Source organism: Pangasianodon hypophthalmus, chromosome 8 (assembly GCF_027358585.1).
Source record: "Pangasianodon hypophthalmus isolate fPanHyp1 chromosome 8, fPanHyp1.pri, whole genome shotgun sequence".
In the NCBI taxonomy this organism is placed as follows: domain Eukaryota; kingdom Metazoa; phylum Chordata; class Actinopteri; order Siluriformes; family Pangasiidae; genus Pangasianodon; species Pangasianodon hypophthalmus.
In genome coordinates, this window is record NC_069717.1 from 22,064,188 (window position 1) to 22,292,254 (window position 228,067).

At 38.2% G+C, this 228,067-nt stretch overlaps 12 protein-coding genes across 18 annotated transcripts; 8 read left to right on the plus strand and 4 right to left on the minus strand.

The window, feature by feature from the left end:
- Positions 1-2,540: 2,540 nt before the first annotated feature.
- wdr46 (WD repeat domain 46) lies at positions 2,541-10,489 on the minus strand. Its single transcript, XM_026925367.3, has 14 exons — positions 10,350-10,489; positions 9,770-9,940; positions 8,225-8,305; positions 7,870-7,982; positions 7,673-7,760; positions 7,415-7,476; positions 7,220-7,324; positions 6,273-6,423; positions 5,916-6,151; positions 5,591-5,744; positions 4,864-5,014; positions 3,943-4,133; positions 3,016-3,129; positions 2,541-2,908 (listed from the first exon to the last, which is right to left on the minus strand). The coding sequence occupies exons 1-14, from the start codon at positions 10,404-10,406 to the stop codon at positions 2,792-2,794; spliced, it is 1,791 nt and encodes a 596-aa protein (XP_026781168.3). The 5' UTR covers positions 10,407-10,489; the 3' UTR covers positions 2,541-2,791.
- A 3,117-nt stretch (positions 10,490-13,606) lies between these two features.
- On the plus strand, positions 13,607-20,326 carry LOC113533433 (cytosolic sulfotransferase 3). Its single transcript, XM_034306843.2, has 8 exons — positions 13,607-13,867; positions 15,213-15,354; positions 15,419-15,547; positions 15,666-15,766; positions 17,506-17,632; positions 17,809-17,906; positions 18,055-18,229; positions 19,542-20,326. Exons 1-8 carry the CDS (start codon positions 13,844-13,846, stop codon positions 19,652-19,654), a joined length of 909 nt encoding a protein of 302 aa, XP_034162734.2. The 5' UTR covers positions 13,607-13,843; the 3' UTR covers positions 19,655-20,326.
- Positions 20,327-23,709: 3,383 nt separating this feature from the next.
- LOC113533311 (cytosolic sulfotransferase 3) lies at positions 23,710-31,076 on the plus strand. Its single transcript, XM_026925368.3, has 8 exons — positions 23,710-23,849; positions 24,183-24,321; positions 26,594-26,722; positions 26,876-26,976; positions 28,026-28,152; positions 28,252-28,349; positions 28,668-28,842; positions 30,781-31,076. The coding sequence occupies exons 1-8, from the start codon at positions 23,826-23,828 to the stop codon at positions 30,891-30,893; spliced, it is 906 nt and encodes a 301-aa protein (XP_026781169.1). The 5' UTR covers positions 23,710-23,825; the 3' UTR covers positions 30,894-31,076.
- Positions 31,077-37,404: 6,328 nt separating this feature from the next.
- On the plus strand, positions 37,405-44,329 carry LOC113533223 (cytosolic sulfotransferase 3). Its single transcript, XM_026925196.3, has 8 exons — positions 37,405-37,565; positions 37,942-38,077; positions 38,838-38,966; positions 39,116-39,216; positions 40,781-40,907; positions 42,277-42,374; positions 42,548-42,722; positions 43,378-44,329. Exons 1-8 carry the CDS (start codon positions 37,542-37,544, stop codon positions 43,488-43,490), a joined length of 903 nt encoding a protein of 300 aa, XP_026780997.1. The 5' UTR covers positions 37,405-37,541; the 3' UTR covers positions 43,491-44,329.
- A 1,529-nt stretch (positions 44,330-45,858) lies between these two features.
- Positions 45,859-55,201, plus strand: LOC113533222 (cytosolic sulfotransferase 3). Its single transcript, XM_026925194.3, has 8 exons — positions 45,859-48,174; positions 48,650-48,788; positions 49,110-49,238; positions 49,386-49,486; positions 52,631-52,757; positions 52,876-52,973; positions 53,170-53,344; positions 53,980-55,201. Exons 1-8 carry the CDS (start codon positions 48,151-48,153, stop codon positions 54,090-54,092), a joined length of 906 nt encoding a protein of 301 aa, XP_026780995.2. The 5' UTR covers positions 45,859-48,150; the 3' UTR covers positions 54,093-55,201.
- Positions 55,202-55,384: 183 nt separating this feature from the next.
- LOC113533224 (cytosolic sulfotransferase 2) lies at positions 55,385-61,706 on the plus strand. The gene is made up of 8 exons (XM_026925197.3): positions 55,385-55,488; positions 55,950-56,085; positions 56,180-56,308; positions 57,297-57,397; positions 59,677-59,803; positions 60,044-60,141; positions 60,730-60,904; positions 60,983-61,706. Exons 2-8 carry the CDS (start codon positions 55,950-55,952, stop codon positions 61,093-61,095), a joined length of 879 nt encoding a protein of 292 aa, XP_026780998.1. The 5' UTR covers positions 55,385-55,488; the 3' UTR covers positions 61,096-61,706.
- A 2,773-nt stretch (positions 61,707-64,479) lies between these two features.
- Positions 64,480-81,385, minus strand: LOC113533318 (proline-rich transmembrane protein 3). Of its 2 annotated transcripts, none has more exons than XM_026925375.3 (4): positions 80,965-81,385; positions 73,663-74,556; positions 73,264-73,581; positions 64,480-70,042 (listed from the first exon to the last, which is right to left on the minus strand). In XM_026925375.3, the coding sequence occupies exons 2-4, from the start codon at positions 74,546-74,548 to the stop codon at positions 68,061-68,063; spliced, it is 3,186 nt and encodes a 1,061-aa protein (XP_026781176.2). In that variant the 5' UTR covers positions 74,549-74,556; positions 80,965-81,385; the 3' UTR covers positions 64,480-68,060. The 2 variants fall into 2 exon arrangements, with proteins under 2 accessions (XP_026781176.2, XP_026781177.2); XM_026925376.3 differs by lacking the exon at positions 80,965-81,385 and adding an exon at positions 76,205-80,153.
- A 13,527-nt stretch (positions 81,386-94,912) lies between these two features.
- Positions 94,913-101,000, minus strand: ogg1 (8-oxoguanine DNA glycosylase). Of its 3 annotated transcripts, none has more exons than XM_026925590.3 (8): positions 100,735-101,000; positions 99,864-100,016; positions 97,810-98,174; positions 97,142-97,321; positions 96,854-97,032; positions 96,459-96,606; positions 95,963-96,012; positions 94,913-95,592 (listed from the first exon to the last, which is right to left on the minus strand). In XM_026925590.3, the coding sequence occupies exons 2-8, from the start codon at positions 99,971-99,973 to the stop codon at positions 95,443-95,445; spliced, it is 1,182 nt and encodes a 393-aa protein (XP_026781391.3). In that variant the 5' UTR covers positions 99,974-100,016; positions 100,735-101,000; the 3' UTR covers positions 94,913-95,442. The 3 variants fall into 3 exon arrangements, with proteins under 3 accessions (XP_026781391.3, XP_026781390.3, XP_053091800.1); XM_026925589.3 differs by having other exon boundaries at positions 100,531-101,000; XM_053235825.1 differs by having other exon boundaries at positions 99,864-101,000.
- Positions 101,001-101,962: 962 nt separating this feature from the next.
- qars1 (glutaminyl-tRNA synthetase 1) lies at positions 101,963-116,418 on the plus strand. The gene is made up of 23 exons (XM_053236011.1): positions 101,963-102,146; positions 103,033-103,183; positions 104,381-104,490; positions 105,492-105,567; positions 105,689-105,753; positions 105,854-105,907; positions 106,009-106,069; positions 108,516-108,581; positions 108,787-108,872; positions 108,984-109,070; positions 109,168-109,267; positions 109,549-109,627; positions 110,355-110,594; positions 110,690-110,782; positions 112,121-112,258; positions 112,551-112,638; positions 112,735-112,881; positions 112,971-113,072; positions 113,177-113,269; positions 114,270-114,397; positions 114,598-114,664; positions 114,830-114,955; positions 116,116-116,418. The coding sequence occupies exons 1-23, from the start codon at positions 102,036-102,038 to the stop codon at positions 116,164-116,166; spliced, it is 2,319 nt and encodes a 772-aa protein (XP_053091986.1). The 5' UTR covers positions 101,963-102,035; the 3' UTR covers positions 116,167-116,418.
- A 424-nt stretch (positions 116,419-116,842) lies between these two features.
- Positions 116,843-209,286, plus strand: mtor (mechanistic target of rapamycin kinase). Of its 4 annotated transcripts, none has more exons than XM_026925220.3 (59): positions 116,843-116,922; positions 117,485-117,562; positions 117,822-117,973; positions 118,746-118,854; positions 119,281-119,513; positions 120,019-120,219; positions 121,007-121,141; positions 121,271-121,546; positions 122,012-122,120; positions 122,383-122,566; positions 122,719-122,847; positions 122,955-123,199; positions 124,347-124,562; positions 125,453-125,658; positions 126,185-126,307; positions 126,623-126,706; positions 127,198-127,290; positions 129,123-129,257; positions 131,461-131,590; positions 135,513-135,763; positions 136,968-137,051; positions 138,528-138,695; positions 143,072-143,184; positions 144,673-144,835; positions 145,338-145,430; positions 145,872-146,018; positions 147,541-147,683; positions 148,179-148,341; positions 150,078-150,223; positions 173,824-173,899; positions 176,913-177,052; positions 179,839-179,939; positions 180,427-180,542; positions 182,918-182,995; positions 183,853-183,960; positions 185,934-186,059; positions 188,264-188,395; positions 190,011-190,126; positions 195,773-195,890; positions 196,420-196,626; positions 198,219-198,319; positions 198,515-198,611; positions 198,699-198,797; positions 199,165-199,287; positions 200,000-200,182; positions 200,442-200,576; positions 201,861-202,035; positions 203,901-204,036; positions 204,927-205,074; positions 205,209-205,331; positions 205,545-205,627; positions 206,160-206,232; positions 206,345-206,419; positions 206,804-206,939; positions 207,694-207,759; positions 207,937-208,017; positions 208,203-208,283; positions 208,754-208,859; positions 209,017-209,286. In XM_026925220.3, exons 3-59 carry the CDS (start codon positions 117,854-117,856, stop codon positions 209,030-209,032), a joined length of 7,554 nt encoding a protein of 2,517 aa, XP_026781021.1. In that variant the 5' UTR covers positions 116,843-116,922; positions 117,485-117,562; positions 117,822-117,853; the 3' UTR covers positions 209,033-209,286. The 4 variants fall into 4 exon arrangements, with proteins under 4 accessions (XP_026781021.1, XP_053091983.1, XP_053091984.1 ...); XM_053236008.1 differs by having other exon boundaries at positions 116,845-116,922; positions 117,485-117,561; positions 117,818-117,973; XM_053236009.1 differs by having other exon boundaries at positions 116,846-116,922; positions 117,773-117,973.
- Positions 156,019-159,269, minus strand: angptl7 (angiopoietin-like 7). The gene is made up of 5 exons (XM_026925221.3): positions 158,640-159,269; positions 157,390-157,490; positions 157,108-157,302; positions 156,817-157,012; positions 156,019-156,714 (listed from the first exon to the last, which is right to left on the minus strand). The coding sequence occupies exons 1-5, from the start codon at positions 158,992-158,994 to the stop codon at positions 156,545-156,547; spliced, it is 1,017 nt and encodes a 338-aa protein (XP_026781022.2). The 5' UTR covers positions 158,995-159,269; the 3' UTR covers positions 156,019-156,544.
- A 1,728-nt stretch (positions 209,287-211,014) lies between the features above and the next one.
- exosc10 (exosome component 10) lies at positions 211,015-226,658 on the plus strand. The gene is made up of 25 exons (XM_026925730.3): positions 211,015-211,173; positions 212,244-212,380; positions 213,726-213,849; positions 214,112-214,213; positions 214,975-215,128; positions 215,800-215,908; positions 216,011-216,086; positions 216,181-216,291; positions 216,912-217,055; positions 217,425-217,615; positions 217,745-217,901; positions 218,450-218,598; positions 218,826-218,876; positions 219,076-219,187; positions 219,962-220,009; positions 220,110-220,185; positions 221,382-221,494; positions 223,125-223,217; positions 223,316-223,384; positions 224,006-224,099; positions 224,192-224,265; positions 224,361-224,583; positions 226,139-226,200; positions 226,329-226,402; positions 226,490-226,658. Exons 1-25 carry the CDS (start codon positions 211,048-211,050, stop codon positions 226,518-226,520), a joined length of 2,700 nt encoding a protein of 899 aa, XP_026781531.3. The 5' UTR covers positions 211,015-211,047; the 3' UTR covers positions 226,521-226,658.
- The last annotated feature ends 1,409 nt before the right edge of the window (positions 226,659-228,067 follow it).

Consider the following 228,067-nt stretch of genomic DNA (forward strand, 5'->3'; position numbering starts at 1 on the left):
AAAGACTGTCACTGTTTGTAGTTTGAGCACAATTTTGTGCAAGTGAAAGTTTCAACATTAGTGATCCTTCATCGTGGTAGTTCTAAACAGAATAGAATAGAATAGAATCAAACCTACAGGCAACATCACAATGAACATGATATTTAATATTTGAGTATTATTTACATGGAGTCCAACATGTTCGCGCTTTCACGTTAGTCACACTGTTTCAGGCACGTCATTAACAGAAGCATATGAAACTGGATGTGCAAAATAGATCTTGTAAACTTATGATATGCCAAATTAAATGGTGTAGTGTGTCCTCTTGTCCTCTTGGTTATTCCTGCTTGCTTTATGTCCTCTTAGTTCGTACTGCTTACTTTGTCTTATCTAAAGACCTCCAGTGACTTTGTGTGATCAGCTCAATACAATGTGACATACATGTAACAGATTTGAAATAAAACACTGTATTACAGTCTGTGAGTCTGTGTATTATTTGTCCAACTTATCCGACCTGGGAAATGCAAAGACAAGAATTTCACTGTACTGTTACGTAAAGACGGGTGTAGTCTTATTTCATTAATGCTTTGCAGTAAAGGATGCTATTTGATGCTATTAATTGAAGGTTAAAAGAAAACTGCTACAGTCTTCTCCAAAAGTATTTGAACAGCAAGGCCAATTCTTTTGTTTTTGCTATACACTGAAGGCATTTGGGTTTGGGATCGAAAGGTGAATATGAGACAATAGATCAAAATTTCAGGTTTCATTTCCTGATATTTACATTTAGATGTGTTAAACAGCTTAGAACATGGCACCTTTGGTGGCAGACTACCTACATTTTAGGTGAGCAAAAGTATAGGAACAGATCGTCTTAAAGTAAATAGCACTTGACATTTGGTTGCATATCCCTTGCTTGCAATAACTGCATCAAGCCGGTGACCCACTGTTGCGTTCTTCTTTTGAGATGCTTTTCCAGGCTTGTACTGCAGCTTCTGTCAGTTGTTCTTCTCTCTTCTGTCTCCTCTTCAGGAGCTGAAATGCATGCTCAATTGGGTAAAGGTCTGGTGATTGACTTGGTCAGTCTAAAACCTTCCGCTTTTTTTTCTGAAGTCCTTTGTTGCGTTGGCAGTGTGTTTTGGGTCATTGTCTTGCCACGTGATGAAGTTCCTACCAATTAGATTGGAGGCATTTCTCTGTAAATTGGCAGACAGAATGTTTCTGCAGACTTCTGAATTCATTCTGCTGCTACCATCATGAGCTACATCAGTAAAGATTAGTGAGCCTCTTCCGGAGGAGGCATGCAAGCCCAAGCCATGACACTACCTCCAATCTGGCCTTCCGATTCTTACTGCTGATGAGTGGTTTGCATCTTGTGGTATGGCTGCCCTGTGGAGGGTATTGGTGATGTCACTGACTCTTGTTTTTGGGTTTTTCTTCACAGTTCTCACAATGTTTCTGTCACCAGCTGCTGTTGTTGTTTTCCTTAGCCGACCTGTTCGATGTCTGGTTGCTAGCACACCACTGGTTTCTTTCTTTTTCAGAACATTCCAAATTGTTGTATTGGCTATGCCCAATGCTTGATGACTTTGATCAATTTCCCTCTTTTCTCAGCTTCAGAATGGCTTGCTTTTCTCCTATAGACAGCTCTCTAGTCTGTGTGTAGGTTTATCGTTTTTTACAACAAATGCAGTCTTCACACACAAAACCCAGGGCTCAGACCAAGAGCAGACATTCAGAACTAGTAATTGTTTAAACAATCAATCTAACAGGGCAGACCTGGGCAACAGGAAAAACCTGTCAGTCACATGTCAGTCACATGTTCCAAAATTTTTGTTCACTTGAAAAATGGGTGTGTTCAAACAAAAGGTGCCATGTTCCAAATTGTTTAACACATCTAGATGTATCAGCAAATGAAAGTTGCAATTCTGATTTATCGTCTCATGTTAAATTTTTGATCTCAAACCCAAATGTGTTCAGTGTATAGCAAAAACAATAGAATTGGCCTTGCCGTTCCAATACTACCGGGAGGAGGAACGTATGTGAAATACAAATAAACTGTGTGAAGCTTGTGTGTTCATGTGGGTTTTCCTCCCACTTTCCAAACACAAGTGTCCCCAGTTGTGAATGTGTGTGTGTGTTCATCAGAAATGGACTTCCCATTCATGGTGTACCCAGCTTATGGTTCCAGGTTGAGCTTTAGACCAGGATATATCACTTACTAAAGACAACATGAAAAGAAACTATTTTTTTATAGGAATGTGCTTTGGCCAGTGGCCTGGAAACATAGCTTTAGAAAATGTATGGTGTTTCTGTGCATGAGTCCTCATAGATTTCTCACAGGCTCTCTGGTTTCATCCTACCGCAAAAACATGCAAGTAGGTGAATTGACTATGCTACATTGCCACTACCTATGAATGAGTGTGTGAAAATGTGTGTGCAGTGGTTCCAGATGGGCTCAGAAATCAGGATGACCAGGACCCTGAACACTATGAAGAGATTACCAAAGATAAATGAATTATACATATACCAAATATTAAAAAAAAAAAAAACAGTAAAAATAATTATATTATATACAGCATATCAGTTTTATTAGATGTTTCTCAGTACAGAGATATTTGGTACAAAAATGACTTTTCCTCATGATACTAAGAAAATCTCACACAAAAGATGGAAAGCAGTCCAGAGGTTAGATGACACTTGGGTTACAGGGTTCTAAGACAGTCACAGTGTGCATGTCTGAAAAACTGGGCCAGGGTCCAGCATTCTGAATAAGTCCTTTGTTTCTGTAAAGTCGTCAGCACAAAGCTTCTTCCTACTTCTTGAATCGGTCCAGTGCAGTCTTCCTCCCCTGCTCAGCCTGCTGCTTGGCACTCTCCTTCCTCTCTTTTTCTCTCTCCATTCTCTCCTCCACTGTTTTCCGAATCACGTCCTACAGTAAGACAACATTACAATGAGAAAAAAGGAGCTGTGCTAAATTCGGCTTAATATAAAGGCCTCAGACAAAAGAAAAGGTTGTGTTTGTGTGTAATTAAATACCCTCTGATCCTCATGGGCCACTTTCTTCTTCCTCTTCTCCACAGCACCAGCTGCACTTTTGCCTCTCTTTTTAAATCTTGGCTTAAACTTTTCATTTGCTAGTGGATCATAGCCCTGAAAAATACATACAAAACGTTATGTAAATAAAATTAAAAAAAAAAAACATGATGCAAAGATTGTCGGACTGAGGCAAAGCCTGCAAAAGGCAATCATGCAACAGAGCAGGTGCAAGCTCAGTGTGAGGCTTCTCTCCTCTCTCTCACACACACACACAGACACACTTCTTCCTCTTCTTCAATGAATGATGGCTGTAATACCAACCCAGCCGAGCAGAAAGACAGTAAGCATCTGTGCATGTGTCACAGGCTGCATGGTGCCATCACATGCAAACGTAAGCAGATCAGTATGAATTTCTATACTGTGTATATCTAAACTGTTCTGATGAGAACATAAAAGGGTCTGATTTCAGATTTTAAATGCTGGATCAGTTCTCAAAGTGAACACTTTAATTAGCTCACCTTGTTTCTAACATCTTCTTATACAAGAACAGCTCCTCGTTTGCAGGTATTCCTGCATGATTATTATTCCAAAAAAAGTTCTTGAGTGCTGGTACCAAATGAGCCCAGAATCAGTTCTGGGTACAGACTTATTTACAAGGGTTTTTTTTTTTTTATAATATTTTACAGCGGTTTTGTTTGGTCAGATCATTAAATGGTAGGAATAGATATCATGTAAACCTAGACCTTATGACAATTTTAATGTGTTCTGTGTGTGGAAAGTTTATTCTTAGAAGTTTACTCAGCTCTATGGCTGTAATAACTACGTGGATGGATGGACACTTGCTGCACAGATGTGATGTGAATTCTAGGTATCTGTTACTAAAGCATCAACATGTGTGCATGTATGGAATATACACGGTGAACTCACCAAAGCCTCCACTCTTTCTTTATGTTTCTGTTCAAATGTGGCCTGGTCCACTTTACCCAGCAGCCCCGGGTCCAGGCCAATCAGGTCGGGCTGCACTTTCTCCAGGAGAGCCTTGACCTCCCATTCCTGCCTCTGCTTTAAGCTGCGGTATGGGTTCACATCCAGAGCATCAAAGTTTGGCTCACCCGCACCTATAAAAAAAAATGCAACACAGTCAAAAACATGAGCAAAAGACTTCATTTTTCAGCTACTCGCATTTTAATTAATATCAGGCTAATTTGATAAACAAGCGAGCATGGAGCAGGACAAAGTATTAGGATGACATTTCATATCCAAAGCCTTTACTGTACTTTACTGTAATATACACATTGCTGTAAGTGCCATGCGAATTAATCTTTTGTTTCCTTATCTTTTTCAGTGATATAGTTAAAATATAAATAAACATTTATTTTATAATACAGTACAAACTTAGTGATTTCTATGATTATGTTCTGATCATTTTCACCCACAACCTAATAATGCCTCAGGAACCAGGCTAGTATTGTGCAATGTCATTGTTCCAGGCAAGGAAATACAAGATTATTATATAATCTTTCTGTTACATAAGTTCCTAATGTTGTGCAAATCCAAAACCAGAAACAGATTCTGAAATTAGTAAACTATGTTACATGAAAGCAAGAACTTTTGACAAAAAAAACTTTTCAACACGTGTATGTCTACATTAGGCACAAGTTGTCGTTTGTGTATTCAGATGTGATTGTACTGTATATGGATCACGAATCAAAAATGGATGTTATATTACTGCCACTGGAATTAATAAAGCTTATATTTGCATATTAAGAACATCCTTATGTTTCTGTTTGCATTCTATTTAGATAGTAATGAACAGGAATGTAGCAACATTTTGTCTGCTGTACTAACCTGGCACAATCATACTCGTAAAGCCTTCTCCATGTCCAATACCAAGTACGTCCTCGAAGGGGCAAAACCCAACACCCCATACTGAACCTCTCACACGATGTGCCATGTAGGGCTTGGATATCGGCCCGCCTCCCCACACATCCCGGTACACCTGCGGGTGATCATGTACATACACACAGTATTTTAAGTAAAACTCCTGAAATCTTCCTAAAATAATCTCAGTGTACAACATCTCATGAAATGTTAAAATTGTTTGTGTGTGTACCTCTACTACAACTCCAGTAGCAGCACTGAGCTGTGTGTGTGTACCTGTACTTCATCTCCAGTAGCAGCACTGAGCTCTGTGTATGTACCTGTACTACATCTCCAGTAGCAGCACTGAGCTGTGTGTGTGTGTGTATCTGTACTTCATCTCCAGTAGCAGCACTGAGCTCTGTGTATGTGTGTGTGTGTGTGTGTGTGTGTCTGTGTACCTGTACTACATCTCCAGTAGCAGCACTGAGCTGTGTGTGTGTGTGTGTCTGTGTACCTGTACTACATCTCCAGTAGCAGCACTGAGCTGTGTGTGTGTCTGTGTACCTGTACTTCATCTCCAGTAGCAGCACTGAGCTGTGTGTGTGTGTGTGTGTGTGTGTGTATACCTGTACTACATCTCCAGTAGCAGCACTGAGCTGTGTGTGTGTGTGTGTGTGTGTGTGTGTGTGTGTGTGTGTGTGTGTGTGTGTACCTGTACTACATCTCCAGTAGCAGCACTGAGCAGTCCTTTCTGACTGAGGGAGAGGCAGGAGGCTCCAGCAGGCAAGAAGTACTTATGAAGTGGCTTAAATGCTCGAATGTCATAAACTTTCAGCTTCCTGTCCAGACCTGACGTCACCATGTACCTGCCACACACACATACCTTGGACTGTTACATTGTGCCATAAGTAAAGTTCAGTCACTAATGTCATACAGTTACTCAACATAGTAGCGAATTTCTGGAAAAACTGTTATTTTCAATATGATGAAACTCTCTATATACTGTAAGCCACTGCCACAACATGAGCAATACGTACGTGCCAGTTTTGTCCACAGTGAGTGAGCGGACTGCGCCCCTGTGGCACAGCATCTTAACTAATGGCTCTTTCTGATTAGGAGACCACAGACTGACGGTGCCATTCGGGTGACCCAGGTGGATGATGGCATTGGAGGGATTTTGTGCCATCACATCAAGCCTGCCTGACTTTGTGCAGATCGCTGCTACCTCCTTTCCCACAGACACATCCAGGTACTGCAGGAAACCTGTGGCACTCTGGGAGAGTTGGACACACATGAGAACCCACATACTAAAACACCATAACATAACCTTTTCTCTATGAGGCAGGTTTGGGCATGCCAACAGGGCATGCACTGCCATATTTGTACTGACGCACCGCTGTAGCAAGCAGGAAGTGGTAGGGGAGGAACTGCATGCGTAGGACGTCGTTGAATTTTTTGATGCAATGCAGCTCTATGCCTTTGGAATCATAGATGTAGAGCCACTTCTTCTGAGCCACAGCGAACATGGCCTCGGTGTGGAGCCACCTAGTGGACAGCAGCGAAAGAGCAAATTAGGAAAGCAAAATTGCATGGCACAGAGAGAATTGTATTTGGAGACATCAATCTCGAACATTTTGCAGATTTTAAGCTGATTTCTGAAACGATTTCAAAAGACAAAGCCAATAATTGTGCATTTTTATCATTACTATCATGTGAGCATGAGGGATGTAACTGAATGTGAACATGTTATTCAGAATAAACAGATAATATGCTTTAAACTGATACAGATACAAGCAGGAGGTTTGTAGATATATGGGGTTTGCTTCAAGGCAGCTTAGATGCCAATCTGCAATCTGCTCCTGGGGCTGGGTGTTATAATAATATATTATTATTATACTAATAATAATAAAAATACGATTCGTTCAGCTTGTCATGAGTTACTCTAATAAGCTCGCTTCCGTCGTGCATGTGTTTGTCATACAGACGTGCACACAAATCAATCCAGGGTACAGAAGGAATTCAGTGAGAAAATAAATCTATGATAATATCTCTCTCTCAAACAAGCCCAGGGTCAATCCTGCATATGGGCTGCATATAGACATATGAACTGCACATGTTTAGTAATGCGAACTTGATAAACTTAGTCACTGCGTCATCATTTATTTGAAGAAGCTGCTTCCAGTAACATAGTTTTCCAGCTCAGGCATGTGTAAAATAATTACAGCCTTCAGGTTTCTTATCCTTACTTTCCATTTAGATTTTCTTATGAGCATGGATGGAGAATTTATCTGTCTGTGTGCATTAGTGTATTTGCAGTGTGTGTGTGCGTCTCTGCACTCACTTGATATCTTGAACCGTTTCCATGACATTCATCTCGCACATAAGGTTTTTGGTCTGCCATTCTATGCAACTCACATGACCTCTCCTTCCGCCTAGTAACAGATGCCTGAAAGCAACCATTTCTACACAGTTAGACATTTTTAAACACACAACAATATCAGTATCAGAAATACAATCAAACTATTATGGCACTGACCGGCCAGTTCTGCTGTAGTCTAGTCTGTATGGTCCAAACTGGGTCAGATGCAAGTTAAAGTACTGCAGAGAAAAAAAGAGAGAGAGAAAGAGAGACCATGTTTTACAGATAGAAAGTGCCAGAAGACAACAAAAAGCCTGAACAATGCACACTGTGTTACATAGAGTGGACTGGACATTAAAAATCATTACTGTGCTTACAAAAGTGGTTACAGTAACTCTTGCATTAAAAAAAAAAAAAGATATATCTAAGCGTCACCTTTGCCCCAGATGTAATATCAACAGCCTCTGCTATGTCTTCCTGTGATACAGTGCACGTGTCCTCACCCTCATCTCCCTCCAGGAAACTGGTGACACAATGAGTGTGTGTGTGTTAGTGTGTGCTTACATGAACAAACAACAATTGTCTGTGTCAAAACATCTGAAGTGTGCAGTGTTCAGAATCAGGTGCATTACCCAGCCTCCTCTGGGAGAAGGAGATCGTATCGTGCAGCCTCTTTCTGTGCTAGGGCAGAAGCTGCCTCGGACTGGGTGATGATCTCTTTCGCCTTCTTTCTGGCTCTGTTCAACTGATGAGAAACCAGGGACACATCAACAAACAGTTTATGACTCGGGATTCTGTTAGGCTCGTGTATGAATGGGATTTTTGTCCTTCGACAAGCAGCAGAACTAAACCTAAACTTAATCGAGTTTCACCCCTACGAGAAAGTAAAGCTTTTTTTTTTTTGGGATTGAAAGACAACCGTATAGAAATCTACACATAGAGAATAAAATTATCTCAATTAGTGGCTATGGGACTTTTGCAACTTACCTTTTGAAATTTTTTGCCTCTCTGGAATTTCTTCAACTGCTCTTGTGGGATAGGTGCCTCACCAGGGAAAGGGTCCTTTTTCTGAGGAAAGACATCAAATTAATGAGCTCTGTTGCTTCTGGGTTGTGTGTAATACACAATTCTGCAGATTAATCTCATGACTGTGAGTACCACAAATACACATCTTGAGAGAATTCACAGTTGTGCCCCAAACCTCACTATGTGTACAAAGTAGTCATTACACCAAGTAATTATACCAGTGGCTTACGGACATGCTATGTAGTACAGTAGGAGCTATACAAATTCCAAAATTGGGTAACAATACAACTGTCATTCACTAGCGTCCCACCAAATCAAATTGAGAACAAATAAATGGCGTACATTTTCAGCAAGAAAAATATTAAAATGCAGTCATTCCCAAAACCCTTTCCATCATATTGTACTGGATGCTCGCTGATACTCTCCTGATTGGCAGCTGGCTCTCATATAGTCGGACTGCTTTCTAGCTTAAATTTGGGGCGCAGTGACGTTTAACATTTCTGTGCTTGCGTATGGCGTATGCTTATAATTTTCCTGTCTATTCCTATTCCTGAATTACTTTTACAGGATTGACTCACAGTGATTCAAGAGCATCATATTACAGAGCATTGTTTCAATCCCCTAATATTGTTTTAACAAACTCTTACACACCGTAGCTTTATAATTTATTTATTTAATTAATGCCATGTCAGCATCAATGGCTATTTTCATGGCACGATCAAGGTAGGTAAAACAGAATATTCTGTAAATTCTTATAGTTTTACAAAGATAAAATTAAATAAGGTCCTTCACTTTAACACTTGATAAGAATTCTAGGATTTTTCCTGGTGAGACATTTTCGAAGACTTCTAGATACGTCTTTTTTGAGTAGAATTGTTGTGTAGTATTGTTAAGAGTAGGACAGTCCAGTAACATATGCTAAACGGTCATTCTTGTTTTACCGGAGTCACATGGTGGTGGTTCTTCCCCGTTCAGTAGGAACGCATGTGTGAGTCTTGAGTGTTCAATACAGCATCTTGTGTATACGGTCTGGTCGTGTCTGGGCTCAAAGGGGAAATGAGGGAAGTGTCTTTCATTTATAGTAGGGTTGATTTTGTGTAGTTTGTTATGAATGCACTGGTCCCATTCCATTTGCTACTTTTTGGAGATGTACAAGCTTATTATGAGTTTGAGATCTGATGGTGGGATCTGACAATCTGTAATTCTCAGTTTGAGGGCTTCCTTAGCAGCGATGTCTGATATCCAAAAGAAAATGATGTTGAAATATTCTTCAAAGAATAACAGATAAAATATGTTCAGATTCTAATGAACTACTTCATACCATATGTACCTGGATATGTGAATATATGAATATATATATGTAGTTTACAACCAGATGGAAAAAGGACATTAAAACGAAAACACTTTTAGAATCACATATCAAATATAAATTCAACACACTCACACAGATCTCAGGTTTTACAGACGGTCACCTTCCAGAGTCCAGAAAGTATTAAATATACGCACCCCTGATATGAACTTTCCATCAGTTCTTCTTTTCCTCTTCTTTCGGCGCTCGTCATCTTTTTTGTCTGACACTTCTTGTGGTGCTTCACCTTCACTGTTTTTGGCTTTAACATCTTTATCTGTATTCTTATCATCTTCATTTTTCGTTTCTTCCCAGTAACGCTTAGGGGGCTAAGGTAAACAAATGCAGACATGAGAAAGCCATTACAAAGTGCAACACACATCACATATCCCAATGGCTTCACTAAGATTGATTTTATAGGTACATGTATGTACAAAATGACTGTTAAATTCACAGTTTACAGTGTAAATTTACAGTTTACAGTTTTCAGTGTTGTCAATATCTACAAGAAATGATAGAAATATAGAAATACAGATAGATAGATAGATAGATAGATAGATAGATAGATGCAACACTTTAGAGCTTAGCAGCTAGCCGGTGTTACTGTTGGAGTGCTCATTATATTTCTTTTACCCAGTTTTCAAGCAGACATCTTTTCCAGTGGTTAAAAAACTAACTCCTTTATCTAACCAACGATTATAAACATTCATTCAAATGTAAAGTGGAACACACTCCTACCTTTTTCTTTTTCTCCACGTGTGTGCTGGCCAACGCTTCTTGCACGGGCGCCGCCATCTTTGTTGTAGTTTTTGTACTTCCGCCGCGTGAACGGCTTCTTTTCCGGGTGAATCCCAAATGACTCTCATACCCTACGTAGTGCACCTACAAAGGCAGGAGGGAGCCGTTTGGGCTCAGCTTCGGTGACGTCACAAGCTCTGCAGCAGCCCAGTGATTGTAACAGTTATGGATGTAGAATTAATACAATAAATTCTGAATTATTAATCAGAAATAATTAATTTACGACATTAATTAATAATGTCAAAAGGTTAATTTGTGTTACTAAGCCCTAGCAATGGAACTGCAAGTTGTACTACTGTTACTGTTACTGTAAATAAATAAATAAATAAATAAAAGGCAAGAAAGTAGTTCAAATCATGTATAATGTAATCATTTTCATAATCTAGATATAATGGATGCATGAATGAAATACCACAACACTTATATGGTTAAAGTAATTTTATGTGTTTATTGCATTTTTTTTTTTTAATTGTCCAGGAGGAGATACTGTCAACATGTTTGCAAATTACCTGCCTGGTTTAATTTACTAAACTTTAGATTTGGAAAAAACAAACAAACAAACAAACAAACAAAAAAAACATGAAATTTAAGCTGCAAGCAAAACAACAAAAACGGCTAACAAAAACATCCAACCTCTAATGTAAAAGATGGAATGGGCCAACTACACAACATGCAGGAATTGTGTGTGTGTGTGTGTGTGTGTGTGTGTGGTTTAAAAAAATTCTCGTAACCCAGTATAGTTTATTTCTCTGTGCCAAATTCCTGTGGGTGTAATTTCTGCTTATTGCCTCTCCTTTGTGCTTGTGTGAGACAGTTAGAAAGGACTATCGACTATCATTTATTCTCACTTACATATTTCTAAAATCTAGTCATGGTAGTCATCTAATATTTTACACAGGCACATAATATCTTTCAAACACTCAGTGTCTGTTTCATTGTCATTTAAACACATATATAATTTTGTTATATGCATTTGTTGAGGAAAAAAAAATCTCTTATCAACTTCCATATAAAGCAATTCAATATGGGAATGCTAAAAATCAGATCTCCACAATCTTCTATGCTGTCAAGAATGCATAGTTGTATGCAAAAGTTTGGGCACCTGTTTGGGGACTCCTGGCCATAAACAACCTCTTCAGAAAACTACACCGATCAGAAATAACATTAAAACCACTCACAGGTGAAGTGAATAACATTGATTATCTCGTTACACGCACCTGTCAAGGAGTGGTATATATTAGGTAGCAAGTGAACAATCAGTTCTGGAAGTTGATGTGTTGAAAGCAGGAAAAATGTGCAAGCGTAAGAATCTGAGAGACTTCGACAAGCGCCAAATTGTGGTTTTGAAAAACGGCAAATCTTGTGGGGTGTTCCCAGTAGGCAATGGTTAGTACCTACCAAAAGTGGTCCAAGGAAGGACAAGCGGTGAACTGGCAACAGGATCCTGGGCACTCAAGGCCCAGTGATGCACATGGGGAGCAAAGGCTAGCCCATCTGGTCCGATCCCACAGAGCTAGATCCCAAAGAAGACATGTCAAAGTGCCCATGCTAACCCCTGTCCACTGTCGAAAGTGCCTACAATGGGCACATGAGCATCAGAAATGGACCACAGAGCAATTTGGCCTGGTCTGATGAATCACATTTTCTTTTACATCACGTGGATAGCCAGGTGTATGTGCGTCACTTACCTGGGGAAGAGATGGCACCAGGACCTTCTCTGCTGGGAAAACTTGGGTCCTGGTTTTCATATGAATGTTACTTTGACATGTATCACCTGCCTAATCATTGTTGCAGACCAAGTACACCCCTTCATGGCAACAGTATTCCCTAATGGCAGTGGCCTCTTTCAGCAGGATAATCCGCCCTGCCACACTGCAAAAAAATTGCTCAGGAATGGTTTGAAGGACATGACAAAGAGTTCAAGGTGTTGACTTGGCCTCCAAATTCCCCAGATCTCAATCAATCGAACATCTGTGGGATGTGCTGGACAAAAGTCCGGCCCGTGGAGGACCCACCTCGAAACTTACAGGACTTAAAGGATCTGTTGCTAATGTCTTGGTGCCAGATACCACAACACACCTTCAGAGGTCTTGCGGAGTCCATGCCTTGGCCGGTGGTTTTAATGTTATGGCTGAACAGTGTGCAAAAAAAATCTGCAAATATTAATGCACGATTACTTTATATTTGATAAACATAAAAAGAAGTTATTGTGGCATGTGCACAAGTTTGGACACTCTCCTAGATCAGTATATAGTAACACTCACTTTGGCAGATATCACAGCTTACAAACTTTTTTTTGTAACCAGCTGGTTTAATGAAATTTCACCCACTCTTCTTTCCAGAAGCTTCTAGTTCTGAGATGTTCTTGGCCATCTTGCATGCACAGAATGCTTAAAATCTACCTACATATTTTCAATGATGTTGAGGTCAGGGGACTTTGAGGGCCATTCCAAAAGCTTGTGTTTCTTGAAGAGGTTTATGGTGGATTTTGAGGTATGTTTTGGATCATTGTCCTATTGTGGAAGCCACCCTCGTTTCAGCTTTGGTTTCTTCACTGATTGCATCAAATTTGCTTTCAGAATTTGCTGATATTTACTGGAATATTCCATCTATCTGTACAATGTTCTCCATGCCACTGGCTGCCACACAACCTTTTGATGTTCTTTTCATCAAATGCTGCTCCCTTTTTTTTCCAAACATACCTTTGGTGAAAGTGGCCAATGAGTTCCATTTTAACTTCACCAGTCCACAGCACTTGTTTCCTAAATGCCTCAGGCTTATCGAAATATTGTTTTGCATACATCAGACATTCACTTTTGTGATGAGGTTGCAAGTAAGGTTTCCTTCTGATGACTCTTCCATGCAGATCATGCTTGTTCAAGCAAGCTGACACTCCGGTGTCAGCTAAACCTTCCTGCAGGTCATATGTTTTTTGGGTTTTTTTTTGGCCAGGATACATGCAGCTCTATATGAAGGTTTTCTTGGTCTTCCAGCTCATGCCTTGCCTTCCACAGTTCCCCTGCCATTCTTTAATGACATTTTAGACAGCAGAAATTGTATGCTGAAAGTTTTCCTATATGCAATACAGAGATTAAGTGCAGACACAGAAAGGTGGATCACAATTACGAAGTCTATGTTTACATTGTGTTGTGCTAGGGTTAGAATTACATGAAAATATACCAAATATACCAGTATTATCCACATTACAATGAATTATTTGATTATTTTGACTATTAACTGAATTTTTTAAATTGCCAAGAGTCACAGCTTTAGTGTCCTTCTCTAGGGTAATAAAGTTCATTGGAGAGGTTGGGCATTAACAGAATGTAAACTTTATGTGTCATGTTTGGACAAATCTGTGGTAGGAGTGAGAGTGAGATCTGTGGTGATAAGTAAAAGAGTAGTGTGAGAAAAGCAGTACCACTTATTTCATAATGGAAGGACTTAATCTTTCTTCGGTAAGTCAAGAGCAAATATTTTCTTAAGCTGGTTAAATGTACACTGCATACTACAACACTGTCAAATTAACAATACCTCAAGAAGTAATTTTTGTTTTACTTTTCAAGGGGCCATATTCAGAATTACACATGCAGTGCATAGCATAGTTTCCATTTTAAGTATTCACTTGCTTTTGTTTTATGAAAGTGGTGGAGGTTGAGAAGTGAAAAAAAAAAAAAACTTATTGATCTTGCATGGACCAGTTGCTTATAGCTTTCCCTTGTAGAAGGGTGACTTAACAGCAGTCACGTTGGATCAACACATCAATAGATGAGCAGTATCAAGTTGTGATTTCTTCCACTTTATCTCAATTTCTCCAAATTATCTGATTCTTCCAGTCTAGAAGAAAGATTGCAGAGGAGGGCAGTGGATGAAGTGAAGATAAGGTTTGGTGGCTGATTGTTGTAGAGAGGGAAAGGATTTGTAGAGACCAAAAGGAGTTGTAGAGAGGAAAGGAGTCAGGTTGTGGTAAGGTTGTTAGCAAGACATTCTATGACCTTTCCTAGGTCTGGGTGAATAAAAGTAGATAAAAAGATGAAGACTAATGCTAGAGGGAACAGTAAGAGCATGGAATTCAAGCATGAGATGTTAAGGTGAGACCATACAAGAGGTGTGAAGCACCATTTCCTGGCTAGAAGAAAGCTTCTGCCACCACCCCTGCCAGCTTCTCATGGAGCAGATTAGAAAACATGGATAGAGAAGAGAGCAGCTGGTTGCCCTGAATTCTCTGGAGTGATCCAGGTCTTATTTAGCATTAGAACATGGAGAGAATGAAGGGAAGCTAAATCAGAGATGAAGACAGCTTTTTCTGGAGGGCAAAACCCCTTAAAAGCTTGAAGCCTACCTTACCAAGCAGAGAATAGCTCCAAGTTGGTAAGAATCTGGGGATTCTAAGACTGGAGTTCCTATGGAATGGAGTGGTTGTGACCTGCTCCAGATTTAGTTGAAAACTGGTTGTTGATACCAGTACTCATGTTAATATTAATCCAATAAGTGAAGTAAGTAATCAGTTAAAAGTGAGCTACGGTTGTATTATTGATTTCACCTGTCAGCATTAGCTCTTTTCCTCCTATTCCATTCTAGCTATTGTTGAATCAACACTGGGATGAAACCACAGTTTGTAATGTGGATAACCACTGACTTAAGGATAGCAGTGTAACAAATCTCTGTCTGTTAATCCAGACTCCTTAACAAGTCGAAATATAATAATTTTAAATAGTGTTTTACTTTTGGATTTGTTTCAATTAGTCATAACATCGGAGGACTTTATTGGTTGGTTGCCTGAATTAACTTTTAATACTACAGATCAACCAGTCAACCAGTCGACCAGAACTGATTGATTTTGAAGGCATTTCTATGGTCCGTTACTTCACTGATGAATGGGAAAAGGTTCAGAAATTTCAAGCGAGACCAGATGATATCCTCATTGCTACTTACCCCAAAGCAGGTAGGCTATTTTTTGCTTCTTAAAAGAAATTATTTAGTATGCTAATGATGCCTTTATTCTACAGGCACCACTTGGGTCTCCTACATTTTGGAGCTACTCTATTTTCACAATACATTGCCAGAGAGTCAGACCTCACTGCCCATCTTCATAAGAGTGCCTTTCCTTGAGGCAGTCTTTCCTGAGATGCCTACAGGTCAGTTGGATTCCCTTCTATCATCCTTATCTTTACAGTTATAAACAGCTATAAGTAAACTGTAGTTAATAATGCTGACAATAAAAAATTCCATGAAGAGGCTTTCTTTCTTATACAGGGGTTGAACTGGCAGATAAATTGCCCACCACACCACGGCTCATCAAAACTCATCTACCTGTTCAGTTGGTGCCCAAGTCCTTCTGGGAACAGAACTGCAAGGTATAGTATGTTGGATTTCTTACCAAGTCATCAAATGCGTTACTGATTCATGAATGTGAATTAACCCATAAGATATCTATAGGGATAGAAATGGTACTGAAGTGCTGTTTGTAGTATATATTTATGTATTTAATATTGTTGTAATAGGAACTGAATAACAACAACAACAACAACAATAATAATAATTATAATAATAATAATAATAATAATAATAATAATAAATTTGTCAATAAACATTTATCCTGGTCAGGGTTGTGACACATCTGGAGCCTATCCTGGGAACACTAGGGGCAAGGTGGGCAAATTAACCTCGGATGAGACACTAGTCCATCTCAGGCACCATGCACACACACATTTACAGCTAGGAGCAATTTAGCATAGCCAGTCTGCCTGCATGCATGTTTTTGGGAGGTGGCAGAAAACCAGATGAAACCCACATGAACAACACATGAAACTTCACACAGACTGTAACCTGAACCAGGAACCCTGCAGCTGTGAGGCAACAAGTCTATCTGCTGCACCACAGTGCCTCCCGATGATGATGATGATGATGATGATTCTTCTTCTTCTTCTTATCATTATTATTATTATTATTATTATTATTATTATTATTATTATTATTTAAGGTGCAGTTCAAAGCACTTAGTATCTGTATAAAACTAAAACTACAAAACCTATTGAAATTAATGAAAATTAATTAAATTAATGAAAATAGATAGTAGGAAGTAAAACATAAGCAAAACAAATAGAAAATGATAAATACTGAAAAATAATGCAAGTGTTAAAATACTTCTTAAAAAAAGGTTTCATAATAGTATCATTAAATGTTAAGGTAAAAAGCAAAGGCAATTGCTGTGTGTCTTGAAGCTGTTTTCGTGGGATACCTCATGATCATAAAACAATTTTAAACATATTCTGCCATGCTTTCAGAGATGTATGAACGTTTTAAGCAATGATCACTAAAAACAAAACAAACAAACAAAAACAATTACAAGGAACTTAAATTCGAAATGAATAAGTAAGTGTTTTGTGTCTACTTATGTATGTATTTAGGTACTACACTAAATGAAGCATTATAATAGCACAAACAATATAATTATATAAGAATGATAATGAGTGTCTTCTTTAGTATAAAATTATTTCAATTAATAATAGATAATTTATGCATTTCTATAATTGCATCCACTTGTATGCTAACTATTCAAGCTTATTAATCATTTGATCTCTTGCTAGCATATACACAGAGTATAACTGTGGTCCAATAACACAGCCTTGTGGCAAACCATAGAAAATATAATGTTTTTTAGAGTTCCTTTCACCTAGATTAACAACATGTGCTTCAAATGTATCAAATCAATTAGAACAGTTTCCGAGAGACTTATTTTGTATACAAGAAGATTGTCATAAGAGTGATTTAGAGGTAGAATACAGGCAGGTACATAGAAAGATAATCCATATTTGTAACAGGAAACCAGGCGGAAAAAAATCAGCTGTTACCATGGAAACAGTGACAAGAGGCCAAGAGGGCTAGACTATGACAAACGTTCAGCAGCATACTGTGATCCATGCTGTTTAATGCCACATTTACATAGTGAAAAAATGATGGAAAAAAAAGTAACTTGTAGGCCTTCAGTGGAGCCAAATGTTGTGTGATCCTACTGCTTTTTTTTTTTTTTTTTTTTTTTTTTAATAAATCTTTCTTTCCGTACCTCTGTAACTGTTTGTGTGTTTCTCACTAGGTTATTTATGTAGCTCGCAATGCCAAAGACAATGCGGTGTCTTATTTCCACTTTTCTCGCATGGTCAACTTACTACCTGAGCCAGGAAACTGGAATACTTTCTTACAGAATTTCATGGATGAAAAGAGTGAGTTACTAGTGAGATTCATATATACAGGCATGAGCAGGACAAACAAAGACCCAACCTGTAGCTCTGTTATACTGTGGGGGCATATTGCTACCATAATTTGGGTTCTCTCATAGGAAAGTGTCACTGCAAATCAATACAAAATTACGACTGATGTGATTTATTTGATCTTTTAGTGGTGTTTGGACCTTGGTACGATCATGTGTGTGGCTACTGGGAGAAGAAGCAGACATACTCTAATCTTCACTACATGTTCTTTGAAGACATGGTAGAGGTAAATACGATAGAAAGCATGTTAGGTTGTCCTTATTTCATGTAAGCTGATGTTCTTCTTAGTCCACTTTTATGCATAATGCATGTATTAGTATGATGCTGCTTAAGGTGGGATTTGAGCTTTGAGTATTTCTTCCCCTCTTGTCCAGAACACTGGGCGTGAGGTGGAGCAATTGTGCTCCTTCCTTGGTTTATCTACACCAGCAGAAGAGAAGGAAAGAATTACAAAAGGCGTTCACTTTGATGCTATGAAGCAGAATGACATGACCAACTATTCTACATTCTCACACATGGACTTCAAGATCTCACCATTCATGCGCAAAGGTTGATATGCCATTAATAATACAATTATTAATAACTCAATGATACAATTAAAGAATGTGGGGGCATTTTCAAACAGTCGACACAGAAAGAGCATTTAATGAATGGCGCAGGATTGTATAGCTACTACATCTATACTAGTTATTGCATGTTTTTAAACTTTGGTAAGATCTACTGTGTATTAAAGTGTATAATATGCCAAGTAGTGAGAAAGTAGCATATTTTCCTGCTTAATGATACAATTACTGCTAGATCATTCAATGAGGTTTTGATTCAGAATTTGATTAATTTATTTAATCTTGCCTGTTCTTGCCCCTGTCAGCTCTTGTCTATTGATTAGAATTTGCACCTACATTTGATCTAGTATCAGTCCCTGTCTCCAATGTTGGTCCAGTTTTGGTCCATGTACTGGGCACTCATCCAGTCCCACTTCTTGCCTCTGGCCTGGATCTGTCTTGGGTTTTGATCCTGACCATGTTCTTATCACTGGTTTTAGCCACTTTTTTCCCCTCCATCTCTTTGACAGCACCCTTTCTGGACTATGCACTCGTCTAGCACCCAAGTCCCCCTCCTTTCTGCTGATTGTTTCTCACACTTGGGTTGCTACTCATTAAGGGTTAAATTGTTCCAGAGTTAAGCTTTGCTCTGCTTATACTCAACAGATAAATACACAACAGGTGAAAAAGAGGTCCAACTACATGGTGACTGCCAGGAGCTGGCAGCCAATCATGAGAGAAATAGTGACAGAGTGTGACAGTGGAAAGAAACAGGAGTGATGGAGTGAAAGAGTCCAACATTAAACAATAAAATGAGGGTTCAAAAAAAGGAAGGCAAAATCCCCAAGATGTACTAAATATTGAGATGAAAACACACTGTATGTGGTCAAAAAGAGCATTACTTGTTGGTAAACTCCTGGTAAGTGTGGCCAGACTGTTCTCAGATGGACATTTTCTCTACTTCCGTTGGATGCACTGAGGTAAACTGTCTTCAATTATCTTTTAAGACCTGACTAGCCTTTTGTAACTTTTGTATTTAACATTTACTTGAATAAAAACAGCAGTTACTGCTGGACGAGAAAAGCAAGGGCAGAAAAGAGAGGAGGGGGAAATATATAATAATATACTATAAAGTGTTTTGTAAGAGGCCCTCAATAATAAAATAATGACCGGGTAGGGAGCCATTCTTCCTGCATTCCTACTGGGAGGGAGACGGGTGGTCAGTATGGCCAGAGAATCGGAGGAAGGGTTGTGGCAGTGAGTAACAAACTCTAAAATGCAAAACATCCAACTCATCACCTCCATATTTATTTCCCTAGGGAAAGTTGGAGACTGGAAGAATCACTTCACTGTGGCTCAAAATGAGCAGTTTGATGAACACTACTGGCGGAAGATGAAGAACACAACCTTACAGTTCCACACAGAGATTTAGGACAGCAATATAATTTACAGTATATTACACAGCAGTTTAGTCAAGATTATTTTGTCTGCATGTGCTGTACATAATCAGTAAAAGGCATACTGAAAGGAATAATGTGATTTTTTCCCCAATATATCAATTCAAATAAAACTATTTGAGAATTGTTCATTACATCTGATTGAAGCAACTCTGTTCTTAGAACCTCTCAGATATTAAATATGTACAGATCAGTAACAGATCAGCAATGTATTCAATCCTAGAATATGACTAAACTGCCCTTATTTATATAAAATGTTTAGTGCTCTAGAAAAAAAGTGGAATGTCACAAGCATGCTCAAACAATAATCAAATTCCTTACTCGATTGTTCTTGTCATGTTCATGTTTTAAAAGAAAAACAATGCTTGATGAGTAAGCTGTTATGCTGTTATGTTATATGAATCTAGATCCAACCTGTATGAGCATTTGTGCCTGAGATCCTGTGATGGTGATACACTTTTCTTAGTGTTTCGTTATACATGTTGCTGGTGCCCAGATGTCTTACTCTGTGATCATTTGGTGATAAAGTCATGGGTAGGCGCAAACGAATACACTGTTCAGACTTACACTCTCAAGAGAAGTCTCCTTTCTTGGGCTTTCCTGTATGTGTGACCAGAATGGAGTGAAATAAAGCAGAACTTAAGGGATGTCTGCAAGATGGCTTTGTTGTTAAAGTCTGCAGTGTTGTGAGTGGGAAAACCTATCATTTTTTTAGGCTGTTATAAAATCCCTGGGGAGTTTGTTCCTGTTGCCGCCTGGTAGACAGTGAAACTGACTGAACAATCCATAACAACGTGTTCTGTACAGTGTCAAGTTGACAGCATGTTAAAAAGATAAGGGCAACATGAAATGCTACCAGTTCCTGGATCTTTAGCAGCATTTAAATTGGTTATGTACTGGTTAGAACTGGTTTTATTGTCAAGAGTGATTTTAAGACCATCCACATTTCCTTGGCTGACTCTCTCTTTTGATCTGTTCTAAAAATTGGAAAAGAAATTGCAAAAAAAACCCAAAAAAAACGCATCACCCAAACACTGATTGAGGTAATTAGGTAAATAAATTAGTCTAAGTTAGCTACATAATATATCCAGTAGTCAAACTGGGAAAAAGGGATTGGAGAAAAATGTATATGAAATTCTAGCTATGCGGAATAAAAAATTAAACGTTTAAGTTCAATTTACTTGTGACATATTGTATTTCACTGCTTTTAATGCTGCTCATCATACATTTTATTAGAAAAGCTCTATTGCTGTAGCTGACTGCTTTGCTTATTTTTTGAATGTTGAAACTATAGGTTGTGTGCTATAGGGGAGAGTGGGATCGTTGTAGCAGGGGTCAGTTGTAACACTATCAGTTGCTCCAATCAGCAACAAGCTACAGTGGTGATGCTCAGTCTGCACATGCTCAGTAACATTGTCTATCTTTCTGCACAAGAGCAGCAACTTAATCACAGCTCTGAACAATGTCATCAATAGTCTGATGAAAGTTATTTTCCTCATCTGGAGAACATTTTCTCCATTCCCAAACTTTCCAGAGTTTGAGCATGTCCCTTCTGTTTGCGAGATTGTTAGAAAGCATGGGTGCGACCTGCCGTGCTATTAGTAACAAATCTGCACCTTGTTTCAGAGGTGTCTCAGACTGTTAAGAGTAGCACAAGTTGGCAGCACTAAGACAGAAAAGATGCACCCACTAATTTTCATTCTGTGCCTTAAATCACAGAATGAAATCCAAAATGCAAATGAAATGAAAATCAAATGAAACCGAAATGCTAGTTTTGATCACTTGATAGCATGATTGATAGTTGACAATGCTAAACTGGTTAGTTATCATGTCAGATTTCAAGATGGATGAGAGTGTGGGATCAGTTGTCACAGTGTTACAAATACAAGTATTGAAGTTTAACTAATTAAACTTCATTTTAAGTAAACTCAAAAGAAATTTCACTTATTCGAAAATTGACTTCTTTACTGGAAAAGGAACAAGCAAGAAGCTTAAACAGCTCATTCGTTATTTATGTAATTGATCATATAGTGCATCATGTAATGCCCAATGTTTATCCACCCACTCATATATTTTAGCTAAATAGTAATAGTGAAAACACTGTATAAATACAGTGCCTCCAGAAAGTAATCACCCCCTAGTGATTATTTTTCTTTTTGCTGTTTTGCAACCTCAAATGTAAGGGCATTGGATATTCTGTACATATAAGTATATTTATTTCTGCGCCTTTAGAAGTGATTTAAAAATAAAACAAACAATTTAGTCAATTAAAAATAATAAACCTTCACATTGCTTAATTGATAACCCCAGAACATGATGCTACCACCACCATCCTTGATGGTAAGAATGGTGTTTCCTGGGTGTTGGGCTGTATTTGGTCTGCACCAAACATAGTGCTTTGCTTTTAGACCAAATGGCTACAAAATAATGTGACAAATGTTAGAGGAGCACAGCTAAAATGTAACATGAACATTTTATGTATTTATGCATAGTCAAGGAATTTTATTATTCATATGTTGCCCTCTTAGAGTTTTGCATCATTTGGAAAACACAGCACTCCCAGGGTTGGGAGGGTTGGCAATTTTATGCCATATTGTGCTAGTTTTAGAACAAGTTTGTGGGTATAAAAAGCTAGTCTGTGGGTATTGTTTCTTGGTATTTCTTTCTTTATATTTAAACATATTTAACATTTATGTTTAACATACTTAATCTTTAGATTTAACATTGAGCTTTATATTTAACATTTACCTTTAATATTTACATTGAACAATTACTGTAGATTTATATTTAAAATTTACACTGAATCTTAAAACTTAAAATCTGTGATTTTACATGAATCTCTGTCTAATGTATCAAAATAAATGTCCAATGTTCAAAAAAAATCTGAGAGAAAAGAGTACTAACCTTTTTACATTTGGTGCCCCATATACAACTAACCACACTGTCCTCTACTGTACATAAATCTGGTGTGTATGGAGAGAGAGAGAGAGAGAGAGAGAGAGAAAGAAATAAACAGTGTTATGACATCATGTAGCTTCTCTTCTTTTGCCTCTCCCTCTAGCTTGCGTGAGAATAGAGGAAGGACATACTTTCTTCATATCTACAAGGCATTGTCATGCACATTCCCCTGCAACACCACCACTTCCATTCAATGTCACGCACACAGCAAATATGAACAACTTTCCTTTTACATGTAGTATCCTTCAAACAATTTGGAAAACTATATAATCATTACTATATACTGTATATTGTGCTGTAAAAATGTTTCCTCTTCTCAAGACGTTACTAAGAAAAGCTCATTATGGTGTTGTAATCCATCTTCTGAAGCAATCTATACTGCTGTTGTGGATCCGTTGAAGGAAAGGAAATCTCAAGGGATAGAAAAAAAGAAGTGGTTTCGTGACAAAACACTGCATGATATAGCTCACGTGACCAAAAGCAGGAAACCCAAACAGAAAGAATATGCCAGGAATTCCACTACTCCTAGGAGGCACACTGAAACAAGCTGTTGAATGACAAGTCACGTGACAAGTTAAAAGAAAGTTCATATCCACAGTGTGTTCTCCTATTACATGCTGTTCCATATTTCAGCAAAGCCACATTCATTTGTTTAAACTGTATTTCAATGGAGTAATGACCACAGCTTCTAAAGTTATATGTAAAGATTGTAAAGACTAAATAAACTGACAGTGTGAAACTGTGCATGACCAAAAAGTTGTTGAATATTCCCAGCCAAAACTGTATAGTTCCTCCTCATTTGAAAGGATGCCACAAAAATGTATATTAATTTATATATGAAGGTTGTGAGCAAAGCCCTTAACCCTCAACTGCAATCCTATCTGGATAAAAGTGTCAGGAAATTAATAACTATAGATGGACTTGGTATGAGATCAGAAACTTTATTGGCATATAAGGATATTTACAGAATGCAGAGTTTATAGAGTAATGATTGTGTGTAAGCGTGTCACTTGGATAGCTTATGGTGAATTCATGGAGGGCGGGACACAGCTGTGTCAGGAGGAGCCAAAGCCAAAGTAGGGAGCGGGAGAGAGAGAGCGACAGAGAGAAGTACTGTAAGTGCTCTGCTGTGATACATACAAGCGTAGACTCTTACTAAGAAGAAAGTTTTGTTCAACTTGGTTCATCATGGAAGGAATTGATCTTTCTTTGGTAAGTCGCCTGCATATATTTTCCAGAGATTCCTAAACATTTGAAGTCTACTGCATACTGGAATACAGTGTCATAACTGATGGATCATCAGTATCTGTTCATCCTCATCAGAACAGTTTATATGTGTTTTTAGAAACAGTGCAATTTGTTAATTTGTTAACGCTAGTGTCTTTAATTCATTAATTCTACATCCTGTGACATTTTAACATGCCTTGTGATTTATATACATAAGCAACATATTGACATTTTTGAGAAAACATTTGTTGAGTTATTTTGATTATTTACAGAGCCCTAAGGTATTACATGAATTAACAATCATGTTTAATACTGCAGCTGAAATCGCTCAGTCGGCCAGAATTGTTTGAATTTGAAGGCATCTCTATGGTTCAGTACTTCACTGACAACTGGGAGAATATTCAGAACTTCAAGGCAAGACCAGATGACATCCTCATTGCTACTTACCCCAAAGCAGGTAATCGGAGAGGGATCGCTTGTCTAAGAATGCTGACAGGGCTAACAGGTTGCAGCCACAGACCATAGATTCATTTTCTTAATCTTCTGTGGTGTGACCCTCCAGGAAATCTAATGCTTCCTCCTGATTTGACATTTCAAATCACCTACCAAACAGGTTAGCTATTGTAAATATTAGCTGTTTTAATAATGTGCATTAAAATGAAACACCTACATACTGTATATACAAATTATAGATTTGCCATTGTAATATACAGGGAGTGTGCTGTAGTTGTATGAAGATGTTTCATCACTTATCCTTGGGCCAGGAAAAGTGGCCATCTACATTAAAGTAAAACAATCATGTCTGAACAGTGACTGGCAGTGCCATCTAATACAATATTAATGTGTTTATTCTGGTAGTTTCACACCAATTCACGCCACCAATCAACAGAACTGAAGCCCTTCAGCTGAGTGGTAAAACATGTTCATGATTAAGTCTAGTCTTTTAGTTCATCCATCCATCCATTTTCTGTACTGCTTATCCTAGACAGGGTGCCAAGCTATCGCAGGACACAATTGCACACACATTCACACACCCATTCACACACTACGGACAATTTGAAATCTCTCATTTAGAAATACCACGGCGAGAATATGCAATCTCTGTGCGCACAGGGTGGAGGCAGGATTCTAGTCGTTTAGTGTGTTATGACATATTCAACACAACCTAGATGACTGAAAACCTCAGACAAATATAAAGGATGTGAACAAAATAACAGCAAACATTCAGATTTATAATGCCTATGCCTAATAAAGCCTAATCAAGTAATTGAACATCAACCTGGGATTCAAGTAGCAGGGTGTATGGTGTATTGGCATAATCTTTCAACATCTTGAAAGAAAACATCCAAAAGTGCAGTCAGTCCAGCAAAATAGCAACAGAAGCAAGAGAGATACTTCTGACTTTGTTTTAGGAGTGTTCTTTAGCTTGCTTGAATAATCTTGCTTGAAAAACAAGCTGGCGAATGTCAGTGTTTGTATATAATAATAGTTGAAGGCCTACTGAGGCCATTTTGATTAGGTGGATTAACTTTTGAAATTATTAAAGGACAAGTCCATCCACACTTACATATCAATATTTAGAATCAAGTTTACTTTACGAATGTACTTTTCTTGGCTGAAAATTCTTTAGATAGAGCTAGAGCTAAGCTAAAGGTTTTCTAAATTATCCACAACATCATTAGACTACCAGTTGATAGTGGTGCCAGTGTGAATTTATCATCACCTAAAGTGACTGATGCAGCAGCACTTTACTCTTTCAGTATGCCCAGCTCTCTCCCCCCTCATCTGTAAACTCAGCTTAAACAGATCAAGTTCCAAAGTTCAAATTCCACACTATCGCTGCCGTCAGCATCATCATGCTCATGATCTTGTAGACTGCTAACTAGTCGAGCTAAGCCTCTGCAAACCACTTGGCACAATCGTATCTCAACAACATGGCATGTAAATGGTCAACTCCTCTTGGATGGACAATTCCTAATATATCTAGTCTTGGATCAATACAGCACTAAATTCACATTTCTAAAATATATATTTTTTAATTTAAGTAAAATGGCATTGTATATGAGCTGAAGTCACAAAATAAGGAATAAGCTCCACGACTATTAGGTCTGGACAGATCAGGTCCAAGATTAGAGGATAACATGCTTCATGGAAACTCTAACCATATAACATGTATGCTAAGCTAGCTAGTTAGTTAATTTGGTTAGTGGAAATGATTAACAAAATCTTTAATGGTATATTTAGAAAATTTTGGCTACTGTTAAATAAATTAAATAAAATATGATAGGTAAAATGAAGATTCAGATAATTAAGTTGTGACTACTGATGACAAATGCAAGCTAATTTAACAGCAGTTAGCTAGCTAGCTAGAGATTTAGGATGGCACATGATCATGTGGGCATTTTAAAAATTCATGTATTTTCATAGATTCTGGCATTTTAATGAGACTAAAGGGGTAGAGATGTGCATAGGCCATTTTAAATTTATTAAGCAATTTATAATTTTACAGATTATTTTAAAGTAATAAGACACAGGGGTATGTTCTGGGGTATAGTTTATATAGTATTCTGCTATTTTGTTCACTCCTGGCAAAAACTATTAGTAATGAATCATTCTGTTTCTCACACAGTGAGAATGAGTTGAAAGGCCTATCAGCCATTTTGTTACCATGCCATTTGGTCACACATTTGGTCACCTTCTCTCTTATTCATCTTTTTCTTCTCCTACAGGGACCACCTGGGTGTCCTATATGTTGGAACTTCTCTATTTCGGCAATACAGAACCCGAGCGTCAGACCTCAATGCCCATCTACATCAGAGTGCCTTTCCTTGAGTCGCTCTTCCCTGGGATGCCTTCAGGTTGATATGCACATTCATGAGGAACACATAATACAGAGTCCTTGTCGTACCAGTTATAAACAATGATGATACTTGCACACAGATAAGTAATGCTAAATACTAAAATAACATGCTAATTAAAAAAATCATAAAGAGCTTTTCTTTCTTATACAGGGGTTGAACTGGCAGATAATTTACCCACCACTCCACGACTCATTAAAACTCATCTACCTGTTCAGTTGGTGCCCAAGTCCTTCTGGGAACAGAACTGCAAGGTACAGTATGTGGCATGTCTTAAACTCTATGATCGTTAACCAGATCTGTTCCTCTAGATACACCAGACAAATAAACACAAAGATTGAAGATGCATATCTGCTTAACATTCGAAGATTGTAATACAAATATTAAACAGAAAGTGGCAGTAGGGGTGATCAAAGGGCAAATACCGAGAGATCAGGCCAAGGTAAATAACTCTTAAGGCAACATGCCAAGGCTTAGATTTATTGAAGGAGAGCAAGACTTGACATAGAAGATTCTTTTATCTTTTTTTTAAATCTCACAACAACCAAAGGTCAAGCAGACCTTCCGTGCCAAGCAAGCATTAGATTAACTGATTAAGAATAAGATGAAATATATGTTGGCATAATAAATAAATATATTTGACTGACATTAAATATAAAAGTAAAGATGAGTTTGCTAGTATGCCATGTTTACTAGTATATGTTTACATTTACTACATTTATTATTATATTGTAATAACTCGTTGCACCATGTTCCACACAAGAACTGTGTACTGGTAGGTGCTGCACTGTCCTTTAACATGCCTATTGCGCTGTTTATTAATTGTTGTACTGTCTTGCGCTGTTGCACACGTTTGCACACGTGCACTTTATGTAGTCCTGTGTACATCTATGTAGTCTTATTTAGTTCTGTGTAGTCTCATGTAGTTGTGTTGTTTATGTAGCACCGTGGTCTTGGAGGAACGTTGTTTCATTTCACTGTGTACTGAACCAGCTGTATATGGTTGAAATGACAATAAAGCCACTTGACTTGACTTGGCTGTATGTTTTATATTTTTAGGGTTTTCCCCATAAACATTAGAATAAAGTGGTTACTGAAAGATGAATGATTGAATGAAGTCAGGTTTATGACATGAAAAATTGTAGCTTGAAGCCCTGTAGTGGAGCAAAGTGTTACTCTTCTGCTTTGCAACCTTCCAGTGTCTCAAACATAGAATTTAATTTACTGAGATTAAACAGATAGCCACTGTATGTATATTCTTTTCTAGCTTCTCAGTTTTTTTAATATTAATGTCTTCCTTTAGGTTGTCTATGTAGCTCGTAATGCCAAGGACAATGCTGTGTCTTATTTCCACTTCGAGCGCATGAACATGGGACAACCTGACCCAGGAGACTGGAACACCTTTCTTCAGAGGTTCATGGAAGGAAAGAGTGAGTGAGAGAGTTAGTCATTTTAATATTCTTTATTTAAATATCTCATGTGTCATGTTTAAATAAATGTAATGTAATATCTTCAATTTGACCTTGTAGAGGTGTTTGGACCTTGGTATGATCATGTGTGTGGCTACTGGGAGAAGAAGCAGACGTACTCTAATCTTCACTACATGTTCTTTGAGGACATGGTGGAGGTAAGGAAAGTACAAAGTATACTTGCTTGGTCATAAAGTAATAGGAGATGGAAAATAGGTTACCATGGGCATATAGTAAATTATGCAAGTATCTTAGAATACATACCTTTTGCAGTTCAGTTCAGAAAAAGAAGAATAGAAAAAGTATATGTTTCTACTGAAACTCTGTATCTGTATTCAGTTGGTTAGCAGAGGAGTTAATACTTACTCTTGCATACCTTCTAATTCAGGATGGCAATGAGGCAAGATTTTAGCATGATGTTCATTATTGTATGTCCAGAGTTTTAGATTTGGGGTTTTTTTTTTGTGTTTTTCCAGGACACAGGGCGTGAGGTAGGGCACTTGTGCTCCTTCCTTGGTTTATCTACAGCAATAGAAGAGAGGGAGAGGATTACAAAATCCACTCACTTCGATGCTATGAAGCAAAACAAGATGACCAACTATTCTACAGTCCCAATCTTGGATTTTACAATCTCACCTTTCATGCGCAAAGGTTAATATGCCATGGATCTCTGTACAAACTCTGTGCATAATAATGTGTCTCTCATACCACTGAAGAAAATAGGGTTTCAACAATTCCACCACTCTCTGTCCCAGAACTAGTGGTATTTACCTCTAAATTCACATCAGTGGCTGATCTAGTCTGGCAAGTGACCTTGTGCCCAGGGCTTTTTCTGGTGGTGTGAGGGGGTCAGAATGGTTTTTTTTGTTTGTTTGTTTTTTTTGCTGCTGAGCCAGGCTGAGGGAATGTGGCTTGTGGCTGGTGTGCTAATGCAAAACAGATATACAGTGGGTTTAGAAAGTATTCAGACCCCATCATTTTTTTTGCACACTTTATTGTGTCATAGACTCAATTTAAAATTGATTAAATGTATTTTTTGGGCCATAAATCTACATACAATGATCCATAATGACAAAGCAAAAACATGTTTTTAGAAATTTTTGCAAATCTATGAAAAATGAAAAACTAAAATCTCTAATTTAGATAAGTATTCAGACCCTTTATTCAGCACTTTGTCGAAACACCTTTGGCAGCAATTCTAGCTCCGAGTCTACTGCGTCTGGGCAGTTTCTCAAATTCTTCCTGGCAGATCCTCTCAAATTCAATCAGATTGAATGGGAGTGTCTGTGAACCTTTGCCCCAGTCTGATGTCATATGCACTCTGGAGCAGGTTTTCTTTAAGGACCTGCATCCATCCTTCCCTCAATTCTGACCACTCTCCCTGTTCCTGCTACTGAGAAGCAACCCCATAGCATGATGCTGCCACCACCATGCTTCACTGTAGGGGTGGTTCTACCAGTTGATGAGCAGTACATCATTTTTGCCAGATGTAGCTTGGAGTTTAGCCCAAAATGTTCATCTCAAGATAATCAAAGCAAACAGAATGCACCTGAGCTCCTTAGCCAATGGTCTGAATACTTACCTATTCATTATTTTTAATAAATCTGAAAAAATTCTAATTACTGCCCAAACATTTAATATATATTTAATTTAAAATTAATTATAACACAAAGTGTGCAAGGGGTCTGAATACATACCAAACCCACTGTATAACTGAGCATAAGCACCGGAGGCTTAAGTGAGAAATGAATTTGAGATGTATGCTATTAATATGAAAATGTGTGTAGCTCTCTCAGAATCACTGCTACACCACTGCACATTGCAATTGCAATCCATTTTAATGAAAATGTGAAAGGCCCAGAAATATGCTAGTATGAGTATGAGAGCCGATGCCTACATGACTAGGATTGAGAAGCCTAGACAGGACAAATATTGTGAAATATTATTTTTCTTTAACATTTTAATATTACTTGAATTTAAGCTCACAAAAGTCATCACAATTAAAAAAAATAAATACAAATAAAATATACTACACATATAACAGAGCAGCCAGCTAAAGACTGATATCATTGATGTTGCTTCATTCTCTATGATCAATAACATTAATTTCTAATAGACGCTCTGACGATCTATAATGTTGTCAAAGCATTTTTCCAAGCTGAAGCAAAAGAAGCACACTCCTCGTTGTTATATGTCTCTGGTAAAGTGTGCTCTGAGTAATATTAGTGCTTGATTTATTAGATCTATTACTGAATGACTGATTGCAGAATTCTATCTCAAGATTCATTTCACACACGTTTTAGCTGATTCACAGTCAGTGTGGGAACCAGTGCGTGCCTAGCTGAGGACACACCCAGCCCAGCACCACACCCCTGTTATAAAGACTGTTACTGTATCATATGGCTTAAGTGGGAATTCAGTTAATTCTGCAGTTGATACTGTCAGTGTCAACATAAATTAACCACATTGAGTGTGGTGTAAAAAAAAAAGATTCTTGGTAGAACCAGGTGAAATAGTGCTTTATTAACCCATTTTAGTTCTATCCAATTTATTGCGTCTCTTTTTTCTCCTCTATACTTGTTTCTGCAGGTAAAGTCGGCGACTGGAAGAATCACTTCACTGTGGCTCAGAATGAGCAGTTTGATGAACACTACAAGCAGAAGATGAAGAACACAACTTTACAGTTCCGCACAGAGATTTAGGACAACATGAGACCTCAGAATTTAAATGTGAATGTTAATCCAATTTATTCAAGGGCATCCTTGTGCACATTATCCATACTGTTTAATGCAGCATATACTGTATGCAATATTATGAGAAATTGTGTTTTTTGTTTGTTGTTTTTTATATATGCAATACTGATTGAAATAAATCATTTGGTTGAATATTTTAGTACAGTTGTTCAAAGCAACACTGTTCTTAGAACCAGTTGTTAAATGCCTACAGGAAGGGGTGACTGGAGCAAGTGCACTAACAGGGCTAAGCCCTCTGTTGTTCAAGGATAAGACCAGTTTAATATAAGATTTCATTTTTGGCATCCCCATCAGATTTGTTAAGGAAAATACAGAATGCAGATTAATTGCTCCGGAAAAAGTAGAAGTGTGGCTGGGGCTGATTTCTTTCTAGCCTAGACCGCAGATTCATGTGAAATGCCCCTTAGAGACGCTTTGTTATTTTTCACTGGGACATCTGTAACACATCATCAGCAATTACATGTGTGATGAACACAAACTAGGTTGTCAAAGCTTAAAACATATCTCGAGCCTACAGTCTTTATGATTGTAATAGACATTCAGTTAGTCAAAAATTAAAAGCAAATATGAAATGCTAATTCAGCACAAATGTTAAACAGTAAAACAGTACAGGAATACTGTTTGATGCATGGGATTCCTGTGTAGTCTTAATAAACAATCGCCTGTAGTGTGTCCGTATGCAAAGGTTCATTTCGATACACCAGGCAAACAAGCTCAAAGTACAATCAAGACGTGTATCCATTAATATTCTAAGATTGTTGTACAAATGTTAAACAGACAGTAGCAGTAGGGGTGATCTAAGCACAAATACACAGAGATCACATTAAGGTAAATAAACATGGATGGCAATACTCAAGGCATTAAGCCAAGGTATAGATTTTTATAGATAGCAGGAGCACATGATCTGTGCCTGCTTGACCTGTGGTTGTGGTAAGATAAGGCATGTAAGAATGCCAAAGGTTACAGGTTACCACAACCACAGGTTGTATGTATATATATATATATATATATATATATATATATATATATATATATATATATATATATATATATATATAAAATTGGTAGTAGAGGAAGTGTAATGGATATTAAAAGGTCATGAAGAGTTTTATATAGCAATTAAATGGTGGCAGCATCCAGAGTGTCTGTTAAAATTTCAGTTGCAGTGTTTTACACAAGCTGTGTATTGGCCTATTACACATATAGGTCTTTCCCACAAAAAAATATTATAATAAAGTGTTTACTGAAGATGAATGAAGGAAATTTTATGACATGAAAAACTGAGGCCTCTAATGATTCTGTCTTACGTTACTCTTCTGTTTTGCAACCTTCTCATATCCCAAACACAGGATTTAATTTACTGAGATTAAACAGATAGCTACTGTATATATATTCTTTTCCAGCTTCTCAATTTTTTAAAATTGATGTCTTCCTTTAGGTTGTCTATGTAGCTTGTAATGCAAAGGACAATGCTGTGTCTTTGACCCAGGAGACTGGAACACCTTTCTTCAGAGGTTCATGGAAGGAAAGAGTGAGTGAGAGAGTTCGTACATTTAATAATTTTTATTTAAATATGTCTCATGTTTAAATAAATGTATATAATATCTTCAATTTGACCTTGTAGAGGTGCTTGGACCTTGGTATGATCATGTGTGTGGCTACTGGGAGAAGAAGCACACGTACTCTAATCTTCACTACATGTTCTTTGAGGATATGGTGGAGGTAAGGAAAGTCAAAAATATACTTTGGCCATAAAATCACGAGAAATGGAAGTGAGGTTTTTTACATTTACATTTATGGCATTTGGCAGACGCCCTTATCCAGAGCGACTTACAATAGTGCTTTGAAGTCTATCAAAAATACATTCTGATATTGGCTCGGTAGGTCACAAACTAGGAATACCATCAGTCCAAAACTCTGTTGGGAGTTTTTTTTTTTGTTTGTTTTTTTTTTTGTTTTTTTGTTTTTGTTTTTGTGAAAGTGCTAATTTAAGTATTTTATGAAGAGGTAAGTCTTTAGCCGTCGTTTGAAGACTGCCAGTGACTCAGCTGTTCGGACATCTAGGGGAAGTTCATTCCACCACCTTGGTGCCAGAACAGAGAAGAGTCTAGATGCATGCCTTCCTTGTACCCTGAGAGATGGAGGGACCAGTCGAGCAATGCTAGAGGATCGGAGGGAGCGTGGTGGCGCTCGAGGTGTGACTCAAGTGCCTTGAGATAAGTGGGTGCTGGTCCGTTTTTGGCTTTGTAGGCAAGCATCAGTGTTTTAAATCTGATGCGGGCAGCTACAGGAAGCCAGTGGAGGGAGCGCAGCAATGGGGTGGTGTGGGAAAATTTAGGAAGGTTGAAAACCTCATGGACTCTCACACACCCCGCAAACCTTGCTGATTACTAGTGTTAGTCATATAAATTCTGATGGGGTGGTGTGGGAAAATTTAGGAAGGTTGAAAACCTCATGGACTCTCACACACCCCGCAAACCTTGCTGATTACTAGTGTTAGTCATATAAATTCTGAACTGTTGATTCCTGCCTTGACCTCTGTCTGTGATCCTTGCCTTCACATGCCTTGTCTTTGTGTTATTTCCATTTAGACCTCCCCTTCGATTGTGAGTATTAGGTTATGAGATATGAGATTGTGAGGTTGAGCACTTGTGCTCCTTCCTCGGTTTATCTACTCCAATAGAAGAGAGGGAGAGGATTACGAAATCCACTCACTTCGATGCTGTGAAGCAAAACAAGGTGACCAACTATTCTACAGTCCTAATCATGGATTTACGATCTCAGCATTCATGCACAAAGGTTAATATGCCATGGATCTCTGTACAAATGTTGCATGATAATGGCAAGTAATGATAGAAATAGGCTTGTACACCTCATGCAGATTATATATATATATATGTAGGTCACTGGGTTCTGACTACATATTATGGCTCTGGCTCATTTTTCTCCATTTAGGTGTTTATTTTTTAATTTACATCTATATGTAAGGGACAGGACTCAGAAGTGTGAATAATATCCATTTGCAAGAAGGTTTATTAAATGCAGTGTCCACAATCCAGCACTCCATCAATATACAGGCTCAAATAGATGCCCAGAATGCAAGCTAGAGGTCGATACTCAAATATACACACCAATCTCATAACCTAATACTCACAATCGAAGGGGAGGTCTAAATGGAAATAACACAAAGACAAGGCATGTGAAGGCAAGGATCACAGACAGAGGTCAAGGCAGGAATCAACAGTTCAGAATTTATATGACTAACACTAGTAATCAGCAAGGTTTGCGGGGTGTGTGAGAGTCCATGAGGTTTTTAATATATGGTAAGAATAGGAAATGAGCATGACAATGGAAGAAGTTTCCTTAGAATTTAGGGGTGGGTGCCCTCTGGTGGTGTGGCAGTGAACTTTCCCAGGCAGATGTGACACTATAGTATTTTCTGCCTAGATTTTAGTCATGTCGATTTTTCCATTTTTGCATGACTTTGAATCCCTGGTTCCATTTCAGTACGTTTTCTTCTGTTCTGGAGTTTCTGTGTGTCTCTCATGCCATGGAAGCCACTACAGTGTCAACAGTTCCACCACCCTCTGTTCCATAATTAATGGAATTAACCTCTGAATTCATGTCAGTGCCTCATCTGGTCTTAGTGGCCTTGTTCTCAAGGATGTCTCAAGTTTTGTGTCAGTGTGAATGCCCATCTATAATGCAGGTTTAAATGGTAAATGAAATGAGGGTTGTCTGCTATTAAATATGTTCAGCTCTTTCAAAAAACCTTCCTGTTTGGGGCACAGTTGCAAATGGTAATTGCCATCCATTTTAATGAAAAAGTGAAAGGCTCAGAAATTTGAGCATGAGTGTAAATAGGTGTATAAGCCTACGTGACTAGGATTGAGGACACTAGACAGGAGAAATAGCCTATGTCCCCAAATATTGCAGTTTAGCTGATTCATTTCTCATACACACTCTGACAGTCTGTCATGTCGCTCATCCTAGCTTTTCCCTGGCTGATGCAAAAGGAGTGCACGACTCATTGTATACTTGTCATCTGGCAAAGTGCACTATGAGTAACCTTACTGCTTGATCTACAATGAATAAAAATAATCTGCTTATTTCATTGCTGACTGAGAATTATATCTCCAGTACAAACTTTGTCGCAATCATTTTGACTGATTCATAGTCAGTGTGTGGTCCTGCTTGTGCCTGTCTGAGGACACACCCAGGCCAGCACCGCACTCCTGTTAAAAGACTTTTGAATGGTACTATGACATATGGCTTAAGTGGGAATTCATTTTTGCCTTTTCACTGTTACTCACTCTTACCTTTGGTCACAGATTTACTTGCCAAAAATTTGAGCAAACCAGTTTTACTTATCTCAGTGCCAATATGTTCAGCCAGTCAGTGCTACAAGCCTGTTCTGTTCAGAACTATATTCAGTCAGAGCTCCAGTTCCAGCCCTTTCTTCAGTCTCTCTACACTCAGTGCTGTTTCTGTGCTTCTCACCCTGTGTCAGTCTCAGTCCATGCCCTTCAGTCCCACGCCCTGATCCTCACCCAATATTTACATATAGGCTTGTTCCTTTGTACAAGGATGCCCTTTACTAAAAAAAATAGCTTGTGTGTTTGATACTGTCACTGTCAATATAAATTAACCCTTTTATGCACCACATACTTTATCAAATATTATAAGAAATTTTTTTTTTTTTTTTTTTTGCAGTACTGATTTGAATAAACCTTTTGGTTGAATTTTACAAAGCAACACTATTCTTAGAACTTCTTAGCTGTTACATGCTACAGGAAGGGATGACTGGTATAAATGCCCTAACAGGGCTAAGCCCCTGTCTTTCAAAGGTGACTACACTTCAACGTAAGGTTTCATTTTTGCCATCCGCATCAGATTATTTGCAGTGAACAACTATTTCGAACTTTTGTGGAACCAAGCTCAACAACACCATCAGTGTTTGTAAGAAAAATAAACAGAATGGTATGAAGAAGCAAGGCTGGGGCTGATTTCTTTCCAGCCCAGACTGTAGATTCATGCAGACTGTAAAGTGATAGTGAAAATCGTTGCAGGTGATTACACAGAGTGAAATGCCAGCTAGATTTAATCTTCATTTGGGCTGATATATTTTAAACAGCTTCCTGATGCATCCATGATTCCTCATCAGTAGTGACTGAGAAATGCATGTAAAATAAATTTACAGGTGTAATGAACATGAAGGAGCTTGAATGAAGTTTTTTTTTTTCCCACAAACTAAAGGTAGGTACACTAAGAACATGGAAGAACATGCCAGGTCCAAATAAGAGAGCCATAAGATTAGTGTTTAATGTTTGGTATTAAGAGGAATCACTGCACGAACCTAGTCAGACATTACAGACTCATTGCTCAACCCTAACAGTTTCACTGCTGATATATAAATTTTAGCCTTGCATCTAATATCACCTCCAGCTGTCACTGCCAACAGAAGCTCTGTCTTTAACTAAATTCCCCATTAGTGGCATTTAAAACAACTTCTGATACATCCTTTTATAATATATATATAGCAAACTATAAAAGGAGTATTGAACCTTCCCTTGCAGAGTGAGCTGAAAATGATACTACATCTCAAGGCTACTGTTTTTATGACTGTAATGGGCATTCAGTTAATCGAACTCTAAAGGGAGAAATAAATTGATAATTCATTGAACTTCTTGAGAATAGATGGTAAAATAATGCAAAATTGTCCTCTATCTGGTTAACTACACAAATATTATGCAAACAGTAAATAGGACTAAGTAGCCTACTGTAAGCCCATGAAAGAAATGCTTGAGACAAAATGATCTGGAAGTGGTCTTGGATCATTTCACTGAGCAAAACTACTTTTTGGTCATTCTCACAAGCAGAATGAAATATCAAATTTCACAGACATCTTTAAATAGATTTACTAAATTATTAAGGGTTTTTTTTTTTCATTAAAGTGTGCAAACATCTCAGAGTTTGAGAATCAAGCCAGATGTCTTCCCAAGACCTGTTCACTGATCAGAAAAAGAGCTGTTCAGCCAACATATAAAGCATAGGAGTGGCATTATGTAATAAGTGACAAATTAACAGTGGCCAAAGTCTTGATAGTAAAGCAAATACTCCTATACACCAGTGAATGACACAGTATTAATGTGTGTTTGTGTGTATGAGTCGTATGATTGATGTTTATTCCTTTCAACTGATATCTAATCCTTTTTGATTATTATTACATATGCACCATTTCTAAATATTTCACTTAATAAGAAGAGGTTGTGTCAACAGTTTTTGCACTAGCACTGAAGAATAATTACACAGTAGGAGGTAGAGATTCTATGGTATTGCCTGTGTATGTGTGCTCTGGATAGGGTGGGATTGTTAAAACCATACAGTGCAATACATGAGTGTCTGTGATGGTGGCAAAACAGCCAGAAGAGGGAAGGGCTTTGGGTGGTTACATAATCCAGTGCCTGAAAGGGCGACAGAGAGAGAGAAAAAAACTCAGCTGTGATAAGTACAAGTTTAGCGTAAGGGAAGTGTGTCGATGTCAAAAGAGGGGAAGAAACTGAGTGACCAAGACAAACTGCAACTTCTTATTTCATCATGGAAGGCTTTGATGTTTCTTTGGTGAGTCAGCTAAAAATATTTTTGAAAGTATTTGGGGAATATACTTTCCCTTTCAAGCTAGCTGTGTCATGCATCCAATCCAGCAACAATTAACAGTCAAGAAACATTTCAACTTGCTTCAGTAAACGTTTTATGAAACCATTTTGGAAAGGACATAATGGCTCCAGATTTGGTTGATGCATGAATTGATTATAATTCTAATTACAAACTAATTATAATTAACTAAAAGTGAGCTAACAAACTTTGCATTGGTAATTCTGTGTGAATTTAATGTATTGCTGTTTTTTTATTACCACTTTTATGAACAATTACCACTGTTAGGTTAAGTTAAGGTTAGGATGTTTGTCCAAGTTAACAATAATATTTAATACTACAGATGTTGACCAGCCGACCAGAAATCTTTGATTTTGAAGGCATCTCTATGGTGCATTATTTTACTGATGACTGGGAAAATGTTCAGAACTTCCAGGCAAGACCAGACGACATTCTCATTGCTACTTACCCCAAAGCAGGTATTCTGTGTACTTTGAAGCAATTTGACCAAGAATGTTCATATGAGGAATTCTGAATGAAAGCTATGTTAGTGGGTCACAAAAATATATTTATTTAACCAATTTATTCATTTGCTTAACAACTGGATAATGTTTGCTGAATCATCTATGTGAAAAGGATCATTTACTGTGGAGTGTGCAGTGAGAAAAGGCAGAATGCCAGTGTGTCAACACTGTGCATGTGTTATTGGGGCGAATCCAAGAAGCATTGTCATGGTCCACTGCATGGGTAAAAGGACATGCAGACCAGAACATCTATCCATAATTACAATGACAAGAAAGAGACGAGGGTCAAAATCAAGAAGTATAACTAGAAATAGAAAACAAAGGTCAATCTTAATGGGACAAATAGCAGATTAAGATTTTATACTCTTCTTTTTTTGTGTTTTGATGTAAACAGACAAACTCATTAAGGGCTATACACAGAACATGTGCACACATTTGGGGAATAAACCATGACAGGGGTGAAGACAGGAGCAAAGAAACAAAACCAAGGCACATAAGCACATGGAGAATGAATAAGAAGTGCTAGCAGCACTGGCATACTAAGAGAGGACTTCAGGACATTGAATAAAGCTTTGAGTAAAGTACTTTTCCATGCGTATGAGCTGAGCTAACGTTTTACACATGTGTAGGCCTACAATGACAGGAAATTTCGGACTCAATTTGGTAAAAAAAAACACACCTTGTTTTCATTTTCTCTACAATTCACTTCCACTAGGCACCACCTGGGTTTCCTACATCTTAGACCAACTTTATTTTGGCAATACAGCACCAGAGCGCCAGACCTCAGTACCCATCTACTTGCGAGTGCCTTTCCTTGAGGCAGTTATTCCTAAGATACCTACAGGTCAGTAGCCATGCTCACTCCAGTACAAATATCACTCGTGGAAATTACCAGTGAAATCCTTATTTTCACAATTATATGCAGTGAAACCACTTGTGCATAAACCATGATATTAACACTTAATTTTACTGATGTTTTTCTTCTTTGTACAGGGGTTGAACTAGTAAGTAATTTATCCACCACACCAAGACTCATCAAAACGCATCTACCTGTTCAGCTGGTGCCCAAGTCCTTCTGGGAACAGAACTGCAAGGTAAAGTATTTGGGACCTCTTACAGTTATGGTCTTTAAGTGTATAGGATTTTTAATTGTCAAACATAGGGCTGTTGTAACAACAGAGATTCAAGAGAGGGTTTCAGCTCCATGTGCTGGAGGTTTTAATACAAATCCAAATCAGAATCAAATAATAAAAGTTAGATGTTGGAGGTCAGGACACAGACAACCCACAATAACGACCAGGCAAATCCAAAGAGTAGTCCAAGAACACAGCAAGTGGCAAACACGGGAATAGCAAACAGGAAACAATTACATAGAACATATTCAATATATGGTAAATATTGGCAAGACTTTGCAATGTTACTGTGTATGTGTGAGTCTTATAATAAGCTGCATTCAACTAGAAGACGTAGCTCATAATTCCATAACTCCAAACAGTAAAAAAAAAAACAAAGAAAACGCCCCCTCAACTCTGAATTCCTACTCAGGAACTCAGGACGGTGTCCAACTCCGTGTTCTCCGACTGCAAGTGACATCAAATCAACATGGCTGAGCACTGCATCAGCAGTAAACAAAGCAGCACTTCTTATGCTGTGTTCGAGACGCAGTTGCAACTTGTAATTCTGCACCTACAAAAATACAGAAAACACTCCTTCAATTTGAAATTTCAACTTGAAGTAGTCTTCTGAACTGCCAGTTCCTTCCGCGTTTACAGAGTGACGTCAAATCAACATGGTCACGCTCACTGTGAACAGTGTAAAGTCCCTCTTCTCTACTTTTAAATGAGTTTATAGCAGTATTTTCTTTAGATCAGTTAATATACAGACAAAGTACTTGGTTAAATCTATAACACTGACCATACTTATCCCTGTTTTGAGAAGGTAATCATCGACATTAGAGTTATCACTAACAGCTAGCTTGTTGCTAAGCTACTCAGTAGTGTCTGCTTTTTACTGCAATTTGAATAGAACAGTACGAGTAGCTACTCAGGCCTGTAACTGCAAAAGTGCGGTTAAAGTGGCTTTTTATGAGCATTACCTGCTCTGACGGAGCAAACAAAAGACATACTTTCGTGTCCATGTTTTTTTTTTTTCACTTCGCATGTTGAATATTGTGAGGTGGGAAATGACATTGTAACAACTTGCAAATTACCACTCACAAGGCACAATGAATGCAGCAATATTTGAGAAGACGACCTAAAGATGGAGTCACACTTAATATCTGTAGGAAATGGAATACTTAATACTTAACAATGTCCACATGATCACAATAATAGAAGTGCAGAATGCACCTCATGATTGTAGAACACAACTCTCATGAATAAATTATGTAATTAAACAGCATTTAAAGGATCATGAGGTTCCCACTTAAAGTGGTTTCTTCAGTAAAAACTGTATTACACATTTAAACGAATGCTTTGATCTGTAGATTCAGATTCTGGGTAATTCTTTGGTCTGAGATAGTTTCAGAAGATTCTACCTTAAAAAAGTACACAACAATATGCTAACTAAAAATAGTTGACATCATTCAGCACGTAAATATATATATTCATCTCTGTCTATAGTGTTCCAGCTTGTCAATGTCAGTGTGTGTCTCTCCAGGTTGTCTATGTAGCTCGAAATGCCAAAGACAATGCTGTGTCTTATTTCCACTTTGAGCGTATGAATTTCATACAACCTGATCCAGGAGACTGGAACAATTTTCTACAGCAGTTCATGGACGGAAAGAGTGAGTAACAGAGTTACTATATGAATTGAGCTCACTGGGGGAGGGGCTTAGTGACAAAAATATTAATTATGTGCAATTGTGAAAAAGTACTAAGAAATTATACTCAAGTGACAGTATGGATGTGTTAAAATCTTGTTCGACTACAAGTGGATGTATTCAGCCAAAAGTGTACTCAAGCAAAAAGCAAAACAAGTTGCTACTTAGAAGACTTTTTTTAATGCAACTATGCTGTTTTACCTGAAAACATCATTTATTCTGTAAGTTTGCAATATTTATCATAGAATTTGACTTGCTGCCTAACCAATTGTGTAAGATAGTGGAACTGATGCTGGTCTAACCTGACATTATCAAAGAAAATAGGCCAACTTTGTTAAATTATAGCCAGTTAATGTTTAGCAAATTCGCAAAACTTCGCTCAACATGCTTTTTCTAGTTAGATGGAATTATTAAAATATTTGACTGAGGTAGGGCCAGGGGTGCTCATCCTCAAGTTCCACACTGCAGTCCAAAAGTATGTGGACACCTGACCATAACACCCGTGTGAGGGTCTTCCCCAAATTGTTGCCACAATGTTGGAAATTGACAATTGTCTAGAAGGGTTTTGCATGCTATAGCATTAAGATTTTCCTTCACTGGAACTAAAGGGCTGAGCCTCAGCATGACAGTGCCCCTGAGAATACAGCAAGCTCCACAAAGACATAGTTTACCAAGGCTAAGGTTGGTGTAGAAGAATTCAAGTGGACTGTAAAAAACCCTGATCTTAAACCCACTTAACACCTTTGGGATGAATTGGAACTACGCTTCGGGCAATCTTGCCCAACATCAGTACCCAACCTTTTGCGTTCTTGTGGCCGAATGGGCAAATCCTCACAGCCAGCTACCAAAATCTAGTAGAAAGTCTATGCATGGTTTTGGAATGGGATATTCAATACTCAGGTGTCCACATCCTTTTGGCCATATAGTGTATTTTCAGATGCACAAGAACAGCTATAGAGCCAATTGTGTAGGTCACGGCTGGTGACAAACTGGCACTATTCTTGATAGTTTTTTCTACATCGATGAACTTGATTAGATGCTTTAAATTGAAATGATTGGATGCTAAACTGAGCCTATTCAGTTGATGTGTAGCATATAGTCACTGGCTTCAGGATAGAAGAAGAGACCTTAGTGATTTGTAATGTGAACTTTGAAGATCTATAAAAAATGTAAAGGAGTAAAAAAAAATTTTTTCTTTCTTGGAATGTAATTAAGTAACGTAATCAGAAATAAATATGCCAAAATAAAAATAGTAACGAAATACAATTACTCAAGTATTTTCCACAGCTGATTATCCATATCTCTGTGTAATTCTTTTTATTTGACCTTGTAGAGGTGTTTGGACCTTGGCATGATCATGTGTCTGGCTACTGGGAGAAGAAGCAGACGTACTCTAATCTTCACTACATGTTCTTTGAGGATATGGTGGAGGTAGGGAATGTAGAATAACTTGTCCTCTAGTAGTATACTCTATGTACACTGTAGAGATGTCTTAAAACCATCTGGGGAATAATTTTTAATTATTATAATAATTAGAGTGTAGAAATTACTGTAGTTCCAGAATTTGAGCTTTGATCATCCTAATTTGTTTCTCTCTTATCTAGAACACTGCTCGTGAGGTGGAGCATCTTTGCTCTTTCCTTGGTTTATCTACACCAACGGAAGAGAGAGAGAAGATTACAAAAAATTCCCATTTTGATGCCATGAAGCAAAATAAGATGACCAACTACTCCACAATCCCAGTCATGAATTTTTCGATCTCACCATTTATGCGCAAAGGTTAATATGCTTTAAATCCCTATGAGCCTTTAACATGAGTATATGTTTACCTCCTGCACAAAAATGACAAGACGTAACTGTTGCAGGATTGTCCCAGCTAAAATGTCTAGGTTTTCGAAGGTTATCTAAGTTTTTTGAATGTCACAGTTCAAGAAACTTTGTGTAATACAACTCTAAACCCCACTTTGAGAACCAATCTGAGCTGTTCTGCACATTGTATTTGTAAAATTTCTACAAGCACGTGTTGGCACAAATGTTTGCTTGAACCAAGTCCTTTGATTCTTTTTAATATTGATGAACTTGAATAATGACTTGTTATTGCGTATATGGCATACACTGAACTACAATGCAAGGATGACCTCTACTGTATAAACAGTACATTCTTGTAGGTTTAATGGCTAAACAGTTCTGATGTCACTGTAATGAAATATTCTGTCTAACATGTATATATATATATATATATATATATATATATATATATATATATATATATATATATATATATATATATATATATATATATATATTTTGCGGGTGATCAGAACTTGAATATGAAATTCAAGTGAAAATCTCACTAATTGTTGCTAATATGATGATAAATGTTTTGTATTTTGTATTCAAATGGTTTGTATTTTCTTTCTGAAATTTCCTCCAGGTAAAGTCGGTGACTGGAAGAATCACTTCACCGTGGCTCAGAATGAGCAGTTTGATAAACACTACAAAGCGAAGATGAAGGACCCAACTTTAAAATTTCGAACACAGATTTAGGACATCATAAGACCTTACAATTCTTATTTACGTCCACAAATTTTATTCAGTGATCATTTTGCTTACATTTAAGTTGTAAACAGCACAAACTGTAAGGAATAATAAGTACAATTTAAATATGTTATCATTTATATAGCAACAACTTACACAGGCTCTTGTATAGCAGAAAATCCACATTAAGGGATTACAAAACATGTCTAATTGTGTAAATTTGGAAATTTTTATGTGAGGAGATGTTTACCACATTTAACACTTTCGGAAGGAGTCTCCAGTGTTAATGCTTGTAACAATCAGAGGTCAAGCTCTTTAAGTTTTATGACATTAATACCGCTATTGGCGTTGGCAAAACACTGATATTAGAGGAATTAGACACTTTGGGAAAATAATTCATTTCGGGCTTCATATTTGGCTGCATTACAACACCCCATCATTGATTATTTTTTCAATAACATGCCCCCTTGTGTTTTGTTCTTTACTTAAGTTACCACAAAACAACACTGTTTTCTAGAACGTCTTAGTTTTGAAATGCCTACAGAGCATTTCTCTAGCTCTTTGTCTGTAATAAACATTATCATATAAAATGGCAGTTGCAGTTATATAACAGCATCTGTCTAGATACATTCCAGCTGTATATAACTACGGATCTGTGAATCTATTGCTGCAAATTACACACCACATGGATTTATTTCATCAACTGGCAAGTCTTTAAATGTAAATGTAAAATACTAAATTTATACTCTACTCTCACCTTGACATTGAGTATGACATGCTCCAAACTGTATCTTCTCTCTTCTTCTTCTCTAAGCAAAGTTTATATAATAAAGTAACCAAGCAGGTTATTTCTGCATGTGACATTTTCCTAATCAACATATAAGAGATTTATACACAGGTTTAGGGCAACATTAAAAAGGCTATGAGCAGTCCTGTAAAACCTGTAATCTCTTCCGAGGAAAGAAGTTAATGCACGCTCGAGAAGTTACTAGAAGTTGGCAGATGAGCTCATGGGCTAGTTTGCATATTTACTGAATTGTCAAAATCATTTGCATATCAAAACATTTTATAAAGAGGAGGAGTTTAGGAAGAGTGAGAACTTGAGAATGAGAGTTGCTAATGGGGTTTAAAGCGTTGCCAGATCTTGTGAGAAAGTGGCTAAGTTGTTATAATAGAAAGATAAGTTATTAGAACGAGTGTGTTAACATAAACCTGTGAATTGAATTACTGCCATTACTATTGTAAGAGCTGCATTAGAAAATTAATCAACACCTTATAAAAAAAAGCTCACTAGGTTGGTTTTTTTTTTCTGGCAAAAGTATTGTGTTGATTGTTTTAATTCCCCAGGAACAGACATGGCAGATACACTGCCTACGTCTCCTTGCATCATCAAAGCTAGTCTGCCTGTTCAGTTTCTACCCAAGTCCTTCTGGGAGCAGAAATGCAGGGTACTCTTTAATAGAATCATGAAGCAGACTCAGGCGCAGTTTGATGAACACTATGAGCAGAAGATGAAGAACACAATTTTATAGTACCGTGCAGAGATTTAGGGTGGTTTCTGAAGTTCAAAAAATAGTTTGTTAACAGTCTGCTTGGTAAAATGCACTGCAAGTCTAAAGACTTAAAATGTATGCTTCTACATGTATGCTTCTACATGAGTCACAAGTAGCTAAAAAAACCTTCAGATTTCAGATGGAAGTGTACTGTGTATGGACAAGAGGAACCAACAGTCGCTAGTCTAACAGCAAGCTGTAGGTTATGAAAAACAGTAGTTTGCCAGGCGAATTGCAACAAAACACAATGCGTAGAAGCTCAGGGGAAAGGAAGAGTCAGCATCAAGACCAGCCTGACTAGCCAGTTAGTGTTAGCTAACTCACCTTCTACAAGCAGTAATGATAATGCTAGTGGTGTTGGCATTGATCACCATTTCAGTAGTTAGTCACACTATTCAGTTCTCTGTTCTCTATTGGTTTAAAATAGGCCAATATATCACTGCAAATGCTCCACAACTCCACTTTCACACCATTTTCAAATTTGCCAGGTATCTCACAAATACAGTTGAGGTCAAAAGTTTACATCCCCCTTTCAGAATCTGCAAAATGTTTATTATTTTACCAAAATAAGAGGGATCATACAAAATGCATGTTTTTGTTTATTTAGTGCTGACCTGAATAAGATATTTCACATAAAAGATGAAAACCTTTTGAATTTGAAGATCAGGGTAAATTTAACTTATTTTGTCTTCTGGGAAACATGTAACTATCTTCTGTAGCCTCTGAAGGGCAGTACTAAATGAAAAAATACGATATTTAGGCAAAATAAGAAAAATGTACACATCTCCATTCTATTCAAAAGAATAGCTCTTAATGCATGTTTTTTCCTTCTGGAGCATCAGTGTGCGTTTGAACCTTCTGTAATAGTTGCATATGAGTCCCTCAGTTGTCCTCAGTGTGAAAAGATGGATCTCAAAATCATACAGTCATTGTTGGAAAGGGTTCAAATACACAAAAATGCTGGAAAACCAAAGAATTTGTGGGACCTGAAGGATTTTTCTGAAGAACAGCAGGCAGTTTAACTGTTCAGGACAAACAAGGGACTCAGGAACAACTATCAGTAAACAAAAAAACACAGCTGTGGATCATTCAGGTAACAACACAGTATTAAGAATCAAGGGGATGTCCTTTTGAACGGGGTCACTTTTATAAATTCAACTATTATTTTCTCTTGTGGACTATATGTAAACATCTTTTATGTGAAATATCTTATTCAGGTCAGCACTAAATAAACAATAACATGCATTTTGTATGATCCCTCTTATTTTGGTAAAATAATAAACATTTTGCAGATTCTGAAAGGGGGATGTAAACTTTTGACCTCAACTGTATATCCTTATCTAACAAGTAGACACCTAGATACATGTCTGTGTTATCTGACTGGTCTAGGTGTCATTCCCATAAAAATGAAATCCAATCAGAAACAGTGTTTTTATATGCTCATTGGTTTAAAATCATAAATCATTCACTTATAAACTATTGACCTTTCACTTAAAAACCTGAAAAAAATGAAAGACTACAGCTTGAGGCCCCTTGGACTTAGAGGCCCATGGCACATGGCCAACAATCCATTCGGGCCTGTGGTTAATCAGTCCTTAAACCAGGTAATGCAAATATCCGGATGAAAGCTGCTGGAAACTCATGTCATGCATTCATTTATAGGTATTTGAACACCAGCGCTTCGTGGAGGACACAAACATTTTGTTACAGATACCTTGAGAAAATGAAAGTTCATTGAAAAACCTCCCAGACAAATCTGTTCAGGCTTTGATAATGACAAAAAACATATCAGTATTTAGGAAAACAGTCAAAAACCTTCAGCTATGATTTTTTTTGTTACTAATCTGTATGAAACTGCTTCTACTGAACACACTACAGTTGGCCCAGACATGAAGAGTCATTAGTAATGGATTTGTTAAAAGGGATTTAGAATTGGAATGTTTCAGAAAGCAGCAACTCTATTCAAGCCTTGCTTTGTTTACAAAAATGAAACAGAATGCAGTGCTTTATTTCCAGTTTAGTCTATTTAAGCTTCATAGAAATTGCTGTGGATTTCAGTGGGAGTGATTTGTTATTAAATACGAATATGAAACCCAAAGTCCCCCAAGAACTGCTATGAACAGAAGCAAATTTGCTCAAAGGGCAAGAGCAAGCCTCAGTATAATTTTTATACAAAGCCTGGAATATCATTGTTATGACATCACAAATTTGTTAGCTGTTATGCGCACTCCTGATAAATTTCATCAGCCTACGGTGGTCCTGTGATGGTCCCTTTCCACTGATGGACAAGGTAGAGGACGACTGAGTCTTTTCTACTCTACTCAAGTCTTCTACGCAAGTCTTCTCCACCCCTGCTTATGTGTAAGAAATATAATCCAATGAGGCGTGATATTGTAGGTAAATAATCAACAACGGGAGTGGACTTATAAAAGTATTGAGTACTGAGCCTTTCACTGTTCACTAAAGAGCTCTTAAACCATGATATATGACACTGGATTGCTGTGCACAATAAGTGACAAATTAACCTGTGGCCTGAGTCTTGATTGTATAGTAAATATTCCTATATACCTATTGTTGTATTAAAATATGGATGCTAGGAAATGACACAGCATTAGTGTGTGTGCATGTGAGCATTTGTGATTGATGTTGAATCCTTACAACTGACATCCAATGCTATGTGATTAATATATATACACCGTTTCTAAATATTTCTAAATATTAAATTCAAAAGTGGTGGAGGGTCTGTCAACAGTGTTGGCACGAGCACTGGAGAATAAGAACATACTAGGATGCAAATATTATATGGTAATATAATCTGGTATATGTTTGTGTGCTTTGGAATGTGCTTCAAGTGCTTTTAAAATCATCAAATGTGTCATGGAGGGGCAGTATGCAACATGAGGGTCTGTGATTGCTGAGAAATGATGAAAGCGTGAAGGGCTTTGGGTGGTTTCATAATCCAGTGCTAGAAACGGAGATACACAAATAGGTCAGCTGTGATAAGTACAAGAGTAGTGTAAGGGAAGCGTAGTAACCGTCAAAGATTTTGAGGGAAAGTAGCACCTGAATGACAGAAAGACAAAATTACAAAACAAAGAACAATTTCTTATTTCATCATGGAAGGATTGGATTTTTCTTCGGTGAGTCAGCTAAAAATAATATTTGAAAGTTTTCTTATATTATATTATATTATATTGTATTGATAATATGCATAGTATCTTAGAGGTTCAAGACGTAGTAAATGAGCAGAGTTTTACAAATATTTCAACCAATTATCTTCTCTTTTGCAGTTCAGTGAACCTCTGAAATCCACTTTTCAAACTAATTTTGTGAAATTTCAATCAAACACCAAAAGGCAACAAACATTTAAACTTGCTTCTGTAAAAGTTTTATGAATCAGTGGCTCCATTGTTTAATTCCATTGATAAATTCTAATTATTTACAATATTAGTTATAATTAACTAAATGTGAGCTAGCAAACTTGGCATTAATAATTCTATGTGTAAATTTAATGTATTGCTGTTTCAACAGAAATGTAATAATCTTTTACCTTTTTTAATAGAAATGAGTTAAAGTTAGGTTGTTTGTCTAAGTTAATAATGTTTAATGCTACAGATGAAGGTGACCAGCCGACCAGAAATGTTTGAATTTGAAGGCATCTCTATGATTCATTATTTCACTGATGACTGGGAAAATGTTCAGAACTTCCAGGCAAGACCAGATGACATTCTCATTGCTACTTACCCCAAAGCAGGTATTCTGTGTACTTTGAAGCAATTTGACAAAGAATGTTCATATGAGGAATTCTGAATGAAAGCTATGTTAGTGGGGCACAAAAATATATTTATTTAACCAATTTATTCATGCTCTCTGGGACTCAGAAATATGTTTCTTCATCTTATCAATTTATTCATTTGCTTATCACCTGGAAAATATGTGCTGGATAAACTATGGGTTGGGGATCATTTTCTGTTTTGAGTAAAGGACTTTATCACGACCTGACTCATAACATTTTAGGTAAACCTTTGATTGAATAAAATACACTGCTTGCTCTCGTTCTCTTAATTTCCACCAGGCACCACCTGGGTTTCCTACATCTTGGACCTACTTTATTTTGGCAATACAGCACCAGAGCGTCAGACCTCAATGCCCATCTACTTGCGAGTGCCTTTCCTAGAGATGGTTATTCCTGAGAAGGCTACAGGTCAGTAGCCATGCTCACTCCAGTAAAATACACATATGATTAATGTGGTAATCACCAGCTTCATTCATATCTTCACTGTTATACGCAATGACACCACTTGTGCATAAACCATGAGGCTAATACTTAACGTCTTTCTTCTTTGTACAGGGGTCGAACTAGCAAATAATTTACCCACCACACCAAGACTCATCAAAACTCATCTACCTGTTCAACTGGTGCCCAAGTCCTTCTGGGAACAGAACTGCAAGGTATAGTATGTGGGACTTCTTCAATCTATTTTTAATGGTGAATATATGGCTGGGTTAGGATTCAAAAAAGATCTATAGGAAACTGAATACTTCTAATGTCCACATCACCACAGTAATTTAAGTGCTGAATGAAATTTTATTTTATGTACTTCAGATTATATGTATGTGTATTTAAATTAAATTATGTTGTGGAAAATGTGTATTCTCTACCCAAGTCACTTATTTCGAGTAAGTGCTGAAACTGGGTCCAAAGTAGAGACAGAGGTAAGGACCAGGATCAAAGACATTAATTAGATATGAAATAAGACGGGAACAGAAACACTTGACTAAGACAGCAGCAGACAGAGATTGTGACAGGGACTAGAGGCGGTGCAGGAGTGGAAGAAAATGAAGTTAGATCTGGCCACTTTGCCACTCACCTTGTGCTTCACTCTAGGCATCCAGGGATTCAAGCATTCAGGGATGTCTGTATGTGCTAGGTGATCAAGTTTTAAATAACTTACAAAGCAGCTTGACATAATTTTTAAATTAAACCAGACCATTAAACCAAACGGTGCACTATGCAACATGATTGCAAGAGCGTAAACTCAGTGTACTCATTCTTTATTTATTTGTTATTTATTTATGCTTTTTTAAGTAAACAATGTATTATTACACTTTTAAAATAATGCTTTGGTGTATAGGGTCTACAGATCTACTTAGACCCTTTTTTCTTTATTTTGTTCACAAAGGGGAAGGGGAATTAAAGGGAATACACCCAGTTAATAGTACTACATAAGGCACAGGCAAATAACAGACTGATATCAAGATTCTAAAAGTTTTACATCTTTAAAAATAGACCACAGGATATAAAAAACCTTGTCATGGTGAAGGGGCTTGTGTACACCTTGGTGAACAGTTTTGAGGGAAGAGGTCAAACAATAAGTGATACTCATGACCTAAAAGAAAGGTACAAAAAAGACTGTACTCTGCATGGATTTGGGTTACCAGGACCCACCTCTGGAGTCATGCCTTCTTGGAGCCATCATGGAGCCATCTTGTGGGTTCACCACCTGCAAAATGAATGGTGGGGGTTAGATGCAATGCCAATTGGGCAGCAGGAATGTGATTGACAGTCATGGACAGACTAGTTAGTTACTACGTGAGATGGGAAGGTATGAACTGAATGTAGTTGAACTTATATTCACACACAGTAAGGGCTCCATTACCGAATAGGTCTCCTACTACAGAGTTTCCACAGGAAATAGGCCTCAGGCAGGTTTGGAGATACTCATCGGTGCCAAGCTTAAGGCCTCGCAGTTGGAGTTTTTCCCAGTGGACAAGAGAGTTGCTTCCATGAGATTTTGAGTCTCAGGAAGGAAAAAATTGTATATGCATATGCAACAAATAGGAGTTTGGAGTATCAGGCCTTCTTGGAGAAGGTAGAGCAGGTGCCTTAGAGTGTACCTCCTATTGACCCCATAGTGCTCCTGGGCTTCTGGACATGTTGGTAAGAAGGCAATATTTGGGGGGGTATGATTGGGAGGAACGGCCTCCCGGATCTGAACGTGAGGGTTGAAAGGATATTAGGCTGTGCAAGTCATGGATTGTCAATACCAAACATTTTGTTTGAACATAAGTCGCTTATAAGTGTACTTTTTACCAGAGCACCTTGGGCCAGAGGTCAATGATCGATTTTGTAATTGTATCAGAATTGAGGCCATATGTTTTGGACACAAGGGTGAAGAGAGGGGCAGGGCAGTTAACTGATCACCATTTGGTAGTGAGTTGGATTTGTTGCACAGAGCACCAGCCAGATTTACCTAGTAAACCTAGTAGAGCCAGTAGTAGTAGTAAAACCTAGTAGTAAAACCTAGTAACTCTCACCTCCGAAAGGACTTCTACTGTGTACCAGGTTAAGTCTGGAACATTGAGTCTGAATAGACCAAGTTCAAGTCCTCAATTTTTAGAGGCAGCTGCAAGTAGCTGAGGCCAGAAGGCTCTTGGTACCTGTAACAGCAGTAACCATCAGATGTGCAGGTGGACACCAGTGGTAAGGCTGTCAAGTACCAGGAGGAGGCCTTCCAAGTAATCCTCAGGGAGGACTGATGATTCAATTGAACTTGTGGCAGAATTGAAAGCTTGGGCATGGGAGGAGTGTGGCCATGAAAAAAAGACTTTCAGTGGCCCCAAACTATTCAGTGCCTCAGGAGGGGAAGACAAGACCATGCACAAGCTCTGCTAAACAAGTGCAGGGGAGTGTTAACCTCTACTGTGGATATTGATGAGAGATGGAAGGAGTACTTTGAGGAAATCCTTAACCCAGCGAACATGCCCTCCCTTCATGAGGCAGTGCAAAAAATCACTGGTGTTTCTGAGTCCATCTCTGTTACTGAGGTTACTATGATGGTTAGAAACCTCCATAGTGGCAAGGCTGCAGGGATGAATAAGATTCAGCCAGAGATGAAGGGTCATGAGAGTATGCTAATCCAGTCTAAATGTGTTTTGTGAATTTGGAGAAGGCCTATGATCATGTGCCCTGACATCTGTTATATAAGGTACTGCAGGAGTATGAGGTATCTAGGTCACTACTTCATGTGATCTGGTCTCTGAATGAGCGCAGTGAGAGTTGTGCCTGCATTCAAGGTGATAAGTTAAACCCAGTTAAGGTGGGTGTCTGACAGGATATCAAGATGCAGCCAGTGTTGGAGAGGTGTCCAGTATGGGGGGCTAAAAGTAACATCCCTATTATTTGCAGATGATATTGTTCTTTTGGCACCATCCAAGCAAAACCTCAAGAACACACTTGAACATTTTACTGCTGAGTTTGAAGCAGCTGTGATGAAACTCAGCACTTCCAAGTCTGATGCCATGGTTCTTTTCCAGAAAAGGGTGGGATGCTGCCTTCAGGTGAGGGGAGAGACCATGCCCCAGGCAGAGGACTTTAAGTATGTTGGGACCTTATTCATGAGTGATGGAAAAGAGAGCACGAGATTGACAAATGGGTCGGGTCAGCCGCAGCACTGTTTCACTTGCTGTAGCTCTGTTTACCAGTCAGCCTTCCTCAAAATCAAAAAAGAATGAAAAATTTGACATTCGGCACATACTGTATATTTAGCTCTGTATAGTGTATTCTAACTCGTCAATGTCTGTGTGTCTCTATAGGTTATCTATGTAGCTCGCAATGCCAAAGACAATGCTGTGTCTTATTTCCACTTTGATCGTATGAATGAAGTACAACCTGATCCAGGAGACTGGAACAATTATCTACAGATGTTCATGGATGGAAAGAGTGAGTAAGACAGTTACTAAATCAAACTCATTGTAGGAGTGGTTTAGTGACACAAATATTAATTACCGGTTTCTCTGAATTTTAAACTTACCATAATACATTTCATTTGGCCTTTTAGCTGTGTTTGGACCTTGGTATGATCACGTGTGTGGCTACTGGGAGAAGAAGCAGACATACTCCAATCTTCACTACGTGTTCTTTGAGGATATGGTGGAGGTAGTGAAAGTACAATAGCTTGTCCACAGAGTACACTGTACAGATATCTTCAAACCATCTTGTGAATAATTGTTATTGATAACTGATACAGTGTTGATACAAATTGTTTATACCAGTCTTGTACAGCACAGCTTTTGCATGATGCTCAATATTGTATTGAGCTCCGATGACAATAATTCATTGTTCTCTTGTCTAGAACACTGATCGTGAGGTGAAGCATCTGTGCTCTTTCCTTGGTTTATCTACACCAACAGAAGAGAGACAGAGAATTACAAAAAAAGTCCACTTTGATGTCATGAAGAAAAACAGGATGACCAACTACTCCACAGTCTCAGTCATGGACTTTACCATCTCACCATTTATGCGCAAAGGTTAACAAGCCATAAATCTCTATGGGCTGTTAACATTCATATACATTTACATCCTGTACAATAATGACAAGAAGTAACTCTTGCTGGATTGTCCCAGCTAAAAATACTAGTTTAGCAGAATGGTTTCTGAATTAACATTCAATTCAATGAATAAATGAATTTGATTCAATGAATTTTGTTTAATATAACTCCCCACTCTGAGAACCATGGTTTTAAAGTGTTTAATATCTGGATGACATTCTGCCAGACCCCAGTCCATTGATTTCTTTGAATACTGAAAAAACTGAACAATGACTTCCTGTCTCCAGAGTAATAGTAATAACTATGGCTGAGCTGTCCCCTATGCAGGAATTCATATACTCTATTTGTGTTTGGATTAATGCATGTAACTAGCTAACTAGCTTGTCATAACAAACATGGAACTGGGCAGCACATTAGAGCTTTCACTTTCCTGGTGGGCTAACTTTATTTATAATTTGTCCACCCCTGTGACTAATACACCTATTGTGTATGGTTACAAAAGAAATGCAAGTGAAAAGTCTTGGTAACTGTTAACAGGATGATAACCGTTGGTAATTTGATTTGTATTTTCTACAGTCTGATGTTTCTGTCCCGCTACGTTTTATTTTCTCCAGGTAAAGTTGGCGACTGGAAGAATCAATTCACTGTGGCTCAGAATGAGCAGTTTGATAAACACTACAAACAGAAGATGAAGAACTCAACTTTACAGTTCCGCACCGAGATTTAGGGCATCATGAGACCTCAGATTTGTAATTTACATGTTGACTCATTTTATTCAGATTATTTTATCCATTCTGCCTACATTTTAACTTGTGAACTGTGCATACTGTAAGGCATAATATAAACAATTAATTTTGTTAGGATACTGATTTATATAAAAATTACTACAAAATGTACATTGCTTACTACAAAGCAACACTGTTTCCTAGACTTTCTCACTCTTTAAATGTCTACAGAGCATTTCTGTAGTTAAATAAATTTTACCAGATAAAAAGACATTTAGGTTGTACCTAACTGTGAATATGCAAATATCATATGCAATGATTTGAGTTTTTGTCAAGAATTGTATTTTGCCCAATGTAATTTGATATACAGAGTTTATAAATTCAAAATTAGACTTTTGTCACAGGTACAATCCTTGCAAATTCAATGGAAGCCCACATTTAATGCACCAACATGCAAAATCGAGATTGCTGTACAAGACAGCAAAAAATGAGGGGTTTATATAAAAGAGGCAACAAGACCCAGATGTAAAGGTCCAGAGCTGGTAATGACCAAGCAGTGATTATATAAAAGTTAACTAACTTTGGGCTTTGGCTCTCTCTGGTGGTCATTCCAGCATGTGACATTTTCATAACCAACATTTTAGAGACATATACACAGAATTAGAGTGACAAACAAAAAGGGCATCTCAAAGGGTGGGCGAAAGGGCCATGTATTATTGAAAAATGCTTTATTGAGTTAGAGGAGACAAAGTACTCAAATAAAATCGTCCTGTAAATCCTGTAATAATATCGCATGGTAGTTTTGACAACTCTCTCAAGGGAACGTAGTTAATGCTCAAAATGTTTTCAAATGTTTATTTGTATACTATCATTTATGTGTTTGTTTGTTGGTTTATGTGATCATTCATTATGTGAATAAGGACTGATCTTATTTTGATTCGGAGAAAAGAATGCAGGTTTATAGTGTAAAGTGTGAAAAGCCTGTTTTGTTTTGAAATTATGTAAAGATAAAGTTCATTAAAACTGTTTTATTCATCAGTGGGCTGAATAATTGTGACAAATGAAATGGTCTTTTTTATGCAGCATCCAGCATCCCCTTTCCTCACTGGTTAAATTACCTACAACAGTACATTTGACAATCAAAAAAGTTCTTATTAAATATCTTACAAATCAAAATGTTTGCAAAATATTATATATTTGATTAACTATGTCGTCTGCATAGATTATACCAAGCCTCATAGGAGTTTGAAGAGAAGTAATGAAACACACTGACCCAGTGATATAAGCAATACCAGTAGAAAGGGGGAGAGGGTGGAGACAAAGTAAACAGATCTGAGGAAGTTCAATCAAAAGACAGAAAGGCTGTTGGACAAGGCTGTCACGTAACGCTTTTAAAGAGTGAGTCAAACTGGTTAAATATTTGATTACTTGGTATAGCTGAGCATGTACAGTACACATGCATACGTGTTTTTAGGAATTAAGTATTGGATTGCTGTATTTAAAATTCAGATTTGTGATATTGTTTAGTCGTGTTTAACGCTAACATTTCAAGGTCGTCGCATACATTTAAAGAGTGATTCCTACTATTTATATACTTGATAACATGCTGAGTTATATAAACAAACTTGATATTTGGATTTGCTAGTCATAAGACAGATTACTGTAGCGCTGGAATCTAAACAATTACAACAGTCAGTAAAAGTGCAACGTCAAGACCATTTTAATAGATACTTAAAATATAAAGGATTAACAAATATGGGGACAAAAGGTTGACAATAGAAAGTATCAGTGTCTTCCTGAGCAAGTTAATACAAGCCCTCAACAAATATCTACATTCCAGCAATTTTTGTCTCTCCCAGATGGATCCGTCACGTCCAAAGCTTATTGACTTCCACGGTGTTTCTATGACACATATTTTCACGGACAACTGGGACAAAGTCCAGAACTTTAAAGCTAAACCAGACGACATTGTTGTTGCCACTTACCCCAAAGCAGGTACCTCGCATATATGGTTCAGTTGTTCAGTGCTAAAAACACTTTTTAAGTGTAGGTTTTTAAATCTGATTTGATAAGCTCCTCTCTTTATCAGGCACCACTTGGATCTGCTACATTCTTGACCTACTGTATTTTTATCAGACGTGTCCTGAGCGTGAAAAATCTATCCCTATCTATGACAGAGTGCCATTTTTAGAGTTGATATGCCCACCGTATCCTACAGGTCAGAACTTCTCCACCAAGACATCTTAACAATTTCACTGTCATTACATGAGTGTCACTGTCATTTATCAAAACAGTAAAGAATAAAACACGACAGGGGTGACAAAGTATTTTTTTCCTCTTATACCACAGCAATTTGCCAACAATTACATTTTTTTAATGTACAGTTGATATAAAAAGTCTACACACCCCTGTTAAAAATGCAGGGATTTTTAATGTAAGAATGACTCCAAGATAAATCATATCAGCTCTTTTTCCACATTCAATGTGTTATAGCAACCAACAAAATTCAGGTGAAAAACAAACTGAAACATTTTAGGAGAAAAAGGAAAAAACTTACAATAACCTGGTTGCACAACAAATTATCAGCTTCTATGTGGCACAACAGAAAAATGTTTGCCCTATCATTTGGGTATTGCAAGTTTGAATCCTGACAATGCCATAGCTATCTGTGGCGCTGTCCACTTACGATCAGATCACCCAGGATGCATTTTAATTCCAGGTGTGAACAGGGCCCAAGAGAGTAAAACTGGCTATGAGAAAATAATACACAAGGCGTAAATTACAAAATTCATAAACATAAATAAATATCTCTGTAGAGAAAGCTTCACCATAACAACGATTATACACTTACAGTTCCATTTATTATTAGCCTTAGATTAGATTGTGTGGCATGTCTGCCATACAAAGCCCTGTGCATGGGCTGCTACTATAGAAATGATAATATATTAGTACAAGCTCATTAATATAAGCCGGTGATCTGAACTACAGTTGGTATTATTGTCAGAGCTGCTGTTATGGACAATTAATCAACCTTCTGACCGATCAGATTTGAAATTTCAGCAGTATAATATACATTAATGCAATCGGTTTTCTAAATAAGTCATTACCTACAAAGCAAAGAAAAAAAAAAAAGTCATTATAGACAAAAAGCTTATTCTCTTTTTTTCTGGCGAAAGTATATATTTTTTTTGTTTTAACTCCCACAGGAACAGACATGGCAGATACACTGCCTACCTCTCCTCGCATCATCAAAACTCATCTGCCTGTTCAATTTCTACCCAAGTCCTTCTGGGAGCAGAACTGCAGGGTACTCTTTAACAGAATTGTGTATTCTTTGTAATATATGGATGGAGAAAGTAATGGAAATATGGAACAATATGCTAATATCAAGGACCTAATAAGGAATAGGGCCACATTTTGCCACCAAAACAGCTTTAATCCTTCTTGGAATGCTGTCATGCAAGTCCTGAATGGTTTCCCATTTCCCATTTCTCATTCTTTGAGGCATTAATGAGGTGGATATGTAGTTTACAGTCTGTGCTCCTGAACTTCCCATAAAGATTCAGTAATGTATTAATTTGGTGATTGGAAGGTTCTTTTTCTATCCTGGTGTCCAGTTTATCGTGGTGTTCGTCAAACTACTCATTAACACTTTTAGCATTTTGGAATATGGGAACATTAGTAAAGAGTGATTGTAACATAGGGTGCATCCGGTCCTGTAAAATTACCTCATATATATTGGCTGTTATACAGCCATGCAAAGCAATCAGTGGACATAATGAATTTCACATGATGGCTGGCCATACCAGGATCCCCCACCATAAAACTAGCAGCAGACATGTAGTTCCAAGGCATCCTTTAGCATCGTCCAAATATAAATCAGTCCAGAAAAAATGGTGAAAGTTAATTCATTAGACAAAAGTTTTCTGAATAGAAGCTGTGTCATGAATTATCAGAGATCACAATGTGCAGTTTTTGTTAAGACTTGGGCGTGAAGGTGCTAATTGTTCCTCTATGTCAGGGGTGTCCATAGCCTAGATCCAGTCATATAGTCATAAATATGAAATGAAATAAAATAATGAATATGATCTCAAAGTGCAGACTTTCTGCTTCAAAGTTAGGGTATTTCCATCCACATCAGGTGAACGGTATAGGAATTACAGAACTTTTTATATGTGGTCCTCCCTATTTCAGGGACCAGACGTAATTGGACAAACTAACATAATCATAAATTAAATTGTCATTTTTAATACTTGATTGCAAATCCACTTTAGTTAAGGACTCATTGAAGAATTCATAAAGATGAATGAGTTGCTTGGTTTTATCATGGTAAATCGTCCTGTCCCACTGTTAACTTTGCACTTTTTGTCTGTAGCCATGACTAAATATCATTCATTAAATGAATTTGCAGGTGTAGTCAGAGGAAAAAACAGGTTCTTGCATTTTAGCTGTGTTAACACAGTCTGCTGCCACTGTCAGGTGAAAAGAAAAGTTGAAACGTATTGGCTGGTGGGTCTCCTAACATACTTTATGAGAGAAAAGCCATGGGCCAGTTGACGTCTGTCCATGAGGTGCATTTGGCTCTGGGGCCGGACTTTGGACATCCCTGTTCTATGCTGATACCATTTGTTGATGTTTGACTGTTTCTCTTAAAAAAATGATATAATTGTGGGTTTGTGACTGATGCACCTGCAGTACCACTTTATTTTTTGGAGCTCTCTTAGTTACCTCATGCTGCTTAGAAATCTCATATGCCAAAATGTTTATTTTTCAGACCTATTGGTTAGCTTATACATGCTGTTCATTGGCAACCAACCTCAGCTGTGCAGCAGTGTTTGTAACAGATTTAAATTCTTTCAAATTCCAGGTCCTTTTATCATGTGGTATTCCTGTTCTTCTGTCCACTGCCTGTTATCTGCACAGCAACAGATTCCTTTATATTTGAACTGTAAAATTTTGCATCTTATAAGTAAGGAATAAAACATGGGATTTGCTATTATAGGTAAATAATCATCTGAGTGGTACAGTAGAGCCCAATGCAAAAAGGGGTTACAGTTACCACGCTGAAATGGATTGTTTTCCTAAAACAGCACCTCCTGAAGAGTTTTATTCTTCTAATACAACAGCACTTTTAAAACAATTTACAATTTTTAGTTTAGTAATGAACAACACACCATACATTTTAACCATTTATAGTTAGATGTAATGTTGTGAAATGTTAAATTTAAAAAAAAAACAGATTCACCATAAAAATGATTATGTTTATTTTTTTTTTTGTTAAATAACGTTTTTTAAAACTCTTTATTATTTGACTTAGATTATGTGGCGCATCTGCCGTACAGGTCCCTGCGAATGAGTTACTGTAGAAATGATTACGTATGCATAATATAATAAACCTACTGACAAATCAGAATTGAGAATTCAACCGAGCTGTGGGTTTATAACTTACAGTTAATGTATAATAAATTATCCTTAATGTATACATATTTACATTATTTATAATCAGATATCTGCATATATACATGTTATATATTTTTTCCATATATATTTTTCCTAGTGACACAAGCTCGTTATTTCTCTTTCCAGATTGTTTATGTTGCTCGCAATGCTAAGGATAATGTTGTTTCCTATTTCCACTTCGACTGCATGGAGAAAGGTCAACCAGAGCCAGGAGACTGGAGCAGTTTCTTACAAAGATTCAAAGATGGAAAGAGTGAGTGAATAAGTGAATGTGACATGTCTGTTTTTTTTTTGTTTTTTTTCTCAAGCACAGTAACAAGTTCATTTTCTAAATTTAGTTCAGTTACACAGTTTGGACATTTTATAGCTACATGCAAACAGAACTTTTCCTAAAGTTTTGAAAAGTGCTGCACTGAAAAAAAAGGTACTGTGTATGGGCAATAAAATCCTGCTCCATCTCGGTTTACTAATATTCTCTATTTTGTATGGACAGTGGTGTTTGGCTCCTGGTTTGACCATGTGTGTGGATGGTGGGAAAAGAAACAGACGTACTCCAAAATCCACTACATGTTCTATGAGGATCTGGTGAAGGTGAGACCCTGAGTGCAGATTTTAGTACACAAGAGGAAACAGCCACTTGATTTGCAGTAGTGCCAAATAAATCAATGTGTGTGTGTGTGTGTGTGTGTGATGTGGATGAACCAGGAATCTACTTCACAGACTATTGTAGGGATTCAAACAGAGGTAGATACAATACTCAGACAGCTGTCTGTCAAAACCAAACGCACAACTAGAAACTAGAACTAGGGAAAAAAGAAAAATAAGAAATGAACACAAGCAGGAGTAATGCAAAGGAGAAAAATATGAAAGAAAAACAGCAAACAGGTAGGGGAAGAAGGCAAGAGGAGTCACACCCAGGACTGGGAAAGTTTACTAAGAAGCTTACGTCTTCCTATGCTGTGATGATGTCAAGCCATAGTTTCTTGGACACTTCAGTGCCTCTTTTCTCAGATCTTAACAAATTGCCTTTCATTAAAAAAAAAAAGAAAAGCACAAGGTGCAGGTTACAAACGAAAATGTGCTTTTTTCATCAATAAATCAATGCTTAAATGTTTGTATTCTGTTTGTAATAGATATGTTGTTGGCAATAATACAGCTTTTACTGTACTGGTCCTTCAGGACACTGGACGTGAGCTCAAAAACCTTTGCTCCTTTCTTGGTTTATCCACTTCAGAAGAAGAGAGGAAGAAAATCTTACAATGTGTTCAGTTTGATGTCATGAAGGCAAATCCTATGACTAACCTATCTAATGAGCCATCACTAGACTTCAGTGTCTCTCAGTTCCTGCGTAAAGGTAAGTTTAAAGTTTAAAAAGATGTGTAAAGTGATTAGTGCTCGTGCCTTTGCCTTCATTATCTCAACACACTTTCAGGTAAAGTCGGCGACTGGAAGAATCACTTCACCGTGGCTCAGAACGAGCAGTTTGATGAACACTACAAGCAGAAGATGAAGAACACAACCTTACAGTTCCACACAGAGATTTAGGGTGGTATCTGGAGAAAATCCCAGAGAGAAAAATCTAGTTGAAACAACAATGATTAGTTAAAAATCAGTAGTATTAAATCAACATAAATTTACAATATTTATTTATAATCATCTTTCACAGTGTATGAATGTTAATGTAACCAGACTACACTTGTGTAAAACATAAAGTTGTGACATAATTGTAATTGTAAAATAATCACTTATGGCCTACAATTATTATTATTATTATTATTATTATTATTATTATTATTAATAATAATAATAATAATAATAATAATAGAAAAGAAAGAAAGAAAGTATAGCTATTTTCTAAAAATGTCAGGAAATATGTCAGTCCATTGACTCCCTCCTCATGAAAGAAGAAGACCTAAAGTTCCAAGAAGTTCCACAGAGAAAATAAATCAAGGTTAGAAAAACAAGTCCTCTGCCACATGAGCCATCTACTGACAACTGAAAAGAATGAATCAGTGAATGAACTGAATAATGAATTATACCTAATGCCTATGTCTCTGTTGTGCCTTTCATGACAGTAAGAAATTCAACAGACATGTAAACGAAAAAAAAAAAGTACTGAAATATTCCATTTGGTGAACACTGTTGTTACAAACCCAGTACAACCACACACATACACACAGAGGGTGAAAATACTGCAAGTTAAAATACTGCAAGTGAATTCAGAGGATAATTGTGCTCCCATGATCTCTCACTGGAAGTATAACTTTTCTCATGTTATCTCTCACAGGAAGTTATCTCTCACAGGAAGTATAACTTTTCTCATGTTATCTCTCACAGGAAGTTATCTCTCACAGGAAGTATAACTTTGCTCACATTATCTCTCACAGGAAGTTATCGCTCACAGGAAGTATAACTTTGCTCACATTATCTCTCACAGGAAGTTATCGCTCACAGGAAGTATAACTTTGCTCACATTACCTCTCACAGGAAGTATATCTTTGCTTACATTATCTCTCACAGGAAGTATATCTTTGCTTACATTATCTCTCACAGGAACTATATCTTTGCTCACATTATCTCTCACAGGAACTATATCTTTGCTCACATTATCTCTCACAGGAAGCATAACTTTGCTCACATTATCTCTCACAGCAGGTTCCTCTGATATTTTAAAGAGAGAAGGAATGAAGTGGTTTCTCACCCTCAAAAGGTCTTCTGCCATTGAAGTCCACTGAAAGGTGTCCAGTGTACTACCAGGGGGCCTAAGCGACTGATAATACCGCTTACAGCGAGAAACGGACCTGTGCGCTGTGTTATGCCCTTCTGATTTAATGACAGATTGAAGCGATCAGTTATGAAGGAGCCGCTGGCCAAATAAGAAATACTTGAGCCACATTTTTTCCATTCTGTTCAGAAAGGCTTACAGTTTAACATTGTATGTTGTTTCTGCTGAAATTATTTGAATAATTATTTCTTTCAGTTCAAGATTTAGTCGTTGTGGCCAGGGGCAGACTTAGCACTAGGCAAATGTAGGCAATCACCTTGGGCCCCCAGAAGCCAAGGGCACCCTAAAAATGCAAATTATATATATTTTTAATTATTAACAATAAATAACCTTATAACGCTTAATAAACTGGATGTAAAGCCTTATTTTTAAGGCTTTACATCCAGGACACAGCCTGAAACTGAAACCGACACAGGCCTACTGTAAAATACCTGTGGTTTTAATAATGAAAATCAATATTTATAGTAAATTTTGTACTGAATTAACAGCATTAAATTGTGGACATGACAGTTTTTGTGCACAACTTACTATTTTCAGAGTTCCTTAGAATAACACAGACTTTGTTCGTCCATTTTTTTATTTCATAAGTTTTCTCGAATGCACCTGTAATAATGCTGTGTTATGACCTTCTGAAAAGCCGGTTTACAATAAAATTCCCCTCATTAGCGTGAATGTACATTATTGTACATAATTTACCACATTAGTTAACATTAACAAAGCATAAACTTCAGCATCAGTAAACTGTAAGTAAATGTTAACAAAGTACTTTAGCACATATAACCAATTAATTAACGTTTGTTAAAATGTTAACGAAATATACCTGTATGTTTACTTAATCCATGACTTAACTCCATAAATTAGAAAAATACATTAGCCTACAGTATGTTGTAAATTTACATTTTTTCAGTAAATTTGGTTACTGAACTCTGGTCTAGACTGTGCTATCGAGCCTATGAATTTTGCTAGTTAACAGCCACAAATTTATTTATTAATGTGTTGTTAATGTTGATCATTGTGGGAATAATTTTACTCATTGATGGTATGAGCATTGGTTAAATAATGTAGGTTCCTATACTTATATAGATTATTGGGTTTATTATATAAGAATATTAGTTAATACAAGTGTTAGTTGCTATGTTAATGTTACTTATCACATGATTTGCAGGGCAGATAGATAGAGGGAATCATTTAGAAAGCTGTTAGAGAAACTGCGTTTCACATCCTTCCTTGCCCACCTTTATTTCATGCACTTCCCTGATCCTGAAGTGACTGTCAATTTATTTTTAAGGCAGTTCAGGTTATTTTGAGTTGGTTTGTTCTCATTAGTGTGCCAAGGGAGCAGACATTTTTCTATTTCCATATTTAACCCACAAACACTAATATGCCATACAATACCAAAACAGCCAGCTCAATGTTAACTGGTCTTCATTCATTATTACCAAGCAAGACCTGGATCCATTAAGATATTACTATATTACATTTTTAAAAATCTTCTAAATCTAGAGTTTATTAACATGTTGAGTGGTTTATGATTATATCTCTAATCAAATCTTAATATATGTTGTAATTTCTCCTTTAATATGCTGAACACTTCAGCACAGGATGTATGATTTAATACGCCTACTATAGCCTAAGACTATGACAATATTTATAATGGAATATTGCATATTGCACCCCGAAACTAAAAAAAAAGTTATGGAATATAAACATTTTTATATTCTAAAGTGGAATTTAAAAAGCTCAGTATTCTTTATCAGAACTCTTTCTAATTAGGGCAATCATGCTTTTTAACCGCATGCGTTTCACTAAATAATTACCCCAACTATTTCCAAATTAGATATTAAAACAGAATTAAATTGACCTTAAATCACACACACACACACACACAATTCACTACAAGTGCACTAAAGTGCCTGACATTAAATAAGCCAGTACACAGTGTTCCATGAAATACCTGTATTGTTCAAATGTATTTTATCAACTGACACCAATGGCTACGATACATTATAAAAAATCCCCCCAAACTATATGTAGTTATAAAAACAAAACATGTTTAGTGCATATGACTCATGGTTGTTTGAATTTTATTCACAAATATAATGGCATGAGTTACAGGTTGTACAAATCTAGCATGTCAGTTACACTCATGATCAGGGTTACTACTATCACTTAAATGGAAGTTCTATTGACAATGCAATAGTATGAACCATGACTTTTTTTCCCATCGTTATAGAAGATGCAGGCTGGTGATACTGCATGCATCTTTCTGGACACCACTTTGAGTGGTCAATATATCAGATCAAAGGCTGACATTGTGGTTGGACTATGAAATAGCCAATTAAACACTTAAAGTCCGGTTAAGTCATGTCCATTATGAACAGAAATATGGATGTCAATACTTATTAGCAGCCATTACTGTACTGGTGCTTCAGGACACTGGACGTAAGATAGGCAGCTTTGCTCCTTTCTTGGTTTGTCCACATCAGAAAAAGAAAGAAAGGAAATCAGAGGATACATTTGATGTAAGTCTGATGTAATGAAGGCAAATCCTGTGACTAACCTCCCACATGATCCATCACTAGAGTTTAGATCAGTGTCTCTCAATTCCTGTGTAAAGGTAAGTTTACAAATAGACACATTAAGTGATCAATTTATTTCATTTCTACTTGTCCTTCTTGACTGTATCTCAACACATTTTAGATAAAGTCAGGGACTGGAAGGATCACTTCAATTGGTCCCAAAATGAGCAGTTTGATCAACACTACAAGAAGAAAATAAAAAAGAAAACTTTACAGAGAGGTGGTTTGTGAAGAAAAACAAGAAAAGGAAAAGTCTGTGCTGCTGTGAAATTAAAACTGTCTTGTCTTGTTAAAAATAACAAATAAGACAAAAAATGTCAAATTGTCATCAGTTTTAATAAAAACCACAATGAGGCATCAGCTCAAAATAGTCATAATGAATAAGAGAGAACATATTTCAGTTTGCAAAGAAAATGATGAACTCAGATTTGCTTTGTAAGCATGCTGGCACAAAATACATGTATACGGCACTAGGGCACTTAATTCATAAAATACAAATAACAACAACAATGCTATCAATAAGACGAAAAGCCAACCCAGTATGAATGGGATGGGGGAGTTCAAGACATCATTATGGCACTTCATTGGATCATATGACAGCACAGATAAGACATTTAATTGAGCAGGTACATTCATTTACACAATCACATATTGACCAGAATATGGAAACTCAAGCCGGTCATTATATTTTCACAGTTGTGATCCTCCCAGCATTCTACTAAAGAGAATAAGAGAAATGTTAACATTGTTAGGGAAGATACTTGAATACAGGGAAAAAAGTTTAAGTGCAAGATGGTATTGTATATATACAGGCAGGAATATATATATATATTCCCTCCTTATGTAGCGGCATTATATTTTGGGATGTATCCCTTTTTTGTTTTTTTTTAAACAAACAAAAAATCTTTACGTTCAATATCACTAGGATTCTTAATTATATACTTTTACATATCTAAAAAAATAAGAGTCTCTTTAATGCCAGTCCTTGTATTGTGCCTGGAAATATACTTGCACTCTGCAGGATTGTCATTCACAGTAAATATATTTCATGTTATTCCGAACATGGCATATTCTTATTTACAAACCACAAAAATAGCAGTATTTACATTTTCTTTTATGGTACACATAACCTCAGATTTGTTGTGTAAAACATGCACAGCCCGACTGAAAATAAAACTTGAAAACTTGAAATTATACTATACACAACATTCCTAGAAGAGATAGTGACACAGACTATAGCCATTTCCTGAATATTAGCCTGTCTTATTCACTTTTAGTTGTTTATTTTGCAGTAAAAATCTAAAGATGGTTTACATCATAATGTGTGAAAGCTGATGCCATTGCTCTTCTCAGGAATTATAATAATATCCAAAGCAACTAGTAGTTTGTAAAGGAGTAAAAATTGGTCAGTGTATGGGATTGTGAAGAATATGACTGTATCAGTTTTTCCCATATTATAGTTTAAAATGAGAGTGACACTGGAAATGGCATATAACTCACAAATTGTTTGAATTTTAAAATATGTTTTGCTTTAAATAAAAGTGGTATGGAGAGTGAATGTGGAACATTAATGGTCAGCAGCTTCTGCTTTGAGCTTTGAGTCTTCAGAAGTCTTTCAATAGTAGTGAAGAAACGGGGAAATGGCGGTGCAGACATTCGGTTAATTGTTAATTTTTTTTTATTTTTTCCAAAAATCCTTTTTTTTTGCTTGGGAATGTTTTGGTTGTAGTGCATGTCTGAAATTATTTTTCCCTTTCAGATATATCTTGCACCCATCATGACAAATATAAGGGTTAAAAACAGGCAGGAATACTGCAAAAAAATTCTTCTTACATTCTTCTCTACTAAATGTTTATTATAAACTTTAGTTTGAAAATCCGACTTAAACATCTGTAATTAAAGTTCTGTAGAGCTACCTGTGCTGTCCAGAACAAACGTCTTTTCTTATTATGACTATTGAAAGCATGTTTCTTTTTTCTTTATGTGGATTTGGCACATTTTTTCTATATTCTCTCATGCTGAATTGTATTTTGTGCAGAAAAAAGTACAACCAAATGCAGTAATGCCATCTGCAATAAATGCAGCTGTGTGGTCCTTCAAAAACAGAAGACATTAATAAATATGTCATGTGTTTGAAAAATATTATTTACAATTCTAATTAACTTGAAATGCTAATTAAGTTGAACTGTTGCATGAGTCTTGCATTAAGACTGGAATGTCTGCTATTACAATTATTAATAAATGGTCATGCTAATTTTTACTATGTTCTATGTATTATAGTAACATTTTACCTTCAGTCAGTGACTTTTTTTGTTCATTATAAGCATGACCTCTAATGTAATAACACAGCACAAATCTCTCATACTGATATTCATATAAAAGACATAAGTGCCTGGATACAACATATCAACCAGTTACGGAAAAAGTCCAAACCAACTGAAAAAACTTTCCCAAACAATCCTAGTAAAAGAACTCTCCATGACATTTCTGAAAAAGTGTCATTTGCAAAGAAATATTTGATTAGATTTGTATAATATCATGTATTGTAATATCACTTTTGTGTCCACTGGCTAAGTGCATTGAAAAAAATACAGGCACAATTTCTAATTTCATAACATAGATTAAGTTTCTCAGTCACTGTCAACATATAACTTAAGTGTCTGAACTTCAGTCAGTTACAAAAAAAAGTCCAAACCAAGTTTAAAAAAAAGTTTTCCCCAAACATCTTAAACTTTACAACAACCATCTGCTAATATTTGCAAATGAATGTTTTGAAACATGTTGAATTAATACTCTCAGCCTATTTATAAATAATAAAAAATAATACATATCCATAAATTGGCTATGATGAATTTCGGGAAATTAGTTAGTTGAAGCATTTTCTGAACAAAGTTTGTTCTTCCACTTTGCTCCTCAAATATCCTTAAATAGGTACATAGGTGAGCAAAACAAAAGGTATGAACAAACACCCTCAGAATAAAATAGGTTCATACTGCATGCAAACCGAATGTGTTCTAAATTTAAGTCCCATCTGACATTTCTTTTTTATTCTAAGTCACACCAGACTATAGTCAGTCCTTATTATGTTTCAGGTAATGTCAGGTGGTTGTTACCCAGGTCATTGGTCCTTGATCAAATAAATCAGTTCAAAGATCAATTATTTCACTGGTGACACTCGCTGAGTCATCGTGGCGACTGACTCTCAGGTAGCCCCTCTCCCCTCCACTGTCTGACCCCACCTTATCTAGGTCAGGGGTAAGGAATGGTCTGGTATCGTCTGTGCTGGGACTCAGGGCTCGACCCATACTAGGGGAGGGGTGCAGGGAGATGGGGCAGGAAATGGAGGAAGGCACAGGAGTTTGAGAGGTCCAGCGTGGGCCTTGATGGGTGGGTGTCGGTGGAGCTGTTACCTGCCGGCTTGGGACAGCGCTAGGGATGGAGCGGTTTAAGCCAGCGGAGGACTCAGTCAGCAGAGTGTGCTCATCACTGCTCTCTGAGAGCATAATTTGAGGATCGCTGTTCCTGCGCATCCAAGTTTCAGGTGATGGAGGCGGTGATGGGGGTCCCAGAGGATGGAACAGGCTGCCACCCCTGAGCAGATGCTCCCGGTGCAATGCCTCGTCAATACTGCGGGTCAGGTCTATTGGGGATGGAGGACGCAAGTCAAAGTCGTAAAGTGAGATGGCTGATTCTTTTTCCCGGTCCAGACTGCTGCTCACTGAGCACTGGTGTGGTCGACTTAGTGCCTGCAACCTTAACAATGACCCAGATGAGCCCTCACTGCTTCTCTGGTTGCGTCCACGGTTACTTTCTTTGGGTGGGTCCCGGTTTCTTATAAGGCTCTTGCTGATGTCTACACCTGAGCGTTCCTGCCCTGCCCAGTTATTAGGCATCTCCCCTGCCACCCCACCACCATTGGCCCCTCCCACCCCATTGCTGTCAGATTTCCTACAAGGCCTCCCCTTCAGGCTCTGCACAATCTTTGCCCAGCAAGTATGTGTTTCTGAAGAATTAGAGGATGAGCAGGGTGAAGTGAGGTCACCTGCGGCACCCGCTCCCTGTCCTGGAGCTCTCCCCATCTGGCCCCCTCGAGATCTCCAGAAAACCCAGGAGCTCAGCAGCAACAGACAGAAGGCCCATGTAAGTTCAAGCAGTCGTGCCCAGAACTGAACCAGCCACCAAGCCCAGCGGAAGTGGCGCCAGTCCCCTAGCAGTCCATACAGCCAAAAACAAGTGTAAGCATGCAACAGACAGCACAGTGCCCCAAGAAGAGCACACCCTGCTAGCACACGCACCAGCACCCTCATCTTCGACCTACCGAGCCCTTTATCTCTGGTATGGCCTACCGGGACATTAGTGAGCCGTGGCAGCACCAGGAATATGTAACCCAGGCAGAGTACCAACCCAGCAGTCAAGGTAAGGCTCTGCAGGACAACAGGTACAGCAGGTGACAGTGCAGGTGACAGAAGGTCTGCAGCTAGCAGTAAAGTACATTGGAGAATGGCCATCACAGCCAGAAGAGGTGGGTGCTGGAGAGGTGGAGGCAACAAAACCACTTCAGCCCCTTTTAGCACCAACACCACCATTGCAGAATGCACCCATATTAACAGAGGCAATGGTAATGTGTACAGGGCTGTGATGACTGATAATGGCAGGAGCAAACGAGAACCATAAGGATCAACCAGGAAGTAAATGGCTCGGATTGCACCCGTGAGGAGCAGGAGGCCATTAGCAAGTGCTAGGGCCCCACGGTGAGGGCAGAGCATGCTGGGAGCCAGGGCTAAACCCAAAGCAGACCCAGCAGTGAGAAGCAGGTAGAGGGCAGCAGAACCAAAAACGTGCAGCTCCCAGGCAAACGACAGTGTGCGGCTCAGGTCAGCCCACACCAACAAGGTCCGGTTTGAGGTGGTAATTTCACTGAGTGTGTTTGGGACTTCAGGAGAAGGGCAGAGTCCCAAACCAGTGGCACAGGAATTTGCAGGAGGGGTGGGTCCAGGTTTAACTGATGGGATATTCCCCAGGGACAGAGTATGCTCTTTTTCTACATGTCCTGCTTCATTGTCCATTGGTAGCAAACGTCCACGTCCCATGAGGGGGGACAGAGTTGTGCTTTGAGAAGTGGTTGTATCTGTGAAAACAGAGGCAACAAATTGTGATGATGAAGGACTGAAGGATATACAATATGCTATAGCAAAATAAAGTGCAACATCTACACAAACATCAGTTAAAAGTAATGTACTGAACTTTGATTGAAAGTCAGAAAATTTTTGATGAATGTTTCAATATGTAATGCTTTCATTTTTCTGCATATACACCTAAATAGCAATTTCTAAGTGATGAAGAATATGTATTGGTACACAAAAGTATCCAGTAGAATCCTGAACTGAACCAAAATGCAGTCACCCAGTCATATGGATCAAAAATATATCTTCATGTCTTTTTGTAAGATTTATCTGTTTTCTCTTTTTCAATAATCAACTGCTTTACAGGGATATGCCCTGCAACCTAGCAACTGCTATATAAAAATGCTTTGATATAAAATGGCAGTGTTCTTGGTAAAATATTGACAGTGGATATCTGGTCAAATTTCAGTCATTAATTCGAGTACATCAGGGTGGAAGAAGTGAGGGATTTGGCATAAGTTTTTACTTATTATTCATATTGTAGTTATGGAATTTAAAAGATACAGTATTTTTTTTTAAATCTGGGAGACATGCTATGCTAGGTCTAGCCACAAGAGTGTAGTACATAGCCATATAGTCTTCAATATTAGACACGGAATCTGTTTTGACAGAATAACTACACGCATTCAATCACTTATTCATTCGACTTCCAGGGCAGGGTTACTGTGTTATGCTAAATCTAGCATTCCAGTTAAGTGCTCAAAACATATAACATTAATATCTGAGCTAGACTGATTGACTAATTAATTTTCTGTCAGGAAAAAAAATGCAATATTCTAATGTGCAATCAAATGACTATTTTCAAACTGCCTTTTACATTGTCATTGATACAAAATCAAACAACATCCCATAGCCTACTCAGGAGTTTTGTATTGGGGGGGGAAACTACTTTAGGCAAACTTACACAAACTAGTTACTACACCAGTTTATTTACAGCTGAACTTTCCTCACTGTTTAAATCCTAATATTTTACAAATAAAGCAAATACATATTTAAATTACTAGTACTTACTTTACACACATGTAAAAACATTGTACCTGTTAGCATTTCTCATAATCGGGGAGACATTCACATTCGGAGCTATAGCTAGTAGAATGCTGTAGCGAGTTAGCAAAGATTATATAAAACAAGTAGAACAACCTTTGGGGAAAGAAAAATATAGAGTATGTTACAGAGGGTAAATAGGGCAAAGGAAATACACTGTAAAAGTACACTCTATTTCATTTAAAACCCATTTAGATTTGTCTAATGCTAGTGGAGAAGTTAAAGAATATAGCTATAGGCTAAACATTAAGTGAAGCCTGAAAAGCTAGCATAGACAAACAATACTTGGTGATTAGCACCCAACTCTTGACCATATGGTATGTTATAACACTAAAACACTAAGTAGTTTCCAACTATCACCTTGATCACTAGAGAAAAGAAAGGATTTTCCTCAAATACTATTGAGTTTTTACTTCTTACAGGCATGTATCCTTCTATTTTAGCTACTAGTGATTATTATTTTATTTATATTTTGTCAAGTTTTATTGGAAAATCCTATGCAATACCTCTTCGACTCCTCAATCCACATGCTCTCAATTATGAGACGTCAGTGGTTAGGTAACAATAGTGTTATTCCCCAACAGGAGGTCAGAGTTAGAAACTGGGGTGTGTACGACAGCCTGAAGGGTTTTATACCCTTTACGGTTTACCTGAACAGGAAGTTTGAGCACTGAGCACATGGGAATAGCATAACCAGAAAACAGCCTGGAATTTTTCCACATGATTTTTCACTGGAAACATCTTTGCATTTAGTAGATTTGAAGGACTGTGTGGAGTTTTTTTCAGCTACCTTTCATTGGAATCATCTTTGCCTAACTCCCTTCAACATTCAGTAGATTTTGGAATGTTAAGGAAAACAAAAAATGTATCACTTACACAGGCACACAGAATATTATGGTTCTACAGTTTCTCTTATTTTTGTATGAGACTTATAATACAGGACTCAACATTAGATAATTTCATAATATCTGACAGTAAATGTTTTAGTTTTGTACCAAAATGAGGTTTTGACACATATTGGAATTAAAATGGTTTTTCTTAAGGTTTTTGGGACATTGCCTCTCAAATTGCCTGGGGGTACACACTCATACACACAAGAAGGGAAAGTAATAGATGATGGATGACAAAGAAGAGCTTTGGTGAAGATCAATGGAAACAGTCTATTCCCACAGAACCTTAACGTGCTTTCGAGTTACCCAGAAAACACACATAACACCATACTCACACATTCACTCGTATCTAGTACTAATGTTTGCATATACTCCTACACCAACCTTTCAAATAAGCAAATGGTAAAACTGACACAAATAGACTTCCAGTAACATGTACTTCCTGTAACTCACGCCTGCTCCTAAACAGTAGGACGCCCAGATGTGCTGATCAAGTTTCACAGCTGGAGGCATTCACACAAAACACTCTCTTACACTCTCTCTCTCTCTCTACTTCATTCACGTTAACCACTGTGGTTCACCTGCATCATTCACAATTTTCCATTCTGTGGAGGTGTTTTGATATACTGTGATAATTCACAGTGCAAGCAACAGGCTCTGACACACTTGAAGTAAACTATCTTGCTGGCATTCGATTCTGCACCACTTCGTTACACTTGTGTCCTCCCTTCCTTGCACCCAGTTCTCTATCCATCTGGTTCTCATCACTCTCTGTACTCCCTCAGCTTACACCCCCTTTTTCCTCTCTATTTCCATTTACAAACCATCCATTTTTTGTAATAGTATCTAACAGTAAACTTTGAGGAGCTTTCGTCCTTGCTCACTTCATCCTTTACTGCTCTTTTCTCTTCTAGCTGTTTTTGACTCCTCCATCCCTCTCTTTCATCTCCTCCTGTGCATATTTTCCCCTTGGGTCTGTTGTGTCTCTTTTCTGCAAACACGTACAGTTTATGTCCACCTCTCTTCATCTCTTGTTCTCTCTCTCCCTTTCTCTCTTTTACTCTCTGTCTGCTCCTTCATACCTTTGAGCTTTGTCCAAAGTTTTCCCGTAAGAAGCCAGCTGCATAAATAATTCCACTTCATGTCTGTGACTTGTTCATCATCAATGTAGCCATTGTTTTCTAACACAACCAAGAACTACAAATCCCACTGCATTTTCAGTTGACTCCTACCTGTTGTGCTTTGCAGTTTTGTTGTGCTTTTTGAAGGGTTGATCTCTGCTCTTTGCTGGCTGCTTGTGGTACAGCTTGCTCCTTGAGATGCAGCTCCTTCTGACTTCTGATTGGTTATCATCTTTGTGCTTGCTAGCTGTGTTGTGCTTTTTGGCTGTGGTGTAGTCAAGTTGGCTGGGTTTTCTCTTTGTGGTGGTGTCCTCAGCTCAAGATCAGTCATGTTTGTGTAGAATACAGTAGTGGTTCCATTAAGTGATGGTGTAGTTGATGGACTTTCTTTTGATTGACGGCCTGTTGCAGTGGTATTGCCTTGCTTAGCTGATAAGCAAGGAAAAACAAGGAGGAATAAAAAACACTATAACACATACAGTAATGGAAACATGTGCAGTATTCACTCACCTCCTAGATCAGCCCCAGTAATGTTCATCCTGTCAGCAAACATTGGGGAGTGAACTGATGTTGATGGTTTCGTGCTGGCCAGTGTAGCAGTGGAGGCTTTGTCCTGAAGCACTAAGCCAATAGTAGGCTTTATAGGAGTGGTGGACACAGCTGTAAGAAAGGTATGAGATGTTTGGCCTTGGTCAGCATCATCAGAGTCAATTGATGACTTTAATAAGCTAATTACAGTGGGGCGTAATACTGCTGACATTGACCAGTCTTCTGTATTGGTGTCAGTAATTGCTTTTTTGGGCATTGTCTCTGCATCTGCTATTGTAGTTCCACCAGAATCTTGTTTGATGGGTATAAATGTAGTTGTTTCCTTTTCAGAATAGCCTCCAGTCTTTTGGGTGGGTACTGTGGTAACAGGCCTAACTGTGGAACGTTGAGTTTGGCTGGGTCCACCTTTGGTTCTGTTGTTTGGTGATAGGGAATGTGCTGTAAGGTCAACTTTCATGTGTATTTTTGAAGGTTTTGTTGATGACTCCTCCACTGTATTATTTATAGCCTCTGGCTGCCCATTTGATATAGTGTCTCCTTGCTCAAAGACTCCAACAGAAGCATTTCTGTCTGTTACTCTTTCTGTCTTAGCTCTTGGACCCATTTTTTGGTCAGGCACTTCAGTCCAGCCTATGGGATGAGAAGGCCTTAGGCTCTCCTGTGTCTGATCGGCTTGTTCTAGAGCAGGCATTCTGGTGCTGCCAGCATATGAGGAAGAGTTTACATACACCTGGCTTGCAACTGGCTGGATGAGAGCAAGAAGCAAGGGGATCACTAGCAGAAGCGCCATGGAAGTACTCTGCCTTCCCAAGGCACACCTGATCAACAAATAGATGCCGTGTTTCATGTCTGCTCCTGTGGAAGAACAAAGGTACATTAGATTTAAAACAAAACAGACGCACGCATGGAATGGAATGGAATGGAATGAATGAGGCATGAATAAATTCTTCATGTGGGAACCAATCTATATCATCCATCAAATTTAGCTCATGCTAAGTGCACACTAGGTCTGTAATGCAATGCCACAATTTATATCTGTATGTATTAGTGGGTGTGGCTTTTTTCAAGACCATACCAATATGCCCTTGGAAACATTGGAAAACACTGGGGGGAAAAAACGAGGTACAAATGCCAGCACTGTCAGCATGGTCTGTGAATTCTGGCATTGAGTTCATAATTGGTCTTAATTATTGGGTTGGGACATGTTTTTTATCCTGTTTGCACAGTTATTTATTTTTGTTTATACCTGCCCACAATATTTTCTAACGAATTTAGTTGATTCTGTTTCCCAAAATATAAATAACGCCATCTTTCATGTTTAAACTGACAGGATGCCAACCAGGAAGTTACTAAAGATGAATGACAGAGTGGTGTAAATGCCTTTTAATGAACATGGTCTTTGTTTGTCCTGAGAGTGTCAGATCTGTATATCTGGACAATATATCCCTATTGCACGCTCCCAAAAAGTGTAGAATCAAACCAGTTTGTGCATACTGCATATACTAGGATAAGTGTGTGTATATGAACACAGCCTGCAGAAATTAAATAGAGCTATTCAACATTTTCATATGCAACACAGGTACTTGGTGTTTATTGGTGAGTTGAAGCAAGTGGCTTTGAGCAAGGAAATCACTAAACTGTGCTAGAATGGAACTGATCTTTCCTGCCTTGCATGCCTGGTAACCAACTGAGTCTACCTGCAGAATTAAACCATATTCCTTCCAATCCACAGACCACCACTTTATTTCATTACTGAGCTCAAGTAGGAACACAAAAGGCAGCCTATGAAGTCAAGCCTGGGGTCGTTGGACCTAGTATCTAAAATATGCAGTACATCTAATATACATTGCACCATTTTCCACACTACCATCACACACAGATACTCTACAGCCATATTTGGAAATATTATGTCTAGATAGTCACATCGATGGTAAAAACAGCATGTCTACATGCTATTACCATACCCCATGAAATTAAATTACAAAGACAGACAAAACCCTGGCGAGGACTGAATTTTCAGTATGACTCATTATACACATTGGCTTCTCTGGCCCCTAAAAGAAACACTGCATCTGTTTTTTTATTCAGGGTCCTTGTGAGATATGTTCCAAAAACCGTAAAACACCTGTCAGCAACTCAGTCCATCCTCTTCCCCGGCATGCATCACTGTGACTCACTCCCACCCCCAAGTGCTGAATCACTATGAAGAAATTTGGTAAAGCATTTGGATATAGTACAAAAGTCTCTAGAGTGTCATATGAGAGCTACAGTCATAGCGAAAGAAAGGAATGAGGAGCCTGAATTCATTTAAGCACTTAATGTAAGCCATTCAATAACATTAAGCATATAAAGACAGCCAAGGAGAAAAATGAGAGCTACAGAAAGAGCAAGCCTATCAGTCATCCTGAGTAAACACAACAGTGTAGAACATTTGAAAAAGCATGGTCTATATGTAAAAGCATGGTATAACCAACAGCAGAGAAGCAAGTATAAAAAGAGAGACCGTATAAGAGAGGTGGGAGGTGTTTGTTTCAGTCTTCACCCCTTTTTACTTTTTCTGCCTTTGGTGTTTCCATGTTTCCTTGGTCAGTGTTGTAAGTCCTCCTGTTCTTTTTGTTACTCTGACACATTCTGGCTTTAGAGGAATGACTGATCATAAAGATAAAGAGATAAGGAGGAAAAAAACATGGTAATAAAGCAGGAAAGGCAAGGGATAGAACAAGGCAGAGAAAGAGAGAATGACTGCAGATAAGAATTCTGCCTATGCAAATTTCATACTGTTAATATCAAACTGTTATTATAGCAAGCTCGGAGGTGTGTGTGCCGCTGCCGTAGTGTGTGGGTGTGTGTATTTACTTTGCCTGGGCAAAATGGAAAATCAGATAGACTTTGTTCACTGAGCCAGATGTTTTTTTTGTGTGTGTGTTACTATGTATGAATGTGTATGTGTTTACTCTATGCACATCAGCCACATGTGTGTGTGTTGTGTATATGATGAAATGGAGGCTGACAGTGATTTAGACTAAGCATTAGTGTGCGTACAGTCTCACGCACAGCCATATTTATTTCCTCTGTAGCACCCATTATACTGGAAACTGTCTGACCTTCTGTCCCTTTACTGTTGTCTCTTTGTCTCGCTCTCTCATATCAAACACATGTACAGTAGGGATGATGTAATGCCCCGAATGTCTAAAGATATACAGAATAGTTGGTATAAAAATGGATATTTCTGTCTACTAAGTTGTCCCCTAAGGCAGAATGTCATTGCACATTCTCAAATAATTATTTCTTTGACTTTCCTCTCTATCTCAGTGCGTTACAGCATCACCAACAGAACACACACACTATTCATGTCATATATCACAGTAATTAAAGCATTTACTGTAAAACCTTCAAATGTCAACTCTAAAACACTATAAACACCACACTACACTACCTTTACCTCTCTCTCACACACGCCCATGCACACACACACACACACACACACACACACACAAAATATGACCATCAAATTCCTGCCTCATGGCCACATGGGCCATTTCAAATGTTTAAAAGAAATGCTTGTTTCTCCAGAGCAGCTCTCCCTCTCTCTCTCTCTCTCTCTCTCTCTCTCTCTCTCACGCACACACACACATACACGGACTGACTGACTCATTCCATGCAAGCTGACGTTTCCGTTCATTTCAGTGAATGTTTCCAGGCAAAGACAGAAGCCTGTTTGTAGACAGTGGTATCAGAGCGCTGTCCTGCATAGCCCTGTACGTGTATGTGTGTGTGTATGTGTGTGTATGTGTGTGTGTATGTGTGTGTGGGAGTCGGGGTTTATCTGCTCAAAGGATAGGGCTGAGCTAACCAGTCAGCATGTTGCTGAATTCCCCTGGGTTTTTTAAGATAAATGTGCATGGCTTATTTATATGTAGGATTTGTGGAGGAGTCAGTAGTGTGTGTGTATTTGCGCATGTGTGTGCAGTGGAAAGGTATGGATGGGGGGTTACTGGTCGTTCTAACCGAAACGATTCCATCCTTCAGGAATTTAAATAGTCTCTACTATCAGGGCAAAACCTGCTCTCTTTCCATCTTTACGCAGTGCAGACTCACTCAATGGGCAGAAATAAGCATGCACAACATATGAACCTTAATCAAAACAGCATGTTCACCTGATACTAGCATTTCCCTTTCTAACTTTCACTGAAGCTCATACTGCTATCACAAAAGTGTAAAGTTTGACAGACAAATGTCTGTAAGTCTTAAACACTCTGCAACCTCTGTCTTACTTTCTGTTTTGTGGACATGTCTCAGCTGGCACCCACTATGATTTTATCAGGTTCTTATTGCTAAATTCATGGCCCTGGATTCTCATTTTCTTTGTTTTTTGACTCTCTCTTTCTCTCACCCACACACACACATACACAAACAACATCTTCCTGTTGTGTTGTCTGCAAAAAGATGAAATGTTACTCCAGTACCATGACACACATACAAACACACAAAGCAGGCCAAGCCCAGGTCATCACATCAATAGGGCCTGAGACTTGCATTGATTGCAAAGAGGGATACACTGATCTGGTACACGGTATCACTATCCAACAAAGTCGATCCAGGGTTGAAACTCTGAATCAGTATCGTATCAGGTTTTATACATAATTTGGTCCAATCCACTGATGTCTTTTATGCTGTAAAGGCATCATGTCATCTGATGTTACATACAACGTAACAGCAGAAGCTTGCAGAGAATTGTCTCGTTTACCCTTAAGAGCAGATTGTGAAGAATGTCAGTGCCAGAATAAGACCATAATTTCACTACAAACTTTACCTTCCTTAAACAGTATTGCCTTTCATTCAATCTTACATTGTCCAGTCATTCAAATAGCCAAGCACAAGCACTCCAAATACAAGCACTCTACTATCTCACAATATATCACAAAGTGATTGTTTAGCTGGTGATTTACATTATCTCAAATTTCAAATCATACATAAGCCAAGTTATAAATCGGGACTCAAAAGTCCATGAGTCAAGTACTACATCAGTGGTGTGCTCTACAGTCATCCATCTTCAGTAACCGCTATATCCTGATCAGGGATCCGGAGAATATCCTGGGAACAATGTGGATGAAGCAGGAATACACCCTGGATGGGTCGCTGGGCCATCACAGGACACCATGTATAGATATTCACACCTAGAATGAATGAAGAGCAGGCAGTTCATCTACTGGCATGTTTTTGGAATGTGGGAGGAAACCGGAGAACCCAGCTGCCGAGGAAACCCATGTGGGGAGAACATGCAAAACTCCACGCAGACAGTAATCCAATCCCAAAATTGAACCGAGGACCCTGGAGTTCTGCAGGCGGCAACCCCATGGGTGGGCCATATGACGATATTACATATCGTAAGCGATTAAAATTTCTCCACCATCTGTTTTTACAGAGAGATTGTGAGTGCTGTGATACTAAACACATTTTGTCAGTTGTGCTGGAAAACACTCAAACATTAATCTATTTGCTAGTCCAGCTGGCATTTTCCCTGACAGACACATGAACAAACCAATAACAACCAAGAGTTAGCAGTTCCTCGGCTTATATTTCCTCCTCATTTTGTTTGGCAACACAGCTGCCTGGCTGACAACCCCAAGGAGTTGGTGCCTTAAAAAATTCAATATCAGTTATATGGAACCACTGGATTTTACACAATGGACACAGCGCAAACAGTGGCTGTTTTCCAAATATGTACACGCAAGATTGTCCCGTTGAGGAAATATGACGAACCTGTATAAATGCCTCAAAATAAAGCGCCATAAAGAGTGTGCTGAAATCCAGATTGGACTGGAAGCACATGTGAGTGTAACAGCACTGCATCTGAAAAACAGGACTGAAGCAAACACAGTAACAAAAACACACTGCTCGTGAAGTAAGCGCTGGAAAGACATCACTGATACCAGGACATTTTACCTGGGAAAAGATTTAATGCCCCTCAAAATGGTTGAAAATTAGGGTTTGAAGCAACTTCTAGTTACGACTTACCAAATCGCACTATTCCTCAACACCACGATTTTTCATCTGCACACATAATGCTGAGAAAAGTGCAATAAACATGAACAGCTTTATTTAAATTTACATAAAAATCTAAACCAACTCAGCTAATGCACTCAGCAATGTACTTTTTTGAGGTTACGTTTCCTCACAGAGCTATGTTTTCATCATTAGGGAAATTTGATTGCTCTGTTCAGTAACATATAAAATAATCGTGATAATACTGTGGATCATGATCCAGCCTGGAAAAAAAAAATCATGATATGATATTTATTGCCAGATCTCCCACCCCTATAGGCAATTCTACACACTGCACCACTGAGCTGCCCAGTGGTGTGTTCACTTCAATATAATTGAAACAATCTATTTCTGTTTACACTCCAATATCCAAAACTGCACATAACCATATTAAGAAGAGGGATGCATTTCAGTGCAGCATCATATTTTATATATATATATATATATATATATATATATATATATATATATATATATAGTTTTCTATCCTTGGGCCCTTTAAAATGAGGATCTGTATTCTGGTGCCTTTTGATGCATAGCAGTGATACAAGTAGAAGCCAAGAGTAAATGCAGTTTATGTTCAATAGTTTTGTTGCATGGGCTCAGATCTAAAAGAGCGTCGCTCTATTGCTGTAAAATTGACATTTTGACGCTTTGGCTTCATGCAGAGGGGTTAACGAAGAGCAAGCAGTGCGTCTCAAAACAGGAGGAACGTGGGAGAGTTTTTGGTCTCGCGAGAAAAATGAAAGAGCGCGTGCACAAGTGTCTTTTCAAACCTGCTTTATTGTTTATGTGTGGATACTTTGTTTTTTGTTTTTTTTATCGTGTAGGATATCATGCGGCTGTTCTGTTGCACTTGCTCTGGCACCTCCAGCACCGCGTTTTCTCTGGAGTAAGAAGGGAAGGGATTTGGTGTGAGGCAGGCTTACCGCGGTGATCAGTCTGCCGCGCGTCATTGTGCTCGAGCGTCAATCCGCTCACGCGCTAGAGCGCTGCGGAGATCTGTAGTGCTTTTAGGCAGCCTGGTGCACGTTCACTGCATCGCAATTCGCCCAGTGCGCGCGCGACTGACCTGTAATCCTGGGTATTATTGTTATTATTAGCTACAGAAATCAAGATGGTAGTCTGCTGCAGGGACACGCGCACTGAAGTACCAGGGGTCGACTGCGCATCTGATCACGTTAACGCAGGAAGAGAAACACAAGTGATCCATCCTACCTGAACTCCTCGTGCCTTGCTAATGAATGACGTGGGCTTTTTTGTTTTGTTGTTGTTGTTGTTGTTGTTGTTTTGCCTTAGGCACAGCTACTACTGTTACAAATGTAATGTGCCGAGTCCGCGATCGTGTTCCTGAAGGTGAACCGGTGAGGGCGCTGGGTCAGTGCTGTCCTCCCTCCGTCTGTGTCTCGCTACTAAATTCATCTCTCTCTCTCTCTCTCCCTCTCTCTCTCTCACACACACACACACACTCTCTCTGGCTCTCGCGAGCGCGCGCGGTTTGTCTTACACAACTGCCTTCACCGCCTGCCTCAGTGCCTCTCATTCTGGCAGACTTCACGTATGCGCAGTGACGTATGCACTTTTTGCAATGGCGCAGTTAAAGCGTGTGAATGAGGGAGTGAGCGCTGTGTGTGTGTGTTGTGTGTGTGTGTGTGTGTGAGAGAGAGAGAGAGAGAGAGAGAGAGAGAGACGTGTAACGTGAGGAGATCATATTGAAATTCTACACGTAGGGCTTGCTTTACTTCCTTTCCCCACACACACACACACACACACATACACACACACACACCAGGTGTGTGGATGCATGATCATTTCATACCATTTCACTTCAGCCCTTCTGTCACTTGACAGTGCTAACTTAATTACACTCCCAGCAATACACACCCAGTACTTTTCCTTCATCATGTGTACCTTCAGCATATATCTTTCACCCGCCAGGATACCGTATATGTGCTGTACTTTCAAGTTCAAGTGGCTTTACTGTCATTTTAACTAAATAGAGCTGGTACAGTACACAGTGAAAGGAAACAACCTTCCTCCAGGACCACGGTGCTACAGTACTACTCTACACAGAACTAAATAAGACTACAAAGATCTACACAAGGTTATATAAAGTGCATGTGTGCAATCTTGTGCAACACCACAAGACAGTACAACAATTACTAAACAGGACAATAGGCACGGTAAAGGACAGTGCAGGATGACCAGTACACAGTTCTTGTGTGATGTAAAGAGATATAACAATATAATAATAAACGTGGTAAATGTAAACATGACATACTAATTGAGTACACCTTTAATTGAGTACCTTTATGTCCTTAAAGTCGAGTTGTGTACATTTAAAGGTACACTATATTACACAAGATGTACCCTTTATAGTACCATCATAGCAACAAGGAAAATTAGAGTATAGCTTTATTTCTGAGAGTGTAGTTGTGATTATATGTGAACAACAGGTTTATGCAAAACCTTCTGCTTTCAGACTTTACAAGCATAATACATATGTAGGCATATGGCAGTCAATGTCAAGTATGGTAGTACTTAAGTGCTGGGCTTGTGCTTAAGTTTGACTTCATGACTTGGACTTGCTACTTGATTATATGTGACCTGGGAGTTTGGTCTAAGAGACACTTTGACTTCGTGAAAAGCTCTGAAATGTAAATAAGCTAGTAAATTCTGATTAAAAATGGTTTCTTCAGCATTCAATAATATTACTCACACTACTCAGCTACAGTCTACTGCGAAGGATTAATATACATTGAAACATCAGTGATGGCAACGATCCTCTTCTCATTCAGGTACTTCATTTGGAATTGACTTGACTGTAGGGACTTGGGACTCTTATAGTACATTTATTCTTTTAGCTGACATTTAAGCGACTTATAATTGAGATGCAGTTACAGGATACATGGGGCTAACAGTCTTACCGAGGACCCAGACCCAGAGGTGAGGTGAGGTGTGAGAGTGAGGTGACTTGCACTTGAACTTTTTGGACTTGACTGCAACATTGATGAAAAATTACCTTTTATGTCATATAACTGTGTACATATTACAAAGAGCTATCACACATCCCTCGTAGTGTGCCAATATCAAGAACTTTAGAAAAGCTAGAATGGAGAGCCAGAAAAACCAGTTATTGTCCATTTCCTTCACAAATCACTGCCAAAGGCGCATGCCAAGGAGCATGTCAACACCACATGCCATTACTGACAATCTCTGAATACTGAATAATTCATCAGTTGGCAAGTGTTTAAGAACTACTGATACTGACAGAAATCTCAGAAAAACTTTGTGCTGTTATTTCTTGTACAGCGGATTGATTACTGTCTGGATGGAGCTTCGCACGTTCTCCTTGTGTCTGTATCTGGGTTCTCCGGTTTCCTCCCACCTCCCAAAAACATGCCAAAAGGTGAACTGGCTAAGGCTCGGTGTGAATTAGTGTTTGAATATGTGTGTATGGTGTCCTATGATGGACTGGCATCCCATCCATGATGTATTCCCACCTCACACCAAGTGTTCCCAGGACAGGCTCTGGATCCTGGTCAGGATAAAGCAGCTTCATGATGATATCATGTCATCATCTTGCCCACTCCTAAATTTAATCAATCAATGATTGAAAGAGCCTCTGAAACCTAGAAACAAATGTAATATTAATCCCAAGATTAATCACAAGTGAAACATGTTAACAGAAGCCTGAAGCCAGTAATCCACCACATAGCAATACTGCAAATGAACAGTTTTTAAAGGTTCTTCTAAAACAATATTATTTTAAGTCTAGAAACACTTTTCAAAAGTGCAAACTGCACCTTTAATTTAACACACACACCAACACATACACACACACACATACACACACATAAGCATGGACATGCTCACACATATTTATGGTATATACACAGATTCATCTGTTGAAATACAGACATGTACCCACATGCACTGAAAAGCCGTGGCGTCTGAAATCACCCATTTAGGCGTGAGGATTTCCGTAAGACCGTTACACTGGCACTGAACATGCCGGGAAAGATGAGCACACTGTGCTGGGTGATGACAGAAAGATGCATAGTGTGTAAGTGTATGAAAGAGGTATAATAGTAGACCTTCATGTACATTCACACAGAGACACAAAGGAGGGATTCTGATAAAAACGTACAGTCAGTGACACAAAGAACTACATGGAGCAGACTGATTAGCTACAGTGGAGTTGTGTTTATATATGAGGGACAGAGAGAAAGAGAGACTGCTTCCGTGTCTTTGTCACAAATGTACAATGGCTGTGTTGTTCCCACACCTTGCTGTATTGTTTGTGTGTGTGTGTGTGTGTGTGTGTCAGAAAGAGGGGTCTTTTTCATTTCCATCCCTGTGCTGGCTTGTATGTAAATGTTGACATTGACCTTGCATGTTTAAACACGTTTAGTCTCTTTTGTCTCATTTTCTATAACGTATGTAAGTACCTGGGCATGTTTTTAGATCTTGGTGGGGAACAAATGGCCTAGGAATATCTGACAGTTTTGATTTTGTGGGGACATTTAGCTGGTCCCTGAGAGGAAAATTGTTTTTGTTGACTTTGTGGGGACATTTAGCTGGTCCCTGAGAGGAAAATTGCTTTTTTTTTTTTAATTATTTTAACAAAACCAGCAGATCCAAAGAGCCAAGATGTTTTCTTCTGGTTAGTGAAGTTAAGGTTCAGGTCAGATTTAAGTGTAGCATAGAATTCATTAATTGTATTGATAAATAAGTCACAAACATAGTATGTATGTATGGGTGTGTGTGTGTGTTGTGTGTGCTTCTTTGTATCAAACAACCAGGCAACTAGGGTGGAACATGGAACATAGGGTGGTGACTGTCTCTGTACACGAATGGTTCCCAGTACACTATGGACAATTGCAGATGATAAATATCTAGCAAAAAAAAAAGAGGCTGGTGAATGAAGGACTCATAGCTGCTATAACGTAAGTGATAACAGGAGCTTACTTGTGATGTGGACATTTCACAACATTAAATGTAACTTTAAACAGAAAAATATATGTTGTGTCATTCTTTAATAAATAAGAAATTGTTAACAATGGCAAATTGGTGTAGTGTAAGAGGAATAACACACTGCAGGATGTGCTGAAAATAATCAGTTATGGTGTGTTGTGTTGCAGACTGCTGGGGAGTAACTGTTACCACCCTTGATTGTTTTTTCTATAACAAAAGTGTTTTATTCCTCGTACACCACAACAATTCACCGATGCTTACATTTTTTTCTTTATTATGGACACCATGTTATACTTTTTTTATCTGTTTATAGTTACATTTATTTATGTGGAATATTCATGAAACAAGACAGTTCCTGTTATCACTTACATTATAGCAGCTATGAACTGGCTCTTGTGAAGTTAATGGGGGAAAAAACTGTATCTTGTGAAGTTATTGAGAAACCGCAAACCCCTCCATCCTGAAGACTTTCCTGTGTCCTGTTACAGCTTTACCTCTGACTGTTACAAAGCACTGACGCTGGAGACTCTTCGACAATTACACACGTTTCTATCGACAATTACACACGTTTTTAAAATCCATTTATGTGGAGCATGTGCCAGTAGATTGAGCACATTAATGTAAACCTTGCAGACAGCACTACAGTAAGAGTATCGAAATTACTCAACACCTTTTGACTAATCAGAATCGAGAATTCAAAAGTGCTGTGGTATTTTTTAAAATAAAATACTCACCCAACTAAGTACAGAATAAGGACTGTGAAACCTTACCTTCAAATGGCACTCATTACCTCATCCACTGGCATGAACAAAAAAAACTAACACAAGAGGAAAAGAAAACTTGCTACACCTGAAGAAACAGTGTAAAGAAACAAGAACTCTGTGGAAAGCCTGTAAGCTCTACACTCACAGAATTAATGCTTGCTATAACCACAAATTTACAATAAAGCTCTTAGTATCCATTACACAACAGATATATATTGCAGTATGCCATGAAAGTCCATGAAATATATTTACCAATATATGTATCTTTTCAACATATACAGTAAATATACAGTATACACTATACAATAAAATATACAGTAAGCAGCAAAACTATTGACACTCTTCTCTAAAACTAGCAAAAATAATGTATAAAGTATAATGCATAAAATATAAAGTAGTATTTTCAATTATTATTCATACAATTCATTTCCATTGTAGGAGAAAGTATGAACCTTGGATCTAACAAAATCCTTCTCCAATTAACCTTTTTTTTTTAAAGCAATAATTGTCTCTCAAAAACACAAGTAGCAAAATTATGAGCACTCTTAAAATGTCATATAAATATGTAAATTTGCTTTGTTATCCATCACTGGCATGAGAAAAACAAAAGGGCTTTTTTTATATAATAAAGTGGCTGATGATCATAAGGTGACTGTCATTAGAATGTGTGCATATGAAAAGGAATAGATAGATAGATAGATAGCATTTGAACTGAAGATGCCAGTCCACATGTACAAACATTAAAAACAACCTAGAATAAAAATAAGTAAATCGTTGCATACAGGAATGGGCCAAGATACATAGGTCACCAACCTTGTTAGCAAAAGTTTCACCAAATATCTATTGTAAAGTGTTGATACTTTTGGATGTTTGCAGAAAAACTTGCACAAAAATCTTTTATGATTAAAAAACTTTGAAGGCTACCAATAATTAGAATTAACAGCATGTGTATTCAGTAGCCTATGTAGTGGTATTCCTCACAGTCCTAATGAGATTAGCATAATCTGACTGTTTATCAGGAGGCGTTTAGCTGATGGGTCTGAATCGACTCAGAAGGTGAGTCACGATGGCTGTCCTTCCATCTGCCTGACTGAAACTTGAGATACTATGTGACAGCAGCAGAGAATTAATACCATGTACCGTACTCCATCATCTCAGCATAATAACAGCTTGATCTATGTTGGAAAGTAGAACTCACAGTACTGTAATTTAGCACATCATTCCTCTGCATGAGCTCCATTACTCCATCTGAAGTCACCTACTGGGATGTTAATCAGTTCAGCTTGTAGACTTAATAAGAATCGGGTGGCTTGATCCCTGTGTTAGTGAGTGAGAAGCGGATAAGCTGCTAAATATAAGGGGAAAGTCCCCTTAACCGGGCCCCAAAATGCCTGCAGCTAGGGGTTCTCTTTATCCAAACTCTGTTCTCTAAAGGTGCAATGTTTGTTTAATTTTTTTTATAATTCTTGGAAATTATTTTTGTAATATATGACTGTATACATTGAATGTTCTAGATATGGCTTTGTAATATTTGAATCTACAATGCCAAATACATAAAATGGCATTGTTCCCTTGTTAGGAAATAGATATGCCAGTAGTGGGCATGCAGGGAAGGTGAATGGTGTGTGTGTGTGTGTTTGTGTCTATGCGAGGGAGAAAAGAATGGGGTCAATAAAATGAAAACCCGAGGTATTCACAGACCTACACAAAAAAGCCCAGCAGTCCAAGCCCACCAACAGTGTGTGACACACTCACACACTCGCACACACATCTGTTGTATTACCCACTGCGAATCTGCCTAGTTAGAGCTAGAGAAAAACAGCTTAAGACAGAACAATCAGATCCACATGGAGACACGCTGTACTCCTACCAGGAATGAGCATGCACACACGCACATACACACTACTAGCATATCCTAGAAAAAAAAGTGGCCATCTGGTAGGCAGACAGGGCCTTATTCAGTAATATCAAGCAGGAGGTGCAAGGTTGGTGAGAGTAGAGGCCTCACACAAAAACATGTCTCAATTAGGCAGCTAACATTTAAACCACAGTTACTACAGGTGGATTTAGTTATTTCATCTCCCAGCTGGAAAACAATCCAAAAAAAAATTCTTCTAGAACCACAGTAAAATGGCTTGCAGACCACAGCAGAACGAAGCGCTGGCACTCAAAACCGGTGGCAAGAGTTGAAGAGAGGAGTGCACAAGTGAGGGATGAGAGCTTCTGAGATATTCTGCATGGCAGTATAGTTTCATATCCCTCGCTGTGTGTTTTTCCATCACATTGAATCCAATGCTGTTATTTTAGAATACAGGTGTGAAACTCACAGCCTTGGTTCATTAAGCTTGGGTGGACTTACGAAAAATAACATTGAGATGTCTTGAGCTATATTATTACCCATATTACAGCTGTATCAGGGTAATATACTGTAATGACTGACACTATATTCTCAAATCCTTCACCAGCAATTTTTTCCTGAGTGTACATACCTACTGAGAAAGGAAAAAGAAAAAGAAAAATTGATGGCAAGTCTCAGAGACATGGAAGACTATAGCAGTCATGAACAAATGCTTATAACTATTTTTATATACTTCACCAAAGGCTAAATATGGTAACGTATCTAATAACGACACATTTTAAAGTTAACATTTACCATTAAATGAGACTTTAGTGGGTACCCACTGTATTGTTGCCACCTCACAAGCTCAGGTTGCTGTCTGTGTGGTGTTTCTCTGCATGGTCTACCATGTCCTCATGGGTTTCCTCCAAGTTTTCCAGTTTCCTCCCACCTCCTAAAAACATGCCAGTAGGTGGATTAATGATGATAAATTGCCCCTAGATGTGAATGAGTGTGTGCATGTGTGTGGGTGTGTGTGTGTGTGTGTGTGTGTGCATGATGCCCTGAGATAGACTGTTATCCCATCCAAAGTGTACTCCCCACCTCACATGCAGTGTTCCCGGGATAGACTCCGGATCCACCGTGACCCTGACTAGCATAAAGCCATTACTGAATGTGAATGAGTTAAAGGAATAGCAGACAGTTGAATAATCTATCTATCTAAGCCCTCTTTTTTGTAGAAACGTTCTACATTCAGTTTTAAAAAACAAAATTATAGATGATCTTAATATACAGACTTAATATAATAAGTCAAAGAATAGGGTGGTTAGAAATGCCAGTGAGGTTCAGTCAGAAATTGAATTCCTCTCCATTATCTTAGAAGATGTATACAAAGTCACAAGGTCACAAGCTGTCAATAATTCAGGAGGACTATTTAGAGTTAGGAATTTTTTTCCTTCTGAGAGATGGTACATCAATAATGTTAAATAATGTCCTTATATTAATATTCTAATCACTGTAGATAACACTTTATAAACATTTTAAATGACGGTGCCAATACCTCCAAATGTTACTCTATATGTACATTATCTTTTTATTCAATCAGCAAGAATAGAGAGTATTCAAGCATTATATTCCATGCTCTATTTAATTAAAATAGCTAAAACAATACATTTCCAATATATACTGACTGCTGCTTTGGTGGGGCGATTTTGAAAACATTCAAAAGGGAAAAAAAGAAAAGAAAAAAAAAACACACAAGATTACAGCTGTAGATGGATGAAAGAAAGATGGCGACTTTTTCCATGATCAGATGTAGTCCAGATCAAGGAGTGAAGCTGCTTTTTTTCCATAACAAGATTATAGATTGCCTGTTAATCTAAAGAATCTAATGTTAAATATATTTATATAAAATAGTATGTAAATATACTTCAAAATGCCCAAAAAGGAAATCTGCAGTGAAATCTTGAGTACAAACACTTGCAAGCCTTATGCTCAGTCGTGGCTCTGCCTGTCTGTCTGTGTTAGTGCTAGTGTGTTTAATTATGTCTCTTGGCTATTTTGCACTTGCTTCTGGTCAAGTGGTGGAAAGTCTTGAGGCACTTGCAGAGCTAAATTACAAACCAAGAGAAAGGATTCTGTCCTTGGCCAGGAGACACAGACATCTCAAGTATCTGGGAAACATCTTTGATTATTGTCTACTTTTGAGCTCATTTCTGCAACGTGAGCTATCTGGACATTGGCAATGGGTGCTGTTTATTTTAGCACCACTAAAGCCTTGTATGGGCTCAGGCTTACATAACTGAGTGACCAGACTCTCCTCTACCGTTATGAGAGTGTCAAAAACATGTTTATACAGTATTGTGCAAGAGTCTTAATACATTTTGTCTTCTGCATCAGTGTACCAGTGGAAAAGATCAACATTTAGTCCAAACATTTATCTTCCAATTTTTCCGTATGTTGGTAGGGAATGGAGAAACAGAAGACTGAAGACAGGCAAAGACTAGAGAAGAACTGTGGCAGGTTCTCAGAGAATGATTTAGTTTTGTATTTTCTGCTGCTATTAATAGTAATTCAGATTTATACAGATTTATACACTCATTGTCCATTTTATCAGGAACACTTTTACACCTGCACATTCATACCGTTATCTAATCAGCCAATCATGTGGCAGCAGCACAATGCAAAAAAATTACACAGATACAGGTCAAAAGCTTCAGGTAATGTTCACATTCATCAAACATCAGAATGAAGAAAAAGTGTGATCTCTGTGACTTTGATCGTGGCATGGATGTTAGTACCAGAAGGGCTGGTTTGAGTATTTCAGAAACTGCTGATCTCCTGGGATTTTCACACACAACAATCTCTAGAGTTTACACAGAATGGTGTGAAAAACAAAACAAAAAAAAACATTGAGTGCATGACAGTTCAGTTCAGAAGTGCTTTGTTGATAAGAGAGGTCAGAGGAAAATGGCCAGATTGGTTCAAGCTGCCAGGAAGGATATAATAACTCAAATAATCACTTGTATAACCACAGTGAGCAGAAAAGCATCTCAGCATTCACAAAACATCGAACCTTGAGGTGGATGGGCTACAACAGCAGAAGACCACATCAGGTTCCTCTCCTGTCAGCCAAGAACAAGAATCTGAGGCTATCATGGGCACAGACTCACCCAAACAGGACAAATGAAGATTAGAAAAAAAATCACCTTTTCCAGTCTGTGAGTCTGTCCAGTTTGGGCGAGTCTGTGCCCATGATAGCCTCAGATTCTTGATCTTGGCTGACAGGAGTGGAACCCAATGTGGTCTTCTGCTGTTGTAGCACATCCACCTCAAGGTTTGATAGGTTGTGCGTTCTGAGATGCTTTTCTGATCACCACGGTTGTAAAGAGTGATTATTTGAGTTACTATAGAATGTCTGCTCATTCTCCTCATATCTCTCTCATCAGCAAGGTGTTTCAGCCTGTAGATCCTCTGCTCACAGGACATTTTTGTTTTTCAAGAAACTTTAGAGACTATTGTGTGTGAAAATCCCTGGAGATCAGCAGTTTCTGAAATACTCAAACCAGCCCAACAACCATGCTACGGTTAAAGTAACAGAGATCACATTTTTTCCTCATTCCAATGTTATTATTAATTAATTAACCTATTATTAAATTTAGAATAGTATTAGTTGTCAGATTGCTGTGGTATAAGAGGAACAAAACATTTCAGAACATGCTGTTATAGGAAAATAATAATAATCCAGGGTGGTAACTGTAACTCTGCTTTGTTTCAGGCATCACCACCCTGTCATTGATTATTACAGCATAGAACATTTTCATTTCATTATTTTGAAATTATTTTAATATGCATTTCACAGATTTCTTTACATGAACCTAAGACCTAACCTTTTGCATGATACTGTGTTCGTGTGTATGCATCCATGTTAATTCATTCTCCAAGCCATGTTCTATTCTTATTTTCAAACCAAGTCTCTTTCTGCCCTGAAGTCAATCTTGGTCTTATGCCAGATTCAACTAGACTAAAGCTGAGTCACTGCTTTATACAAATGACTGCACACACACAATCACACACACACAGACATACACGGTTATTTATATACTGTATTCACATAGTCACACTAACCAAATGCAAAGAGCCATGCAAAGAATCTTAAATAAAATTCACCCTCACCCAAACTCACCCTGTCCAGGTATTAGGCGTGACAGCTTTTAACACTGGTTGCATTATTATACATCCTCTTACAATAGTGTGCATAATAACCATAGTATCTGAAATGGCTGAGCATCACAGTAACACAGACACAGCTACTTGTTAAGATACACACCCTGACAAGATTCTAAGGCCAATATATACAGACTTGAAGCAGTGTGAGAAGCCTTTAAATGATCGTAAACCCCAAATCAAGAGCTTTCAACCCGACACACCCCCTCACACACACCCACACAATAAATAACATGTGAAAACAATATAAATTTTATGCAGCTTGCAGTGTGTCACTAGTATTAAAAGGAGAAATAAAAAAAGTAATCATAGTAATCCAAATCCCTTCTTTCACTTTGCATGTACTGTTTTATTATATTCACTTACACTTCAGTTTGAATTTTTTAGCCTACTTTGCACTGTTTTATTGGGTTATAAAGCAACATTGTTTTCTTACGATCTTTTGCCAGTTTTACTGACATTTGTAGAATAAAGTTCCTAATTCTGAAAGCACTTGAGAGGCAACAGTCTAGTTTCATTAGGCGCGTCTATACACTTTTTACTGCTTTTTTCCTGCACACTCATGAGTCTGGTTAACTGAACCAGAGTGTATATAAGGCCAGAATGGTCTCAGAGCCAGTATAGTCCATTGTAGATGAATATGAAGATGCCAAAACATAATAATAAATAAATAATAAAATAATAAAATTAAGAAGTAATATGCTTAATAATTACTACATGGAAACTGATTGTGATTTTGCTCATACTGTAGTCCAATAGTTCTCAAATTGGGGTACAGGGATCCCCATGGCTCCATGGTCCACTTTATTAGAAAGACCTATAATCAGATATGTGGCAAAACATTTGAAGTTTTCCCAATTTTCAACCCTCCACTGTAGCCTCAGATTCTTGTTCTTGGAACCTGATGTGGTCTTCTGCTGTTGTAGGCCATCTGCCTTCGAGGTTCAATGTGTTGTGCATTTTGAGATGCTTTTCTGCTCACCCTGGTTGTAAAGAGTGGTTATGTGAATTACCATAGCCTTCCGGTCAACTCAAACCAGTCTAGCCATTCTCATCTGACCTCTCTCATCAACAACAATCCACAGAACCATCGCTCAGTTGATTTTTTTTTTGTTTTTTGCACCGATCTGTGTATACTCTAGGGACTGCTGTGTATGAAAATCCCAGGAAATTTCACATGACACCAACATCCATGCCCTGGTCAAAGTAACGGTAAAGTAACTGTTTGATTAAATGGGTTTAAAGTCAGCAACTCAGAAACATGTAGGCCTATAAACAATGTCACCTTGAACCTAATGTGTTCTGTTGGTGGAAATTCGAAGAATAGAAAGCTCTGTGGCTTAGACAATATTATTGTACAAATTAAAATAAGCAGCCTAATATTGGAATAGTTGGATTCAGTTTATAAAATTAATCTGTACTGATGGAAAACATGAAATTTACTTTAAATTCAAAGGGATCTCTGGCTGCAAAAAGTTTGAGCACCCCTCATGGAGACTGCTATTTTGAATGACCACTTTGTACTTTGTGGCCTTTCTAATTTAATATGCAATTTTATATGCAAAGGACAGAGCAGCAAGCGTAGAATATCTTGTAATATTTATGCATATCATTACATTTCTGTAACATGAACCACTTTCAGACACAAATTACACATCTTGGATTTGAAGCATTAGTATTGTATCCTGATTATCCCATTATTTGAACTGATTTGTTGATGTAGAAATGTGATTCTTGTTTATGGTCCCAGGTTAAAAGTTAGGATACAGTTATAACATGTTCAGCTGAAAAAGTTTAAGAATGGGAACAAGTTTGTTTGGGCAGGTGGTGGCTCAGTGGTTAGAGCTCTCAGTTTGTGAATGGAAGATTGTTAGTTCAGCTCCAAGGACTTCCCAGTGTTGCTGCTCTTGGGCCATTGATCAAAGCTTTTAACCCTCATCGGTTCAGCTGTGTTCTGGATTGTATCCTGTACTAATTAGATCATTTTGGATAAGTATTTCCTAAACGAATAAAGATAAATTGACAGAGGAGGTGACAAATTAAGCATGTTTGCTTCCTGACCTCTGCGTAAAACCCAGTTGCTATGTTGCAAAAATATTTGAACTGAGGTAATGTTTGAACAGTAATCAGTCAAAAGAGCAGACTGCATCCATGCATGATGGTGTGAAGTGTGAATAGGAAAAAAAAACTCATAGAGGAAGTGTCTTTGATCTTTACTGCCACATAGTGGACAGTGTGAGTAGACACAAGTATTCAGAATTATATTTTCTAACTAGGAATATCTGATGCCAAACCAAATTACAGACCTTGATTCAAAGGCAGCCAAAAATCCTTTGTGAGAATGGAGTTCAGTCTGGGACAAGTGTATTGTTTTTGTTACTATACTTAAAATAATTATATTACTATAAGTTTGTACAATACTAAAGGTGCCAATGTTACTAAAAAGAAACATTAGCACCTTTAGTACTGTATGGGTGTGCACATTTATATCAACACCAATTGATCAGTTGTTTACTTAATTCACCACATTCAACATCGTCTATGCTGGTAGAGAGGATCACTTTATGCCACAGGCTACTTCAGTAGGAACTCCCGTACCCCATCACCTGCTCTTTTTCCAATCTCCAGCTATCCATTATAGGTGAACCAATGCCCACTCTAGCCTCAGATTTCTCTTCTTGGCTGACAGGAGTGGAACCCACGATTGTAGCCCATCCAGCTCAAGGTTCGTTGTGATGTGGATTCTGAGATGCTTTTCTGCTCACCATGGTTGTAAAGAGTAGTTATTTGAGTTACAAAAAAAAAAGTCACAGTCGAAGTCACTGAAATTACATTTTTCCCCATTCTGACGTTTGATGTGAACATTAACTGAAGCTTTTGACCTGTATGATTTTATACATTGTGCTGCTGCAACATGACTGGCTAATTGCATGAATGAGCATGTGAAGAGGTGTTCCTCTATATATGCTCGTGCTCGTTTGGCTGAAATGACATTTTACTGCATATTTGGGTTTATAAGCAACCAAGTATAAGCTTTATACAGTATGGTAGTTCTGTCAGGTGTGATTTTGGGGAGAATGTAGGACTATTGTACACATTTACACACGTGCACTTTATGTAGTCCTGTGTATGTGTATGTAGTCTTATTTAGTTCTGTGTAGTCTCATGTAGCTGTGTTGTTTATGTAGCATTGTGGTCCTGGAGGAAGGTTTCATTTTCATTTCATTTCACTGTGTACTATACCAGCTGTATATGGCTGAAATGACAGTAAAGTCACTTGAACTTCAACTAGTTCATTTGTTTTTCCCATGACCTGTGCACCAAGCAGTAGTAAGAAAATAGGAAGGTAAAAATCCAAGACTGAGGCTTCTGCATTTACAGGGCAAGGTTCCATTAGGTCACGTCAGCACAAAGCAGAAGTAACAGCCACATGTGTCCTTTCTTTTTCACCATATCTGCTTTTCCACCGGGCAAACATGATCGTTTCTTTAGCTGAAAAAAGCAGACAAGTGTAGTTTACAGGTGTGTGCCAAATTTCCGTACCAAGGAGTCAAAGAAACTGTAAATGCTACAGTTAAACTGTAGATGTTGGCACACATGCACGCACTATAATGGATAGTGCTCACACAACACAACTGTTTTCACATTATCTTATAAAAAAAAAAAATCATTTTCCCACATAAAACAATAGCTGTTATAAATTGAGTTTCCTTTAGGAGCTAAAGTCTGCCATACACCAAAATTCAATACATAGTATTTGTGCTTTCTGGCAGCATAAGCAGTCACTGATACTAAAAACTTGATTTCATCCCTGAGTTTTTCTTCCAGTCAAAAGAAAACTGTCCAGCGTCAGAGTTTTGTTTGAAAGAGAGGGAGATCAGACTGCTGATCTTAGTCTCCTCCTTCCTTTTTCACATTCGCTCTCTTTTTATAGTTTGTATTCTTTTTCTTTTTCTCTGTCTTTGCTTGCTTCTTTTCTTCTTTTATGGGTGGGATTTCTTTCAGCTTCTGGAACTTCTTTAGATCAGCACAGAACAAAACCTGAGAGACAGAGAGAGAGAGAGAGAGAGAGAAACACAGAGACTGAATCAAAAAGCAGTATAAAGAGACAGAGTCGTGCTTATTTATTAGGTGCTCTTCAGTGAAGGCAAATTAATTTTGTGTGTGTGTGTGTGCGTGCGCACGCACATGTGTGTCTATGTGCACAACAAAAAGCACAATAAAAGACAACACAAGTTAGTTAAATAAATATTTAAAAGGACAAACAATAAAATGATACACGTGTATTTATATACTGCAGGATAGATACAGTTTAATAATGAGAGTAGGCATAAAAGAAAGGCACAAGACAGAACAGAAAAAGGTGAATATGGCTGCAGAAAATACAGAAGTTTTTTTTTTTTTTACTCACAGAGTGAGCCCAGCCAGCATAGGATCCCCAAAGCTTTCTGAAGAAATCCCCTGCAAACAGTGATAAAGTCTTATTACAATCATCAAAACAATAATAATAATAATAAAAAAAAATACACAAGGATTTTCACTCAAATCCCAAAAAGATAAAGATAAAAAGATTTTAAAAAAAAAAGAAAAAAGAAAAAAAAAACCATTGTAAACAGATGGTGTACTTTCTCCTTTGATATTTTCAGCAATTATGAGTATGAGTATTTTACAGGTATGAGTATGAGTAAATACCCCATACCAATGTCACACAGTTTCCACTGTTAGATTAAAAGCAGCAGAATAAATTCAATGAACATAAGCGTCAACTACACTGTAAATTAAGTTCAATTATACAGTAAATAGCTTTAACGTCATTTCAGCGTTCAGCTACAAAGAAAAATAGGCGAGGCGAAATAGAGAAGAGAAGAGAAGAGAAGAGAAGACGATGTGACTGTTGTTCTACTCACCGATCTCTTTGTAGACTTTATCGGTCAAAGTCTTCTGTCTACTTCCTGCAGCACAGCTATAGTCACGCCTCGCAATCTGCCACACGTGTGTGTCTACAGGGACGGCTTCAGACTTGTCCAGTGACATCAAACACACACAGTCGGCCACCTGGACAACACACCCATGCACATAGACGCAAACACAAAGCACGGACCGGATCAAGCTTGGATCATACTAGTTACCGCAGAAACATGCACACTAATAAACAAAGAGAAAACATCACTAGTCTAGTAAACGGTTGCTAGACTTTTGATTTTCTTATTAAGACCTGTTTGCAATTACTTTTTGCATTTTGTGATCTCAGCCAAGATATTTGCCTAGTCTTGGCAATCTTAGCAGTTAAATGAATAGCTACCTTAGGGCCAACACCAGGGAGTGTAAGGAGAGCATCTCTGGCCTGCAGGTAGGGGGCGTTACGGAGTGTATGGAGCCAGTTAGCACCATGGGAGCTCATAATCAGGTGCGCACTTTGCTGTAGGAAACGAGCTCGGTAGCCAAAACCCAAATCCCGTAGCCGTGCCTCTATACTGCTCTCTGTCTCACACACACAACAAACAAAGACGTACATAATACTGACCAGAAAAAAAGGCATTCTTGTATGTGCTAATGAGAGCACAGAGGTGAAGGAGTGTTTGCGTGTTACCTGCTAAAGCCTCTATGGAGGGGAAGTCGTGATAGTGTGTGTCATCGAGCTTGCAGAGTAGCGTCCCAAGTGCGCTACACAAACGCTCGACCATCCCCTGAATCCGAGAGATGTGATTATTCGAGCTGCAGATGAACGAGAAGAGACACTCCACAGGGTCCTGGCGCAACATGCGCACTCCTGACACACACACACACACACACACAAATGATTATTGAGACCCAGTGCCACATGCAACATGCCATAACATTCTTGTAGTGTGTCTAAACACAAAAACGAGTTTTGATCTCTAAAAAGTGACATTTTTCACCTCTAAAACGAACGCATAACAGTTTCTAATTTCTCCCAAAGCAAGTTTCGGTCTTGTAGGTGATAGTAAAAAGTTGTTTGTGGAAGCGGGGGTGTGGTCGAGTGCCGGTTTGTGAATGGAGGGCGGAGCCGGAGAATAAAAAGCCTCTGAGTTGCTCCCAAGCTAGCCTACTGCTTCCTCATTACCCTCCGAACCCATAAGATTTGCGACATTGTTATTAATCGTAGTAGTAGTATTTTACTTTTCTCATATCCAAGGACACTTGTGAATGTGAATACAATAAAAAATGCATATAGACAAATTACTCAACACAAAATACTGCCATATGGACTGAATACCATCAGTTCCCACAGCTTACCTGAGAAGATGTTGCCTGTGTGGCTGAAGTGCGGATCTGCATCACCCCACTCTTTGTACAAGTCCTCCAGCTTAACACTCAACTGGAAATAGTCTCTCAGCGCCTCCTCGTCTTTGCCATCCTGCTCGGAGGTCAACATGCAAAGGCTCGTTTCATCCTCTTCCTCCTTCACGTCAGCCATTTCTTTAAGCTTCTTCCCTGATTCTTGTGAGCTCTCTGCTTTTTTTCTTTTCCGTCCGTTCATGAGATCCGGATCGTCATGGCGCTTGTACACGTGGTACCATAAAGTGTCCTCCGTCTGAGTTAGCGTCCACACTCGTCCCCCCATCACTCCTGTCCAGTGGCCTTCCCCTGTCTCACGCCATCTGCATGAATTAACAATTAACACACACAGCAGCCCTGTTTTTAACATCACACCAACGGTGTTGGGTTTGTCAATAGAAACACATTTGAATTTGGCAGAAAGATCAATGCAGTAAATTTCACATCAGCTTGCTAACTTGCTAGGACGTAATTAAGTTTCATCAGCTTTTATGGATAGATGAAATATTTTGTAGCAATTGAAATGTAACAGTTAAATCACATTTCATTCAAGCATTATGTATTTTGCTGCTTACTGGTAATTATTACGTAAGGAATAAGACACCACAGGGTGTGCTCTCAGAAGAAAATAATCAAAGATGGGGTGGTATGATGTGGCCCGACGCAAAGCCGAGTTACTGTTATCACCCCAAAGTTGATTAGTTTTCCAATAACAACACATCCCAAAGTGTTTCATTCCTCTAATGCCACAGCAATTTGCCAAATATTGTACTTTTTCATTTATTAACGAACTACATGCCATAATGTACTTTTTAACTGTTTGTAGTTATGTTTAATGTTGTAGAATGTCCATGTGAGAAGTTTTTCTTTTCTCTTGAAGATAAAAAAAATGGTTATGTTACAGAGAAACTGGAAAGCTCCAACTAACTCCTCTGTCCTGAAGACTTTCATGTAGAGGAAAACCTACTGACTGCTGCAAAGCACTGACACTTCAGAGTTCTTCCTTAAATAATAAATAAACATCTCCTTACAGAAAACTTCACATATCAAAAACAACACATTTTTAATCTGTTTATTATTAGGCTTAGCTTCTGAAAACCGTGGTCTGTCTTCTCTCTATGAATGAGCTGTTACTAAAGAAACGATATGATGTATTAGAACAAGCGCATTAACATAAACCTGTGATTTGAATTACAGCCATCACTACTATCAGAGCTGCTGGGTACCGTGCTCTCAGTGCCGGTCCCAAGCCCAGATAAAATTGAGGAGGGTTGCGTCAGGACGGGTATCCGGCCAAATCAAATACGCGGACCAATGATCCGCTGTGGCGACCCCTAATGGGAGCAGCCGAAAGAGGAACAACAACAACTACTTCCATCAGAGCTGCTGTTACAGAAAATTAATCAACACCTTCTGACCAATCAGAATCAAGAACAACAGCACTGTGGGGTAATAATTATAAATCAATTTTGTGATTTGTTTGCCTATTTTAAGAATACAAAAGTAGGAAGGAAGGATTTTGATTCAATCAAAATCAAAGTAATGTCACTTGAACTGACCGAGTAATGAAACAGCTATAAGGCTATTAGTATAAAACACTAAGAAATACATGCCAAGAGTATGTCCTCCACTTTAGTTTAAAGAACCAGTAATACAGTCGTTGTAATTTGGGGTGTAATCAGGGATTATTCAATTAGTCAGATGTAAACAAGAGTCATGCACGTTTGGTGTATGTGAACAGTAAGTGTAACCGAGTCCACATATTCAAATTTGATTAAAAATGCAAACTTCATGGCACCCAATTAACTACTTGCTGATAAATCATGCTGATAGACAACCCAGAGATGGCTACAGTAACATCCCTGACCCATATGCCAATAAACCCTCTGGACATCACATCTGCAGGCTCAAAGTAAATCATGAATATACACATGGTATTAGTTGAGCACTTGAATTAAGGAGATTCAAAGTGTATAAATCATTTCATATTCACTCTGTGATATATATTTTACCTGAAAGTTTGCCCACATCCCAGTGTCAGGTCCAGACGAAGTTCAGATTTGGAGCAGGACAGGCAGCGCCATGCCTTGGCCCCCAACGAGAGCAAAGCATGCTGGGACATCTTGCTGTTCCACACTTGAGGAGTTAATGGAGTCAGCTAAATCCTGTACAAATCATCTCAGTTAAAGGTGCTTTAGGTAAAATTTCTCAAGATTAGGTCTCTCTCCGTTAAGTAGATGGAGCTAAATAAGATTTTATTTATTATTTTTTTAACACAAATGGTGTTTCAGCTAGTTGGCATTAGCAAGGATTGTCAGGACATCACTTTCAAGCGCACTATATAACACTATATAACACTATAAACACGCAAAATCCGGCTCATGATTTATGAGAATGGTCACAAGTGCAGTCTCTGTCCTTTTTTCTTCATAATAAGCTCTTATGTTAGCATGTGAGGAGTGAAGGGGTGTGAGGGAGGGTCTATAAATGACTGACAGGATGGCCATGTAAACACAAACATGCATTCCGGACCGTAAAGCAGTTTTCCAAAGGGGTTTTCTCAGCCAGGTAATACTTTTCTCCTGAGATCACGACTGAAACCATCGTTTTTTATCACGTTCTATACATTTTCCAGCTTATTCGTATTATTAGTAAGAAAAAAAAAATTGACTATTGCACCTTTAAACTTCCTTCAGTCAAGATACTCGGGGCATCGACACCACTTTGTTAATAAACTACAGTTTCAGATTCAAGTCTAGAATCTTTTAAAAAAACAATCATTTGCAAAAAGAATTGCTAGCTAAACTATCGACTAGCTGTTGAAATGGTGTATTTCTATCATACAACTATTAAACAATGCCAAAATTGTGAGGTTTTACTCACACTTCTGCTTGTACAGGATCTGTGTTCAAAACTAATGAATGAGGCTGGACGACTGTACACTTTCACGGAGTTTCCAAGCTGGACAACATTAATAAACTCTGCGAAAACTCCGAATTTGTGGACATTAATATAACATTCCATAACATAATTTTTGTACTTTTATAACTGATTTTATCTTAACTGGTCATCAGTCATTAATTACAATCTATCATAAAGTAACTGATGCAACTCTGGTGCAAGTTTTGGTACAGAATATAAACATTGCTATGAAATGCCTTATGATTGGAGAAGCTTTGTAGAAACTGATCCCTGATTGGCTCGTTTGTCACTTCCTGAATTACTGTGCGCCTGTGTCTTTCCCACCTGCATTCCGAAAAACTATACATTCAACCACCAATCAAAGGGCTCTATATGAACATTGGGTGGGAAAAACGCTCAGATACAACTCCTACATGAGTTTAAATGTATTGTTTGGGGGGATTTTTCACTGGACAAGCACATTAACGATACTCGTGTTTTATTAAATACATTTATTTTCTGTAGAAAGACACCGGGTCAGTACAGACCACTTAAGCTGCGTTCACGCCATGTCGTAATTACCGTAATTACGAGATTCCGACTTATAAAAAGCGTTCACGTCCTCGTATAACTCGTAATTACAATTATGAAAACTTGTACCACGTCACCGCTGCTTTAACAGTAAAATGTAGTTAAGTAGTTATTTCGTAATATTTCTGTGTAATAATTATAATTTAATAAATAATAATATAATTTTTATAATAAAAATTATATATTAAAACTTTTCATACGGCTATTACTGTTAAAATTATTTTATTATTGTTATTGTTTGTTTAGGTTTGCAACAACACATTACACATTAATAAACAACATGTTATTGTTACCTGATGTGCTTTTTGTGTTCTTAAATATTTATCAATAGCATAAAAATGTGATTTAATGTAGTAATTATGTATTTTGGAGTTGTCAACAAGTTACATCATCTTACACGGATTCATCCTGGCGTATAGAAACGCATAATTCCGAGTAGGACGTGAACAGCTCCAAGTAGGACGTCCGGGTACTCATCTGGTAATTACGGTAATTCAGGCATGGCGTGAATGCAGTGTTATATACGAGCTCCGAGTTAGGCTTGAAACTAACAGCCAATCAGAGCGCAGGTGTGACCGCAGGAGGCGGGGTTTTTCGGAAAATAGGTGGGAAAACAAGAGCTCTTCCCTCTCTCATACTAGCATTTTTCTTTGGCGGTGGCGTGCGTGTGTGGAGCAGTGGAACAGTGGAACATGGCGGATTTGGTGGCTCTTTTTACCTCCATCGGGCTCAGTGAGCAGAAAGCTAAGGAGACGCTAAAAAATGAGCAGCTCAGTTCAGCTCTCAGAGACGCTATTACACAGGTACGTGAGAAACACACCGGCACAGCGCGCGCCCGGCTGCTAGTTCGCTAGTTATGCTAACATCTGTCCTGTCAGCTGTCACTGCACATTGAGATATTAATAGAGTTAATATTACTACACTGTCCTAAAGTCAATTTTAGTTTTTATTTTCTGGCTGCATCTGTTTTTGTTTCGAGTTTCATTATGTGTACATAATGAGTATAATTATGATATATTTCAACCATTAACATTTACACTTTCACTTTCATGCTTTTAACTTAGTTAATACTGTAGCTAGCTGTTTATCAGTCTGGTGTTAATCTTCAGTGTTTCCCTTCAAAACATGCTCTTTTATGATTTGGCAACAAATATTGTTCATTTAATATCAGGAATACATTTCAGTGATTTAGTTTGAAGAATTAATGTCTGTGATTTAATTCCAGAAATGTATATCACTATTTTATTTACTGTGTTTTAATTTTAAATTAGGAATAAATATCAGTGATATAATTTCTGGGATAAATATCAGTATTTTATTTTCAGGAATTAATATCAGTGATTTAATTTTACGAATAAATATCAGTGATTTAATTTCTGGGATAAATATCAGTATTTTATTTTCAGGAATTAATATCAGTGTTTGTTTTATTTTTAGGAAAAAGTATCAATGTTTTAATTTCAGGAATAAATATCAGTGATATAATTTCAGAAATACATGTCAGTACTTTAATTCCAGGAATAAATGTCAGTGATTTTGTTTCAGGAATAAATACTGGTGATTTAATTTGTTGCCGATTCAACGGAAGTGTGCTGAGTCAGCAATCAGTAGAAGGGAAACTGATTAAAAGGGTTTTTTGTGTGTGTGTGTGTGTGTGTGTGTGTGTGTGTCCGTGTGTCCATCCTAAAGGCCCAGAAGCTGTTGGGATCCAAAGAAGTGGACAAAGCCATAGGGAACCTGCTGTACAGCATGGCGTCTCGTCTCCGAGACCTTCGGCGCTTGACCTACTTGACTGATTATATCGTCAAACGCAAGATCAACACAGAGCTGCAATTGGCGGGTGTGTATGGAGTTCTGTGTCTGATCTTATTTCACTTCTCAAACACATGCACACATCTGTTCATTAGGCTTATTTCAAGGTCAGCTGTACCTTTATTGACTTGTATTAATTTGGCATACATATCTGTCCAAAATGAATGATTTGGAGACTGGATCAGTCCAAGCTGTTGAGGGTAGGGGTGTTACTGTCAGTACTTATCACATTGCTGTTATAATCTGGAAGACAAAGTGAGCCATGATCTTCTGTGCTTCTTATGTTAGATAGTAGTAATGTAATGTGTTTAAAACAGTAGCTGATTACACAGCCAAAGAGTTTTCTGTGCAGTTGCGTCTCTCGAGTGGAGAAACGGAGATTGCAGTAATATGATTTAGGGCGAGTCAATAGTCAGGGGGGTGTGAAATTTTTGGGGAGTTGCAGTCAGACACAAAAGGGATGAGAACCACTGGACTAAGGTCTGGGTTAAAGTAGATGGTAATAGACAGAAAAAGTCAATGTTGAGGCAACTGTGAAACCATGACACTGTAACAACACTAGTTCAGGGTTAAAGACATTGCTCAAGGTTCTCTTGTTTCTGTCGAAATATTTGTGATGTGCTTAGCGTCATTCTGGTGCTAATTTGTTGGTTGATGATGTACTTTCTTTTATTCTCGTTAGAAGTTAGCGGGTTCTCGGCCACGCTGGTATATCACAAGAGGGACATTGCTAGTACAGTTACAATGGCGTTTAATAGAAAGGAAAAAATTCAGTGATCTCAAATAAGGAATAGTGGTCAAGTTTTGTTTTTTTTCTTACTCACTATTTTCCAGTGACATTCACCATATTAAAGAAATCCAACATAGACATATCAGACTCTGTTACAGCTGAAACTCTGTTTGGCTAGATAGTGATCTATGCGATGACAAGTGTCGTGGCATTAATGGCGGTATTCGCATGAGAGCGGAAGCTTAGGAAGCTGATCTGTTTGAGTAAAGTGTACAGATGAGCAGGTGAGAGAGCTGTACAGACTAAAGCACTGCTGCATCACTCCCTTTAGGTAGCGATGAAGCAAAGAGAAACTAGAGCAACATCTTGGACACCATTGATCACATTTTAATTATAAAGATTAAAACGCTAGTTCAAGATGGATTTTTTTTTCCCTTTAACAGCACTGATACAGCAGCCACAGTTGTTTAGATGTGTTCTTATCTTTGTTTGCAGCTGCATTAGACTTTGTGAAGAGCCATCCTGAGGATCCTCTGGACAAGAAGGCATTTGAGACTGCTTGTGGTGTGGGAGTTGTTGTCACATCAGAGCAGATTGAAGATGTGGTATGTCAGCTGACTTTCAGCATTATATACATGCCTGGTTGCTGCAGTGTGTCTGACTGGTTTCACAAGAATATTTTGGTGTTTGTCAAAAATGCAGCTCTTGCTTTTCATTTCAATGAGAGCATTACATCAGCCAGCAGACACCAACATTTTGATTAAGTGTTCCCTGATGTGACCATACACCAGCTGACAGGAGGTGGTCTACAGGACGCCTCAGTTATTTCTGGAGATGTTGAGCTAGATGGAGTCGTTGTTGCTGTAATTGACTCGCATTCAGAGCTGTACGATCTGATGATATAAATCTATAAGGGAAATTACACAGGAATATTTACAGGGCCAATTTGAAGTGCAGATTAAGAGGCTGGCTTCATACCATCATTATCTTGCTATGAGGAAGTAATAAAACCGCAGAACCCAAATGAAACCAAATGGACACAGGAAGAACATCTACACAGACAGTAAACTGATCTCATGATTGTACCCAGGACCTAAACATAAAATTGACCATTTTGTTTATTGTCTAAGCGTTTATGTACTTAGTGTTTTATAGAGTTGTCCACAGGACTTTTTTTTTTTTTTTTTTTTTTTTTTTTTTTTTTTTTAATCCCAATCCCACCTGCTCCTGGAGGAATTCTGAATAATCTCACTCCAACTATGCTCCCACAGTTATTATTTTTATTTGCACCTGCCCACAATTTTAAATGGGTTGTGCAGCGCAGCAGTCAATACGCTCCCATGTTAATATACATGTCCTCCCATCTCCATGAGAGTAATAACCCTCTTCTGCAACCAAGCTAGTTTTGTTCCCACAGGATCCCAGTCCCCATGCACTAGTATAACTCTAGTATATTATCACTGCTTATTTAGTCTTAAATAATATTTGAAGTGATGGTAAAAATAGGAGTTAATTCAAAATTTTCTGCAATTAACCAGCAATGTTAAAGGCAGTTTTTTTGTGTGTATATCAGAATCACATTTGTTCTTGTTTCATGTTTCCACAGGTTGAGCTAACCATCAGAAAACACAAAGAGCAGCTATTGGCTGAGCGATACCGCTTCAACATGGGGCTCCTCATTGGTGAATGCCTCTTCATTTTGTCTTGCATTAATACAGCTAACATCAATGGATTAGATATGTGAAGTGCAGCCATTGGTGACCTCTGTTGCTTGGTAACTGATACTGATCACTGATTCTCTAGGTGAAGCCAGAGCTGCTCTTAAATGGGCAGATGGGAAAATCCTAAAGAACGAAGTAGACTTGCAGGTGAGCAGGCACAAGTCAGTTCACTTCACTTCACACTTTTATAATCTAAAAGTTGAGCTCAGCAGATGTTGTGTTTAATTGTACATTGTTCTCTACGCAGGTCTTGCACCTCCTGGGTCCTAAAACCGAGGAAGACCTGGAGAAAAAACCCAAGGTATATTTCTCCATCATGTATATATTTAAAAAAAGAATCATGCATGTTGCATTTGCAACTTTCTCAATAGTTCTAATGTAGAATGTGTGTGTATTGAACAGGCAGATAAAGCCAAACCAGCAGAGAAGGAGAAGAAGGAGGAGACGGTTGAGTCTGTGAATGGTGAGTCACAGGAGGAGTTATTTCTTTAAAAGTGTAAAGCCATAACAGAAGGAAGACACTCTTCTGTTCCTATATTTTCTACGTTCATTCCCTGATGGCTTTGCCAGGCCTTTATTTCAGCTGCCTTCAGATGCTGGTTTGTGGGTCTTTCCGCCTTCAGTTTTGTCTTCAATATGTGAAAAACGTGCTCAACTGGATTGAGGTCAGGTGACTGACTCAGCCATTTTCCATTTCCAAGCCCTTGGGTTCCTTTCGCGGTACGCTTTGGGTCATTATCCATCTGTACTGTGAACGCTGTCCTGTCAGTTCTGCAGCATTTGTATAGCTCTGTACACTTCAGAATTCATCCTACCACTTCTGTCAGCAGTCACATCATCGGTAAACACCAGTGACTCAGTTCCATTGGTAGCCATACATGCCCATGCCATAACACTTCCTCCACATGTTTGATGGATGATGTGGTATACTTTGGATCATGAGCCCTTTCTTTTCTTCTCCATACCCTTCTCTTCACATCATTCTGATAAAAGTTAATCTTGCATCAGAACTGGGCAGGCTTTTTTTTTTTTTTAAGCAAAGACCTATCTGGCCTTTCTGTTCTTGAGTGTTACCAGAGGTTTGCATCTTGAGGTAAACCGTCTGTATTTACATTCATGAAGGCGTCTCTTGATTGTAGACTTTGACAATGATACGCCTGCCTTCTCCAGAGTGTTCTTGACTTGGCTAGATGTTGTGAAGGGGTTTTTCTTCACCAAGGAAAGAATTCTCTGATCATCCACTTCAGTTGTCTTCCCTGGTCTTCCAGGCCTTTTGGTGTTGCTGTGCTCACCAGTGCATTTCTTCTTTATAAGAATGCTCCAAATTGTTGATTTGGCCACTCCTAAGGTTTCTGCTACCTCTCTGATAGGTCTGTTTTGTTTTTTCAGCCGATTGATGGTCTCCTTCACTTGCATCAACACCTCTTTGGACTGCATATTGAGAGTTCCCATGAACAGCTAACAAATGCAAATTCAACACTTAGAATCAACTCCAGACCTTTTATCTCCTTTATTTGTCATGAAATAAGGAGGAAACGGGCCACACCTGGCCATGACACTGCTTATCAGTCAATTGTCTAATTACTTTTGAGCCTGTGAAAATGAAGGAACTATCTAACGATTAATGCAATATTTTTGTTAAAACCCTTGAATTAAAGCTGAAAGTTTGCACTTCAGTCATATCTTGATTGCTTCATTTGAAACTGTGGCGGTGTACAGAGGCAAAAATGTGTCACTGTCCAAATTCTTATGGACCTGACTGTAGATTGTTTCAGTCAAGTAAACAATAACAAAGTTACCACACACATCCTTTCCTAAAGCTTTTCCATGGCGCCATTTTTAAATGTAAAGCTGTCAAATCAATGACTATTTTGTTTTTATAATGTGGATGGCATCTTTATGTGTATGGTGAAGTTGGAGTGGTAAAACACTGTCTTAAATAAACTCCGCATGGTTCATTGCTGTAAATGTATGGCTAGGTGAGTTAGCTAGCTAGCTGATTAGCTTTCTTGTTTAGCTGGGTTTGCACTTCTTTGGTCTATGATATGCAGTTTGTATTGACCTTAACACTGTTTGTTGCTGCTTTTAAATATGTAATATATCATGGAAGTTGAGATAAAACATGCGCTCCAGATCCAGGAGTTAGTGGATATCCAGCTCTCTTTTCACTGCAGCTATCCAGGTGTGTTGCTGTGCTGTGTCTGTTGGAAATCGACACTAATTTCGCACTAATTTGAATTTGGACATCCTATAATTAAATCAAGCTACCAGTCATATAAAAAGAGGTGCATAGAGTATGGTTTTTCGCTGGTGTTTTGAATAATGTTTACTGTCAATTGAACAGCGACCTGTATAGTCTGTTTCAGTTAAAAAGTGAAAGTGTTCTTAAAATATTTGTGCACTGTTGATGGACTGGGATGAAAGGCATCTCTGCTTTACTGAAAACGCTTAACATTCAGGATTCATTACATATATATAAAACATACCAGTAGTATTATACAGTAAAGTGAAACAACAGTAGCAGCTTCAGTAGTGTATTACCTTCTATACAGTAATGCGGTTTTATATTGTAGCACGTTAAGTAAATGATGGATTGACTATCCTCATCAATGAGTTTTCAGAATCAGTGGTGTCTATTTTGTTGACGGGTTGCTGTAGGCCTAGTCTTTATGGTGTTGCTCATTGTGTGATGTGGTACGTGTGACCAATCAGTGCTGCTAGATTCTGTACAAAGCCTAAACAGGTACCGAAAACTAGTACTAGTCAGGTATGTTGTGTAGTGGAAAAAGGCTGGTTTGTACTTCTTGGTTTAGAGCCAGAATTTGAGTTAATAATCTTATTATTAAGAGAATTAATGCTGATGCTGTGTGTGTGTGTGTGTGTGTGTGCGTGCGCGCTACTCTTTACAGATGTTAAGATGGGGAAATCTCTGATGGAGCAGCTGAGAGGAGAAGCTCTCAAGTTCCATAAACCAGGTGAGCCTGAAAGCCCCTGTGCATTCCTTAAACGTCAGTTTCCAAAACACTACACTGATAAATGTATAAAGTATATAATATGTTAACTTCATTATTTATTAAAGATTTGATCCTTCAGTCTGATGCGATGGGCTGTGTGATGCGTATGAATGAATGAATGAATGCAGTAATGTGAACTGTCGACTGTCCTGCTGTGTCTTTCTAGGTGAGAATTACAAGACTGAAGGTTACGTTGTAACACCAAACACCATGAAACTGCTGAAACAGCACCTGGAACTCACCGGAGGACAGGTGTGTGTTTGTGGCTGACTGGGTGTAGGAAGTGGCGAATAAAGAAAATGTTGCACTGTTCCTTATCTTTTTGGTTCATGTTTTTTTCTTGTTGTGTTTTTTTTTCTGTAGGTTCGGACTCGGTTCCCTCCTGAACCTAATGGCATCCTTCACATCGGCCACGCCAAGGCTATTAACTTCAACTTTGGTTATGCTAAGGTACTGCAGCTGCTTTGCACACATATGTACACACACATTGGCACAACATGCACGATGTGTTGATTTTTTACCTTCGTCACGTCCACTGTTTCTGCAGGCAAATAATGGCATCTGCTTCCTCCGCTATGATGACACAAACCCAGAGAAAGAGGAGGAGAAATATTTCACTGCCATTAGAGATATGGTGGAGTGGCTGGGTGAGTCTTCACAAGCTTCCTTCAGTTTTGCAGTAAATATGTCACTGATGGCAACCTGAGACCAACGTGTTTGTGTGGATGAAATGTTTGGCGCATCTCCAGTATATTAGACAGTCTCACCCATAGCCATACATTTCCTGCTTCAGGTCAAAGAGTTTCAGATGCTATGAATAGTTTAGCAAATTAGGTTTATTGTCTTATATTAGTTGGATTTTTGCATCATCAGTGCTGGGGTTTAATTAGTTGAATCAGTTCATTTTTTGTGTATGTGTGTTTTCCAGGCTATAAGCCCTATGCCATTACTCATGCCTCTGACAACTTCGGTCAGCTGTACGAACTCGCTGTGGAACTTATTCGCAGGTGAACAGCACATACACACACACAAAGTAAAAGGCTGTCAAAGTTCGGAATACAGAAGTCTGCTTATAACTTTTCCACATTTTTGTGGAAATGAAATAAACTTAAAATGGGACTTTTACCTTTTGATAGTCAAAGAAACAAGCAGATATTTGTTGAATGGATATGTGCATAATCCCTGTTAAATATGAAGTAAAACCACCTTTGGCTTTAAATACAGCTACAAGTCTTCTGGGATGTGTCTCTATAAGCTTTGCACATCTGGATCCTGGATCCACATCTAGATCTGGGCTTTGACTGGATCATTCTAATACGTTCAGGCACTTTGTGTTGAAACACTCCGGTGTAGCTTATGGCAGAACCTCCACCCTAGTCTCAAGTTTCTTGGAGACTGGAACGGATTTTCTCCTAGGATTTCCCTGTATTTAGCTCCAGCCTTCATGTCCTCATCCCAAAAAACATGATGCTACCACCACCATGATTCACTGTGGGGATGATGATCCCAGGGTGATGAGCAGTGTTTTTTTTTTTTTTTTTTTTTTTTTTCTCCCCCCCCTATTTTCTTATTTTCTTTTTTTGTTGTTGTTGTTTATTTATTTTAATTTTTTAGATGACATGATAAAATCAGTAGTCTATTCTCTTACCAGTTTGGTAACATTTATACATTTTTACAGCACAAACATTTTTTGTCGAATTTGATGTTAATTTGTAATGTATGTGTCCTTGTCAGGGGTCATGCGTATGTGTGCCACCAGCGCAGCGAAGAGCTGAAGGGCCACAATGTGCCGCCCTCACCATGGAGGGATCGGCCAGTGGAGGAGTCCATCGTTCTCTTTGAGAGAATGAAGAAGGGCTTGTTTGCAGAGGGTGATGCTACGCTCCGCATGAAGATGATCATGGAGGATGGCAAGATGGACCCAGTGGCTTACCGCATCAAATACACGCCTCACCACAGAACAGGAGACACCTGGTACGAACATGTCACAGTGATCCTCATGCACATTTACTTTTTTAAAAAAAATGAAAGCCGCTTTGATTTGCTCCCCCTTTTTTTTGTCTCTGCAGGTGTATATATCCTACATATGACTACACCCACTGCCTGTGTGACTCAATCGAACACATCACACACTCACTGTGCACCAAAGAGTTTCAGTCTAGGTATGTGTGGCAGTGAAACAAGGCATTATGTTTTGAGCAGTTCATAATGCTGGATTTAAAAATATAATTACTTAAGAGTTTCTGAAAGATATAGTGGGGTCTGTAAATATGAGAGCACTAGTGAAAATTCTTCTATTTTGCATTTTAAAACAGTTTTTAGTACAAATTATATTATTTATAACAACTGGAGTGAAAAGTAGAATATTTGAAATATTTACATGAATTTCAGAGTTTCTTGGTGTTTGGAACATCTCCTTTTTGCTTTAGTGAGAGTGTGCACTCGAGCTGATATGGACTCCACAAGTTTGTGCAAAACCTTATGATCCATTTAAGTTCAAATCCATCAGAGTGTTGTCTGAACACATTCTTCAATAGTAGAGATTAGGCATGAGGAAATTCTGACCTACTGTCCAAAGCAGTTAACATGGTCGCAAATTTGGTTCCATTTAAATAGGGACGCAGAAATAGTGTAGAATCTTGAATATTAAATATTCAAGGTATTGAACATTTACTTTCTTTGTTTTAAATATTTCAAACATTCTAAAAACTTCTGTTTTTTTCCAATTTTAAATGAAAAAAAATCCCAGATTTTCAGTGTGGCAACCGAAAACTAAAAAAAGCACAGTGAAACATGTGATTTTGAAACACAGTGAAACATGGTGGCGGTAGTACCATGTTAAGCGTAACCCTTGGTTGCTTCTCTGACTGTTCCCCTCTTTACCTGGTCACTGACTTTTGGTGGGTGGCCTCCTCTAAGGTCAGAGTCACTGTGGTACCACATCCTTTCGATATTTAATTAATGGATTCCATTGTGCTCCATGGGATGTTCTAAGTATGAGAGAGGTTTTTTTTTTGTTTTTTTTTTGTTTTTTTTTTAATAATAAAACCCTGATTTATACTTTTTCTAGACTTTTCAAAGGTGTATTTAAAGTGATATCATGTGACACTTTAATTGTACAATTCCATTCACATAACTAAGTAATATTGCACTAGAACTAATTTAGGGGTTTCACAGCAACAGGAGTGAATACTTACACAATCATGACCTATTTTGTGTAGATCATGACATATATTACCAGGTTGTAACACTATGAAATGTGAAAAGTTCAAGTGGGTTGAATACCTGTTCAAGGCGCTGTACTGTACTTTGACACTGATTGGCCTGAAACTTGGGAGGCATTCAGGATGTTGTCTTGTGTCTTCTGTTGAGACCTATAATCAGGGTAAATGTCATGTAATGTAACCCCAACTTTACGCTCTTCAGTCTGTGGTGATAATGCATCTGGCCTATATAGGGAATGTAGATGACACATTCTGTATGTTCTCTCTCATTCTCAGGCGCTCGTCATATTTCTGGCTGTGCAATGCTCTGGACCTGTACTGCCCTGTGCAGTGGGAGTATGGCAGACTCAACCTCACCTACACGGTCGTCTCCAAGAGGAAGATCATCAAGCTGGTCGAGACAGGGGCTGTCAGGTAAGACGCATGCCTACAGCTGGTTGTTCCCATGTTCTCTCACTGATTTCTTCACTGTTTATTTTTTTCTCTAAATGTTTTCCTCTTTCAGCCATACAATGCAGGCGATAGCTGTATTTAGTCCTAGGCAAAAATTCCATGCTCAGGATCATCAGAGCTTCAGAGTTTCTGTTATATCTAATGTGGCACCTTTGAACTTTTATTATCTGGGCCATGACAAAATGTGTAGTAAGAAATCAAAGGGAATGGGAGTTTCATCATCAGCTGATTTATCTTTTGGCTGTTTTTGTAGAGACTGGGACGACCCACGCCTCTTCACCCTCACTGCTCTCAGGAGACGTGGCTTTCCCTCTGAGGCCATCAACAACTTCTGCGCCCGTGTAAGAGAGACATTTCGGCCTCTTTTCTGTTTAGTGGATTCACACATACCTTTGGATGGTAAAAATTTTAATTTGCTTGACCTATTTTTCATTTAGGTGGGCGTGACCGTTGCCCAGACAACCACAGAGCCCCACATGTTGGAGGCATGTGTGAGGGATGTGCTTAATGAAACTGCACCGAGGGCCATGGCTGTCCTGGAACCTCTCAAAGTGACCATCACCAATCTGGCTGCTGATGCACAGGTATGACAGAGCTATGATTGAAACAGAGCTATGATTGAAATGCTTCATATAGAATATTATTGTAACCTAAACCTATTTTTGCCTCTCAGACTGAGATTCGTGTTCCAGACTTCCCTGCAGATGAGAATAAGGGTAGCCATGTGGTTCCCTTCTCCAAAACAATCTTCATTGAGCAGAGTGACTTCAGAGAGGTAGGTGTGAGAGAGATTTAAAGTATAAAAGATGGGGGGGAAAAAAAAGATGTTTTGTATAGACTACTTGCTGTGTGTGTTGAAGTGTAATTATTTCCTGTTAGGTAATGGAGAAGGGCTACAAGCGTCTGACTCCTGAGCAGCCAGTAGGCCTGAGGCATGCCGGCTATGTCATCTCTGTGCAGCGTGTCATCAAGGTGAGCCATGACTTACAGAACATTTTCCTTATGCTTATAAGTTTCCTTCATTTAGACTTGAATGTAAGAATAGTTTGTATACATTTTTTAGTTGTGACTCTCTAGTGGGTGTAAAGACACCTAAATACTGACTCTCATTAACAGATTAGTAAGTTTTTAGTATGTTCAGGAGCCAAAGTCTAATAATGCATGTATTTGCTCATTCATTGCTCACTCACTCACTCAGCTACCGAGAGCCAAGGTTCTTTTGGATGAGTTTAAGAGAAAAAAAATTACCCTGATTAATTTGTTTAATTACCTGTTAATATTGTCTATCTCTCACCGTATATGGATATTTAAGGGGGTTTACTAAGTAAGGAAAAAAAACACAACAGAGCATGCTGTTGTGAGGTGACCCAACATCATCCCAAAGTGTATTTATTCAGCAATTTGCCAAGAATTAACAAATAAGATGACATTAAGTTACTTTTAATGTTGTGGACCATTTGAAACAAGTTCATTCCCATTATCATGTACATTATAGCAGCTATAAAAAAAAATATCATTTCCTCACCATCCTTACTTTATCTCTGCTAAAGTTAATTAGACAAAAAAAACCACAACTTGTCATGTTACCTAGAAACCAGAAAGTGCAAAATCCTCTGACCTGAAGACACCCAAGACTCCATAAATGTTACTGTACAAACGATAACGATATTAGAATGATGGCATTAATATAAATCTGTGATTTACCTTATGGCCAGCACTTCTGTCTGAGCTGCAGTTATAGAAAATTAATTCATACCTGCTGACCAATCAGGTTTGAGAATTCAGCTGCACTGTGGTATAAATAGAATCAGGACACATATTCACATGCATGATTTTAAGACTATTTTACATTAATAGAACACACATGAGAAAGATTTAGGAATTTATTTTTGTGCATGTGGATGATTTGTGTATTGCTCTTACATACTTTTTCTGTGTTTGAGTTGCTTTTGATTTGCTGTTTTGTTGAAAGGATGACAGTGGTAAAGTGGTGGAGCTGGAGGTGACGTGCACCAGCTCAAATTCTGCTGAGAAACCCAAAGCCTTCATCCACTGGGTCTGCGAGCCCCTGCAGTGTGAAGTGCGCCTCTATGAGCGACTGTAAGTGTGTGGCTCTGTGTGACAATAACTGTTTAATGTACTGATACAGGTTCATTTGTTTGCAGCATTAAAAGAGCATGGACATCTGTGATCATAAAAATCACCAAAATATAACTACACTCCATGTGTAGCACCTTTAATCACTTGTTCTTGTTATCATGTATTTTATCAAGTGAGTGAACGTGTCTTTCTCTTGATAGATTCCTCCATAAAAACCCAGAAGACTCATCTGAAGTGCCTAATGGCTTCCTGAGTGACATCAATCCGGTGAGTGTTGATCCTAATGCCAGTGTTTTGATCTATTATTCTATTATTGTCATCCAAATAAAGCTGTGGTTTTCAATTCAATTCAATTTTATTTGTATAGCGCTTTTAACAATGGACATGGTTTTGTGCCCTATCATCTATTAATTATTTCATATTTTTTCCCAGAATTCCCTGCAAGTGATTGAAAATGCCTTAATTGACCGCTCATTGAGCAAGGCCAAAGTCTTTGATAAATTCCAGTTCGAGAGAGTGGGTTATTTCTCCCTGGATCCAGATAGCACAGCTGATAAGGTATGACTAAGCAACACACAGACAAGTGGTCAAGACACAATAATAATGTAATACTTGATTGAAAACAGCATGCATGTAAAAACAATGCACTGTTTTTAAAGCATTGTGTTGATGCCTGATTTGTACTTCCATAAACATCTGATCAAAGCTTAGTACTTCACACAGTCTTGTGGGGACCTTTTAACTTGAATCAAAGGAAGTGCCAACTTCATTGTGGTTTTCAGTGTGACATCTATAGTTTCTATATCAACCCTCTAAACCAGGTTCTCAGACATTTTGCAAACAGAAACTGTTTTAACTGTAAAATAAATTCCACAAACCCTATCAGCAATATACAATAATATTTTGGGTATTAATTGATTGACATTACTTAAAGCAGGGGTGTCCAATCTTATCCACAAAGGGCTAGTGTGGGTGCAGGTTTTCATTCCAATCAAGCAGGAGCCAGACCTGATTCCACCTGTTTAATCAGTTGATCTTAGCTTTCAGTAGACTCAGGTATGGCTTCTGCCTTCTTGGAATGAAAACCTGCACCCATACCGGCCCTTTTCAGATAAGATTGGACACCCCTGCTCTAAACTATAGACTCGAGGAAGTTACCACGGCAGGTTCACTCTAAATACCAGATAGTATCTTCTCAGGTCGTTCTACATTTGACACATTTTCAGATCCAGTTCACTGTGACGTATTTAACACATTATGCTGATTGACACAACACATCTTGTGAACACAGGACATAACAATGGTTTAAGTCTTAAAGCATGGTACCATTGTATTTCTGATGCTTCACATAAATTGGCAACAAAATGTAATATTTGATGTAATATTGAATATATACAAAGTAGAATTAGTGAATACCTTTGGATGTAAGTAATGCACTAAACAGCATGTTCTGGAAGAAACTGTTGATTAGATGTAGATGTTAAGACCATGGTGAAACACTGTATACTAGAACAGAAGATCAGTAGCTGCTGTTCATCATTCGAACCACCAGGTTATGCTGTGGTAACACAACAATGAAATGCTTTAAGGGAAATTATTATTTTCAATACAGTTAAAATCCTTTGGAAACTTTCTTTCGCCATTAGACAAGCCTGTATAAAAGAACACTGAGTAAAAGAACACTTTTTTTCTAATGTCTGTTTATTTTCTTTCCACAGCTGGTTTTCAACAGGACAGTGACACTCAGGGAGGATCCTGGGAAAATCTGAGAGCTCCCCTGGACCAAAGAGCAATGGTTTTATGTATGCTGGACTACATCACTGTGCAGAAATGGCTTGTAACTTATAGGAAATGTATCAGTAATGTTTAAAAGGTGGAAAGTCAAAAGGTTGTATGCTGGTGCTGGGCAGTGTTGGCGCTTACATATGCAATGTTCTTGTGTCTCATGCTGAACTCCTTTCATATGTCTGGGGAAAGATACAAACTTTTGGAATAAATCATATTTAAGTAAAAAAAAAAAACATCGTTTGTGTATTTATTTTGTGTGCAAATCCACTTGAGGAAATGAATACTGTTACTGAAAATGAATGAATAAATGAGGAAGTATTTTAGCTCTGAGTGTTTTTGTATACATCCATGATAATGATTGAATATACTAGAAGATTAATGTGTATAAAAATATCATCTTGAGCAGAAAACCGCTACTTAACTGCAGTAATTGTCTAATTTAGAACCTGAATAACCTTCACATTTTCAGTCAAAGGTGAATGGGGAGGGAAAAAACGCCGATCATTGGACAAATCCACCGCTAAGTCAACCCTGTTCTCGGCTTATACAACAAACCCGAACGACTTCCTTCGTGGTTTTTCGGTTTCTCACGAGACTGTTTGGCTGACACGGCTGTCAATCATTCCCAAACCTCAGCCCATTGGTCAATTCAGGTGTTACCGATTAAACCCCGCCCCTGTATTGCTCTGCAGGCTTCCTCTGCGAGCAGAACATCTCCAGAGGAAAACATAATAAAAGTAAGATATGCAACTTATTCCAGTGTCGCTTTTCGTACGTCATTCTTTCGGGAGAAATACATTTATACACACTTTATTTTCGTTGCTGTATAATTCAGCATGAAAGGGTTTCTACACATTGTTTTCAACCAGCCGAGTCAGTGTGCATCCTTGCTAGCAGCACATTTCGCTAAGCTAGCTAGCATACATTTTTGAGGCTAGTCTTTGCTTAGCATTATAAACACCGGTTATGAAGTTGACGCTCAGATATTTATTTGCATGAGTGCAAAATGCATGTGCAGAATTTATCTTTTGCATATATACATGTTTTATTGTTTTGTAAGAGCTCCTCCTGGGTAACACTGCAGCTCAGGTTAGCTAAAGTACCTAGCTAGCTTCTGTACTAATAACAACAATATGAGAGTGACAGTATGATGCATGAGAAAGTTGTAGCTACAGTAGCAGTATTTCTATTTAGCATGAATGTAAATGTAGTATGAAAGTGTTGTTGTTGTTGTTTTGCTTTAAGATAACAAGCTTTTAGGAGCACCACGCTGTTAGAATAACATTTCTTGTTTTGCAGGAACATTTCATCCCCACCAGTGACGTGTCAAGTGAGCCATAACAAGAATATAATAAGCATATATATAATATATATAAGGTACAATGTCTTTAACACCTCACCATTGTGATTGGTTTCCTTCTGAAACCATACACTGGGTTCTTATAAATATTTTACATTTATTCTTCCTCTAGAATGAAGCGCACATGTAAAATATTATTGTATTTATCCAAATAGACCAAAATACAAAGCTACTTTCTGATGTCTTGTTGATCTCTGGGTTTTTATCATTATTCTTTTGATTATGAGGTGGATCTTTGGTTAAGGGAGAGAATAAACCTGACTGTGTATGTTGCAGAGACGGCGGGTTGCGGCACCGCTGCTGCCAGGATGTCCGGCACAGGTACGGTGCTGCAGCAGTTCGTGAGTGGCCTTAAGAGCCGGAATGAGGACACGCGTGCCAAAGCTGCTAAGGACCTTCAGCATTATGTGACAACAGAGCTGAGAGAGGTATGCAACACTATACACCATTCGCTCATATGTTCCTTTGGATTTCACAGAAATGGATGTTCGATTTCATGCATCTTTAAGCCCAGACTTGCCTTTGACACTTACGTATTTTCTGCCTACACTTCCTTTTAATTGTTTATGCAGTGTATTGCAGAAGGTTTAGGCACCCTAGTTTTTTTTAAACATAGTTTTTGTCTTAGAAGTTTATTTGATGTCTTTTGGATTATTGCATCAGTTTAAAAAAAGAAATTTTTAGATTTGCAAACATTATCCCCCCAATTACATATTACAGAAAATGTTTGTATGTCAGTAAAGAAAGTAACACATTACATAATAGACCACCTTTTTAGACCCCCAAAAAAACAAAACAAAACAAGAACATAAAGGCTGTCAGGGATTTCCTGCAAATGAAGAAGCAAGTATGACAGTCAAAGTCTCCAAAAGAACTGTGGCAGATTCTCCAAGAGAAAGCTTTCTTATGTTCTCATAAAACCTGAAATGGTAGTTTTTTCTGTAGAAAAGTTTAATTTCACTACTTTTAAAGGCATCTTAGCTTTAGAGCATTTTGTTTCATGCTCCTGACTTTTGCACCGTACTGTATATGTAATTTGTCTTTTATTCCTCCTTATGTTCCTCGTTATGTTACTTTTTGTATGAAATATTATATATATATGTATCCTACTATTCTAGCATTTTTGTGTCCAGTGTTTTTGTAACATTTTAATTTGGACTTGAGCTAACATTGACTGCCTCCGTATTGTTTCCATTGAAGCTAAGCCAAGAAGAAGCCACCACTTTTTATGATGAGTTGAACCACCACATATTCGAGCTGGTCTCCAGCTCAGATGTGAATGAGAAAAAAGGAGGGATTCTTGCCATAGGTGAGTCAAGCGTACCTGATAAAATCAGATTAGAGTAGATTATTGTTAGGTTCCACAATATTTTGAATATTTTGAATGTTTTGTTATAAATAATAAATAGTTGGTCAGGCAAATGTTAATTTCCTTATTAAATCGCTTTGTTTTGCTGTGTAAAAGTATTTCATGGAACTGTAACTTAGCAACTGTTGTCAACACTTGTACATTAAAAGATTTACTATTTTAGCACGGAATAGAGCATTATTCATTTTCATAATTTCTGCAATAGATTTCTACATTGTTTATTGTTGAACTTAAATTTAAGCCAAGGCATCATGTAAGCCTCTTATTCACATACATTTTCAGTTGGAGCAGTATTTAACATTTTGAACATGATCCATTATCGGTGCAGTCTTAATCGTTTCTTTGCCAACGTACTGTCCTGTGCAGTGAGCTTGATTGGAGTGGAGGGAGGCAATGCCACACGGATCAGCCGCTTTGCCAACTACCTGCGTAACCTGCTGCCCTCCAGTGACTCGGTAGTCATGGAGATGGCGTCCAAAGCCATGGGGCACCTATCCATGGCAGGAGACACGTTTACTGCAGAGTACGTGGAGTTTGAGGTGAAGCGGGCTTTGGAGTGGCTGGGAGCTGACCGGAACGAGGGCCGGCGCCATGCAGCGGTAGGTGAAAAATATTGGACTGATCTGATTCTGAATGGTTCAGTAATGGCTCCCTGTGGAGCTACTGCATAGGCTTTAAAGGAAAAATCCACCTGAACAACTTGCATATTAATCTTTATAATTACAGTGTGATTTTCAGTGGCGTACAAGATTTATTAACTTCTTTCAGTCTATTTTCATTTAAAACCTCAACTGTTTACTGCAGTACCCACGATGCCATTCGGCTACCTGCTGATAGTGGTATTTACCCCATGCTTCACCTCTGCCTAATGAGAGCAATGCATCGTTAATCTTCATAAGTGAAATCTTCTGAGTAGGTAGTGACACACTGAGTTTGTACACCCCTGACCCTCGAAGGCTAGCACATCATAGTGTCACACTGCGTCAAAGTCATCATAGTGTGATCTTGGAGAATAATCACTTAAGGCTCTTTTTGCGACAGGGCTTAGGTCTCGGATCATGGGTACTCCAACCTCACGTTACGTCTTTGTCTTTTCATTCGCAGGTGCTGGTGTTGCGGGAACTGGCCGTCAGCGCACCCACGTTCTTCTTTCAACAGGTTCAGCCTTTCTTTGACAACATCTTCTATGCAGTATGGGACTCTAAGCAGGCTATCCGTGAGGGAGCAGTGTCTGCTTTGAGAGCGTGCCTCATCCTCACCACACAGAGAGAGACCAAGGAAATGCAGAAACCCCAGTGGTACAAGGTGAGCTCTAACCACTTCACATGGCATGGTGGAAAAGTACATTTCTAAAATAGGCAGCTTGGGTTTTGGGGGCGTGACTTTATAGAGACCACTAAAGGGATGGAGGGTGTATTTGTTTATTTTGAGTTTCAGCTAAATACTGCCTAATTATAGACTGAATGAGACTTTTCCCCCCACTTGTATCTAAGGACATTTGGGGTCCTGCTGTTTATTTGGGATTTTTGTGACTCTGACTTTTTTTTTTTTCCTTTCACTTGTTGTTTCTTTTTTATTCTTCTGCTTCGGTCTTTCTTCCCTTTCCGAATTATGTGTTTCACTGCTGGTAATGGGATTTCTAGATGCTTTGATATCTTTTACCCTTCTCCTGCTCTGAATGAAGCTAGTGATAACTCTTTTTCTGATCCCGTTGACTCTTTAACTGCTTGCAGCAGAATGCTGTGAATTAGCCTGTTCAAATTTTAAGTAAAGTATACGAGACGACAGTTTTAAGTTGTTAGGCATCTTAAAGCACGTTCAAACAAATTAACTAGAGTTAAGGATGAGAAATTTTGAACTAGCTTAAAATGTAACTGCTGAATTAGAATTGAGGCCACATTGTAACATGGTTTCAACAGGAAACACTATAAAACAGGAAACTATAAGAGATTTACAGTTTTCACCCAGAAACCAAGGAAATACAAACCTTTACACTATAAACTGTATGCTTAGCTATATATTAATCCTACAGATTTTATTCCTCTTCAGTTGTTTAAATGAATGATGTTTTGGATACAATTCCGGTCCATAGCAAACGTTTGAAGAGGCAGAGAAAGGTTTTGACGAGACGCTGGCTAAAGAGAAAGGCATGAACAAGGATGACAGGTGCCATGGCGCCTTGCTGATTCTGAATGAGCTGGTTCGCATCAGCAGCATGGAGGGAGAGGTACGCGTCTTAATTTCCTCTTAATTGTACAAGTAAAAGGACAGCATTGTGCTTTAAACGCCATGTCCTTCATCTTATGTCTCATTTACTCTCCCTTTCTCACACACTGTTGCTGCCTCTCCTTGTCAGCGATTGCGAGAGGAGATGGATGAGATCACGCAGCAGCAGCTGGTTCATGATAAGTACTGCAAGGAGCTGATGGGCTTTGGCACCAAGCCGCGCCACATCACACCCTTCACCAGCTTCCAGTCGGTGCAGCCACCGCAGTCCAACGCCTTGCTCGGTCTCCTGGGTTACAGCAGCCAGCAATGCTTCCTCAGCTTTGGCGCTGTGCCAGTGCCTTCCAAGAGCACGCTGGTGGAGAGCCGTTACTGTCGCGAGCTGATGGAGGAGCGCTTCGATCAGGTGAAGCATCACAGAGTTCACACAGAAATCACACTTTGTCAAGTTCCCATAACATTAATAACCGTCATCCCATCATCAACCTCTCTTTTCTTTCTCTTAAAGTTAGTAAGATGCTGCTTATCTTGTTATTTAGAAACCACAAAATGAAACATCCTTTGCTCTTAAGACTTTATTTTGTGGAAAATTTACTTTGCATTACTTATAAAGCTGTGCTTTGAATAAGAGCAGGAACTATAGTCTGAGCCATGCTGCTATGGAAAATGAATTAACACCTTCAGACTAATCATGTTCGAGAATTCAACAGCACTGTGTTATAAAAGATGCTGAATAAAAGATTCTTAGCTGCATACACTGAATGATTAATATCAAGATCCTGTCCCTTCTTATTTATGTTTTCTGCTCTTTTTCCTTAAAGACAGACTGGTCCTTTCCTGTATATCACTTGTTAACATGTTGTTTTATCAGGTGTGCCGTTGGGTGCTGAAGTACAGGACCACTAAAAATCCTCTCATCCAGATGACTATCCTCAACCTGCTGCCTCGCCTCGCAGCCTTCCAGCCACATACCTTCACAGGTAGTGCCTCTGGATAACTCCATAACAATCTCTCTAATGTTATGTTTTAATATTCAAATCTATGACTAGGACTGATATCAAATTTGCAGTTGGGATTAAGTTGGAAGTATCTGATAATTGACAATATTTTGGTGTTTTGATACTAAACCTTCCCTTCTAACAATATATAAAGCATAATCATAATCCGATCGGATTTAGCAGTTATTAACATTTTAAATCTTTAACTTTGATGTCAACCTACTTTCTGCCTGTGTGTTCTCAGATCAGTATTTGTCGGACACGATGGGTCACCTGCTGGGCTGTCTGAAGAAAGAGAAAGAACGCACAGCTGCATTCCAAGCTCTCGGGCTGTTAGTGGTGGCTGTGAGGACTGAGATTCAGCCCTACCTTTCCAAAATCCTCGAGATCATTAAAGCAGCCCTGCCACCGAAGGACTTTGCACATAAGTAAGAACTAATAAACATCACACTAGAATGTTTGAATTAGACTTTTCTGCATGGGATAGAAAAGAGTAACTGACATTAAATTGTGAATATAGTATGACATTGCTATCCAGTTGATGTTAAATACTCTTTGTGTTTTGTTTTCTCTCTTTCAGGAGACAGAAGACCATGCAGGTAGACGCCACCGTCTTCACCTGTATCAGCATGCTGTCTAGAGCTATGGGACCCAGCATTCATCAAGATATCAAGGAGCTTCTAGAGCCGATGTTAGCTGTTGGACTTAGGTAATAATTAAAATGCTTGAATCAGTCCTATCTTTTTTTGTCCATTCTGCACCAAAAACAACTTACACAGTCTATGCGTCATGCTGGTTTTGTTCTCTCTGTCTTAGCCCTGCGCTGACAGCCGTACTCTACGACCTGAGCCGACAAATTCCTCAACTTAAGAAAGATATCCAGGATGGATTGCTCAAGATGCTGTCACTGGTGCTGATGCACAAGCCGCTACGGCATCCGGGCATGCCCAAAGGCCTTGCACACCAGCTGGCCTCCCCCAGCCTCACCAACATCCCTGAGGCCAGTGATGTGGGCAGCATCACTCTGGCTCTGCGCACCCTGGGCAGCTTTGAGTTTGAGGGTAGAACATTCTTTCTCTTATCTCTTTCTCTTTAAATGTTGTGGGCGATTTTGCTGTCAGTATAATCCTCAGCAGCACCTTGTTACACAAGTCAAAAGTTTGGAATACACTCTTGTATACCCTCAACTGAGGATATAGTTTTCATGGTGTTAAAAATGTTTAAATTAAGGTTTAATATTTACTTAAAATTAAATTGTTTCCCCAGTCAGATATTTTGTATTTATAAGCAGGTAGCAAAAGTGCTCTGCCTATTTGAGAGCTTGAAGAAAAAAAAAACCTGAATGTAAAATAGTAAAATAGTTTAAATTCTTCTCAACCAGCTGCATGATGAATCTTCACCCAGGATCTTGATGTTTTTATTTATTTCATAGTGTTAATGTTTTCACTATTATTCTAAAATAGTAGACTATTAAAATGGGGGAAACCCTTCTATGAGCAGGTGTGTCACACTACTGTTCAGGATTTTTATATTTTTTGTGTTGTACCGTTGTTCATTTACAAATTGCATTTGAATTTTAATCACTTCAAATATTTTAGTATTTAAATGCATTTGAATGTTAAAGAGCCTGTAATGTTATTCTACCACAGACAGGGTAGACATTAGCAGCAGAGCTACATTATGTGTTTTCATGTGTGAAAATGAAGATTATGTTGCTTTAATTTGAAAAGGATATGAAAGTAGTTTATTTCAGATTTATTTTTGTTGATTTACTCACTGTAATGTTTTCATGTCTTATACTTAGCTAGTTTTCCCAGGATACTCAAGATCAATGTAAAAAAAAAAAAAAACAGGAGTTGTTGTTTTTTTTTTTAACAGCACATCAGGAATTTAGATATTATATTATTTAAGACACACCCCAGCACACAGTGACATATATACTCCCTACATAGGAAATAACACAATTATAGAGGATACATGACGTTATGTAAGATTATGGGATTACGGTAAAACACCATTTGAGCATGTCCGCTAACTTAAAATTTAAAACTGTCCTTCAGTAGTCCGAAGGAAATATGGCAACTTTGGTCATACTTAGTCCTTGCACTAAAGGGTGCTGATATGTGCCGGACTTTCAAACCACATGATGAAGGCTTATTTGTGGAATCTGCCTGCACTAACTCTTCTTACCTGCTGCTTGTTTTCTAGGTCATTCCTTAACACAGTTTGTACGGCACTGTGCCGACCACTTTCTGAACAGCGAGCACAAAGAAATCCGCATGGAGGCAGCACGGACTTGCTCACGTCTCCTCACGCCTTCCATCCACCTGATCAGTGGCCACGGCCACGTGGTCAGCCAGACAGCCGTGCAGGTGGTGGCTGACGTCCTCAGCAAACTGCTGGTAGTAGGCATCACAGACCCAGGTGGGAAAGACTGTTTCATTTTAGCTGTAGATTATGTTGTTAATAATAGCAATGCAGGTTGTACAGGGCAAATCAAATTTATTTCTTAAATCTGATCATTATACCCAATGTATGATGAGATTAAGTTTGTGCATCTGTTGTTATAGTGATGACACAGACATCGGTGACAAACACTGGCTAAACAAAGAAAAGACAGACAGGCCACTTCAATGCTCCAGGCTTAGGCTCAAACTCCTGAGTGCCTTTATAAAAATGTCAGAAATATAAATTAAATTGAATTTGAAACCACATACAACAATGCAGATTAAACCCAGCAGTCATGCACATTTTTTTCCACCCTAACTACTCAGGCTTCACAAATTCTGAACAAATTCTCTAATAGTCCAGAAAGCGGTTTTAGTTTTAGAGGTTTGGACCAAACATTATGGTAGGTCAAATTGCCCCCAAGTGTGAATGAGTGTGTGAATGTATGTGTGCATGGATAGGCTCCAGATCCACCACAACCCTGACCAGGATAAAGCAGTTAGAAAGGAAGGAAGGGAAGAAGAAAGGAAAAAGGAATTGAAGAAGGAAAGAAAGAATGAAAGAAGGAAGGAAAGAAAGAAAGAAATGCTGTACTGGTCTTTTTTTCTGTGCACAAGAACTGTTTAGTAATAATACTATTTAGTAATTTAGCCCTGCAAACGCTATACTAATGTTTTTCATCATTTATCCTTTTTCGTTTGTATTGAAAATGTGGCTGTATTGGCAGTGTATTATGGACGCTTGTTGTCTTCTATGAAAATGAATAACTGTAAGATGATTTTGCCATATGCTGAAAACTGTGCTACATGGATTTTTCATCTCTGTCTTAACATTTACTTTTGATTCCCATTTCATGATATTTCCAGATCCCGACATCCGATACTGTGTGTTGGCGTCCCTGGATGAACGCTTCGATGCCCACCTGGCACAGGCCGAGAACTTACAGGCTCTCTTTGTGGCATTGAACGATGAAGTGTTTGAGATTCGAGAACTGGCCATCTGCACAATCGGCCGCCTCAGCAGCATGAACCCAGCCTTCGTTATGCCCTTTCTGCGGAAGATGCTCATTCAGGTAGCAGTTCAATTTAAATGCATTCTTCTTGTTTGAATCTGTCTTACACAGTTCTGAAATGAATTAGTATTAAGTTAACACATTCATTTACACACCAAGCCATAATTTTTGGAAGAGATTTCCTTATTAGGGTGTAGTTTCATGAGCTGCCAGCAGATGGAGTAATTATTCAACCAACTTTATGCCAAGGACAAATATTTTGTCAACTTCGTTTCAGTAACATTGTGTCCTTCCTTTTTCATTGCCCCATACTAACTTAAAAATTTTATGCACTCTCTTGTAAGGTATTTATGTAAGCTTCATGTACTATTATTTTTACACAACCTATTGATAAAATCTAATTCTGTTTGGAATGGTTTACAGGATACCATTTTGTAAGTACCTTATAAATGCATTGGAGATGTTGAATGTATCAGTGTTTAATGTAGATAGTGATATGGATTAGGGATAAATTTAATGTTTTAAGTTCTATTTGAACTACTCCTTTTTCTTTGCCCCTGACAGACTTAACATTGCTATTTTTCAGATCCTGACTGAGCTGGAGCACAGCGGCGTGGGCCGGAACAAGGAGCAGAGCGCCCGCATGCTGGGCCACCTCGTGTCCAATGCCCCTCGGCTCATCAGGCCTTACATGGAGCCCATTCTCAAAGTATAATCATATACCATTATACCAAATTATACCAATACAGTGAGATTGACTGAGTGATTGGTAGCTATCACCACAGTTGCGAACACTACCGTGATATAATTTATTGGCCATATCCTCCACTAATTATATTTATTAAGTTTGTCTGGTGCTTGTGGTAGGAAGTAGAAGATAGTATTTATAATTCTCGTTTAAATCATTTATCTATGTGTATTCTGCATGTTTAGACAGTACTATTGCTCACTCCACCTTTATATTGTTTAATTTGATGTTATTTATGTATAAGCTCACTGAATCTCACCATTGCCTTTCATATAGGCGCTCATCTTGAAGCTGAAGGATCCAGACCCTAACCCTGGCGTAGTCATTAGCGTCCTAGCTACCATTGGGGAGTTGGCTCAGGTATGGAACTTTCACTCCTTGCTGACCCTGTGACCTGTCATGCTGTGTAAATAACCCAAATGCTGTTCTGATCAGGTGAGCTACTGGACACGGCAGGGTCACAGAAACATCAGGATTAGGGTTAGCGTAGCTGTACAGAGAACAGAGGGTGCAGGTGATGCCAGAGAAGAGGCAGGAAGTACAGACGGACATGTACAGGAGAGTAAGGTCAGGAAGAGGAGGTTTGAGAGAATGGAGAGAATAGTGATTGTTTGAAGTGGACAAAACAGTATGTAACATTTGCAGATCTACCTTTATGGGAGTAAACATGTAACACGTATAACCATAATTTCTCCAGTATTGCTTTGTGATGAAATGGATGGTTATTAAATGATTGTACCAACAAATAGATTGCATTTTTAGTGGATTTACCAGTTTTTTAAAATTTATTGAATAAAATAAACCCTCGCTTATAATTGACCAGGTGTACGTGTGTGTGTGTGTGGTGGCAGGTGAGTGGTCTGGAGATGAGAAAGTGGATGGATGAGCTTTTCCCCATTATCATGGACATGCTTCAGGACTCGTCCTCTTTGGCCAAAAGACAGGTATGATGATCAAATGACCAAAAAGTCTAGATCTAGTATGATTTCAGGTTTCAAATGGATATATTACTGATATAGGATTTTTATCAGATGTAATTCTTGGTATTTTCTCTGGTACTTCATATCTTGTTATGTGGTTTTATGCAGTTCACGTACAGCAGAAGCTGCCATTTTTTCATAATGACAATAACAACAATGAAACATTTTCAGGCTCATTCACGTTTTTTTTTTTTCCCTGTAATTGTCTTTTATTTGCCCTGTGAAGCTATTTATATACACAGGTCAGCTTATTCTTAATTTCTGAAATTGCCCCCTATAGTGAATTAAACAGCACTGTTAGTCACGGCATGCGTGTTATGAGTGGTGTATTGCATTTCCCACTTCTCTGTGGCAGAGTTCCCACTGTAAAGCTTGGCGAAATGACTAAACCACATTTCGCTGTTGCTTGGAGCCAACTTCAGTGCAGGTGCTGTGAAATTGTAGTAGTTAACACAACTATGATAAGGTCCAGTTCCCGCATTAATAACTTTCTCTGCTACATTCATCAGAGATATCTTAAAGCCAAGGTGATTTAAGTGGGTTTGGGAGGTTTTTTTTTTTAAGGAAAACAGAAGCCAAAGAAACAAAAAACCTCACTTCTTAACTGCGGATCCTGTTTTCTTTTTGAGTTTTTTCACCTGTGTGGTGTAGTGTGAGTAGCAGAAGGTTCTGAATGAATTATGCCATGTAGATATTCACTGTCTAATCCTTTAAGTGAGCTTCATTTTACCAAATAGTGCTTTGTAGAATCTGTTTGCTGGTTGTCTGGTGTATGCTGTAAGTAAGGAATAAAACATGAAGGGGCATGCTGGTATAGGAAAATGAACAACAGGATGTTGTGATTTGGCCGAGTGCAGTTACTGCTACCACCCCAAAGATTATTTTTCTGTAACAGCACATCTTGAAGTGTTTTATTCCTTTTATACAATAGCAGTTTGACATCATCATCGTCATGCTTTCTGACAGTTTGTAATTACATATAATGTTGTCGTACGTCCATAAAGCAAGTTCGTTCCTGCTGTCACTTTTGTTGTAACAGCTACAAACAGTTGGCCTCTCACTCGAAGTTAATACAAGTTAAAAAGAAAATCAGCGTGTCATAACTGAGCAACCTCAAATTGCAAAGTCCTCTGTTCTGAAGACTTTTCCTGCAGTGGCAAATTTAAAGCAACAGCTTAAAGTCTTCTTTTATAAATGTCTTTGCAGAAAGCCTCACCAGAGCAACTTCTATACATTTTTTGTTGTTAAATAACAAAATGTTTTTATTGTTAAATTATGTGGAGCATGTGTCTTCCGTACAAGTCTTATGAAGGAGTTGTTACTAGAGAAATGACAGTGTACACAGTGCACTTTAATATACACCTGTGATTGAAATACAGACAACACTATTGTCAGAGATGCTGTTATGAAAATTAGTCAACAGCTTCCAACCAATCAGATTCAAGAATTTAACAGCATTATGGTATATCGTTACCTAGAGTTCGAGTTACCTCTTTCCTCTTTAAAGGAATGCTTCACCCAAAAATAACAGTCTGGCTAATTGTGAATGAGAAGTATCAGGGTACAGGGCAAGATTAACTCTTTTTTTTTTTTTTTTTTTTTTTTACAATAACTTTTTTTTTTTACAATAACTTTTTTTACAATAACTACAATAACTTTTTTTTTTTTCAACAATAAACTGACCAAAGTAAAATTCATTATTAGAAGTACAGGAATTATTGAAGGAAGAAGTACATTAATCTCAGCTGCCTAAAGGAGTTTGCATCAGTAACCCCTGTCATTTTGTCACCCACCAGGTGGCACTGTGGACTCTGGGCCAGCAGGTGGCCAGTACCGGCTATGTGGTGGAACCCTACAGGAAGTATCCGTCTTTGCTGGAGGTGCTGCTCAACTTCCTAAAAACAGAGCAGAACCAGGGTATCAGGCGAGAGGTGAGAAAAGGGTCATCATATCTGAGATGTGACCATAACTTTAAAAGCAAGGCATATGAATAAAATTTAACTGGACAGGAAGGGAAGGTATGAAAGCCTGGCATGAAAAGCATACAATTCCATTTCACTTTTTGAATATCTCGCAGCACACCTTCAGAGGTTATGGCTCTGATCAGTGTATTTTATTTATACTGGTATAGTATAAAGTTAACTGTATAGCTGTGTAAAAATTTTTTACCATGTACTGTCACATAGTCATGTATCACACATACACACACACACACACACTACAGACACTATAAGCATATATATATATATATATATATATATATATATATATATATATATATATATATAAGTATATATATGTTGTGTGGGTTTTGTGGGATTTATATAATGTTGTCTCTGAAAAGAAAGCAAGAAGCAAATTTAAAACTCATGTCCTCCAAGGTCCTCTGCACTACATTACTGCCTTATTTCACTCTCATGCTAACTTAAGGGTGCTTGGCACATGCTTGTCTGTAGTCTAAACATCCAGTCTAAACATTTTCGTATCTTGACTCGTCAGTGGTAGAATGATCCTCCTGTCCAGTCCCAAAAGTCAAGACCTTGTAAAAAGTTCTGTCTGACAACTCTTTTCATTTCAAGATCAAGAATATTTTTTGACCCTCAATACATGTCAAAATGATCATTTACGACTTGATTTTTTAAAATTTCTTCTAACAAATATTCAGTGGCATGCAAATAACACATTGCATGTAAATGATGCATGTATAATCTTAATTCGTTAGAATGTATAGTCTTCTTTACATTTTTGAGAAAAGTCTTAAAAAGACTTTGTAATTCCAAGGTCTGACATTATCTTTACGCCTTTAGCAAAGTATCTAGGATAACTCTTTAACGTTTCGGCCAGTATCAGGAGAACAGTTCAGATTTGAGCAGTTCTAAATATTTATGACTTCTAGTCACCTCTGACAGTTTTTATTGTCAATACATGCAGTCTTAAATTTTTTTTTTTTTCTCCACTAATGATTGTTTAGCAAAATAAGTTATAATTAGATGTATTTACAACTCTTAAGTATGCTAATTAAGTTGTTGATATCAATTTCCCCAGACAAAATAATTTTTAAAGATATAAAACATAAAAAAAAACCCAAACCCTACTTTTCTTTGCGGTGGTCAGCATATTCCCGCCATGATTTGACCTATTCTCTTCTTCATGGTTCATAATTTCAGGGTGCTGGAGGCGGTACAAACTGCTCCAGTTTTTGATTTTTTTGATCAGCTTTGTTTCAAAAAAGGAAACTGCATCAGTGGAACACTTAACTTTTACTTCATCATCTAAGATAAAGCTTATATTTCACTTAAACATATATGTAAACAGTCAACTTTTTCTTGAAATGTATGTAAACAATTAACTTTTACTTTTAATATCTAGATATTTTACTTCTAATAACTTTTGAGTTACAGAATAGCACTTAAATTTTACTGCAATATATAAGTTAACACTTAACTTATACTTTAATATCTAGAATAACACAACATTTTCTTTAATGTTTACAACAACACTTAACTTTTATTTCAATACTTGGATTAACACTTAACCTTTACTATCTAGGGAAAAAATGAACTTTTACTTCAGTCTCTAGGAACTTAACTTGAATATCTATATTCAATATCTAGTACAACACTTAACTTTTACCTCAGTATCTATGATGACACTTCATCTTTATCATCTTCATTATCTTCATTTTCATGTTCATCAATTTTACATAAATATCTAGGATAACACTTCACATTTTCTTTAATATTTACAGCAACACTTTTATTTCACTATTTAGGATAAAACTCAACTGGGTCCTCATTAGATTTTGAATTTGTCTTTATGATTTACTGACTACACCACTCAAGCAGAATCCTTCTCCTATTTTCCATTTGTTTGTAGCAAGCCCTCATTACCTAAATTGCAGTATGTCAGCTTTATACATTACATATACGCGCATTTTCAGTACGGTCTCTCCCATTTTTAAGTTCAGTGAAAATCTCGAATAATAGTGTAACATGATGCAGAGCAGATTTAAGTAGTTCAGATGCAATACTTTTCCCAAACATTCCAACACTTTGTATTGTCGAGGGAAACCAGGGCACTAACACAGCAAAGTGTTCTTATGCTTTGTTTTGAAATGCTGCTTTTCTTTCCCAGGCCATCCGTGTACTAGGCCTTCTCGGCGCACTGGACCCATATAAGCATAAGGTCAACATTGGCATGATTGACCAATCACGCGATGCTTCTGCTGTGAGTCTTTCAGAATCAAAGTCCAGTCAAGACTCAGGTAAACACAGCATTTGGTAATAGCTATTTGTTATGATTTACTAAAAAATGATTAAGCGATTAAAACGCACATGTTGTCAATGGAAGGTTGCTGTTAATTGTTAACACAAACTAGCAATTGATTGCATCAGTCATCTTACTGGAGCATTCCTAACACTGTACCCTCATGTATTTATATTGTGCTTAAACTAGTCATTTTTGTATCCTGAAGAGCTCATGTGAAAACTTGTAACAAGCTTGTAATTTTGTAAACTGCTCACCTTTATAATGACGCAATAAGAGAATAATGCTCACTGATTGGCAGTCTATCTCCATTTGCTGTTTTAAGTCCCCTTTTGTATAGTCCTTAGGTCTATTCATTATTATATGCAGCTAGGTACTTATGCAAAGCTTCCAAGTATCATCACTTCACCAGGTGCAGACCATGACATGCATTCACCCAACATGTCCGAACATCTATACCACAAATCATTCTATTTCAGCGTGCTTGCATCTTAGCTCTTTGGCCTTTAACAGTGTTTTCCAAGAACACTTCAAAAAGCCAGACCACAGCAGTGCGGAGTTGAAAGCTTTTTCAGAAAGGCATTATGTAAATACTAGGGTAGGGCTGCATTAATCAACTGTGTTGTATATTCTTGGAAAACTACGGAAATGTTTTGCCCTTGTGATGGAACATTCAGTTTATCACTCATCAGATGAGGACCAGAGTTTAGAGCTTACACAAGATGGGTGACATTAGACATGGTTGAGGTTGGCAAGTTGCTCTCTAAAGGCCATGTTTAGAGTTTGAAAGTTATGTTAATATTTACACAGGGAAGGTTTTCCGTATCCAGATTAGGCTTACACATGTGCTGAAGTTAATTGTTTCAGCACCCCATTCAGATTAGTAAAATTTACCTGCATGTACTTCACACATTTTTCTTGAGTCAAGGCATACAAAGTGTCTAGGCCAACACCTTTAAACACAAGCAGTTGCCTTTAAGTCTGAAAAAAATAGGCAGATAATTGTATTGTTCTGCAGTTTGAAGGATAAGCTGACCAAGCATTCATATGCTCCAAAACAAGAAAAATCGACTTCAAATTCAAAGACAGAATTGCACATAACTTATGACTCCTTTTTTCGAATAACTCCACCCTGCACGCACATCTCACACAGCTGTCTTAATACATAGCATGTACATCTGTAGTTATATCTGAGATCTGATTACCGCAGTGTGCAATTTTAGAATTAACTCCTCACTATGTGTGTGTAACTCAGCTCAATACGGCCCGAAGTCCTTCATCCTGCCTTATTTTGGTGTAGGGAGAGAACTAATGGTTTTAACAGTGGGGCTACATGAAGGAGCAGGAAGTGGGAGATATCTCCCCTCTGAGAGATAGAGTTTCAGTAAAGGGCAGTGTCTGGGGCAGTCTGTCAGCATGTGCTGCTGCTGCTGCCTGGAATACTGCTTCAAAGTGCTCACACTTTTCCCTCATCTTAGAAAGACTATGCACTGGCTGCTGTCCACATTTCAGTGAGGAGCCATGGGAAATAAGAATGAATGTGAGTTATGTCGGGTTTACTGCTGAGAGGAGGAAGAATGAGATCTGTGCCGTCAATGATGGCTCATCATCATCAACTGCATTGTTGCTGCTTACTCAACTACTAAACTGAGGGTTGCGGAGCCAAGCATCACCTGGGAGAAATTGTTTTCTGAAAGAAAGACATTTTCACAACGCATGCTTTATATTACAATATTTAGGTTTGCTAACAAAATACTGCAAGCAGTTCTTAGCTCAAAAAGTACACCTACCTCTCTACTCAGTGCCAAATCTGGGAGGTAAACCTTCTACAGGTGCTTTTTGTTAGGTCTTAAAACACATATTTCACTGGTGGTTGGAAAAAATATCCAGCCAACAGCAGTCAAGAAGCAGTCAAGTAAAGATCGTTGAATACAAAACTGCTGTAAATGAATTTTATAATAATCAGGAGTAGAGAATTCAAATTCAGTTTTTGGTGGCACAGTCCGTTCTTCAAATTTCTTCAAATTTAGGTTTCGAAAATTTGAGTCCGAATTGATTGAAAGTGATTGTGCCACCGAAATTTTCATTTGAACTCCCTTACTAATTCAAATAAAGGGTTCAATATTGAAATAAAATTTATTTGTAAATATTAAATTCGTTTCTCTTGCCATACAAGTGTACCGCAATACTTTCAGAAATACTTTACTTTCTTGTGCTTAATCATATAATACACTGCTTAGTTATTTGATTATTCTATGCTTTTAACTCAGCGTATTGGCTGGACCGGTACATAGTTGTATAGCTGTATAATGTTGTTTGCTTCCACCTTGCATTTCACTGTCTTTTGTCATCATCTTTCTGTTTCCACCGTTTCGTAGGCCACCCCAAACTTTCTTCCACTGTTCTTGGCTCCCTGGTGCCTACTATTCTAAGTTCAGTGAAAACCGAGCACCTGTGAGCCTCCAGCCCCAATTTTACTAACTTTCCCTGCAGCCAGACACAACACTGTTCACGCCAACATCAAACGCCTCAGTGAATTTAAAAGGGGATTGTGTGTTGTGCGTGTGGGAAACACATGAGGAGATGAAGTCATAGAGGCTCATGAAAAACAGCGTCCAAACACACACTCAGGCGTGCAAACGCACACGTACTTGTTTAATGTGCATGTGAGGCCAATCGGACATCTTTACGACCATAGGAAGCACTCAGCCACAAACCGCACTGCCTCCTGGGTTGCATGGTTGTGAAGCCACAAAGCCGTTCTCAGTGTCCCGTTTATCTCCCATGCAAGACCATTTGTAATTTTGGACACTTTAGTTGCAGAGCTCGTTCACTGAACAAGAGCAAGCAGCCTGTGCAGATTTATTGCTGCCTTAGCTGAAGGTAATGAGGTTTCGGGTTACGTTTATTGCATTGCCTAAGGCTGTCACTCACAAGCCATTCAGCTGGATTGTCTCCATCACTTCAGGAGAAGGAAGCGTGAATGGTTAATGAGAGAATGGCAGTGAGAAAGTAAAAAATTTGACTAACGTTAGTCCAAATAGCATCATTGATCTGTTGTTCATCAAGGATCTGCAGAATTTTAATAACCGCTAATGTTAAACATGATTTTGAACAGTTGTGGAATTTTAGAGATTAAGTTAAGCAGCCTTTCATTAAACATTAAACAACTTTTGACCAATGAAAGAACTGAAATGATCCAGTCCTGCTTGTTTCATGTTACATCATAAAGTGCCTTTGACAGATGTGGGCTCATGGGGGAGATTTGAAGGTCTTGTCCAGCTGCTTTGTCTTACTTTATACTGTAAAAAGAAGAAGGAAAGAGATATAGAAGAAGTGCAGGAGTGTCACTTTGTGCTGAGGCAACCATTTTATAATTTTGGTATAGAAAATAGGCCATATTTCTCTCTGCCTGGCTCCTCAAATCCTCATGACCATTTATTTCAGAAAAGCTATATTTGGCTTTGAAGTATTTAGAGTTGAATTTCTTCAAAGATGAAGAAGACTTGAGTCATCATCGAGTATCAAAATATTTCTACAAAGATTTTTTTTTAAAGGTGATTAATCTGTTAAAGACAACAAAAGAGAAATCTATTTAAAAAATTATTTTCAAATTTTCTGCAAGTATGTGGATCTGTCCTGTCATGAAAACTGCCAACCTATAATTGTGTAACTCATATAGCCATGTTCTCGAGATGTTGCAAGACTCCTGGATGTGCTTGAGTACTGATTCTTAACAAATCCCCACAATTGGCTAGCATTATTCAGATTTCACTGGGAATGAAAAAGTAAGCTGTCTTTTCCATGAGTGCTCCTGACCTCATCCTGTGTCTTTCATTCTGTGTCGCACGCAAGACTGGTAAATCGAATAAACTTACTTGTGTGCGTTTTTTTTCTCTTTTTTTCCCTCACCTTTTTAGCCGATTACAGCACCAGCGAGATGCTCGTGAACATGGGCAACCTACCTCTGGACGAGTTTTACCCAGCTGTTGCCATAGTGACGCTGATGCGCATCCTGCGCGACCCGTCGCTCTCCAACCACCACACCATGGTGGTGCAGGCCGTCACCTTCATTTTCAAGTCATTGGGCCTTAAGTGTGTGCAGTTCCTGCCCCAGGTCATGCCCACGTTCCTCAACGTCATCCGAGTGTGTGACACCAGCATAAAAGAAGTAAGCATCCACTTCACGCTGCCAGAGACAGAGATTTTTAGAATACGTGCAGTGTATTCAAAATTTAATAGGATGTGTAATTTTAATTTCAGTTTATTTAACCATCACTGAAAAGTTCCTGTTTTAATAATTATGTACTTGATGTATATTTTATGATGTTTTCTTTTGTTCCACTTAAATATTAATTCATTTATTTTATACAGTATGTATATAATTGACAGTATCTCCATGAATGTGAGTGTAAAATTTTTTTCTGTTCTGTTAAGGCAGTTTCAATCCAGCAGCATTTCTGAACCTTTTTTAGTCATCTGTCTCATTTCTTTCTTCTGGAAAAGTATATATTCCATTTGAACCAATGTTTCAATCCACGCAAGCTCCTTAAGGCACAAGATGTGACGTTAGCCACTCGGCTTTTTTTTAAGCTCATGATTGAGTGAAACTTTAAACCACACAGATGCACTGAAATCACACATTCTCATTTTCTGCATGTCGTGAACTGCATTTAAAATCACAGTCTACGTTGTTATGCGTGAGGGGCCTGTAGTTGCTGGGCAAAAGATTGTACAACATAGAATAAGCACTAATATGCTGTTTGTTAACTGCCTCAATGTCTTGCGTAATATTTTTCTATTTCCAGTGACAGTTGAAAGTTGAGGTTTTCTCTGAAATTATGACAAATATGAAATGTACTGGAAACTGTTACGGAGTCAGAAGAGTGAGTGACGGATGAATGATTGCTCTGTTCTAGGGGTTTAACAGACTTCTTTAAGAATGAATGAATGAGTGGATGAATGGACAGACTCCCTCAGTCCATTTTACAAGCAAACTATTTTTAAAAATTCCCATGCTAGTAAAATGTGTACAAGAATATTTTGCCGATATATTGAAGCCACAAAGTTTTTTTGTTGAATTTTTTTATTGAAAAAAATGGAAAAAATAAACAAAATTGTTGACCTCCTGTCTCTGTATGACAGAAAACCATGGCAGTGTGTACACATGTTGCTTCTGAGTCATGACTGTTTTGAAGTTACTTGTTACCTTGAGTCTTTCTACCCAGACAGATAATAACTTACGAAATCCTGGTGAAATTTGACTGAATTATACAAGATTATACTATCAGATTGAGTTTGATGATGTCTGAATGATCTGTTAGCAATCACTTTATTTAATTGCACCTGTTCTTTGTCCTTTTTCCCCCTCTCAGTTAGTTCCGCTACTGGGTATGGTGGTGTGCTTCGTCAAGATCCACATCCGACCGTACATGGACGACATTGTCACCCTGATCCGAGTAAGTGACCTATCACCTTCACCTCTTTGATTTGTCTTCTGGGGTATATGTCCACTTCATGGGACAAATGAGACACCAGACACTTCTTTTCACTAAGCATTCATGCAGGCGTGACTATAAAATGGTCTCTCTTCATCTTCTTCCGTTTTCAGGTGCTTTTTGCCCCAGTGTCTCGCTTAACACCTTTATACAGCTCTATGGTAACAGATTAAAAAAAAATAAATCAGTGGTTCCTTTTTTATTTACTCATCCAGATGCAGCAAGCGGGAATTGCTATTGCAGATTTGTCATAAAAATCATGCTGGGGGTTCGGAGGTCTCTTACAGCAGCCAGCAGTCGTCTGGCCGAAGATTTTGACAGTTTTATAAGGCGTATGACTCATTGTTTCCACCCCCATCGTCTGTTTTTTGCTTTTTCAAGACGATCATTTACGCTTTTGGTTATTAAAGTGGTATCAAGTATAAAAATATGGCTAACCTCTATTACTGAACGCCTGGCCTGGCCATGACTGTCACTGACCTAATATTGTTCAGTGCAGATCTAACCTTTATTCCAGTCTGGCCTTGCCTAAATGGGACGTTTTAGGGTGCTTTCACACCTATTAGTCCAAGCGTGAATCAGAGCAAAATTGATACTTTTGGTTTGTTCGCTATTTGGTTTGGTTAGGTTTAACGGTGCACATAATTAATAGACCCAAAAGCCAAAAAATGTTGACTGAGGGGCATGTAGGGTTGAAACATACTTGCAAAACCCTTTCATTCATTGGTCAAGTTAAACATCCCTTTGTCAAGTTTGGGTAGAAATCACAAATGTCGAACATGGAGCCTGCGCTAGTTAAATGAGTAAGTAATAAATAAGTAGTACAAAATATTTTGTACATCACATCCTGCATTTATTTTCTCTTTTTGTTGATTGGTCCAAATATCCAGAACATCTCACATTTCCACAGTGCTATTGCTCTGTCCACGGTTCCCATTTTTAGTGCCTTGCAGACAATTTTAGTAGCTCATATCTATAAAAAGAAATGTTCCTCCAACCTGAAATACACAGCATGTTTGGTTCACTTCCTGCAGTTGAGCTGAATCACTTTCTCACTGCAGTCAAACTGCACTAGAGTTTGGTTGGAAGAATAGACCGGGACTTCCTCGCTCAGATGATATCTGACTGGTTGTTGTTCTCTGCGCCTGAGTGCGATTGAAGAACCGCGCCCAAGAATTTGATTAAAACAGACTAAACACTGCTTATGTAAATGCACCCTGATACATTTCAGAAATACTCTTCAGCCCTAAACATGAGCTGATTGACATTTTCATGTTCGGTCTACCCAAAAAACTATTCTAAATGTAATTGGAAGCCATTTTGTTACCCTTAAATCATAAGTACACTTAGCATTTCATCTCTGTTAGAACCTGAAAGCTGTGCTACTTTGCAGAAGTGTGGACACTGTGTTCTTTTCCTCATCTATTGTATCTGCAGGAATACTGGACCCCCAACAACCCAATGCAGAACACCATCATCCTGCTCATTGAGCAGATAGTCGTGGCTCTGGGAGGAGAGTTCAAGCTGTACTTGCCACAGCTTATCCCACACATGCTACGGGTCTTCATGCATGACAGCAGCCCCGGGCGGAGTGTTACCATGAAGGTAAAGATGTGCACAAACATATACACAAGCATAAGAAAGCACATATAGGTCATGATTACGTGTAAATATTTATAACTCCAGCTGGACAACTTGCTCCTGGTCATCATTTACAGCTGAAGTACCAGCTGAGCCCTGCAGCCTCAGGCCTTCAGCAGCCCATTTACCAGATGTATTCTACATGCTGTTTTTATGTTTCCCCTAGCATTAATGCAAGGTTAGTTTAGATTTCCAGTTTCCTTTAAAGATAAAAGGTTAGCATTGTAGTAGATTGGCACACTGGTGTTGGAGGCGAGTTCTTCACATTCAATTAAATCATAGGCATTTTTACACACAAATATTTTTAGCAATTTATAACGCAGTTACAGTTGACAGGCTTACTGTGATAACATACTCACTGGGCTGTAAAGTTTTGCACAAACCATAGCAACATAGAAGGTGGATTCTACTTTTCCTATGCACAGGCTAATTGATCTAATACTTGTGACGTGTAAATGCGAGAAATAGGATTGTTCTGTTGCCCTTATGTATAGCATGAGAAATCAGTAGTTATTGTGTGTCACATAGAATACAAATTAAATGACCATATCCAAATCCACCAAATACAATACAGGCAACAGTGCATTAACAACTTCTCTGGCTCACGGTATGCTACCTTTCAGTACACTGGGGAAAAAAACAGCATTTATTGCAGTGCTAGGAGGAAACAGTACCAGGGTGAAACTATGACTCTGACACAGCAGTTCTCAAAATAAATGCTTGGATTTCTCAGGTTAGTGCTGCATAACTGCTATGTGGACTCATTTTGTATTTAAATATTTGTCCAAATGGAAACTGAAACCTGAAAATGCAAGTTTCATCAGCATTTATTGCAGTCATAGATGGATATGCATCTATGTGTAAAAAACAAACTTTTGAAGAGTGACAAAATGAGCTTTTCAGAGCAAGCTCATGGCATCCTGCCTATAAAAGAGTCGCGTTTGAAACATTTGTCCGGTTGAAGAGATAAGCTCATGAGTTTGTCAGCAGGCTATGCTAGATGTCTGCATTTTCAGTCAAGTGGCTGCTTCACGGACAGGTGGGAGGTTTTGGCCACATTTTAATGAAAAAGTACCAGATTTTTGGAACTATAAGCAAAAGCTAGAAGTCTGGATTTTAAGACTAACTTGCTGTAACAGGTCCGTATTCCTGTTTCAGCTTGTTTTTGTAACGTTAAAACCTAGAGTTTACTCTTGGTTATGTAGCTAGCTGTTTGTCTGCCTAGCTAGCTTAATAGGTATATTTTGCTAAAGAATTATGATGTTTTTAAAAATATCAGTACGTTTGATTTGTCCAATTATATATTGTTACACTGCACAGGCTGAGCTTGAGATGTTTTGTCTCATAAATTTTAATAATAGTAGCAAAGGATGTGCATTCCTAATTGTGGAGTAAGGGAGCATCAATGTTGAATATATCTGGAGACTGTAAATGACATAAACACTACATTCACCTAAAACTAGGTGAGCTCGGTGCACTGTGCTCCCCACACTCGTATTCTGTTGCCAAACTCAATAAACTTACTTCATTTTATTTTTCTTTTCTTTTGTTCTTCTGCTGCCTTATTTCCACATTTAGATATTCCATTTTGATAATGTGTATTTTTGTAACTCCGTAACCTCCGTACCAAGAACACATGTCCTTGTACATGTATCTATGTAAATATTTGTAGTCCTTTTACCGCAAGCAATGTAACAAGCATATTTTACTTTTATATATATTTCTGTATTTTCAGACCAGCTTTCTCTGCCTCCTGATGCACATTTGCTATGGGCATTAAGGACAGACAGACATGAGTCGTCTATACTGGAAATCTGGAATAGTTTTGCTCAATTGATGCGATTTTTAGTGCTTCAACTCCCATGTGTGAAACCTCAGGGAGATTGTGCACTCATTCAAGGGTGACTGGCAAGCATGTGTCATGGATGCCACTAGATTTTTAAAGCTCTTCCAATACAGCAAACGCAAAGATCCTGTATTAAATTATTTTCATCTTGGTTATAGTGCAGTGAAAGCCTGACTGTCCAGGGATGAACTCAGTTAGTGTTCAGAAAACCAGACCACTGCTTTGGAGGTTATTTAAAGTTACATTCAGTCATAGATATCAAATATTAAAAATATGTATCAGTAAAAGTTTGCCAAAGTCAGCTACTCAATTGTACTGTGCCAAGACAGCTAAAGGATCTTTTTTGTCTCTGACTTTTGGATTAAAATCTTTTCGTTGATCTTCCCTCATGTTTAATTGTCGGTCTCTCCTCCTAAGTATGAGCATCAAAACCCTTTTCTAAAATCAGGTCGACATTAGCAGTGTTTGCCATTTCGTGCTAAAACGCACCTAAACTGCTAGCTGAAGAAGGACTTGACAGCTAGCTAGCTAGATTTATAAACAAATGCAACTCAATCAAATAGAAGTTTATACTTACAGTTTATGTGCAATATTTACGAATTACACCTACAGCAGGCTTCAAGCGGGGATATTTTTAAGTTTGACATGTCAGTCATGTTCATTCCCTATTTATTGATTGGCAGTTGGTAACGAGGTTCTGCCCCTTTCACAGGCTCGATATTGCAACTCGATATTGCAGTGAGATATTTGATTTGCTGAAATATTGAATTTGACCAAGATTGATGAATAATATAGACACTTCAGTAAACATTTCATTGCTGCATTTTTATGAAGTTTTTTGGGGAAACCAGGCTTCCAGTGTTGTCTTAAAGCAATTGCCTATGGTGCAAACCTAGCAAATTAAAGAATTTTCCCAGTATGACATACTTGCTAGTTTAGATTTTGTTCACTAGGTAGCTAAAGGAACAAGTAAATTTGATAAAAGGTACAGATGGATGGTAAATTAAAGGAAAAATCAAGATAAAGTGACTAAGTAAGGTATTGGACAACCACAAATCTCCAGAACCTCTTCAGAGCTCTTTGGCATCGATTCTACAAGTCTCTGGAACTGTACTGGAGGGATGAACACTGTTCTTCCAAAAGACATTCCCTCAGTTGGTGTTTTGATGACAGTGGTGGAGAGCGTGGTCTAACATGTAGCATATGATTTACATCATTTTCATCCTTGTAAAATGATTGAGTGAGCCCTCGTGCTCTGTGGGTGGGGACGGGGTCATCCTGAATGAGACCACTCCCATCAGAACAGAAATAGGTCAGTAGAATAATAGGTGGGCAAGTGGACTCTCTGCCACTCATCTGAATGTGGAAGGGTCAAGTAACATCAATCATGTCTTGTTATTGGAGAGGATAAGGCTTATGCAAGATTTTCCCAAGGAAGAAATTCTGGAGAAGCAGATTCAGATACCAATCCTGCTTATTTTGTACAAATGTTAACCTGATTAAAAAGCAATCACAGATTTAAGACGTTGGGATGTCAGGCCAAAATAGCACAGAAAAAACAATGTGGCTTGTGGGAAAAGACTTCAAAGCAGAGGGAAGAATATCCTAGGCTCTCAGTGCTCCGTAATCAGCAGGCGTCTAGAGAAGATCTACACCCCACCACCACTCAGATAGAATATCAGCCACACATGAGACACAGACACGCAAGACTGCTGGCCAATTCAACAAACCCAGCGTCTACAATTATTTAACCTCACATGTATACAGAATGTCCCCTGACATGACACTTAATACAATAGAGTGTGTACAGTGGCAGAGCTTCATGTCTGGACAGGATGGTGGTCTGGCAGGGAACTCCTGCATCACAGGGAATGTCTGGGCCACCTTGAAATACTCTTGGAGCGACCCACAAGTTGATGTGCAGGGGGAAAAAAAAACAGCTAAGGTTGTGGCCTTTGACCTTTCTGTGTTCTCTGATCTTATTGGATGAACATCTAAAAGAGCACACGCACGTTTAGTGGGATGGTTTTCCAGAAACCACTATAGGGGCGGCCATTTTGAAAAAAACAATCACTTTTTTCCTTAATGCAATTTGGCATCATTCTTTTCCCTCAGCACCACAGTCCAAAGGTTCAAGGTGGAATTTTAGAGAAAAGTTGGAAGTTATAATTCCACCTTTAACTTAGTTATGGACTATTCCTGTGTGTTTACTTAAAATGCATTTATTTAAAAAAAAAATTGTTTATGTAGTTTAATGTATTTTCAAGCAAGTATTTGAAAATTTGGGGGTGAGATAGATTTTCATTACTAGTCAGCCTACATAAGCCATGATCTCCCGTGTTTACGAATATGACTTGGTTGGCGTAAGTGAGAAATTATGTAAATTTGATTCTTTACTGATTTATTCCTTTAAAGCCAGATGTTCACACAAAGCAACAAAGCACAAGTCCTTTTTGTCCAGCAACCCATTGTTTTTTTTTTTCCTGCTTTGCAGCTGCTAATGGCCATACAGCTGTTTGGTGCCAACCTGGATGACTACCTCCACTTGCTGCTGCCTCCTATAGTCAAACTGTTTGATGCCCCTGATGTCCCGCTACAAGCCCGCAAGTCAGTATAATCACCAACTTGTTCATCTTTCCAGCATTATATATTTATATGGCAGTATTTTACTCTTCTTGCCACAAAATGTGTGCTAGAATATACTGTATAGCACACAATATACAATATTATACCACACCTCTGTTGAATTCTCCAGTCTGATTAATCAGAAAGTATTGTTTCATTTCTATAACAACAAGTCTGACAATAGTTCAGGCTGTTTATATTAATGCTATTGTTCTAATACTTTATCATTTCTATAGTAACAACTGACTTACAGGGACTTTTATGGTGGACACTATACATCTAGGCCTACTAATGAGAAGATTTTTAAAAATGTGTTGTTTAAAAAAGAAAAATATAATAAATGATATGGTGAAGTTTTCTGGAAGGAGGTGTTTATTGGACATTTATGGAGTCTCAGGTGTCAACGCTTTTTAAGGCTCTGTAAATTTTCTGCCACGGGGGAGGACTTTGCACTTTCTAGTTTCTCGCTAACATGACAAGCTGTGAGAGGGGAAAAAGAGAGACTGATGAGAGAATGACTGTTTATAACTGTATAGCATAAGTGATAACATGAACTATCTTGTTTCACTGACGTTCTACAACATTAAATATAACTATAAATGGTTAAAAATATGACGTGTCGGTCATTAACAAATTAAAAATTGTGATCATTGGCAAATTGCCGGGGTATAAGAGGACATAAACACCTCACGACACCATAACAGCACATCCTGTTATGTTTTATTCCTTATATATTTAACATCAATGTCCTTGGAATCTGCAGCAAAGTTCATTGACTTTCCTTCATAGTTCATAGTGTGTCTCCTGCCTACCCAGATATTTTAGCTCAGTGCCAACCAATACAGATCAAAATCTATATACAGGATATGTTCTCCCCGTCAGTAAAAGTGGGTTAGCGGACAGTCTTGACAGTTAATTCCTGTTCTGAGGGAGTTATTGCAAGTAGACAATTCCGCCTCTTGAAACTGCCTGAGAAATGGCGCTGAGAGTGGATGTGAATCGGGTGACTGTGGTCTCTTGTGTCTGGGAGGGATCGTGTTATTGAAACTCTTTGATTGAAACACCAGAGCGGTTTGGCCTGTCATCTTGTGTCGGGTTCGATATGTCCTCATCACCCCTGCAAAACACTTCATGCTAAAGGGGAAAGCACATTTGGGTTTTTAATTTTTAAATTTTTTTTTGTCAAAAGAATATTTTTGCCATGTTTGACTGGAAACATTTTCAAACACAGGATATGTGTATTTGCTATAAAATTGTGAATCTTTTTCATATCTTATACTTAGTAGCTAACCAAGTAGCTAATTAATTGTTAGAAATATAAATTTACTATGTTTCTCTAACATTGATTGTTTGACTGCTTATTTTAAGTGTTGTGATTTCATCCCATAAGATTCAAAAGGCAAATGTTCCAGTGTTCCCAGTGCTTTTGGTGGCTTTCCAGTTAAAGTTTTTACTCTGTTTTGACTGCAGGGTTGCTTTGGAAACCTTAGATCGTTTGACCGAGTCCCTAGACTTCACCGACTATGCTTCCAGAATCATCCACCCCATCGTGCGCACTTTGGATGGAACGCCTGAATTACGAAGCACAGCAATGGACACCTTGTCCTCTTTGGTCTTCCAGCTTGGTAAAAAGGTGCTTGCGAAAGCCTAGTGCCAGTGCCTGCTTCTAGTTAATGACCCCTGAATAATGAAACCCCAATGCCAAAGTTTCCAGTGCTCTGCTGTCCACTGGAAAGCACTTAATGGTGATTTGAATCATGTTGGACTGTGTTCTTCAGTGACAAGATCAATTTGTGTTTGCCGTAAATCAATGAGCTTTCACAAATAGCCCACTGATGATGTTTCCTGTTCGTTTTGAGTTCACAGTGTGGCTGCTAATAAGACTGGGATGATGTCATTTTCCTTTTTATCACCCCTCCCTATCTCCCCAAAGACCACTAGGGCAGCATGTGGCCACCATGTGCACCCTTTGATCATGAAAGCAGGCAGTAGCTTGTCATTTGGGTAGATGGTAGCGGAATTTGCTTTTTAGAACCGTATGCGTCAAATAAACTTCACCTGCATCAAATAAACTTCATGGCAACTGTAACACTCTTAAAAAACTTCCTTCTCCTCTTCTTTACTTTTTAACACAGTACCAGATCTTTATTCCTATGGTGAACAAAGTGATGTTAAAGCACCGAATCAACCACCAACGATATGATGTGCTCATCTGCCGCATCGTTAAGGTCAGTGTCCTTCCTTCTCCCACCTACTATGTTTCACCATGACTCCATGTCATTCACGGCTCCACCCTTGAGTATGAATGGTGTTGATTTCATTAAGAGAGTGATGTGCTCAAAGCAGGACAAACAGCCTGTTGTTTTCAGGTGGAGAATGTTCCCTTCCTTTCCTGGAACCAACCTACCCCCTTTGTGTGAGTCATCAGTCACTCCTTACCACTGAACCCAGACATCCTCCATCCTTCTCTAATGAATGGTCCCCATCCATCTGAAAACAATTTAGTAGTCTCTTTTTTTTGCCACAGATGATCCTTCCTGCTGTCATTACGTAGACATATTGCAATATGTAATGTAACATTGAGGACTTCCTTGATTAGGGCAGTGCACTAGATGTCCAGGCAGATATATTTTTTTGCTTACTTATTGATTATGTCTTCTGTTTCCCAGGGTTGCACTCTGGCTGATGAGGAAGAAGACTCTCAGATTTTCCAGCATCGCCAATCACGTAGTAGCCAAAGTGACACGTTGGAGAGTGGCCCGGTAGAATCCGGTCCGATGAAGAAGTTGCACGTCAGCACAACTGCACTTCAGAAGGTCAGTATGAAAAGAACTATAAAACATTTGTAAAGATAATGAGGAAAAATTAATTATGAACTTATAAACTGTAAATGTAACAAATTAAAGTTGCATTTGTCCTTGCGAGTGGTTACACATTTACTTGCACATATTGAGTATACAAATGCAGATGGATGAAAAAGCATCACGTGGTTTAGTAAATCCAACAGATTTCAGCACTAGGCAAGACTTTCAGTATTTGAGAACTTCTTGTTCTGTACAAAATATTCCTCCATGTTCTCTATCCTGCCCTGAAGCACACCCTTTTATTCATCTTGTATATTAATTTATGTTCAGCCAGTGTTCTCATGCAAAGCATAACAAACCCTTTGGCAAAGTCTCTGGCAGTTTGACTTGTCCTATTAAGAGCTTAAGACTGCTATTTTTTTGTAAACTTATCTCTAGTATCTTCATTTGTTTGTTTTGGAATGAATGGTTGTTCATTGTTCTGAAATGCACGCAACATGTTGTAGCTCTGCAACAGTTACAGTTCTCCAAAAAATAAAACAAAAAAGTAAAGCTTGCCCCTGCAATAGCAGATATCAATGCCTTGAACTAGTAAGTACTTGTTTCTTAACTGCTCTGGTCTGTCTATCATGAATCATGCCCAGTCACACATTTTTAAGTATTTTGACAGAGTATGAATATTACGGTGAGACTTTTATAAGCCATAGTGATATAGCTTACTGGAAACGGGTGACCAGGCGTAAGAGCAGTAAAGTGCCGTCAGTGATCCTGCCAAAAAGCACATTCAACTGTTTCTGTTGTTGGCCATTGCATTATAGTGATTCACAGCTGTCGCTTGAAGAATGAGCAGATCTTTCCATCCTCTTTGTCACCCAAAATCTGCTTGCTCTTAATATGAAAAGAAACAGACCTATTTGGGCCGCAGCCTGTGCCACCTCTTCTTGCTTAAACTCATGAAATGTTTTCCATATTTGCAGACACAGGTTCAGTTTTCTGTTGTGAAAATTCGAAATCCCTTATATCTCAAACCTTTTTGCCACCCGGGACCCTTTAGCTGTAAAATAAATTCCATGTTTCCCTCAGCACTGATTTTTAATGAACATGATCCATCTATTCAAATATTAGGCTCATCAGTTAAATATGTACAATAATATCTTGGTCATTTATGGGAACCATAGAGCTTTCCACCAACAGAAGGCATTAGATTCCAGGAGACATTGTTTATAGACCTTCTTGTTTTTGAGTTACTGAGGTTTGGATTAAACACATTCGATTCAAATGACCAGTCAAACTGTAAGAATTCAATAATAAATATAATAACTTTGATCATGTGGATTGTGATTTCCACCACTGTAAGAAAAACAAAATTCAAGCTATGCTTCATGGACCCCTGGGAATCCGCGAACCCCACTTTGGGAACCACACAAATCATATCTTAGAAATCATAAGTCTGAGACACTTTCTAAGTTGACCCTGCTTTCGGATCGTGCCTCTGAGTGTTTGCTGTTGACTGAGTGTTTTGTGTGCTCTGTAGGCGTGGGGTGCTGCCAGGAAGGTGTCTAAAGATGACTGGCTGGAATGGTTGCGGCGCCTCAGTGTTGTCCTGCTGAAAGAGTCACCCTCTCCTGCCCTGCGCTCCTGTTGGTCCCTCGCCCAGACCTACATTCCACTTGCCAGGTGAATACAGGCCTTATTTTCCTGTTTGACAGTTTTCCCCATAACTTTATGCCTGAACACAGATCTGCCAACCTTTATGCATTTTTCAAGGCAACTGCAGAATGATCTGTATTCATTAATGTGAGCTAAAATCTGTCACTGTATGTTCAAATGAGCTAACATTAGACAAATATATATATATATATATATATATATATATACACACATATATATATATATATATATATATATATATATATATATATATATATATATATATATATATATATATATATATAGTTAACATCATAGATGCCACTCAAAACTTTTGGCCAAAAATGGTCAAAAACAGCACTTTTTGAGAGGCACTTCTCTAGACCATCTGTAGTTTATATAAAATGTTTGTGGTTACATGTATCTTAAATGCAGTGAGGTACTTTCCTTTTACTGTCTCTGTGCTGTTTTGCCCTTCCTAAATGCCCTAGTGACTAATTCTCCTGCATCTTGCAACTGCAGAGATCTTTTTAATGCCGCGTTCCTGTCATGCTGGTCTGAGCTAAGTGAGGACCAACAGGATGAGCTGATCCGCAGCATTGAGCTAGCACTGACATCACAGGACATTGCTGAAGTCACACAGACTCTGCTCAACCTGGCTGAATTCATGGAGCATAGCGACAAGGTCGGTAAAAGCCTTTAGCTAAAACAACCTAGTGATCTTCTATGGAGGCCAATTGTCATGAGTCATGTGAAGCATCACATTCTTTTAATTTGGAACACTTCTCCTGATCTTGATCAGCATCCATAAGAACATTAATTGTATATACAAACAAGACACATTTATTCACATGAAATGTTATCTTCTACTATTCCAATTTTATTAAATACTATGTGTGCTTTATTAGAAGCACATAAAAATGCCCTGCTAGATGGACATGATTATCATTTTCAGCATGCAGGAACGAGAATGTGGTCTCGTGCAAGACTAAAAGCATATTATAAGCAGAGACGATAATTAGAGAATGAGGACCAGACCAAACTCTTAGTAATGAGACACAGACAAAGTCCACGATAATGTCAAAGACCATAATGGTGCAGACTCTGGCTATTTAAGTGCTGTTTTCTATTAGAATATTATTTTAAGCAATACAACATTTTTTTTTCCTTAAATATTATAACCAGCCATCTCTGGTCAGGAAGAAGGACTGATAAAATCTGACTTGATGTTGTATAAGGTACATGTACCCTCAGTGGACACGTAACACCTAGGAACAAACATTCTTCAGCTGTCCAGTTTGGGTGAGTCTGTGCACAGAGTAGCCTCGGTTTCCTGTTCTTGGCTGACAGGCGTGGAACCCGATGTGGTCTTCTGATGTTATAACCCATCCGCCTCCAGGTTCAATGTGTTGTCCTTTCTGATATGCTTTTCTGCTCACCATGGTTGTAAAGAGTGGTTATTCGAGTTACTGTAGCCTTCATGTCAGCTTGAATCAGTGTGGGCATTGTACTCTGACCTCAACAAGGCATTTCAAAAAGGTATTTCCACCCGCAGAACTGCCACTCACTGGATGTTTTTTTGTTTTTGCACCATTCTGTGTAAATACTAGAGACAGTTGTGTGTGAAAATACCTGGAGAGCAGCACTTTCTGAAGTATTTAAACCAGCCCATCTGGCACCAAATGTGCCATGGTTAAAGTCACTGAGGTCACATTTTCCCCATTCTGATGTCTGATGTGAACATTACCTGAAATTCTTAAGCTGTATCTGCATGATTTTATACATTGTGCTACTGCCACATGATTGACTTATTGGATAATTGTTAGCAGGCGTACAGCTGTTCCTATTAAAGTGTCCTGTGAGTATAGTTGTGAAATGGTACAGTAGGTTACTATTTGTGGGAACAAATTCTCTTTATTTTATGTTTTTAGTAATTAAATGTTGTACGAGTTAACCCGTAAGATCAAAGTCTATTTGATCTGAGGAAAAATTGAGCACTTTGAACTGCTCAGTTGAAAAAAAAAAAGGACCTGAAATTTTATGCTTTTTCCACATTAACTGTCACATGATTCGAATACGTTTTGAAAAGAGTTCAAGGATACCATGCTAAAATTTATTTTGACTGTCAAAATAAGAAATCTGAGTTTTCTCTCTCAAATAGTCCTGCTGTAAAACAGTTGCTAGTAAAACAGTGCACACCATTTGAATAATATCCTAAAGAGCTCACCTGCTCTATTTGTAAAGTAGATTATTTTCTTTCTTTTTTTTTAATGTTCATGTTCTAACCATACCGCTGTGTGGTAGGTTTGTTCTGGTGCATTGCTGCCCAGCAGACATAAGTCACATTATTTACATTCCAGATTGGTTTTAACTGCGCTACTGTCCCCTTTTTATTTTCTTTTTTCTGCCCTTTCATTTCAGGGTCCACTTCCACTGAGGGACGATAATGGAATCGTGCTACTGGGCGAGAGAGCTGCTAAATGCCGTGCCTATGCCAAGGCTCTGCATTATAAAGAACTCGAGTTCCAAAAAGGCCCGACTCCCCTTATTCTGGAATCTCTTATTAGGTAGGAAAACAGATTATATTCACTTTAAGGTTTTCAGTGGAACCAAGAGTCATCAGATCCACTCACTGCACTTCACAACGCTTCACTGGCAGTCATTACACTGTTTTAAGCGACATTTCTTTCATTTATATGTTTTTTTTAATGCTTGCTGGATACTTTGAGTCCAGTTGCTGCTCAAGATGTGTACTCGAATTCTGAATGTTAGAGTTTCACGAGGCTCTCAGACTGTTTTACAAATTCCTTTTATGTTTTCGACAAGCTAACGTTAAGCAATTGAAGAGCTGAACTAAAGAATGTCTCGGATTCTTACAGTGTTCTGCCAAGGCTCGCTTTTTCTCGTCTGTCCAGAGGTTTCATTGTGTTTTTGGTCTGTGAATTTGTCCAAATAGCTTTTAACAGAAAATGTGGCCGAGTAAGGAAATCTCCTATGATTCTTTTTGCAATTGTGGTGGCTAAAGCCATGATATATGCAGGATTCACACAGATGCATGACAGCCTGATTTTCTCCAAGCAGACTAAATAGATCTTTTAAATGCTCCTTCATAATTTCAAACCTAATTAATGTTTCCTTATGTGTATTTGGTTCAGACTGAGTGCAGTACCAAATAAGAGTATAATATGATATTAGTACTGGATGCAAAGGATATGTGCTTTTTATCATGGTTGGGATTTAAATGTTGGGAAAGCTCATTTACTATTCTACTTAGCTACAAAAAGAGGAGACAAATTAATCCGTAAAGGAGAAGTAAAATGAACAAAACTGGGCTCGTTATTAGATGTTTAAAAATATTCAGCGTAACAAAAATATCCACTTTCGAGGTCCACTGGAATTTATACCATATGCAAATGAACCACAAGTATACTGGTATTATCAATAAATGGAGACAAATAATGAAGAATGGCTTTATATATATCGACTATCATGTACAAGACCATCCCATAACCAACCCACTGACCACATCGCTCACGTTTGCACGCATACTCACATAAATTTCAAGCTTTGGGAAATTGGGAGGAGAAAAAATAAACAATTGGAAAGTATGCTACACTGACCTACACTGAGCACACCACTTCTTAAACTAAAACTACACCCTTTCAAATGAGTACCTGCTCTCTAACGTTACACTGTTGTGCCTGGCTGCTGGATTAACTTAAATCAGCTAGAAGATAAAAGTTATAGTCTACAGTGGTTACAGCAAGCGCTGAACACATGGGAAATATACTACATGTACAAGTTCTGTGAGATAGAACTCTGCAGTGGGTTGATGTTTAAACTTGATACCAAATAGCCTACAAAGGCATTAGCATTAGAAATTCCACAAAATATTAGGTAAAGTCCAATTTATTTGTGTGTAAGTCTTTGTTTTATAACGTATTTCAGTCACCAGGTAAGCTATTTGAGAAGCTCCTTGGATCTGCTAGCTTATAAACTTATAAACTGGCTTTCAACTGATATTTGAAGCAACTCATTTTTTTTGCTGTTTAGTAATGTCATTAGATTAGCTTACAGTGTCATCTTTATAATGATAAAAGGTGTATGTCTTAGAAATAACTAAGATTACTAACAATTATAGATTAACACTTTCAATGTCACGTGATATATATGATTATTTTGATTACCTATCTTGAGAGTAGTGCTGCATATGGTTTGGGCAGTAATTCAGAATTTAATGTTTATGTATTCAGGGTTATGATATGAAGAACCTATTTTAAACTGTACATTTATATCCACTCACTTTATTCTTGACACATGGTTTTCATTTGGAGAAGTCGAGGTTTGTAAATTGTGGTAGTGGAAACATGCAGAAGCGGATATTGGCGATTTATTTAAAGCTCAAGAAAGCTTACTTATCATTGTGTTGAGGTTCAAAAAGTGGAGACAGAAATAAAGCCATAAAGGAGACATAAAATGAGCAAAAACGTACATTAAGTCATAAAATAACACACAACTGGCTTCATTATTAGATTTTTAAAAACATCCAGTGTAACAAGAATATCCAGTTTCATGGTTCACTGGAATTTGTTCCAGAATGAACCTCAAGTACAGTGCGTCTGGATATTACAAATAATTGGAGGCAAATAATGAAGAATGGTTATATAAATAAGCGAACTCCAAAGAGCTCCCTTCATGTACTGAATGTTAAACCACAAAAAAGGCATCACGTCTACAAATGACATCACCAGACTCAAGTACCAAGGAAAACAGCAATCTTTTCCTACAGGACAGGATTTGTTTCTGTCAAGGCTGTATTTGACTTTTTATTTTTTAAGTCAAATATTTGTTCTAAGAAGCATATCACTGTGCCTGGTATCTATTATAACTAGTGATCATTTTTCGTCCTTGCTGTACTGAAGATTTCTGGCTTTTGTAAACAAAATATATACATACACACACGCACATATATATGTATATATATATTGTGACATTTATGTATATATGTATGAATATTACAAAAACATGACATCAAGTGTAATTTAAAATAAATTGCATAGGACCTAAAATGGATTCTTTAGGGACACTTTTGGTTAATTTGTGCTGTGGAATTTGAAATATGTCAGAAGCCTTTGAGTAATTCGTCCTCAGCTCTATGCATTTATAAATTCAAATATTCTTGTAGTATAATTTAGAGGAATTTTCACCTAGACAACAGGCTGTGCGTTTACAGGAAATCCATGTCGAAGCACATCCGACAGTGTTTTATACCTCTTATTCCTCTTATACCACAGCGATTATAACACGTCACACTCTTTAACCTTACTAAACTTACTGTTACAAAGTGCTGACACTGGAGACTCCTTTCATAGATGTTACATAAATGTCTCCTCCCAGAAAACTTCACTATGTCCTTGATTATACATTTTTCTTTGTTAGAAAAACATTTAAAAAAAAATAAATAAAAAAATCTGTTTATTAGCCTTAGATTACGTGACATGTCTGCCATACAAGTCCCTGTAAATGAGCTGTTGCTGTAGAAATGATAATATATTGAAACGAGCACGTTAATGTTACAATCGTGTGTTACCACCAGTACTTCTTTCAGAGCCATGCTCTTACAGAAAATGAATCCACATCTTCTGATTTGAGAATTCAACAGCACTTTGATATAATCATGCTTAATGTTTTTTAAACGTTTTAACTGTGTCTGGAGTGCTTGTTTGAGTTTACATGGACTTTCTGTCAGTCATGACACTACCCATTGCCCCTTCACTGCTCCCCATCTCAGTTTTTCAGAAATAAAAAAAATGGCTGATAAAACATGGTAGTAAGCACACAGTGCAGCCAGATAACTGTCCTGTCAGCAAAAAAACCCTATACTTGCTCTGTAAACCATTCTTTAGAGATGGTAGCATGGATATGACAACAATTTAATGAATTGATGACAGAGAAAGACTTTAGATGGAATGAAGATTTTATTTTGAGAAACTTGAGAATAGGAATAATTCACTTCAAATCTTTAAAGCTTGCCATGCTCAGGGTCCGAATCATATAAAGATACTTAAAGACAAATTGGATGTCAGACCAAACCTGATATTTGCATTATGGTATTCAGGTTTTCTGTAAATCTCATCATATTCTTCTATAAAGAATAAAGGTTTGTCAGTTATGTATCAACTGTCTTTACTGGTACTGAATGTGTCATCACTGTGTTGTGTACCCAAAAGTCCGACTTCTTTTGTTCCAGTAATTTTGATACAGTTTTATTGTGCCAGCATTCCCTTGCAAATTCTGCTGTATGAGTAAGTCATGAGACACTGTTCAGGTTCAGGCACCATGTTTGTTTCATCTTTAAGCAAGACCAAGCCGCAGTAACTTTGATGCGGTCAGAATAGACTGAAAAACATAATAGAGAAGGACTGAAGGGTTTTTGTGAAGAGTCTAGGTGTATAGGTTCACATCAGCTCAAGTTGCCATGACAGATTAATCAGAGACAAATGAATTTTTAATCATTTATCTTTCACTACTTTTACATTTTTGTACTTCGTTTATTACGTTCATTATTGTAACATATACTTTGGCACTTATATTTCTAATCATTTCAATTTAGATAAGAACACACCTTAAGTTTTTAAATAAGGCTTTCGTGGCAATTAATGCAGATAGCTCGCTAGTTACAGTTATATATTGTTCTATATTTTTGTCATCTTGACATATTTATTAGTTAAATTTAATTATAGGAATGATTTCTGATATATCTCTGATTATAAATATGACTGCTAACCACAACAATGATATACACTATAAGACAGTGAAGTTTGGTAAACACTTTCCTCAGGTGGAGCAGTTAACGTGACAGTTTAGTCCCTCCATATTTTTCAGATTTTCGCAGAACTTTCATCTACTGAACAGGATTACCGGCTTGCCTTTGCTTAAGATATAGGCAATGCTACCTTCACATTCAGCCAAAATGTTTGCCCATGAATGCAGTCTAACCCAACAGCTGCTTCCCGAATAGAATATGAGGTAGTAATATTTTGAAGACACATGCCCAGTTCTCTATAAGGTCAAGGCACTTTATTTCATTTTATCTGGCGCTGGAAGAGTACAAAATTATTTTTGTAGTAATTATTATTGGTTTTAAGTTTATGGTGGAATGAAAAAGGCATTTTTTTTCATGTATCTGACATACTGTGTAGAAATATTATATGTGCTCACTGCATTTTGATGACTAGTTCGTGCAAAGTGTAATTTTGAGTGTAAGTGGTCTTCATAAAGCAAATCATGTGTTTTGAACTATTTTGTGGTGAAAAATTAGAGCTTAAGTTGGGAAGCTTCCTTTCCTAGTGTCTGCCATAGTCCCAAAATATATAACTATAGAAAATAGTTAACCACAAATACCTCCTGTAAAATGCTTCTAGGTAGACAATAAAATAATTTAGTAATCCTTATACTGCAAATCTGAACTTCATTGATTTAATGACTTATTTTTAAACCTGAGTGTAAGCTAAACCAGAATAACAGTTTTTATTGAGAATCTAATTAGTGACTAAGATTGAGCCAAGGCTTCCTTATGGTTCACAATTAAAGGAACTAACCTCAGCAGCCTTTAGAAGACTGTGTGATGAATGGCTTTGTTAAATGGAGAACAGCCACCAGGAAACTGCACGTATGCCAGTAAAAGGTCAAGCCAGGCCGCATAGTTCTTGTTGCTTTGACCTCCCAGGATTCCTGAAGACCTCCATCAGCTGTACTGACAGTCAAACGTGTTTATAGAACACTGTGAACGTACAAGTGGAATGACTGAATGGTATTTGTTCTTTGTGTGAGTTGTCTCGTGCGCTCTTTCCAAGGTTCAATTGCTTTGTTTTTTTGATGTTCCTGCTTTGTCATGTGTTTGTCTGTGACTTTCTTGTGTAGCTTAATGCCTCATCTCTTGTTATCGATATTTTTGAAAGACTGTTTGGTGAATATGATTAGATATTTTCTAAGGCATTCAGAACTCATTACATCACAACAGAAAGACAACTAAGACAACTGAACATGTTGTCAAGAATTTAACTGCTGGTGACCTTAACACATGGGTTTTATGGTTCTTAATAAAAATTAATGGCATGGGTAGTTATGTTCAAGCCAAAGTCTCACACAGATGCTCAGTTTTCATCCTGTTTTTGACAAACTGGTGACAACTGGACTGTTTCTTGGATGCATGGACTCAGCAAACAGGTCATGTTTAAACATGGTGATGTGAAACGTAAGAACTGTGTGTTCTAGTGCAATGCAATGAGATGTACTATAGTTCTGTCTTTGCTTCTGCATCTCGGTTGGTAATTTTTTATTTTTCTTTCAAGACTAGGTGAAATTGTAGTTCATTTTCAATATCACAATGACAAAATGAGAAACAGGATTTTTTAAAAATACAATTTAATTAACCATTCAGTTGTATATAGAACTGTACACATTTTACATTTTACACAATTCAGTGTAACCTATCAGTCAATTTACCAAAAGTAAATTTATTGTTAAAATTTATATAGAGTATCTATCAATTTTTTTTTTCCATTCTAAAATAAGACCTACTCCATTAAAGACATGACTTAATTTGCCTTCTTTATATAACATAAGCCAAGTATGAATCAAAATTCTTGCTCATTGATCAATAGGACAATCTAGGAAGAAAAGCTTAAAGAAAATAAAATATCTGAGATAAATATCAAAACAACAGCACTTTACAATCATACATCGCTCATCACACATTCAATCCAGAAACATTCTGTAAGAAAAATGCATAGAGATGGTTTTTACCCGGGTAAAGGCAGAAGGCATTAGTGTGTATTGCATAAGGTTTGCATGTGGTTATGGTAAGCAAGGTTAGTTAATATAACTTAAGGAGTGAAGTTCTGGGGTCGGATCTTCATCTCCACCCTTTTGAGGGAGTAGTTTGGTCCATGCCAGCCGTACCAAGTGATTCCATCCGTGTTCTTGGTGTGCATCCCATGGCGATAGAACACACCATTCAGATTTGAGTCCGTGCAGCAGTTGTACCAGTAGCCACCTGCAGAAATTGTATTGATTAAATTTAATATCAGTGGTAAAACAGAGGCCAGAAATGCTTAATTTTACCAGAAAACACACAGTCAGTCTCATGGTGTCTTACCTTTGCGAAGTTGGGCACAGTCGTCCACGCACTTGTCATTGTCCTTGTTCTTGGTGCTGAAGTTGGTGTTGTTATGGTAGCGGAGTGAGTCCCCAGCATTCCCGCTGTAGTTGGCAATAAAGAGCTTGTAGCTGTTCAGCTCATTGCTCAACGTGAAGAAACCATACTGAGCATAGCGTGTTGCACCCTCCCAGTCCTGAAACAGGTGACCGATAACAGTAACATTAAGCATATTGCACATTATTAAACACTTAAGGTAAAATAAGCCACGCATTATTGCGACACTCTTACCTCCAGCTCTATGCGGAGCACTGTGGGCTGCCGGGTCAGGCGATAGATGTTCTCATTGCCAAGCCAGAAGTCCCCATTGATTGTACCAAAGCCATTCTTGTACTGCTTCCAATCCCTCTCGAAGCTGGTCAGACCTACTCTACGTCTCTGGATGACTGTCCATCCACCTCCATTTTTCTCCATATCACAGTACACCTGAACACAACAGTGACAAACAGTCAGTAATTAAAATGTGCCATTAAAAGTAACATGCTGTCAGATGAAGAGCTACTAATAACTTACCTCCAGTTCAGGTGTTCCCAGAAATTCATCTTTGGGCAATTTGTAAAGCCCAGAAATTCTGTAGTTCCTGTTGTACAGGGATGCGCAGTCATAGATTGCATCTAGGAGAGAATAAATCAAAGGGTTCAGTTATAACGTTTTGAATGGTTAAAAGAAATCATATGAGTTTAGATCTGATTCAATTCCTCATGGGGCTGTCTGGCTTTTATAACCTAATAGCACATTATTCATTAAACCTGAAGGTTGCAGCTTAGAAATTAACCCAGCCAGTTGAAGAGGAAAATTTACTGGGTCCACTTGGAGCCCTACAGTGGTTTGTGCTCTTGTGCTTTTTGAAACAGAGCCTGTATATTTTGCAGATTTCTAACAAGGCTCCACTGTGCTTACAGAACTAATGGGAGAAAAGAACTATAGCTAAGTGCCAACTAACTGGGTATAATAGTGTAGGTTTACAGCACGGTTATGCTTAAGGTCTGCCTCTGGTTTGAAAGATTAATGGTGTGGCAGAGACTGAACATCATTTATGAGGCACATTTTTGATGGACCAGACAGTTTTTTTTTTTTTATTGGCATTCTTGTGAGTCAGAGGTTACAGACACAAATTATGAGCTATTTCATGGTCAAATCTGAGCACGCAAATGTGATTGAACAATGTCATTACTCCTTGTTTCAAAATATCGAGATCCTAATCTTATAAATCTTAAGATCCTAAATTACAGATTTGTTTAGTGGTTGTGAATCTTGTTTGTCATCTTATGATTCTTTGACTTAATAATTGGACATCAGACTATAAAGGAGTTCCAGACTGCAAATATGAAGAATATAATGTAAATGCCCTTTCTTTTTTTTTTAATAGTTAACTCAAACATGTTTGTGGATACAGAAGATAGTGTCTGTATTATATCCAGTGGTCTGTAATTGCTTTTATATAATGTTAGAACCTTTTTTTTTATTATTTTGTTTTTAATGAAAACCTGTGAAGCTTCCAAATAAGCATTTTTCCCATTTCGACCTATAGACTCAATTGATCCTGTAACTTTTTAAGTCACCTTGACTAAACTTTGAGGTGGATTATGTTTCTCCCTATAACTGAAGAGGTCAAGCAGTAGCAAATGTCATGCATATGTGATCCCTGACCCTGGAAAGTCTGGGCAACCCTAGGACATATTTATCCACTAGAAGAACATACGCTGATAAACCATTCATTGAATACTTATATAAAATAAGTATTTTCTCAGTATTTTCCTTACCTAAGGTAGTTTGTGGGGCACCCTGCATGGCTTGAAACTGCATAATGTCCACGCGGTTGTTGATCTCTGAATACTTGCTTTCTGCTTCAATTACTCGGGCCTCCTGTTGCTGGTTCAGTTTTTCTAGCTCCATCACTTGCTTCACCAAGGTGATCCGATCTGCCTCCTGCTTCTTGCTCAGCTCCTCCAGCAAGCTGGTGAGGTTGGCCACCTGCACCTTCAAGGCTCGCACATCGTCGCAGCACTGCGTCTTTGTCGCTTTTGGTGGAGCCGCGTGCTTCTTTAATGGGTTCTGAGCCCATGTCAGGCCTAGCACCAAAAGAAAAAGGGCAGCTGAGATGACTGGTGTCCCCATTGTAGCTCTTCTAATGGACTCAGCTTAAGAAAGTGGTTTTGGTCTCTTGTAGCAATGATGGGAGTTGCTCCTGGTGGTGTCTCTCTTGTGGCTGGCAAGTGTCTAGGAGGTGAAGTGAAAACTCTGGTTACTGCTTCTGTCTTTTTCTCTTGCTCTATTTTTTGTCTCAGCTGTTCTTCTAGGGCCTTCGCTCTCTCCTCTAACTCAAGGTCTGCTGTGGCCACATCTTAAATATCTTTACATCTGTGCCCTCCCCTTTCGGTTAGGCTCACAGTCACTGACACCCCACCACTACCTACACCACCCCCTGGGCTTGATGCCTGTCCGCCCTCTCACCGCTCTCTCACTCTTACAGACACATGGTCACACACACACACACACACACACACACACACACACACACGGACACTCTCTGTCTCTTATTCAATTCTCTCTCCCTGTTTTCCACCCCCTCCTTCCTCTGGATGGTTCCACCCTGGTTCCAGCTTCAGCTTTCATCAGGTGTATTGTTTGCATGAACATTTAGTTGTACTTATTCAGAGCACCCAAAATAGGCATGAAAGAGTGTGCAATGAAAATTCTTTCTCAGTTCCACAGAGGTCACACTTCAGCATTCTGTTTTTAACAATTTAATCTTTAAAAGGGAGGTTGTCTTTTATTTAACACCCGTATTATAAAGAGAGAAACAGTCTGTAACTGTTCACAAAAAGTTCTTCATTACTGCAGTTATATCTTGCAAGTAGAAGTTTTATTCCTCCACTCAGGAAAGTACTGTATATTAGATTTAGCTGTACACCTCAATATATACAACTGGAAAACATTTTTGCTTAAAAACATGAGCTGGCAACTATATTTCGTTTGGGGTTCTATCCTGTGTGGCAGAGTTATAGTGGGCTATAACTGAATTAAAACTAGGTGCAGAACATTCCAGTGACATCACTGCTTTCTGTACCTCCTGAGTGTTATGTATCACATATAGTGCAGACAACAAAAGAAAACAGATGTGAGCTAGGTAGCCGGCTCCAGAAAACTGCTTAAGGGTGATAGATGCTCTAATAATAGTAATGATAATAACTCACTTGCAGGAAAATCACAGTGTCCAAAGAGGGAAGCAGAATAGCTTAGCAGGGACGTGTGTGTGCATGCGGGCAAATGAATGCTAAGGTGTCTGGGGCAGGAAACACCCGCCCTAAGGTCTTACCCAAGTGTTTTATTATTGGTGTCTAGAAAGTCTAAGCTGCCCTGTTCAATATCCTACATCTGTGAACAATCTTTGTCGTTGCTTGGTTTCTTTGTTTCTCACTTGCAACTCAACTATACCTTTTTACGTTTTAAACCAATATTGACTGATATTTTCAGCTGAGACAAGAATGAAGATGAGACTGTAATTGTGCAATTATCTGATAAGAAAAGAGCATGAATAGAAATATTTTAAAATGAATAGAAATATATGCTTTAGGGTTTTTTCCATTGTGCATTTAAGTCTAGTAAGCAAAATTTTCTTTCAGGGAAGATATCCCTAAAAACATATATGATGACTTTATTGCTGGAAATTGCCAGTAATATGATAATCTCTCCTGCAGTGATGATCAGATCGCTAGCAGATTCACTTTACCAGGTATCCGTCTCCACATTTTCTCATTAAAGGTCTGTAGTCTATATGTGTAGGCTGTCTACACGCTATCTGTCATCATTCTATATTGAGTTGGAAATTGATTAGTGCACCCAAGTTACTATCTTTACCAAGCAATCTTGGTATGTAAATATGAAGACCGGATCCTTAATTTTGGACAGCTTTCTGAGGGAATATACTCATGGGAATATACTAATACTGTCCACATGTGTAGACTATGATTGTGTGGTTCGATATTTTTTTGTGGTGGTAATGAAAGAGTACTGGGCGTATGGGTGTTACTTCATGTGATCCATCCTCTCTCTTTCTCTCTCTCTCTCTCTCTCTCTATATATATATATTTATATATATATATATATATATATATATATATATATATATATATATATACATATATTCTTATGGTGTATGTTGTCTCCATGGCTGTTTGTAGTTTGTAGTTCAAGTGGGCCACTTGAACATTTCACTACTGAGTTTGAAGTGGCTGGGATGAAAATCGGCACCTCCAAGTTCAAGGTCATGGTTTTTTCATGGAAAATAGTGAGGGGAAAGACCTTGCCCCTGTTGTATGAATTTAAATACCTTGGAATCTTATTCATGAGTGATTACAGCAGAGAGCTTGAACTTGACAAATGGATCTGGTCAGTGGCAGCAGTGCTACATTTATTGTACTGATCTGTGGTATTGAAGCAAGAGCTCAAGTTTTCCAACCTTTCTCTGTTTGGCTCTCTCTGGCAGTCTACGTCTTTATTCTCTGATATGATCATGAATTCTGTGTAGTGACTAAAAGAATAAGGTTGCAAGTACAGGCGGCAGACGCGAGGCTCTGCTGCAGGTTTGCTGGATCTTTTGATAGGCTGGCGAGCCTGGCAGTATTGGATAGCCTCAGAGTAAAGATGTTGCTTTTCTGAATTGAGAGATGCTTGCTGAAGTAAGGCTGAGCTTCTCCACTGATGGCGTTTTTGTCTTTTTGATTGGATTGGTCAAGCTTTTGAATCTAACAACTGGATAGCATCTGTATAGCTGCAGCATACTGGCAGTAATATTAATTCAAATCATTTACATCTGGTCAGAATGTTGATGAAGTCATCCCAAGTTTTGTAATCACAACAGCATGGTTCCTTCTCTCTGTATTCAGGATATTTTCTTTTTTGAGGAATCTTTCTTTTTTTTTTCCGTTTGGTAATAGTCATATCATGACTCATGAGTAATTGTGTAGCAGTATTCTGCTTGGAAATATTATTGTATGTTATGCCAGTGCCACAGTGTTCTTGACCTAGATGTTGATCACTCATGTCTGTTATGTCATTTATTGTCTACCTTCTTGACTGTAATTTTTTGACTTGTATCATTGTATCTCAACTCTAACCTTTGGGCCTCAGTGTGTACCAACTTAATATCATTGTTTCGTGCCATATTGTTGTATATCCCAGTTTCTGATTCATGCTTGAACTTTTTAGTTCTTACTATCTTTTCTCTAGGGGATCATTACAGTTTATGTTTCAATGTGCCTCATTAAGTTATGAAAACATCTGAGCACCTTTAGCACCAGTCAGACATGACATCTGTTGCTGCATGCCATTTTCACCTTTATATGTCATCTCCTGAGTAAAATCAATCAGATCATGTCTACATCCAGAGGCAAGCACGCTTTTTTTTTTTTTTTTGCATATAGGATCTGGAAAATAGCTATGCCCCCTGGGCCACACAGTAAATGTAAATATATTCTTGCCATGTGGGGAAAAATAACACCTTAAGGAAAGGTGTATAAAATACTGGCCTGTTAAGCCTAAATTTTTAGGGCTGCAGTTTAAAAAACCCTAAATGACTAATGGTGAGTCCCTGAGTGAGTTGCTGTGAAAGATTGCTAAAATAGGAGCACTAAGAATTTAATAATGGCAAAGCACAATGATATAGGTCCTCAGCTAGTTGCACACTTATTCATTTATTCATTATCTATTTATTTCCTTAGAAAACCTGATTATATGATAGCTTTTCTCCCTGTGGCATTTGTGTTCACAACTGTTTCATGTTAGAAAAACCTCATGCCAGATGTCTCCTGTAAAAAAAAAAAAAAAAAAAAAAAAAATCAGTAAGGCTCATGGAATCAAAATATTCCTAACCAGAGCACTGTATGAGTGTGAACAGAGGGCCAAAACTGACACTCCCCGTTCAGACCATTCATGAGTTCAGTTAGGGGGGAAAAGAGAGTGAATGTCAAAGTATTTGTCTCCTCCTCCCACTGTTGGGATTCTATAATATTTATTAATATTACCATCTTTTTGCCTGAGGTTACTAAGGGAAAGTGTGCACTCTTTTATCTGAGGCCGTGAAAGAATGCAGTAAAAATGCTTTTCATGAGTTCATGGAATGTCTGGATGTGTTTTCATTTATTCCATTGCAAGCTGACCATGCTTCAGTCTTTTTTTTTTTTTTTTTTTTTTTTTTTTTTTGCGGGGGGGGGGGGTTGTTTGTAAACTTTACACGAAGAATGCAGACCATTTCAAAGTGGTAAAAATGGTTTAAAATGAGAACCAACCTCTCCAGAATATGACACAAATAAAGTCATTTTGTGTTCAGTGGTGATTCAGTCTGAAGCTGCTTTAAGGAGCTGATGTCAGAAATGTTGACCTTTACTTCCAGCAGATCACTGGGTTGTTTAATAGCCGTGGTGCCGAAGCTAGCCTGGCATTCATTTAGTAATAGTAATTTAGGCAATGTTGACAGAGGCCTACAATTTGGCTGTGTGGTCCCCATCTGGCTTAAAGACAAGTTGGATTTTCTTTCAACCACAGGGAACTTTATTCACTTGGGAGCCTTCTGTTTTCGCTGTAGACACGAAAGGCAATATTATGACACCCTGGACAGATCTGTACTTTTGTGGTGATTTTTCCGACTAAATTGGTAAAGATTCTGAATGATGTCACCTTTTACTTGAAGTGTCTGTAAGGACTGTGATCTTGTATTTCAATGCATAAAACCTAATTGGGCCATCTTACAGTAATATGGTTGTACATTTCAAAAGACATGACATGATCATGAGTTTCTCCTTCCTAAATTGTTGTAGATAATAAAATGACAGGACAAGAGCTAGAAGAGCTAAAAGGTGTAGTACACAAGTGTTGAAAATTGGTTTTGGAATGTCTTTGAGCAGCAGACTATTCAGTGCACTTTCATTCTTTTCTTGCATAAGTGTCATTCAAAAAGAAAACAAAAATCTGACTAAATGCTGTTGGCTTCTAGTTTTTACACTCGCTAGTCATTCTAATAGGAACACCTGCAACCCTGTCTCTAGAGTTTATAGAGAATGGGGCAAAAACCAAAAGACTTCCAGTGAGCAGCAGTTCTGCAAGACTGCAACAACGGCTTTTTGATGAGAGTGGTCAGAGGAGAATGGCTACAGTCTGGAAGGCTACAGTCTGAAACTGGGCGGTTGAAGATTAGAAAAATCACCACCTGGTCTTTTTCCAATCTTCAGGAATCTTCAGTCTAGTTTCAGTGAGGAAAAGAAGGAAACTACATATTAGGTACTAGATATGAATAATTTGGTTCAAAAAAATGTATTTTAAAAAGGACTGTTAAAGTTTGGTTCTTTTGAGCAAGATGTTTGGAGGAAAAATAAATCTACTGGAAGTGGAAATTGAAATGTTGCTGCACTGATGTTTGGATACTAGTTTTCATGACGTTTTGATTTGACATGATGGAAGTGCAAAACCTCTTTTATCTAAGCAGAAGGCGCCATGTGGTGCCGATTATGTGGGATGGACACCACTCAGGACCAGATTGTTGGTCAACCAGTGAATGTACAGAGCATTGGATATGAGGAGAAAACCAGACAAATCTTTCTTGAGACATTTCTCTCTCTGTTTATTTTGGTGTGTTTATTCACACACTGAAGCGAGTTTATTCACACACTGAATAGTGTGTTTTAAGTCACACACTGAATAGTGTGCGACAGCTGTCTCAATGGAATGGAGGGATTTGTGTAACATATCCATGTATTCAGACTGTTGAATATCAAAGCCTGTGTCTGTTTGCTGTCTTTTTGATGGAGATCGATTACATAAGGAACAGTGTAGTTTGCATTGTGTTGTTTTGTGGCTCAACATGTTTCACAACACTTTTCACTCCATTGTGGGTACTTTTTAGTTCCTGTTCTTTGGTGAACCCATGTAGAACAATGCGTTATAACAACTTCCTGGAAGGTTCTTTCAGAAGTTAGTAGTAGTACATAGCCACTGAATTACGAAAAGCACAAAGAAATTATTATTGTCTGATTTGACTACAAATCTGCGCTGCCTTTTTCCTGATAGAAATATTGCTCCCAACAATGCATTTTCCATTGTTTAGAAACCGTGTCTTTGTACGAATAATCTGTAATCCAAATAGGCTTGGACACGATAAACACAGATGGCTGTTAGTCTTGCAAATTCAGTTAATATGTGCAAAGCTGCCCCATCCAACATTTCTACATTGTTCCCTTTTTGTGCTCTTAACGAATAACCATTTTTGGAGGTTTTAGATTCTTGATTAACTTATAATTTCAGTGATTTATCTCAGCTCATTTTTTATAAATGTATTTGCTTTATATACTGTTAGTTCCAGTTAGCGATTCATTGCTGTGTTGTGAAGTCATAATGAAATGTACATATTAATATAAATTAATCCCAACTATGTTCTTGCTCACACAAGCATAGGAGCCAACTCGAGCCTCCATACTGAAAAGTGGAAGAAAGTTTTTCATCTTTTCTACCATCACTTCACACCATTATTGTCACACCATCACTATACATCTGCTCATAATTAAAATAATGTTTATTCCAGAGCTGGTGTTGACCTGTGAGTGGGAGTTCTGAGAAGCACTGTGTGGAGGAACGCTGTGCTGAGGAACGGTGTTGAAGTTTCAGGGTTAAACAAGAGCTATTCTTTTCATTTCTGGGTCTTTCCCATATCCCTTGGGAATGAGGTTACCACAGAAACCTCAGTGTTCAAGAATGAGTTTAAGATACCGCCTGATTTCAGAAAGGCTTTTTATTTTTCAGTACAAGTAAGAATATTGTACCATTTTTCAGTACAATCTGCGCTGATATAAATTCTTGTTGAATTCTGTATTGCAGTTTGATATGCTAGTAACAGTGTTAGTTTGAGACTGAGGAATTTTCAAATAATAAATTGAAATTAACACAGATATGAGTTTCGGTTATTCCTCAGTTTGAATTTAGTCTCAGTAGCAACTGTTTTCACAGCTGGTCTTCCCATCAGTTGGTGGTTGGGGTCACATAGGCTAGTGCAAGATGACCATGTTGCTTGACCAGTTTAATTGTAGTCTACAATTAGTAGTGAATCAACTAGCCACTAGCCACCCATTCCTGAGGTATGGAGGGTTTGTATATATACGGTAAGAGAAACTGCTTTGTCTATTCGCTACTGTTAGCCTCAAGTGATATGATAGTCGATTAAAACATTATTTAATTTTTTTTTCTTTTTCTGTCCACTTTGCACTCATATACAATTTCTTCTGTCGGAGACTATTAAGGCAACTTATCCCAATGCCCACCTCAGTGAGCTCCCATCAACATCTTTTCACAAAAGATGACCCAGCACATATGAAATCCCCAAAATGACGTTAATAGGCTATCTAAAAAAAAAAAAAGTCAAAAATATAACTGAATATTGATAATAGAGTGGATTAGAAAATGTAATTTTATTTCCTATAGTTTATTGTTTACTGTTCCCTTTTTCTTTTTAAAAAGGAGGCAACTGACCTTTACTATTTTATCTATTCTAGCATGCATTTAGTCTATTGCCTACTTTATTCACACATTTCCTAATCTCACTTATTTGATAATTAGAGGGCGTGTCTTATTCAGATAGTGTCTGATTAAGCATAACATTATTGTGCACAATAAGCACGAGGAATACTACCACCATTTCATAGCCATATTAAATGTCAGCTGGCTTGATGCATTTTAGGAAGGTTAGTTTAATAGCTGAGAGTCTTTTCATTGTCAGGAACACAAAACACTCTCACAAAACTACAAAAATCATAGAGCTGAGCATTTGTGTCTATCTGAAGTGCTTTATTAATCCATGGGATTACTAGAAATAACTTTATAATTGTTTGTACAAAATTGGTAATGTGGTGAAACAGAATAATGGCAGAATCTATTTTGCTCTGTGTTCGAATATTATGAAATTGCTAAGCAGGAATTAATAATGCACAATGCACTATAATGGGCTTTAGGTTGTGTAGCAGTTCTCTTCAGCACCCTGATTTAGCACAAATGATTATCTATAGATGAAGTAGTTATAAGAACTTCTTGCTAGTAATTCCCACAACATTAATAAAGCACTATACTTTTTACTGATGCAGATGCTCAGCTCTATAATTTTGTGTCTGCCGTGGTAATCTAAGCAGTGTGCTTTATTAATCGTTGACTAGTAATTCCACAGTAGGAATGGAACACTCATTAGTGCGAAACACAAGCATAAAAGTCAACTACCTTTTACCATTCCGGCCCTAAAACTGGTGAGGAAATGCAAAACTATTACGAGGGAACCTCATCGTATTGCACATGGAGTATTTCAGTAAAAATATCTTCCCAGCCTGTTCTTTTAGGGCTACAAAATAGAGGTTTGATTGTCCCATGACATTTGAGTTAGCTCATAAACATTTGAGGTGTCATTTAACATAATGGGGTCTTCTAGACCCTGTCAAATTCCTACCTAATAGACAGCAGCTTGCTGGCTAAAGACTACGTGGACGACACTCATATTTTGGATTGCTCTAGTCTATATTAACCATCACTATCAGATTGGACCTAATGCTGAATAGATTTCAGCATGCTCCTCTTTTCATATAATCAGTGAAGAGATGTTATATGAATAAAACACTAGGTAGACTAAAATGACTAACCATGTGCTGAAGTTGATGATATAGGAAAAGTGGCTCTATTGGATTTGGATCTGGTGCCTGGAGACGCCACTGAAGTATACTGAACTCGTTGTCATGTTCATGGTACCAGTTTAGGACTTGTGCTTTGTGGCATGGTGCATTGGCTTGGAGGAACTAGCCATTATTAGATGGTTAAATTGTGGGTAAATTGATAGATACTGTGCCAAGAAAACATTCCCCACACCATTACATTTCCCCCACCAGGCTGTTGACAGGAAATAATTAAACTTAATAGCATAAATTTATTTCACTGACTGTTTGAGACTTCAGCTATTTATTTATAACTCACTCTAAAATAAATTTTTGTATTCAGTTATATTTTTTGGCAAATCCGATAGCATATTACTGAATGAAGTTGTCGTTTTTGGGGATTGCATATTCACATACTTTTTCATGACCACTTTAGGTTTCCACACTGTTCAGATCTTTTCTATCAGCAGTACCTGACGGGAAACTTACGTGTGTGCACTAATCCAAGACAGCATACTTTAACAGATATCTATTCCTTGTTATTAAGATAAAGTTCCATTTTGGAAAGTCATTGATTGCAATTGGGCACTGTTTCCAGTTTTTTCCTAGCATGAGAACTTTTAAAAAATATAAGTTGTAATGTAGTTTTAACTTGGTCACTGAAAAGATGGGAACCAGTAGCCCTTTGGATTGCATAACTGGCAGTCTAACCTTATTTTCACAGGCAGACTGGAAACATGAGAACAGTCATTTTTTAAAGAAAGAATCATCCAGGAGACCATCTCCTGACCACAGGGTCAGATTATAATAAAAACACTCTGATAATATCATGCACACCTGCAGCCCTGTGTGTCTCACAATGCTCACCTGTGTCTTTGAGGGTAAAATGATTTCTTTATTCCAGCTTATTGAACCAAAAAATTAATCACTGTGAAAGTCAACAAACGAATGATAGAAACAAAATGGGGAAGGGATTATTATGTCAGGAATGTTGTGTTGCAAATCACGTCTGTTCTCTTTCATGATTCACTAAGCTATTCACCACCTTACTGTGGTCGGTCTGGACTAATCCATCTTCTGTAGAAAAAGCTTGTCACAAAGAGAAAATAATTACAGAAATAAAGTAATGAAAACAGTGTAATGGAATTTTATGTCTGTGTAATTTGCATGATGAGATGAGAGATCAGATGAGAACTAAGGACTGGTGAGTCATATCTTCCATCTGCTGGATAATAAGGTTTTGTTTTGGTGGCACGTGGAATAAACAGCCTTATCCCATTGCGAACATATGGTTGCATTTTCACCTCCTTCCTTGTTGAAATGACTTTTTTTAGTACTACAAAATACATTTACCAGCCACTACCAGCCGTATGGTTACACCATATTAATACCGGGTAGGACCCCTCTTTGCCCTCAGAACAGCCTCAATTGATGTGTTGGAAGTGTTGGAAATATTGCTTTGAGATTTTGGTTTGTGTTGACATGAGTGTAATCTCCTGTTCTACCCCATTTAAAATGTGCGCTCTATTGTATTCTGCTCTGGTCACTGGGGAGGCCACTGAAGTACGTTGAACTCATTGTCATGTTCATGGAACCAGTTTGAGATGACTTGTGCTTTGTGACATGGTGCGTTATCATGCTGGATGCCATTGTGAGATGGGTAAAGTGTGGCTGTAAAGGGATGCATATGGTCAGCAGCAATACTCAGATAGCCTACAGCATTCAGTCGAGGCTTAATTGGTATTAAGGGGCCCAGAGTTTGTGCCAAGAACACATTCCCCACACCATTACACCACCACAGGCTGAACTGTTGACATAAGGCAGATTGAGTCCATGGATTCATGCTGTTGATGCCAAGATCTGACCCTACCATCTGCAAGAAATCGAGACTCATCAGGCCAGGCTGCATTTTCCAGTCTTCATCTGCCCACTTTCGGTGAGTCTGTGCCCACTGCAGCCTCAGATTCCTGTTCTCAGCGGACAGGAGCAGAACATGATTTGGTTTTCTACTGTTGTAGTCCAGTGCCCTCATGGTTCAACATGTGGTGCGCTCTGAGATGCATTTCTGCTCACCATGGTTGAAAAGAGTGATTATTTTAGTTTCTGTAGCCTTCCTGTCAGCTTGAATCAGTCTGGCCATTCTTCTTTGACTGCTCATCAACAAGGCATTTCCAACTGGAATTTTCTTTTTCATTTTTAACTGTACTTTGCCAGAATGAGTCTATTAACCAGTCTACAATTCTACTATTAATCTACTCTTGACATTTCTGCTTCTCACTGGCCCAACACAAGCTCAAGCTGCCTTGTTACCCTCACACTAACATTCATCTGCTATTCTATTCTGGGCTCCTGAGCTTTGAGTAGGGGGTGTTGCCCACTTTCACCTAACCAGCATTTTAATATTTCCTTAGTCCTTGTGTTTCATGTCTGTATTACTAATCAAAGTTGGAATTTTGGGAAAAATAAGAAACAGTTTGGGGGGGAAAACCTTCTCTTCAAAAGTTCACATATATCCTTGCATTTGTCATAACTGATTGTAGTCTAGCTTTTCCTGAATTAGGTGGTATTATTCTTTTTCCCCATTTTCTGGTTATGGATCCAAAATGGTTATGGAAAATTGGCAAAAAATAATCCCTTTGTACCAAAGACTAAAAAAGTACAATACAGAAATGTACTGTGTAGCCTAAGGGTTTGCCTGATACCAGTTTTGTTTGCACTGTGTTGAGCTTTAAGAACAGTTGTGCTCAGTAAAAATTTGACTATTAGCATACCTGCATGAGCGTTCACTCAATGCCTCTTACCGTATTTGATTGAGTTGTCTCCAAGGGTAGCCATGATTGCTTGTCAAGATGATGTAGCCAACAAATCTTTCTACAGAGTCAGAAAGACACAGAGTCAGCTTCCTGCACTGAACTGCAACACAACTCCAGGGGCTATTCTCAGCAGGGTATTTTCCATCCCTGTCTGTCTTCACTTAGTCAATTGTCACTGTTTAGCCATTAGATTATCTAAATAGTTAAATTGTTACATCTGCTAGCACTGACTTTAACGGCCATTAGTGTGTAAACAGGTCCTATGTTATTGGCTTTAGCCTAATTGCCTGTATTGCACCCATAATGCAGACAGCCTAGATTCTTCTCCATATGGATTTGATTCTTGTTTTGGGAATTGGAAGGAAATGATAGTCATGGGAAGCCATTAGTCAGAAATCGAATTTAATGCTGCCGATGGATTCCTTATTCTTATCTATGGGTCATTAAATCTTCGTCTGAAATGTGTGTTGTTGTCGGTTGCAGTACTAGCTATTATATAAATGCCAGGTGATCTAACTGCAGGAAGTAATCAAACTGCATATTGTATTGTGGGTCACAAGGAAAAAGGAGACGTAAGGCAACAGAATCATTAGGTGGCTTACTACCATGGTTAGTCAATAGTCTTCTTGGTGTTATCTCTATTCAAGCCTGCACTGAATCCTAAAATTAATGATATGTCATAATATTGTCTGTTCATTCATAATGGAATATATATGTATTTGCTTGTATGACAAAGACATACATCAGTTAGAAAACCGATATTGGTTCACCAGTTTAAATAAATTAACAGTCTCCACTAAATTTTGAGCAAATAAACAATGTTTGAGTTACGTTAAAATGAATGCAGAGACTGATAAACAACAAAATGCACACCGGGTTTACAAAAATGCAGACAGGCAAACAAAATATTCCTTTTTCTAATTGTGCTAATTACTACTTGTCATGTCCAGTTGTTTTACCTCTCAAGACATTGACTTGCCCCTTTAAAGTTGCATGCCTATCTGTATGACTACAGCAGAGATGGTTCATTGGAAGCACGTCACTGGTGTTGCCCTGAGGTCAAAAGCAGGAAGGAGGCACCATTTGCAGTGTTCCAAGAATGAGAGACGTAATATCCCATGCAGGTTTGCTGCATAGATCATTGCACCAGCCATGTGCACCTCATTGGCACGTCATAGTTAGGTTTTATGGCAGGAATGTGCGAGAAATAGTAAATGAATCCTTTCTATACTCAGAGGGCCTATGTCACTGGGGATGGAATTTTTGCTGAAGCAGCACACTAGCTCTTTGTTTAGGACTTTTAAAGCCACAGTGCCAGGCTGGACTTGATTTATCATAAAACTCACAGACTTTCTGAGCACGTCATTCAAATGCCGTGAGTCATGTGCTTATTTATATTCAAAGAGTTGGTCTGTTCTTACTTCATTGAGTTTATATTCTTACTTTTCTAAACTGTGAAGTAGATTGTGATGAATGTTTTTCTAACACTAATGTATACTAATATAAAACTGCACATTCATGCAATTATCCAATCAGCCAGTCATTTGGCAGCAGGGCACTACATAAAATCATGCAGATGCAGGTCAAAAGCTTCAGTTAATGTTCACATTAAACATCAGACTGAGGTAAAAAAAAAAAAAAAAAAAGTGATCTCAGTGATTTTGACCGTGGCATAGCTGTTGTTGCCAGACAGGCTGGTTTGAGTATTTCAAAAACTCCTGGGATTTTCATACATAACAGCCTCTAGAGTTTACATCAAATGGTGTGAAAAACAAATACATCAAATGGCAGAAATACTTTCATCATGATAGACCGCAGAGGAGAATGGCTAGACTGGTTCAAGCTAGATCTCTACAGTAACTCAAATAACCACTCTTTACAACTGTGGTAAGGAGAAAAGCATCTCAAAGTGCAAAACGCATCGAACCTTGATGAGCTCCAACAGTAGAAGATCTTATCAGGGTCCACTCAGTGTCTGCCAAGAGCAGGGATCCGAGGCCACAGTGGGTACAGCTTTACCAAATGTGGCAGCTGAAAACTGGAAAAAGATCAGGTGATAGTTTTTCATTTAATACCCTTAGCCATTGACAGTTGAGAAATTGTCAAATGTGTTATCATGTATTTGAATTTTTAAAATTGTAAGTGCAATGTTATTAATTATTATACAATGGCGCTGTTAAATGCTCGATTCTGATTAGTCTGAGCACAGCTCAGGCAGTTCCGACTGGTTTATATTAATGTGTTTGTATTACAAGTAGACTTGTAAGATGCTCCTCATAAACAGATTTAAAAACATGTTTAATTGTTGATATGGTGAGGATTTTCCTGTGACATATTTGCCCATCAAATAATAATGTGTTTTACTAATCTTGAAACCTTTTAATGATTTTGGCCTCTCCACACCATATGAGGTTTTTTCCATTTTTATAATGTGCCTACTGCTGTCAAATTTCTCACCTCTTGTTCATGTACATTTTAAATTTATTAATTTGGAGGACACTTGCGTCCAAAGTGACCTACAGGTGATGCAAAGTCCTTTTCCAAGCGCAGATCTGAGCAGTTGAAGTTGAGGGGCCTTTCTCACGTTTTCGAGCAGTCCAAAGGTTTGATCTCAATGCCTACCAGTCACGAGCACCATGCAACCACTGCCTGTGTTCTGAAATAACCTTCAGATTTGTTAAATGCTGCTATTTTACAGAAGTACTGGCAAGTATGATATTTGCAATTGAGGAAAAGTACAGACTTCCATTACACATGAGTAGTTCCAGATGGAGAGACTTCAAATAGGTATTAGAAGGATCATAGACATGACAGAAAAATAGACGATGGTACTTTTATTCAATAAATCTGGCAGGCACTAGATTCACATTCTCATATCTTGTACAGGAAGACTGAAGAGAAAATTATTAGTTCCAGTAGAGATTTAAAAACATTGTCTTCATGTCCAATTTGACAAGTGTCAAATGGAAACATGGCTTTGTGCAATGTGTGTAGAAGTCTGTTACAAAGATAGATGGCATCTTTTACATCATCTTTAAAAGAACACTGTGCATTAGTATTTAAGCTGTTCAACAAAACTCCCAGTTTTGAGCTTGTGCATAGTATTAATAACAGACTTGAATTCTCCATAGTGGTATAATTCCATATTGGAGTCAGTCACTCCCACTCAGTACTACTATAATACATGCATAGCCACAGTTCCCTGTATCTACAGGCCAGGAGTTCCCTGAAATGATCCTTCACTGTACAGTGTCCTTTTTGCAGCATCTATTGCCATCACTCACATGTTAGAAGCGTTGTCTGGAACTCATACCTACCATACCGTGTGTTTTGATTGTTGTGTATGGGTGACCTCAGCTACCATCCATCACACAAAGCAGCTCCTCAGAGGCTTTTCGAAAGCGTTTCCAGACTGGAGTTACCCTGTGCTAAAGTACTTCTCTCTGTCTTTTTTACAGTATCAACAACAAGCTGCAGCAGCCAGAGGCCGCTTCAGGGGTCCTGGAATATGCTATGAAACATTTTGGTGAATTGGTGAGCAGCTCTTATCCCTTTTTTACTCCCATGTGTTTTTCACCAATCTCATTATCTAATTTTACAGTCTGAAACACTTGGTCTAATCAGTTTCTTTCCTCAGTAAATAAGAGTGAAAACTGTACACCAACTGAAATATGTTCTCCCAAATCCAAACCTAGTGAAGCCAATTTTTGTTTTAAGCCAATCTTCATCACATGTTCATATCAGAAGCGCATAAACAGTGGAGCAAAACATTTCAACCCAAGTCCTAGTAAATAGACTTTCCTAGCTATAGTCATAATCAGGATTGTTACCGTGAGTATAAATATCATTGCTGAGAAGTAATAAGATATTTGGACAAGAAGTAGATAATTACTAGGATTAATTTAATTCTTTCATATGATTCTTCAGCTATAACCCTGAAGCCAGAGCACTCAAACCTAAATCCCATGCTGACCACATGGACATGGTCCAGATAAAAAATTACATCCATAAACAAGGATGTTCCTAGGAAGACTGCAGATGCTTTTCCACATCTGTTGCATAGCCTAGTGGACAGGCTCTTTTTGTTAGACTTGATTGTACCTAATTGTTCCAAGATACAATTACATGACTCGTCTGATTTTCCTCTCTAGTCGCATCTTTGTGTGTCTTATGTGACGGTAACAAAGTGAGAACTGGTCCAAACAGCTGATAACAAGACAGACTTGTGTTCTTTGAGGCACAGGAACCATGATTAAATTTTTTTAGAATGTGGCATGTGTAAGGACATCAGAAGACAATAGTATAAAACAAGAATTGTTAACAGAGAATATTTTATCTTTATAGATTTCTTTATTGAGCGTATAGATTTGGCAGAACCTGTTTTAATAAGACTAGTTTCACATTTTTACAGAGAATCTCTTTTTCCTATTAGTTGTCTTGGCAGCCCAGTCCATCTTTGTTATTTTTCTTATAGAGAACAGACTAGAGTCTGGTAAAGAGCAGGAATGGAAGAAAATGGAATTGGCTAGGGGAATGTGACAGCTAAAGTAGACTGTTTGATCTAAGTGCCTCAAATGTGACTTTCTGTAAAATATTGAAATGGACATTTTCATGGGGCGGTGCATGATGAACAGTTAGCTGGAGACCCCATCACACCAAATGTTCACTTTTCTTCTGGAGTTTTCTTTATAATATTCAGACTAAAGCAAGTTGCATGAAAATAGCATTTCACATCAGGCTGGTTTCCTGGGAGCCTGAGAATGCAGTATTATAGTTGAAAGTGCTGAAATTGTATAAACTGACATGTAGGTTGTTTTATGGGGTCATGGTGTCATAAGTTTTACTTCGATACTAATACCAGGTATAGTGTCTACAGACTGTCCACAAAAAGTCACTGAGCGCCCTTAATTTAGATAGTTGTACTAAATTCACGCGTCACGGTTCTTTATTTGTCACATACATATTACATACATGTGATGTAATGTAGCGAAATGTTTTTCCTTAGTGCCTCATCCCATGGTGCAACAATGATACATAATAATAATAATAAAAAGAATATAATAAAATAAAAACTGGTAGACTATTATGTAAAAAGGTTTAGCAGCCTTTAGAGGAATGAAATGTAGAATATGAATATGTGTAAATAGAATATGTTAGAAAACAAAAAAACAGATATACAGAGCTGTAGTGTGCAAAAAATTTTAAATAAATTACATCCTCCTTATTATGAATTCAAAGCTCTTTATAAGTGAAATTAAACACATGTAACTAATAATTCAGATTGTTTCATTTAGTTTGCTTTGAAGCGAAGTGTTAGAGCTGCAATGCACTGACCAGTCGGGACTCTGGACACAAGTTGTGGTCTGAGCATTAGTGCCATAAGTTACACACAAAAACATGTACAAAAATGTTACAGTGATTATCGAATGTTATAGAATCGGCCCATTTACATGGTTTGAACATCGATACTTACTGCAACCCTAGTGTGCTGAATTAAATACTTTGAAAAAAGAACCTTTTTTTTTACACTCAGTGGTACATAAGGTCAGTCTTCAGGAATTCCTTATTCTTATTTGATGGAAAGCACACATGCCTTCAGAGAAAATGATTTGTTTTAAGTATCAAATGAAATAAATTATTATATATAAAATAAAGCAGCCAATGAAAAATTAAATCAAATCATAATTTGCCTTTGGGTTTAAAACTGCATAAACTCTCATGCAGTTTTGTAAGGAAATTGGCTGGTAAGAGGGGATCTCACTACAGTTCTCCTGTATCTGTTTATAAAATCCCAGACAGCCTCAATGATATTTTTATCAGAAATGTGGTCTCTTACTTAGTATGAACCATTACTTAATAAAAAGTTCTCTGTAACACTGATTTTTTTTTTTTTTTTTTTAAATTAAGTTTGGAAATCTTTTTTTTTTCTAGTGACACGCTAATGCAGTAGGCATTAAATAGAAAACAGACTTTTTTTTTTTTTTTAAATTTAAACTTGTTTCAACTGTTGTTTGGATACGTGAGTGTGTGTGTGTGTGTGTGTTTATTTTGTCTGGACTGGCCTATTGACACCATTGCAAAACCAAAATGGCAGGCTTGATACTTTCTAACTGAAGACCTCCCAGTGAGAGTTCATCTGCTTTTCTTTGAGAAAATAACAAGAGACTCGTTACGTCAGACTTCAGGTTGATTTACGTATTGACGCATCTGCTGTGTTGAGTAGCTGTAGAGGGCTCAAAAAGAGAACCATTATGTACTCTTAATATTGCCTGCGTAGAAAAAAAGTTTACAAATCACAAAAAAAGCCTTTTCTACACCCCATTCACTATTCATTCATAATTTTTATTATGCTTTGTAATTTAGTTGTTTCACCTTAAATGAAATGGAGAAATGGAGAACATATTCTTAAATAAATTGCTTCATTTATTCATTGAATGCTATATTTTTTTCTTTTAATAAATCAGTGAACCATAGAATCAGTGTTGGAAGTTTAGTCAAAAATTTGTTACTTTTGTATGTACCTCTTGCATTTTTTCCCGTTTTATAGGAGATTCAGGCCACCTGGTATGAGAAACTGCACGAGTGGGAAGATGCTCTGGTAGCCTATGATAAGAAGATCGACATGAATAAAGGGGACCCGGAGCTTATTCTGGGCCGCATGCGCTGTTTAGAGGCACTGGGAGAATGGTGAGTCCAAAGGCCTTTACAGGCACAGGCTGTTTGAATTGTTGTTTTTTTTTTAATTATGAAGAAGAACGCAGTCGGAGCAGTTGACACATTTTCTCACAATGAGTTTCTTGGTTTGAAAAGTACGTTTTGGGAAATATTACACTTTCCCCCCTTAAAGCCTTCTTCGTCAAAAAGTCTTTCATAGTTCCCCTTCATTTGAGTACGGTCAAATCCTGTTTGATTACCATTATTAGAAATGGCATTAAATAAATAGAAATGTGAATCTAATATTCCCAGGAGAAGGGTGTGAACCTGAGTTTTGACTGGCCACACTTTGTCTGTGCTTACCGAGTCCCTAATATATCTGATGGAATCTGACAGAGCCACTGGGCAAGAAAAAAGGAAAATGCAGAGCATTTCCTGTAACAGGAACAGTGCACATTTGCCGGGAAGAGTAGCAGGACACTGTGTACGGTGGAGTCATAAGCTTGGATGCACTTTTCTTGTGCGCAGTGGCTGTGGAATCATTTTGAGAAACGTGCCTCAGAGTGGTATGCTGAATGAGTACAGATGAGTATGAAGCTTATAGAATGAGTACACCTCACAAGCCAATTATCTGAGGAAATGATTAGTCTAATTTATAAATAATGTCCAGCTTCTTAACTAAGGAATAAAACACAACGGGGCATGCTGTTATAAGGAAATAATCATGAGTTTCCTGCCCAAAGGTGGCCATTTTCCAATAGTTTTTTATTCCTCTTATACCACAAAAATTGCCAACATTTACATTTTTTTTATTTATTAAAGAGTGAGATGTACTTTTTATCTGTTTATAGTTGCATTTACTATTGTGGATTATCCCTGAAACAAGTTTGCTCCTGTTATCATTTACACTATACAGTGAATATAAAAAGTCTAGGATTTGGGATCTAAAAAAATTAAACCAAGATAAATCATGTAAGCTCTTTTTAATGTGATAGAGCAGCCAACAAAATTCAAGTGAAAAACAAATAGAAACATTTAGGGGTAGAAAAAGAAAAAGAAAAAACTTACAATAGTCTGGTTGAATAAGTGTACACACACCTTAACTAATATTTTGTTAAAGCACATTTTGCTTGTAATACAGCACTCAGTCTTTTTGGGTAAGAGTCTACCAAAAGAGCACATCTTTATTTTGGCAATTTTATTCCACTTTTCCTTGCAAAAATGCTCCAGATCCATCAATTTCGAAGGGATCTTTTGTGTACAGCCCCTTTCAAGTCATTCCACAGTTGTTCAATAGGATTAAATCTGGGCTCTGACTCGGCCATTCCAAGACGTTGATCTTCTCCTTCTGAAACCTTTGTTGACTTGCATTTGTGCTTTGGGTCATTATTGTGCTGGAAGGTTAATTTTTCTTCATCTTCAGCTGTCTAAGCCCTGCAGGTTTTGTGCCAAAATAGATTGATATTTGGGGTATCCATGATTCCTCTATCTTGACTAGAGCCCGAGTCCCAGCTGAAGAGCACCAACCCCATAGCATGATGCTGCCACCACCCTGTTTCACCATGGGTATGGGGTTCTTTAGGTGATAAGCTGTCTTGTTTTTATACCCAAAATGTTGTACCTTGGTCTCATCAGACCATAACACAGTTTTGCTACAAGGCTACTGTCATAGAAAATGAATCACCACCAGCTTCTTTTTTTTTAGATGGTGGAGAAACTTTACTGCTATGTATTTCATGTACGGCTTAGAAATGTAGTACAGAAGCTGTTTTCTAGGCTGTAATCCAAAACCACATTAATTCAAAACTAACGTACGTTATAAGGTGCGCATAAATAAAACCCATATTCCGAGTGTTGAGGTCTGATTTAATAGGGATAAATAAGTCCACAAGTCTTGTATTTTTGACTTTACACTTTATTGCCGCAAGATTTCATTCTCATGAGTGATTTTGTTTCACAAGATGGTAACCTAGCTCCTCTGACTGTTCTCCCTGTGTATGTGTGTGTATGACTGTGTGTGTTAGACAGACAGATACATAGCATAAGCTCCTAATATTATTATAGCTCATATAATAAGTCCTCTAGTCAGCTGGGAAAGCATTTAATTCCCCCTAACCCATAAAAGCTGTCTAAGTACCAACACGCACTGCTAATCTTGGGACCCTATCTGTGCGGTGACCCTTTTTTGCCCCCCTACACCACCCCCTTTCCCCATGACAAGCACAGTCTTTCAAGACTACAAATTCTTCAGACAGAGCTCTGGAAAAGCCCACGTCAAGCTCAGGCCTCTGAGGGCCTATTTGTTTCACAGCTTCATGCCTCCTGGTTGTGACATGATGTCATGGTGTTCTCTGGTCTATCACAGCCGTATTAGCACGAATCAGTGAAAGTCATTGATTTTATGGTGGAAGAAAAGTAAAACACAGACAAATGCTTGACCTTCCCTGTCTGTCCTGTCTCTTTGGTTGATTTTTCTTACAGCAGCAGGTCAAATGTGGCTCAATGGTGGATGAAGTATTAAAGTCTATTCATTCAGAACTTGGAATATTACATTGCTCATTCTAAATACAAACGAAAAATAACGTGGCAAGTTATCAGATTATTTTCTGTTTTCCTCCCATTATAAGTTGCTTATTATCACTGTGTTTTCTTGCACAGCTGTGCTACTGCAGGTCTAACTCTATCCTGGATTTTTAATGAATAAGAAGGAAATGCTGTTTGCAGACTAGGTAATGGTGCCTTACCTAACCCTAATGGTCTGTCTGTCTGTCTCTCTCTCTCTCTCTCTTTCTCTCTTTCTCTCTTTCTCTCTCTCTCAGGGGTCAACTACACCAGCAGTGTTGTGAGGAATGGACTCTGGTTAGTGAGGAGACACAGGCCAAGATGGCACGCATGGCAGCTGCTGCAGCCTGGGGCCTGGGTAAAGAAACAGACACACACTTCATTTTCTTATTCCAAAACTTAGATTTTGTCTGAACACCCTGTTATAATAAGCATTTATTCATATACCATTTGGACTGGGCAGTAGCACAGTGTAATCAGATATCAGCAATGGCTAACACATAATCTGCACCAATCCTTGACAGATGATAATAGACAGCTTGTGAGATAGGCTAGTATTGTTCAAAATAATAGTTACATTATAAATGTATTTATCCTGCAGTTAAAAAAGTAACCGAAACTTTTCTGGATTATGCATTTAGTGAGTGGTGTAGGGTCCAAATAAATTTGCAGCAAGTAGCATAAATAAACTTAGAAGTGGTTATGTATGAAAAGTTAAAATTGTAGACTACATTATAAAACATTTATTTATGACAACTATGCTGTAAACAGTCTTGCTTGTAAGGGGGCATAATTACATAATGGATTATTACAATATTTAACATGTCTGTTTGTGTGTATTAAAGGACACTGGGATAGTATGGAGGAGTACACCTGTATGATTCCTAGAGATACCCACGATGGTGCCTTTTACAGGGCTGTGCTTGCTTTGCACCAGGACCTCTTCTCACTGGCCCAACAAGTGAGTGACAGTTCTTACCTTCAGCGTACAGTATTTTATAGTATATACACTCACCAGCCACTTCAGTAGAAACACCTGTAGCCCTCAGTGACTTTGACCTTGGCATGGTTATTGGGGCCAGATGGGCTGGTTTGAGTATTTCAGAAACTGCTGATCTCATGGGATTTTCACGTACAACGGTCTGTAGAGTTTGCACAGAATGGTGCGAAAAACAAAAAACATCCAGTGATTGGCAATTCTGTGGGCAGATTCACCATGTTGATGAGAGAGATCATAGAAGAATGGCCAGACTGGTACAAGCTGAAAGGATGGCTGTGGTAACTTAAATAACCACTCTTTACAACCATGGTGAGCAGAAAAGCATCTCAGAATGCACAACACACTGAGCCTTGAGGTGAATGGGCTACAGCAGCTGAAGATCACACCAGGTTCCACTCAGGTCAGCCAAGAACAAGAATTAAAGGCCACAATGGGCACACACTCACCAAAACTGGACAGTTAAAGAATGGGAAAACGGTCAAAGTCTCTGAGATCACATTTTATTTATTTACTCCAAATAGGCAATTGGTTGTTGGGCACATAATAACTGTCGTCATCAACATTCTAGAAAAGACATCACATCTAGTGTTAATTAAGTGCACAAAATTACAAAATTGTTCTATACAGAGCGAAAGTAATTAGAATGAATGAATGTGTGTTTGCTATGAGCTGAATTCTCTTGGAGAAAAGAAGACAAGCCTCCATCCTCACAGGTGTTCAACATCACGATCAGCAGCATTCCTGTCAGAGGAGGCATCCCAAAGGTCATCCTGCAACCATGATCCTGTCTTCTCGCTTTATATGTCCTCCTCCATTCTCTCATCCTCCTAATCAAAGACAGACCCCCTCTCTCTCCATTTTTCAGCTGAAAAGAAAGACAGCCATCCACATATGGACCTGTTCTTGTCAAAAAACCAAACTGGATCCAGATGTGATCGTACTGGAGTATGTTAGGGGTCTCAAAACTGTTTTTTCCGATAGCCGGTAATCCTCCATGGGTACCATTTTGCAGTCGGAATTAAGAGGAAAATATAATAACCTTTAGCAGCAAAATTACGACATGTCTGAGTAGATAAATAAACTTTCTCTGTCGAGGTGTGGTGCACAAGCTTCAGTCGGATGATTTTGTTTAATTTTTAAATATTTTTAATAATATTAAATTCAGCAGTACATTATATAAAACAGAGTAATGTGTCTACTTTTCTGGTCAATGGCATTGTAGTAAGGTACACTTTTGCCTTCAGCTGTATTAACTTTCTAAGCCTGCTCACTGTTTTGAGTGGCCATGTTGTGCTTAAAGAACCAGATGTGAAAGAGGTTTTATCACAGCTCTGATCTTATCACCTGTTAGATTGTTCAGAGTGGTGGAAGTATTATAGATAACTGTTTCTATTCTTCTAACTTAATCTTCTATTCCAAGTATCCCAAATAAACCCCAATAACCCAAATAATGGCCATTCAAGGTTGATCGACAGCATCCGTATTGGGCTTTAGATAAGCTCTTACAGTAAGCTCTGTTCTCTTTCCAGCTCACGCACACAGACGTATACACACACTGTGTGTGTTCTGTTCTCTGACATTTAATCAGGCTGAGCCATAATTGCTGGTCAGGATACCAAAATGGCAGCTCACACCCTCAGCTTGAGTAAACCTCTTTCTTTATCTTGTGCTCTTCTTTTATTTGGTGTTTCCCTTACTCATTCTCGTCAGTTTCTCCGGATGGGTTAATTACCACATGGGGAATGCAGGTGTTGACCAGACGCCTGTAAACCTTGTAGTCTGTAGCCACTACACTTGGGCGTGCCCATTCTCAGTTTGTTGTTTTTACTGGTGGCATGTCTGGTGTCCAGTAATTTCTTTTTATTTAGTTTGATAATGACTGGAAAGTTTGGTGTTTTTATTATAGGCATTTCTTGTAGAGACGTCTGGCTGCATGTGCCACATCGAGATGAAGTGTTAACATCTTTGAATCCATCCGCACTGCTACAGGTGCTAGAATTGGCAGGCTTTTAGAGCATTTGCTTAACTAATGAGTTGTTAAGCTGATTGAGGAGAAATTGGAAAATGGCCATAATGGATGAGTCGTACTTATCTATACAGTGTTCTGTAGGACCATGCTGGGGGAAAGTAAGTGGATCAGCTTGACTTAAGTGACAACATGTGTTTTATCATTCCTTGTTACGTGGAATTGAGTGATGACACAAAAGATGTCGGCAACTGGAGGATGGATGTTGAATTATTAGCCTCAAACCTGCATTTCATTACTTGAGTCCAAATCCCAAACCCAGATTATGTATGCATTAATGTGTGTGTATGTGTGTGTCTGTGTGTTTCAGTGCATCGACAAGGCCAGAGACCTGCTGGACGCTGAGTTGACTGCCATGGCTGGAGAGAGCTACAGCAGAGCATACGGGGTGAGGCTTCACTGCTTTTTTAACAGGCCTCTTGTGAAGAGCCCGACCTCATTTAACACTGCAGATGAGCTCCAGAAGATAGCAGCAATGACTAGCACCACTGATGGGCTGTGGGATTTATTTGCTTTCCTATTTTTGTTTCTTCAAAAATCGAAGGTGCAGTCTTAGGTAACATCCTTGAGATCAAACCAAATCTGTGCCTGTTAGTAGTCTGTGTGTTTATACCATCCCCATTTTCTTGCATGTCAGCAATTGAAATCTATTTTTCCCCCCAAACATAAGTCTGATGTGGTTTATATAACAATGGCCATAAATTTCCACGGGTGGAAGGACGTCATAGGAGTTTATCTTATGCAGCTGTGGACCTTGATGAGTTGGGCATGCTTATTTGTATATACACTGTTTGCTCTAATGAGAGTAAATCAAACTGTCTGCAATTTAGGGATTTGATCTGAACAGAACACAGTCTGAATTTTTTTGTTGAATCTGTTTGTCTCTTGGAAAAGCAATTCACTAATAAATCAGTGTTCTGTGGTTGATTGTCTGCTGTGGTGGGCCATAATAACGTTGATTTGGTGATTTTTTTTTTTTTTTTTTTTTTTTTTAACTTTTGTTGAGATTAATGGGTTGCATCCTTTCCACACATGGAAACCCACTAGCAGGTTTTGAGAAAATCTAGAGTGCATAGAACTCTTAATGTCTAGAAGGGTACATATTAGCATCTGGCCTCAAATTTCTTAATGACGCTTCAGGAACAAACATTTAAATGGTTAAACATGTTTAATAAAATCATAAACTGTTGCAATTATGATCTTTTACCATGTCCTTCACGGTCTTATCCTGTCTCTCACTCTTAGGCCATGGTGTCATGTCAGATGCTGTCAGAACTAGAAGAGGTGATCCAGTATAAACTGGTTCCAGAGAGGAGGGACATCATCAGGGAGACATGGTGGGAAAGATTGCAGGTAACATCATTACACTATGATCATCTGCAGTTTGTCTGGCCAAAGTGGTTCAGGAAGATGATGTAATTTTAGAGGGAAAGTCTGCCAGATGTTCCAAAATGAAATGAAATAAGTTACTAAGTTATAAAAAATATAAGCAACAACGGGGTGATATGATATAGTGTGATACAAGTGGGATTTTATTTCATTTCAAAGTCTTATCTTTTAATAGTTTATATTTACATTTATGAAATGTCTGTGAGGAAAAGTTAGTTCCTGTTGTTATACCATCTATGAACAGGGGTTCTTTCTCCAGCCTCTCTTTTTCTCTCTCTCTTTCTTGAAGTTAAGAATAGAAAAAATCTCAGCTTGTCATTTTAGAAAGAAACTGGAAATCGTAACGTCCTCTGTCATGAAGACTTTCCCGGGGTAGAAATGTTACTGATCATTAGATTTTTGAGCGCACTGTCCGATCCGATCTGCTGTTGTAGAAAATTAATGAACATCTTCTGACCAATCAGAATTGAGAATTGAACAGCGATGTGGTGTCAAACTTAACTATGGGTTGGTTTTTCAAAGGTGATCCAACTTGGAAAAATATAATAGGGCATCTGTTTTCCATTTCCGTGTTCATTTATACACATACACGGGTGTTGAAGCATCTGTATATGCCTGCAGTTTTTTTTCCACGGTGTGTGGCAGTGTTTGTTTTCTAAACTGAACTTCCACTCAGCACACAGTTGACTTGTAGAGACACGTCACTGCTGGCGAACTAAGGATTTGTGATGAAATACGGTAAAAAAAAAAAAAAAAAACAGTTGCATCATGCAAGATGAGCTAGTCTGAAAGAAACATCAGAAACATGACTATACCTACAAAAAAGACTAATACAGCCTGAGAGAGAATTTACTCTGGTTACAGTCAAACTACTTGTAAATATCCTGGAATTGCATGTTTAAGGTGATCATGCAGGCAGTTATGGTTTCTCTTGGTTTCTCCAGGTAAGTTATTTACAAAATTTACTAAATTCTAAACCTAAATTAGCTAAAAGACATACAAAACATGTTCCAATCCTAAAGTAGTTTTGAATGCAGCCAAATTCAATGTAAGCACCGCAAGTGACCATACTGCACGTGTAACCATCTCTATTGCGTTCCAGTTTCCTCAACTACAGTCTTTTATTGTACAGAAATATTTATTAATCAAGGTTTATTCTAGTTGCATGGTTAATGAACAATCATCTGCACAATTATTTCCATTGTGTACCCATTCATGTATACTTGTCCAGTGGATCAGAAATGAAATATTGTTGCAGTTTAACCTCAAAGCTTTCAACATTTTAGGTAAAGAGAGATGTCCTGGAGAGATCAATTCAGACCATGCAGAATGTGTTGGCAGAGGGCCGATGGAATATTCATGGAAGTGATTTACTGGCAAATAAAGCCAAGCATCTGTAGGACTTTGCTTTGGTACAGACATGGCACTTCTTTGAATTACAACTTGTGATGCATGAATACTCTCCCCTGCTACGCTTTTGCCAGTGTGTATCAATAAAACACATCATGAAGAGCAAATATCTTAGGACGAGCAGCATTATTGCGAATGTCACAATTCAGACGTGTATATGGTGCGTCAAAATTGAAGTGTCTGAGCTCCTCACAGGGCCTTCCTGGGAAAAGAATCTGAGATCAGTAACTCAGAACGTTCTTTAGCATCACACTTCAGATCCAAGCATGCGTTCTGAGGAAGCACAGGCCAGAGTCTTTTCTTACAGTCATCATAAGGGTGTAAAATATACGTTAAACCTCTGCTAAAATTCTTCTTTTATATGTGGAATATACAGTAACATAAGAATACAGGACACACAGTTACACAGCATACGCAGAAGACTGTGTGATAGCTATATTACAACAACTTTCATCAACATTCTTCAGTATGCAGCAAAACACTGTAATATTTCCAGTAAAGGAAAGAATCCTGTGTGTTATTCGCAGGGCTGCCAGCGAATAGTCGAGGACTGGCAAAGGATCCTGATGGTGCGTTCTCTGGTCATCAATCCCCACGAGGACATGAGGACGTGGCTGAAGTATGCCAGCCTGTGTGGAAAGAGTGGACGTCTGGTGAGAGAGCATCCATTTGGTTTTTCATTTTTTCCCAGGCTTACTCTAGTAATAGTGAGCATGCTATTTGCTGACTCGCCAATGAAGCGTGCCATGTTTGAGTCTAAATGTTCCCACATGCACACAGATTGTATATACAGTCAGGTTCATTATTATTGTCATCTTTTGGTAAAGATGTGTAAAAAAAAAAAAGTGCAAAAAAGTCTTTGTGGTTCATTAGCTTAATCTCACATGGAAAATATATAATAAAGCTAACCTTTAACTGAAGTAACTTTATTGTAAGCACAAAAAATATATATTTTTAACAAAACCATATTTATCAGAAGCGCATCTGGAGAAAATGCAACTCAAGATCGTTTGCATTAATATTTTATATCATATTAATATTATATTTATTAGATTTGTAAATACTATATATTTGATGTTATATTTTTTCACTGTGACATTAAGCAAATTAACCACAGGCATTTTTCATTTACCCATCTTTATCCAGGGTGCCAACAATTCTGGAGCTGTTTGTATATGGCTCAGATGGCCTTGATGCTACAGATGTCTAGATCAGATTTGCTCTGTAAACATTAGTATGGTTAGCATTATTAATCCAGGTTTCTGAGCTAATATTGAGCTGATATACATACAGGTCATACCAGTTTCACCATTACAAGCTATTATGCAAAAAGCCAGTGTGGTTTAATAATGTTTAGTAACATATGCTGTTGATTCTGCATTACAGTCTTTGCTGCAGTTAGCTTTAGTTGCAGTTGTCAGACGACCACACCACCTATAACAGACCCAGTTAGTTCCAAGAAGAAAGAAGCAAGGAACATTTAATGAGAAAACTTTCATCATGCTTCTTTTACCAATAACTACTCTCAAAACGACCTTTTAAAAGTGAGGGTTGATTAAAAAAAGCTACTTCAAACGTGGGACTGTGTTTATATTTAAGCTGTCATATTCTGCCTCCAGTATGAGTGAGTGTTATTCTAAACGATTAGGCTAAATCTACAGTGAGTTCAAACTTAGGCCGTCGTTTTAAGTTGGAGCCCGGCGGACTCGGATGACCGGGAAAAGTCGCGACCTCACAGCTTAGGCCTGCAGTGCTGATCACAAGAGGAAGTGCTCTCAGAGATGAAAAGTCACTGAATGATTACGATGGACGGGCCGATGAAAGAGCCAAAGAATGACGGCAGTGTTTCTCAGGACGGGTTACCTTCTGTTAGGTCAGGGATTGTGGTGGCTGGCTTGTTGAGCTGTTTATTTGTGGAAGACGTGGTTTTTCAAGCGCAGTTTCTCTGTTGGGAACCAAGCACCATGTCTTTTGATAGATCTTGCCATCGTTTGTTTTGTGATTGTCACCGTCATGTCACCTTGCATGTGTCCTTTACCGAGAAGAAGTCTTACTGATTTACATTCTGTTAGTTCAACTGCTAAATCTACATTACGAACTATTGGACAGGTCGCAATTCTTTGTTAATAAACTGTATAATTACTAAACTGCACTTGGTTGAAGTCTTGAACCCTGATAAACAGTAAGTTTCAGCAGACCAAACCGAGTTCTTACAAAAGTACTGTAGCAGAGCAGATCGTCTGGAATAAAAAGCTGGTCTAGTTTTCTAAACATTAACCAGCGCAGTTTCTGTAGCAGGTCTTTTGTTGCAAAAACACATGCAAACATTTATATAAATTACCTAGCTGAAGGCAGCTTAGTGGACCACAGATTAACTACAGGAGTAGAAACATTAGGTCAGAAAAGGGACAGTTTTCACAGATTTGTTTTTTACCCACTGTGGTCTGATTAGCAAGCTGCAGACAGGGCTCATTTAAAGAAAATTCAACCAAAAACAGAATGTTTAAAGACAGTTGGCACTAGTCAAAAGTGGTTATGTGAAGTAGCACTATGAAACCAAACAAATACCTCAAGTCGTCTTATTTAAAGCCATAAACTAATCATTAATGATTAAGCAGTAAAAGATTACGTCTGCCACCATTCAGTCATGCTAGATGCTTATCTTGACCTTTGTAAACAAGGAATTTTATGTGTCTGGACCTTAACAAATTATAGCTGAATATCTCTAATCTGTAGAATACAGCGTATTGATAAAATGGAAGCCAAACTCATCAGAGTGCTTATGTGCTAAGAAAAGAAAGCTAGCTTTACCTAAATGCATTCAGATATTGCTGGTTAATTTGTCTTTTGTCTTCAGGCTCTGGCTCATAAGACGTTGGTCCTGCTCCTCGGTGTTGACCCGTCCAAACAGCTGGACCAGCCTCTGCCCACTGCCCACCCACATGTGACGTACGCTTATATGAAGTATATGTGGAAGAGTGCGCGCAAGGTACGTAAACCATGAACAAGATTTCCTCAGGTTTGTTTACAAGCAAAACAATGAAAACCGAAGACAAAACATAACATTTTTGTTCCTTTTTAATGTATCTTGACTTCTTTCTACTGTCCAAAACATGGCAAACTCATTTCACAGCTCCAAACATGTCTGTCTGGGTTATTCCAAAACTCTAACATATACACACTGCTTAATACAAGGCCATCTGTCTTATAGCACAGGTCACAATTTAGAGCTCAGTGTTACCGAGTAACTCCGTTTAGGTGTGTTGAGCAGACTGTTTGTGCATACTTTCCCTGTCTTGTGTAATACATTAGTGGTGTTTAAAACAGCAGTGAGAGAGCTTTGAAAGTTAGCTGTTGAGCGTCAGAGGAACGGTACTGAATTGAATGTGAAGAATCTCTCCTAAGGCCAGATGTGAGAGTTGTGTGACTCAGTGTGCTGATAAACAAATCCTCTCACTTCATTTCACTTCTTACTCTTCATCTTCACTGATGAAGAGTGAGGAGATAGAGACATATCATTTTCTCCCTGACTGTTCATGGAAAGTCCATTGCCTCCACTGTGAATGTGATGGATAGTGATAGAAAAGTAAGTGTTAGACTGCGTGTGCGTGTGTGAGCGTGCGCATGTGTGTGTGCCTGTGAATGCCTGGTCATAATGGTCCCTGCTTTTTCACTTTTTCCTAACACCAAACACACTTCAATATATCCAGAGACACATCCAGTTCCACAACACCTCTGGAACTGTGAACACAATGTATTCCTTCTGTATGACATTCACCACACTTTACAAAATAACAGTTTAACATGTTTTAATATTCCCCATACGACATTACATGATTGCCTAAGGATTACTGATCATGAGAAATCAGACATCACTTTTATTTATATAGCACTTTTAACAATGGACAGTGTCACAAAGCAGCTTTCCAGAAATCTGGAAATAAATTTGAAATTTATAATTTTATCCCTAATGAGCAAGCCAGACGTGACAGTGGGAAGGAAAAACTCCCTGAGACGACATGAGGAAGAAACCTTGAGAGGAACCATCCTCTAGGTGACGCCGGCTAGTGCAATCATAAACAATTCCTCTTCTATAACTATGTGCTATTCAAAAAGTGCTCATTATGGTAACGTGAACTTGAGTATGAGCATCATTCAAGTTTTAAGTCTGTCATATCAAACTGAAGTTACTGTTCAATGATGGAGACTGGAGTGCAATCTGTTCTTAGGATTTGCAGTCCTAAGGCTATCTAAGGAAGTTTTTTCTTTTGCAATGTGAAGAAAGTCAAAAAGGATAGGACGGGAAATGGGATGGGAAAGAATGTATGGTGTTTTCAATCAATGATCAAAGAGGGAGAGAGAAAAGATTTTGAAATTATTGTTCTATTCATTTTTTCCTCATTCTGCACATGATGGTTTATTCAAAAACCAAATATGATTAAAAGGGGACAAAAATCATTGCACTTTTAGTTGTGCAAGAATGATGTCATATTGCACAGTTTATCCCCGATCCCATTTTTCACATTTTTCCTTTTGTCCACAGTCTCTCAGTATGTTTAGTATTTCTCTCTATTTCTCTCTCTCCCTCTCCCACTCTCATGCAGATTGACGCATTTCAGCACATGCAGCACTTTGTGCAGGCCATGCAGCAGAAAGCTCAGCATGCCATCGCAGCCGAGGACCAACAGCAAAAGCAGGAGCTTCACAAGCTCATGGCCAGGTCTGGACAGCTCACCACACACACACACACACACACACACACCTCTCTAACAGTACAAAGGTGTTCTCCTACACGGACATACAAAGCCTGCATCCATATGTTTCCATATGCACACAAAGCTTTACTACACATGCCATTATTTCACTCTTCCTGTTGTTCACACACTAGTTTCAGTGTTCTTTTTTCAAAAATACATATCTCTGCTGGAAGGCATGGAGGAACAAGAGGTGGTGTGGCCTCCGTACAGCTCCATTGTCCCCTCGAAACTGAGCTCTGGTTGCTGTTTGTGCAGTTTCACACTTTCTTCTCATGTCTGTGTGGGTTTCTTCTGGGTTTTTTTGGTTTCCTCCAACCTCCCAAAACCACGCTGGTAGGTGGATTGGTGACTCTAAATAGCCCCTAGTGAATGTGTGTGAATGTGTGTATGCATGGTGCCCTGCGATGGACTACCGTCCCATTCACGGTGTAATATTCCTGCCTTGATCCCAGGTTTCCTGAGATCTATCGCAACTCAGAAAAGGAAAAAGCGGTTAGTGAAGATTTATGTATTTATATATTTATATACATGAAAATGAGCTTCTGGCAAAGTGTGCAAACCCTGGGGCTTTTTAAAAAAAATTATTTATTTATTTATTTTTTTTTATTAAAACGTATAACAGTCACAGAACCGAAACTCTAAGTGACCTGCTGGAAGCTTTGTAGCAAATAATAAGCACCAGTGGTCATTAGAAATCAACTTGTAATGAGATTTGGTAGAACTTTTCTGGTATTATTATACACCTTGGCAAGACTTAGAGCAGAGTAATAATGATACACAGAAACAAAGTAGCACAGATTAGTGGAGAAGTCTAAACTGCATGTATTGCCTAGTTCAAAAATAATAAAAATCCTTTTCTGTTAAATCAGAACAGAATGTTCTCTGCCGTCTCGTCACAGCAAAGCTTTCACGTGTTCTTATTCCTTTTTTTTTCTCGTCTGGCACTTTTTGTCTCTTAAGGCCAACTTCACTCTAATCATCTTCAGTTCCAGGGTTTGGATTTGCTATTAGCACATGTATCTAATGTGTCCTGGGAATATCAGGTAGCTGCCATCTCATTCACCTCATGCCCTGTTCTTAAGGTAATAGCACTTTAAAGACTTACACTTAGCCCTTATTAACACACTCTGGCAGGACTTTCTTCCTTTCGTACTTTTCCTTGGGTACAGGCCCTAAAGGCATGAATCTGTTCTCTGCACCTGAGTGCACTTCAGTGTAGTATGCTTTTTCAAGACATGATATTTAGCATGGAGCCATTTATTGTCCAGATGTTCAGACAAGGTGTTATTAAACAACATTTATTTACATTTATATGCAACAGTGATCACTCTGGTATCCATCCTGACCAGTACATCTTGAGCTATGCATTGCAATACTTAGTGCAGAAGTAGTGCGTGTCCGTTATATACACTGCTATTCCGTTAAGTAATAATGAATAATAATATGATTGGCTGTACCCTAAATAGTGCACTATATGATGAGTATGGAATGAATTCAGACACTGCAAATGAGTGTCAAAGTACTTTACTACATTAAACTAAGGATGCTTTCATAATTGTGCTTTTCCTTTCCTGGGCCTGAGTGCACTTTAAGGAACTGATCTCTAGTCCTCTGCCATTTGCTTCACATGAACTTGGGTGTGGACAACACCGTGAGTGAAACCAATCCACTCTTGGGGCCTGGCGTCAGTTATCGTGATTGGTTGAACTGGTCTTGTTACTTACTCTTTTAAGTTTCACAATGAAAGAGAAATGGATATTGTGGTCTACAGAGGAGACAGAGTGCCTTCTTGATATATGGAAAGTCAACCAAATGCAAGTAACCACATATATATTTTTTATAGTTTAAGTGCAAGCAACTTTTGACTGAAAGGCTTTGCCCGTACCATTATCCGGGAATTCTTCTATGTCAAAACAAACCTACGATGGATGACTTCCCCAACCAAACCCAGAATCATTCCTGAGTATGAACTCCCTAATAGATGAACTGTGGACAGCTTTAAGTGAGGAATAAAACATGACCGGGTGTGCTGTTATAGGAAAATAATCAATGACAGGGTGGTGTGATGCAGCCTGATACAAAGTGGAGTTACTGTTACCACCTGAAGTTAATTATTTTCCAATTACAGAACATCACAAATATGATGTTCCTCTTATATCAAAGTGATTTGCTAACCATTGCAGTTTTTAATTTATTAAAGAACACATCATGCTTTTGTCAGGTTTATAGCTATGTTTAATGTTGTGGAACAACCACAAAACAACTTAGTTCTTGTTATCATTTACATTACAGCAGCTATAATCAGTCAGATTCTATTCAGTTCTTTGTTAAATAAGATTATTTACTAAATTTACTTTTAGTTATAAATTATGCGGAGCATCTGCATTACAAGTCTTTGTGAGTAAGTTGTTACTATAGAAACAATAAGGTATTCGAAGAAGCTCATTAATATAAACCTGTGATTTAAATTACAGCAAACACTTTTGTCAGAGCTGCAGTCATAAATAATTAATCATCACCTTCTGACCAATCAGATTCAAGGATTAAGTTGCAGTCTTTTTAAGAAAGCACTTGCAGACTGTGCTGTTTTCATTCCTTCATCTAAATAAAGTGTTTGGCTCTTCAGCTGACAGCACCTTTTGTCACATTAGCGCCAGCCACATTCCCTCGTACAGTATGATTAAGGTCATGCAGAGAGGCTGTGGAAATGTGGCCAGGAATCTTCGGTCATGTCGTAACTGTAGCTTGGAGCCTTTGCAGCATTTATGGAATTTGACTGGGGCTGAACGTCTGTCTGATAAGGTTCTGCACCTTTCCCTCTACAGATGCTCTGGCATACTTTCACCCCAAAATAATTCGGCAATGATGGGTTGTGCGGGAATGGTGCACACCTGGTTCCCGCCGCATGGGCTTCTCTGGAATTTTCTGCCTTCTCTCATAGCCATGTCTGCCTGTCTCACAGACAGGAGTTTGGAGGTACATAAGTCCTGCTTAAGCTCAAGGATAGCAATTTCCTCACTTAACTGTTTAGTAGTTTGTTTTGGGTTTCTATAGAAATCTTGTAAAGTCTGCAAACTTGTTTTTTTTTTTTTTTTTTTTTTTTTTTTTTTTTTTTTTTATATATATACTTTTGCACTTTTAAACTGATATTCATTTCGGACAGTTCCTGATGAAGGTGAATCCTGGACCATTCAGCCATTCTTCCTTGGACAATAAACTTTGTTCAAGAATTAAAATGAAGCCAGAAAGTCTCCTGTTCCTGATAGTTGATTTCTAATCTTTGTTAATGTGTGTGTTACATTTTACAGTCAGTTCACCCATTCTTATTTTGTGACCATGATGGATGGTCATCACACAAGTTCTTTCTTTCTCATTCCTGCCATGATGGGGGCTTGTTCTCAGTATTTTGGAGCCTTAAATCGGTTCACACTGTACAAGAAATATTTTTGGCGAGAATATATCCAGGAGCTGGATTTGCACCTGCAAGTTTTTTCAGCACTACAGCTGACATTGCTACAAATGAAGGAAAAATTAAGATGTACAAATGAAGAGTAAATTGTATGCATAAATCTTAACTTTAATTTCTGAATATTGCTTGTTTGAATATAGATCTAAAATAATTGCAGTACATCAAACAGCATGGCATTTATTAAAATTTTGGTATTAAATAGTATAATGTTGCAGCAACACTACTGGTGTTCAATTATTTAAAGAAACTGGTAGAATATTTTTTAATTGACTTGTAGTTTAACAGTAGTATATTAAAACAATGTAGAAATATTATTTTATCAGATTTCTTTAAAAAAAAAAAAAAAAAAGTAGAATACCATGTTTTAAAGAAATCTTGTAGTATATTTCAGGACTTTTCCACCCTTTTGAGATCCTTTTCTGCTCACCATGGTTGTAAAGAGTAGTTTATTTAACTTACTGTAGCCTTCCTCTCAGCTCAAACCAGTCTGGCCATTCTCTTCTGACCTCTCTCCTGGCTTCCACCCACAGAACTGCTGCTCACTAGATGTGTTTTTTTTTTTTTTTTTTTTTTTTTTTTGGTTTTTCGCACAGTTCTGTGTTAACACAATAAGCTGGTGTGCATGAAAATGCTAGATCAGCAGTTTCTGAAATTTTCAAACCAGCCCATCTGGCAACAGCAACCAACCATGCTACAGTCAAAGCCGCTGAGGTCACAGTTTTTCCTCATTCTGATGTTTGATGTGAACTCTTGACATCCGCATGATTTTATGCATTGTGCTGCTGCCACCTGATTGGATAATTGCAAGAATGAGCAGCTGTACAGGTGCTCCTTATAAAGTGGTCGGTGATTGTATGTTGGTGAACAGTTCTAGCCATGAACATGATCAGTAGTGTTCTGTGACAATTGAGTTGAATCATTAGACAGTCTGCACTTTTTTTTTTTTTATCTCCAGTCATTCGTCCTGGTAACCAGGTAACCAAATTCAGCACAGATTGCCTTGCGGTGGAAATTATGACAAAATGTAGGATCATGGGCAATTTGCTGAGCTGTGCTACAATGTCCAGTGAGAAAGTGGTATTAAAGAGAGCCCTTTTATCCACTGTCTACTTGATAGACAGAATAAAAGCATGCTTAATTGCACCTAAGGACCTGAGCAGTATTTGATCCCACAAAGAAACTGGCATTGGAAATTGCTCATTGCACCATTGCCTTATCCTGCCAAGATTTGTTATTGCTGAGAGTTATTGGCCCTCATTCACAGCCTCTTTTACTCAGGCTTAAAGTGCGGTAGCTTTGCATGATGATCTGTATATGACTAAACGAAATTGCATAACTCTGTGGTTTGGCACAGTAGAAAGTACAGCACAGTGTTAGTGGATGTGGACTTCTAGCTGGCTCTGCCTTTCACAGCGAGAGCTGCTCGTAAGAAGAGCAGGCGGGTCGTACCTCTGGCCCACACTCTCATAAACAGTCTGAATCCTGAGTTCCTTGAGCCTCTCCCAGCACATACAGTATTTATGGCAAAGGAAGGACAAATGGAATAGAGTTTGGCCTGAATACTGTAATCATTGCACATGTGAGTGGGAAAAAAAGCATCTCCGGAGTGTTCAATAAATTCCATTCCGTCACTTCCTTAATGACATCCAAGGATGGCAAATCAAACTTATTAAAACCCATCTTACACTGTTTCCTTCCGTCTGCCAGTACATCATTCTTAGTCTTTCCCACATAGCTCATTTTGTTTAATTATCTTGTTGGAAAATAAATTTTTTGTCAAATCAAAATGTGAGCTTTTGAATAACAGGGTAATGAAATAAGACTAAATTTCCTGAGAATCTGCACTTTAGACCTTTGAATTGGAACGCTGCAGTATATGGAGGTGGGATGACGTTCGTCTGGTTGCCAGTAGGGATTTGTGAGTATAGTAGGACTATTCTAGCAAGTAAGAGATACAACAGAACCAAGAAAGAATCAAATAAAAGATGAGCGTCCTAAAGGACTTCAGTTCACAGCTGGATAAATAAATTCCCTTATTTTGTGATCTTTCACAAGTGATGCAAATGTTGGAAGCTAACAAGAGGCCTGTCTTCCCATTGCCCACTCTCTGACTCATTGCTCTCCTCTTCCGTCTGTGCAGGTGTTTCTTAAAGTTAGGTGAATGGCAGCTGAGTCTTCAGGGCATTAACGAAAGCACCATACCGAAAGTGCTTCAGTACTACAGTCACTCCACAGAGCATGACCGTAACTGGTACAAGGTGAGCTTTCATACTTCACAGGACAGCGTGGGCTAGAGTTTCCACGATGTGACCAGTTTTTAAACCATATTCCAAATTGCCATTAGTGTTTAGCTAAGTATTTCCTCAGCGTGTAGTGGCTCTTTTCATATCTCACATGAAAAGAACCTTCAGTTGTGTTTAGTCACTGTTTGTTTTTTAAAGAAAATGTGGTGAAACAGATTGTTCTGTTTAAGTAAGTGAATGAATCAGAGCAAGCTCCTCTATGACTGCTACTATTGACTCAGTTCCTATTATTATGGATGTCAGCACCTCCAAAACATCTTTTTTTTTTTTGGCTTTAGATATTATTACACATGTAATTATATAATATGGTCTTAAAAGTAATTAACTATCAGCCACAGTTGTACTGGAACTATTCAGATTTTTCTGTGTAGTGTTTTTTTGAAGGGAGCACAAAATGTTTTTGAACATCCTGTGAATGTAAGATTTTGTCTAAAGTAGTAAGACTTATTAGTGAAAGCAAACAAATTGATTGTAACCCATACAGGCCTGGCACGCCTGGGCTGTAATGAACTTCGAGGCCGTACTGCACTACAAGCATCAGAACCAAGGCCGGGACGAGAAGAAGAAGCTCCGGCACGCCAGCGGCGCTAGTGGTGCCAGCGCCAACAGCGAGGCCAGCAACAGTGATAGCGAAGCTGACAGCGCTGATCACAGCCCAGTGCCTTCACCTGGCCAGAAAAAAGTCAACGAGGTGAGGTTCAAATAGAGTGCAATCACTCATGGCCACTTTAATAAGAACACCTCTACACCCACACATTCATGTATTTATCCAGTCAGCCAATCATGTGGGAGCAATGCAGTGCATAAAACCATGCAGATACAGGTCAAGAGCTTTAGTTAATGTTCATGTCATAACATCAGAATGGGGGGGAAACAGCTGATCTCCTTGGATTTTCACATTCAACAGTCTCTAGAGTTTACTCAGAATGATGCAAAAAGAAAAAAAAAATCCAGTGAGTGGCAGTTGTGCAGGCGAAAATGCCTTGTTGATAACAGAGGTGAGAGGAGAATAGCCAGACTGGTTGAAGTTGACAGGTAGGTTCTGATATTTCAAATATTTATAACAGTGGTGAACAGAAAAGCATCTCAAAACACACAACACGTCTAACCTGGAGGTAGATGAACTACAGCAGCAGAAGACCTCATCAGGTTTCTCTCCTGTCAGTCAAGAACAGGAATCTGAGGCTACAGTGTAGGTGAGTCTGTGCCCACTGTATTCTGAGATGCTTTTCTGCTCACCACAGTTATACAAAGTAGTGTTTTGAGTTACCATAGCCTTTATGTCATTTTGAAAAAGTCTGGCTATTCACTTCTGACCTCTCTCTTCAGCAAGCTCTGTCTGCCTGCAGGACTGTCTCTCTCTCTCTTTTTTTTTTTTTTTTTTTTTTCTTTTGCATGAAAATCCCAGGAGACGAGCACTTTTGAAATACTCAAACCAGCCTGTCTGGCATCAGCAACCATTTCACGTCCAAAGTCACTGAGATCATATTTTCCCCCCATTCTGATGTTTGATATAAATAATAACTGAAGCTTTTGCATGATCTGCATGATTTTATACACTGCGCTACTGCCACATGATTGGCTGATTGGATAATTGCATGAATGAACAGGGGTACAGCTGTTCCAAATAAAGTGGATGGTGAGTGCATATTATGAATAAAGTGATACTTCGGCCAGGTGTGCTGGTCCCAAAGAGCTTTCATTAATTTCAATTTTTGGAAGAACTATTTTTGTAAGCGTGGGCCAACACTGAGATTTCTGTACCTTGGTGTCAGCAAGTAGTACAGTGATTAATTGACAGACAGTTTAAACAGTGAAGAAAATGTTTCTCGTGCAGTTCCCATAGGGGTCATTTGCTCATTTATTATTCATTATTATTAAACTTGATGTCAAATTGTTGTTTTTGCTTGATTGAGGAATGAACATATGATCTTTTAATCATCATACTATGTCAGCTTGAATGGTTCACTCATTAGGATGTGGTATGTTTTTGGCTTTATTTCTGTCATCACCCTTTTACAGAAAAACGCTATACACCTGGTAAACTTGCAGTACTAATTGCTACATAAACATAATATTTAATCCAGTACAAAGAACTACCACATAGGTCAATGCAAGTATTTTTTCATGATTTATAGAATTTCATGCCTGGTGCTTGTGTCTTAAGCAATAAGGAAATGTTACGGTGATACTAGCCAACGCTGACGAATTCCAGAAATGGTGAAATTCGGAGTTACATGTGCTTCTAGGGGTTGATTCGACATTTTTGTGTCTGTTGAATAGGATTTGTCCAAGACTCTGCTGCTGTACACAGTTCCTGCTGTGCAGGGATTTTTCCGATCTATATCCCTGTCACGTGGAAACAACTTGCAGGACACACTGAGGTGAGCTAATGCATAAAACAAACATGATGATGATTCAAATTGTATATTATGTGAAGAGGGTGCCCTCTTGTGCTAGTGCCAGTCTTTACTGAAAGTCTATGGACATAACTGTAATTGCTTTTTATATTCCATAGTGATCATTATTCCATCCTATATTTTTTTCTGTTTTAAATCTGATCACCTTCTCTGCTTCAGAGTTTTGACCTTGTGGTTTGATTATGGCCATTGGCCTGAAGTGAATGAAGCTCTTGTGGAAGGAATCAAAACTATACAGATAGATACGTGGTTACAGGTAAGATTTTGCACCTTTCTGTAGTCACTTTTTTCACGCATACACATCTTCTCTTCCTCCTAACCATTCCCTTTCTCTTTGGGTCAGGTTATTCCTCAGCTGATTGCTCGTATCGATACTCCTCGCCCGCTGGTGGGACGCCTCATTCATCAGTTACTCACTGACATTGGCCGCTACCACCCACAGGTAACTGCAAGTTACCTGAACTGAGGATGTTTAAGTACCGGATCTTACCAGAACATTGCACTCATACTTGTGGTACTTTGCAGCATCTCTTAATGTAGTTAAGCTTTCATTCTCCAGTAATTATTTTCAGTATATTAACTTACCTTTTCATTAAGAAATATAAAATCTCCAAGAATGCAGTCTTGGAAGAAAATGAATCTTTTTTTTTTTTTTTAGCTCTGCTGAAGTGTGAAAAAAGTTAACAGCTATGTAAATCAGTGTAGCTTTCTTTATTTTTGAGAATTATTTCAAAACACTTAAAAATATGTACGTCAAATGTTTAAATATGCTTCCCTACAAATCATGGGTACTTGGTCTATGTCTGCAGGCTTTGATCTACCCACTGACTGTGGCGTCCAAGTCCACCACCACAGCTCGCCACAATGCTGCCAATAAAATCCTGAAGAACATGTGTGAGCACTGTAACACACTGGTTCAGCAAGCCATCATGGTATGTTCATGCAAACACAAGCATATACACATACACACACATAGTGGGAAAAGAAGTGATGGGAGTGAAGACCAGTGAAAAAACAAAACAAAGCAAAAGCCAAGTAGCTTAACATAGCTGAACTGAGAACTAAGTTCTTCACTGACATTAAAAAAATATATATTGCAGCTTCTTATCGAGAAACCAGAAGCACAGTCCTCTGTCCTGAAGACTCTTGTGGAGAGAAACTTACTGAGCATTTCTGAGAGCTGACACTTGAGACTCCTTCCATAAATGTCAAACTTCGCCATATCAAAAAATATATGTCCTTCTTTGTTTTTACCTCAGATATAATTACACTTAGATGAAATTCATTAATTCAACAGTCATGTGGTATACATTTTTATACCCTCCTTCCACCCTTTATTCTAAATTACTGGTTAAGTTAAATTAGCTTGTAAGCTTAAAAATGCTATAATACTTGATGTCTGTCTGAAAAATGCCATTTCTTTTGAAGTGATTGTAATCTAAATAGGGTTAAAAGAGAGTGGGGCTGCATTTGGAAAAATGTGATCATAACTCCAGGAAAAGGCAGGGGAAGGGGTTTAAACTTAAGGGATTTTAGTTTAATTTAAATCAGCCTAGCATTCAATATATAACATATCTACTTCATCTACAGACTCAGTAGTGCTCTGGTTTACACGTGTGTTTTTTTGGGTTACTTCCTTTGCAGGTGAGTGAGGAGCTGATCAGGGTAGCTATCTTGTGGCATGAGATGTGGCATGAGGGCTTGGAGGAGGCGTCCCGTCTGTATTTTGGTGAAAGGAACGTCAAGGGCATGTTTGCTGTGCTGGAGCCCCTACATGCAATGATGGAGAGAGGACCTCAGACCCTAAAAGAGACCTCTTTCAATCAGGTATGCAGTCTTCTCTCTGAGTACAGGCTTATGCAGAAATAACTATTATATAAATAGGGCTTTTCAGCCAGAAATGTAGTTATAGTTTGTATATATTTGAACAGACTGCAAGCAGGTTTTGTATCAGTGCATGCATTTTCAGGAAGGAAGCTTGAATTCAGAGAAGACTCTGAATTCCTATATACAGTAAGAGTTTGAGTGTGCAGTCTCTCAAATGCTATGACATTGCACTATTGTAAGCAAGCCTGTGTTTTTACAGGCATACGGTCGTGATCTGATGGAGGCGCAGGACTGGTGCAGGAAGTACATGCGCTCGGGTAACGTGAAGGACCTGACCCAGGCCTGGGACCTTTATTATCATGTCTTCCGTAGAATCGCCAAGCAGCTTCCACAGGTGAGCCTAATAATGACCACTCTGTTAGTGCTTTACCATTCTCTATCAGGATCAACTGGTATAAATGCATTAGCAGGGCTAATCCTACCCGTATTTTAAAGAAGAAAAGGTATATTTTGTGAAACTAAGCGCAACAGCACCACTGCTGCTTGCAAAAAAAAATACACAGAATGGTATGAAGAAGCAAGGCTGGGGCTGATTTCTTTCTAGCTCAGATTGTAGTTTCATCCTTAGGTTTGATCTTCGTCTGGGCTGAAGTTTTTTAGCTAATGTCACTGATGCATCAGAAATGTATCATCACCAGTTATTGAGAAGGTGCATGTGAAATACAATCACGGGTGTAGTGGACAAAAACAAGGTGGATTATTTATTCTGTTGTTCTTTTTCCCCAAAATGCCTTTGGAGGAGAAGTCAGCCTAAGCACACTTTGTCCAGTCAAATACAAATCACACAGAAGGACAGACAACAGACCTGGAAGTGTAGTGTTTTGGTTTTTTTTTTCGAACGGGAAATGAACCCAGTCAGACATTATCACGAATGCAGCTGCCTGTCTTTCTTTAAGAGTGTGTGTGTGTGTAATAGTTTTCCCCATAACATTCTTATTATGTAACTGATGAGACCTCATGATATAATGCATTGCTTAACCCTAATAGTCTCATTGTTGAGCCGTTGATATATTTACTGATAGATTTTAGCCCTCCCAATCTAATATCACGACCAGCTGTCACTGGTCTCTGTTACAGTTAAATACAAACTACAAAGGCACGTAATGCAAAACTGCTGCCCATATGGCCATTTTAAAAAAAAAAATAGATCATGTTATGTTTTTTATCGAATATTACAAAAACACAGTCTGCCAACACACCCATCTCAATCAGTATACTTTTCTCTTTTGTTTTTAATCAACATTAATAATCCTTTTCTCTAATGGTTTTTAGAGACATTTTGATTTGTCTCAATCAGTTAAAGCCTGTAGCCTGCCTAAGGCCTTTTATTTTCTCAGTGATATTATGTTTCAGGAATTTTTTTCTACTTTTCTGCCTTGAGTGACAAGAAACAGGGATTCCTAAGAAAAGGATTGTGCTGTTGTTGTATGATGTTATTTCAGGTGGTGTGAATTTCACTGCCTTACCTGCTGTTTTTATATTTTTTTATTGGATCCAGCCAAGGAAAACAGCTCTATAGCACAGACCTGAAGATTGACAGGACTAAAGAGGAAAGTGAGACAGACAGAAAGAGATAACTTGTGTTAACATGTCTGCTTTCATATCTGTTTGTCCTCAGCTCACGTCTCTGGAGCTGCAGTATGTCTCGCCTAAACTGCTCATGTGTCGTGACCTGGAGCTTGCTGTGCCCGGCACTTATGACCCCAACCAGCCAATCATACGCATCCAGTCCATCGCACCTTCACTACAGGTCATCACCTCCAAACAGAGACCACGCAAGCTGACCATCATGGGTAAGGCCAAGATGCAGAATAGAGAATTTACCTAAAATGCAACAAAACACACATTTTATGAATGACAAGTGAAATCTTTTAAGGACGTTATTGCCTGTTTGTATAGGGCTATATAATAAAGGCCATAATAGTATCCTGAAAGACTGAGCATCACAGTAGGGGTTGCATGGACTAGTCAATTAATACATTCACTAATCCCCACTGTGGGGATGTTGGCTAATCAGGTAGTGGAAAAAAGAACTCGAAATGTACTGTGTTATTCTGAAAATATTTCAGAATAGATGCAGACAGTTCTACACTGAAAAACTGTCAGTCTACTACATTGGGAAAATGTACTTTTTTTTATTCTTTTCTTTTGCTTTCTTTTGTTTGATATCACTTTGTATGAAGTGTGGAAGTATGTGCCAGATTTTTTTTTCCCATTCCCATTTCCTCCTGAAGAAATTCTTCCCACGATTATTTTTCTTTTCATTTAAAGTGAAATAAAATTTAAATAAAATCTTTGCCCTGTGGCAAAGTGAAGTTTTTCATTACCAGCACTGTGCAAAAGAGCACATTCTGCAGAGGCAAACACAGTCTGCAGAGGCCAATCCAGACTTTTTTCAGATGATGCTGAGGCTGTTGATGGATATAAGCTTCTGTGCTGCGCAATCACACTTTCAGAATCAGCAATTTCAGCTGAGCATTTTAAGAATTGGGACATATATTTATTATTTTGCACATTTATTGCACTTTATTTTGTTTATCTGAACTTAACTGCACTAATAAAATAATAATGTCCTGAATCAGTTTTTGTTTTAACTTTGGAAAAGACAACTCATCGACTGCTTTTTTTAAATTACTGGTCGATGTGTAAAAATTAATTGTCGTGCAAACTTTGTTACTGCGCATATTAGCAATCAGAATCAGAATTTTTTGTCACAGTATTTGACCTGTGATGCCAGCTACATGTGCCATTGTGGGTGGCATTTTAGGGCCTGGCACTGTTCAGAAGACAGCTATTGTCTTAACCGTCCTTGTTTCAGCAGTGTATCAGTTGGGGAGAAAATAAGTCCAATGCAAATACAAATACTTCTAGATACCTGAGCTGAGATCATAATTTTTCTTCTACCTTGTTCAGTTAGATCATTAGACCTATAAACTGCTTCCCACCCAGCAACTGGCCAAACACATCATGATGTGCACAGCAGCAGCCTGAAGTTCAGGCCTACACACATTCTCTCATGCTTCCTGCTGATCTAGCAGCCCAGGTTCATTCTCTGAACTGAGTTTTTTTTGTTTTTTTTTTCGCCAGACAGTGCATTTATCTGTCTGCAGTTGTCATTGAGTGCTGACAGCTCCGTCTGACTGCCTCTTTCGGGCCGTCTCCCTCCATCACTTTTTTCCATTACGCATGCTCTGCTGCTTTAGCTTTTAATGGCTGCTCTGAACACCTCCATTGTCCCTGTCTGCCCATGGGGAGCAGTAACTTGAACAGTTCCAGTAATACAAAAAAATCTGCTTCAAACCAGCAGAAAGGCTTTACAACTTGAAGCATCTGCTGAATATATAGAGACCGTTCGCTGTATTTTTTTATTGAGTTTGTTCAGCATGCCGTAAGTAGGTTCAATTTAGTGGTAGTGGGATCTTACTGTACTCTGTAGCTTAGCAGTCTTTCAGCACGTATCATTTTATTTGTCCTCACTGAACTCTGTGGAGTGCTTGACTTAGATTTAATGTGTAACACAATCCAAAACTTATGGAAAGCACATCTGGGTTTAGTGTGTCTGAGTAGCGTGCTTCATGGTTATTACTATTCCAATACAGTGTATGTGAGATCATATCTGTTTTACTTATTTTAACTGTTTCTCTACTGCTCCCTACAGGCAGCAATGGGCACGAGTTCATGTTCCTGCTTAAGGGTCACGAAGATCTACGGCAAGACGAGAGGGTCATGCAACTCTTCGGGCTTGTCAACACCCTCCTGGCTAATGACCCGGCATCTCTCCGCAAGAATCTGAGGCACGTCAAAGCCTTTTGTGTCACTTTTAATATTTGGTTTATCTACTGCTCATACTGCTATACAAAAATAGTCCTCCTCAATCACATCAGGTGTATATTTATATTCAACTGCTCTTATACAGGCATGAAATATTGTCCTGGACCTAGTTGCACTTGCTAAGTGTTGGTTAATTGGTGTTGAGGGGAGGAGTTTAGTGAAGAGACAGAGATTTATAGCGATGCAGTGTAACAGTAAGAGATAGAAATTGAATTTATGATTTTTTTTTTTTCCCCAGTGATTTGAGTCATTTGAATTCATATAAAGGATACACTTTCAGATCCTCTCACCAGTTTTGGTGTGGTTTGCCCAAATGTGTGGTAGTATAAAATAGCTAATTTAATCATTGCTGAACAGCTCTGATTGAGTAAGCCTGAATAGGACTCACTGAACCCACTGACAACTGATTCACTAAACGAGAGAGGAGCGATTGTTGGCCAGGTGTGAAAGATTCACCGACTCAGACACTGAACGGGAGAGGAGCAAATCGTGGTAGTGACCGAAGGAGTCATTGACTCTCACGGGGCGCAGATCAGGTTCAGCATACACACAGTTGCAAATAAGGTTTACACAACTCGTGAATTTATACATATAACTTCAAAAAGTAAACTCTGACTCTCTGAATGAGAGAAGAGCAAATATCTGTACTAACTGAAATGATTCAAGGAGTGCAGATCAGGTTGTAAATACGACTTCAGAGATGTTTATTTAAAACACAGATAGATAACCATATAATGTAAACCTGCATAAAACCTGTGTTTACCAATCAGGTCAGATGTGAATATGTATGGAAATGTAGTGCTTTAGCTTCCATGATTCAGTTTTGTGTGTGTTTGTGTGTGTGTGTGTATAGCATCCAGCGGTATGCAGTGATTCCTTTGTCCACTAATTCTGGCCTGATTGGTTGGGTTCCTCATTGTGACACGCTGCACGCTCTGATTCGAGATTACCGCGAAAAGAAGAAGATCTTGCTGAACATCGAACACCGCATTATGCTCAGGGTACACAAAACCATGATGTCGTTCAAATCTAACACACTGTTTAATCTGATCCACTGTGATCCAGTGAAGATCACCTCTTCATTATGAGATACTTATATTGAAAACTGTGTGCCTTTTTTTTTTTTTCTTCTCAGATGGCTCCAGACTATGACCACTTGACCCTTATGGAGAAAGTAGAGGTGTTTGAGCATGCAGTGAACAACACAGCAGGAGATGACCTTGCCAAGCTGCTGTGGCTTAAGAGTCCCAGCTCAGAGGTGTGTTCTTCTCTCTTTACACTTACACCTTGTAACCTCTGTCCCTGCAGGATACTAAGAAAAGTGTGGCAAGACATATTTCCTCAAAATACTTATAGCATATTATAGTAACACCCATGCATACTGAAATCATGTTTTAATTTTTTTTTTCCCATATATCATATTATTACATGACCTAAAAAATCAGACTCCTAATGAGTTCTCTTTCTGCAGGTGTGGTTTGACAGGAGAACCAATTACACTCGCTCCCTCGCTGTGATGTCCATGGTTGGATATATCCTAGGACTTGGAGACAGGTACAGACAGTCAAGCTTATGACAATATTGACACCTGAAATAATTTGCGCCACAGAGCTGTTGAATTCTCTATTCTTATTGGTCAGAAGATGTTGGTTAATTTTCTATAACAGTGGCTCTGACAATAGCTCCGGCTGTAAGGCATATCACAGGTTTACATCAATGTGCTTGTTCTAATACATTAGAATTTACACTTGACTTATATGCTCCACATGAATTGATTAAAAAATAAATATATAAATAAAGTGGGCTATCGCTTATGTGGTGAAGTTGTGAGGAGATGTTGTTTTAGTTGTTTTTGGAAGGAGTCTCTAATGTTAGCCATAGACAACCTGCCCATAACACTTCGAGATGGATGTGCTGTTATGGAAGAATAATTAACTTGAGGGTGGCAACACTTCATGTCGCGCACATCACACCGCCCCATTGTTGATTATTTTTCTACAACAGCACACCCGGTGATGTTTTATTCCAGAATTAAGTCACATTTAAAGAACACGCTGTAAGTTATGGTCTTTTATTACATACACAGACATCCTTCTAATCTGATGCTGGACAGGCTGAGTGGAAAGATCCTCCACATCGACTTTGGAGATTGCTTTGAGGTAAAATGTTTCGCAAGTTTTACAACACAACAGTGTAAGGTGGTTGTAATTGTGTAATTGCGTCATGTAATTGTGGTTTTGCCTACAACTGAAATTTGGATTTGTATTTAAGGTTGCCATGACCAGAGAGAAATTCCCAGAGAAAATCCCCTTCAGGTTGACTAGGATGCTGACTAATGCCATGGAGGTAAGAAACGTGACACGTGGGGTTAAATGGTGTGATTACTGTACAATTCGATCCGATATCACTGCGGCAGTACCCTATAGTACCTGTTTACAGCATTGTATTTTCAAATCAAAAGACACTAAATGATATAACACTGCAGTATAAGTGTGTATGTTTCATTGAAGGCAATTTTGTCATGTGTATACTGGTGTAGCAAAATTATAGTGGTATACTTATTGTAGAGACAAGGTCCAAAATCATCTTTCATTACATTTATAATGCATTGGCTCTTACAACTATTTTAAGAGTTTGAGTTAGCAAGGTATGTTTTCATTCATAAGGCACAGTTGTCTTAATTTCTTTATTCATTTCTTTACTTGACTTGCCCCTTCTTTGTGTTCTCAGGTGACGGGGTTGGATGGAAACTACCGGATTACGTGCCACACGGTGATGGAGGTGCTGAGAGAGCACAGAGACAGTGTCATGGCCGTGCTGGAGGCCTTCGTCTACGACCCCTTACTCAACTGGAGGCTTATGGACAGTAAGTGAACTCCTCTCATTTCCTTACTACAGTACACAGCACTAAAGAATGGTCTGCACGTTGTCCATACATGATCAGAATGTTTCTGAAGTGCTTACTATGAGATAATGGACTATAAGTGCCATGTCCAGTGTCATTTTCATGACAAGACAAATGTGCGTGCGATTCATGGGCCCGATTGACTGAATGTGTTCGGATAAGAACAGCTTGATGATAATGGGAAACACGCAGTGATCTTTATGTTTATTATATAATACAGATTGTTTGTGTGTGAAATGGGATTAAGGAAGGTAATGAATAATTTATACAATAATAGATTAAATTAATAGCGCAGATTTATAAAGAAGTTACCATAAGACATTTTGCAAGCAGTTAAAAACGATGATGATGTAACATAGATGTATGATACATCCATACAAATTATATTTCAATACACAAAATATGCTTAGTGCTTCTAATATATGGCTATATAGTAGAAGCTGATGGCAAAACTGTGATTGTATTATTCACGATTACAGAGAAAAGCTCATACATAAAAATTAGATTCTTACATTGAATTAAGAAATAAAGGAATCATCACAAAAAGGTTAATATAATAATGAAGGTTTATGATTGAGATACAGAATATAGGAACTGACTGATGAATAATAATTTATGTTCATGTTTAACTAAAATAAGTCAGTAATATAATGAGAACCTTTTACATTATCATGGAATATCTGGAGTTTATATTATGTGATCACGTTTCTTCTAGCTAACACTAAAGGAACCAAGCGCTCCAGGACCAGAACTGACTCCTATACAGCTGGACAGTCTGTCGGTGAGTCTGTTGCCACGACCACCATTCATCCACATCAAAGAAGAAAGTCATTTTCAACGCTGGCCGATAAGAAATACGTCTTATATTATAAAAACTGAGAAGAAATGAGATGCACACAAGGGAAAGGGTGCTATTTTTGCTCATCGTAACCAAACGCTTACTTTGTGTCAATGGCAGAAACAATGGAGGGTATTGACCTGGGAGAAACCACTCACAAAAAGCCAGGAACCACCGTGCCTGAATCTATTCACTCGTTCAGTAAGTCTTCCCTTTTTTTAGATATATATTGTTGTCGAGTGTATCAAAGATTACAGAAAATGCATGTCATATTTTTTTTGAACGTCCAAACCTTTACCATCATTCTGTCCGTTTATTCTTAAAGAGATACATGAAGTTAGTCAACTGATGTTTTTTTTTTTTCCCATCACATTTTCATTAACCAGTCGGAGATGGCCTTGTGCAACCTGAAGCCTTGAACAAGAAAGCCATCCAGATTATCAACAGGGTGCGGGACAAACTGACAGGTGAGTCACCCTCTAGCTCCTACACACAGTGTCCTTCTGGAGGAAAGTTATTTCATTTATTTATTCGCATTTGGTCTGACCATGGCTTTAGCTGAACAGGCAGAAAAGCGTAGCTTTCAGTTGTATTGCTGGTCAAAAAATCTTAAAAGCTACAGCTAAACCAAAAATGTTATGACCTCTGGATTAGGTACAATATGTATACAATGTATATCAGCTAAGGCTATAACAGAATACCAAGATAAAATCTGAAACAAATAAACCTTTAACGTTACACTACACTGATGTAGGTAAGGATATCAGATAAAACATGCCCAGGTTTGTTAAGTCATTTGAAATATTCTGTAATAATTTTAGCAGCGTATCATGAAACATTGCAATATAATTAAAACGTGTCACTACTGTACACTCATTACACTGTGATTTTATCTTGTACGGTTTCATCTCTTACAACAAATTATTTCTCATTGTAGGACGGGACTTCTCCCACGATGAGACCCTTGATGTCCCGACACAAGTAGAGCTGCTGATTAAACAAGCCACATCACATGAGAACCTGTGCCAGTGTTACATTGGATGGTACGTGTGTGTCCATTATCATCAATACAGACTACAGGAATATTTCAACAAATGAGCACAGTGTCATTGTAGCATGCATATGAGCTCAGTAAATGATATCACCTTGGACTAGTAATGAATAATTGACGAATGATTTTTTTTTTTCTTCTCTCCTCAGGTGTCCGTTTTGGTAGAGCTGCTGTCGAGCCTTGTTTTGCTATCTGTGTTATTTAATGATACACTTGAGTTCTATAATGCCATGTTTGAGACAAATCGGCTAAACAGACTTAAGAGAGCTGCATGAATTAGACATTTTAAACTATGTCTGACTTTTATTAATTTAATAATGGAATACATGAAATTATGAATGAGGGAGCTAAATACTTGATTGAAAGTGTTAATCCTGACAAATATCAGCATTTCTTTGACAATAAATTTTAAAGAAGTGGTCCTATGTCTTCAGTTTGTTTTGTTATGCGTTTTCACACTAGACTCTGTATGAGTTTTACAGTTTAAAATTGCGGTGACAAATTCCAGGTACAAAACTGTACTGTACACAAAACTGTGGCTCTGCAGGAACGGAAGACCTGTTTGGAAGCGTGAGGCATTAATGGTAGTTTTCATATCCTTCAGTACAAGCTGGAGTAGAGCTATGTCAGTTATAATACTCATTGTAATCAAAAGGAGTTAAACTTACAGGTATTATCAATCATTTCCCTGATGGCCTGTCGTTATATTTGCTAATATACCTCAGCACTTGATCCTCAGGAACGCTGGGAGTGAGGCAGGAATACACCCTGGTGGGAGGCCAGTCCATCATGGAGCACCATGCATTCAAGTCAAGTAGATCTTTACTGTCATCGCAGCCATATACAATGTGCAGTACACAGTGAGATGAAATAACATTTCTCCTGGACCCAAGATGCAAGATACATGTATGACATACACAGTGCTGACAAGACATAAATAAAGTGCACACACTCAATCACAGCTACAGGCAGTTTAGAGTAGCCAGTCCACCTACTGGAATGTATTTTTTTTTTTTTTTGTGAGAACATGTGAGACTGCATACTGAAAATAACCTGAGATCAGGATCAAACTGGAGACTCTGGAGCTCTGAAGTGGCAATGCTATCGATTGCATCCAAATGCCATCCTCGGTAAATTGAACATGTTTAAAATAAAATAAGCACGGGTTATATTACACACACACACACATACACACACACCTGAAGCTGGAACAGTCCAGAAATGGTTTTTACAATGGAATGCTTCAGGAATGGAGGGAGAGATTAAAACATTCACTGATTATTGAATGAATGACTTGAAATCTTTACTTTTACTTGCGTCAAAGGTTACTTACGTCACTTTTATTTACATTACTTACTTACTTAACATTTACATACTTATGTGTTGCTGAATATTTCAGACCTAAGTAAGTATGTAAAAGTAAAGTAAGTTAAAAAGTAGAGTAAAAGTTTAAAAAGTGGGGGGCATGGTGGTTAGTGGTAAGCACACTTGCCTCTCATCTCCAGGGCTGAAGGTTCGATTCCTGCCTCTGCTGTATGTGTGGAGTTTGCATGTTCTCCTTGTGCTTCGGAGGTTTCCTCTGAGCACTCCGGTTTCCTCCCCCAGTTCAAAGACATACCTTGTAGTCTGATTGGCATCTCTAAATTGTCCATAGTGAGTTAATGGGTGTGTGAGTGTGGCAGTGTCCAGGTTCCCCTGCCTTGTGCCCTGAGTCCCCTATGATAGGCTCCAGGCTCCCCGCAACCCAGTGTAGGATAAGTGGTACAGAGAATGGATGAATGGATGGTAACAATGAAAAAAGTAAAAAAGTAAAGTAACAATGAAAAGTGAGCATAAATTATTAAATGTTGCACAGAAAATCTGCATCAGCATGCACTATGATGCTGGCTGTCCTATGCTTATTGCCCAGCAGATATCAGTGTAGAGCTCAGTGTCAAATATTTCCACACTCCTAATCACATTACCTTCAAATCTGTTGCTCATAGTTCCATCTTATTCAAAAAGATCCAGTAATAATTCCACTTATTTACTTCAGTTAAGCTTATTGCAGCGCGGTGTATTTTCTCATCCGGCAGATGGCGCTGTCGTGTTTACACTAAAGCGAGCTGTCCCATAGCAACCCACAGAAGAAGATAAAATCTCGTGGTTGTCGCAGTTCTCGCGATATTTTATTTGTCAGCATGGCGGCTAGCAGGAGCGGAGATGGCGGCGGCGCTAAAGAAAGTGCGACTTCTGTAAATAAAGATGCAGATTCAGAGACAGCAGAGTTTTGCCCGGGTTTTAAAGACGTGGATGCTTTTGTTAAGGTTAGTGAACGTTTCAGTGTTTTGTTAGTTTGTATCAGGTCTTTTTAGAGCGTTGTTTTTGTGGTGTAAAAAAAATACACAGCAACGTGGGATTGTATCAGCGTGACGTCACAAATCGTCTCTATAATCAGTCCTAATGTTTGTCTTATAAAGAGTGAAGCATCTGGGTGGCGTGCTGTTATAGGAAAATCATCAACGACGGGTTGATGGTTATCTTTGGTTACCTTCCCGAAGAGAGGAATTTTTTTCAGTAACAGCACCACCAGAAGTGGATTATTCATCTCAAACCACAGAAATTATCCGCTGATGACAATTTGTATTTATTAAAAAAATAATAATAAAAGCAGCACTTGTTTTTTTTTATCCGTTTATAGTTACATTTAATAACGTCGCATAACCTCTGCGAGATGTCCATCATAACAGCTATCAACTGTCTATTCTGCACTTTTCTCACTCTTCAAGTTAATACGACAGAAAAAAAGTTGTCATGTTACAGATAAAGCATAAAAACACAAAATCCTCCATCCTGAAGACTATCCCGTGGTGCCAAACGTAGTTACTGCTTTACCTCAGACTGTTACAGATCACTGACACTGGAGACTCCTTCCATAAATACTAAATAAGCCTCTCCTTACAGGACACTTCACGTCTACGATTATACATTTTTATTTGTTAAATACCATGTTTTTGCAAAGAATTTATTAGTCTTACATTATGTGGCGCATCCACCATACAAGTGCCTATGACTTAGTCGTTACGATGGAAACGATTATTTATTAGAATGACTGCATTAAAATTTGATTTGAATTACAGTCGGCACTGCTATCAGACCTGCTGTTACAGGAAATGAATCATCTCACCAATCAGAATTGAGAATTGAACAGCGCTGTAGTGGAATGTCAGATAATCTTATGTTTCTGTGTAGAAGTACTGACCATACCTAAAATTCTCTCTGAACAATATGACAATCTGGTTCACTTTTAACTGAGTTAAAATCGTGCACTTTATAGTGAATAGGGTGGAGTTTAGACATACAGCTGTGTAGTAAAGTATGTACTTCCTCTTCACAGTATGGACTCGGCTCTATCATGGCTGCTACTAAAGCATCTGCGGGTTTGCCACAAGCAGGAGACGAATATGACTTTTACCGGAGCTTTCCGGGCTTCAGGGACTTCTGTTCAGTGCAAGGAGACCGACTTTTACACTGGTATGTCAGAATGAGTCATTTTCTTGTAATAACATACATATACAAGTAAACAGTGGAACAAAATGATATGTTTGTGCTGGAGCAGCATTCACAGAGATGCGCATGACTAATAAAACATCAATGTATATAATAGTTTCAGCAGAATAACAGTCCTTGGTTGATGTCATTCTGGAGACACGCTCCGAAATTAAACATTCTGTAAAAGCCATCATCAACACAAAGACTTAAGGAATGTATCTAATATCGTGTGATGTTGCATGGTATTAATGCATCTGTACTGTTAAAGTGCTTCATGCTACTATGCGTTTGAGTACGATGTAAACGTTAGACTGGTATAGTCTTATCAGAAACTTTGTTTTCAGATTCAGTTTTCTCACAATTCACAAGATTCACGCTCTCAAAAAATGCATTAAATTTTATAAGCTTGAGATTCATGCTCTGCCCTGCAAAGTGCGAATATTCAGCCACAGAGAAAGATGAAAGTAACAAAGAGAAAGTGCATGTTTCTCTTTCTTCATAATACTGTAGATTTTACATTTCTGTGTTGTATAGACTCTTTCTTTTTCTGATGCTTTAAACACTCCAGTGCAGATGTCCATGTCTGGGCAGGAGAAGTTGTGCACATAATCCCTTTACCAAATGAGTAAATATTTTCTTGAGAGCCTTTTCATGAAGTTGTTGTTGTTCCTCTTTCGGCTGCTCCCGTTAGGGGTCTCCACAGTGGATCATTGGTCCGCGTATTTGATTTGGCACAGTTTTTAAGCCGGATGCCCTTCCTGACTCAACCCTCCCCAATTTTATCCAGGTTGGGACCGGCACTGAGAGCGCACTCTTACACGCAACCCGAGTGGCTGGGGGAAAGGAAGTGCACATCTCAGTGCTCAGTGCTCGCTGAAGTGAACTGCTCACACACCTTTATCATACATTTGTGTGCGCACAATTCACGGAAACTTGCGCTAATTCTTAAAGACCACAGTCACTGTTACTACTCTGCATGCTCAGGTTGGCTGACCTCGCTAAAGATTTTTATCAGGTTACTGTAGTAGTACCCCCTCTTGATATATTTGCAACCTTGTTGCAATGATCATTAATCATGAAATACATCCAGATCCTTGTCATTTTGCGTCGTCTGTTCCTTAGTGAGACAACACACACTATGCTTAGGTCTATAACATTATAACATGTAGTATCAGTGCATTTTAATGAGTATGGTTTTAGTATGGTATTTAAAATATTTCAGAAATGAGATGTCTGGACTCGAATGTGTGGCATTCATCCCATGTGTGCTCACATTAAAGATCATAATCATTAATAATTTTTGGTTTTGCTGTTTATTTCTGTTCAGTATGAGTCAGCTGATGCAGCACCATGGCTGCAGATCTCAGTTGAAAGACCAGAACAAGCTGACTGGCCTGGAGGAGCGCTTTGACATGGTGGTCGACTCCAATGATGTCATCCTGGAGAAAGTGGTACGAGCAACTGTTCACCTCTCTTTCTCTCTCCTGACATGTAACACGACTTTCAGGCCATCATTGTGCTGAGTGTCAAGGATCCACATTGGCTTTTTTTTTTTGTTTTGTTTTTTTTCTTCATTTAAGCAAAATGTAAATGCGTTGAAATGTGTTGTGACGTCTGTTCTCACTGTACAAGTTCAAGCCATGAAACTTTTTTTTTTCTTTTCTTTTTTTCAAACAAATCTAACCTACTAATTTTGTCTCGAACTCCCATCAGGGAATTTTGCTGGACGAGGCGTCTGGAGTGACCCGGTCGCAGCCTGTTATGCCTGCAGGCTATCAGCCTCCCAAAATTGTTGTGTCTAGTTGGAATCGCAAGGTGAGCGTGTTGTTGTATTGTTTGTAAGCTTAAGTCTTACTCATTGCTAATAATAAACAGTGACATAAGGAGCAGCTCCATAAGAAATGTTTCTCTCTGCAAGTTCTCATTTATATTCTAGCATTAGGGTTCCTTCACAGTTGCCAATTTTTCCTCTCAACTCTCAGCACACGTTTTTGATGCAATCCTTCGGGAAGCGACCTCAAGGTAGCGCCTTTTTCAAAAGACACTGCCGTTTTATGGAAAATAAGCTTTAATGACATCAAACACTTTACATTCTGACCAGTCATGTGACAAGCCTTTGGGTCAGACAAGAAAACTAACATGGAGGACATGTTGTCGGTGAAAAATTAATCGTGTCAGTGAGTGAATATCAGGAGATTTACGTCATGTCGAATCAAAACATTCCATTGCCAATATTTCAATGTTGCGATCTAACTAAAGTAACATATACAGTAGCTTGCTGTTTCTGGATCATTGGGCAGTACATGACGTGGCGCTCGGGTCCCATTTTAACTGCGGCTGCATCTTTGTTACTGATATTAATATCTCTTATCTAGATAGCAAACTAGGCTAGTTAGGTGGCCGATACCTGCTAGGACTGGTAAGTGTTGTCATGGTTACAGTGTGCACATTCTTTGTTTAACAAATGGCAATTGTGAAAGCACTGTTACTTAAGTCTATGGTTTGAGGTTTACATTAGCGTACTGTGCTAGTACAGGCGAGAGGTGTGACCGAGGTCTGATGTTCGTTCTGTACAGGGAGGAGACCGCAGTGCCGAGACCTTCCGCCTCCTTCACGCCAAGAACATTCAGCGGCCGCAGCTAAAGTTTAAGGAGAAAGTCGACAACAGCAACACGCCGTTCATCTCTAGAATCTTCATCAAGCCCAACGCATTAAAGCCCCTGGCTCCATGTGAGTTTTACATCCCGATGTCCTCATCCCGATGTCCTCTTCATGACCTCTAAATGTTCACGCATCAAAACAATATAGCAAAGACAGCAGCGGAAAATGTATCTACATCAAATACAGCATTTCAGAAATACAGAAACGAGATCAATTGATGAGAGAAACTTAACAGGAGACGATTCTTTTGATTGGTCGCAAGGAATTTCTAGCCCTAGAGCAGCTAATAGCCGAGTGTCAGCTCTAAAGTACTGCAAAAGTGCATAAGCATCAGTTTCCATGATGTCACCATGCAAAGTATTATGGATTTTGGACAAGAAAAGGATGAACACAGAAACGCAGTAGCATTATGATACAAATTCTGTATATATGTTTTTGACCATCAGGTACATCTGACAATTTTGAGTCCATCAGTCAGAACTATTGCTCATCTCTGAAACAGAATTCATAAAATGCCAAATTTGATGCTAAGTAAACATTCACGTAACAGCACGTTTTTTCAGGGTTTCTGTTACAAGCTTCCGTAACATAGGTGTGATAGAAATGATGATGCAGAGCAATAAATTGGAGTATGTTATTATAATGTCAGAGATTTAACAATAACTGCATTAAATTCGAAAGCAGGTGGTGGTTATATATGCGTATGTGTGTGATAAAGCAAGTGTTTGTGTTACGTGCAGATTTTAGTAACAAACGCCTGCGGAAGGAGAGGTCAGAGGAGTCAGATGTCCCCGTAGCACTAGCTGACTTTATCCACCAGCTGAGAGCACAAGAGCACACGGAAGACATGTAAGTGCTACTTCACACGTGGATGCTTTTATATTTATATATACATATATATATCTTTACTAATGACAGTTCTGTCCCTTCTGATATTATGGTATCTTTCAGGTTTTCTCATCCTTACCAGTATGAGCTGGACCACCTGGTCATGCCGGAGAGTCTCAAGAGTAAACCTGAACCGCAGGTAGATATACGACTCGTCTTCAGGAATTTGCTGCATGGTTTATTAATATTTCTGCCAAACTAATCCAAACATAATGTTTTCACTTTTCTTGCAGATGTATAAAGCTCTAGCAGAGACGACTTGCCAGTTCATCAACAACTTGGAGGATCTGGCTGCTTTAAACGAGAAGCTGAATAAGACCACAGAGTTCGCTGTGGACCTGGAGGTGTGAATGAGTGTTAAGTGTTTAATGAGATTACTTTGCACTTACAGATGCCACACTGAAAAGCAAAACCTTCATAGCTTTGCTCTTAGGCGGCATCATCTCTTTAAAGAAAAGCAGGCAACAGGGGACTGTGTTATATATTTTAGTAGTAATTCTGAAAAGCTTATGTGTTAAATAATCTCTTCAATAGGAATATAGAAACAGTGAGCCAGTAAAAAAATTTAAAGTTGTTCCTTTATATTGACAGTAACACCTCCTGGAAAATGCGCTTTATAGATCCTTGTCGCATTACAACCACGCCTCTGAGTACCACTTAGGGCTGTGATTGGACAGTGATTGCATTTCAGTGTGGCACGACTGCAACGCACTAATGAAAATGAAATACAATGCGACATTCAGTTCTGTCAGCATTTTATTTCTTAAAAAGCAAACTGCTGATTTTTTTTTTTTCATTAAAGAGATCACGCAACATGAAAAAAGAGCAACGAATTAGAAAGTTTTAGCTTCGTGATTGCTTTTCACTCTGGCATAGAATCTTCTCTATAAATATAATCCTGTAATGCAAAAAAATGTAAAAATGCAAACATTCTGTTCTGCCTGTTTTTCTGTCCCTCTCGCAGCACCATTCCTACAGAAGCTTTTTGGGAATCACGTGCTTGATGCAAATCTCCACCAGAGAAGAGGATTTCATCATCGACACCCTCGAGCTGCGGAGCGAGATGCACATTCTGAACGAGAGCTTCACCAATCCCAGCATTGTGAAGGTGATTTTGATAATTTGCCTGTAATTATTTGCCCAGATAGACTGAGGTTGATGAGGAGCAAATCAAATACAGCTGCTAATGATCAGTTAGCATTACACTGTGTTTTGATTGGAGCATCCTGTCAGGACACATTGATGGCTTTGGGCTGATGGATCCTCAGGCTATTTTCAGGCTCTTATAAGTAAGACAGAACAGAATTCAGAAGAGTGATACAAGTGCTGATAGAGGTTTCCACAGAACGATCAGAAACGACTGGGAGATAACTACAGGAAGAACATGAGGGTTGGAGCGATTGCTAGTGCTCTGCTAAAGCTAGTCATTAATTTATCTGTGTGCTTTTTCTTCTTCCTGAACATTTTGTTCTTGTAGGTTTTCCATGGCGCTGACTCGGATATTGAGTGGCTGCAGAAAGACTTCAGCCTTTACGTGGTCAACATGTTCGATACTCACCAAGCTGCTCGCTCACTCAACCTCGGCAGAAACTCGTTAGATCACCTCCTCAAAGTCTTCTGCAATGTGGACTCGAATAAACGCTACCAGCTCGCCGACTGGAGAATACGGTAATGCAGAAACAGCTACCAGGCATTTCCAGATTTTTATTCCCTTTACATTTTGATAATAATGTGTATTCGTGTGTGTGTGTGTGTGTGTGTGTGTGTGTGTGTGTGTGTGTGTGTGATGCCTCTCAGACCCTTACCAGAGGAGATGATCAAATATGCCCAGGCTGACACACATTACCTGCTCTATGTGTATGATCGACTAAGAGCGGACCTGTTCGACGCGGCTAACGGACAGTCATCACTCGTACAGCTCGTCTGGTCCAAAAGCAAAGATCTCTGCCTAAAGGTACAGCTAACATGTGTATACATTAAGGATATGGCTAATAGTTAGGAATTACATTCAATTATTGATTTTTTTTTTAGATACTACATGTAAAAGAATGGATGTTTGTTTAATTTATAAATATTAATATAAAGATGTTAATATCAACTGAAAAAAAATTACCATTTTATGGTCACTATGGCGATAAGCCATGAAGGAACCTTGTGGACAGTTTGCCACTTAAAAAAATAAATGATAAATATCGTTTATCGTTGTGAAGAACTAAAGTTCTTGACCAGAACTTCTGGAGACACTAGGTTACAAATCCAGAGCAAAAAGTAATCTGTGTTTTGTGCCATTGTATAAATTATATTCATTTATTTCATTTTTTCTTATACATTTTCAGCATTTGTATTCTTTTTGCCAAAAATATTCGCTGACCTCAATATTAGTGTTTTCCTAATACACAACATTTGAAAGAAAATTTAAACAGAGATTTTGGTGATTTTTTTTAAATCATATTGGTTTTTAGTCATAGTTCATTTTGTATTAAAACGCTTTCCTTTCCCCAGAAATACATGAAGCCCATCTTCACTGAGGAATCGTATATGGAGCTGTACAAAAAGCAGAAGAAGAGCTTCAACAGCCAGCAGTTAACCGCCTTCCGTCTCATGTATGCGTGGAGGGATAAACTGGCAAGAGAGGAAGACGAGAGCACTGGGTAACACACACACACACATGCTTCTTTACTTCACGAGGGATACTGATATATTTAATTTAACCAATGCCTTTACTGAACTTAAGATCCAACATTGCTTCACAAAAAAAAAAAAAATAAAAAAATAGAACTGTAGTATTCAGATGTACACGGATAATGAGAGAAAACTATGATTCTGAACGCAATTGATTTGATTATAGTGGCTTGTTAACTCATTTTTAATCTTTCAGGTACATCCTACCCAACCACATGATGATGAAAATTGCCGAGGAGTTGCCCAAGTAAGTTCTGCCTCTTTCTTTGCGGATTTGTTCTTGGTTTGTTACAGCGTTACAAATACATCCTCTGCTGGGAGAAAGTCCATGCCACAGACTGTATGAGCCTCATTTTCATAACAAGAACCATGTTACATTATCTCGTTAACAAGGAACAGCACAGATTTTGCGGATAGTACTGTTGACGTAGTTTGTTTGGTTAAAGGGAGCCGCAGGGCATCATCGCTTGCTGTAACCCCACCCCGCCACTAGTGCGCCAGCAGATCAACCAACTCCATCAGCTCATCAAGCAAGCGAGGGAAATCCCACTGCTGAAGGTGAGCCACACTCAGGATCAGCTTTACTGATTTGTTTAGGAAAAAAAAAAAAAAAAAAAAGCTCAATAATTTTTGTGTCTGTTCAGTCAGAATGACTGGACTTGCTCCTAAATTTCTTTATTGAAATTTATTATTATTATTATTATATATTATTTTATTATACTCATTTAAACATTAATGATCATGCATATAAATGCTTCCTAAAATAAAACTACTATTCAAAAAATCAATTTAGGTCTTGATGGGACCATATGTTTTGTATAATCATGAAACTGCATTTACTGGAAAGCCCTGTTAAGAAAGTGCCATAGTGACTGTTCAAGATAAAACAGTAGACTTTGCTTTTTAACCGTTTTTCAGAAGTACTAAAGGGAGTGTTGTATTGATTCTTATATATATATATATAGTGTTTCTTCTTGTCTTATTTTATCTTATCTGACCCATAACTTATCTTGGTTAATATTTGATCGGTCTGCCAGCTCTAGTATTTTTATTTGTATGTCTTCTTCAGTCACATGACATCATGTTAAGGTTGCGTAGTGGTCACAGATTGGGTTTATAGTTCGTCAGATATTGGCTGTGTTGTTTCTTCAAACCTGGATTTGGAGGAAACTGTGCTATGAAACTGGCATACACTAGAGTACCATTAGCCAGCATTATTATTATTATTATTATTATTGCTAGTAAATTCATTCCTGAGAGATTTCATCCTCATTAAAGAAACTTGTAATGATTTTAGAATTTAGAAATTTGAGTGATGATCTGTCTCCTCAGGCGGAGGTACTCGCTGAAAAGAAGAAATCGCTGACACCTAAACGAAAGGTTTGGTGAACTTTTGTTAAACCATATGCATGTGAATACAATTACAAGAATGAGCATGAGTAAAAACGACAGAGCTGTACTAATGTGTGTTGTTTTGCAGTCTGAGTCGACGTTGTTTGGGCCCCATGACACCTCGCGTGTGTCCGAGAGTGACCTTATGGAGATCTCCTCTCATGGTAGGTCAGACGTGTTTCAGTGAACTAAACATATCATTGCTGTTTTGCAGGCTAAATTAATTACATATTTTTACCACAGCCATGACCTCAGTGTTCATCGTAGATCAAGTTAATTTATTTTTAATGCCTCTGTAGTGATTAATTAAACAAAAGTGAACACCAGTCCTCAGGGCTGCTGTGTCTTGTACTTTTTTCTCCAGCTCCTAGCATACTTGTGTTCATGTTCAGTGTTCTTCGATGGTCTTGTTGCTTGGTTTAGGTGTGTTGGGAACTCGTAGACAGTACAACTGCGTCCCTGAGGACTGTGAGGGGAGACCCTGGTGTAAATGTGCCTTCATTTTATTATTCTAAGGCACTGTGGTTGAAACATACAAGCGGAAAAAAACCCCTGAGCTATAGAACCTGTGTTTGGAAAGTCACTTTGTTTATTATATATTTCACATGTAATATCATACACTACTCAATTACAATGTATTTCCTAGTCAGGGGGTCTGTGAATCTATTTCTTTTCTTTTTGTTTTTAATTAATATTATTGCAGTGGCAGAAATCACAACTCAAAGCTATTTAATTATTAGCTGTTTTATTACTGAGTTCTTATAGTTATTAGCTGATTTGAATGATCAATTGAATTAAATGCATTTAAAACTAATTATTAGCTAAAAAAAAGCATATAAATAACAAGGTCATCAGGGACCTAATGTGTAATAATAATAATAATAATGTGACCGAATAAATGCAATAAAATATTGTCCACATAAAAATAATATTTGAATAATTTATGACCATAAAATACACCTCTGCTGGTCCTTGGGTTTTATTTCACAGTTGAAAGGAGTCCCTGGCTGTAAAAGCCCTGATGTATAAAAATGCTCAACTGTTTTATTTTTTTTTATGGCACAAAGCAGCTTTCCAGAAATACACATGTTGATTCAGATCCCTAATGAGCAAGCTAGAGGTGACAACAGCAGTGAAAATCCCTTGAGGGAAACCCAGTTCTAAAGAGACGCCGTCCTCTTCTGAGTGACACCGGATAGTGGGATTATAAATCATTACAGTACAGAGTTGTAGAAGAGTATAGACACACAGGACTAGCCTGGACATGTTTAGACAGATTAGAATGCCACGCTGCAGGTGTAATGCTAAACAGCAGTTCATTTGAAAACTACTGAACTTGTAACTGTGATCTTTTCATTAGAAACCCCGACCAAACGTGGAGTGCTTTTCTCAGAGGAGGAGGATGCAAATCTTAGTGAAGACCAGGAGTCTCTGAATGGTCTCATAGCTTGTGCAAAAATCTCCCTCTTTGCGGTAAGACATTTATAAATCCATTCACTGTCCACACCTGCTCGTTCATTTAATTATACAATCAGGTAATCATGTGGCAATAGCACAATGCATAAAATCATGCCAAGAGCTTCAGTTAATGTTCACGTCAGACACGATCGGGAAAACTGTGCTACAGTGAATTTGATCGTGGCATGGTTGCTGGAGTCAGATGGGCTAGTTTGAGTATTTCAGAAAGTGCTGATCGCCTCGGATTTTCACGCACAGCTATCTTTAGAGTTGGTGAGGAAATGGTGTGAAAAACAAGAAAAAAAATCATCCAGTGTGTGGCAGTTCTTTGTGTGGAAATGCCTTGTTGGTGAGAACATTCCGAGGAGAAGACTGGTTTGAGCAAACAGGTATGTTTTATTTATATATATATATATATATATATATATATATATATATATATATATATATATATATATATATATATATATATATATATATAATGTGTGTATATATATATATATATATATATATATATATATATATATATATATATATATATATATATATATATATATAATGTATGTATATTTATGTCCTCCTGGGATTTACACACATCAGTCTCTAGAGTTTACACAGAATGGTGTGGGGGAAAAAAAAAAATGAGAGAATGACAGTTCTGTGAGTAGAAATGCCTTGTTGATAAGAGGGGTCAGAGTAAAATGGCCAAAATGTTTTAAGCTGCCAGGAAGGATGTAGTAACTCATATAATCACTCTTTACAACCGTGGTGAGCAGAAAAGCATCTCAGTATGCACAAAACATCAAACCTTGAGGTGGATGGGCTACAACAGCAGAAGACCACACTGGGTTCTACTTCTGTCAGCCAAGAAGAAGAATCTGAGGCTATCATGGGCACAGACTCACCCAAACTGGAGTGAATAAAACAGTTGAAGATTAGGGGGGAAAAAATCACCCAGTCTTTATCCTGGTCTTCAGCTATCCAGTTTGGGTGAATCTGCGCCCATGATAGCTCACCCAAACTGGAGAGTTGAAGAATGGAATAAGAGCAGTGTCAATGTTTTTCATATTTTAATCAATTGAAGCTCTTGACCTGTATCTGCATGATTTTTATGACACATGATTGACTGATTAGATAATTGAATTAATGCACAAGTGTACAGGTCTTCCAGATAAAGTGGATGGTGAGTGTGTGTGGTATTTTGTGAGTTATTCAGCCAAAACTGATCATTTGTCGTGTGATTTCTACCACAAAAGCAGTTTGTGGGATTTGAGAAAAACTTCAGAAGCACTTCTGTTGCCACTAAAAGCACTAAATTAACAGATACGTCACAGCACTTGTGTTCATTTGTAGCACCAAATTTAATATCAGCTAAAAAAACAAAACCAACAATTAGACAGTCACTAATGTTGGGACATTTACTACTCTACATCTTAGATTTACAGCATTTAGCAGACGTTCTTACTCAGAGTGACAATCGCCATTTAAAAAAAAAAAAAAAAAAAAAAAAAACATGCATGAACCTGAGTGTCTCACATCAAGAGCATATTCATGGTTCAACTTTAACTAGCACATTGCAATTATTAGAAAAAGGGTTTTAATTTTCTGTGTTCCATGTTAAAGAATATTTGCTAATGTTCCTTAGGAGGAAGAGGAGGTGCGTGAATCTGCTCACCTCACCGTGGCCCAGCAGAAAGCGCGCAGCATCATGGAGTCTTTTGAAAATCCTTTCAGAATGGTGCGATGCAGTCATAACTGTCCAACTGAATGCCTTATCTTAAAGATTTACATTGTACAGTAACATATTTACTGATATTTGTATCCGTCTTTTTATAGTATTTACCATCAAAGGATATACACATCTCCAAGAATGCTAAATACGACCCTTCGTCAAAGATTTATGAGGTAAATATGAACCTAAAGATGCACTTTGTACAGGCTGCAGAAATTGATTCCGAAAAAGTGCTGACGTGCTGAAATCAGGTGTTTTTTTTTTTTTTAATGAATTGAAATGAAACATCATGGTCTGTACAATGCAAATGTTGTCCTCAAACAAGACATCAGAAAACTGTTTAAAGCATGACGTCAATGCTAAAAGCTTTCTGGTACGCCAGAGCCGTATTGGGAACAAAGGCAAGACCCTTAATAAACTGCAAACGTTTGAAAAGAGCTACAAATAAATGTAGAAAAGAAAAACGGAGCTGAATGGTGGTCCTCGAATGGTGTGTTTTTTCTCCTCTTTAGATTTTTAGGACTGACTCATCAGGCTTAGTCTTATCCAGCGTCATGGAAAAGAGGGTTATGACTTATGGGTTTTGCACATCCTAGAAATTGCATTATTTTTGTTACTTTTTTGGAAATTATTTTTTTATTCTTCAACAACCTGAATGAATACTTTATTTAAAAGCAGTAATAGCAAATATGAGCCATTTAGGATTAACTAATAGTCATGGTGCGCTACGTTTGAAGAGTTTACTTTGTTCCATTAATGTTTAATCCATATCCTGTCCTGCTTGTCTAAAACAGATCAGTAATCGGTGGAAGCTGCAGAGCATCGAGCAGCAGCAGAAGGAGGTTCAGGCTAAACAGCAAGCCAAAGAGCAGGCAAAGAAAGCTAAAGGTCTCCTCCCTGCGTTACAAGTATTGTTCTTATTTCATAACTGTTGTGTATTAGTGTCCTCTGTGCTGAATGTAATGTGCCCTTTTTTTCAGAGGAGCGTAAAAAAGCCAAACAGGGCTATCAGGAGTCCCTGCAGAGTGTCACGACAGTCAGGCAGCAGGTCCTGGTAAGCAGCTCTGAGCTCTGTTTAAACCTGAGATCTAGAAAAAAAAAAGATTTTATGCTTGGATTTACTTTGTGTTTCGCTCACGTTGTTTTTAGGAAGCAAAGCAAGGAGGACAGAAGAGAGAGAGGGTTACGAGTGAAGCTGGTGAAGAAACTTGCAAACCGAAGAAGAAAGCGTTGAAAACCGAGAAGTCCACCGCCGCGTCTCCTGCGACCTCTAAAGCGAGCCAGCAAGAAGAGTCTGAAGATCCTCAACAGGCCCCGTCTGCTGCCTTCACACCTTACGACTACAGCCAGTCCGATTTCAAATTGTTTGCAGGTACGAAGGTTCTCCAGCTCCGGGGACTGCTCTTAACTTGTCGACCTCGCCATTACTACATCACAAGCATGGCCACTTGCAGCACAAAGAGAGGAACATGTAGTGGGAGTGGGTTTCATCACTCACTTGATGTTGCTCTTGGCATTATAGTTGAAGGAATTTAAATCTTTTGTTTAAGACAGAGTACTAGCTAATGCTAGCTGTTGTGTACAGAAGGAGCAGTTTGCTACTTAAAACCCAGTTATTATCTAATGGTATCATAAAAGTACTGTTTTTGGCATTGCTCCTGTTTGCTGTGTGAAAAGTTAATTCTTCTCCTGAAATCGATATTTACGTTGCCCCATTTTAAATTAAAAATACTAAAATGGTCTTTGATGTGGCAATGATGATTCCACTGAGGTAAATTGGTGAGAGGATGGTGAAGTTTATAAGGACGTCCTGAAATTTGTATGATTAGTGGATGCACTTTTCATGATTTTAGGCTTGTGCAATATTAATTTTTCACCGCTCACAGATTACCTAGGGCAATAAATGATTTAATCACATATAGCCAGGGTCTAAAGTCTAAAAAGATCGTTTCCAGCATTTTAAGTTTGAGGAGAGTAGAGGAGGAGCGTAATAATATCCCAGCAGTGGCAATCGTGAAAACTAGGATGGATGGTGGATTTTAATGTGATTTGCTAGCAAGATAAGTGTATTTTACCCACTTATCATCACCATTACCGTTATTTGAAAAGTGTTAGATATGAAACTTCTTTGTAGGTCTATAAATCTTTTTAGGTCAAAACCATTGTCCTTTTTTCTCTTTAGGCCAAAAAATGAAAGTGTAATTTTTGACCATTTTTAGCCAAAATGCTTTTGGCATTAACTCTACACTTATGTTTGCTAAGTTGAACAGACATTCATATTTTTATTTGCATGAATGAACTCGAAACATCCTCCATTTACTGTAACACAAAGCAAGTGCGCTCAGAGAGCACGCGAGATGGAGCGAAGTGGGCGGGGCTTCTAGGCGGGATCAGTTAATATTGTTCGAAAAATATTCGCAAATCATTCCAGATTTATATGTCGACTGGCTCATCTGCCATTGTATTGAGGGGAGGGCGGGACAGACTGCTCTTTTAGCGTATTTTTGAGTGATAAGTTGTATTATTGTTCTCCACTGTTAAATTGCGGAGTTCATACATAGAGAAGATAAAATTAAATCACACAAGATTTCATGGTTTCTTATTTTTAGGCTATTCAGTAATAAGGCAGCAAATATTCAAAAGTTATACAAAACTTAAATTCTGGGTTGAGGTTAATGTAAACACAGATGATCAATAAATGGTTTCACACTGAGTACAACCTCTAATTTTTAGGAAATTTAATTTTTTAATCTATTAGGAAATGTGACCCTTCGCAGTCTGGTTTCCATCTAGTTCACTTTCTTCTTCTCAGATCCATAATAGCCACTACAGTGGTGCAGTTTGTTTGTCCTTTTTTAAAGCATTTCCTTTGTTCATCAGGCAGGTTCTCTTTTAAACTTGTCACTAATATTTATTCTGTTCTTTAGGTAAACCCAAAGACTCCACACACTTCGACCCAAACAGACAGGCTCCTGAACCCAGACGGAAGGTAATAATAAATAATAAACTCTGTGAGCTGCACTGTAATATATAGAAAATTTCAGATGTGTTTCAGTTGATCTGTGGTTACTCAGTTGGGGATGATCACTGATAAATATTTTTTCTTTTATATCTCAGAAAAACCTGAGAGGAAATAAGCAAAGTGCTGGTGGAGGCCGGAGCATGTCCTACCTGCCTGCAAAATCTGACAGGTATTGAAATACAGCCTTCCTCCATATTTTTGTGCGTAACTTGTGCTCTGTCTCTGTATTTCACATTTGTTTTTATATGTTTTTCAGAGGATTTCGTCACAACTGGCCCAAAAGATAAGAGTCTCTCCAGGTTTTGTTTTTTTAATGTGGGTCATTTTAGCTATATATTTATATATAGTACATTTGGGGAAACGATACACAATGCTGTATACAAATTATGGAAGACCTTTCATTAAAATTAACTTTCTAAATATTGCTTTCTTTCCATTGTGAGGTTTTTTTTATGACCTACAAAATAGTGGAAGTGTCCTAATAAACATGCACCAAGGACCAAATTTAATAATTGCGATTAGTGGTGCATTATATGGAGTTTTTCCTAAAATAAAGCATCACAGTGAGAACGTGGTGAATGAATGAAGTATTAGGTGAAATATATATGAAGGTTTGGAAGTGAGTGAGTATAAGTTTTCCCACCTTTATTAATTTAAAGAGTCAAAGCAGATACATTTTACAAGACTATCTGTAGGTGTATCAATATATCTTGGGGGGGGGGGGAAGGAAGGAAGGAAATGTTAGGCTATTTTCCAAGTTTCTGTGCATTTCAAATGACTAATAAACATTTCTGTAAAGTAAAGCGTGTAAGGATTTTTACCGTGTAGTTAATTTAGGGGTTCTCAAACCTTTTGCACCAAAAATAATTAATAGTCCCCTTGTGATTTCAGCATAAATTACTTTTATTAGTACAATAAAACTCCTGTATGATGTATATCATACAGGATATTTAGTTAGTTAGTCAGTTAGTTAGTGGAGCCGTCTCAACTTTTTATCCCTGAATGTTGTTTGTGTGATTGACATCATTTTAAAGCCATCCTGTTGCCGTGACCAATTAATTGATAAAACTGTAATAACAAAATGACTAACAACTGTAACAGCGTATATAGTGTAATGTTAATGGTAGTTATACCACAGCACTGTTTAATTCTTCATCCTGACTGATCACAAGGTGTTGATTAATCCTCTATAACAGCAGCTCTGATGTCAGTACACCTGAAATTCAACTCGCAGGTTTATATTAAAACACTCATTCTCATACATTACTAAAAAAACAACAATAAACAATAATGACTTACACAGGAACTTGTATGGCAAATGCACCATGCCTAAGGTCTAATAAACAGATTTTTAAAAAGTGTGTTATTTAACAAAAAAAATATAATTGCTGGTATGATGAAGCTTTCTGTAAGGAGACATTTAACATTTTTGTAAAGAGTCTCGGATGGCATGTTTTTTAAACTGTCCGAGGTGAAGTTGTAAGTTTTCTGACAGGAAAGCCTTCGAAAGAGGGAAGAAAATTTACAACTTCACCTCTGATAGTTACCTGATAGTCACCTCTGATTTGCTGTTTCTCGGTAGCAAGCTGCTTTTTTTTTGTCTTATTAATTCAACAAGAAACTGAGGAAATGCCTTTATAACAGCTATAACAAGTGATAACGGGAATGCTTTTTCCACAGGAAATGAAATGTATCTATAAAAAATCAAATGCATACTATTAATGTAATAAATCAATAAAAATTTAATCGTTGGTAAATTGGTGTTGTGTAAGACAAATAAAATGTAGCAGGGAGTGCTGTTATAGGAAAACAATCAGCTTTAGGGTGGTAACAC

Coding starts and splice junctions, on each gene's coding strand:
- mtor (XM_026925220.3), top strand. CDS start 117,854: ATGTCCGGCACAGGTACGGTGCTGCAGCAGTTCGTGAGTGGCCTTAAG. Junction 121,142..121,270: donor TCAGCAGCATGGAGGGAGAG/GTACGCGTCTTA, acceptor TCTCCTTGTCAG/CGATTGCGAGAGGAGATGGA. Junction 122,567..122,718: donor CCGAAGGACTTTGCACATAA/GTAAGAACTAAT, acceptor TCTCTCTTTCAG/GAGACAGAAGACCATGCAGG.
- angptl7 (XM_026925221.3), bottom strand. CDS start 158,994: ATGGGGACACCAGTCATCTCAGCTGCCCTTTTTCTTTTGGTGCTAGGC. Junction 157,303..157,389: donor TGGGAACACCTGAACTGGAG/GTAAGTTATTAG, acceptor TGTTGTGTTCAG/GTGTACTGTGATATGGAGAA. Junction 157,013..157,107: donor TGCTCCGCATAGAGCTGGAG/GTAAGAGTGTCG, acceptor CACCTGTTTCAG/GACTGGGAGGGTGCAACACG.
- LOC113533223 (XM_026925196.3), top strand. CDS start 37,542: ATGGAAGGCTTTGATGTTTCTTTG. Junction 37,566..37,941: donor AAGGCTTTGATGTTTCTTTG/GTGAGTCAGCTA, acceptor TTAATACTACAG/ATGTTGACCAGCCGACCAGA. Junction 40,908..42,276: donor GCAGTTCATGGACGGAAAGA/GTGAGTAACAGA, acceptor TTGACCTTGTAG/AGGTGTTTGGACCTTGGCAT.
- LOC113533224 (XM_026925197.3), top strand. CDS start 55,950: ATGGATCCGTCACGTCCAAAGCTTATTGACTTCCACGGTGTTTCTATG. Junction 60,142..60,729: donor TCTATGAGGATCTGGTGAAG/GTGAGACCCTGA, acceptor CTGGTCCTTCAG/GACACTGGACGTGAGCTCAA. Junction 60,905..60,982: donor CTCTCAGTTCCTGCGTAAAG/GTAAGTTTAAAG, acceptor ACACACTTTCAG/GTAAAGTCGGCGACTGGAAG.
- qars1 (XM_053236011.1), top strand. CDS start 102,036: ATGGCGGATTTGGTGGCTCTTTTTACCTCCATCGGGCTCAGTGAGCAG. Junction 105,908..106,008: donor ACCTGGAGAAAAAACCCAAG/GTATATTTCTCC, acceptor TGTATTGAACAG/GCAGATAAAGCCAAACCAGC. Junction 114,956..116,115: donor CAGATAGCACAGCTGATAAG/GTATGACTAAGC, acceptor TTCTTTCCACAG/CTGGTTTTCAACAGGACAGT.
- LOC113533433 (XM_034306843.2), top strand. CDS start 13,844: ATGGAAGGACTTAATCTTTCTTCG. Junction 15,767..17,505: donor TCTGGGAACAGAACTGCAAG/GTATAGTATGTT, acceptor GTTTCTCACTAG/GTTATTTATGTAGCTCGCAA. Junction 18,230..19,541: donor CTCACCATTCATGCGCAAAG/GTTGATATGCCA, acceptor TTATTTCCCTAG/GGAAAGTTGGAGACTGGAAG.
- exosc10 (XM_026925730.3), top strand. CDS start 211,048: ATGGCGGCTAGCAGGAGCGGAGATGGCGGCGGCGCTAAAGAAAGTGCG. Junction 215,909..216,010: donor CAAGAGCACACGGAAGACAT/GTAAGTGCTACT, acceptor GGTATCTTTCAG/GTTTTCTCATCCTTACCAGT. Junction 226,201..226,328: donor CTCCTGAACCCAGACGGAAG/GTAATAATAAAT, acceptor TTTATATCTCAG/AAAAACCTGAGAGGAAATAA.
- wdr46 (XM_026925367.3), bottom strand. CDS start 10,406: ATGGCGGCGCCCGTGCAAGAAGCGTTGGCCAGCACACACGTGGAGAAA. Junction 9,941..10,349: donor ACGTGGAGAAAAAGAAAAAG/GTAGGAGTGTGT, acceptor TGTTTACCTTAG/CCCCCTAAGCGTTACTGGGA. Junction 5,015..5,590: donor CTACTGGAGATGTAGTACAG/GTACACACACAC, acceptor GATCACCCGCAG/GTGTACCGGGATGTGTGGGG.
- LOC113533222 (XM_026925194.3), top strand. CDS start 48,151: ATGGAAGGATTGGATTTTTCTTCG. Junction 48,175..48,649: donor AAGGATTGGATTTTTCTTCG/GTGAGTCAGCTA, acceptor TTAATGCTACAG/ATGAAGGTGACCAGCCGACC. Junction 52,758..52,875: donor GATGTTCATGGATGGAAAGA/GTGAGTAAGACA, acceptor TTGGCCTTTTAG/CTGTGTTTGGACCTTGGTAT.
- ogg1 (XM_026925590.3), bottom strand. CDS start 99,973: ATGTCCCAGCATGCTTTGCTCTCGTTGGGGGCCAAGGCATGGCGCTGC. Junction 96,607..96,853: donor TCCCTGGTGTTGGCCCTAAG/GTAGCTATTCAT, acceptor TGTGTTGTCCAG/GTGGCCGACTGTGTGTGTTT. Junction 95,593..95,962: donor ATGCTGGCTGGGCTCACTCT/GTGAGTAAAAAA, acceptor TCTGTCTCTCAG/GTTTTGTTCTGTGCTGATCT.
- LOC113533311 (XM_026925368.3), top strand. CDS start 23,826: ATGGAAGGAATTGATCTTTCTTTG. Junction 23,850..24,182: donor AAGGAATTGATCTTTCTTTG/GTAAGTCGCCTG, acceptor TTAATACTGCAG/CTGAAATCGCTCAGTCGGCC. Junction 28,843..30,780: donor CTCACCTTTCATGCGCAAAG/GTTAATATGCCA, acceptor TTGTTTCTGCAG/GTAAAGTCGGCGACTGGAAG.
- LOC113533318 (XM_026925375.3), bottom strand. CDS start 74,548: ATGAAACACGGCATCTATTTGTTGATCAGGTGTGCCTTGGGAAGGCAG. Junction 73,582..73,662: donor TACTGGGGCTGATCTAGGAG/GTGAGTGAATAC, acceptor CTTGCTTATCAG/CTAAGCAAGGCAATACCACT. Junction 70,043..73,263: donor AAAACTGCAAAGCACAACAG/GTAGGAGTCAAC, acceptor CTGTTTTCACAG/ATACAACCACTTCTCAAAGC.